Source organism: Blennius ocellaris (assembly GCF_963422515.1).
Source record: "Blennius ocellaris genome assembly, chromosome: 2".
Lineage (NCBI taxonomy): Eukaryota > Metazoa > Chordata > Actinopteri > Blenniiformes > Blenniidae > Blennius > Blennius ocellaris.
The window spans coordinates 16,139,006-16,427,363 of record NC_137651.1 but is presented as its reverse complement, the minus strand read 5'-3'; the positions used below and the strand labels follow the sequence as shown (position 1 = coordinate 16,427,363).

Below are 288,358 nucleotides of genomic sequence, written 5' to 3'. Positions count from 1 at the left end.
TGCTAGTATTTTTGAAAGAACATAAAAAAAGAAAAGAATGGGACTTTTTTTTTTCTGGATCCCAACATGTGACTAGAGGTCTGCAGGCTTGTTGCACGGTTTGGCTATGCTAGTTCCTCTGTCCTGAAATTGTGAGTGCCAGTACTTACGGTCTGTATTCTTTTCCTGGAGTAATAATCATATTTTCTAAAGATTACGTGGTGGGCAGTGAGTTCCCGGCAGATCATTTACTGTGTGTTCAAATCTTGATGCAACAAGTTCAGAGGAAACACCTGTGATCATAAAGGATTGATAGTTTGTCTTGAAGCTAAAGGCTAAGATGCTATATACTATTTCAAATTGTATAATGCATGAAATTAATGTTAGCCTTTAGCTTCAAGACAAACTCACTGATCCTTATAAACATAAACGTCTCCTCTACGGAAATATTTACACTGTACAGCAACTCGTTAACCTGCAGGAAGTGATCATCTACCAGGAACTCACTGTCCACCACAGAATCTATAGGAAATATGATGATTCGAACGAGTCGTACTAGCGCCCACAACTTCAGCTCAGAGCAACTAGCGTAGCCACATTGTGCAACAAGCCAAATTGTTAATAGGGTTTGGACATGAGCAACGTTGTTAATTATCAGTCAAATGTATGTAACAACTCTGAGGTTGAGATTGTGACTTGGGCATTGATACTAGTTCTGAGCTATCCTGATAAAAATGCCGTCATGGGGATTCTCGCTCCATTTAACGCTGACTGTTTTATTATCAGCTTTTTCAGAATACAGTTTTAAAGTAAAGTTTTAACTTGTACAAAGAAATAAATCTTTTACAACAAATATTGTAGTCTGGATCAAATTTGTATGCTTTATTTAGAATGAAAACCTTTGAGTTGAACAACCACAAATTATAATAATACATTTAGAATATAACAATAGCTTTCGATATAATTATTAAAAATGGCTTGACCAAACTCATTTATATTTCTTTACATAAAAACCTTTTAGTTGAGCTATTAATTGCTAAAAATTGATTGCCCAAACCAATTTCATTTTTTTTACGTGAAAGCCTTTCCTTTTAGTCAACCAAATGAAGAAATATACTTCTGGACAAACTAAACAATATTAACATATACAGAAAAACTTGGTTTGAGTTGAGTTGAAATATATTTTTTGGATGGAACTTCTGCCCACAATTAAATTGAGTTAGTCCAATGAATCATTTTTTTGAGTGCATTTACCTTGACCCTGACGGTAACAGTATGTTGGGAATCCAGAATTGTCAAAGGAGGCCTCTTCGAGACAGCAACATCATGATGTGAGAGCCTGACAATAAGTAGGGAATCTGTAAAAAGGCTCCCTGGTGAATATAAAACACGTTAAACGTTAACCACACAGCTTTCATTCTCCGCCGATCCTCTATACCATTTCCATCATGGGGCGAGAACAGAGAGAAAAATACAAACACTCACATTCACACCTGGCTGGAGTCTAATCTAGGACCAGGGAAATGTCATATTTTACTCAAAATCTTATTTGAAAAACTGTTATGTTGACCACAGTGGAATGACTGCATACAACTCTTCCTTGCAGATGATGGCTTAATCACTGTGAACTTTAGCAGCTGTTTAACATGCTCCTTTTCACGATGTAAATGAATATAGGAGAAATGTATAAATGTAAACACATCAAATGCTTTTTAGTTACCCAAGCCAATATTGTGTTTGACTGAAAAAGTAAAGTAGAATCAGAGAAGAGGATTTGTCTAATCGTCTGAATTCACCACAGGTGGACTCCAGTGAAGTGGCAGAAACGAGGACGATCAGTGGAGACAGGATGCATCTGATCTGAATTTGCAGCTTCATGACAAACACTTTGAACACTTCTGTACATGTCATTTCTGAGTTTTTGATTATCTAATACATTTTCAAACCCGAAAAAAACCACAACTTTTTGTGGTCATTATTTGGCACTGTGTAAAGAGGAGTACCTTTTTGATAATTTAATGTATTTTATATTGCGGCTGTACTGTACATAATAAAATGTGGAAAAAGTCAAAAGCTGTGAGTATTTTCTTCCCCTTACATGAAGTACATAGTAATAGCCAGCAGATGTCACTATTCTGACCACCTTTATGTAAAGGTACATACATCGACAATATAAAATTAAACTCCAAACTGATAATATGCAGAGGTGGGTAGAGTACTTAAAAGCCTACTCAGTTTAAGTATTGTTTTATTGTTATACTAATCAAGTAATAGTTAAGATCAGTGAGGTCACTCGGGGTAATAATTTAGTTGTATCAAAGCCTCAGTGAGGAGTGAGTAAAATCATTACATGATAATTCACATACACACAAAACTGTCTTCTTTAAATTTTATAACTTAACAAAATAACACGTTCAAGCAGCTTAATCAATAGGCATTTGGTAAAGAAATCTATTTTTAATTTATTGTTCTGTGCCATTTATTTATTTTGCCAAGGGGTGAATACAGTCTGCTCAGTAAAACACATTACTTCACGCAAGGTACTGTGGTTGGAAGCTGTTTTAAAATAAGGGCACTTAAATAACTGAGTGAATTTTGGAGCAGCATTGTCTCTTATCTGCCCAGAAAATAGTGCTATTACACTAAACAGAGTCTGATTTTTACTGGAACTGAAGAATTATTCAGAATTGAAATTAGAAAAACCTTATTAAAAGTACCATAATGTGCAATGTACCATGAACATTTTACAGGTCTTGGAAGTGTTTTTGAAATATGGTCCAAAAAAAAACCCACAACGTAAACCAAAAAATTAGAAAGTTGAAAGAGGTAGTTTTAAAGCTTATGTATGAATTAATTACATATGTGCACAAACAGGTCCTGGGTTAGGTGGAGGTGTGAACTGGGGGGAGTCGGGTCACTGCAGTCTGACTGCAACGAAGAAGATATTGTTCTGGTCTCACGAGGTCCTGGTTCTAATGGACCAAAGCCTTTTTCCAGGGTCATCTGCTGCAATCCAGGAGGAGTATGGATTCAATTATGGTAGTTTTTAAGGTCACCATCATCTTCAATCAAATGGGGACATTTCTTAAGCTGGCATAGGAAGTATGACTTCATGCTGAGCCTTCTTTTCCTAAATTTGGGACAATACATCATATTGTGAATGCTCACAATATTAGTTGTGAGTTTTGTATGTGTCTCTTCACAAAAATTTAATCAAAAATGCACAAATTCACCAATTTTCAATTAAAAAGAAGTCGAAATTGTTTAAGTTAAATTGGAAATGTATTCATAGTGGAGACATTGGATAAATATAACTAATTAATTTCTCTATTATATTATAGTTTATTCTTTCTATGATGTTGGGTGACGGCACTGATTCAAACAGATTGTATTGAAAAATTTGATGCCGCTGGTCTGAGTGCTGTTTCTAACTTTTTACTGTAAACAGTTTGCTGTTATTTTCATCCAGAATGTGCAGACAGCAAAGCCCTGAAAAAGTGACTCTGGCCAAAATATCTGCAGCAGAATGTCTGCAGCGAGACAGAATACTATGAAGAAGTAAAACTTGTCAGAAAACGTGTTTCAACTGCAGGAACGCCTTGAAAAGTATGTCAGTCATGAAGATTTTCTCTAAGCCTTGCCATTTGAAATGTCTCTTTCAAAACCATATGTCACTGATGGTTAAGTTTGTGAAAATATTCAAGATTCAACATTTCATTTTGTATTTCTATTGTTTTGATGTAGCTTGTTATCTGTTTCTTTGGTGTATTTACAGATTTTTTATTATTTTTTTTACATATGTCTGTCACTTTTTCTTCCGCCCTGTCCTCAAAATCCACGTTATGAAGACCCCGAGGGCTGAGGAGCAGTGAGAACCAGCAGATGGCGCTAATGCAACATTCACGGATGGAAGAAGAAGAAGAAGAAGAAGAAGAAGAAGAAGAAGAAGAAGAAGAAGAAGAAGAAGAAGAAGAAGAAGAAGAAGAAGAAGAAGAAGAAGAAGAAGAAGAAGAAGAAGAAGAAGAAGAGGAGGAAGAAGAAGAAGAAGAAGAGGAAGAAGAAGAAGAAGAAGAACAAGAAGAAGAACAAGAACAAGAACAAGAACTACTTCAGCCAGATGATGATTCATCCATTCATTCTGATCAAATCCACAGGTAAAAGTTGAATTTATTTCAGAAGTGAACATCCCCAGACTCAATGGTCAAAATTCAGTCTGCAGTTTGCATGCATGTAGCATTACTTACTCATAGTTCAACATTTGGAGTAATTGTAACTGTTTCACTTGTGCAGCAGTCGATCAACAGTTATCCAAGCCTAAGGCGTTTCCCTCCAGTCCAACAATTATTTTGTCACCAAGACTTCAAGCAAACTGGAGCTCATGGTAAAGGTTTGTGAGCTGTCAGACGAGGAAATGAACTTGGCTGAAATCCAGACTGACGTGTTGACCTTTGTCACCTGAAGAATTGAGAAGCCATCGAGACAGTTCTGAGACATTGCAGACTTTCTAACCAGTAAAATGCAAAATCAATCATATTAGAATATTCTTATGATAAACACACACAAAGAAGTCATTACAATCCCAAATTGAGGAAGCGCATTCCCTCGGCCCTGTGGTCGGGATGCTTCACGTGAAACTCTTTCAGGCTGAACAAAAGACGCAGGGAGACTTTGAGCGGCGCTCTCAGAAATACAATCAGCGTTTTATTTCCAGTATGTATTTTTTTAACAAGTCAAAATTTTTGAGGTGCATAGTCATGGAGGGAACATGAGCAACATAGTCACAGACACAGACAAACAGCTGAACATTCTCGGGGAGGTTGATAGAGGAAAACTGGGGAGTAGCAGAATTGTTTTGCCTGTGTGCACGTTGAATAACCTGTAGTGACGTAAGCAAAATACTGGATTTTACAGCAAGACTTTACCTAACTATAAAATACTAGAATCCATAATAACATCGTTGACTTAGAATATAATGTGTTTCTGTTGAATGAATTTGTTGTGTTTATTAAAAGAGTTGATTTTACTCTCGACGTGTAAAAACAGTGACACAGTTTAAAACGCAGGACTGCAGCGAGAACATGTGGAGAGGTCAGCATTCGTCTGTGCTTTTTTATTCAAACCTTTTGCTAAGTTGGCCTTGGTGTACGACATCGTCTCTCTGAAGAGTTATCGGAGGCAGTTTTGCTCGGTGTGGCGTCATACCGGCGCATAACAGACCACGACGTGGATCACATCTCACAGTGGAAACACTTGATGTTGTGCCAGAGTGAGAGCATGTTGCTCCTGTTTCATTTCTCATCTTTGATCGTCCCTTTGGATCAGATTGTTTTGAACTTTATTAAAACTGACATAAGCGTGTTGTTTCGATCTTCTCACTGGTGTTGATTTGCGACTCCCCCTGAAATTAGTCACAATCTTAATTTATATATTTTCCTATGATTTTTCTCTAGAAATTTAAATAAGAATATGTTTATAAAACATCGAAAAACATCTGAAGTTGTCTTATCTCCATCTCCCAAAGCACACAGCGATTAAGTGTTGTGCTTTATTTGGTCAGCAAATCATTTTTTTGAAACTTTTTTTTTTCATGATGTAAGACAGTAAGCAAACATAGTAAATAAGTTGAGAATGTAAGCCCACGGCATTTTTTTACTCCAAGAAAAAAAAGAAAAGATTAGAACATCTAAAAACGTATTAAAATTGTTAGTGAATAAGTTTATCTTCTATTAGTTTAGAATATGACGAATCATTGCAGCCGCGATGTGGAATGTGGGAGGAAGAGAGCAGACTCTTGGCTTGGCAGTGTGAGTTTCAGCTGCTACACATACAGAAGTCGTACAGAGCAATACCATACACAGTTTTAACATTGAAATGTCAGTAGTACAGCAGTAGACGGAAATATATGTTGCAGTAAGTTTAGGTGTACTAAGAGAGTTGTGTGACATTTTAAAAGTTTTATAACAACAGCAGACATGAGACTCTTGGATTGGCAGTATGAGTTTCAGCCGCTCTGGCAGTAAGAGCAATACTAACTCTAAGGAATCATAGTGGTCAATCAGATTACCCAACACCTATTTTTTTTTGTTCATTATCACTGCTATTTCTATTTTTAAGCTCACTGCAGCCACCACTGTCAAAGATCTCACTAAAGAGGGGCATTTGTAGAAAAAAAAAATCGATATTTCTATTTCCTCATAGATTTAATCCCTTGTGAAATGTTGCCATCCTTCACTGAGAGCCAATGAACGAAATTATGATTTGTTTTCAATGGTCAAACTATTTCCACTGTGTAAACTAGTTGCAACAATTACACACAACCTTGTTTAACTATCTGGACTGCATTCATTATTTAGTTCGATTCACAAAAGCCTGTAACTCAACATTAGTATTAATATGACATGTCCATTCATTCCTGGTAGCTCTGATCAATGTAAGTTGTGTGTGTCAGTGGCAAGCACTGTGAGATGTTTGAGAGATTTGCCACTGGGTGGCAGTCGACCTGTATTTATTGTGCTGTATTGCACCACTGCAGAGGAGCGTTTGATACTGCACACTCTGGTGCACACTCAGTACTGCTGCAATCTCTTCAAGCACTCGCCTGACCTCAAGGCTCATGTGAGCATCAGAACAGGAAAATAAGACGGATAGATATACCCACAGAGAAAATAAAATCTTAAACATTGAATCAGTCTGCGTGATTTGATGATTCCATACCCTATTACGACGTGAATGTACTACAGCTTGATCTGCATCAATACTTTGTGTCACTCAGCATTATTATATCTGTAACATTTAGCCAACGCCATGGAAACAGCAATTCACTCTTACACTCTCTTGGTTTCTATATGGCAGATTTGTAGGGAAGATTTTGGTATGAGGGATTTTTCAGAGAACGAGTCACGAGATGAAACCGTTACCTTAAGAACACTTAAACGAAGATATTGAGAATTTCAAACAAAACAAACAACAATAACAACAAAAACAATCTATGGACCAAACCACGGGAAATGTGGCCACAAATACACTGTTATGCATCACAATCCCTGCATGAAACTACACATTGTATTTTTTCTCTGCATCACAATAGTACATTGATAGACAGACCACCTCCACAATATTGCTTTTGCCTACCGGAAGACTTTGGATGTAGACATGTACCCTTTTTTACAAAGGGATCATCACATGGTCGCAGGTTTGTGTGTGTCTGTTGCTTCCATATGTCCATAACATTCACATTTTCACATAATAACAAGGGTACTGCGTCACCACGATCAGTGCACATTTTCAGTTACAGTGTTAGAAGTTTCAGTACACGCCCCACATTAATCACTACCCTAGTTCCACGAACATAGAGAAGGCCTAATCCCATTTATACAGGGCAATAGAATTCCCTTTGAAATAATGGCAAAAATTGGCGATGGGCCTACATTGTACTTCACCTTTCTAAAAATGAACACTGTATGCATTTATTCAATAAAATCTCACTACATGAAACAGTGAGACACTCATGAGACACTCGAGATGTATTGATCAAATCAGTGCATCTCGAAATTCTTAATGTTTAAGTCCTCCCAGTACAGAAGATGACATTTTGCTGAACACATGTCAAAAAACATACACGATAAACTCTTTGTATTGTTTGCTTTGGTTGCAACACATGTTGTCATAATAAAAACATGTAAAAATGCTCTTATTCCACAAGCCGACTCTTTGACACATTCTAGTACTTTAACCTTCAGATTTCAACGAAGAAGCTTTCAAATAGACAAAATAGATTAAATGAGGAATGAAACACCAATATCATAAAGCAATTTTTTTTTTTAAATTGGTGGGAATACATAGCAACATCAGACTATTAAAATGTAGATACACTAAAGATGAATCAGAGTGTCAGTCCGTATGAAACGTGGAGGAAAGAATTGAACATTATGTCAGAGGATATTGAGCTTAAATATTCCACTTCCAGTAGTCCAGGAAGTTCATACCAAGTGTAAATGGGACCATAAGTAGACTGATCCAGTACAGGTAAATTGTCTAATGTAGATATATGATCCTAATGTAAATGCATTAGTTCAAATGAGATACATTTGTGTAGTGTAGGTACATACATCAGTACGATGAACAGTGCCTTGGACAGACAGAAAAGCCAGCCGGTCCAGACACGTCTATAAAGTGCCTTATAACAGGTTATTGCATAATCTGATGTCCATCTTATTGCTTCCATTGAAAGCAAGAAGGAAAATGCACTCCAGCAACAGAGAGCGTCAGGCTGACAGAAGTGAACAATTACAAAAATAAAATAAAACTTGTCATAGACCTCTGTTCCAGTAAAACAATGTGTACTTAATGGCTAAAACCATGTCAACACAGTTTTTGTCAGATATAGTTGTACTTAATGTACAAATGTTTGCTTTTTCATGAACGCTGGTGCGATATCATAAAATATCAAAAACAAGGAGGACTGTGAGGGTTTAGCTGCGCTTCTGTGTTACGAAGCCACTTTGAATACTGATAAAGTGCTGTATGGTTTGTATGCAAGGCAAGTGTTCTACTTTCTGTGTGTGTGTGTGTGCGTGTGTGTGTGTGCGTGTGTGTGTGTGTGTGTGGCTCTCAGCTGTTACAGCTATGGTAACTATGTGTCTGGGTGGGGCGGATCATGTCTGCCCTCTTCACCGAGGTGACCTCTATCTGTCAGCGGCTATCAGAGAGCATTCCAATTCCCAGCGTGCATTTTAGCACCAACTTCTCCCCTGTTATTCTATTACAGGATGAATCCATGAAGCCTTGTGGACTTTACATGGTTTGTAAAAAAAAAAAAAAAAAAGTAACCAAAAGTAACATAAATCCTTAAATTGGACATGTTTTATCCGTTACATTCATATATATCACTGTGTTTATGTTCCTATATTTGCCAATGTAGTCTTAAGAAATCCCTTGAACACCATGAGCTTTAACCCTGAAACACTGGTTCGCACCACAACTCCATTATTTTCGATGTTCATAGTTTCTAGATACAGTCACAGCCACCAGTTGTCATCCAGTCTTAACCCTGGAATTAATGACAATAAAAATGTGGACCAGTTGTAAACTTAGGTAGCATACCATTGATGGCTAACCATGACTTACCACTGGCCTAGTGGAATACTCATAATTTCTTTTCTTTTTTTAAATTGAGATTGAAACATTTTTGTAACTTTATATCAAATTAAAGTAGTATTTTACATTTGTTCCCTGACAATCTGTACATTCTTATGCAGTCATCTCTCACTGCTGTGCTGCCTGCAATACTGAGGTTGTATCAATAGATGTTCTTTTATATTTGATTTTCTTATCTGGCCTCGAGCACATTTGCAATATAGCATATTGGTCAAATGTTTTCTTGAGTGGGCAGCAAGCCGGAGTGCGTCCATTTACCTGTGCAGTATTATGGAAGCAAACAGAGCATTTGTTGTTCTCGCCACCTTCAATATATGCTGCTGATGTGATATATGTAAGGTGCTGACTCTTTAAAGTTTAAACCCTTCCTATACTTTTTAAGATCTATTACTCATACTTAGAGTTAGTAAAAGGTTCTTACATATTGATTAAGAGAAAAAGTGACTGAGTCCATCATCTTCAGTTCCTTGAAAGTTAATGCAGGCCAAAGGTCTGAATGTTTCTTTGAAATCACCCGAATGAAGGCGTTTTGAAAAAGGTTGCAGCTGTGCAGGAAGGGGCATTGACAGAGCTTTGACACTTCAGGCTGAGGTGGAGGGGTGAATGGGACCATACAGAGACACACAGACACGTTCCTGTACTGTGGTGCAACATATACTTATATGACGTTATATAAAATGCGCACATGCTAAGAATGCATTGGTTATTTGTCAGAAGCAGCATGATTAAGGTCATTCCTTTCTAGAGGGAGCTGGGTAGTCTGGGGATTGTCTCTGATGAGGGGTAGGTTTAGTTTTTTTTTCATACTTTTTTTGTGTTTTTATCCTCCCACGAGCAGTGAGAGCAGAAGCAAAACAGGCACCTGTGTTTATCTAAAGCAAAATAATAGAACCTGTGCAGAACTGGATCCTTCAGTCGCCACAAGACGCCCTGTTCACTCGCCATGCTCCATCAAACTCTCCCACTAGCATTACACTGAACCAAACACCCGAATAGTGTGTCCAACCAGAAACTAGCGGCAGACATGAAAGCTGGTATTGCAGAGGTTAAAGTCGAGGCATAAAGGTCAGAAAAAAATAGCTTTCAAAGACTTTTAAAGAACAAACAAAATGAGTCATTTGATACTCAGGAGCTGAGCAGATTGTATGGCAGCCAATTTTCTTAGTTAAAATGCCATTTCACAAGCAGGTTAAGATTTTATTTACACTATTCTTATAAAGTGAGAAAAAAGTTTGCTTTCATTTGTGATAAAAACTCGTGGAAGCCTCTAATAGTCTTCTGGATCATCCACATTTGTATCCTGTATGTAATATAAACTTTTAGAGATGTGCTCTTCTTCAGATGACTTTATGGAAATTCATAGATAGATTTTGGAATGTGTAACTGGACATCTTTATTTGACTCTAGAGTTGTGAACCATAAATCCAACATGTTTTAGTGTATCAACCAAAAACATCACAAAAATCATTAAATTGAATAAATAGATGGGAGATAATGGGAAAACTGCTTTATGCAAACATTTTCCTTCAACACAAGGTTGCGAAATTAATATATTAAAAGTATGATAATAATAATAATAAAAATAATGTCATAATAGTAAACAATCGACCAATTCAGAATATTTTGGGAAGCTGTACCTTGATTAAGATAATGAATGTTTGGAATTGACAAATAAAGTTGGAGGCTTCACTACAGGATAAAATATGTTTGGTTCAGTACGAGGCAGAGCAGGATTTAACAACAATGGCAGTACTTCATAAAACACGTGGGCGATAATGTAAGCGAGAGAGTGATCCAGGCCTATGCATATGTCACACTTCCCAAATCTCAAGCATGATTTAAAATAGCCATTTACAGGTTGTATTGGTTAGCCACTAGCAGGATAAAACAATCCACTGTTAACAGCTTTTTCTCTGAGTGTGTACATTTGTCTAACATATATACAAACATACAGACATACTTTACATTTTGCTCAAGCCTTTGGTGTCCCTTTGTTATCAGCTTTGGCTCCTGTAAGTCCATTTTCTGTGTTGTCATTCCCTGAGGAGCTCACCAGGCACTCTTTACTGCAAAGGGCAGGAAGGACAAAGGTCAAGATGTGTACATGTAGAGGAGAAATATGCACATACAAGTTGTGCAGGCTGGACTGGGGCTAAAGCTCAGGCTGGAAGTTGTGGGGATGTGCTATATGTGCGGGATGTGGGCGACAACACATGGCTGCCTCTGCAGTGATCACTTTGTACGCTGCAATTTCTATAAACTTTGATTGGAGGTAAACTGTTCGCAACTCCGTCACCCTCATCTTAACAACTTCGGTTACTGGGTGCACATAGGTTACAACATTTCTTAGTGGTTGTGCACATTTGTTCACTTTCACTTTTGGTTTCAGTGTCAACATAATATTCCATTAGATCTACTTAAAAGAAAAAAAATAAGGCAACAGTTCGCATAATGAATTTTATGTGGATCAAGCAAGATTGTTCTTTGCTTAAATTGCTTACTTAGTAAAGGGAACTTAGTGTTTTTCCAGTCTCAAGATTCTTAGATCCGTCTGCATAAAATAAAGTGTACGTTTAATAGTGTTCGTTATCATTATCACCTATCTCTATCCGTATCTTCATTCTATCCATATGTGGTACTTGGAAATACTGATGGCTTATGGGTATTGTAGTTTTTGGCATTTTGAAATACCAAATGAGTCACTAAGGATAGGTTGAATTTAATAAGATTGCCTTAAATTACATAAATTAATCATATTCCGAAAATGGACTGTCTTAGATATTGAAAAAAATATTTTTACTTCAACACTACATATATTTGTGTAAAGATACTATCTTGAATTTTCATTGTTTATTTCACAGATTCAATCAAGTTAAATTTACTTCTCAGATAAAAAAATTTCAGTGTAGTGAGCAGATGACCCCCTACTCTTTCAGGGCAACAGACACTCAGTCCGCCAATGTTCAAAGCTTTACCAAAGACTTACTTGCAGTCTGAGCATGTTCTCTGTTTATTTTAAAATCTGTTTCTGTACTAAACAGTGAACTACTCACTTCTTCTCGTCATCCTTCAGCAGGAAGTGTACAACCAAGGCCTTTATCACCATGACAATGATCCCTAATCCAATGACTCCACCGACCACTGAGACAATGATGACCGTCAAAGTATTGTCAACCTCCTTCACTGAAAAGGGGAACAGAGGAAAACACAAGGACAGGTAGATAATGTAATCAATCCAGGGGAAGAAGTTCAAAAAGTAACTTCAGGTACTACCAGTAGAACACAGCTTTGGGATAAAATGGTGACAAAAAAACCCCAAAAAACATGTGTGGTTGAAAAGAGAATGTTATATATTTGTGTGCCTGTGGTTCTGTGACATACGTTGGTTCACAACTGTAAGAGTGAAGACAGCACTGTGGTTGCGATTCTTCTCTTTTTGGTTTCTGGCAAAGCAGATGTAGTCTCCATCATCCTCAAAGGTGATGTTCCACAACAAGATGGAAATGTTGTTTGTCTTTGAGGAACCGACAAACTCCACACGGTCGTGGAACACTTGCACGTTTGGCTCCACGCCCTCCTGAGGGATTTCTGCATCACAATACTACAGATGCAAACAAATGTAGTTAGATTAACAGTGTAAATGGTGTGATTATGTGTGTTCAAATGGCCATGTTTTCCAGCATGCAACAGGAAAGATCAGAAAAAGGGTATTCTGTATCTGTATTTACATTGTACCCAAGTTGCGTCACTTTTGTGTGCATGTTGTACCTTCAAAAGGGTTCCATTGTCATTATACTGCCATCTGAAGTAGAGGTTTCTGATGCCAATACAAGAAGAGTAGGTGCAGGGCAGCAGAACTGTGGAGCCATTTATTGCTTCGATTGAAGACACTTTACCTGTCGAAACCTCAAGCCCACCAACACTCCATGCACCTGTTGGAAAAAAGAAAAAGTACTTAAAACAATGTAAACATTTCCCATTGGAGATTAATCTTGTTCCAAACCCTGGTTGATTTGTGGATAATCACAACAACCAAGTGCTGAACTGCTCAAGTCATGGGCACAGGGTGAAATCATCAGATTTCTAAGAAGAGTTCACAGTATGCAGCTTGCTTTTCGCTATCGTAGTATATTCCTAAAATATTTGCATTCGCCTGTATCTCTGTCAGTATTTTTAGTGTCTTTCAGCCCATTAACCAGGTGGCAAGGCTCTGTGTAAGACGGAGATGTATTATTGACACAATGTCACACTCAACAGCAATGATTATCCAAAACAAAAGAAAAAAAGGCGTCCCTACTTTAGTATTTCTTCTGTAATTAAAAATAATAATCTATAATTTCTCAAGAAGAAATCTGTTTTGCACCTCGTGTTTGGATTCTGCTTTGCAGGTTGTATTGATTTTGCAATGACAGCTGGTGTAATTCCCAGAGAGCTGCTTTGATGTCTCTCACACGCTTGGGGTCTATTTATAAATGCTCTGGTGCGCACTGACCTGCTCAGGATCACATTACACTTGGACACAGTGTAGAGAGCACTGCTGTACATGCGTGCCTATGTGTCCATGGTGAGCTTGCATCTACTTATGTGTAAGAATGTTGCACCACCGGCTTTGCAGTTCTGTGAAGACATCTATAGAAACAATAAACACTCATTGGAACAACAATGGAATCTCACTCAGTCAGCAAGGATGTACGCACTGCCTTCTATTGTAATTGAGGTGTTGATATCTCTGGATACTCTGTAATACTTTGTGATCACTGATTATGAAGGTGGCATGCGTTGCCACTTTCACCGTCACTCTGCACATCGACATTGTGATAATTGTATTCAAAGCTGGTCAATATATTAAGTGCATAGATTTATGGTCCAACTAAAATAATTTACTTTTATAAAGACAGCTGTGGCTTAGGTGCTGATGAGGGTTGTCCTCCTATCCATTTATTGCTTTGTCTGCCTATATGACCAAGAGATTGAACCCCTTTTCTCCTCATATCAATATTATTGCTGGACTTTGCTTTACACATGTGGAAAGACTGTTTTTTGTAACAAGCTAACTATATAAGTTTGACTGATTACAATTGTCTAAACTATATGAAATTGTTATGGGTTCTTGTGTTTGGTAGATTATTTTCATTTGTTGGTTTTAGAGCCAGATATGTCAGGAAGCATGCATTTGTGGGATTGGCAACATAGCAAACAACAGAGCAACACTCACTCACACACACACACACACACACACACACACACACACACACACACACACACACACACACACACACACACACACACACACACACACACACACACACACACACACACACACACACACACACACACGCACTCTCCTTTCCTTGCCATCATTGATACAGATATTGATGATTCCCAGCTGGGATAAAGAGATATTTGATAGAGAGGCTAAACATGTCATACATTCTAACCTTTTAGTCATGGGGTTTTCCAAGATGGAATGGCCTGCCAGCAGTAAGGACCTCAAACTCATTGAACACTTGTTGGATTTCATGTCCGTGCCGTTTGCCATAGTGACCAACGCCTTAATGTTGGCTGACTTGCAAGTAAAGCTTGTTGAAGAATAAGACGCCATTCCACTAGACATCTGGAAATGTATGTTATTGGTCAGCAATCCAGTGCTGTATTCTCCATTGTTTAGACTTGTTGTTTAGTGTAACAAACTCCAGGAGACGTTTATCTTCTTGTGAAAATTCTTTCTGGGAAATCATTATTATCATAACACATCTCAAATTCTATCACAGAGATCCTGTTAACTGTAAAATTAGGGGGTTTGCCCTTTGTGTCCGCTGGATTGTGTCCATTAACAAAGCTTAATGGCCCATTGACGAGCCAACCAATATTTTCAGTGGTTGATAATTTGCCACTGCTCCTTTGATTTTGAACAGTTTGCTCCAATAACTAGACCTGCGTCTGCTTCTTTTTCTGGTGAATGTAGTTTATTTAGGTACAAACACTTATTGATATCAGATACCTTTGGTATGCCGTCCTCAGGAATGAGTATGTCAATATGAGTGTCCACCTTGAGTAGGTAATTATGTTGGGTGTGTTCTTTTCTGAAAGCTTCCATTTCCCAAATCACACCATTGGTTTCATCATTGTTATACATCCTTACAATTTTAACCTTTACACTTTTTCTGTCAGCCTGCATTTTACCCTATTGTGGTCGAGACTTTGAAGCTGTTTGGGAGCACATTGTTTCAAAAGTGACCTTTCTTTCCTAAACTAAGTGCAAACTGCTTCATGATAATTTCCCGACATTGCATCTTATTTTCAGATTTATTAAATTTTCTTACATCAGGGACATTTTGCAGAGCTACTCCTCCGATGTTTTACAGTATTGGAGTTGATTTGTTAAATTCATTCTAAAGCATGCTGTGTTCATACTGGTTAGTGAATTTTGAGCACACAATTAAGAATATTAGCAGGTTTTTTTTGTCATTTTTTTTTTTTACTTTTCTGATTCATCTCCACAGTTGTCTCTTCTTGTCTTATTTTTACTGCCTCTCTGTAGAAATCTTGACTCGACTCCTTTTAGTAGCATCTCAGGTCATTTGGGTTTCGCTTGTTCTTTTCTGGGTCTGGTTTTGCTGTCTTTTAATGGACTCTTGGTATTTTTTTGCAGCACTGGGCACTTTTATTCTGACGCTTGTTTCTCATTTTTCTCATTCATTCTGTTCGTTGTTGCTTTCAGGTCTGACTCCTCAGGGACACTAAATCTAAATAAAAACAGGGTAGATGCGAGTAACCACTTGGTGTGTGTGTGTGTGTTTGCGTCTGTTTTGGTACAGGACAGTCACTGTATCAAATGCTGGCTTACGGGCTTGAAACAATTCTTTTGAACTCTGCTGAGTAGGACAATGAATAAACTTATACCCTCCATCAATAATTACTGGCTGTGTGACAAGTGCTGCAGAGGGATAAATGTTGTGAAGGAAAGCAAGCAAGCATGCAAGTGAGATCTTCCTGGCTTACGCCGCCTGCCTTTATCATCACAGTCTGAATGGTGATCGCTTCCATGAGAGGAGTGTCCCCCCTCAGGCCTCGAAATAGACTTCACACCTCCCTCGCTTTACACCTCTGCCCTATACTATCACTTTCCTCTTCATCTCCTCACTCCTCCCTCTGCTCGTCTTCGGTCTTTACAGTTTGTCCTGACAACACCCACAGACTGCGTACCATTGCTTTCTACTGTATGCATGATTGCTTTTGCTACACATGTGTACGTCCTTGTAAATGTCGGCATACACATGACTAATAGGTTGAAACGTATGATATTTTTAGCTTCTCTATCAAATATCTCTTTGTCCCAGCTGGGAAACATCAATATCTTCATCAATGATGGCAGGGAATGGAGTGTGTGTGTGTGTGTCCTTGGCTGACTGTCAAGGTGAGGTTTTTTTTCTTTAAGTAGGCCAGAGATTGAAGGGTTAATGTATTTCTGAGTGAACCCATAGAGAGCTGACTGAGGACACTATGAGAAAGACTAAGAGAGTCGGGAGTGATTGGAAAGGTATAGGAGAGAGGGGGAGTGGATAATATAAAAGCATGAACAAGAAGATGGTGTTAATGAAGGGGTGGGGGGGAGTGCAGGAAGGGCTGAAGACTGAAGGGGTCACAAGTGAAGAGCAGGGAAATGGTTACGGGCTCTTGACACCGTTTGTAAACATAGGGAGCCAGATTAAGTAATATGATAGGCATGCAAACCAATGACAACATGCAACGTGCTTATCACATTTACATGCTGACTGCTGATGATATGTCACTGGTAATTGCTGTGTTGCAACCAGACTGCTGCTTATCTGCATCTCTCATTTCTCACTGCACCATATTACTCATATGTAGCTGTCTGTAGTTTATTCATCACTCAGAAGGCTTGCGTAATTTCCTGTGCTTATGCATAGGATCAATAAATGGACTTGAAAATGCTTTGGAAGCCAGAGATGAATGGTCATTGTTGGGTTTTTTTCCCTCTAAAGAGCATTTTCAGGTAATAGAGTAATTTTGGTTTTAAGAGCGGTGTTTTGAGACTGACTGAAACATTACCACTGTTCTTTGGAAGGAGCTCTTCTGCCTGCCGCCCATTCATGTTTAACATCAGGTTTCAATTTCTATCTTAGATTGTAATATCAAAAGTGTTGTTAAGTAGTTGAAAAGGCAGGATTTTTCTTTATAAATCAGCATTAACAGCTATGCTTTGATCAGGGCTTTGTTTTAACTGTGTTTTCTTGTATATGGCTTATTTTGCCAACATATGTGTCATTAGAAAATGGTAGAATGTCCGGGTACGATATGATTGGGAAAGATTTGAAGAAGGCCCATAATTATAACATGTGTGCTCACATTTCAATAAATGTCAAACATTGTCAAATACACATGAAAAACACATTGATGATCAATATTAATAATATTTGATATTCGAAGAGCTTAAGTATGTGAACCAATAGAAATAAACTACACGTTCTAACAGTGGTCAAAAAGCAGGCAGTCAAATCAAAGAGCTGTAACAGTTGTAAAAAGTTGAAACAAACCTTTTAACCCTTAAACTTTAACTTCACCCAGAGGTCACTTGTAAAGGTTTTTAGACATCCAACTATAAAACAACCATAATCATGACTGATTGACTTTAAGTAGAGGTCAATATGGATTGTTTTGGAGTCAAATGGTTCAGCTTTGCAGTTGCCTCTCGGCTCAAAATTGCCAACTTGGAATGATGTCGGCATTCAAGTTCATCACAAGACTGCAAGTCAGAAATCAGTGTGGATGTGTCCAGTAGAGCAGTTCTTGCTCGAGCTCTTTCCAAGCATCAATAAAACATGATGTTGCATTTAATTCATAAGAACAGCAAAACAACCATTTTGAAAATGAAACTCAAGAGTCCTCAAAACTGCCACAAGCTTACCTTTAGTAAATCTCGTGTTTTGTTATTCCTGCTCTGGAATACTCTGTATAATGTTAAAAACAACATCTGATGCAACTCCAAAACAGCAATAGTTACAAACTTCAAAGAAGAACTAAAGATAACTCTTTTGGAAACTAATCTGTGTAGCTCAAGCCTTTAAAAAAATAAAATAAAATAGAATTGTCAATGGCTGATGTTCAGAATGATTGTACTGTTTCACATCTATCGTGTAAACGTGTAGAAGTACTTTATTTTATTCAGAGTCCCTGAGATTACATACCACTCATGTATTATGATTTAGTCTTCAATTTATCTTCAGTGCATGTAACTTAGAATGTGATATACTCATTCCTCAATATGCTTGCTCGTGACGTGTGCGAACAAGTATATTGCATTCTTGAGCTACTGTAACAAACAGCGCTTAAGCATGTCGTCGTGGATCACAGTTCAGATCCCCTGCTGGAATTGGAGATGTGGGTGAAGCCCAGGGATCAGCCGAAATGAGCTAATTAACAGAGTAAGTTAGCTTTTAGTTTCACACCTATATTATCTTGTCATTTTCTTACTCAAGCACTGTTCCCTCGACCACTCTCACGTCTCGCCTTCCTTCAGTTGTGTCACACTTCAACCTCACACCCGTGAACATTACTGTTCACTGCCACTTCATTCTGTGTTCTCTTTTTTATGATTCAATTTTAATCATAGAGCAGCCGAATAGACTCCATTTAGCAAAAGTCATTGGTTTTTGGTGCAGAAAACAACTTTTTCCTCTCGTAATTTATTGATTAAACAACATAAATGACGCACATCTTCCTCGTCAAGGAATTAATAAAAATACTTATTTATGATAATGATGATATAGAAATATTCAAAGTAAAATTATGTTTTTTGTGCACTTAAAAACTTTTTCATAGAATTATTTGACTAAGAAAGGACAGGATGATACGATACATGCTATAACACAGTTTTCTGAAAGATGGCCCTGAAATTTTGCTCTTCACTCTTTTGCACTATTTTTTAATAAAACTCAACTACTACATTAAAAAAGAATAAATAAAAAGCCTAAATATTTTTAAGGATGGATGGGCACTATTTGGATCCATGATAGAGTGAGGGTTGGTATTAACAAAAACACAGATCACCACTGCACCACTACGTTACCACCAGTACAATATCACGTATACAAACACATGTACAAGAGATGAGCTACGTAACACACATGCTTTATGACATTCTGGTAGCTGAAAGTTTTGCTTTATTCATTTTCCTTCGTGGTTCCTGTTCTTTGAAGCAATGCCTTGTTCACTACATACGCAAGGAATCATTTAGCAAGTCACACAATCAACCCAGCAACCAGGCATCCAGATATCCAGCATATTCAAATCCAACTCCAACGTCGGATGTTATTGGCCTTGATATGCTCGAACACAAAACATCACCTATGGTAGTGTTGAGTATTTTATTCTAATGATATAGACAGCTATAGCAGACGTGATGTGACAAATAATTAAACATGATTTTCTGCGAAAATCACCACTCAGTCTCATATTAAACTTTTTTTAAAGCATAAAATGTCCATAAAGAAAAATTCAGAAGACGTAGATGCAAGTTTTATTTTATTGCAAACCAGAATAGAACATAATTGCTTTTATTTCGGGACACAGTCTCATGAGATAAGGTTTTACCCAATCTCAAGCTTGCCCGAAGACATTTTGCTGAGGAATAGAATCTTGTTGTGCTATAAGGTTTGACACGGTGAAAGAGAGAGGAATGACATGGCACATAAGAGGTAAAGTGAGCAGTATAACTCACCCAGCAGCAACGCAACTGCCAGACCAGCATGAAGTAGATCCCCTGATCTCAGCCGGCCAGAGACACTTGGACCGGCGCTGTCCACTGACGCCATGACACCAACGCCACCGGTCTCTCTGTAGTGAAAGAGTGTGTGCCTTGGTCAGTCTGTCCTCCTTGCTGTCGGTAACTGTGCGTATGCTTGACTTATGTGCCTTTGGAGCAAGATGGGACACTGAGCTGTGGAGCTGTAGGCAGAATCTGAGTTCCTTCTATAAGTCCCTCCCTTTTCTCTCCGCCTCTGCTCTCTGTCCCAGGAATGAACAGAGGGAAGAAGCATAAAAAGACAGGAGCATAAATTCCTTCAGGGAGCTCCTTCCTGTCCAGTTGTCCCCTGGTCCACTTTCCAGCAGCCTAAGAAAGCAGCAGCAAAAAAAAAAAATATATATATATAATGCAGCAGCCAGCTCAATGGATAGTGGAGACTCTCTTTTTTTTTGTTACCCCCTCCTGTTCCTTCCCTCTGCCGTTGTTTCTGGCAGACTTGATGGTAATTATCCAGCAAAGCAGAGTGTGAAGCAGGAGGCAGAGAGGAGAAGCGAGGCAAAGCGGTAGCGGCGTAGCAGCGTTGTGTCAAACAGCTCCACCGCTCCAGCAGCAGCAGCAGCAGCAGCAGCAACAGCCAGGGAAGCAGGCTGGCCAAGAAACCCCATAGGGGGGAGACATAGGCTGGAGGGGTGTGTGGGGGGGTGGAGAGAAGAACACACAAGAGGCACAGAGGGATGCTGGAGCGAAGCCAGCAGCCAGGCAGAAAAGCAGAAAGTGCGTGTCTCCCTTGCCGGCACTGGGAGGAATGAACGAAAGAGGTACTGCAGAGGTGAAGATAGCGAGAGAGGGAGAGAGGGAGGGAGCATGAAGGAGGGGACAGAAATGAGTTGGGGGGGGGGGGGGGGGGGGGGGGCTACAGGCGTGATGTCTGCTGCCACATGGACAGAAAACACACGCACCTCCCACATAAGGCTGAATCAGGCTCACTGAAGAAAGTCTTAGATGCTTCACCAATAGCAGGTACCACTGTCTTTACATCCTCCAAATTCCACATACTTCTACTACACCTCTTGGCAGGGTAATGCATTGATAAGATCTGATTGGATCTATTAGTACGTTTTCTATCCAATGACTCAGGATTTGTCACTTTTTCATTGGGGCGACGGTGAGAAAACAGGTGCGTGTGCGTGTGTGTGTGTGTGTCTTTCAATTCATGATTATAATATGACTTACTTCTGCAGGGGTACAAAATAAACATTAGCATCTGACTAACAATTAATTGAAACCCAACTACTACACTTAAAGGTATAGTAGAGGATTTTCTTCTTCCGGGTGGATCATCAAAATAACTGGTCCTCCCAATTGTCAATCATTCTGGTGATATATGACGAAAGCCCGTCGTACGTGCTCGTCCCTGCGCGCAGCTCACTCCACACGGTTCTCATCATGCCGGTGGCCGACCCGACGCATTATTCTCGGACATTTTTACACAGTTTCACCCCCTCTGGTGCAAATGTTCTTGTAAAGTGAGCTTATGTGAGCGATGCCGACTTGTGACTTGTAAACAGAGCGTGCACGAGGAGAACTGGGCTCGTGCATGTCTCTCGCACACGTTTTAGTAGGCGTTCCGTCTCGGGAGCAGGTACAGCGTTGCGCATGCGCATTTTTTTCAAACGGTGGAGGAGGGCGGCTCTTTCCTAAAATTCCTGAAAATCCTCCTGTATACCTTTAATTAACGTAACGTACAGCTCACTCCATCAAGAGTAGTAGTTGATATTTTTTGTGTGCTACATGTGTTTAACTTTTGGATAAAACAAGGCAGAACAGCTCAGGCTGGCTGTATCATTTGTTCATAATATATACACAGTAAGTAATAGTGAGTTCACTGTAGAATACTCTGATAGGAGTCCTTTCCACCTGCCATCTCCATGCTCCACATCCAACCCGTGCCTGTAAGACAGTAACGTGTCCTTCACACTACATTACGACACATGCAGCCAACAGGACTTTACACAATACATAGTTGATCGTTCAGCAATCTCAGCCCGGCCTTCAGCGCTATTGGCCGGTGGTGAAGAATCACCAAAGTCCTCTACCTGAATGTGCAGCCTGACCTCATTCAGAGGATTCATGACTTCCTCACCAGTCGACAAACATACGACCAGTGTCATCATCCATCTTGGAGCCACACAGGGCTACATCTGCCTCCATTCTACTCTTCTGATTTGACTCAGTCATGTAAGAGCAAGTAAGAAATCAAGTGATTTTAAAACTTCCGTCATGTCAAGGTCTATTGGCCGATCACATTCTGTGGCTGGTGGAAGAATGTGCAGAATATTCATTTTCGTCATTGAAAGCCATTTTTCTGAACAGTGTGATTCTATCCTACTCCTTTCTTTGCTACTCTATTCCATTCTATTGATGTGAGGTAAAATGTAAAAGTAAAATGTCATTATTTTTATGTAATTAACACAAGATCTCTTTGTACTACACCTACTTAACCTCAAGTCGACACATTTTTATGACTTGGCATGACAGTTATGTGGGTTGTTTTGGCATCACTTGCAGCTCCCTGGAGAGTTGGCACACTGTGGGTTGTAGATGATCCTGTGATTAATGCACAGTCATACACTTTTCATAATCTTTGAGTAAGTGGATTTTTTTTTTTTATGTAAGATGATCATTTTGCATACATTGTGCACTTTAATACAAATATCAATATATTTTAGAATAGCGCAAAATGTTTCTTTTATTTGTTTCTGGTTTTTATACCATTCACCATTTACCTGTTTTCCTCCTCTTTCCCCCACTGTCCATGAAGACATGATGTATGTATGACCTCTCACAACCATTCGTTGTCAGGTAATTCATCTCTTGGACTTTGCTGTCACTTCCAAGTTCAGCTGTGTCTGGAGGTGATAGATTGTCAGATACATGTTGTACCTTTGGCCACGTTAGGACAAACATGTATACTATGGATGATGAAGGAAAATACATAAGCCTAAAACCAAAGACATGCATGTAATGAGAGTTGAAACAAGATGCGTGCAGATAGTATTTCATGAACACATGCATCTTTGCTTATGCACCCAGTCACATGCACACACACCTGCCTCTGGACAGGGTGACCTTGGATGCTGTGTATGGGGGGGGGGGGGGGGGGGGGGGGGGCGGAGCCAAAGAGGATGTTTCACTGATGAGAGGCGAACATTAGGCTTCGGGAGTGCTGGATACGGGTGAGAGGAAAGACAAGTTCAAGAGGAGGAACGACATGACGGGTGCAGGAACCACATGGGGAAGAGTGGACACAAGGGGAGAAGGAGGGAGTGAGGGTGGGTGGGCGGGCGGGGGTGGCTGGAGCGAGGGGAGGGGAAATGACAGGAGGCAAAGGAGGGAGGTGAGATGCGAGGCGGAGGAGAGGGAGGGAGTGGAGGATCTCTTTCTGGGACAGCCAAACAGTGAAATGCTGCAGTGAAGCCTTAAAGCTGAGCTGGTCCGAATACAGCGACTAAGAGACACTTCACCCGTTCTGTACCTTCACCATCTCCCACTCGCCCACCACTTCCACTTTCTTCATTAACCTTCATCTCACCCTACACTTCGACCTCCTCTGTCACCCTCCTCCCCTGTCCTCTCTCTCTCTCTCTCTCTCTCTCTCTCTCTCTCTCTCTCTCTCTCTCTCTCTCTCTCTCTCTCTCTCTCTCTCTCTCGCTCTTTGCACCAGCCAGTGAGTGAGCAGATTTCAGAGCGCATCTGAGTGGAGGACAAGTGGGGTGGGCCTTTCTCTGCCTTTTCTTTTTATCTGTCCTTCCTCTTTTTCATTACCTGAGCAAGTCAATCTAGCTTTTCATTTCGTCTCTATTCTCATCTTACCCTCCTGTTCTCCTTTTTTGAAGTGTGGCTGCATGTCTGAGTCTGTCCTTTTGTCTACTGTTATCTTTGTGTTCATTTCCTTTTTCTTTTTAAGTTTTTTTATCCTGCAGTTTGTGTTCCTCTTGATTTTTTCCCCCCCTGTGTCTCTGTGTATTCATCTGTCTGTCGGTGGGGAACAGCGACCATTGAAAGGTGAGTCCTGTCGAAAGTTAAGTGTCGGTCTGCAATATACCTAAAAATTCACACACGCACACACACACACACACACACACACACACACACACACACACACACACACACACACACACACACACACACACACACACACACACATTACTTTGGAAGTTGGAGCTGTTTCGTGTCATGTTCTGGGACCAGTGCAGGACGTGCCACTGGCCTCTTGGTTAAGATTACATGCTCGAGGTTTGCTGTTGTTCAGTCTCACATGAACATCATTTCATAATTGGCACTTGGATTGAGATTTTACTGTTCTAGGGTAGTTTAAAAATGTTCAAAAAATGTTTGAGATTTGGTTAGTGTTAGTCTTTGATGTGATGTTGGCTTTCTGACTTTGTGTAGAAAAGATTTAGCTCCAAAAACTGCTACAGAAGAGTGTGTGTGTGTTCGCCTGTGTGTGTGTGCGTGCATATGAGTGCACATGCGTGTGTGCCCTCAGTGATACTGTATTTTTTGTTTATGATTTCATGTGGTACAATAATATGGGTTGCAAATTTGTTTTATAATAATATATATTGCATTCTACTGAAGTTCCATATAATTGCAAAATAATAATAATGATTAAAAAAAAACTAAAATAGCTCCATATTATCTATTTCCAGCCTCAAATTGATTTTCTGTACACTGGCCTACTTTTTTGTCACACATACATTTTTTGACAGAACGTTTTTGCACTGGCTAGTAAAAGGCATGCAAATTAGCGGCTGGTAGATTTTCTTGAGTTCATGGATGCCTTGGTACTTTTTACAATGAAAGACATAATGTTTCACAATCACAAACAATTTGTAAATCCACTTTAGTGGTGTTTCGAAGTAGTTAGCGTGACACTGGGGTCAAATATATATTCCATAATCTCATCTCCTTCAAAATGCTGTATGTGTGCTCACATTGCATTAATTTGATGCGTGGCTGTAGTTCAGATTAAGAATGCTTCTTGTTCAGCTGGAAAAGCTGAATTTCATACTCGATATTCACAAAGTCACCTCTGACTGACTCTCAGTGGAGCAGCTCCAGGTTGCCTCTCCTGATGAGATGAGTCCACTGTTTGGCTTCCTGAGTTTGACATTAAAGCTCATGTACAATAATATTGCAGGGCTGTCATCATGGTGTAAATACTTCAAACGCACATGCAACATGAAAAATACCCATGTTTTATGTTAAAGGTACTTGTATATTTCAACAAAATATGATGCTAAAGTATCGTGTAGAAATTTTTTCTATAATTTCATTCAAATAGTGAAACTTCCATGTATTTTTTATGTATCACAGATAAAACGAAATATCAGTCAATGTCATTAAAAAAAATTACAGAGAATCTTTTTCCTATTTCCTACCAAGTTATAGTTATGCCAAACAACATTTCCTTAAAAAAAATTACGTTTTAAGTATAAAAAACCCTCCCACAAAACTAACAAAATCAAGAAATTTTCAATTATCTTAGTATCTTTTTTTCCCCCATGGACCTGCATTGGAAGACTGCAAGGCAGCACAGTGCACTGGCTGTTTGTGCACAAGATCCCACATCCAGTCTCGATGGATTTGATAGCCAGACTAAACAAGCCTGTATTTCTATATGTGTTTTATTGAATTATTGTCTTAGTTCAGAAGAAAATCAGGAAGGGAATATAATAATAATGGATCATAAATCGACTTACTCAGATAAAGTCAGCCTAACCAGAATCAAATTGCCGTTACATGGATTACTGAAGATCCATGTAACCACAACCACTGTTTTAACTGCGTCATCAGTGAAAGCTGGGAGAGACTCGAGCTGAAAGACAAAGCACGCATCCATATTGCTGGTTATACAAACAAACAAGGATTGACATTTTTCTAGATCTTTATTCAAAATACAGAATGTAATGATCGCTGCTTTTTCAGAGGCAACACAGTGCAAGCATTAGTTTCGTGTCCACTAACATTTAAAGTGATACATGTGCAACAATCCAGGGCAAAAGATGTCGATAAGATAATACACACTTATGAATCTGTCCAGGACACAGTAGTAATGTTCTTGCTCTCTCTTTTTTGGGGGGATTGAGGAACTAAATATACACATCACACAGACCTATATAAGACACCATGTTGTCAACAAAATATTTCTGGTATAAGCTTCACAAAATTTGCCCTAAATGTTTACCTGCTATCGCTCTACGGGCGTCAACAACCCTGCAACGTAAACATGCATGATTACACAACAGTGTCTCAAAAAAATGTGACAGAACTCGGGCTCTGCAGTCTAAAGTATATGCCGTTGAAAGGCTTAACATACAAATAAACCACCACTTTATTGTTCTTCACAGCATGTATTATTATTATTTTATTTTTTTGACAAATGTTATTACCCTTTAAGATGGAGGAAGCACATTTTAGTCTATCTAATAGTGTGATGCCAGAGATGTGCTTTTACCACTGCAAAAATAAAAAATCACAAAGTACATCACTTTTAATGTTGAACAGCAGATAGTAAAGTCATAAATGGTGAAATTCAGGGGAAATAAATATATAAGTTGAGGCCTAACACCCTTCAGGATCTGTACACAGTTTGTTCAACACAGACAGAAACCAGTACCAGTATTACCAGTATTATACGAGCAATACAGGGTCCATAGAGACATCACTGTGTGACACAGCCGGCCTGTTATCACAGTATAGTTAAAACATCATTAAACATTCAGAGATTAACAAAGCTCACATGCTGGATGGACATTAAAGCGTAATCAAGTATTTCACTATGAGTTTTTTTTTTTTCTCCCCACATTCGAAGTGCTCCAACCAAATGCATTACAAACAACAAGCACGCATTCAAATGCCATCTCACTAGTTTTATTACTGTTAGTTCCACTAAATTCACATGCTCTCCACTGTGATTGTATGAGAATACGTGTCACCGGGTTATTGTGCAAAGCCGGATTTACAGTTTTACACATCACTTCTGAGGTAAAGGCATCACTTTGGAAACGGGACGAGGATAGAGTTTTCAAAACGTTTATATAGTAATCTGCTATTATATACAACACTAAAAAGTGTGTGTACTATAGTGGAATGACTCATTTTACTTCTTTTTTTTTTTACTCGTTAAAATAGCATCCAGCTTAAAAAAAGATATCAGATAAGTTAAAAGTGTCTGAAAATAAATATGTTCTTGCATCATGTCGAATATTGAAGATTTAGCTTTAGGCTGATATTCTACAGGAAGCAAATGATTGAGGACAGAGTGTGACAGAATGTATTATATGGCTAAAAATAAGAGACGTATGTACATATACATTTGTTTAGTTTTTGTTGTTTTTTTAAGACTTATAATTTCATAGATGATACAGTGTCTTTGTGAGAGAAAGCATGCTCTGGATTACATCGCTGGAGTTTTTGATATGCAATTTTGAACATGCATCCATGGCAGTATAGTACACTGAACATGCTACTACTTTGGTTGATAATTACACTTCATAGATGAACCTTTTGCCTAAAAGCTCAGGCAGATACTATTGTAAACATTTTTATACTTGAATGTGGATCCTTGGTATTATTTCTGAATTGCGGTCTGCTTGGTTTTAGCTTTTCTCTATGTGCGATAATCTGTAATGTAACTACAGTTGTCTGCTTGGACAACTTTTAAAAATTACTCCATAGAACATTATAAAGGCTTTCACTTATGTAAAGTGTTCGATTGTGGGTGCAATGCAAAGTCTGTGTTTTATTTTAAACTCTGATATGTTTTTGGACAAAAATGTTTGGTCGCTGACTGTTATTTCCTACGAAAACATGTGCAAATGACTCAAGTGTGTCCTGCAGTGACAGATTCAGATATACAGTAACAGCATTTACCGAGCTCCAATATGAGTCTGCTAGTAAAAATCTTGTGCTCAGGCACTGTAACATGTGATAGTGCCACACATGATGGACAAACGTCTACCATAGACGACATGACAGTGTAATATATACAAACAGTCACACGGAATATAGAAATTTGGCTCAGCTGGCTCATCATTGTACTGAATGTAAATCTCAAAATGCTCAATAAGCATCTCACGGCACGTTGATTAGTGCAGTTATCTGTTTGATGTCACTGATGAATAGAAATGTGAGCGTATCACTTTACTTTTACAATGTCACTCAACAAAAGATAAACAATGGGTGGGGAAGTACAGATGAAGAAGAAGGTCCAAACAATGACGTTGTGGCCATGTTTTGCTTGCCCTTTTTCACATGAGATATTTTGACATGTCTCAAAAGGAAAAGCACAAGTCAATGGGTGAGAACGAGAGGGGCATAAGTGGCAGAATGGATAAATATCCACAGTCTTATGTGGACTGTTAATAGGTAGAAAGTCAGCTATTTTGTTTTCTAAATCTGTCTATACTATACTATACTATACTATACTATACTATACTATACTACACTTCTCACAGGGATTAAAGCTACTTCACCAGCAGACAGCACAAATCACATCAACAAAATGTAATTTAATATCCTAGTAAAGTACAGCTGGCAGCTCTCACACCAGTAAAAGTCGTGCTATTTACACTAATATCACACATTGTATGTATCTTTCATGGGAAGTATCCAATTTTGATTGGTGTCTGACCTCAATCAGTTTCACATCAAATGTCATTTTTAACTGCTGTTGAGAGCCAAAAGCAATAAAAACAAGGATTATAGGCATCCTATTCAAAAATGTCCACCTTGAATATGGAAGTAAAGTAGTTAGGTCAGTATATATGGGGCTGCCGCTGCTGTTGTACCCATCACAGCTATGTTTGTTCATTTTCTTTTGTTATCATCACATTACATTCAGTTTACATGTGTTAATTAACTGTTAATTTTACATTGCACTAATCTCTTATCTGATTGAGTTTTGGTCAAAACTGAATGGAAATACGGTTAAGAAAAGAAACATTTTAAAGTTAATGCACTTTTGGTTTTGTCCGAAGATCAACGTTGCCTTAAAATCTGAAAAACTAATTTAGCAATAATGTTTGAATAAATATTTGACCTTTTGTTTAACAGTATGATTCTTGTTCTTTTATCTTGAAATTATTATTATAAAACACATTGTTCCCTGTTTGGTGGTATTTTGATTCAGCTTGTTTTAAGAATTACAGAAAAGTTAAAGAGGTAAAAATGAAACACAAGTGGTTTATATTTTCTACCACTTTGTCACTTACATGTGCTTCATGTCATATGTCAGAAATGGCAAACTTTTCATTTCTTAAGTCGTCGTAATCTGTGATTAGATGATTCCTTGTCAAAATGTAAAAGTTACAAAAACTAATAAAACACTCTCAATCAGGTACATAGTAATCCATGTCCGTGTGTGGGATTGTAACATGCAAGATTCACAAAAAAAGTCGTTCATCTCTATATTGGTCCCCGGTAATGTTGGTGTGATGCCATTTGTGCCTCTTCTGTTTTGAGCCCTTGAGGTGTAATTAATCATATTCATTAAGGCTAAGTTTGATTTAGCTGCATTATTTCGAGGGTCCTGAAAAGGTATTTTCACTCTCACATCGATTTATCGATAATCAAACCCATATTCATTCATATTCTGTTTTCAACGGGACACAATGCACTGTGTGATAGTCAGTAAGCAGGAAGGACCAACGATCGCACTATTTGACAATCAAGCGCACATGCTAATATGTAAGAGTAATGAATAGAAAGTGATTTCTGACAGAGCTGTCATTGTGACTTTCAGAGTTGAATAAAGTGGAGCCTTTGTTAATGTCACTTGCAACCCATGTGCTTTTCCCACCGGGACAAATCAAAATGTCCCCTCTGATAATGTTCTGCACACATGTAAAGGAGCATATGAGAATGCTATGAGGTTGACATACGGGGAGACAACGTTGACACACATGCATGATTTGGCTAGCTCATCGAGTAGCTGCTGTTCTCAGAATAAGACACCGAATTTAAGCCAATTAAAATGTTTCTTTTTCTTTCTTTTTTTGGTCGCCATGATTCGTTTTTGTGCCTTCCCTTTGTCATCACTGTGCTTTGACTTGGTTTGGAACTGTCTCTGCTTTTCCTCTCTAATGATAGGTAGATGTACTGCCAGTTTAATCTCTTTCAACGGTTGACAGCTTCATCTACTGTGGCTTTTGGTTTTAATTCCTTCCAGAGCTCTCTGCAAATGTTTTCTTTTTTTTATATATTGTGTTGCTATTCTCTTTTTCTCTGATTGCTTTTTTGTGAAATGGTGTTGTGAGTCTAGTCAGGCTGTGACTGAGTAAGGGCTATTTGTCTCAGCACCTGCTGACATGAAGACTCTTTTCCGGGTTTGTCTCCTGGATTTGATTTGCTGTGGAATGGAAAAGGTGCATGCAGACGGGTTTGATGTAATTAAACGACTAGAGCGCGGTGTTCAATAGGCATCCGAAGACATCGGCAATGTTCTGTGCTACATGCTTTTCCTGTATTTCTTGTGTCCATGCAAAATGTATCAACTCAATTCTATGTCTATTCTTCTGTGTGATTTGTTTTAACTGGCACAGCTATGATGGCTGAATGGATGCCCGACTTTGGATATATGAAAATAAATAATATATTTAAGTTGACATACATAACTTTAAGGCAATGCTCCAAAACAATAGATTCATGTTATGTTAAACCAAAATTTTCAAATTAAAACAAAAGTCGAGATAATTTTATCTTTCCTTAGTGTCAAGGTGTTTCTACAGACCCACTTCATCAATAGAGTGAGTGCAAAAATCACATAGTGAAATAATGTCTTTTGTTTTTCAATATGTAATATATTCTTTATTCAAAATATACCCTGGTATAAATTTTTAGGTCATATCGCTTAGCCCTAACCTGTCTTGTAGTGTACTATGAAAATGGCATTCAGTATTATGAGTAAGACTCCTAATTCTGTTGAAACTGACTTCAAGATTGAAATAAAATCACATGTTTTCAGTGGTTAAATCCCTGACGTATTTCAAGAAAAGAAAAAAAATCTCACACTGGCACAGGTAGAAATACACACTCTCACATAGAAACATTCAGTGCACCTCGCTCACGCACACACACACATACACACACACACACACACACACACACACACACACACACACACACACACACACTCACACACACAGATGAGATGGAAGTGTCAGTGAACTATGATTCGAGCAATCTTCAAGATGATGTGTGTATGTCTGAAAGAAAAGAGAAAGAGAAACATGTTAAGCGCATATCGTAATCCAGTTGGTGGAATCCCCAGCAAATAGGGGATAAAACCTGAAAGTAGAGGGATTTACAACACAACAAACGCAATGTAACATTTACGTAAATACATGTAGAGAACACACTGTTCTATCCATGCCTATGCATATATACAGTACATATGTAGCTGGCAGAGTTAATACAGGAGCCTGTAACATTTATGACACGAAGCAAATAATAGTATTTTAAGGCCAAGAAACATAATTAACCTTCAAAATGAAGATCACAGCACTCATGCACTTTCATATAATACAAACGTGAAACAATTGTAGCATAAATGGAAAAAAAAAATGCAAATAAGAACCAATTACATTTTATTCCTATGCTTTACCAGTAACGGCACATTGCTTTCCTATGAAGTGAGAAATTAACAATAATATAAAAACACACTGGCATGTCTAGATGTATTCTGCTCTACTCATATGAAGAAAACACATAATAAGTAGTCTAATAATGAGTAAGTATTTAAATGAACATAATGTACAACTTTTAAGCTTAAAAAGGAACAAAAAAAACAAAACATCTATGACTGCTGATTAAAAGTCAGGTTGTTCATGCCACAAAATTAAAACTGAAATAGTTTAATAACTAAAAAAGAAAAAGAATTCTTGATGTCCTGACTAACATACTGTGGAGAGCTATCACTGCTGGGAAGCAGCATTTTATCAATTTGATTTGATTTGAGCTGGGAATAGTATTTTATATTGAGCCCCAGTTGTCCCTGAACTAAGTCAAAATCAAATTATTCCCTTTGAAATAAATCCCATTGCAGCATTACAGTTGATCAGACCAGTGCAAGTCGGAAAAGGAAAGCTTGTGTCCAGTAAAGCTTGTGTTAGGGTTAGATTATTGATTATTAATGTACATTTAGCCATTATGCCATATTGTGTTCACAAATATACCAATGGCGCTTTCCAGTTGTCTCACAGCTCAGGAATATGATTTTCTGTCAGTGTTGCCAGGTAAACCCGTAGCAGCTTTGAGATGACTGCACAGTGTGACATGCTTGAGTAAACAGTCTCACCAGTACAAACAAAGTCATGCCATTCTTGTGAATACAATGCCGCATTACGTTTTTTGTTTTGTTTTATTTACTTTGAATCTGAATAAGCTGGATGCTGCTGTACTAAAGTTTTACCTGCAATGTAAAAAAAAAAAACCAAACTGAAACAGTACAAGAGACAGCAAATCTGTATGTAACTGTCACTGAAATAGTGAGCAAAACATTTTTTCCTCAATACTCTGAAATTGTGGGAGATGTGTCGGTATTTACCAGATGCAGTGTTGAGGGTGGGAGCTCCAGAGACCACTGGTTCAATCACTTGACCCAGCTATGGTTGTCTGTAAACAAAGGAGGAGCAGGACCCATTAGACAACAACAATCTTTATCTAGGAGGTAGCCCAAACCCAATCTGTGAATTTCTGTGTGACGAACTGTTGAAAATAGACTTAATCCGTCTGTATTCAGCGCATAGAGAAAACCAGTGTGTTTTCATGAGGCTGTCAATGTAATGTATATTGTCTAACATTACTAGTAGTTACACTATATCACTGCAGTAACTACCTTATAGTTGTATACCTCTGCTGCATGATGTGATTTATATTTCAATCTGTAATCAAATTTATTCAGTGTACACTGTCTTGAGAGATTGGTGACATGTGAGGAAACAGTGACCTTCACTGTTGGTTACCAAAATCCCTTCATCATCACGTGAGAGTGAACATGTGTAGCAAATATGATGAATTTCCATCACAACGTGCCGAGATAATGCATCAATGAGAGCGGGAAAGCTACTGCTGCCAGGCGCAAACTTATTAATCTTTGTCTGCCACTGGCATTTCATTAACCACTGCTTTATCTCCACCCTGTTGGTGGTTTCGATTTCAGTTATCAGAAAATGATGTTTAATTTTCTTACTTTGTTCCCTCCTCTGCAACACCCTCTGTATCCAGTTTCCCTTCCTCCTCCATTTTTTCCTCTGAGATCAGCTCCTGCTTCCTGTGTCGACGCAGACACTTCACCACCACCATGGAAAGGATGAGCAGAGCTAATGCTCCGCCCACTGACGCTCCTATTGCAACTGCAATGGTTGAATCCCTAGGGGGCGGGACTGAAGAGAGCAGAGGGTTAACTATTTTGTAGACAAAGAATGGAGACAAGTGCAATGCTGGCTAAAAGCTCTACTGGGCTGATTAAACAGAGTGGAAAGAAAGTGCTGCTGAGTTAGCCTGTATCCGTGTGTGTGTGTGTGTGTGTGTGTGTGTGTGTGTGTGTGTGTGTGTGTGTGTGTGTGTGTGTGTGTGTGTGTGTGTGTGTGTGTGTGTGTGTGTGTGTGTGTGTGTGTGTGTGTGTGTGTGTGTGTGTGTGTGTGTGTGTGTGGGAAAGATGCTGAGGGACTAAGTCCAACCTCTTGTTACTCATTAATAAGTAAGAAAGTAAGAAGCTGACTCATCACCAGCACATCCTTATACTCTGGAAAAGCAGTTAGTCAGTCAAACCCAAAGTTTGTTATTTAAAATTAGTGTACAGACTGTGGTGTAAACATTTTTCTTTAATATATTTGTGTTGCCTGTGTGCAACGAAAGTCGGGCAAGAATCAATCAATCAATCAATCAACTTTATTTATAAAGCGCTTTTAAGCAGCCGCAGCTGAAACAAAGTGCTGTACATTGTAAATAAAAATATAAGTCGCAAAATAAAAACATTAAAACAATAAAAACAATAAGATGTTAAAACAATAAGCAAAACATAAAAGGTTAAAACAATAAAAAACAAAAAAACGAAGGCACTAAAAGAAGGTTATGTTTTCATCTGCGTGTATTTATTTACTTATCTTTTGGTTTGTATGCATGTATGTATGTATTTTACCAACTTTTTGCAAAAGCTATTCAGTCGAATTACATGACATTTTCAGGGTTGATTTGTCATCATCTCAGGACTAATCATTGAGATACATTCATGTTTCTGAATGTATCACAAAAAAACTGCGACAAAATTTCCCATACAAAATAGATGAGAGCGACCCCTCATGGAGGAGATCAAAGGGGATCGGCGTCTGTTTCCATGCAGATGCTCCCTGCTCAGTGTTCCATACAGTGATGTCGCCACCTGACAGACCGGTTGGCATCGAGATGAGCTAACAGCTATAATGCTAGCTGGTGCCGCAAAGAAATGCGCTCTACCGAGTGCCCGTTCTAGTTTACAACAGTTTTCTCTCAAAATTGTAGTCACATTATGAGTTAAGTGCACCTTAAAGCAAAAGGTGTGACTGGTGTTTTGTGTCATATGCATCGGTATTTATAGTATATTCTGTATTGGAGTTAGTTGCTTACGTTCAGTGACCACATTGAGCTGTATGATGCCGTGTCCCTGGATGCGGTCTGGGGGATTTTTCACATAGCAGTTATAAACCCCTTCGTCTTCCAGCTGAACATCTGATAGTGTGATTGACAGGTCATTTTTCACTAGGTTTCCAGCGAACATAACCCTCTCTCCGAACCGTTCTGAGCGGAGAGGTACCATTCCTTTTTTTCGATTGTATGTCATAAACTATAAAAAAGGAAGAAAACAAGAGATCGTAACTTGCTTTGAAAATGGGACATAGGGAGGTAGATGAATCAAGGTTGTTAAGCATGTAATGGTGAACAGATTTACCATTTCCTCTGTATCGTTGAGTGTTTCTTGGTAGGTCCAGTTCATTGCGAAGTTGAACTCATCGATCTTATAACAGGAAGTGAATGTGCAGGGGATTTTGACTGTTGTTCCATTGAGGGCATTAATATAACTGGGAACAAGCACATCCATGCTCGCACAACCTGCAAATAAAAACTTTAATGTCAGAATCATTTATGAGGTCAGAGCAAACACAGACAGACACATACACTCAACTTTCACAACTATGGGCAATGTAGAGTTATTAATAATCATTAAAAAAGCATGATGGAGGAGAAACCTGGAGCACAGAGAAGGGGAAAAAAATTAAAGGAGACCATGGAAACTCTACATCGAAAGAAGGAGCAACGAGGTACAACCTTGACAAAGTCCACATCCATCTTAATGGCAACTCGAGTATACACACTAAAATGACCTGATGGCCAACCGCAGCAGGCCTTGTTCCCTACACCCCCTCAATAAGACACAGTCGTAGTCCCGCTCCAAGTCCACAAAATGCAACATATGTAGACTGGACTGTCGAACTCCCACACCTCCTTAATAATTTGTGACACAGTAAAGACCTGGTTTGTTATTCCATGGCTAGGACTTGAACCGGTTGTTTTCTCTCTTGTTGTGATTATCCAAAACAAATTTGAAAGTCAATTAAGGGGGTGAATGAGAGTAATGTTCTTTAACTGTAGATAAACTAGTTTCTATCGTTACCAAGTTAACTAAATTCTACCACTGGACACATTTTTACACTGTGGCCTGCCTTTTCAAACTTAAGCTGAGATTTTGGTTCAGCATCGTAGGCTATGGCCAAGAAGTCAGCGTAAACGTGTAGTCGACACTAGAACCCGAGTTGCACAATCCCATTAATACGTATAACTTCATGCTGCAACACCACAGACAGCAAAAACTCTCAAATGCAAGTAGAAATGCATTTTGTCAAAAAAACAAAACACTGTTGTTCCATAATATCACCAAACTGGTCTGCTGTATCAGAGCCACATTTATTTCAGAGGAAATCCAGAGCAAAGGTAAAAATGCTACTATATGGAAAAATCATTTGCATAAGCCAACATGAGGAGAGTGCAGCATCAAAAGTTTTCACGAATCTTGCTGTCGTCTAACAGAAATATAGGAATGACAGACGTGAATTATTCAGTGGCGCATCTCTATTATTTGTATTAGTTTTCCAAATGCATATTTTGCTTGATTAGAGGAGTATGCTTGATTTGTCATCCAAAGCGTGTGAAGACTGCAGTCGATTGTGATTGAATAGAATTACGTAGCTATATATATTTGTTTAGTAAAGCTTTAACACATCAGTGACTGTTTTGATTTTAAAATCCTCAAATTAAAGGTAAATGAGCATAAAAGAGCATAAAGTAAAATTGAAATTAAACTAACGTTTAGTCTTCTACCTAACATCATGCTTGAGCATGGGCTTGCACTCCCCAGGCAGAATCTCTGCCTCCCTTTCAATGTGTGTGTATGTGTGTGTGTGTGTGTGTGTGTGTGTGTGTGTGTGTGTGTGTGTGTGTGTGTGTGTGTGTGTGTGTGTGTGTGTGTGTGTGTGCACGCGCTACATGGGTGCATGTTTGATGGGACTCTGCACCATTCTCTCCTCTGCAGTCGAGTGTTTCTGGCTCCCTTCCCACTACTGCTGCACTACTCTACAGGCCTGCCTCTCTGCACCACACACACACACACACACACACACACACACACACACACACACACACACACACACACACACACACACACACACACACACACACACACACACACACACACACACACACACACACACACACACACACACACACACACACACACACACACACAATTTCCATGTGCAGTCTGTCACAGTCAGGTGTCTAGTAATGCAGTGCAGTACCTGCCTCGTGCTTTCTCTGTCTCTCTCTCTGTCTCTCTCTCTCTCTGTCTCTCTCTCTCTCTCCTCCCCTCATAAACGTGCACAAACACACATGCATTCACACCCTCTTACAAGGTGTGCATTGTCAGCAGTGAGCTGAGCGTGCTAGCTGTGCTTTGTCAATGTCATTCCAGCATCCTGACCCATCTGAACACACAGCAGCACAACAGGCACCGCTGCCACGACCACGCACGCATGTAAACAGTGCACGCATGTAAACAGTGCTTGCATGTAAACAGTGCACGCATGTAAACAGTGCTTGCATGTATGTGCCATTTGCCAATATAAGTCATATGCAGATATATACAGCACAAACGGTTTGATGCAGGCTTTGGCTTCTGCTGACTCAGCAGTCCTGTGGCGAGTGAGAAAGAGAGGCAGATGCAGAGACTTGCTAACAGATGAAATACTGCAGTGTGGCACCCTCATGTGACTCCTCCCTCTCTCTGCCCCTCCCTCTTTCCTCTCTCATCTTTGTCCACCTCTCTTGCCTCCTCTCAAGCCCCGTTCCAGCTACCTCAGCTTCCAAACCTCTACACAATCCTTGAAATAACACATTTCTGCTCCTCTCCCGCTTAGCTTTCTTGTAGTCTGAGCATTTCTTTGTCTTAATCCCCTCAGTTGTCCTTTTGCATCACAAGGTCAGAGCAGAGAAAAAGGTAAGGTGAGTTACGTCATCCTTCCTGTGCCCTCTTCTTGTACACATTTTCATTGTTGATTACACTGAAATCATGTATGATTTAAAGAAAAGCTTCAATTAAATAAAAAATTATGTATTTAACAAACTAAAGTTGCATCTCTGCTTGCATGGAAGGAAAATCAGCAGGACACTGGTTTATGTTACAATGACTTGAAAAACTTTACAGCTTGGCACCAGAACATCCCACCAACACTTTCACAAAGTGGCTTTACTCGAAGGATTTAGCAGGAAAGTTTTCTTGTTTTAAATCAAGTTAAACAGCAGCTCAGCACTGGTATAATCCAGGACAGTTTCTGTAGTTATCATCGAGTATTTTTTTCATAGTGGTACTAAACTCTCCCAGATCTTAATTCAATTAAGCATCTGTGGGATGACTTGAACAAAGCATTTCACAGCAAAAATTTACTGACGAATAAATTGTGAAAATCCCAGACAGCATTCTCTGAAGGTTTCTTCTACAAGTGATTTAAAGCTGCTTTAAGGGCTCAAAGGGCTGATGCTCAGTATTAAGATTATGTTTAAAAAAAAAAAAAAGTTCCTGTGAGCTTTTTTGGTAACTACTTATGAGGACTGAGCATTACAGTGTCACTTAGATAAGAAGTCGCCCCCCACCCCATGGTGGCCTCTGATCCTAATATCAAAATAAAGCACCCACAAACAACTTTAGGAACATTCAAAGATGCATTTTTTATATCTGTTTGTGCATTAATGGCTATCGCATGATGCGAGGTGCCAACCACAGATGTGATCGGAGGATGGTTTCTGAAGGAATTCAGTGACGTGTGGTGTTCAGTCAGGCAGGGCGTGCTGGTGCTGAGATGACTATTAGTTTTCTCGCTGCCACTTGGCACCTAAAAGCTTGATTGAGTCACAATGTGCAGGATTTTTGTGTGAGACTAACGTTTCACTGTAAATCTGACCAGAATAAAGAAGCAGTAGATTACATTTAGTGTGAAGTGATTCAATGGACAGCACATCTCTGTGTATAATGTGCAAGTCTCAGCATGCTGTCTTCAAATCCTCCACTCTTGGTTCAGTTGGGATTGTCTGTAGCGCCCCCTGCTCTGGAGAAAGTCACATTGCAGCCTGCAGACTGCAGCATCCTCGGGCCAACGCTACAAATGGGATGACTGCCGGTCGGAATTCCTTGGGGAGTTGCAGGGATCCCGTGGGATAGAGAGGCTTTTTCTCAGATTATGTCATGGTGGGACTGAGATTAGAGACACTCTCAGAATTGCTCAAGACACACATGCCCACACACACGCACGCATGCACGCACGCACGCACGCACGCACACACGCACACACGCACACACACACACACACACACACCTGCTCCTGCTTTCCTTGTATGTATGTCACTGCAGTGTGAGTGTTATGTGAACACCACTACAGAGGAGAGACCAGAAAATAAAAATAGTTCACAGGCAGGTAGCTCATTGTCCACGACAGTGGCCTTATTTCTCAGCAGCGCTGTGAGACGACACGAGCCTTCTACTCTCCTTCCATTAAATATAATTGAACGTATTGACTCGCAGTTTCAGTAAGATGCCTTAAAAGGTACTCCCTACTTAATATCCTCTGCTCTCCTCCACTCTTTCACTATTATGCATTATTGACAACTGAGCCTTGAATCGGAAAATCTGATTTTGAAGTACGCTTTGCAGACAGATTTGGATCCTTCAAACAGCACTGACAAAGACTCGACAGATTTGTAGCAGACACGCAAAAGCACACAAGCTTGTTATGTGTTCACTGTCATTTGGGTAGTTTTAATAACAAACATCAGCAGAGTAAGCACAGCGACACACAGTCATGATTTAAAAACTCACTAATCTTTTAATAATCCTTTTAATAGCCTCTCTGCGTACTTTTAAAAGCAGTCAAATTTAATAGGTACGGTAAACACTGTAGCCTTTAACATTTGTAATATGAAAAACACATATCCCTTATTCTTCTACCCTGGAGATAAGAAGTCGCTTTTTATTTTCCCTCTAATATACCAAAATTTGTTACCAATTGTTTTCTTAAACAAACAAATATTATGCAACACTTTGTATGAAGAACAGGTTGGAGAAACACTGAAAACTCCAGATTTAAGTTTAATTCAGTTCAATTCCTGCTTCTTTATCCCATTTTTCTTTAACAGTTTTTTTTTTTTTTTTGGTTTGTAGGTTTTAAATTCTTTGATGACATAAAGTTAGTATTTTTTTCTTTTAATTGTTGAGTGTGACATGAGAATTCAAGATGTAACAAGTTCAGTGTTGATTTGTTAAGATTGAAAGCTGTAGTACCTTGGTTAGTAAAGATGTATGGTGGAATTGAACAAATCATTGAGATGTCTCAAACTTTAGTTATTGGGAAAAGGCACTGCTGGGATTCGAACCCAGGATCTCCTGTTTACTAGACAGGCGCTTTAACCAACTAAGCCACAGCGCCTGTGGTTGGCTGCCTAACATATGGTAATTCCTGATTGCCAAAGAGTCAGGTTTACTGTTTAAATTGGTTATAATTTCAAAGATGAACAGTTTGGACGTAGCTGTGGTTATTTGATCTCTGACTTTTTTACTCCTGCAAAGTGTAGTCGCACCACTGAGTTTACTGTGGGCCTCCTTGTGTTATTGTTCTGCTGCCCTCTAGTGCTTGACTTTGCAAATACTAATTCTGCTGTTGCTGAGATTGCTCACAGAAAGAGGTGATATTGTTGGGAAAACACAGTAGAGAGAAACATCCACAGGGATTTTCTGTTTTTAGAGACTTCAGTTGTTTTGGGGGTTTTTTCTGAAGGGCAGCACTGTAACAGTATTCATTTAAAACTGAATGCGTTCACATTTGAATTATACAGTGACAGTGCTTTGCAATATTGTTGTATATTTCATCTTGTGTTATTTCAATATGAATCACCCTGAATCACCATGACTGAGAACACGGAAAGAAGCATACACTAAAAACTATTATAAGAAAAGACACTTGTATAAAATCACAATAGAGAATTTAGGATTAAGAAGCTTACAAGCCTTAGGTATCCTCAGTACAGAAGAATACCATTTAATAATGTTTGAATCAAAGTAAATGTCACTGAATAAAGTTTTATTTGGTCTTTTATTACAAGTATATCATAATGATATCTACATGTAAGACACACAATACACATACAAGGAAATGTGAGAACACGTTATTTTTCGTGGCCTGATGCTTTTGTGTTAGGAACAAAGTAGCTGCTGCTTTATTATGGGCATCGATGCCCTCTGCTGGTCAGATTTCCATCATCGTGTTCTCTTATGCCTCAGCTCTTACAATTACCTTTACAGTTTGAACGATCCTCATGAAGACTGGAGTAGAACCTCTGTCTGTCTTTTTATTTTGCTGTTTCCGTTTACAGGGGTCACCACAGCAAGTGACTGCAATTTGCACCATGGCTGGTTTTTGCCTGATGTACCTCCAAAACCTGCATTACTGTCACAAAACAATGATCTCTTTTCTTCACGTCACACAATTCAAACTGGACTGCACATTTCCTCACAGTGAGTGGATTAGCATGTGCAAGAAAAATGATCACAACAGGATTTTTGGCGTGTTCTGATTTACAGACTGAACTATTTCAACAGTAACAGAACAAACCCCGGATACTGAAGCTATCGCGGTTCGAAAGATGTTAATAAGTCTATTCTCCTCTGTCCCTGAATTATAATAAATATGCATAATGTATCGGGGAAAAAATTATTAAAAAGAAAATGTCATCTTCAAATGTTTAGGAAGTGACTGAAATTATGAGTGAACATTTCCGAACAATGCATGTTGCTTGTTTCAATTTCAGTGCCATCCTCTCTCGTGTCCTACGGGCTCATCTACTGGACATTCTCTCATTACATGACAACTAAAGAGGTCAATTTCGTGTTTGCAGAATCATTAACTCACCTCACCAACATCAACAAAAATAAAACTTATGAAGGCGTTAAACTGATTACTATCACAGGGGTGTGGCATGATTTCTGAGGCCGACTGTTCTGCGTTTAATCTGAAGGTGGCAAATAAATATTACACTTTCAATACAGTGTGAATATGGGTAAAGATACACCCAGAAGAATGGACTGAGAACAATAAAGCATTTCCCACTGACCCCCACCTGAGCAATAAGGGACTTCCAAAAGACCACGTGCCCCAGAGGGCCATAGACCTAAGACAAGATAACTAATGTAGTAATTCATCTGAAATCAAACAGCCCAGAGAATGCCGTTCCTTTTCAGTAGTAGTGAAAAAAGGAACGGCAGACATAATGCCACTGGCCAGGCCTGAGTGCATTCCAGTGCACTGTAAGTGCAATAGTAAACAGGAAGGAAGAGTGATGGCAGCTCAACATGCTACCGTTGGCTTGTATAATCCAAAGGCTCGCTTTTATTCCTAAATCTGCAGGGGAGAACAGGCTTCAGGCCTGTGGGATGAGTCTCAGTTTGTATGAGGATGTTGAGGATTTGAAAAGATGTGGGTCACATTGTGTGAAAGATTATTTAATCTGAACACACTTCTCTGTTTAACATGATTAAGTTCATGTTTTGCAGCTTTTCCGCCTGCTTTTATGGCCATATTCTCTTCAACTCATCATGTTGGAAGACACTCATATGGAGGTGCGCCTGCTACTGGGTACAGGTGCTATAAATATCAATGGCACATTGTTAGCTCAATATTAAGGCCTATTTCTATCTACCCATGTCTTGCAGGACACAAACATTGAGTCATGAAATAGTGATTGCCATCATTATATGCGCGGGCGAAGACCGCAGTTATTTATATACTGTGCACCACAGCAGAGCATTAATTTAGCAGCCAGCAGAGGAGAAATTTGTGGAATTAATATTAACAACTCCTCACGGTTGGTAACAAGCAATAGGGGGGGTGGGGGGGGGGGGGGGGGGGGGCACGCACGACAATGTTGTTTTCTTGTTTTTAAATAAATGGGCGGCCTGATTAAAAAAAAAAGGGGGGGGGGGGGGGGGGGACGCTGGTTTCCTCGGTTAACCGATATTTGATCTCACATTACATCCTATTATTCCCACCACCACCCATCATCGCAGAAACCGGATCCCAGATCCCAGTAGCGATGGTGTTTTGACGGTGCGCTTTTCTTACCGGAGAGCGACAGCAGCAGCAGCAGCAGCAGCGCGCTGCCCAGCTGGACGCCACCGCTCCGCTCCTGCAAGGGGGAAGAAGACATGTTCTCTCCTTCTGCTTTACAAAAAAAAAAAAAATGGAAAAAAAAAAACCCCGAGTAGAGCTGTAGAAAAAAAAACGTATACAATAGATTAGAAAAAAAAAGAGAGCTTCAAGTTTGCTCCCTTGTGCGTGCGTTTTTAAATGCTATAAAAGAAGCAGTATTTTGGTTTCAGAGACAGGACATGGCTGGCAGTGTCTGTAGCCTTGTGACGGTTGATCTCGTGGTTGTCGGTGTATTTGTGGTGGAGGAGGGAGAGACGGACGGGAAGTAAAAAAAAAAAAATAGAAACTGCACATGCAGACTGCTGCCAATACATGTACAATTATCGGGTCACTGTTTTATTATGATGCACAATTTATAAACCGTTGTTTCAAATGTCTAATTGTTTAAAGCCACTGTCGTTTTAAAACACAGAGTTTTTTTCCACACTTTTTTTCTGTCAACTACATAAAGGAAAGTAGTAATGGATAAATACAGACACTGATTCAGTGGCTCCACTCGAAAAGTAGAAACCACTTTTACACTGGACAATAAACAAACACAAATACAGTCACTGCAATTTCATTAGAAGAAGGTTAATAATAGAATTGAAGCAATAGTATGTCGAGCAAGGATCGACACCTATAATCATGATGTTTGACATGATTATAACATATTTAGATTTATTGAGTTTTAGCTACTGATTTACAGGTAAGGGCAAACTGGAGAGTTGTCAGTTACTGTTGTAGAGTCAGAATGCCAGCATTTGATCATTTCCACATTTATAAATTGAAAATTAAATAATATCAAGTGTCATCAAGTTGATGACACCATTTTATTTTTAAACTATGTGTCACATAGAAGGCAGACATGGGCTGCATGTTGACCACGGGCTATTTGTTGCCCATGCAGACATAGCATATTTGATATATGACTAAAAAGGTAATTCCCACAAGCACAAGCTGAGTACATTTGAAAGATAAAACTGCCACCTACAATATAAAAGCATATAGATTGTAATGTTTGTACACTAATATCTATATGATTTATATTTTCTCATTGATCTCTTGGGGGCTGGTCAGTCCTATGTGGACAGACATAAAGACATAAGCACTCATTGATTTTTCCAACACTGCACAGACATTTTTACACTTCATAATCGGTCGTATGAGGAAAATTGATAACCCTTTAAAAGCACTATTGAAATTCAAGTAAAAGGAAATGACATATAGTATAGTACAGCATAGTATAGTATAGTATAATATAGTGTAGTAATTTGTGTGAAGGTATTTCCACTGAGAGTAACCAGGTAGCTGTGCAAGACAAACCAAAAATTAACCAGTTTCTCAACTATAGCAATATTCCTCTTATATCCACTCTTCCTGGGTGGGAGGGCAGAGGAGAGGAGGATGGTGGGAAATAAGAGGCAAAAGCAAGCTGGTGGTAAGAGGTGACACCTTTTCATTCATTTCTTAATATCCTGTCTGTCAGAGGTAAAAAAAAAAAAAAAAGGGGGGGGGGGGGGGGGGGGGGGAGAACAATTCTCCAGAGTTACATTTTGCGTCATCAGTAAATGTGGAATAGAGGAGCAATGATGGGCGACTTTGATTATCAATCACTCCGATCAATGTCATCTTTACTACAGAAGGCCCAATTGTGAAAACTCATCTGGATGCATAGGGATATTCTCACAATAGTGGGAAAAGCCAAGGAGATTAAGACAAAACCAGTAAGTGATGGAGGGAGGTTATTTTATGAGCAACCTGGGCAGGAAGAGAGGGGGGGGGGGGGGGGGGGGGAGGATGTACTTAGTTCTGGTGTCAAGCCAGCCCTCACTTCTGAAAACAACGTCAAGCCAGCCCCCACTCAATTTAGCGGTGCGCGTATACACTATGCATTACCGTAAGAGCAAACTCAGACCTATTTCAAAATAAAAGTGACGTTTAAATGAACGAGATTCATTCAGATAGTTGATGAAACACAAAGTAATACTATAACTAATAACAATAAAGAAGATTAATTAATTTATCGTTGATACAAACTAATAAAAATGACATATCAATAAAATTATTGCCCACAGAAGCCAAAAAAACTTTTTTTTATTAGTATTAATGTTATTATAATACTATAGATATAAACCCACTCTGATCACATTACTAAAATTAAAGGCCCAATAGAACAGTAGGTCTTGGAGAAATTCCGACTCATTTAACATCAGATTGATAGTAGACCTGATAAGGTGTATAAAATAAGAGCCCTCTGACAGCTTATCTGGGCTTGAATGACTCTGATTTCAGACTAATTTTAAATGGAAGTTCCCTGTTGTCATCAAACCAATCCACATCAAACTGATAGTAGACCACCCCAGGATGCCACTCACCAAGCATCAGCCAGATCTGATGTGGAATTCCAAAATAAGAGCCCTTTGAAATACCATATCTGAGCACCTATTGTACCAAATTTGAAGTGATATTAAATGGAATTTCCACGTTATCATTTCACCATTCCAATTCAGACTGATAGTAGGACACCTCAGGATGCCTCTCACCAAGTATCAGCCAGATCTGATGTGGAATTCCAAAATAAGAGCCATTTGAAAGTGCTCATCAGAGCAGCATTCATGCCAACTTTGAAGTGATATTAAATGGAATTTCCACGTTATCATTTCACCATTTCAATTCAGACTGATAGTAGGACACCCCAGGATGCCTCTCACCAAGTATCAGCCAGATCTGATGTGGAATTCCAAAATAAGAGCCTTCTGAAATACCATATCTGAGCACCTATCACACCAACTTTGAATTGATATAAAATGGAATTTCCACGTTATCATTTCACCATTTCAATTCAGACTGATAGTAGGACACCCCAGGATGCCTCTCACCAAGTATCAGCCAGATCTGATGTGGAATTCCAAAATAAGAGCCTTCTGAAATACCATATCTGAGCACCTATCACACCAACTTTGAATTGATATAAAATGGAATTCCCACGTTATCATTTCACCATTCCAATTCAGACTGATAGTAGGACACCCCAAGATGCCACTCACCAAGTATCAGCCAGATCTGATGTGGAATTTCAAAATAAGAGCCATTTGAAATACCATATCTGAGCAACATTCACGCCAACTTTGAAGTGATATTAAATGGAATTTCCACGTTATCATTTCACCATTCCAATTCAGACTGATAGTAGGACACCCCAGGATGCCACACACCAAGTGTCAGCCAGATCTGATGTGGAATTCCAAAATAAGAGCCCTTTGAAATACCATATCTGAGCACCTATTGTACCAACTTTGAAGTGATATTAAATGGAATTTCCACGTTATCATTTCACCATTTCAATTCAGACTGGTAGTAGGACACCCCAGGATGCCTCTCACCAAGTATCAGCCAGATCTAATGTGGAATTTCAAAATAAGAGCCTAAGGGTGAGGAGCTCAGTCACCCTCAGAGATAGGGTGAGGAGCTCAGTCACCAGGGAGGAGCTTGGAGTAGAGCCACTGCTCCTCCACATCGAGTGGAGCCAGTTGAGGTGGCTCAGGCACCTGTTTCGGTTGCCCCCCGGACGCCTCCCTATCCCGAGGGAGGTGCTCCGGGCATGTCCCTCCGGTAGGAGGCCTTGTGGCAGACCTAGGACACGCTGGAGGGACTATGTCTCTCGGCTGGCCTGGGAACGCCTTGGGATGCCATGGGAAGAGCTGGAGGAAGTGTCTGGGGTGAGGGAAGTCTGGGCAACTCTGCTTGGACTGCTGCCTCCACGACCCGGCCCTGGATAAGCGGCAGAAAATGGATGGATGGATGGATGGATGGATATGTTTTGAAATTCCACATCAGATCTGGCTGATACTTGGTGAGTGGCATCTTGGGGTGTCCTACTATCAGTCTGAAGTGGAATGGTGAAATGATAACGTGGAAATTCCATTTAATATCACTTCAAAGTTGGCGTGAATGTTGCTCAGATATGGTATTTCAAATGGCTCTTATTTTGAAATTCCACATCAGATCTGGCTGATACTTGGTGAGTGGCATCTTGGGGTGTCCTACTATCAGTCTGAATTGGAATGGTGAAATGATAACGTGGAAATTCCATTTAATATCACTTCAAAGTTGGTACAATAGGTGCTCTGATATGGTATTTCAGAAGGCTCTTGTTTTGAAATTCCACATCAGATCTGGCTGATACTTGGTGAGTGGCATCTTGGGGTGTCCTACTATCAGTCTGAAGTGGAATGGTGAAATGATAACGTGGAAATTCCATTTAATATCACTTCAAAGTTGGCATGAATGTTACTCAGTTATGGTATTTCAAATGGCTCTTATTTTGAAATTTCTAATCAGATCTGGCTGATCCTTATCTATAGTATTATAATAACAGTAATACTAATAAAAAAAAAAAATTTGGCTTCTGTGGGCAATAGTTTTATAATTTCATTTTATTAGTTTGTATCAATGATAAAGTAATTTATTTTCTTTGTTGTTATTAGTTAGAGTATTAATTTGTGTTTCATTAACTATCTGAATGAAGGCGATATTTCGTTCATTGAAACGTCACTTTTATTTTGAAATAGGTCCGAGTTTGCTCTTACAGTAATGCATGGCGTATACGCGCACCGCTAAATTGAGTGGGGGCTGGCTTGACGTCGTTTTCTGAAGTGAGGGCTGGCTTGACACCAGTTACTTAGTGGAGTGGTTCGAGGAAATGAAGCCATTAAGGCATGCAGTGTTGAGAGGGAGAGAAGGAAGAGAGTTCTTACTTTGTGGTTGAACTGAAACACTGTTGACTACAATGAGGAAATATCTGTAAACTCATTGTCATTGCTGTGTGTTTGCTGTATTTTCCATCTGAATCCGACATAATCTCATATTGGAAGGTTGCAGGTTCAATTCAGTGGAAAGTGCTTTGGGGACAAGCAGAGGAATAGTGCCATACAAGGGAAATCACGTTCTTTATGCATGAAGAAGGCACCAATAGCTCTCTATGTTAATGTTAATGTTAATGTTAATGTTAAGGTTAATGTTAATGTTAATATGCTGAGGAACAGACACCGGCAGCGACAGACATGAGGTACGGCTCTCCACTGCCTCACCCAGGATTACTGCCCTGGATTTGATCACCAAATACTCAAAATCGGCGACTATTACTTAATAAAATGTCAAAAATGTGTATAGTCATACTGAAAATGCATCTTCAACCCAAATTGGTGAAAATATTCATATTTATTTTATGCACATCTTTCTTTTATTTTGCCTCCCCTGACCGCACGTCACTGTATAATATGAACTGGCGGGTAGTCTGCGAGTAGATTAGGTTCTCTCATAAGCAGTTGATTAGAAACTTGATGTGTGAGTACGAGAAGGAGTGTTTTTATTTGTCTTGTATTTGTATTTGTATTTGTAATAGCATCGCTTCAGAAAATGATTGAAGATAACATTTTGGGACAAAATCAAGAGATTATTTTGTTAATTTCTCTCTTCTTTTGCAGGCTGGACCAGATGTTGTATACTGTATGAATGTATGTACAATGAAGGTAAGATATTCATGAATGGAAAAGATTCATAAAAGGTTTAGTATGATAAAAAAAAATCTATTAGTGGAACATCATTGTGTTTTTTTAGGATAACTATCATCATATTTATATTATGTGCCGCTTTCCTTAGCAAGTTCTCCACTAAAACCTAATCTACTCGCAGACTACCCGCCAAACATTGTTGAGAAACGTATTCCTTCATCCCATTTTCTGTTAAAGATGTTTGAATAGCTTAAAATGCTTCAATCCAAAAAAATCCTCATGTCCAGAGAATTTACCTCCTTGCCTTTTCCCCACAGTCTGCAGATATGATGTTAGAAGCAGTGTGTCATATTTTGAATGTGCCAGCGATATGGAAAACCGCTTGTATTCTGCCTGTATTAACACATTGTGACGCCTCAGTCTTGGACCACCGGCAACCAACAAATCATTTGTGTTCTGTACTATCCGGTTAGAGGAAGAAGCACAACACAATTGCTGCTGCCACAAAAGAGCCCAGTGTCATTATAGATGCTTTTGACACAAAGAATATCTGTGCTGTCTTCTTCATCAACATATTTAAAGTCTTTTATACCGTTGATCATGGTATTTTATTCCAAAAACTGTGTGACATAAGCATGTCTGACCAAAATAAAGTATTCGTTTTATGCCAATAGATCATCCTCAAGATTTTATAAATGATGTTATGATGACTTGCTTGATCATGTCCTATTTTATACATGTTTGTCTCTACATGTAAGATTGCGTTTTGTTTTTTGACATGTCTCTCTTGAAATTATAACATTGAACTCTGTGAGATCTGTATGAATAAAGGGTGAATTAAAAAAAAAATTTAAATAGTGAAAGGCTGAATTTTCTTTTTGCAAACTGATTAATGCACATTAAACGATGGCACTTTTAATGGTAAGAGACATATAAGACCTTTTTTTGCGTATCTGGACTAATAGACAAAGGGACCTGTTTCCAGTATTAAAAAATTTACACAGATGACATATAATGAATATGAGGTTTAACAATTTCACATGTGAATTAAAAATATAAATTCACTATTTGCTGCATGATTGTTTTATTTAAGAATCTTACAGTAAACATAGAATGACAGTATTTGCCATATCACTAATCAATAAATGAAATATCTGTTATCCATGTGAATGTTTAATACATTATGATGAGGTCTATTCAACCTCTAACACAGTGATTCCCAACCGGGGGTACACGGACCCCTAGGGGTACGCGAGGGTATTGCAGGGGGTACGCAGAAAGATTATAAATTAGCCTACAGTATCCACACACACAAAAAAAAAAATCATACTATATTATATTGTATTATATCATGAATTTTAGTAAGGCCATACGTTTATTTTCCATGAGTAGCAGTTCATCCACAGTGATTGTAACACTACAATGCACATAATATGAAAAGACTATAAAGTGGCGCGCTTTAAAAAAAAAAAAAAAAAAAGGTTCACGTTCTTGCTGCGGGCGCGCACGATTCGCGAAGCTAGCTAACTCTAGCTGCATACCGACTGTAAACATGGATGCATGGCTAGGCAGGAGTAAACGTCCAGCTACCGCTACTGCTACCGTCGCCTCGGACGCAGGCACAGGGGAGCCCAGTGAAAAAAGGAATTATGAAAGACTTATGAAAGACAAGCAAGCGCAAGTGTCTCATTAAAAGGTATGTTTTTACACTCACAATAATTGTTTTATTTAAATGAGCAGTTGGATAGATAGAAAGACAAAGGGTTAAATATAAGTACACATTAAGGCGAATAATCACACACGAGAGAGGGGGTACTTTTCACATGGAAACCAGCTCAAGGGGTACACTGGTCAAAAAAGGTTGGGAACCACTGCTCTAACACATGGTTGTTGTTTTTTTGTCAGTGTGGGTTTACACTGGAGAATCATGACTAACACGTGCACAACCTCCGCACAAAAATACTTGAAAAGTTAAAAGTCCTGAACTCAAAGCGGGAATATTCTCACTGAAAGACAAAAGTGCGAACCACCACACCACTGGAAGTCTGACATTGTTTCATATTAAGAAGAAAAAGTGTTTTAAGGTGTGTTTTTTTTTTTCTTTCTTTCTTAAATAAACCATGAAAGACCACCAAGTGCCACCAATTATCAACAGCGTAAGATGTCTTCAAGAAGCTGCCAGCTGCGTGTGGTAACTGGGGAGACCATGGCCATGACTGATTTCTCCAGTGACTTGAGACGTGATGCTGCGCTCGGTTGTCAAGTAACCTGAAGAAGACAAAAACACTGAGAAGAAAAATGAGGGAGAGAGAGAAACAGGTGAACAGAAACAGAGGAAGGAAAAATGAAAACCACGTAAATCCTGGAGAAGATCATCCTGAGTCTGAGTGATATAATTCTGAATTGTAATATCAGGATTTAGACTCTAAACTCAGTCCGTAAGTATTCACACTGTCAGAGGCTGTTTTACGCTCCACTCATTGATTTGACTTAGAAAGCTGAGGCTTAAATCCACTATTGCAAAAGCAAAAAAAATAAAATCAGATTTAATTTTAAGGCTGTCTGTCAAGTCTAATTCGTCTTCGAACCGTTTTTAAACCAAAAAATATTTCAACAAATGTATACTGTTTTCAATTTACTATTTGGATCAGAACGTTAATACAGAAAAATTGAAAGAAAGGTTAGAGGTATAAACTTCATTGCATTTGCATTTTAAGTGCCCCCTACGCATACACTTCAATGTTGACCTTTTCTCCCTGTACTTTAAATTTTTTTTTAGAATGAATCCATCTTTATTACATCCCGGTATCAGATTTGAACAGTAAGAAAGGACTTCCACATGACACCTGAACAATCTTAGTTATGTGTCGCCATCTAGTGGCAATTGCCCAGAAAGCGAGCGAGAACTGGGATGGGAGTTGTGACCTGCCTCCGAGGTGGGAGGACTGGAGGGTCCCGTCTCCACTGGATGTTTATACAGCCAACTGAAACTCTTCTGAAAGTTTAGTTGTGCTGCAGCTCATCATGTGCCTCGCCATGCACTGACAGTGCTGAATGCTGGAGCTACAGGATGGCTTGGGGCTTCTGCAGAGGGCGCTTCTTGGCTTTATTTGACTACAAAACGGAAAAATACATCATCGCAAAGAATAAGAAAGTAGGAGTTTTGTACAGACTCATTCAGTTATCTGTCATCGGATACATAATTGGGTAAGTAGATGCAAATAACAGCTATTTGCTCTTGTTACATAGTGCTTGCTCTAAAGGACTTCAAACTTCAAAAGCAGTCTTAAAATGACCAGAAAACTATCCTGATTTCTAAGGGTAACTCATGAGGCACAATAATAACTAGGTATCTCAATAAATCATACATTAATCAAATCTTAGACTTTTTTCTATGGTGCAGTGGAAGATGTACCAATACAATGTGAGAAAACCTTTAAACTAATTTTAAAGATGCTAAAAAGATAATTATTCTGTTTATTTTATTCTGTAATACTTTGGGGAGGGTGTTATTTTCTGTTGCTGATCTCATTTGAAATAGATGTTGGGTATCAGTTAACTTACGTAACTTACTTAACGTATATTTTTTCCTCTATTATTACAAAGTGTGTGAATGTGGTCCATCATATATAATCTATCTATATCTATATACCTATATATAGGTACATTCTCTCTCTTAATAGATAGATAGATAGATAGATAGATAGATAGATAGATAGATAGACAGCCCATCATACTGTAACATATTACAATGTTGCCATTTCCCAAAGACAAGATACTGTAAAAGAAAGTCAAGGTGTCACTGGTTAAAGTTTCCGTCAACATCAAAAGACGAAACAAACTTTCATGATCATTTTGTCTGTTCTATGACACAACGTGTCATTTGTATCTGCTCTCATGCAAAGGTGGGTTTTCATCACCAAGAAAGGCTACCAGGAGACGGACGAGGCCATCCAGAGTTCAGTCATAACTAAAGTGAAGGGAGTCTCTGTCACAAACACCACTGAGTCTGGCCTGCTGGTGTGGGGACCTGAGGACTACGTCATCCCGCCTCAGGTGAAAACACACACACACACACACACAGACACACACACACACACACACACACACACACACACACACGCACTCACAGTATGATGATTCACATGATATGACTGCATTTCAGTGAGCTCATCTCTCAGGGCAGTGTTATTCACAACCATTTAGACTGTGTAAACTACTTTCTCTGTTGGAATAGGTCTCTGCTTAACGTAGTTTGGATTTGATCAGATCCTGATTATGACATTCATCAGTGGGCCACACAAACTAAGGAGCGATACATTAGTGTAACTTTGGATGCTGTGTTATAGCAGCTTCTTCTGCCACTCTGACACACACAGATGCTGAAAGCTGAAACGCTGAGGCTTAATCATAGTACTGAAGAAGAAAAACTAACGCTGAGCATGATCCAGTGGCAGGAGATCAGGGGCGGATCGCTGAGAAAGGAGAATTCTTACATGATGCCATTATTAAGACCATTCTTTTTGTATACGCAGGGTGATGCTGTTTTGTTTGTTGTTACCAGCTTCCGAGAGACGCCGAACCAGAAGTTGGGATACTGTGCGGAGGTGAGAATAAATCTAATGGAAAAATAAAATTTGAGAAATTATGTATTTATCATGCAGTACCATAAATGGTGAATTTGCAATGGCGTTTACTAGAGTAGTAAGTCGTGTGAGTCTTACACAAGTTTGTCTTGATGCAACTTCACTCGATTGCACAGAAAACACTCCGTCACTCTCGTGACATCCCTATGAATTTTCCAGAAATTATCCTTGTTTTTTTCCACCACAGCAAATGGGAGTTTTGTTATTGTCTGTGTTACGTGCTGACAACTTGTTTTCCCTGTTTTCAAATAATATTGACACATAACCCCGACACAAGATTACTATTCAGTTCCAGTCAGCAGGAGTAAACATGCTGGGGGCCATGCAGGTGTGCCATTTGTACACAATAGTGCTCTGCACTACCTGTATTAACTAATATTTGTTTATTTTATTTTAGTGAGACAGCACCAAAAACTGTGTAAGTCATGTTAGAAAAACACACAAGGTTACAAATGCTACGCTCACCACTGAGCTTAACTCTGAATATATTGGCATTTATTTTAATATAGCCTATTATTTAACTTTATTCTGCAACATTGATCACATTACATCAAATTCTATCCTATTGTTTGTGTGTGGAACTATGTTGCAAGAATCTCTGATTCTGACCTCTGTGTGAATGGACTTTATTAGAAAACCAAACATTTCTATATTTCTCATGTAATTACGTTTAATGACTATTTATTCCTTGTGATGACGAATGGTTACATGAAAAAAAAAACTCATTATTTTCCCTATTTCCCCATTTGGGGAACTATGCAGGTGCACAATATGAGAGATGTCTAAACTTCTTTGAATGCCTGTTGATAAAACTGGAACAAGTGAAAGTTTAGACAGATGTCAATGACATCGTTGTGCTCAATGCCATTCTAAATGATGCTTCTTGAAGCAAGACAAACACATTAACAGCCTAAAACCTCACAATTTCTGGCTCATAATTCTGCTGCATATTGTTGCATGTAAAAAAAAACCCTGCATTATTCTCACAGCTTGAAGTCATAGCAAAAAATCCCATAACATACTATACAAGCTGGCATTGCTGTCTTCCTCTAAAGGCTTTGTGTATGCCAACCACACAATTCATCATTTCTCCCTGTGGGATCATGACAACAATTTTCCAGACAGTTCCTGGTATGTAAACTCTCCTGGTGGACGCCTTTCTCACCAGCCAACATTAGCAGCGCACATCCATAAAATCTGCTCTTGTCTGCTTCTCGGCTCCCTGCCAGGGCGACAGCGTCGCGTCTGAAGCACGGCAACACTTGAGAAGCGTCTCAGTGTCATGAATCATTTTCCTGTCAGGCACAGCAGAGTGACTCGAAGACAGTCGGGCCCAGTTTGAACATCAATAATGTATTTCACTTACTTTTGGTCAAATAAGTTTTCAAATTATTATTTTAAAAGCAGATATTAATTTACATTTCATTGTTTCTGTCTTCGGTTTAGGACAAACCTTCTTTTTTTAATCTTACTTTGAAGCCAGATAGTGAAAACTGCTCAATTCACAAATAGTTCTGCATTCTTAATTTTTTTTCTTTTTAAACTGCATTTATCTCAGAACTGAGGTGTTTTCATAAGACTTGTAATTGTTTATTCAAAAGGAAAAAAATGTATTGTTTTAAGAAGGCTTGATGAGAAATATAATAATTCTTGTTAAAAAAAATCAAGATCTTGTTGCGTTCTCAAAGAAAAGTATTAATTGTTTATAAAAGTGCTAAGTATTTTGTTTAGTTTGGTTTGGTTCGGTGTTTTGAATTACACTGATTTAATCAAATAATTGTTCATTAATTCTATAGAAATCAATTTCTATCTTCATATTTCCTACATCAATGCGTCACGTTAAAATGGCTCTGTTTGTTGTCAGAGCCCCAAAGTGCTGGACGGCCACTGCCGAGGGGACGAGGACTGTACAGAGGGAAAGCTGGTTTTGGCTGGTAATGGTACGAAAGAAGCCTTGGTGATTGTCCTCTTAAAGTTAGCTTTGACACTTATTTATACTTTTATCCAAATCAAACTTAAATATTGTATCATAACTGTATGTTGAGTAACTTCAGACTGCCCCACTGTGATGGTTTGTTCCGAAGGAGTCACCAGTGGTCGATGCTTAAAGAAAGATGACAACTCCACTTGTACCTGTGAAATCTACGGCTGGTGTCCCGTTGAGACGACATTCAAACCAAAGTAAGGAGCAGAAACATGTGCTACTATGCACATGTTGACAAGTCGGGCTAAATCCTGCATATCAAATTCAATTATGAACTCTTTCCTTTAACAGATAGCTTTTACAGATACATTGATTTCAGTAAGGATTAAATCAAATAGATTTTTGATGCGATTAGTTCATTTTGTCTCCTCCTTACATATTTTTCTCAATCATGTTTTTCAGACGTCCTTTGCTCACAAATGCTGAGAACTTCACCATCTACATAAAGAATTTCATCCAATTCTCAACATTTTCCTTTTCAAAGTAAGTATTCATCCTCCACTCCCACTGAAACTTTCCCATCCATCATTTGGTTGATTGAATTCAAACACATCAACTTTCAGGTCCAACGTTCTGGAAACAACTGATGTGTCCTATTTGAAGAGATGCCGATATGATGAAGAGCGTCACCCCTACTGCCCCATTTTTCGACTGGGAGACATTACGAGACGTGCCGGATATAACTTCCAGGACATGGCAACGTTTGTTAGTATCAAACTTGAGAAGTACAAACTGTTAGGAGGAGGAGTGTGTTAAGGTTCTTCATGATCAGTTCATTTCTTTTCTCTTATTTGCTTTATAATAATCTCTTCACAGAGGACACATCCCCAGAGGATCACATCACAAATTCAGGAATTAAACCAGTGAGAAGGAGATTAGGTGCCATAATAAAGCCTGTTAAAAGTCCATGTGTACCATTTTCAGGGCGGCTCCATTGGCATATCCATAGAGTGGGACTGTGACCTGGACAAAGGCTACTCCAGCTGTCACCCCCAGTATCACTTCACCCGCCTGGACGTCAGCATCTCCAACAAGACCATCGCTGTGGGATTTAACTTCAGGTGGAACACTTTTTTCATCAATATGCTTCACACTAATCTTGCTTTTTATTAAAAAAAAGAAAAAAACCCACTAATTTTCAAGGTCAGAAAAGAGATCTCACGCCTCCATCTTTTTTTTTCCCTTTTCATTCACACAGACACACTCGTTATTTTAAAAATAGTGCTGGTGAAAGCTATCGGTCGCTGTTTAAAGTCTACGGTGTCCGATTTAACATCATGGTGCATGGAAAGGTAAGCTCAACCCTTTAACAGGTTTCATTGCTGAGGGTCTGCTTCAATCCACACGAACAAGATGAGAGGAGTTGGAAGGATTTTGGTCTTAGGATTTGAAGACTGGATAAAACTACGTACATGTCTTTCAAGGCCAGAATCCATCAAGAATAGAACATTTTAAAAAAAAAACCCACTAACAGTACATTTTCCTATTTATATTTTTCTTTCAGGCTGGAAAGTTCAGTATTGTCCCAACAGCCATCAATGTTGGTTCAGGTTTGGCTCTATTGGGTGCCGTAAGTACTGACACTGCTTTGGTTAAAAAAAAAAAAAAGGTTGATTGCATTAGAAATGTGATTGATTGCACAAAAAACTTTATTCAACAGGGAGCTTTTTTCTGTGACATGGTCCTTCTTTATGTCATGAAGAAGGGAGATTCCTACAGAGAAAGGAAGTTTGAAGGAACATGGTATGATAAACTGTTGATAATTTTCACACTGGACTTGATAAATAGAAAATATTTCTGATGCATTGTGATACAGTAACCGCTGATTTCTTTACCCTGTCACCACATGGCGACTTATGGCATACTCAATTCTGGGCCTCTGGGGCTGATGTCCTACATGTTTTAGCTCTTTTCCAGCTTCAGCACACCTCAATCTAATGTTGACATCATCAAACTTGTAGAAAAGCACAATACCGAGCCCCTTATTGCATTCGGGTGTGTTGCAACTGGGAGAGACCAAAAACATGCAGAACACCGCCCCTCAAGGCCCGGTATTGAACGCATCTGCCCTGGTATATTTGTAAAGTCTAGGGAGTCCATTACCAGATTGTCTGGAAATACATGTACTGTGTACGCCTCATCTTACAGAAAACTGGTTTCATACTGTGCAATGAGTTTCCACTTGGGGGCAGTATGGAGTCAAAGCACCAACCAGTCCAACAGAGGGTTAAATCTGCCTGCTGCACAACTACGTCACTTTTTTTTTTCAGTGTAAATGTTTGTTGTTATTCATCTTTAGGGTGTCAGTGTTTCACAACACTGAGAGCTAACTGATACCTCAGCAATGCACCATTAAACGTATTTTATTTTTGGGTGCAACAAAAGTCGAAGACAAAATAAAAGATATGATTTGTGTATGTTTCACTGTATTTTTCACCAAGGGTCATCAGTAATGTTAAGATTAAAACAAGATCAGTTACTCTAGTATTGAACCAGAAGCTATTAGTCGGGCTCACCCTGCACTAAATATAACATTCTTCTTTGTTGCTTCGTTAAATGTATACATTTTCAATTGAGATCTGCAACCTCTAGATAAAAATAACTGCTATAGTTTTTCTTAACAAAACATATTTATTTTGTCTTTTTTTCAACAGTGAGGCTAAAGCAGCTTCTCAAGTCAACAGTGCGGAAGATCCAAAGGACGCAACGGAAAATCAGAAGCTGACACTTAGTCTTGTTTCAAATCATCTTCAGATGTAACGACACAAGAAACGCGATCCTTCGTTGTCGCCTCTCCCTGTCATTGTGAAGCAGAATTGACTAAATGTTGGATTGTTTGCCCACTAATAGGGACGTGAGCCGGGTTTAGATGGTCGTGAGACAGGTTAGTTACCCTATTGATGATGTGTTGTTGTAATAGTAATCCTATTTGTAATCTCCTACAAAGAACTATACCATATTTTTCACTACAAAGACTCCCTCTCTACAGCCAGAATATGGATAATTTTTCCAACTCTGACAGTCAGTTTATATTGCAATAATAGTGCTGTTATGCGAGTGTCTTTGATCGAATACATGTATGGTTTATTAATCCTGCGGTTTTGCCTTCAGTCTTCCTGTCCTCACAAATATTTTCACACATTTTTGGCCCTTTTGCATTAAAATACAGACACCATCTTCTTACAAAGAAATATAATTTTGAGGAGATAAGGAACTGAGGTATCAAAAATATATATATATACATCTAAAATAAAAAGCAGGTCTTTTGCATTCTTTCATACATATTTATGTTCAAAGCTGGAACGTATTTTGCTAAAAAGAAACCAGGTCTCACAATCTTATTAAATTTTATTTACAAAAGTGTTCAGGTGAAAACAGATGACTACTGACTTTCACACAGGTACAACGGGCTCTTTCACATTCACAAACAGCAAGTACCACGCACTGATATTTGCAGTATACAACATAGGCAGTATTCCATTATGCATTTTGTTAAAACTCACAAGACTTAATGAATTCACTTTTTTGTGGAGTGGAAAAAACCCACTGAAAACAAGAGAAAGCTCACAGGGATGCAGCTTTGATAAATAATAGCTTTACATACAAAAACCATAGATTCTTTTTAATGCAATAAATACAACTGACATTGATGAAAATGTCCTTTCTTCAGACAAAAAATAAAAAAATTTCTCATACAAACAAAAACTGACAACTGTTACTTTGATCAATTGACATGAGAATAAGACTTTAAGAATATAGTTGTTCATTCCTCCTTCAGTTTCTACTTGAGGCAAATGTGTGGCTGGAATAAAAGATATAAACATGACATCTTGATACAATCACAGGATCAACATTATCAGAAAACATTAATTTCCAAACGTCAAAATATCCAGGTGACAGCTTAGCAGTTATGAATCCACTGCATGAGCGACCTGCTCTCTGTCCTCTTTGCTGTCAGAGCATTCAGACGGGATGAAGCAGCCCGAGTCTCTGGGACAGTCACTGTCTTCTTCCTGGAGACTGTGGGAAGATTTGTGCTCCTCTACATCCCTGACATCATCACCTGTAGCCACAAAACAACCAGAATTAAAAAATAAATATGTTATAAGTCAACATCAAAGTTCTTGTAGCTGTCAAACTGTGCTCTGCTGGATGAATGTGAGTCAGCAGATGACCCAAATACAAGATTCACTGTCTCAGGTGTGACCCGGCAAACTGCACTCAAGCTCACTTTCTTCTATTTTTCCACTGGCAGTGCTCCTCTATTATTTGAATTTTCAAACATACTGACAGGAGCCACTAATCCTCATGAACAAAGCACTAACCTAATGGAATCCAGCTTGATTAAATTACTGGCATCTCATGTGAGGCAACAAGCTTGGCAGGGTCACACCGCAGCCGCCGCCATCTGTTTCGTCACAGTCGCCCAAAAGACACAAGATATTACATTCATCTCCAATATGCCTGGTCCACATCTGCAGGAGCTACCCTCAATCAAATGTGCAGCAATGCTTTCGAGCTTGTTTATGATGGTTCTTCCTTATTCTCATGGAAAGTAGTTTTGTTTTCATTCATGCAGGGCTTTGCGATAATCAGCCTTCTGCTTAAAGACATCAGATTACAGGAACACCTTCTGCCCTCTTAAGCACTTTCTATCTGAGTGACAGGAAATCGCTGATAAGTCTTGCAGTGTGCAGGATGTATTGCTTCTTCAACTCAAAAGATTCAGTTTCACCTCCTATTTTGCTGTTGAAGGAGTTTGCCTTCTTATTCTTGAGCAATTAAAGGAACACTAATGACTTTTTGTTCCCCAAGTCAAGGCTGTAGACTCTGTTCACCAATCTGCGGACATTCCTTCTGTTCTCTCTGTCATTTAAAAATTAAACACATCTTGAAATACATGGAAATTGACTCTTTTACCTGCATTGTATAATGATTATTTCTGATTGGGCGACAAGCAAATGGCAGGATGCCCACAGGTGTGACACATGTAATGGTAATTAGTTCCTCACATTTCAGTAAGAGTAGAGAAACAACTCCTCACAGTGTGGTGTTGTATCAGGTAAGCTACAAAGCTAGTGGGGTGTGGCACGGCGAGGGCTTCTAAAGCACGACGAGTAATTAGGAGAGCAGGGACAAGTGTTTTGAACCACGTTTGGACTTTTCCCTCGCTATCCAACATTCAAACAACAAACGAGCGTCTGAACACAGCTGTGCACATATCATCTGTCAGGAGGAAATCCTTGGTGATTATTGTTGAATAACGTCAGCATGCTGTGGATGAACGCTCAAGCAGGTTCTGACCTTCGGTGTAGCGACACTCGGCAGCAGCAAGTAGCCTCTGTCTGTGTTCGGGGTCTTTCACGTTCAGTTCGATCAGGTGTTTCTCCTGCAGGTGCGTCAAATCCTCCACCGTCTGATAGCCATTGAGCAGCAAAGCAGATGCGTACTCCTGCCGCAGCAAAAGAGATAGACATTCACATTTGCAGTAACATAAAAGTAGAGTAGTCATGTTTATTTGACACATTTTTGTGGCCCATTAACAAAAGCTTCATTTCTCATTAATGAGGCTGATGATGACACTAAAGTCCTCACCTCCAGGTTCAGCCGCTCCAGTAACTCCAACAGCGTTTTAGGTCGAGGTCTTCTGCACAGCTTCTGTTGTCTGATCTTCGGGGCCTCCTCCTCCTCCTCTTCCTCCTTCTCCACCAAAATGTCTACATAGATGAACTTAAAGTTGCCCACTTTGTTGTTCAGCATACCCGTCCAGATGCCCATCGGAGGCTTACTGATGATGTTGATAATGTCGCCAACCTAAAAAGAAATCACGTTGAAAGCAAGGAAGCAGAAAGTGGACGTTGATGTAAATAAATGCAGAGTGAGTTCATGTGTTGAAGCGTTATCATTTCAATTGAGTCTATGTACAGGAGGTTCAGTAACCTTGAGTTTAAGAGAATCTGTGTCATACGGGCTGGGAACAAAATCTGTGTGGACCCGAGCTCTGCCGCAGAACTGCCCGTTGTAGGAGCCATCCTCCTCCAACCTCAGACTGTCTCTCTGACCTGAGCCATTGGACTCACTAGTGACGCCACCTGGATACCACAAATTCAACATAAAAATTAAATAAATACACCACTCTCTCACAAAATAACATATTCACTCTACCAGCGCTCTTTGAATACTCACTGGAGGAGCTCTGGCCACTGTAGAGACTCTCCAAGGAGTTGCTTGCCTTTGCAAGGTTTTTCTCAGCTGAAGGGGCAGTGTCTGTCTCAGCCTCTGGGTCTTTGTCTGTGTCATCGCCCTAGAAAAGAAAAGTTTTTAGATGAATACGAGTGGTGTCGTCACTCAGTCGAAGACAAATGAAGAAAAAGTGAATTAACTGCCATGAGGTTGCTAATGCGAGTGAGTAAAAACACAAAAGTAAATGGAAACAGCAATCATCAAGTGGAGTTATCAGTTCTAAAGATCTATTTTCGGTGCCGGCCAGAGCAAGGAGGTTTGGTTACGTAATACTGACACACAAACAGAGGATGTGGGTTTAGAGGAGATAGCGGTGATACGATTTGTGAGAAAAACACCTCTGGTTCACAGTAAATGATGCTGACGATGACTTGAACTTGTCTGTGTTTTCGTCAGGGCGAACTGTTGTTTGGCAAACGACAATCGGTTCATCCGATGCCAGTACACGTGAATGAACAAGTGAATGCAGTGCGTTAGTGTGATACCTACCGTCTCCTCTGTGAAAGACTTGGCGTGTTTTTTGCCCATTTTTCGCCTCATGGTCAGTGAGATGGCTTTCATCTTCTTCCCGAGTCCAGCTGATTTGATTGGGTCCGAACTGTCACACTCCTCTACGAGCTGTGTGCGAAAACTTGGCTTCAGTAACTGATTTTAAAACGCGATGTTTGAAGTGGGTTCGTCATGTTTCATCCAGCTATGCTTGTTAAGCTCAAGATGCTAGCGTTTTAGTCACATGCATTAAGTGCATACCATCCTGTGAAGCAGAGGGTATTTCCCATTGTTTCCATGTGTCCTACTTCTCAAGAGTTCTTGATACACACAAAATGCCCATATGTGCACATTTCCTACTTGTTTGACATTCTCTCTGCACATCCAGATTGTTCACAGAAAAGCTTTGAGTGACAATAAGTGCTATGTGATTAATTTCGGGCAGAAAAGAGTGGAAACAAAGAGTTTTACAAACCACAGTCGTCCCATTTTCCTCTGCTTTTGCCTGTGGTGAGTTATTTTTCAGCCCATCAAACCTGCCAAAGCTTGTAGAGCGCTGAGGGGACAAATACAAGAAACATGCAAATGATGGTTTAACAGTAATATGCACTCACGCTGAGTTACTCATGATGAGTTCTTGATATAAAATATATAACATCTGGTTCATATATCAGAGCCTCTCAATCCTGATGGTGCAATATTCCCAGCTTGTTTTTAATGTGTTCCAACATGTCTGATTCAAATCAATGTCTGGGCTATCAGGCTCTGGAGATGCCTCGACAATAACGATTCTTACGAGGATTTTATGGTATTAAAAATAAAGGACAATCAGGAATGTATGCTTGAGAGTAAACTGAATGCTTCAAATGCATTAAGTCAAAGGCAAACATGAAACACACAGCTCACTAATTCTTTTTGTGATTATTCATGTGATTATTCACCAAATTTGAGGTAATAATCAAAATCATGTAATAGTTCAGTAGCAGCAGCAAATTGTTTTGTTCATTTTGAAATGTACTACCTACAATGGCCACCTCAGTAAAACTCCACTGTCCTCACAGCATCAGTGATCACTGCTGCTTTACTTTACTTCCTTTCCCAAACCCAATTTTTCATAAAACTAAAAGTCACTATAATCTCCCCCGGACTTCCACGGGAAAGCGCCAAAATAATTATACAAATGAGTAATCCCTGGAAATCCAGGGTAAATATGAGCTCCATACTCCTCAACAGCCGTCCTGCAGATTGTTCCAATGCAACAGGGACTATTTGACTGAGGGGTTCACATATCACACAGCCTCCGCATACAAAAACGGGATTTAATTTATGTTTTTGTGAAACAGTTAGACAAAAATTTAAGCTGAACAAAAGAGAAATTAAATTTTTTAACTTTTATTGATACTTGTTTTAAGTTGAGAAAATACATTTTTTTTCTCGGTATTTAACTGTCCCAAATAAAACTGTTTAGTTTGACATTTACATCAATAGAGTGATTTTGTTGATGTTGTTTGAGCAACATTGGTCAGGTGACACAAACGTCTTAGTTTCCTAGAAAAAAATGCCACATTATGTCTCACCAGCTTCCACAGAATATTTAAAATCTAGTTTTTAATATTTTCACCCACCTTTGGTTTGCTGCTCTTTACTTTGTCAGACACGTTCGACGCTGCCCTCTGTAACATTTTCCGCTGTTTTAAGTTGATTGTCAGAAATCAGTCCTTGCTCTGTTCTTTTCTTTAGTCCCTTCTCTTGACAGTGAAGTGTTAACTGACAGACTGGATGTCTGATGGGCTGACTGCCCACTTCCTTACAACACACAGGATGTGAGGCAATCGACACAGTGTCAGTCGTTGCACTTTGAAAAGGGGGGAAAATTACAAATGCTTAAGTGTGCATCTTGTGACCTCCTCAACCAACACCGAGAGTCACTTCCAGGAATGACTGCATTTAAGGTTTGATAATTGCGGTATTTATTTAGGATAAGATTCAAGTGACGATGATATCACTTCATGACATCTCCCACTGGGATTACAAGGCTGTGGTTATTCCGTGCAAGGTTGAGCTGAAAAGCCACAAATAAATAAGCCGTACCACCAGAAAGAGTCATGTTTGTTGTTAACATTATATTAACCAACATGCCCGTATCAACATTTGTTGAGTTCAATATCCCCAAAAGGTTTCTTTTGTCAACAGGGAACCTGCTGACGGAAAACGATGCTGGAGCAATTATTCATGCACGTTCATTTCTAAATGTGTAAATACTTTTGAGGAAGTGCTGAGGTATGACAGAGGAACAGCTGAAAGTGGTAACTTTTTTTTCTGTCGAAACACTTTCCGGTCTATCTCTGGTCTGTCAACATGGACTAAAAGTCATCTCAGCTGCAGTTTTGGAAACACTTCAAAATTCGTGGGGAGCGACTGTGGCCCCTCTTCTTCCTACGACACAGCGTTTGAGTTGCTGTGGTAGTTCTTATTCCACCATATTGTGATTGTTCTGATGTTGCCATGTGGGGGTTATTCGGTCAGTTGAGCAAAAGAGACTTCTACAGACAAAACGCTGCTTAATCCTACCGCGTGCAATCACATATAAATTCCTGTCAATCCAGATTAAGGTTTCTAAGCTATTGCTTCAAAGGCCCCCTAACTCCCCGGGGAGGCAATTGTTCATGTAAAGTGAACAATACAAACACAGCATCGATAGGATTTCTCATCTTTCAGGAAATATTTGCTCCAACGGTTTACTTTTCAAATTATTTGGCACATTTAAAAATGCGATGCTTGGTTTTAAAGATACAGCAATGTATAGCTGTGCTCTGCGCTTGTGTCACAGAAATTATATTTTTAATTAAATAGTAAACAAAAAAGATGTCACAAAACAAAGATGGCATATGAGAAGAGTCTTAACTATCTGTCTCTTGTCTTCAGAGGCTTTGTTAAATGACTTTCTAACTCTAAGAACCAGTAACGCCACAGATCAGGAGGGTCTTGTAATCTCTACACCAGGTCATTCTTCTGTTCTGAGACAATTTTCTCCCGAGTCATCCTAAGCCTTGACCACTGCTTTGTGTCACACATGTTGCACGCTGCACGTGCGAGGGTCTTACGCTGTCGAGTGCACGCAAAGGCATTGCCCTCCAGGGTCAATCTGCGCTGGTGTGTGGTATTAACAGCAACCACAGTACTGATTCCGCACAAAACGGATTGCAGAGTTTAACAATAAGTCAAAGTTAAGCGAATGTCATTGGCGTGGCTATCCCCTCTACAACCCACACCACACTGTCACCAGATCGTAACTCCGTTTACTCAACACTGCCCTCAGGAAAACCCTGAAACACAATGTTACAGTGATTGATCAGTGGTCAGATAAATTGATCAACAATGCAAAACTTTGCATTGATTTTAGATATTTAGAGGCATATTCATTTTACCATAGTGTTGGCTCAAATTCACTGTGCAGCCTATATATAAGCTCAAGCACACCGTCAAAGAAATCTAGGACTGTCTTTAGCAGCAAAATTAACAAAGTTCCCAGCAGTAGATCCCAACACAAAAACTAAGAGTATTTCTTAAAAGATGTTCCAGTTTGTCCTTTATCTTAAAAAAATAAAGCTTCCCAGTTAACTGAAATTTGTATTCAAGTCAATAAAAAGTGAGCTTTATACCAGAATTTACCCCATTCTTAGTTTAAGCATTGGAAGTGAATCCCTCCCTCATATGTTTGAGGATTCACCAGCAGACCAAACACAATACATAAAAAACAATGTATTTCATCATGCTGCCAACTTTCACATATTTGGAGTGACACTCACACTGTCAGGCCACGCCCACTTTGTCTGACCAGTATGAGTAACTGTGGTTTCGCTGATGAGGTTTCCAATAAGCTTCTTGGTAGTTAACTTGTTTTTGGAAAATGACATTCTCATACATCCATCTCCCCATTGGTTGAATGACATCCATCTGGATCACATCCTGACATCCTGACATCTGACACTGCCTCTCCATCAGCAAAAACTTACATTTTGCTCTGAAAGATCCACATCCGTGATCGACCGGGGCACCTTTGGTGGAATCTGGGGTCTACAGTCCCGTTTCAGGCTGCCTTCCTGTACCGCCGCCTGCTGCTGTCTTTCCTCCCACTCCTTCCCATGAGGGGTGGCGAAGTCATGCGAGTACACGCGATACTCCGTCAGAGGTCTACGACATGTGTGCTGGATGGCGCCCCATGCGGAATTGCTGTCCCCTGGGTTGCTCCAGCGTTGGTGGTGGGTGGGCGTTGCTCCACCTGGTAGGTTGACCACTTCAGTGCATCGACCCGGGGTTGTGTTCTCCTGAGCAGGGAGAGTGGAGCATTTGCCCATGTAGGGCCTCCTGTCTGATCTGTACGGCACGTCCAGGTAGTGGGGTGCGAGCAGCGGGCTCATTGTGCCTGACGGGGAGCACACTGAGAGAGAAGACACAAAAAGTACACCGGAGAAGATTTCAAGACTCACTCTGTAGAAAAAATACAACAAGCTTTATCCATCTATAAGATGTTCTTCAGGCCATGTACACTTCACACTAAAAAACTGTCTATAAAATTGATTTTATAAATAGAGACTCGTTGCATGACCACTTACAAAGTAGATTTGGGATTTTTATAACATATCCTTTGTTTTATTTTGTATATTTGTTAAGAAAAACCTATGTACCTGCACTGCAAGGACACCAGACAGCTACATTGACAGTGTGGCAAAAACTTAAAAGCAGAAGTAGCTTTCAGAATCTTTCAACAGCTGTTAAGTCAAGAAATACTTTCCGAAATTTCTTGAATGCTTCATGTGGAGGTTCTGCAATTGTAAGCACTTTTTTTTTTCTTTCTTCGTCATACATTGGCGAGTGAGTCATTGAGATAGTGGCAGGTTCAGGAAGGTCATATTTTTGTAATCCTGCTTCTCGGGTGTTGTGTTAGAGGTTGTTTAATAACTGCTAAGCTGTCACAGAAAATGATTTCACCTGTGGGATTGTGACATTTCTTTGAGCTGTCTTTCACATTCTTTCCCGCTGGTTTCTTCCCGGGTTTCTGGTTTCTTTTACCGGCAGGTTTTGACTCCGTAGACACTCCATTCGTGTGGAGACCCTGAAGACACAAACACTGTATGAACATTTGCCTGACAAGAGGACATGTCTTCTGGCTCACTGGCAGCTGTGTTAAAAGTGTCACTCATAATAGTGTTAAAAGAGTCACTCATATTGACTCTACAATGTAATAAATGCATCAATCAACACAAAGTGTTATTTTGATGCCTCAACAGCTATTGAACATTTTTTTTGTGAAATTTAGTGCTGACATTCAAATGGAAATGTGTTATTTGTGGAATCTATAGGCTTTAAAGTAGCGAATCTGATGTACATCAAGTCCATTCGAACAACTTCCAAACAAGCATTGACATGATTTAAATGTGTGAACGACCTAAAACACCGATCCCGGAAGCTTCATAAGCAACATGCGTTATGCAGGTGTGTGTGTAACAGTGGAAACCCTGCAAGTGTTATGAACCTTTCAAATTATATAATCTCAGCCAGTAAAAATCCTCCCCATTAGTGCAATTACTGTGACACCATTGTTCAAATGAGGGAAGTAAAGCTGTTTAACATTGCTTCCGGTAAGAATTTTACTAATAACAATGGTGGCATGAATGCAAAGCTAACAAACCCTTCGGAGCAGGATACAGAATATATAATTTGGTATCAAAAGTGCAAACAATAGAACACATACAAGCTCACACACACAGTGTACATGCTTACTGAAAACTTGTCAGTTGATTCATTTTTCTGTAGTTCACTCTTGAGTGCAATTTTCTTTTCCATTAACATTTAGTACAAAGTCCTGCTTGGCCAACATAGAGCTACTGACATGTATTTATTATTTCTATTCTATTCTATTCTATTCTATTCTATTCTATTCTATTCTATTCTATGTGACAGATTAGAAGATCATACATTACAGCAACACAGACACAACTCCAATGATTGTGTTTATGATTGTTATTAGACTAGACACTGAGTGGCATAGCACAGAGGTCCTAAATCGTCCCACCCTAAACCACACGTACACACACACACACACACACACACACACACCCACACACACACACACACACACACACACACACACACACACACACACACACACACACACACACAGAGCCGTCCTCTCTGCCATGTGACCCAGAGATTACATAGAGGGGTAGACCCCTCTTTGGACCATCTGCACTGCATTAAAACCCAATCAGCATTTGCATTCAAAAGCAGGTGGCAGCTTGGAAGTTTACACTCTTCTGTCTACACATCCATGTATAACTACAATCTATGATGATTGAATGTTTTGTGTGCTGACTATGCTGAGACAAACTATTTCACCTGGTTTGAAGCTGATTTCTCCTTTTTCTTTGTGCCGGAATGATGAGCTCCTTTCCCTCCTTTGGCTTCTGTTCTGTGCTTCGTCCTCCGTATTTCTAGGAGACAATATGGAAACAAAATGGTTTAATGATGCATTCAAATGTAAATGAAGATCTATCGGCCATAAAGTGTAAACCCTTTATCAGGCCGGTGTTCAGTTTGTTGGGAATGTCATAAACAAATCATGCTAAATAAGACAATAACAGAATACCTGCCAATAATGTTGCTCTAAAGCAGATGTGCCCAAATCAAAGGCCACATGCAGACCAATATGATCAAATCTGGCCCAGACCAGTGAAAGAAGATTTTAATAACCTTGACAGTTTTGTAAAGCATTACAAGCATTACCTCTCGCTAAAGATTCATTCCATTTAAAGAAAAGCTGAAGATATTGATGATGGATTCTGTAAGATAAAATTGACTCTAAAAAATACGTACCTAAATAGAAATATCCTTCAATAACAACCTTGTAATGAAATTTTCCATTGATATGTATTTTTCTATTAAGGGATCATTTTAAAAATATTGGAAATGTATTTTGTATTCTATGCAACTATGTAATCTATGGAATTCTATATAACAGCCTGGGGGCTTGCTGGAGACTCAAACAAAGCAATTCATTTTGCATCTCAAGAGTTTCTGCCATTAGTTTTGTGCATAATACCAAATATAATCACTGCATCTCTGTATGGCAGATTTTATTTTACTCGTCAGTCGGTTGGGTCACAGGGTCACGAATTGAGTTTCAAACTCAGACCCATGTCTTCAGACGTCATGCTGGGTGTCCAAATGAACACTGGCATTCACTTTAGATGAGATTAACCTATTTATTTCCTCTTTACCTTCATTGTGATTGTTGGTGATGTGGACTAAATCTTCTTGGCTCCTGGCGGGCTGCCAAACTGTGGCATTACAGCCGGGGTTATCTGCAATGGAGGGAGACAAACAGTGAGGCTTTTAAATGAAAAGTCAGATCAAACGGGGCCCACAGAGACATCAGACCCACTGAGACCTTATTATATGTCACAGACAAAGGGCATGGCAAGGTCACTCAACTTTAAACCAATGTTAACGTCAATAATTATGATCAGCTTAAAAAGCATGCACTCTAAACTTGCAGAACAGAACATTACTTTTAATCCATAGACCTTTTTAAAAACACACACAAAATACATTGTTTGTACTCACCTAATGTTTCATTATCTGAGGCAGACTTGGATACATGAGTTCTGAAATCAAAGGCAGAAGTAATATTGGGACAAATTTCAGAGGTAGTTTTTAAGTGGGTGGGGGTGTCACCAGTAGATTAAAATGAAGACTGATCCATGCAAAGCCATTTCTAATTCATTCATTCATTCATTCATTCATTCATTCATTCATTCATTCGTTTGTTTGTTTGTTTGTTTGTCTGTTTGTTTGTTTAATGTTTCATGAGTTATATTTAAGGATGGTATTATATGAGGTGGTTGACAGGCTTGCATATTTAACTTCAGGGCGAACATTGTCCCTCTTTTTAGAGTTATAATAAATATGCAAATATCAGCACTGTTTTTTTTATTGTTCTTGACAAAACACCCAAAGTGGGGTTCATATGTTCTTGCTAAAGAGTCCCATTATGTGGAGATGGAGTCCATGTCAAAGGAAGATGTATTCTTTCTAGGATGTCTGAAAGCACAATATTGCAATAGAGTCATGTTTCTTCTCGAGTAAATCCAGTGCAGAAAAGGTGTTGAGACGATGGGGGCCTTGAATCCTCTTAGTCCAACGAGCCCAAAGCCATAATCTGCCTTCTGCTGGCCCAACAGACACCAGGGCCCTACTCAACCAAAACAACAACAACAAAAACTCTAAATAAAGCTCAATAATGTATATTAAGCTCCCTCTTCCAATTGGGTCTAATGGGCAGACAATCCCTCTTCTTAAAGAGAAGCATTTTATCAGAGTAAGACTGGACTAAAGCTGAGGAGGTCTGCAATGCTCTGGAGCCTGTCTGCTCGACCACAGGAAGGATTTACAGTATTACCCATCAGAGAAAATAAAGAGGGAACCTTTCAAGTTATGCTATTACTCAACAGGAAAGCCCTTTCACTTGAAGGGAAGCTTTTTTTTTTAATGTTAGCTTGCATGCAAATTAAACAAAAGAAGCACTGGCTGCACCATTTGAAAGGGTTTTGATCCCGTTTGTCTGCGTGCAATTGATTCTCATGCCTGATGTGAAGACACGTAAGACAAATAAATATGAGATGCTTTTTTAAATAAGCTCACCTTCGTTTCTTTTTATTACAGTTGGACCCCTGCATCTGAGACATATCCTGAAAGCAACAACAAAGCATTTAGACATTCATTGCACAGCGAAAATGAAAAGAGATTTCCACCACAGCCAAATGGATTTATTAAATCAACCATCATGTTCCATCACAGGCTCGCTGATGGGACATCAGGGAAATTTAATTTGGGTGACAAGCTTGAACTAAACATTTTGGAAATGGCTGTAAAAGCTGCTGTCATCTGGCTGTGCTTATCATTTCATAATCAGCTTTATTTTGTAGGTACAGTCTGGTCGGCGGAGAGTCTGCAATTCCCCAGAGAAGTGACCCTGTGCAATCTGGTCGATCGGGACTGTTCTCATGGACGCCGCCATTCATATGATCTGTGACCCCGCATTTGTCCCACTCACCATGGATATAGATCTTCCAGAGCTTTGCCACTTGTTGTCCTCCAGCAGCACCGCTGGGCTGCAGGAGCGGCTGCAGGTACGACTGCACGACCTGCTGGAGGAGCGACTGGGAATGGGCTGAGGTGGAGCATCACTGGAGTTGTTCACCGCCTCGTACAGGCTGTCCATAGACCCCTCCTGATGTGTACCGGGGACACAGAAAGCTGTTCAAGCTGCTACACTTAAGCACAGGGCACGAGCTATGAATGCATTTGAATCTGTAGGTCAGGCTACTTTGACAACCCACTCCACTTTTTATGCACAAATACATACGTTTCATAAATCAACATCAGCGGGATTTTACGTGACTGCGGTTGCTGCTAATGCTGCTCTAAAGCTCTTTTAAATTTGCTTGTCAACCACGGATGTATTCAGGATTGAAATTCCTCCGAGCAGATTTGAATGTGGATTAACATTGGTTTGGCTTGTTTCGATTCCTTCTAGGAACACGAACCAATATTTCTCCTCAACTCATCTCATCTCATCTACAGACACCTCCTATGTGTGCGTCGTTTCCAGCAACAATAACAAGACACAGTGGCAGCTTCCTTTTTGAGTTTACTCTCGAAAATATACATGGGGATTTTGGACTGAAGCCAGAAATGGAAATACTCACATTAATCTGATTGAATAGATATACTTGTATTAATTAACAATTAACTTGTAGTAATTCTTTTTCAAGTGTGGAATTTGACTTACACTGAAATAAAATTTAGACAAAACAATCAATTTCACTACTTTTGAAATCGTAAGTTGCCACGTCAACAATGTGAATTTAAACTCCATTTATCCTTACATTTTTGCAGTAAACCAAATTCCCCTTTTTTGTAGAGGGATTTCAAGCTTTTTAACTATATTTTTTTTAACCACAATTTATTTATCCTTACACCATATTATTGTAGAACACATTGTCAACAAAGATAATTTACACAATTAAATCAAACACCTTTCATTGACAAGGGAGGTAATTTAGGTTTAAAACAAAAACAATGATCTAAGCGTCACATTTTGTACTTTTCTACATTTTGTACTTCAGTATTTTTTAGACAAATTAAGTTTCAAATTAAGTTTACAAATGTGCTTGACTACAAACCTGAGCAACATATTTGTTTAAGAACTGATGAGATGCGGAGTAACAGCAGTTCACGGGACAATCAGTGAACTCAAGCCTGTGTTTACTGCAGCAAGGAGTTAGTTGACCGTCCTGATTATTGGGCAAAATCCCCAACATCTGTCCCTGAGACAAGTTTCTGTATGCATTCCATTTGGCCACGTGTAGCACGACAGCTGCAGTAACATCTGTGGGTGTGTGGCACATGTGTCATATTCATTCTTAACTGTTCTCTGTCATCATTAAAAGAATCCTCTGACAGCACCTGCAGGTTGCCCCCCCCCCCCCCAAAAAAAAAAATACAATCACCTAGATCAATGAACACATGCTGCTATCGAAGTGCCAAAATGAAAGATTGTGCTTTGGTTTAGTACAGAGATGGGGGTGATTGAAAGTCATTAGTTCAAATCTGGTGAGATTTTAGTAGAACCACAATACCAGAAGTATACATTTGTCTAATGTACCGAGTTCCAGTCCATCACAGTGCAAACACTGAGAGACAAACAAGTTCCAGTCACCAGTTAACCTAAAATACATAAATATCAACTGTGGCAGTAAGTCAGAGTAGCAGGAGAAAACCACATAAAGACATGATAACCGCGCCACAAAGGAGTCACCAACCTCACAGTGACGCAAGAGTATTACCCCCTAACCCACTCCCAAAATAACAAGCCATGTTTAAAATATCTACAGCAATTCAATGATGAGACTACTAAGAATCAAACATGTCTTTTGTCAGGTCGTGTTGCCCACCTGATTGAAACACACCAGTATTATCAATTGATATAAAACATAAAAGTTTCTTTTGTGTTTTTGATTTTTTTTTATTGTTGAGGAAACCTGTGATATATTCCTCATGTCCTGCCTCACATTTAAGCAGCATAACCCCCAGTGCACACTCATCAAGCCCAAACAGAAAGCAAAATGCATTTCTTACCAGTGAGAAGCAGAAGAGGTTCATGCTGGTTCTGAGGTATTCCTGCTTACTTCAGTAGGTCTGATGGTTGGAGAAGTCAGCACGCTGAATGACAGGATGGGGAGAGAGAGAGAGAGAGAGAGAGAGAGAGAGAGAGAGAGAGAGAGAGAGAGAGAGAGAGAGAGAGAGAGAGAGAGAGAGAGAGAGAGAGAGAGAGAGAGAGAGAGAGAGCCCAGACCGGGTCGCCTGCTGTCTCTTCAGATTAATACAACAGTGAAATCCCTCCTCTAATCCAATAGATGGACCACCACCACTCTAACAGCTGAAGCACAACTCAAGCTTAACAACAAGTCCACCATCGGTGGATCAACTGACCGTGTCTTTGTTTTCAAGGGTTATTTCCACTCTTTCTTTTTATAGTATGCCATCGTTTTGTAGCTGTGCTCTTTTTAGATCCCTTATCCTAAACCTCATTAGAAGCAGCAGAGTAGCACTGTACAAACACAAGGTCCCACATCCAAAGTAGCGATGGCGCTTACGTGTAATTAGAATAACTAACAATAATCAAAGGTCATGCTTGTATTTCATTATTCAATGAAAGCATACATTTATACATAAGTGATTCTGTTGGAATCCTTTTTCAGGTGCTTTTTCATTGATTATCATATACAGGTGTAATGTTTCCAACCCGTGCATCTGGCTGGTTGAAATTAATACAGAATAAATCTGAGAGTGATGAACAGATTAATGTGGTACAGAAAGAAGCACGACAACAATAACTGAATAAGAAATCCCACACGAACAATGTCTTTTTTCTTCACTTCAGTTTATTTTCTATATATAAATCTTGCTTAGAGGAATACATTTGTCATTACTGCTGCTATTTTGTTTCCCACTATCACAAACAAAAATAAATGCATGTCAATTTAAAACACTTTTGAACTTTTCAAATCTGAGAGAGTAGATATTATAAAACAATAACATGGTTGTTTTACAGTTATTTGTAATTGTATAATAAACTCTGCATAGTTGAATGTAGTACATTTTTTATTGAACTTATATTATCAAGTTAAAGTCTCTTTCTGTCTTACACTCTCTCTCTCTCTCTCTCTCTCTCTCTTTCTCTCTCTCATGGAAGGACGCATGGGCAGACAGACAGTAGATAGATAGATAGATAGATAGATAGATAGATAGATAGATAGATAGATAGATAGAGAGAGAGAGAGAGAGAGAGAGATAGATAGATAGATAGATATATATATAGATAGATAGATAGATAGATAGATAGATAGATAGATAGATAGATAGATAGATAGATAGATAGATAGATAGATAGATAGATAGATAGATAGATAGATAGATAGATAGATAGATAGATAGATAGATAGATAGATAGATAGATAGATAGATAGATAGATAGGTGGATTAGATGGACTGACACAACACTACTGTCTGGCTATTTAGTTAAAAAGAATTAACCTTTTTTTTTATCGTGTGATGCTTTGAATTTAATGGTTTTTTTAATCTACCGTTAGACAAATCTGAAATTCAAAATGCTATCAAAATCAATCAATAAAAACATAAATTGTAGGGTGTGTGAGTAAATATGCCATCAGTCAGTCCATTTACAGGAGATGCATACATTTAAAGGGGTCATATTATTCAGATTTCAACACTTCCATATGGTCTTGTTGGTCCAAAAATGTTGTATTCAAAGTTTATTGCCCCAAATCCAGATTTTCCTTGATTTTCAGCCATTTGAGTATTGGATCATACGAGCTGCATTCAGAACGTGTTGTGTTTATGTGAGCTGGACGGCCTCCGCCCACAAATGCCCATCTTAGGAAGAGGAGGAAGGGCGTCATTCCCAGGCATGGGGGCGCATATTACTGTTCGAAAACCATTAGAAAGTAAATTTAGCATAATATGACCCCTTTAAATGAAAATATATATATATGGGGTATTTTTTTCATGCAGCTGTCATTCAACTGCAGACATGTGACCACAGCTCTTTCCTGTGTGGGCTGCAGGTGTGTGTGGTATCCTTCCTGAGCTTGTACGTGTGGCTGATGTGCAGCTACTGACTTCTTCAGAAATCAAAACAAATAAGCTGAACTTGGCAGTCTGGCGGAGGAACTCACAAATGATGCTATTTCCATTTGTTTGTGCTGGTGACAGGCTAATGTGCTACCTAAAGACGCATCACAGGCCTTTTGACTAATTGCCACATCTTTTTGATGAGGTGCTGGGTACAATATGTGTGCGTATTAACTGGTGACACATTAGGTGTGAAGGAGCCACTCGATTAATCCACCAATCATCCATTTGTGATGGTGGAGCTGCTCTGATGGGGATAAGAAACAGCTGGTGAGATTAACACGTATGACCTATATCTACATGATGATATAACACACACTCTCATATGACATGAAAGAATGGACGTGAAAGGTGCTTGCGCTCATCCAGCTCATTCAAATCAGCTCATTCATTACTGCTTTGTGTCTGAATGTTTCAATATGTGTCATAATAAGTGTTAGGTGAGAGAACTTTGATTAATAGATAAATAAATAGATAGATAAGCAAACAAACAAATAAATAAATACATAAAATAAATAAATAAATACATTTAAAGTTCTCTATTTGACTGAAATCAGTCAACCAATCATGATTTCCACTGGTTTGTTCTTTGTCGTCGCCTTGTCGTATTCTTGCTTGTAGTTTCAAATAAAGCATGAATGAAATGTGCCCCATGGTGTTTGTTTCTCGAAACAGGAAGGCCTGCATCACACACACACATTTAAAAACCCAGTTCATGATGTGTGAGTGATTTAATTTGTAATAAAAAGAAAAAAATGACACACCTTGTCTCCTGTCAGCATCAAACGTAAGGAGGAATCCAGGGGCCTCATTGGGATTATGATGTTTAATTCTTCCTCCTCATGTTTGTATGTTCAGGTTGTTATTTGTACTGTGTGTGAGGCGAAGTCAAGACAGGAGTCATGTAACATATTGCCCTTTACTAAAGATATCCAATAAGAAACCAATACAGTTGTATTGGAGCCACATTTCTCCCTTCTTCACAAGTAACTAACATACAGGAAATAAAGTGATGATGTAATGTTAAAGTTCAGTAATTATTCTTTATTGTGGTTTTGAAAGATGTAACTCTACAAGTCCAACTTTAGATTACAGCAGTGAGAGACTGCGACCCACATACAGGAGCAGAAGGCTGCTGCAGTGACCCACTAAATGACATCAGGAAGGGATTAAGTTGTGTGCCAGTGTGTGTGTGTGAGTGTGTGCGTGCGTGTGTGTGCGTGTGCGTGCGTGCGTGCGTGCGTGTGTGTGTGCGTGTGTGTGTATGAGAGAGAGTTCTTTCAGAAAAAGAAACAGCAGGGTTGTCGGATCTTAACAGATTTCATCCAAACCAACACTACATAAAACCAGTGAGGGTTAAGAATGATCACATTAAAAGTAATGAGGATATTTGTGCATTTCAATATGAGTTTACTAAATCAATTTTTAAAATATCTTCCCAATAATAATAATAATAATAATAATAATAATAATAATAATAATAATAATAATAATAATAATAATAATAATAATAATAATAATAATAATAACCAACGCTTTCTGTGTCTTTTCCTGATTGGTTGAAAACGTGATGCGTCATCGAACGTCGCGCTGTGTTGGTATTGGTGGGAGCTGTAGTCCAAAGTAACAACTTTTGGTTTAATGACGCACGGCAGCCATTTGGTTAAAAAACTACATTGCCCAGAGTTCCTGCGCAATCATGCTACGTTGACGTGTATATTGTTGGTGACTGGAAAGTCAGTCACAGTCGAGCATCGTTTTACCGAAACTTCAGCAGTTTTAAGGTCTTGTGGTGGAATTACAGCGGCGTGTGACAAACAGTGACTCAGGATGGCGGGAGAAGTGTCCATGATCGGTAAGATGAAGTCCCGTGGTTAGCCCGGGTGCTAACACGGTAGGTTTGCCGGTATCACACACGCTGTCACTTCTCCCTCAGGTTCTGTGATCCTGGCCCTGTTCCTGGCCGGGTACCTGGGCCAGCAGTACCTGCCGCCCCCGAAGCCCCGTGTGATCGGCCTGGACCTGGGCACCACCTTCTGCTCCGTGGGGGTCTTCCACCCGGGCAGCGGGCACGTGGAGGTGATCGCCGACGAGGAGGGCAGGAAGGGCATCCCCAGCGCCGTCTCCTTCACCCCCACCGCGGTGCTGGCAGGGCACCAGGCCGTGGACCTGGCCGACAGCAACCCGCAGAACACCATCTACGATGCCAAGAGGTTCATTGGAAAGACGTTTGATCCGGACGACCTGGAGCGGGAGAGTGCTCGGTACCCGTTTAAGGTGGGTCAGGTTCGGACATGGAATCAGGAAAGAATAGGGGCCAGGGTTGCAAATATAAAAAAAAGCCCCAATTCCTCTTTATCATGAGCTGTGTGTTCACAGTGTGACATAATGAAATAACATCCACTAACTTCAGGTGAAAGAGGTTCAGCTCTTAATCACAATGTCGGAACTATGATTAGCACTAACTAATGGCTGAATAGGACATTAGTTAGGACATTAATCAGACTCTCTGTTTTGCCCTCCTAAACCACGTGACAATAACTTTTCTACCCTGCAGATCCGGTTTCCAAAATGTTTGTTGACAGACGGAATAGAAAACATTTATTGTAAGCTCCTGAAATCGTTGGTACAACCCATTTTAATGCCACTGTGGACAGTTTGACAGCCGATGAACCCAAAGGCGTCACTGTTTCGGTTTGGCATCTGTTATTTATTTTATTAATATGACGTGATCAAATGTAATTTTCTCAATAGACCGGCTTGTCTGTGAAGGCCCTTCACTTGTCTCTCTTTTCCATTTTCTATGAATGAGTGTGAGTTTCACAAACGACAGGTGGTGCTTTCACAAGAATCAATTTCTTATCTTTAATGTGACCTGGTGTGCAGCAGGTTATGTTAAGTTACTTGATGATGTGTGTATAATAAATGAGAATTATTCACAGATCTGCGTAACCCTCAAATCAGACATCTCGTCAATATTTGCATCATATTTTGTCTGAATGGACCTGTTTTGTCTCGTCATTTCATTTTTATTTAGATTTGTTGCAATCACTTAATCATTTTACTTTTTTAATTCTGTGTTACATTTGTATCTAAATTTGGTCATTTTTGCAACTTTTTGTAATAATTGCTTCATTGTCATCGTACATAGCTCTGAGTACGATGAGAATGCAATTATTAAAAAGAACATATTGAATATTTATTTGTAAGTACTACACACTTGGCATTAAACATGGACCAACATACTTCCTCTGGACCAGTGATCTTTTTTTTAATATCTTAGTATCACTTGCGGTCATCAGATGCCATATATCTTAAGCTTCACAGCTCAATATGCAATTCCCAAGTTATTCATTCTTAACAGCGTTCTGCCATCATTTCTTTTTCTTTTTTTTCTTTTTTAATGCGTGTTTTTCATTCTAACTGCTCCGCCAGGTAATGAACAACAATGGAAGTGCTGAGTTTGTGATTTTCACCAACCACACCTTCACTGTCAGCCCGGAGTTCATCGGCTCCAGGCTGCTGCTCGAAATGAGGAAGATGGCTGAGCTGCAGCTGGGCGTGCCCGTGCAGAAGGCCGTCATCGCCGTGCCCGCCGAGTTTGACGAGCGGCAGAGGAACTACACTATCAGGGCGGCGAACCTCGCCGGTCAGTGAAGGACACTTTTAAAGCCTGGTCCAAAGGAGGATTATTTATAGAAGCTAGATGAGTAAATTCAAGGAGAATACACGTACGCTAAAGTCCCCGTTGCCTTGCAGGCCTGGAGATCCTGCGGGTGATCAACGAGCCCACGGCCGCAGCCATGGCTTACGGACTCCACAAGGTGGACGTGTTCAACGTGCTGGTGGTGGACCTCGGGGGAGGAACCCTGGACGTGTCTCTGCTCAACAAGCAGGGCGGCATGTTCCTCACCAGGGCCATGGCAGGTAATGTGCTCCGCTTCAGTCACGAGACGGTAGATCAAGGACGGTTCACTTCCATCACGGTGAGGTCCAGATTGTATGGGATTTCTTCTTTTTAAAAATCAACAAGAAGTGAAGTTACTTATTTCATGTGAAGTTTACATATAGTTTTTTTCCAACATTTACAGAACAATTGTAGCGACGTCACTGTTTTTCCTGGGACAGTGACGCTGTGGAATCAAACAAATTATTTTATAAAATTAAATTCTATTTTGAGCTACATATAGCTAATGCGTTTGGTTTCCCTATGAGATGATTTGATATACAGACCCTCCTCATCAAATTTGATTTAAAATAAAGCCTGGACTCGTGCTTTTCTACTGGTCCACTTGTATTTATAATCAAAAAGGCCGTTCATGAAGTGGCTCTTTGCTCTGTTGTAGGAAACAACAAGCTGGGAGGTCAGGACTTCAGTCAGCGGTTACTGCAGTACACCATAGAGAGAGTCCGGCAGGAGTTTGGCTCTGCACCTGTCCTGAAAGAGGACATCCACCGTCTGCGACAGGCTGTGGAGACGGCTAAGCTGAACCTCACTCTCCACCCCACAGCCTCCATCAGGGTGCCCCTCTCCCTTCACACCCCCGAGCGCTCGGATTCCCCCCAAGCCTCCTCTCCCGCCCCCGTAATCTTTCAGGCCGTTGTCACTCGCAAGCTGTTCGAGGAGCTCAACGAGGACCTTTTCCAGAAGATCCTGGCCCCCGTGAAGACGGTCCTGGTCGAAGGCCACCTGGAGAAGGAGGACGTCGACGAGATCGTGCTGGTTGGCGGGTCCACCAGGATCCCGCGGATCAGGAAGCTGATCAGCGAGTTCTTTGGGAAGGAGCCGAACACGTCGGTGGACCCGGACCTGGCTGTGGTCACAGGCGTGGCCATTCAGGCCGGCATCATGGGCGGCTCCTGGCCTTTACAAGTGAGCGCAATAGAAATACCCAACAGACACCTCCGCAAGACGAACTTCAGCTAATCTCCGGCCAGGAAGATCGTTCGGACGGATCTCCCACCGACTCCTGCTGCTCGCTTCACCAATGGGCTTCATGTGCTGATGTGAGAAAAACAACACGGCGCAAAGTCAATGCAAGACTCACCGGTTGTTTAACCAACTTTCTGTCCTTCTTAAAACTGTGAACGGTGGCGGAAACGGAGAACATTCCTCAAGAGTCAACTTTCAGATAGTAGAGTTATGCACCGAAGTACAGCAGAGAGAAAACTCTGCGACAGAATGACATCAGTTGTCTGAGGCGAGCCACAAATACTGTTGAATTCAGGGAACAATCAGTGTCAGACTTCAAAGCTAGCTAGTATACCTTCAGCTATTTATTTATTTATTTTAGTTGCCTGTGTTTCGTATGTGCGTGCCTTTTAATTTAAGTTTTCATTTTTCCAGTAAAGCTTTGTGCCTTCTCAGAAAGCTGCTATACTGTTGGGACTGAGGCGATGGGCTGCAGAGCAGCTCTTCTCTCAGTTCGGCTCTTGATAATGCTTTGCACAGTCACAGTAGGAGAACCTCAGTTTTTGTGTGGAATGCTCAAGTAATTTAGAGCAGGGCTGCCAACTCATAGTTCAAGGGTCCAATACAGAGGAATTTAGTGTGGAGTCCGATTCGCTCTTGTACGTTTAATTGTAAAACTGCATTCCGAACTTAAATGGACAAGGGGGTATTGTTGGAGTGTGACAAGCGGTTTTTGCTGCTGGTGATGGGACTTACCAGTCCTACAGAAGGACTTCCTGGTGCCTCGAGTATTTGATGACAGTGTCACGTGAAGAACCTGAAAAATCCCTGACTGTTAGTTTCTAATTCTGGAAGATGAAAAGCTTGAATTTGCACATTTTGGGTAGACGTTAATTTCTATTCCTGTTCCATTTGTATGTGTGTGCGTCCTTGATTGTTGCCATTTTTCAGCTTTGCATTCCTTCGGAAGGTGTATCTGCCTCTTATTTTTAACCCACTTTAATTCACACTGATTTTACAAAATAAAACTAACTTGGATGTAAACAGAACCAGTCTGTAAAGATACTGTTTAAAAAAAAAAAAAAAGAATACTCAGATCTATTTTTGTAATGCAAGTACAGACTATACGCAGTATAGTTGCATAAAAACATGAAGTCAAGCTAATCTGCTTTTTACCGTATTAAAAATACTTCAAGTGTCTCTCTTTGCATTCTTTAATAAATCACCTTTCACAGGTTTCAAACACATCAAATGTTAAATTTGAGCTCCATCGTGTGTTCATCCTTCCAACATGAATCAGGTTTCAGGCTCAGCTGAGAGATTAGTCAAATACATTCGTATATCCACATTTATATCACTTATTAAACGTTGACGGAGAAGAAACCAGATAAAGCCTGATCATGCATTTTGAAACCAGGAATGGTTACATGTAAAAAAAAACAAAAACGATGCTAACCATTAAATGTGCAATGAGGGAATGAAATTTAAGGACAAACTTTGCGTGGTCAGACTCCCTCCTTGATATGTTTTACACCTATTTGGAACAGTGTCGATATTACCCTCAAACAACTTTGATTGCATCAACGAGTCGAGCCACAACTGTTTTAGAAGACTTTTTTTTTTTTTTAATGTTCACTTCTGAGGCACAGTAATACTCCAAGAATAAAAAGTAAACACAAAAGGCAATCCATGTCTTGGCCTGTGCTGCCCGTTGCAAAACCTTCAGCATCTCTTCACTTTAGTTTTGCTCGCCCGTTCTGCTCCTCGAGAATCAACTACCCTGTATGCTTCCTAAGATAGGGATAGGCTGGAACAGGAGACATTTATATACATGCTTTGCAGAAAATACTAGAAGACCAGGTCTGGGAAACACTAGCTTCATTTTCACAGTTCGCACCCACTTCATTTATCTTAGTTTTTACACCAGCAACCAACATTCAGATGCATTTTGTTCAACACAAACTCCACAGACCGAAGTGCAGTTCAAAGGCTGTGAGAAGGAGAAATATACTTTGACCAAACTATTGCTAAAGTCATTTAAATATCACTTTTTCTTTTTTTTTAAATATCAATTCTGTTGGCGGCAACATCTCAACCACTGGCTCACCTGTATATACACTATACAACACACTCAACAGAGCACTGCACACAGGGGATAAAAATATACATATATGCAGTCAGAATACACACAATACACTGTACAATATTTTTTTTAAACAAAAACCACAATAATCCATACACATTCATCATAAACTGTATAATGACACAACCTTCCCCAGACATCTTCACCAGTTCGTCAGGTGGCGCCGCGCCGAGTCAATCACATGCACTGAGCAGGCAAAGGGCAGGGAGGCACCTATTGAAACAACTCTTTACATACAGCGTGGGAATATTTCATCTGGAGGAGAAGGTAGAACTTCTGTAAACAGCTCTTGTATATATGTGTGTGTGTCTTAACGTTCTTTATTAAATATAAATATCACTGCTAATATTTCAACGAACTGCAGCACAGAGCAGTGCTGAGAATAGAGTAATGAGCTGGAGGCAAACTGTCCTCATGCTGCAAGTCTTGTTAAAGAAATGTAATCAGCAAGAGAAGGACGTCCCTTACAGAGCCCCAAACAACAAGTTCTTTTTGTTGTTGTTTTTTTTTTTTTTTTTTTAAAGTAGCTTAGAATTCAAAATTTTATCTGAAAACTCCTTAGAATGGAAGCAAACGTTGCCAAGTCAGACAGGCTTCTTGTAGATAGGAGAAAAGGAGGAGGAGAAAGAGGAGGAGGCCACAGATTTGTCTCATCAATTAAAAAGTGCTTGTAGTTTGCTCCGATACGCAACATGTCTGACTCGGACTATTTACAGAATGTACACATGACACATGGGAGAGTTGGTGTTTTTGCCAAACACGGCAGTCTGTCGCCTCGTCCTCGGACGAGGAAGAGGAAGAAGAGAAAGAGAAGAGATTTTGCACGGAGAAACGGGGATGATGTGAATGTGAAGCTTCCATCTCTTTGGTGGCTTTGGGTCACTGGCTGATTCCCTGGTTAGTGTAGTAGTCATAGCCATTTTCTCCGTAGAGCTCCTCGGCAGTGCCAACTCCATTCTGTACCTCTGGAGGGCACCAAAGAATAAGAGAAGAAAAGTCAGCAAGCTCAGTTCAATTGTTGAACTGCCAGCAATTCTCCCCTTTACCCATTTTGATCATCTAAAAAGGTGTGATTCACTGCAACACTGAATGATAAAAGGGATGAAGGAAAAAAGATGTTGGCTCACAAACTGCATCACTCACCTTTGACCCCAGTACAAGAGGCTCTCTAGACAGACCGGGTTGTCTACAAGCTCCCCCATACAAGGCGTCAATTCCGCCGAGTTATTGTGGGATGAGGATGGGAGTGTAGGTGAATGGATGGATGGGGGGGTGGGGGGGGGCAGGCAGAGAGGTGGGAGGCAATGAGGGCTGCAACGGATGCATGGAATAAAAGAGGAGGAAGCCACTGCTTGCAGAGAAGAGATGGAGGTGTGGTAGGATGGACATCACACGAAGGATGGAGGAGGGAGGGCGGTTACTGGGGTTGACCTTTGACATGGAAGAGAGGAAGAGGATAGAGGACAACATTCACAGACACTCAAAGAGAGATGCATGCTGGGATCGAGTGACATGCTGCCTGGGTGCCCGAATTTCAAAATGAACTGCTTCTCATCTTTAAAGGGGATCGAAACCCAATCAAACACTTTAACAGAGGGTTTACCTTGATCGATTTATTATGAACACGAAGCATGCTTATATGTGACAGTTACTATGAATAACAAGCTGAATGACTTCCCTTTTTTCACATCAACAAATTAAGAATTAGTTCCTTTGTTCAGGAGCCCACAAAGCGAAGTGACAAAAAATCAAATGTCGTCTCACGGTTCTTACCAGAGAAGATAAGTTTCTCCTTCATGACGTTGATGTCTCGACTCGACCTCCTGACGGCAGCACTCAGCATGATCTGCTCAGGGTTGTAGCTGCGCATGCCGCTCGTCCGATACCTGCAGGAGGGGGTCGTGTGTGTGTGGTCAGAAATCACCCGGAGATTTCGGAATATCACTGAATAGTTCCGTATTAGTTCAGGCTCATGCATTGTAACGTTTCACCGAGTAGAGAACCTAGCTGAACATGTTGCCCCGTTAAAAGCAGCTCTCTGCTGTTGCAGGAGGTATATGAAGTACACAGAGCTCAATGTTAATGAGCCTTTGTTATTCCTATCAGAACTGAGTGCGAGTGTACAGTTAGTACAACTTCCTTGATGGTTACATACAAGCTATTCCAGTTAAGTTAGTGTACAATTCTTATATATATATATATATATATATATATATACACACACACACACACAAAATAATCAAATTAACAATATTGATTTGACAGGAATTTGCTCTCCAGTATTCATCATTAGCTTTCTTGCTTCATAAGGTACTTTTCATAATCTTGTCAATGACCGATCTACTCAATCTTTTCAAAAATGGAACCAGAGTGTTTATCAAACTAAAATGAGGCTGCATTCAGTATTAAGTGCTCTACTTTTCCTGCATGTCTACCAAACATAAATCCCACTGACAATTTGCTTTAATTAGTGGAAACTATTTTTTTTTTTTTTTTGTCTGTCTTACCAAAGATCATTCATTCCTTCGGTTAAGGCATATATTTGACTTTAAACCAAGCATCATTGCCTTAATGAAAACAGGTTAATTTAATTGGAAGGCTGAGTGCATTAGTCATTGTAAATGACACACGAACAGAAATGCAAACAAACCACAATTTAGCTCATCAGCATCGATAAAAGCCAATCCCAAGGCACTTCCCCTGATGAATGCAGAGCTGTACTTCAATTCTGACATTCAATCGCTTGCATTAATCGGAGAGATAAATCTAAAATCTTATTGGAGACGTTGATACTTCGAGCTGTGTGTGGGGGAAACACAGTTTTTATTCAGCCCATGAGGACACAGACGAGAATTCAGCAGTACAGTACGATTCAGGTCAGACAGAGACAAGTGACAAAGATGAGAGAAGGTGAAAAGACAGCAAAAATGAAGGAGAGAAAAAATGTGGAGATTGAATGAGATGAATTAAATATTAAGAAAATGGAGAGAAAGAAGTGGAAGAAATGAGATATACAAATAGAAAATCCTCCAAACAATGAGAAGAGTGATAAAGAGGAAAGAGACAGAAAGAGGGTGAAATGAGAGAAGAGTTTGGGCCATCAGAGGAGCGGGTGACCCAGTTACCTGATCATATGATAGCTGAGAGAAGATGCCAGAATGCAGCAGAGGAGAAGAAGAGCATGCACATCGGGCAGAGGGGAGAAGACAAGGAACAACAAAAAAGGACAAAAGGAGGCGGGAAGAGAAGGAGAGAGAGAGAGAGGGAGAAAGAGAGAGATCAGTTTAGGGCAGAAGACAGAAGCTACAGAAAAGCTTGGCCAAGCAGAACAAAACTTGTATCGGACGGTTACAAGTCAGAAAGAAAAAAAGAACAAAGGAGAACATCCTCCATCCACAGGATGACAGGAAATCTGTCAATCAACGAAAGGAAGGCGCAGGAGGGTGAAGGGTTTAGTCAAGAAAAAACATGTGCAGAAGATGGAAGATCTTGTCTGCTCGTAAACTTATGAACAACGAGAAAGTGACAGCAGAAACACCACAGAGCAGCTCAATTCAAAGTCAACACAGGAAAAAACATACTCTGAAAATTGCTACCTTATTGTATTGCTGACAAGAAGATACACACTGATTAACTATTTGACACATTTGTGAGAAAATAGATCCTTGTTTGGGTAAGAGAGAAAAAAAAAAAGAAGCCAAATTTTTCATTCTTGCATCAGCATTCACAGTTATGATCTGTCTGCAGGTAAATGTCCAGACGTGTGTACTTACTTCTGGAATACAAATATTCCTATGACGACAGCAAAGGAAATGAGGTCTGCAGACACCCACATCAGGCAGTATTCATTGGGCCTCTGAAAACACACATGAAACACACCATGTCATGGTAAACCAAGTTCCTTACAGGATAAACCAGTAGGGGGCGCTCGAAACCAAGAACAAAATATCTGCGTGCGCAGCAACATTTAAACTATGTACATACAATGAATTTGCCTTTATTTTTTTTTCAATCAAACAAATAGTTTGCAATACAGAAATTATTCCTTTGAAATTTAAAACAAAACATCAAAATGAAACACAGATTTGTGTGAACAGCCTTTAAACGTATAATCTATGAAGCCCAAGTGACACATCCAAGTTTTTATGTTGTGCATTCATGGACCTTTGCATGCTCTTCATATTCTTTCCTTGTTGCTGTAAGACTTAAAGGTTGCGAGGTTCAATATTTGAGATGCGAGTTGACTCAGTGATGAGGCTGAGGGTGTGTGTGTGTGTGTGAATCACTCCACGTAGAAGTGATGACAGTTAATGAGAAAGGCCTTGCAGAGACGAGCAGCTGCTACAAACAATAAGTGGAGCTTTAACGTGGATACATGTGGTTGTCTGTCTCTTTGTGTTTGCCACGTGATGGACAGGTGACCCGTCCAGGGTGTGCAATGCCTTCAGCAGCAGTCACCTGGAATCAGCTCGACCGCCCTACAACCCCATGTTGGATAAAGCGGAGATGTATGGGTAATAATAAAGTATCTCTACAGCTTCATAATAAAATGTTGCCATTTCAAAAAGGCACACATCGTTTTTGTGTGTTTTTTGGGAGACGGCTGTTCGGCAGGCTCACTATCTTATCTGTTGGCATAGAATACGGAGATAAATATGCCTATCCAGCTTTTACAGGTCATTAAAGGGAGAGAGGATCCTATCTCGGAGACCACAGAGGCGCTCATTGATCTTGTCGAAGACAGACTGATCCACTTTTACAGCTTTGTCAGGTTTATACTTGTGTTCTTGCAAATCATCCAAACATTTTTATTTATATGTAGATGCATCAGTTTATAATATGTTTCTATATTTTATGGTAAGATAGTACTATCCAATTGTCTCTGGGTGTGAGAGATCATGGGCGTCCATGGCTTTGCCTGCTTTGAAGCAGTCAGAATTAAATATGCAGAGAACCTGAAGCAGACCTGGGAGACTGCCAAACACTTTATCATGAAGGTTCCTGCTTTTGTGTGTTGTGTGTGTGTGTGTGTGTGTGTGTGTGGGGGGGGGGGGGGGGGGGGGGGGGGGGGGGGGGAAAGGTTGGGAAAGCCTGAGAGGAAAGATTTCTTTGTTGGGAAGACTAATGTCTGTCCTGCAACTGTTATCATTTTCACCCTAATGTTAGGTTTGGTTTGCCAAACGCAAAAGGTGATAAGTGACTGTGTGGCTACAAGCCACATACACAAAGGCTGTAGTTCTCTGTCAAGCATAAGAAATAGGCATTATGATAAGGTACATTCAGCTAAATCCAGACATTTTATTAGAATTCAATTCACATAACACATAGGAACATGGTATCTGTTAACAAAAGATTAAGTGTGGTGCAATATGACTTATACTACAGCTGAATTAAAATAATGAATAGCAAAGAAGCAATACAACTGTGACCACAAACAAACCAAACCAGATTTTGAAGGGAAGCAATATATAGTATTCGGTAAAGAATCATGTTTCTGCATCATAATCAAAGGCAGGGGCACCATCCATCACAGGGCAAACACAGAGAGGCAGGCAACCACAATCACATTCACACATGGAGAAATTTAGAGTGAATTTCAAATACATATTTTGGAGACTGTAGGAAGACACTGGAGAAAGTCTACACATGCACAGTAAAACATGCAAACTCCACACAGAGAGGCAACAGCTGGACTCAAACCAGGGATGTTATCACGACATTTATGAGCAGCCTTGTAGAATAGTCTGTAAATATGTGCTGTTAAGATCACGCGCACTCTCAGGTTCATCCACACTTCCTGGCAGACTTGATTCGACTCTTCAGTCTAAACCCCCCCCTGAACCGTAGCGTGAGGCAGCAGGTCATGTCCCTGTGCCATCATGCAGCGTTCCCATATGGTGGCGCAGATGGAGAGAACCAGCATGTACAGGGTGAGTTCAACAGAGGCTTGGTGTGAGTGCTAAAAATCGCTGAGTGATGCAGTGCAGCAGGGATGGGCATTTCCGGTCCCCGGGGGCCACCGTCGTGCAGGTTTGTCATGTTTCCTTGCTTCAACACAACCTGAATTTAATGAATGTATCACGGTGAAGCTCTGCAGAAAAGCCCATCATTAATTGCAGGAGCGTTGAAGTGAGGGCCCATTGAAGCTGTGCAGGAATGCAGCCCTCAGGACCAGGATTACCCGACACTGCGCTACAAGATATCCTACAGTGATGAAGCTCCTTTTTTTTTTGCTGTGGTGAGATGAGTGTTGAACACCGATAGGATACTGTGCTCAGCACAAATAATGAACACTCCAGATGAGAACAGCTGACAGCTATGATCCCTTGTTGATGTTGACTTCTAAAATCCAATTTAGCTTTATACAGGCGTAGCAGCTGAAGGACAGAGGAATGTCCACAGCTCAAAGTGAAGTTATGTGCAGTGCAAAAGGGTAGAAAATACAGAGGTCACATAAAATGTTTTATTTTGGCTGCTCCCTTTTACACCAATTGACCTACCCTGATGAAACCTGAGCAATTTGGGGTGAAGCGAAAAATAGATTTAATATAAAAAAAAAAAAAAAAAAAAAAAACTTTATTCCATGAGTCCTTACCATGAGCCAAACAGGATAAGGCACCTTTCTGAGGATATGCGGGGCCTCAGAGGAGACCGACGACACCCCACTGCACCACAGTACGGAGAACAACCAGGGCTCATTGACGGTGTAGAGGCTGAGGTTGATGCGACTCTGGGAGAAGTCTCTGAACACAGTCACACACATTCGGCTGCTTCCTTGAACATAAATCATTGTTATAGTGCTGAGCAGGCACATAAGGCCTCTCGGTGTCTTGGTACCTGATATCCTGGATGCTAACTTGGTTGTATCGAAGCAGCAGCCTGCTGATGCTGCGGTGCTGCAGGCTTTCAGGAGTCTGTTTCTCCATTGAGGTCTGGATCAGACCAGGTGCCAGCTGTTCCACCTGAGCTCTGTACTCGTCAGGAGTCCACATCACCTAACCACAGTGAAACATTAAGGCATTTTAATAAAATGTCGTTTTTATTACCACGATATAATTAATAGATGGACACACATATTGAACATACAAAGTCAGAAATGGTGCAGTTGAGAGGACAAAAAAGCAGATTGGTCTTAGAATTTAAATGCGATTTGATTACCAGATTATGTGGAACTCCAGATTGCTGCACAGCCTGTAGCGTATCATTGATCCAGCTGTGATAGCAGGGGTGCTCCGGAGGAGGTCTTCGCAGCCTGAAAACAACAGTGCTGTTGTGGTAGGAGGCCAGCTTTAGAAGCTGCTCCAGGCTGCACATGCTCTGATTGGCGATCAGGTCCTTCTCATGTGGGGACAGGGTGTGCACTGTCCAGAAGGGGTCATCCTGAGAAAAAAACAAAAAAACAAAACAAAACACAACTGTTGTCCTGCTGCTAAAAATCTGTTTCATTAATGGAAGCCTGCCATGAACTATGTATGCACATTTGTTATGAAATAACATGAAATAATAAAATAGCCATGTGTTTCTTACAACGCCTTACATGCCATAAAAAGTCAAATGGTTCGCTGGAGTTTGATCCTTTTTTCACTTCACCACTCTCTCTCCTCAGAGGAGAAAGAAACGACATCAGATAATTTTATTTATATTTTCTGCGATGTGTTTCCTTGTGAAAAGGAAAAAAAGAAAAGAAAAAAAACGCCTGGGGTGGTACGGCTTTTCCTGGAAAACAAAATGTGGCCTGGATGTGTGCGCGAGCAATATAAACAGACGAAGAGGGGTCAAGTAATGAAGATTCAAACCAATACTGACACAATTCAAGTCTGTCTTCATGTCTTCACTGTAATCCTACTTCAAAAACTGCGGCTTCGGAAGAAAGCACTGAAAGGAGAGCGACCGAGTTCATTTTCAGGGCTTGTTTGGGATTTTATGAAATGTCACTCAATAGAGGCTTGTTGAAATATCCCAGCTCAATACATTATTTCTTTGATATATTAAGTAGCGGTTTTAGCTTCAATCTTCTTGAAGCTCCTGGACCCTAAGAGCCATTTTTTCTGGAGGGTGCGCTCTCATGAGTTCTGAGGCTAAAGCCACTGCATCAAGTGTTTGTAATTTGACTCGAGCCTCACCAGTTTTTGTTCATTATTGCTGGGAATAAACTCGATGATCACATGAAGAAAATACACTGCATGTTTTAGAATTTTTTTTTTTTTAAAACCTCACCATACTCTCCATTTTAAGAACACATTTATTGTATGTATTCAGAATTGCATCTTTGAAAACACTGACTGACTATATGAATAATGTGTGGGAGTTGCACTGAGACAGAGCTTTATGCACAGCAACATGCAGTGCATAAAGCAGTGGACATGTCCAACACAGGTCTGTGCAGGACAGAATAATTTGAAACGATAATGAGCAGCATTGCAGCACACTGTCTAATGCTTTTGATCTGTGTGCCTTCACTGTGTGTGGTCCCCTGATCTGGTCCTTTAATGAGAATTATACAAACTATTATTATGAAAGACTCGTTGACCTTGATTCACTTTGTATGTCTGAGTGAATATTGCAATTTTAATGAAACGGGACGGTTTTATGAAAGATGAATGAGTGAGGACGCAGAAATGTCACGACTCTGTGGGCTGATGGCCATAATCACACATCACAGCCTCATGTCATGCTGCCGGCTAAAGTTGAAATGACTTCAAAATAATCCATTCTTTCAGCTCTTTTTATAAACTAACCTGTAGGAACCATAGCCCAGCATTGAGCTGCCGCAAATCTGTCCAGTTGAAATATGAAGCATCCTCCATACGTCTGTCAGGAAAAACCTTCCCCACGTTCGTAGTCCTCCGCAAGGTGAAGTCTCGCATCAGAAAAGGTACGCCATCAGTACTGGTGATCAGGAGAGAGGGATGAGTATAATTAATTGAAATAATCTTCTCGTTAGACCCTCTGTTAACCAATACAAACAGAAAAGAATGGAATGAACTTCTGGTTATGCATCCGCTTGACATGCAGGACTGGAGTCTCTCCGTTGTTTTGGCTGTCAATTCTACTTACTCCACAACGTAAGAAGCTAACCTGTCAGCAGCATCCACCAGTCACACACCCATTCACCTCTCTCAGGACTGTGCGGGGAGCCCAGGGAACATACAAACATTTGCGTACACGAGCAGTTGCCAACACATACAATTAAGATGCAAGGACCGCGAGAACACAGTCGACAAACTTAAAGCACACTGCAGTGAAAGGGAAAAAAAACAACTCCAAAACAGAGCACCACACCCTGTAATGGCAACAAGATAGCAACAACACATAGTGGTTGCATAGTCAGTCATCCACCACTGCACATGCATGGGTAGACACGTGCACCCACGATTCATCATACCACGGCCACTCCGTTCTCCACCCACTCTATTCCATTTCTTCCTACAAGTGCGTCTCTCTGAGCTCAGCCTGTCATCTCCCATTATGTCGATGTCATGTGTTCATGCGACTGCTTACATTCTGATCTGCGCTTGCATTTACTCCAAATCAGCGCATTTTTCATAGAAAGCAATTATATGTACTCCTGCATGTAATGTCTAAATATTAATAATACTAAATTTTCCCTCTATATATTTATAATATATTATATATAATATTAATAATACTCAATTTTTCTCTATATATTTGCCCACAATCAATGTTATTATGTTATTACCAGTGCATTTCAGAATATAATTGTACTACTTTGTGTATAGAATCAAAATACGATAATTGATCAAAGCAAGACTTTCTGTTACACCATGTTTTCTTGTTAGTCGTGGTACACGAAGACCCATGAAAAACAGTCTTGTGTATAATCCACAAGATCAATTAAGGACAGGTAGAAACTTGACACACAGTAAATAAACTGTTAGCTTCATTTCTCAGCTGTATTGATCGTGCACGTGTGTGTTTGTGTGTACCTGATAGCCACGTCAGCCTCCAAGCCAGTGACGTTCATCTGCAGAGCTCGCTGGAAGGACCACAGTGTGTTTTCTGGAGCGAGCTGGAAACAGACACACGGTGAAAGACAAACGCATAATTACACATTGCCCTGTAACAGTGATGTAATTTGAGTCTTTCCTGGATGAACCGATTCTCCCGCAGGAGTAACCAAACGTTCACAGACTGAATCAGAGAGGCAGCATAAATATACATAGATAGTTTATGTAAAATAAGCCTCTGTGAACTCAAAGGATTGCATAAGATAGGAAATATCTGCACTGTAGATTGTTCATTAACTGACAAGCTCACAGTGATGATCAATACCAAGCTCATTAACCATCACTTACTCATATGCTATCTTCCTATGACACAGTGTGAGAACTGGGAACCACAGGATAGGAGTGATCCTGTAATCAATACAGATAGATTCTGGGAAAACATGCGACCTGTGAGGTATGTTCTTCTCCCTCCTGCTCTGCCCGAGTTTCTCACAGCCTTGCAGAGCCACACCTAAATTTAGATTCCACTGCACGGATCGATCGCTCTGCACAAATACCACATGAAGCAGGGCGTGTCCGTGACTGTCTGAGTAACTGTTTTCAATAACGTCCTTTTCCTTCCAAGTGTTGCGTAACACTCATTGTGATGTTGTGCCAAGTACCAGTGCACTAATCCTTCTGCAGGTAACATTTAAAAGCAATCAAAACAACCCTAGAGATTAATACTAAGAGCAACAACAAGTTTACATGTTTATTAACTCTTTGAGGTTTTCTAAAGTAGCCTTTTGACCAAACTTGCAGAATCTATAATAAAGCTTAAAATCTAATAATGATAAATCTTCAGTCATTATTTAATTCTGTATACTCAAGGAGCAAGAGCTGAACTATTTCACTACTTAACCAAGTCCTGGACTAAATCAACCATGGAAAGTGCAATAGAAGAAGAATAAATGGAGCACAAAGAGAAACAAATACAGTATTTGGCAATGTAAAAACATTTGTAAGAGTTGTTTTTTTTTTTAATGTGTTGTATTATCATGCTCACCATGGGGGCTCCCTGGTGGCCGAAAACGTCGGGGCGTGGCTTGAGGGTGTCGGGGTCCATGATGCAGGGGGAACTGATATAAAGAGGCACCATGTAGAGTCCCAGCAACACACTGAGATACAGCAGCACAACAACCACCTGGAATACTGAAAGAAGACGTATACTAATAATATGGTTAAAATGAATATAGCAGGAGTTGTTACAGTGTTACACTACAAGAGAATACACACACATCAGCTTTTAACATCTTGAAATTCACGAGTGGTGATCATCTTTGCCATTTATTTAATACTTTTTAGCCAATAAAACCAGCCTGAGTCAGCTAAAAGAAATACATTGTCTATCGGTGAAACTCTGATCAATTGGTCTCCCATTCACTCACATTTTGGCGAATTAAGTTGCAGCCTTTTGCTGATCTAATTGGCTTAAAATGGAGCTTGTTTTCATCACTTCTGTTTACATGTGCAAGGCTCAGTAATGAGCACATGAAACTTTTACATAAGCATAGAAACAAAAATTGAATGTGTTGTAATGTTTATGGCTTGGCAGGGTGACTATCAACATTGCTATCCGGGGCCAAGGAGATAAGAGTTTCCCCTTCGCCCACCTCGGTGGAACTAAGCAGTGATGGCTATGACTGTGGACACCCACACATAAACGCACACACACACACACACCAGAGGGGAATGTATTTGTTTCAAGGTCAGCTCGGAGGCGGGGTTGAGTTGCCAACTCTTGTTACACACAGGAGACTCGGTCTTTATCCACAGGAACGCACGCAAACACAGTCTTCCCCGCTTTGAGTTACAGAGATGTGAAAGGTCAAAGTTTTTAAATGTGATACCACATCATCAGGATAAGAGAAATAGTCTTTTCTTGCTTTGCAGTAAAAGAACATAATGACAGCCATGGCATGTTTCTCACTGGAAGCAAAATTCGATAAACGTCACATCTGTCTTCATCTTAACAAAGTGGTATTTTTAAAAAGCTCTTATTGACACGATCAACCGTCTAATTGTGAATAATCTCCCGGCAGCAGCAAAAGCTGGTACGTAAATGACTTTCAGCTCCATTAAGAGTGCATTTTGTGCCACAGACACCAAAAGGCAGTGAGTTTCAGCACACACTCAGGGCTGCTAATCCCCACAAAAGAGTCCTGGCCTCAAGGACAAAACAATCCGAGGTGTCCTGGCAAGGAAACATCACATGAGACTGTAGGAATGTTTGTTATCTTGGAAACCCTGGGTGGAGGTCCTGGCCTCTGTCCGAATAGTGTTAATCATTCACCAACTCCTCGTGTTGTCTGTTTCTGAGGCTCAGACATTTACACCTGAATAAGAATAAAGTGTATTTAACGTTTCAGCATTAAACATACTTGTTTTGTCTGCGCGGGCGACCTGTCCAGCCACAATCCAAGACAGTGCAGTGACCGCAACAAGAGCACCGATGTGCAGGAATGGACCTGTGGCCTGGATGGGAGGTTAATCAGACAGAATAAGAAGAAAGAAAAGTAGGAAAACAGATAGCGGTGGGAGACAAAAATAGAGAACACAGAGAGGCATGGAATTACAGATATTATCATGACTTAAGACATTGGAAACACTATTTAGAGATAATAGCCATAATTTGTCGAGGTATTCAAATCTAATGGCCTCATTTTCAGGAGGATTGTGGACCCACTTCAATCACACATTCTTGTTGCAGAACAATCTCACACAGACACACTAATTATAAACCTGTCACAACTCCTTGGATGTCATTTAACAGTTCCATGTCACCAGGGCAAATGTGGATTAAGTGTCTTGTCACCGCAGTACAGTCTATACAGCTTGCAAGGTTTAAGGTTTTTTTTTTGTACGTTTGACATTTCATGCAAGGAAAGTCAAAAATCCAGAAGTATGAAATGTTTAGTTTCCTCACCAAACAATCTTTAAATTAATAATGAAAGTCGACAGCTTGGTTTACTGAACACAAGATTACATCCTCCTCCCTCATATGCGTCACAATCCGTCTTTACAACACACTGTAGGATTGATGATGCATCAGTGGAAGTGAAGGAGAGATGAGACGGAGGTAAAAAAACCAACAGATTTTCATTTGGCAAAACTGCTTTCAAAACAAGAGACATATCGGATACCTTGATTGATTTTTCAAGAGAAAAGAACACGTCTGCTGTAACCAGATAGTCTTTAAATCAATTAGTTACCTCATGATTCAATATCTTGTGTGAATGTTGAAAATAACCCAGCAGCCCAAAAAGGATGCAACACAAGCGGATGTAGTCAAACACTACAGCTTGACAACATGTCTTTGAAAAAGAATGTCAAATAAATTGAAATTGGAGCAAAACAAAAAACAAACCAAAAAAAAATCAACTCTTTCTTTCTTGGCAACAAACCTTGCCAATTCATTGGCAGTTTTACACACCATAAAAGTCACTCTTATTAAACAATTAAAAATATTACGAGACGATAAAGGAGGATGTACAGATCACTACTGTATTAAGCCGAATTGAATTTGACATCTTTTTGAGATGCCTTTCACTATACCAGTTTCATCTATCTGTGTTAGTGCAGTAAATCCGGTGAAACTTTTTTTCGTCTACAATCGTAACGCAATCCAATCAATGTGACCCAACACTGAAAAGAAATATCTCTCAAGTTATCCTGGACGGCACTGTAGAGAAACACTGAATATATCTATATTATTATTTAGTCTATGGAAAGCTTTGTACAAAGTCTTTACTATTGTGTAAAAATAACAGAAGAGCTCCAGCCTGTGCACACACTCGCATCACTCTTCTGTACCACTGATATCTCAATATTGCACTGATGACAAGCCTTCAATGGCTTCAGGGTTTCCTGCGTTTTAATCTACTGACCTGCAGGGATATAGGAACGACGTCCCACTCCTGTCCCCATGTTTGATTGACAGATATGACCCCAACAACGGTCGTGAGCAAAGCAGCAATCACTCCTACCTGAGCAGACACAGAAAGGGAGAGACAGCAAAAATCTGAGAGGCGACAGACCACAGAATGACCTCCTTGCAGTTTCACACCCAGAGCAGTGTTTGCCAACTGTATTTAGCTTGCTGATAGCTCTCCTGGGAACGTCACTTACTGAGATGTCACAACTCTGCACAAGTTCAGGACGAGTTCAGCTGATCAGCATTATGGACAACACACACTAAACATTCCTCCTTCCCAAATGCTAAATCACACTAACCCAGCTACGTAAGTCACAGATTCGGCACCTTACCTTATGGAGCCAGTGCAAATTCAGCTGTTGACCAAGTGCAATGTGGCAAAGTGCTAAAACCTGAAATGACAGACACAACAAACAGAGTGTGAGTCTCCAAGATCACGTTCTGCTCAGTGTTAACGGGTAAGCCTGAGCCACAGCTGGCAACTCGAGCAGACAACCCAGCTGCTGCTCCAACAGAACATTTTGACGAACACAACCTGTTCAGCAGTTCTTTGAGTAGCTGATGTGAGACTCACCATTAGAAATGAGATGTATGTGAAGCCGGCAGCGGTGGTGGCCAGGATGGGAACGGTGCCATCGCTCCACTCCCCCGAGCGATTGTACAGGTACCTGCTCAAACACGAGTGTTGTTGAAGCTTAGTGTTAGGAGGGCTCACTTGCAGTTCATCATTAACCATGTAAATGCTCTGTTGAATCCAGTGTCTGTAAATGTACATGTCTTATTTAGTCTGTAAAGCATTTTCAAACATTTGATATTATCGAAGTAAAAACAATCGAGCTCTAAAAAGTTTAAATTGGGGTCAATGATTACACAGTACTGCTTTGTGGTATATCCTTGCAAATATAAAAAGAAAAGAAAAACACTTACAATATTGGATAAAAATTACAGTGCTGAATCAAATGAGATCCTCAGAAAATATATCCTGACAAGCAGGTTACTGACCGACACCAATACAATGTCTACAAAGTTTTGCGTTTTACTAATGCAATGATGTTAGTAACACAGACACTGCAGAGTAACTTACAGACCCTACAGATGGGCCACAGAGAGAACACACACACACACACACACACACACACACACACACACACACACACACACACACACACACACACACACACACACACACACACACACACACACACACACACACACACACACACACACACACACACACACACACACACACACACACACACACACACACACACACACACACACACACGTCCCTCTGAGCTACATTGCTCAATAAAGTGCCAATCTGAAGAAGTCCACAGCTGCCAAAAAAAGACCAATCCTGTTGATGTGTGCATGCATTTTTGACGTGACAGCCCTGGTCTATAGCATTAATTACACTCACTCACAGTATTATCAGTGAGCTAAAGCAGGGTCACTTCGTGCTGATGCTTTTAGCCCTTTGTGAATTCATTTATGCTGCAGATGGACTGGAGACACTCCCTGCTGCTAAATCACTACCACACATAAGGGCAGGGATGTCACTGCTCTGATTATCTGAGGGAAATCCACACAAAGCTGGACGAAGAGCAGGAGGTCTGCCACTAAAAGCGAACGGCATATGTCAGAAAAATTGGTATAAAAGAGGAAACAAACTAATAAAAAAAATGAGAGCTGAGAGGAGAGGGTGAGATATTACTGGAACACTGCTGTGGGGAGGGAAGAGGTAATAAGAGGTAAAGGATGATGGCGAGAGGAAAAGGTGACATTGTAGTGATCCCCGGGAGCTGGAGGAGAGGGGGGATGGGAGTTGATCTTGGGATGTGACGAAATAAGATACAGTAGTAACCATTTTACAGTATAGCAAAAGCACATGAATAAGACATGACTTAAATTATTAAAAAGCACAATACCATGGTTGCTTGCTTTTTGCTGACACAGGTCTAATACCTTTACTGAAGGTTGTTTTAAAAGACATGTGGTCTCTTTAAATCAATGAAGCATCCTTAGTTGATTTTGCTATAATGTTCAACATGTGAAAAAACCAAATCTTCAATATGATATCCACTGAGAATACTTTAATTCTGAGAATCAGTTTGCGCTATTCTTAATTCTATTATAATTTAGGATGGGTTTGAGGTGTGGTCTACGTCTCTATACACACATGTGGTCAAACAAAACAGAGCACAAAATGCTGGGTGAGTAAACTCCATTATGCAATAAAGTAATCTGTGTCGGCCTGGGTGGTCTCCGATTAAGGCAGAATAGATTAAACTGATGATTTGGGAAATCCACAAGCTCACCAGTGTGGAGTCGATGCGTTTACAAGCCAAAAAAAACTATACACTAGCAGGCACATGGCTGGAGCTTGACCTCATAATACACGAGGCCACAGATTTGTGTGCGCACTCACCAGTTGAACTCACTGTAGTCGTTATGTGCCTCCCACCAGAAGTAGAACCAGACGAGCAGCAGACAGAAGGTAAAGAGGAGGATGAGGGACCACAGCAGCTCCCACTGCGCACAAATACACACAAACATAACTCTTTTTTTATCCGCTGGTTCAATTATATTTCATTAGAACCAAGAAAAGAAACATGATTGAGTGAAATGATGGCGCCCAGGTTACATAGTTTAACTTGCTTCACTTTAAGCTGTAAATCCTTTTAACTTAATTAGTTTTGCCTCAACATTATCAGAGTGCAGCAGAATTCTTTTCAAGTCAACTTTTTCACAAACTTACGCACACAGAGTACAAATTATCTGTGAACCTATTGCTGACCTCTGACCACAGTCCTCCCTTATACACTTAGCTCATTAGCCAGGAAGGACATTGAGTAACTTCATATACTCCCTGACTAATTACTGCCTTCATCTCTCAGGCAATTTTTAATCAAAGCCGACATTACGTAGGTGACATCTTCAGATAGAGACTAATAGAAACACACCCGTAAGTCAGACTCTGGAGAATAAAAGTATTTAGGTACACTAATTTTTATCTTTACCGCCATACTTTAAAACCCACCCAGTTTTGTTGTAGCTCAGAAAAAATAAAACCTCTTGACCTTTTCCTAATATTGTTCATCATTTCAGGAAATCACTTGAGAACTGAGCAATGGAAGCATAGAGTGATTTTACTAATGCCATTACCCTTACAAAACCCAATGAGCTCGATCAGTTGAGCTAAGAAATGCTGTAAATCTTTCATACTGGTGGAATTCAGGGTGCATTTCCTCATATATGCGCGTATTTTCTAATAAAGAAGAACTCTGTCCATCACATCACCTGTGAATAAATTGTATTATTTCATTACTCCATAAGTGCCATTGTAAGTGACTTGGAAAATCAAACACAAAATATTCATTGATTAGTTTTTTAGCACCTCGAAAAATCAGAATACAAACTTGATTTTATTGTGATTTGATATTAGTTATAGTGTAGTCAAGATTACCAATGAGTCGGATGGGTTGAATGGGGAGATAATCCCCTAAAGGTGATAAATAAAAAGTATTTAAACACCATCTTAAAGAATTGAGGCCTGAAAAAAAATGTCTGAACAGAAGCGCATGTTCAAAAAAAGATTGTTCTGCCAAATTGAGTCTTTCCAGATGTGTTAGCTGCCCACACTATCAACACACACACACACACACAAACCTTTGACAACAGAGATGCTGACATTTGAACTGTGAGCAGACAAGCCAGATGCTCCTTCTCGTCTTCAGCACGGAGCTGAAGAAGACAGACATCATTTCATTCTGTTCGCATGTGGCTGGTTTGCTTTTCTGCAGTCCTCTCAATGGTTGGATGATGCAATGTATGTGCTGTAGATATGTGGACCTTCAAAGTCTAAACAATTTCACCCTGGATGACTTTTTTTTTTTTAGTGAGATCAATTTCAATTATTAGATGATCAGTACAGATTGGGAAACATCTTGACAGTCTTGTATCTGAGGTACTCTGGCTATGACGAGAAACTTTAAGAGTGTCTGTAATGTTACTTACCATTCACCCATTACTTTATTAGTTCAAAACACAATCTTCAGTTCCTCTAATCAAACTGAATCAGGTCGACTGGCCATTTTTCTGGAAGACATTCAGCCATTGCCAATTAATTTCATCAGGTCATGTTGATGGACTGATGAAGCGACGCGATTATAGCTTGGATGCTTTGCATTGTAGCCGAGTCCAGTTGACCTGATTGAGATGCTTCCTACCTTCACATATGAGAATATGCATATACATGCAAATTCAGCTTAGAGGAAAAAAAAAAAAAACGCCACTAGAAAATCTTTTTTTAAACATTTGCAATGTGGCTATATTACCGTTAGATGAATTTATGAGATTTGTAAACTATCATGTCTTGTTGTTTTGTTTTGTTTTTATTCCTTGTATTTTTATTGTAAAAAAAAAAAAGAAGTTTACCGATGCCAATTTCAGATCGTAGAACTCAGTGACGAGCATTTAAAGAGCTGTTATGTAAATGAAAGCCTAGATTAATGTATCATCACATATGCTTCACAGAAATGCATTACTGAACGCTTTGTGAACTGCTCTGTCAAGACAAAACACTTGTTTAGGCAACCTACAAATATCAGCCTGAATGCACCACTGATGAGTTCAGCAGGTCAGATCATTTTCTCTTCAATCAGCGGAGATCATCTATCTGACCTGCATTGAATGCCCTCATGTTCAATGTGTGTATTGTTTTTATATTTTCACACAAATCCAATCCTTTTTTCTTTTTTTTCTTTTTTAAAGCGGCAAGCATGAGAGGTTCAGTGTTCTCTCAGCATTTAGAGCTCAAGCTTGGTTTAAGGGCTTTGTAATGTTTCAACATTCAGATCAGTGTCTGTCTTAATATGGAGATCAGGAAAGAATACCAATGTACGAGTCGATATCTGGCCTTATTGTACAAAAAAGGAAACGCGCTTTGGGAATGCCGATTCAAGCCCATTTGATATATTTAGACATGCCTTCAGAACAGCAAGTGTAAAAAGCAAACCAATGATGCGATTAAGGAGACGGCAAGTGATTTTACAGAAACAGCAAATGTGTCTAAAATCAGGTGGAGGGAGCACATTTAGTAACAAATGTATGACAAAGAAAATGGCAAATTGATGGCAACAGCGAAAATGCTTTCACGGCCACCGCGAGAGACAAAGCTGCATGTGTGTGGCAGGATCATTAAGAAAGCACCGGTTCCCAAGGCCCTTAATGACTACCTGGAACAACCTGTTAGAAATGACCTTGCTGCTGTGAGGGGACATTGTTCACTCAGACGTCTCCTTCAGCCCTCCAGCGTCTTTCTTTTGGTTCATGTTTGATGTGACCTGAGAGAGTTCGGGGGGCTGCAGTCTACAAGTCATCCAATAGGAGTTCCTTACTATTAAATGTCACTACCATGTTGTCCATTTCTGGAAAAATATAAATTGTTGTTCCTTGTTTAACCACTTCAGAGAGTGTGAGTTTTGATCACAGGATACATTGCCAATTACACCCATGAGTGTTATATTACCACATGCTCAGCTACTGGGGAGTTTGGCCCGCACATTATTCACAGTTTTCAATTCCAGTTCGATGAGTCAGCACAAGCCAAGGAAATATTTCATCTTGTGAAGGAAATTTGCATTATTTTTCCCACAAAGTGGACTCTGGAAAAAATACTTTCTCAGTTTTGTAGATTTAAGTGTCTTACGAGGTCTGAACTTCTCTCTTCCTGTTTCCCAGCACACTCAGCATCAGAGTTTGTCCACCCCGACATGACTTGGCCTGACCTGACGACAGCACATTACCATTCTGCATTGCTGGCATTTTATGTTGGCCAACATCCAATGGTACAGACCAACAGTGCTGCAACACAATCCATCTGATCGCCACAATCTGTGGAATTTAGAGTATTCTTTTTACAGCAGGTGATGCAGATATTTACCCCGGACTTTTATACTGACGTTTTCTTCTCAGATCTCAGAAATCAATAATATGTCATGATATTGAATCTTCTTCAACTCAAAGTGCCTACATTCAATTGAATTATAATGATGCAAGTTTCCAAAATAGGTCAGGGGCCTCCTCGGAGAAAGCAGAGGCCTTACTATACATATATATTGAGGGAAAAAAGAGAAACTCTGATGCCTTAAATGGAAACGTTTATAAAATCTAAATAACAGAAACAATTTCACAGCTAAGAATAGAAGGATCAAATCAATCCCTGCAAAATTCTTGTGTAAACACACAAGCTAAAACCTCTAAAACCGATTGATTAAACAAAGTCTTTTTGCACATTACTAAAAACTCTCAAAGTAGAAAAGTCCTAAATGCCATCAACAATATTGATCTAATAATACAAATACAAATACACCACTTCAACTGCATTCTTTCAGTCAATATAAAGCTAAATAGTTCTGAAAGTTTTATTGTGAAATTACAGCAATGATCTTTCTTTGACACACTGAGACAACAACAAAATGCTCATATAAGTAAATGGATGCACAATACTGAACACAAGTTGGAGGAAATCTGGCACTTCGGTGCTTTAGCATGTTAAGAACACAAATGTGGACATACAAAGAGAAGTTGTCTGTGACTATTATGCACAAAGTGAAGACTATATGAAAATGTTTTGCAGTGAATTAATAAGCGAGCGCAGACAATCCAGGAACTGTAATCCACCACACCACAACACAAGACAGAAGCATTTCATAAAGCCTTTATGAAGTCGCCTCATTTCTGCCCTCAGTGGTTTGAATGGCAATATATAGAGATTTATTTTATTTATTTTTTTTTTTTTAAATAAATGCATCACCTGTACAATGGAATATGAGAGAAGAAGACAATATTAGATTTATTATTGGACTGTTCCTTTGTGGCTGCAATGCACTTATGAACTATGTGATCTGAAGATATACTCAAGATATATAGCTAAAAAGCTTTTTTTTATTAAAGTATAGACTTGGTTTTCACTTATATCAGGGAAAATGAGCTACGTTTTCATTGAGACACAGTCAAGCCTTTCGTCTTTTCATCTGAATTCCATTCATTTAGTAAATGCCTCGTCACACTGGAACCCCATTTCTATTTAAATAATATATAAATCAATTTATATAAATCAAACAGAAGTGCCAGATGGGAGAAACCTGTGCAACCTACTGTAGTTAAGAGTATAAGTGTAAATACACATCCTCAATTTTTTATGTACATTTATATTTTGTGCGTGTATTTTCTTTACACCCCAATAATCCTGTTACCGACAAGATTAACACAAAGAAAATGAACCATTAACAAAACTGAGTTGTACAAAAAGACATTTAAATATTTTTTAGTCGCTACTGAACAATTATTCAACATCATAAAGGTTCGCAGAGGTTTATTGTACTTTTACCAGTTTTATTTTTTCCTCGTGAAGGCAACTGCTCAATAATTTGCATGTGGCTCTGGATTTATGCTCATAGAGACTGAATGTGTATGTGAATTATGCTCAACAGCTGCTCGACAACACAGAACCTGCTTGAATCAGCAAACACAGATACAGCAATTAGTTCACAACAAAGCATCTGCAGCATTATTCTTTAAAGAGAGCAGACAACAAGGATATCTGCTATGTTCTGCATCCAACTTATAGGTGGTACTTAAGATTTATCATGGAAGCTGGAAGGGAAATGATAAGAAATTAAATATCTGCATACCCTGAAAGGAGCAACCACTTTGCTGATTCACAGGCTGAGTAATGTTATTGTTGGTAATATGTGTACATCTGTTAAACAGTGATAACTCCCCCAGTGGCGCTACAGAGACGCGACACAAAACACAACAGCCGATAAGTGACACCGACAAGAATGTGGCATGACAGTATGCTCTCGCATCTCACACTTAAACCATCCTTGTATCTTGTGCAGTGCGTCACCAAGCATGGTCACACAGTGCAAGTTACTTCCAACACATCAATCTAAGAAGAACTTTCAGAAACACATTGTACTCAGTTGATTGTGGCCTTTGTGATGTGATGCAAACACAATCTGAGCTCATGTTGGCAATCGTGTGAAATAACACATTCTCATTTGATGGTTATTTATGTACATTTCTGCAAAGGGTATTGTGATGTACATAGCTTTTACAGTCAAATGTATACATTCACACATACCCACAATGCATGGATGCATGAGATCAACCGTTGCAGACCTCCGCTACTATGCAAACAATATACAGTGAATTGATGCATTCAGCTGGATATGACAGCTTGATCCCCATCGAAGTGTACAGCTGCTGAATTTGAATTGGCACACGTGGATCAAACTGCTTTGGCTCCTTTAATATTTTTTCTTTCTGCAAGAAATAATCTCTCGTGCCTTTGCCTTCGACTCTATCTTTGCTGGACTTAACACGTCAGTCAATCGTCACATTCCTGAGCATATCCACATAAGTCCCTGGTATTTCGTGCGAGTGGCGCTGCACCACTTTATCATTCAGTTATTCCATCAGAGAAATCGGCTCCTGGTGCAAAAATTGCCTGCAAGCGAGAGCTGACCATGCTAGAGGGAAGAAAAAAAATAAAAGACTGAACCAAAATTGTCCCTTAACTCTAGATGAATAAATACAGGGATAACATTGCAACATAAAGGGATTTTCAATTACTATTGACTCAACAAATACATTTAATTAGTTTGTCCATGGTGTGAAAGTGACCGATTTCAACCACCTTTGTCTTTTGAACATAACTGTGCTCTTACATGAAAGGAGAATGTTTGAGATCTGATGATTTGTGGTTGTTTACCAAACCCATAAAGTCAACAGTGTCCCTCCGGAGCTGAACTCAGGATATCTGGCAGCAGCTGTCAATGAGAAGGTCCGCAAACTCACGCCTTATCTCACACTGTGTGTACATTTAGGAAGTTACAGGAAGTTTGTAACTGCTTGTTGAAGGTTAACTACAAACTGGAGAATGGAATGCATCTGCAGAGGCTGAACACATACAGTAGGTCGCCCTGGGAGGGATTTCCAATTACAGCAAATACAGTAAACCTGTTGACAGATGTTTTATTAGATTCAGTATAGTCTGTCAGTTACCTTGCAACAGCTGTTCTGAGACTGTTAAAACTTGCAAAGCGACACTGTGCACTGTTTGAAATAACTAATTAAACTCAAGTGTGAATGTTCAAATGAATGGCTCCCATTAATTAAAATCAGACTGCTATCCAACACACGTAATACACCTACATATGAATCCTCCATTGTGTACAAGCTTGACTTTTGTCTGAAACATTTGGCACTGCAATGCTTGAGTGACAGTTGAACCTTGAAAGAAAACAAAAAATAGGGAAGCCACCAGACAGACCGACAAAAACACAATGCATTTAGCCGGTCACCGCAATACATTAATTACCATGAATGTGAAGTCAGAAGCTGATGATAAAATCTTACATAGAAGTCCATTATGACCGGATGTAGTCCTCCCATAGGTAGGGCAGCAACAGTATCACCTCCATTTATCCACAATATGTCAAACTGTGAAATGAGTACATGACTTATCAACATTTAAGCCCCGCTTCTTGTTTTGTAGCAAGTTGTAACTGCCACCGCTTCAACGTGGAGTGAATGACACCGTCGGCCTCATCACCGAGTCAACTCACATCTCAAATACTGAACCTCGGCAACCTTTTAGTCTGACAGCAACTGGAAAAGGATACGAGGAGCAGATGCATATACAAGTGGACGACCACAAAAAAAAAAAAAAGCATAGTATTTCAAAAAGGACCATCAAAGGGAGAAATATTTTCCTCTGATTGTTCCATATCGGACCAACTGTGTTAAAGTTTGAGAGAATGCATGTAAAAACAAACATCCAGTCAACTTTAATTTTGCAGAAAAGAGCCATAAGAATAATCAGTGGGAAAAATATATGGAGATCCAACAAACCCGTTATCTAGTCAGTAAAAATTGTTAGAATTTCACAGCATAGTAGATTATAATATTTAGCAAATCATGCATAAAGCTCATAAACCCAACTGCATCAATTAAAGGCCAGATGGAATGCTGCATTTCTGTAAAAGGGGTCAATTTATGGAACAATCTAGACAAGGAATCAAAAGAATTCACATGCAAGATTAAAAAAAAAAAAAAAAGTAATCAAAACCAGCACATTATTCAAAAACAAAGAAATGGGGAAATAGCATTATAGCATTGTCATAATAGAAAAGAAGTGTGTATGTTTTTATTGTTATGCAAGTTCCTGGTTTGTGACAAGTGGCAGATTATAAAAGTCATTCTTCCTTTTGCTCCCTTTCATTAATAACTTGGAAACTTTTGTTTTGTACTGAATCATTTTGTTTGTTTCTTTTTTATGGTCAATAAATGGAAAAAAAACAACAACTAGAAGTATAAAAATTGTATTTTTTAATTTTCTAATTAGCATCTTAACAATGTTTTTAATTTGAGGCCTAAAAGGGGGAAAAGAAACACTAGTGACTGTGGACCCATTAGTCCCACAACCACATAAGAAACATACAATAACTATCCAGTATCTCACAGACCAGGGCAGATTAAGACCCCACGAGCATTGACAAATAACGGTGGGAAATGGTTACCTCTATTTTTAAAGCCTTTGTCTCTGTGTGGTAAAGAACGACGAAATGGAAATACTTTCAATTATTACTGAGAGGCAAGATCACCTTGCGCTGCATGACGTGGAGCGATCTTCCTACAAAAGCACCTCGGACACACACACAGAAGCAGCTTTACTCAACGAGCAAGTCAACCTGAACGACTCATTAGAGTTGACAAAGATGAGAAAGGAGAGAAATTGCATGATCCTCTTGTGGATTATGAATGAGCCTACAGTTGTTTCAACATGAGATTCTCGGTTCTCACGCTTCTGTGATTCACTCGAGTCCAGTTACAGGTACCCGATACCTGTCCTTGATTGGTCACAGTTTGTTTACGAAGGCCGTTAAAGATCTAATATGACATCACCTTGCCCTCAGTAGAGCAGCATCCTCAATTAAAACGGCATGTATTTGCTACGAGCACACAGTCAAACAAAGAAACTAATAAATGGCAAAATGGTCTTTCATGGTTTCAGATAGCGTTACAACACAGACGAACAGTTAGTGTAAAACTAACCAGTTCATCTCACAGTGTACATCATTTTCCATTTTCGATGCAAGCTGGGCAAAAAGTTGTGCACATGAGCGTATTCTTCTTCCACCGGACTGAAGACAAGCGGGCCAGGCAGCACACGGTCAAAACAAAGGATGAGCACTATGAACATGGAATGCTGACTCGGCACAATCCTATCAATTGGCCTGAAAGACAGCCACTTGCAGCAGGAAATAGTGCTACTCGGTGTCGAGTTTCCTGCAAACAGGGCACAACAAAATGATTTCTGGAGTGAATTCACAGCAATGATTTTGTGTAAACTCCTGGTAAAACACCAGAATGTTGACCTGCGTACATTATTCATGTCTGCTCACACATCACATTTGGTGCGTTTCCCTAGTGACTATACTGAGCTCCAACATTTCTGCTGGTCCACACTGTGCTATGTGGGCATAAATACATCATCCAACCTACTGTCTGAATGTGTGCAAGCGCATGTGTGGGTGTGTACTGTCTGTTTGGGTTTGTTGCAGCAACATAACCTGTGTGTCCTTCCTAAATAGCAGCGAGAAAGGGAAAGGTCAGGACAGATGGATAATCCCTTGGGGCCTGTAATACTTATCCTAGTATGCAGCCAATAGTAGAGAAAAAAGAATGCAATGTGATTTGGTGGAACCAGAGCTTCCAGTGTAATGATCCCATTAACTCTTGTTATAACAATATTTTCTATAAACAGACACATGCGTACATGATCACAAATGATTTTTACAAATCCAGTATTAAAATAAAGTCCTTGCTTGGAGAGTTGTACTAATCACACTAACACACACACAAGCATAAGCAATATTGTCTAAATCAGATTAATCAGGCCAAATTAAAATGTGCAGAGTGTAGGAAATGACAGGCAAATGGAGATAGCGGAGTATTATAGTGTCACATGAACTGCAATGTAGAAATCTCAAGGTTATTGCGTAGGGAGCAAGGCAGCAAGGGCAGATCTGGTCGAAGATAATTCTTTGTTAATAAATGCTGGAGAGACTCATGCAATGCAGAGTGGGTCATCTAGGGATCAGTGGCACATTTAGGGTCCGTACAAATATCTCACTTTCTTTGTAACCATATTGTTACTCGGGCTGTGAAAATACAAGCATTAATGTAGCAGCTACTCTAAAAGGTTTAAACTTCAGACATTTTTAATAGAAAATATCATGATTTTTCAACAGACATGTCTGTAAACATTATCGGAGGCAGATTATTACAAATGACACAAAACTTGGAAAAACATAACTCTGGTAATCAGAAATACTATTTCTAAACCCCATAATTACAATAATATCAGTCTCCTTCATTATAGCCACACAGTCATTGTTGGAAAGTGACTGTGGAGAAGTAAATGACAAAGAGGCGGAGATACATGGGTTTAATTACGATAATTGTCAATGTATCTCTACGAGTGTCAGCATAGCTCATTATATTGTGAGATCAGTGACAAGCACAACTTTGACTTATTTCAAAATCATGATTTCATTGAGATTTTCATCAAAGCCATATATCAAACTTCAGTAAAAACTAAACACATTACAGACACTCATTGCTACAGTATTGTGGAAAAAGTTATCCATTGAAAACTCCTCCAAGTAGTTTTAATCCATACAAAGGGCGGCAAGATAGTTGCTTTTTTTTTTTTTTTATTATCTCACTACCCCCTTATATGAGGTCAACTGTCTCCTTGGAATGACTCTGCTTTCCAGACTGCGTCGCTGGTGGATTGTTCCATTCAACATGGAAATCTCCCAGAGACTCACAATTTTTGGACTGAGACCTTCGGGTTCTGTCCACAGCTGTAATCCCACACCAACCTTGTAATGTCAGCACACAGTCATTTATTAGCTGCTGTCATGCAGAAGGATAAACATTGCTCTGATCCTATGTCAAGTACACAACATGCATTATAGGCAGCCTGCCCCGCCATAAGACATTAGTGTTCTCTACAACGGCAAACATTGACTTTGGCAAAATAGCATCAAGGTGTAGAGCTATCTGGATGTGTTCAGTAACCCAAGAACAGTACTTTGACACCCTTTACCTTGGTGGTGTCATCGTGGGAGCGCTGGTAGCGTTTCCATCGGCAGCCGTAGATCCCCGTGATACACGACAAACACAGCTGGCGCTCATAGACCTGGAGGGGTTGGTGTTTCACCATGCTCCTTCAGTCAGTCCTGCTCCCAGAGCTCAAACATCACACTGGCCACAAGGTCTCCTACAAAATAAAACACCAAATAACATTAATATGTAATATTAAAATGTTTAAAGCACCATTCAGAGAGAAGCAAGGCAACTAAGCATCTTAGCATCACTTAAGCATGATTAAGATTATGAAAAAACATTAAAACAAAGTGATTAAGAATGGCATAAAAAAATGAGGATAAATAAAGTCACACATTCAAGATAAAAGGTAATAAAATAAGTAAAATCTATTGTTTAATGGAGGGTCTGAGCAACTAATTGTTTTAAGGCTTGATTTAAAAGAAGAGTGCCAGCAGACTTCATGTGAGGAGTAGAGAAACTAAAACCTGCTTCACCTTGTTTCTTCTGATTCTGCAGGGAACACCAAGTAAAACTCTCACGGAGGACATCAATGCTTTCGATGTTTCAATTTCTACAAGTAAATCTGAGCTGTATTTCGGCCCGAGACCATTTAAAACTTCATAAGATTTTGAATTTGATCCTTTGACACGCAGGCAACCAGTGCAGAGACTAGGTCTAACACATCGCACTGGATAAATCATGAAAATGAGCAGACACTGTCGAGACATGTCAGGCACGTTGAGAGCAAAACACACACTGACTGCAAGAAAAAGCACAATACAATAACCAGCTTTAATTTAGGACCCAGTTTCCAATGACAACTGAATCTGCTGGATGCATCATCAATATGATTAAGGAAAAGAAAGGCAGAGTAGAATTGAAAAAAAAGGCTTGTTGAAATGTCCCTCTATTGAACATCACATTAAATTACAGTGACCATGAATATTTCACCCAGTCCCAACATGACTGGGCCAAAAATCAGCATGGAGCCACCTTCTCTTGCTTTGATATCAAAAGGCCATGCAGTCACGATGTCGTGGAGTAAGAGACTAATGAAATGGTGACATTTTAGAAAAACCTGAAGTATAGAAAAAAAAATAAACAAAAATAAATCAATGACCGTACAGGCGTATGAAAGTGTAATGGCAAACCTGAAAACTACACCTACTCAGAGAATCATCAGATTACAGTGACTGTGTCAGTTTAACATGACTCAGTGAAGTAGAGTGGCAAAGCACTATTATTCTCATGAATTAAAAATAAATAAATAAACTTGAGTCCCTTTTAGGTCAGTTTTGAGTTTTAGTGGTAAAGCTTGTACGATATCAGGTGAGGCTATGTGTAATCAAAGTTACAACTGAGTTCATCTAATGATTGCCAACTCAGCAATGAGGCTTTAATCAGCTTTAATCACACCAACAATTTTCCAGCAGTGTCGGCGGTTATCGCAACTTTACTTCATTCTCCAGGGCAAAACACTCATCCATTGACTCTGGAGTTTAAAGTGCATCTTGGCGTTATCGAGGTAGAAATTTCGCATCATTAACGCCACTGGGAGCAATTTCTGTTGAGGAGTGTCAAAACAACACAATTAAAAATGTACACACACACCCAAAGACGTGTCCCTGGAGTATCGAGTAATATTTCGCTTCTCCCTACAGCCAAACGCTAGCATGTAAGCTTGAACGTATCTGGTGTTTCAGAGCAATCCTGCATGTTAACTACACTCTTCCTGCTGTAATCAGTCCGTCTCGGGGTCTGGACAGCTGCTCATTAGCGTGTGCAGTAACGGCCATGCTTCCTGTTATTAGTAAAACTGCTCTGACGAGGGCGGGCCTGACCCGAGGGTATGAATCTGGCTCTTCGCAGCAGGGCCACACAGGCCTTGGCAGTCTGTGTGCACTGCAGCTCTCTGGGTTAAAATAGAATTTGGCGACTTCTGACACATGGCCCTGTGCACAGCAACCACTTAGAAATATTTGATAGGTATTTTTTACAAATGGATTTTAACATATTTTCTGATTTGTCAATTTGGTTATATTTTATTCTATTCGGCAGTGAGGTTTGAAACCAACTGCTTGCCCCCCCATTACAGCTCTATAATTCAGATTAACTTTATTGTAATTTTTCCGGTACACAGAACGAACAGGTTTGTAAATAGAGGATCACAAATGTGAGGTGTGAAGCTTGGAAATTTGGATCTCATGCAAACAACTGGTGCGACAAGATGAACATTTAATCAGTGAATTTACATAGAATTTAAAGTGCATCAGCACAATGAAAATGCATTATCATGAAAATAATGGCATGACACACAGGTGCGTCTTTTGTTTATGAAAAGCCGCTTTACATTTGACAGATGAAATGAATATCAAGTATGTTTTTGCGTGCGCGGTGATAAGAAATGTAGTAATATGTACTGAATACAATACTGACTAATAAATTTAAGCTACAATTCCACTTAATTATTTGAAATTGATTCAGTGTAATTACTGTACAACTAAACAGATTTCACCCCGATACAAGCATGATGATTTTATAAATGAAATTCAGAGCAAAAATTCACAAATAGCCTAAATCATACATGGGCTCTCGAGTAGTGAGAATGGCATATTTTTGGCATTAACAATGATCAAACTTGCCCCTTTCTACTTTAGATTGACTACTTTCAAGCCAGATTTAATCTGTTTGCTTCAAACAGTGGCATCGATGCCATTTTAATCAAATTAAAAACTGAAATATTCGCATAAACTTGACGATTTGTAATTGAAATGACATTTCAATCCAAAAATGCAAACGCAAAATAGTATTGAAAGACAATAGTTTAATCGAAGCGCAACTGGGACATGCTTCACACTAAGTCATGGCTGAGAATGATCAAAATCTCCTCACATATTGAACACGGGTCAGACATGGTTACATGCCTGGGCCTGCCAGCCAAGCCTTCGCCGGAGAAACAAAACAAGTGTGGCGCTGACGCAGCAAAGCTTAGCATGTTCATCCAGCCAAAGTAACAACCACTGTTGACTCTGGGATGCCGTCAGTGTGTTGACAAATTATAATGTTTGAAACCAGCAGAGATGCCTCCAAGAGGGTGAAGCTAAGTGCGACTTGTGCTGAAACTTGTTTACCCCGAATACGTCCATTCGTTCAAGTACAGTAGACAGTAGTCAAAACAATACCACTGTTATTTCCGCTGGGCAAAATATCACACAGCCATTCAATTCAACTCATTTGATGAGGGATATTAGCACGTTTGGGCCGAGCAGTACCGAGGATTACACATTTGTCACCTTGAAATGGCAAACGCATTCATTTTTAACATCATCATTAATATGCCCCATCCCTCCTCCAGGCGGTATAAAGACCGGAGGAAAAGCACTGAAGCTAATCCTCTTATCAGCATGATGTCTTCCCAGAAACTCATCAGCTAAGAAAGACACAGTGGGGAGACGATAAATCTCAAATAAACTGTCATGGATTGGCAAAGCTGAATACTGCCACAGTATGTTCTGCACCGAAAGAACGCGACACTATCCAAGTCTCTATAGTAGCACGGTCGTATTTTGCCAACATGGATAGGACACCTGCGACCAATCTCCCGCCTTCACGTGCAGCCCACACTCCTTATGGTGGATTGAAATCATCCAGCATGCAATCAGAGAGGGACAACTCCCTCGTGCTTGCCAGCACATCATATTTCATAATAATCAGAACCACAATAGCAACCTGTAAACACCGTGTCAGATACTTCCACGAGCACGAGAAGCCTCCCCGATGTTCCAATCAGTCACACGGTGTGTGTGAGCCCGGGGAACTTCAGGAGAAGATATATGGGGGTTGATGGAAACCCCCCCCCCCAAAAAATGGCTTTTATAATCTCCTTTTCTGCTGCCTCACTTCCTCCAATCAGGACCACTGTCAAAGAAAGCAGTCTGCAGGGGAGGAAATGCTTCAGCAGTTTCCCAGCAGAAAACACAGTCTTCATCTGACCAGGGAACTGAGGGAGAGGCCAAACAGCGAGACACACCGAGACCTGAGCCGAGAGAAACAAGAGATCCTGCTACATGTGAGAGGAAAACAATGAGACAAAAAAGGGACAATTACTCAACTCCATTCAAAACACCTTTGTACTAACAAGAAGGCCACAGAATTATAGCAATTCAGAGTAACCAAACCTGACCACAGAAGCGAATGTTAGCAAGGTTGCAATGTTATGTCATGTATTTGTTGGGAAACCTCGACTGGATGTGAAAACAGAGACATTCCCTAATACTTCTGGCTCTCTGTAAAAAAGACAAATGTAACCGGTAAAGGAACAAACCTACAACTGTGTTCATTTTCTATATGGAAAGAGTTATGGCAGCATTCAAAGCAGCCAGATGGAACATAATTGAATGACCGGTCTACGCTCTGAAGAGGTCTGTAGGCTGGTGTAGTTGTCTCTCGTTTAAGCCTGGGTTTGGCTCGGGAGGGCTTTCTGTGAGGAGTCTGCAAGTTCACCCTGTGTGCAGCTTTTCTTCAGGAACTTCAGGAATCAGCTTGCATTCCTCCTTAAATTCAATAAAGCAATATCGAGGAAGCAATAAAGGATGTCCTGAAGGTCAAGAACTCCATTGTGGCTGCAAAACTCATTTATCTTGTTCTACAGTATATTTATGTCAGATTTTCTCAACAAAGCCAGTTTAGAGGGTACACCGATACAGCTAATCTAAGTAGTCCAAGGATCAAGCACAATGACGTTAGCCAGAAATTACCAGTTTGATCACAAAGAGCAACTCACAATCTGTGGAAAAAAATATATATATCTTGACAACACCACAACACAAATTACTTTAATAAAAGCTCAATTTGGCATCCCCAACATGGGGATTTAATCTTTTTATCAGATTTGAGTCACATATCAGTGATCTGATGTAAAATGACAAGGGAGTAAAGGAGCACTGAAGCCTTGTTTAAACATTGTGAAATCAGAGGATACCTGTGTGGGAGGTGATTAGAGACACATGGATGCTAAAGCCCTTTTATAACATGTAAAGGGAAATATTGTTACATCATAGATTTTACAGATAAGCAGAGAAATCTTAAGGTAAAGTCGTTGAAACATCCACCACAAAGACTATCGGCCATGAGACCTCCTTCTGTTGGCCTCCGCTTGTGTTTAGTATAAACAAAACACTGTTGTTGCTTATTGTCTAGTAAAACCATGGTACCCTGTATACAGGTGTCCACAGTTTAAAACAGTCCAGGCACAAACTTTTAAGAAAGCGCTATTGGTTCAATCACCAACTTATTAACATTATATGATTTGTAAAACTGAAGAAAGAAGTAATTTACTGTCATTAGATCATCAAGTGCTCGGAGTTGCATTGCACTTACCACCGCAGCAAATGTGAGACACTAAAATAAGCAGGTTTCTAATTGATTACTTCTTAAAGGCTGCGGTTATGTAAAGAAAGGTGGGAGCAGATGCAAGCACAGCATAAGCTTTCTTTAATACCTCTTAGCATGAGGCAAAGCCTGGTGAGTTTCCTGGGAAACCAAAAATCTAGAGACGTGTTAGAACTGGCTGGGCAGAGAATACGTACGTGTGTGTGTGTGTGTGTGTGTGTGTGTGTGTGTGTGTGTGTGTGTGTGTGTGTGTGTGTGTGTGTGTGTGTGTGTGTGTGTGTGTGTGTGTGTGTGTAACTGATGTTTATTTGCAAATCAGCAGTGAAATGATCATTTGTGGCTAACCAAAATTATTTTGAACATTTAAAGTCATGAGCTCACTTTATTTAAGAATGATTATTGCCATATTGCATGCAGGGACATATGAACAATGGAGCTCACACTATTCAGAACCTTTCCAATCAGTGAGGAGATGCGTTTATACCAGTAAAGTGGAAGCCCTCTGTGTTACCATAAAAGCTTTGTTTGGCACCTTTCCACATCATCTAATATGTATCCGCAAACACGATCAGTTTAATATACCCTGCCAAGATAATTCTGACCAACGCCAATAAATATATATACATCACTCCCACGAGTCAGTGTGGTGTGGGGCAGAGAATTAATGGTCATAGTCTCTGGCCCACTGCTCCCATTCATCTGACGTGAAGTTCCACCACAAGCCACTCTGAAATGACCCAGAGAGCTCTGCCAGTCAGCGACAGCGAAAACACACTAGTAAAAGAAAGGTGATTTGTAATGCTGTAGAAAAAAAAAAAAGTGACAGTGAACGTTAAGTTTTTGAGCGAAGCCAAGCTTTCTCGTTCGATCTACTGTACAACTGTAAATCCCGTGTACAAATGCAGACATAGTTGAGACAATCACACCAATTGATTTCACATTGTTCAGCCGTTAGGAGGTGCACACATGCCTACAAATAAGAACAGGTACAAAAGAAGCAACCTTTGCACATAGTATTAAAAAGATGAATAGAGACAGCCGACAGTATCTTGCCAGATATTGTGTCATACTGACGCTGCAGAATTGCGTGCATCCTGCATAACAAGGTGTTTGCTTTGGCCAGAAAGAAAAACTCAAGTAATCCACTCAGCAGTTTTCACAGCATGCATACATTTTCAAAATCAGCTACAACAAATAAGCCAACTAATTAAAGCAGCATAGACTTTTCAAGCAATCTTAGTTCTTGGTTAATATAAATCTCAGCAACAATAATAATAATTTAAAAAAAAAAGATACAGAACAATAATGTTTGAGTGGGACCATGGGGGATACAAAGTGATGTGTTATTGTTACTTCCTCTCCAGTTGGTGCAGCAGGACTGCAAATTGAACAAGTACAGTAGCTGTGCAGTGTCCAGTCCCTGCCCTCTTGGGCCAGCTGGCTGACTTTCAGACCATTCCTTTGCATATTTATAACTATCGCAGTTTCCCCTATAAACATACGACAGTCATTTGCATGCATCAAAGGCCAAGCTTCTCAACATCAAGATGAACGTAAACTTGTTGAGAGAATAAAATGCCTGGACAATACAACCTGACTGTCCTCCAGACTTTAGCAGTATACGACATAACAGTTAACAAAACAGATTTTCAAGCGGTCTGACCGCAACAGACCCCAGAGATGGCAGAACCGGGGCGACGGTTAAAGGTATAAGAGCATCTCGACAATCTGACACTTTTCAAACAGGCAGCTCATCAATCTGAGAAAAATATGGGGCAGCGGTAATCCGCGGAAAAAAGTGATCTAATCACAGTCCATCACAATGTTCAAATTAGAATGACAGTGGGAAGAGGATGCAGCAGTATTGCAATTCATTTCCATGATTAGAGCAAAACAAAAGGGGTACTGGTGGTGGTGGGGGGGGAACCTCCTACTTGTTTCAGTGAGGACAAAACAAAGCAGGTGGAAGTGGGTCAAGTAACCAAGGAGGAAATAGCTCTCTCATTTTTCATTTGGAGGTGTATTTGTTGAATGCATTAAAAGTGATCTAGATTGATGTTGCAGGGACAGGACTTCAAGTAATTTGGGCACTGGGACCTACAAGCCATGTGGTGCCTTGTGGGTGGAAGGTTGCTCATTGAGCTACAGTAAATACAGTGTTCTTGCTGGTGTTTTGTCTCCAACATGAAAATAGAAGAGCTTGAGCAACGTCTACTAAAATTTCATTTGCGAGCTGTGAACATCAAAAGGTGGATGTATTCCTACAGGCTGACATGTTTGTGTTTAGAATGGTAAGCAAACCATCCAGACGTGCCATTTAGTGCAAAAGGAAAAACTTGAGTGTTTTTTTTTCTATTTGAAGTCAGTGCCTTCCTGCTGGGCAGAGGCAGTGCTAACCTCTCATTAGATATACCCCTTTTTGGGCAGCTAATGGTGCGTGGGTTTGTATAATTATCACCTTGAAGACTGGACCACATCGAATCTTGTCTGCCGGATGTATATGTGCTGCAATTTTCTATCGCCATCAATATGGTATGTGATTTTGAGGAAGAAAACAAAAGAAAAACCTGGGACAGGAGGCGGATACAACTGAAGAGACTGAAGCTATAAAGAGTGGTTTGGGGAATTGTTCACAATAAAGACACATGAGCTGTGTGTTAGCTGCTTGTACTGCCCACGCACACTTTCAAGCTGAAGAGAATTCATTAATTCCATCTCAAGGATGTGATTTTGCTTGGTAAAAATGGTGTTCCACTAACACATAACTGTCTTATGAGTAGAAACGGTGTCCCAACTGCAAACCTCCCAGACATCAGTTTTGCTAAATAGTATGAAGGATACAGCGGTGCCAAGGCTTATGGAAATGTCACATCAAAGCTTTTGATCTGAGGTTCATTCTAGGTAAACAAAGCAGTGTAATTCACACGATTATGTGAGATCTCTCAAGGCGAGGGTTGAAACCATTTATAGTCTTAGGAGTGAACACTATTGATGCACAATGTGGTTTAGATGCAGTTGCCCCTTCCTTTGCCAGCAACTCCTGACAGGACAGCATGAAACATCCGTTTGTCTAAAAAGAGCAGCAACAACCAACTAATAATTGGTTGATGGTTCAATGCCACAGACATGTCGTCTTTTTTTTTTTTTTTTATCAATTTCCAAAGCATGTTGAACTAAGACTTCTTATGTTGGACGTGTTCTAGCAAATCAGTTGAGTAATGGTGCGAGATCGGCAGAATTATCTAACATGATTTATCTGACAGCAAAAATAGAGCATGAATGTGCTTTTGCAGGGAAAGCAAAGTCATGACAAAGGCAGGAGGATAATGGTGTGTTCTGAAGAGCGCATAGAATAACAACATGGGCACTTTGCCTGTACAAACGTACATGGACCAGCTGGAGTTATAACAAGCGTCAAGTGCACAAAATTACAATCTCCTGTTGAAGCCTTATATGAAGAAAATTCTTCCAGCAACACCTGTGAGTTTTCAATTTCGACTGGATTGAAATTTGTGTTCTTAAGGCTTCAACAATGAAAGCGAGCAAAGCATTAAAACTTCCGAGCTCAGCCTGCCTGGCATGTAAGCAGCACCCATTAAAGACATTGTTCCAGCCGTCTAAGCATATAATTGTTAATCAAAAAAGCCACTTCAGAAAATATCTCATCATGAGTATGGTAATGAAGCAGATCAATGAAATCTGTCGAATCTTTTTTTTTGTGCATCTACAACTTGATTTTCCCATTTTCATTTGGTCAATGTCTTTATTTAAAGATTATATTACATTGTCTCTCATGATTTCACAATTTATCACAAAGCTAAAACAGCAGGTATTCATCCAAGAACTCCAACTGCGTTAACAGTCAGACGTGTCTTAATCATCCCGAATAAAGTGGGTTGGGTGCCCATGGGTCTATCAGAATGACTACCGCAATAAATCACCAAGCAATAAAAGCACCTATTTACAGCACAGCCACAGTATGAGGGGTTGCACAGCAAGGTTGAAACTTGCATTTTATGTATTTCAAAGTGATGTAACCATTACTAAAGCCATGTTATCATGATAATTGAGGCCACATCAAAGCCTTCGCCATAAGGCTGTGGCAGAAGCAATTATGTCTGAATCCTTTTAGGCTTGTCTGCCTGCATATCGTAGTGTTAGCAGCTAAACACAGGTGAGGTTACACTGCTGATACTGTGGCCTCGAAACCAAACAGCTGACAAAGACATCCGTGGCATGCAGAGATCATTGTTGTGGACAAATGGACCACTTCATTAGCATGGGCCCATCAGGGCTCTCCAGTCTCGCAATGTTTTCACCTCAGGGGGGGTGGTGGAAAAAAATATAGTATGTTTTATCAAAGTGCCATCTGTATGTCTGTACGAGGGCACCTCTCCTCCATTTGTGAGTTGACATCACACTTCTCAGTCCTCCTGCGAACTACTGTCTCGATTCTGAAAAGCCAGTCAAAGAGAAGGATCTGAGCAACAACAAGAAATCTCCTAATTTAATTCTGTCACAATTATTATTTTACCAAAGCAAGATTATATATTTTCTACAGGCAATAAATGGGATAGTGTGGTGATTGTCCATTCACCTCCAATTGTTTAATACTCTGAAAACGTTTCTTCATTATTACAGTAAACTTTCTAGATTGCATACCAATGATCATTTATACACTGTGACCCAAGGTACCAGAAAAACGCAAAGTTTCAAACCTAATTCATGAAAATGGTAGCGATTGATGTGATGGTGAGAAAATGCCATTGGACAAAAGGAAAAGAGATCCTTTTAGTCAGAATGTATTGTTGTCTTTCTTCAAAGGGAAACATCAGCTTTGACAACATAACTGGGCACCACCCAGGTTTGTATGAGTGTTTTGAACAGATCTCCAATTGCAAAGTCCCCCCCCCCAATGTTTCTCTGCGGGTTCAACAAAAAGAAATAAGCTCTGGAAAAAAGAATGCTATAATCTAAACAAGAGAGAAATTGGAATATTATCAAAGTACTTTAGTGTTGTCAGCAGCAGCAGCTGCCCATTTAGCAATAATAAAAAAATATATAGTTGCCCGATGTGGAGAGCTCCGAGATGTCATATTGTACAGGATGACACACTTGCCTGTATGGCCACATGATCTTTCTATGTGTTGGAAATAACACTAACTTTGAGACAGAAGGGACCTGTCAGTGCTGTGACCTTCGCTGAGCTGAGGGAAACAACACCCTGCCAGATGTGTATTTGGACTATCCAAGGCTGGTGCAAGCCAGCCTTGGATGTGTCGCTGTGAGAGAAGAAAAAATATTGTTTGACAAACAATTCCACCAGACAAGATGCAAGATATGGAAACATTATCAGCAGGGAAATACTGGTAGCTCTCTACCAGGATTTCCCAGGAGTCCCACACTTGAGGCTCTTTTGAAATATGAAATGTTCTGGCCAAAACAACAAATTTTCATTCTTCTCAACATTGATGAAATATAGAAGTTCTTGGAGAGTATATATATATATACATATATATACACACACACACCATCACAGAAATATCAGGTCTTAAGACCTGGAAGTGATGAATGGACTGACAGTCTACACAGGAGTCTCCACCTGCTGTAACCCTAACTTGAATAAAGTTGTATAGAAGATGGATGGATTTGCTTTGTTTGGTCCGCTAGTGGAGTACCACCAATAACTCCAAGAAGAAAATAGATTTCCATCCCTAGTGATATATATATATATATATATATATATATAGCATATTCAAATTGCTACCAGTCTCTCCTACAACAAGTTTCAAAACACTTAAATGACTGAAACTGTAAGCATTTTGATCACAACCTCCTTGACATGAACTCAAGACTGCCCACACTACCACCTTAAACCAAGATTTAGGAAGACAGACAAACTAATTGCAAACTAATTGCACACCTACAAGACGCCCACTGATTTGAAAAACGAAATAGACTACTTATATTTTGTGGGTGCTGAATGGAAAATTGACTGCATCATTGTGAAACTTGCCAAAAAAGCATGTGTACTGCACTCTGCACTTTGTGGGTAGAGCGATGTTTGCACTATCATTGGTTATTTCAGTCTGCGTCTGGTAAACACCTGGTCAAGCAATGTTCTATTATAAGACTGCCCATCTCAGACAACCCCTATTTAGAATAAGATGGCACTTTTTTTTCTTCTTTTAAATCACTCAATTTTAAACTTCACAAGCCTCCTATTATAAACTGAAAGGATGCCACTCCTCTGCACTGATTTCGACTCTCCCGACTGTTAGCGATCGCTCCATTATAGATAACCACACCGTTCATTGATGGCAAGAAATGTGTCTGTCAACTGAAAAACTTTATTTTTTTTTTTTTAAATAGCAGTGTGGCACACTGTAAGTTCTCTTACCTTGTTGATTTAAAAATTATAGAACCTTGCAGCCAGCCATTTTGTTTAACTCTACATAGTGATTGGAAGTTTTGATGAAGCTCCAAAACATTAGAGCTTACTTTTATTGCTTTATAGTGCTTTTTGTTTAGGATGGATAACGCCTGAGATAGGCATAGAAAATGAGAGCCTGTGTGTGTGTGTGTGTGTGTGTGTGTGTGTGTGTGTGTGTGTGTGTGTGTGTGTGTGTGTGTGTGTGTGTGTGTGTGTGTGTGTGTGTGTGTGTGTGTGTGTGTGTGTGTGTGTGTGTGTGAGCCAGGTGAGTGGCCATGACCTCACAGCTTCAGGGCTGTGGACAATAACAGGTAATTCGCACAACTTCAGTTTCACACTCCTTCTGGATGAGTCTGCCCTGCTGACAGATCATTCACATGTGCCACTTCTGGTGTATGAAGATAAACATCATACATTACATCGCTACGTATTGTTGATGTCTTTTGGGCATGGGGTTTTTTTTTTTCCCTCACTTAGAATAAATCATTTAATGCTACAGCACAAAGACATAAAATAGGTATTAAGTGGCAGCTGTACAAACAGGGAATTGAAAATACAGATAGGAGTAGATCAATATTCCACTTAAAAAGGAAATTATAGTCAGCTGCACACATCTCCTCAGCAGCATAGCAACTGTCCTTTAAGTATATGTGCTTGAACCTTTAAAAAAAAACATCTAGCATACAACATACACTTACTGGACACAGTGAGTTAAAGCACCAATAACCAGTAAGTGGATTACTGCAGAGAACACAGTGCAGTGGAGTGTATTCCTCTCTGTTCTGACCTATTATATCTCCCATAATTCACCTGGTATTCTCTTAAAATAACCTTTTGAAATAAAGAGTGTTCTTCAAAAAAAAGGTCTGTTCGACAGCAAAGTACCATCATATATAAAATGGATCACACATAATGACACTCTCGTCCAACCAAAGAACGGTAAACTATACGTTATGTCACCATTTTCCCAGCCAACCTCAAAACGTTAGCCTTTGCACCAATCCTTCATCTGTAACGAGAGCAATCACAACTTCAAGAATAATGTTTATTCACGTGGCAGACAAGATGAGTCTCTGACCCGTGACCTATAAACATTTTCATATGGCTCGTTGCTCTGGAGCGCAGTTCTGCAGAATACTGAAGATTCCTTCGAGTTTAATCCCATAATGCATAGACAGCGCTGCAGAGGTCCACAAACACTGCATTCGTCACACTCCTCCCCAAGGCTACTTATTGAATTTATAGACAGAACCAGGCTTGCTTTTTAAAGCTTTAACTCATCTTCTATTGAGACTGGAACTAAACAGATTCTTTCCACAAAAGTAATCATTCATGGTATGTGCTCCGCAAATGAAGAGCATCTTCAACTCAACTCTACCTCGGAAGCATAAAGAAAATAGTGTTTACCTTAAAATCCACAGTCCGAAGACAGGTCATGGTGAAGATGACTAAACCTCCTCCGAAGCCCTGATGCACATATTGAACCAATTGCAATTGTACAGTCTACGTCATCTTTCTTGGAAGGCCTCTAAACCGTAAACATCCGAATAGCATTCATCATGAACCAAATAAACTTAATGGCTTCATGAATTATGCAAAGGGTAAAAGCAAAACCATACACACCTTCTTAAGCACATGGATAGAAGAGTAGTGAGACAGCTATCAGGCACCATGCAGGGAACATGTATTTCTTATTTTATGACGGACATAAAGTCACAGCAGTTCAGTTGTATGAATCTTCCCAAAGGGATATCACTTGGTTTCGTAGGCTACAACATCATGGGTGTGTCCCATGATTCAGTTCTGGATGTACATTAGAGCACCAATGAACAGTATGCCTTGAGATCAGGTATGGGGGGGGGGGGGGGGGGGGGGGCACCAAATTATTAAAACAATACTTCTGAGATTCTCTGTTGCCTGTAAAAAAAACAAAAAAAAACAATGCTAATACAAAATGTATTAAGGGAAGCAGGGATTCCTCATGTCAGGTGCTTTTTAACCACATGCTTGACTCATTGTTCCATTTGAACTGTAACAAGTATTTGTTCGGACACGTCCATCACTGTCAAGATTTTGTTTGTTTGTGGGAGGGGTTGAACATCTGTAGTCTGTGTGTTATTGCTTTCATGTGTTTAAACCAAAACAAATAAAGAATTATCAGTGAAGCTGAGGGAGGTCACCCATGGGCGTTATAGTTATTGGACTGAAATCCCCTCAGGGCAGCCCAAGAGAGAAGGTTTGTGGGAATCTTTTGATGAATATGAAGTATTTTCCCAGGGGGCACACCTGTGTTTAAGGTACGACGATCACTCACCTTTTTTTTTCTCCATTAAAAAAAAAAAATCCATCTTAAAGCGAAAGAAACGAGAAACAGATCGGAGTTTCACTCACCTGCCCAGGGAGCACTTTGTTCACTTTGCCCGGTAAAAGCAGTGACTTCTCCGTCCTCGACAGTCAAAAAAAAAGGTGGGGGGGGGGGGGGGGGGGGGGGGGTGGAGGTCAAGCTGTCTAAGATATGAAGTTAGAGGTTGCTGTGACGCCGAAAAGCTGAAGTTTATCAAGGAAAAGCACCGGAGAGGAGAGCGATCCGAGCGGACGGCGGGACGGTGTCAGTGGTTTCGGTCCAGCAGCAGAGAAAGTGAAGTACCGTTAGTCCGTCCGGCGGTGTGCCGGTTCTTCTCCCTCGGTCCTCCCGTGTCCGTGTGAGTGAGGATACATGTAGGCACACCGGCGGGGAGTGATACAGTGTCCTGAATGGTGGGAGGAGTGAGAGTCGCTCTTTGTATCTCCAGCCCTCCTGTACAGTCAAAGCGTCACCAGGCTGACTTTACTCCTGGTCGGCGCGTTCAGGGCGCGTCGGAAAAAGGAGTTTTTTCAACGGGACCGCTGCACGATTTGCGCTCCTCCAAATGAAAACTGCAAAATCTCACTGATTTCTTATAAATTCTGAAACCCATACAATTCTAGTTAATTCTAATTCTTTAGGTGAATTCATTCTATGGTAGATTATTGAACTGGGTTTTCAATTCAGTGCCCAATGGTACCCGTGTTGACCGAGTTAAAAAAAATCCTATGGGCATCTGAATGTAACCTAAATATATGTATTGTAAACCAGAGGTTATTACATCCAGATCAGATTGTCAGAAAGGGACAGCTTTATCACATTGAGTGTATTTAGGTAAAATGTGCAGATGCTCAGTGACATTTAAAAGAAAGAAAATATAATATATGCTTAAAATTGATAATTCACCCTTTTTCATTCAGCGAAATAGCAATCCTATTTAATTTTTCTAAACACTTTACCACTTTTTTCCAGATCCTAGATGACTATAGGGGAAGGCAGTGTACAGTATGGACAGAACACTAGTCCATCTTATTCATGGAACTACTGTATTTCTGTAACCTTCTCCAACACTTCTTATCCAGCTGTGTAAGAGAACCAAAGGTGAAACCTTGGAAAACACAAGGGTCGAAGTTTCGAACACTGCCCATGGGCTAAAAACCCTCAGCCATAACCATTACCAGGGTAACCTTGTGTAAAATATGAATTTATATTGTATATTGTACATTGTAATCTGCAATGATTTATTGAAAAATCACTGCAGATTACAATACAATAGATTGCAAGCAGAACTTATAACTTCTTCCTGAAACCAAAGCAGTTTTAGCATCAAAGCCATATTAAGAGGCTGGATTTGTGCTAATGTTATCCATGAAAACCGATTCACCTTCTCCAACATTAGTCTGCGGATTTCAGCTCTTCATGCAAATGAGCTAAATAAAGCAAATAGTGAAGCCAACTAATGAAATGTGAGATGCAACTAAATTGCCAATGGAGGATGCTGACATTTTAAAAGTGGTATGGCGTTTTCCCAACGATTTCTCTTTCTCTTTCACTTGAGCATTCGGTTGGTAGGTGATCTTAGGCCAACATATCAAAGAGATCCTGTGATTTACAGATGGCCTGCCTTCAACAAATGTTTTTGTTTTTTCCAGGCCAATCCCAATCCTGAAATGTATAGATCAAAATGGAAGATTGATTAGTGGATGTATTAAACATTGGAACTAAGCCATCACAGCCAGTTTCTAACCAGCTGCACACATTAAACAATACATTTTATACGTTACATGAATGCATGAGTTTCAATGGGAATGAGTTGTTTACCCATTAGAAGAGTTACGAACAATGAGATATTTTTATGTCTTTCTGCCGCAAAGCAGAATGACGAATCCCAGTATATATTGTGTTTGGGAACTGATGAATCACAATATTTATTATGCTTGGAGACTGTGTGAAATTGTTAGCGAGAGTGACAAGTCCCTGATATGTACATTTTTGGCAATTAAGTGCAATATTTTAACTTTCCAACAAATTTTAGAACAATTGCTTTTAATTTATTTATCTACATATGTATATATTTTGATCTTGAGCTAAGCGAAGAAGTTGCAGTTTTAAAAAAGGACTGTCCGTTCAATTGCATCACCAAGGAAACAGTACATCTGATGAAGATGGGAATGATGAGCTGTGCTTGGTTCTGTACAAGACATCTGGCATAGAAGAAAAAAATTAATGCAGATAATACACAACAGAAGCCATATTTTAGGTTTATTTATTTAATTATATCAGTGTTTCTGGTGTCTGTTTCACTGTTTTATATGATTCTTGCCCCCACTACCAAGCTGTTCCTTTTATTTCAAACACTTTGGCTGTTTTTTTTATTTCCAGGGGATCCACATGTTTAATTTTGCAGAGGTGCAACGTGAACAGTTGGGGCTTAAGAGCCTTGCTTGGAACGCCACAGTCATGAACTGGCAGCAATAGGATACAAATCAGCAAAAGTTTTTTCAGCCCTTCATCCATCTTACACAAAAATAATTCCTTTTAGGGGTTGCAACTGTAGAACCCATCTGACATTATGCAGCCGCACGTGCCTTGACACCTTCTGCATGTGCATGCACCCGTGGTGACGGAAAGGGAAATGATCCTCTCAGCAGGATTTCCATTGACATATATCCATGTTTGATGTACCTGACCCGGGCTTCCCTACTCATTTCTCCACAGGCGAGCATTAGTTGGCCCCCTCTTCTGCTGATCCTCTGTTTGAACTCCACCCATCTAAATGCTAACCAGTGATCACAGACAGGAAGAGTGGGGTGGCTGGTGGGAGTCTCCTTTGCAGGTGTTGTTAAATGATGAAGCTGGATCAGGGCAAAGTGCAATGCTTGAAAGGATGGAGAACTTGACAGATCAGTGACAAGCGTAACATTGACGAGTGTGTGAGAATAACAACACAGGCCATCAGACTGTGTCTCCTAAAGGTCAAAGCCACAGCTGGTTCTGACTTTGAAGGTTTGTTGACATTTCACAGAGTGGTAAGATCTGTACAGAGGTTTATTGTAAGGGAAACAAAGTGCAATAATTACAAAACCTACAAATATCTCAATTTAAATCAAAACTGTGGCTGTAAAATTATTCATCCAATACAACACTGTCCTAAAAGAGACAAGGTAAATACTGCAATGTTAGGTGCCACCATTTGACTATTGCATGTGTCAGTTTGGAATATTTATTATACTTAAAGAGACACTTTCCTTTTATAAGAATAAATTGTATAAATTCACTGTGAGGGAAGCAACTACTCTTTTTTTTCTCCCATAAAAACGTATTCCGTAGCCTTCCCCATAAATCTAAACTGTTTTTTCAAGATTATATTTGTTTGTGGAGCAAGTTGCGTTTCATTTTGTTGCTTTCTTCGCCATCTAGCGGTTATAAGTAGTAAATACAATGCAAAGTCAGCACCTTGATTGTAGAATAGAATAGAATAGAAAGACTACAAAAAGAAAATAATACAATAGAATAGAATAGAACCGTGTAAGAACTGTTAAAATGTTGAAAGACTATGTTCACAGCAGGGAAATGCAGTTTATAGCATCTCGTTGCAGCAATACACACGGATAAAGAAAAGAAGAAAAAAAAGCATTATTAACCATTCAAATTCTCGTCTTTTAGCAACATGTAATGTTGTTGATATCCTTCATTAAGGTTTAGCAACACCTCATCCCAACAGGTTATTAACCTCTTAAAGTTTACCAAATAATTGATACATTCTTATGGTGTTACCTCAAGCTCTCTTCCTGTGACAGAAAAAGCTGCTGACTCATCTGACACTTTTACATTTGCTTGGCTCTTTTTTTTCTCCCACGATTAAGCTTGCTATTAAAATGAGTCACCTCTCCTGTTTGGGCTTGTGTGGTGCTTATAGATCAAAAATTATAATTTCAATATTTTGTTCAATACGACAGTTATGTTAACCTAGAAATCAGTAATGGATTCTAATTGAGTTACAGAGATGCTGTATAGTATACCTTCCTTTTGAGTCAGTGTTGGAATGAGGGAATTTTTGAGGGGCTTTTGAAAAGAAAGGTAAATTGCCTTTTGCCTACATTTTGTATTCAATCACTCCAGACGTTTCAATGCACTTTACAGGACCAGTCACATTCACCCACTGGCAGACACACAATGACGCACACTGTCACACATCACTGGTGAAAGCTACCATGCACTGAACCATGGCCACTGTGAAATCTAATAAAAATGAATGACTTCAGGCTTTGTGGGAAATGAAAAATGCTTTATTATAACAGGATAGTTTCAAAGAGAGTTGAAAAAGCAGTGTTCTGCATGTCCACCACTCATATAACCAATGTACAGCAAAGTCTGTTCTCTGCATTTAACCCGTGCATAAGGAGTTGCAGGCAGCCGAGGACTTTTCTCAGTGATCCACAATGTTAACATGTTGGTGCTGAATTAAAACCTGCAAACCTCAAAACACTGGTTTGCTGCTCCAACCATTACACCACTGCTGCCATGCTCTACCGACTAAGATATCAGTTTCCTACCTTTCCTACCATTATATTTACCATTGACTTGGTATTGAATTAGCAAGTCAGTTTCAAAAAGATTGATTACCCCTGAATGTGTGAAAACTGGATGGTGAGCTTGTAATTGCATCAGGTGTGGTGGAAAATGCAGAATGATGCTAAAATGTGTACGATGGTCCTTAAAGCTGTTTTTCGTTTGAGATAGTTAATCGGAAACTAATCTAAAAACTAGAAAACATTGCATTGCCAAAGTATCGCTTTGTTGTTTGCCATCGTCAATTTGACTCCAAATGTGCACAAACTGATTAAAAGCTGTATCTGATTAAGTACCTGTCAGTACCCTAAAGCATGAAACTTAAAGTTGCATCATACAGCGTCACTGAAACTTTTCTCCAGTATTGCATCATGGTAGGCTGGACTTTTGCTTCCTTCACAGGGATCTTTGTGCACAAACTTTTTTTTGTCACTTGTGGAGTCTTGCTTTTTTTAGTTTGTGACGGAAGAAACACAGAATCTTGTCTTTTGTCTGAACGATGCAATCCGCCCCCTTTTTCCTCTTTAAGAAAAACAAACCAGGACTGCTTCAAACGTTCTCCAACTAGTTGAGTCTGTAATGGAATCAGTAACCGATGTGGAAAGTATTTTACAACAGACAAAAAAAAAAAAAACACAGCTGTGTTTAGAACAGGTTGTTGGCAGATGACGTTAATCTGATTTTATTTAAGGAACAAACACAGATAGTAGGACACTAAAATCACTCGACTTCCCTCTTTGTGTAAAAAAAAGCCCCACTTCTACGACATGCATCTGATCGCTTAGCTTTACAGAGCTCATTAAGCTCATAATAATCATTAATTTCTATTATTTGGCAATACTAAAAGACAGAATCCTGTTTGTGAACATTCTTGATGAAATCCCATAGCATGGAGTTGAAATGACCAGAGTTTACTCAGGAATGAAAGAGAAAATGAAGAACTACAACTTCTGGATGTCAGAGTAATGAAATGTTGCATGGGCTCTGGTCCTCAAATAGCATTACTCTGCTGTAGTTATGTAAGATTTGCTCCACCCTCTGAGGCTTTATACTCTTGTATCAGAATCTGTCTGGCTCCTTAATTTAGTGAAAGTGCTCCTTTATTTCACAGTGAGTGAAATGTTGTGTCGAAATGCACGTAGCACTTATATGAGGCTGAAACTAATTGAGAACAGTTTGAGAAGCTTTCCTGTACTCTCTCTGACACGTACATGTATGGTGTATATTTAACATTAAGATTATAACAGGATATATTCTTTGTGATTTTCTAGGTGAAGCATAATGATGACCTCAAGTGACCTTTCTAACCGTCTTCGTATGGAGCACTGTTCTTAGATGTGTTTTTTGTTTTTGTTGTTTTCACTGGAGTACATGTCAATGGCTCCTTGCAATATAATAATTGACTTAAAAGTATGACTTGCTTTCATGTGAATGTCACTTCCCTGCTTTCTCAGTCAAACATGTCTGTGCTTATGACCAACATTAGATGTGCACTTTAAGCTCAGCTATTATGAAAGACATTTAGCTGACAATAAGAGATGTGACCAGACTTGTTGGAGTCAGTCTGCCCATGCTGAGGAATTTCAGTGTGAAATGTGGCTTCTGGGCCTTTTTTCAGGTTGCCAACAAGGTGGTGTGTGTCTGTATATGTGAATGGGGTGCGGATAGAAATTCTTGGATACATTAACTTGTCTCCCAGGATATTTGAGACATTTACTATATACAATGCAATCAGAATACACCTCTTGTTGGACAGAATTAACTTTATTATGATTGTGTTTTTTTTATTTTATGAAGGCCTTTCAGACCTTCAACTTTCACCCAGAATCCTTGAGACACCTCCCCCAAGTAGTCACTTGGGGAAAAAAAAAAAAGACGAAAAGAAGCCACTCATCAGTTGGCATGCTGGGACAACTTGCAGAGAGCCGGAACGGATCAGGGATCAAGAGATTAAACTTTTGATGGAATTCCTTTTGGTAAAGATGAGTTCATGGCAAACACATGGAACCATCATTTAGTGTGTTTTGAGCTAAGTTTTAACTTGCACCGGCCCCGTCTGTCAATAGTTGATAGAATTCATGCAAACATATTGTTGACTTCTGTATGGTCTTCACAAGATATAAACTAAAGAATGAGAGCACCTTCGGGCACACGTTGTGCAACTTTTATATACAAATGCAGGCTATGATAGAATTCTAATGGTGATGCTAAATGTATTTTAGATGTCCACAGATTTCTATAGAACAAATGTGCTTTATTCAGTTGTGCTGGTGAAAGGAAAATAGTACATTAGCCTTTGATATCAGGGACAATCACCTCCATGTTCTAGAAATTTCCCATTAAGCATACTGAACCTGAATCTGATCAATGTGCCCTCATGAAGCTCTCCAGAAAGCCTGATGAATATTGCAACCACTCAAGAACACACAAAACAGAGATTCCACAACTGTGACAGGAAAATACTCGGCCAAAGTCAATTTTGCACTGATTTCCACTAGAATGGGTATCTCGTTTTTGCATTAAAACATGTTCTTATACAAGTTTAAAGAGGAGTTCTGGGACACAAAAGGTTTTATGACAGTAATCTGCCATAACACCCCCCATCCTACAGGAACCCTGAAAGGACCTGCTGAGTTGGAAATACGTGGCACTCTGGTGGGAGTGATGGGGGCAGGGCTTCTATGAGGCAGGAAAGAACCCTACTGTATTAAGCTGCAAAGTTCAGAATAGGTCTGACTCATCCACAGTTTTACAATATAATGCCACATAAGCAACAACAAATGAAATGTTAAAATTTTGGAAGCAATGTTCCCATTCCGTGATATCCTGTTTCTTTGAATTATGAGAAAGGTTGGTTTCCAAACCAATGTATTTTGTACCAAAAAGGGAAAAACAGCAATGATCTATAACTTTTAAAGGCAGCAATAAAAAACAAAGAGAGAGATTTTCTAATTTACAATAAAATGCTGCATGTAGTCATTAGTTGTTACATGTGATGAAACCCAGTGTGAAGATTGAGTCAGCCAAGTAGTATAGGACCCTGAATATTTCTTCTAAATCTGTAAACAAATCTGACCAGGAATCAGATTTTCTGATTCTGTCGGGCTGCCTGTGTTGGTCAGAATACTTTGAAACAGACCCCAGACCAGCACTGAGGATCCAGTTTCAGCCCTTCCAGCCTCCATCCCACCCTGTGATGTCAAGAGGGGGGATGTCCAACTTCTCAACTTCCTGAGCAAAGGGAAACACCCTCATTTGAATAACCCATTCCCACTTCTAGAAAGTTCTCTCCGGGGCTATAAAGAGCAAGGAAGTAAGTCACAGTTACTTTTCCAGGACACCACTCAGAGGCAAAACCTTGCAAATCTGCGCCAGGTAAGGATTAAAACACAGTCTTCTTTGTGGAAAGATTGTAGAGGGTGAATGGACTGGTTTGGTTTGTTGTTGTTGTTGTTGTTGTTTTATGGCTTTAAGTAGCAGTTCAGCTTTTCTCCATTTTTGACCTGTCTGAAAGCTGATGCTGTTGTTATTGCTCATGAGCTGACAAGTAGATTTTCAGAGATTATTTGACATCATTCCAAACCCAGAATTTTATGTTAAAAATAAATTACAGCTTATTAGAGCATGATGATTGTAATCTTTGCAGTTTGCCTTTTACCAGCTTTTTAAAATGCATTCAGTTCTTCGAGTTATATACAACTGTTGCATGTGCAGCCAAATCAAATCTAAGTTTTTAAACTAGGATTAGCATGATTTGTGTGAGATTCAAGTCTGTTCTTCACCTCTTATGTAAGTCTACTGTGGCACATCTGATTGGATGGAGTTTTTTTCCCCCCCCTGCCTCCCACAGAACCAATGAAAAAGGTTTGTGTATCAGATTTGGAGGGAATGATCAGCGTGAGCAACTTCATATTATGTCTTCTAAAACTGGAAAACGACATGGAGAATCTTCACAAATAAGACTACATATACAGGATTTGACCTGTATGAGCCGATGTATATTTTTCACTGTCTGGTGTACAGTGATCACTACATAAACCTTTTGTCTTTCAGAATGAAAATCACAGACATCAAAACATCTGAAGGTATCCAAACATGAAAGTGATTTCTGCTTGATCATAAACCATGCAAATACGTAGATGCAGACTACATTTGTCTGTAAAAGAAACAGGATGCCAGTACAGCCCAAGGCCATGTGTTTGTGCCCTTTGTGTGAACAATTGATCGGATGCTGGCACACACCCTTTCCTGGGTCATAAGATGACTCTCCGCCACGGACAGAATATGTATATCACATGTGATGTGGGTGAAAAAAATGTCGTTTTGTGACATCTTGTGAGATGTGTGTTGTGTAACAGTTTGCATTACTCGATCACGCACAAATAATGAAAGGCATCAAAATTCAACCTTCAGCTTCACTTAAAGGGAAAGAGATGCTTTTGGTGCACAGCTGAGCCTCTGGCTACTGCTGATGTGGCAAGGAAAATGTCTGCCTCAATCCTGGGGGCGTTTCCAAGCTTCTTTGTGGGCCGAGCCAACTCTGCCTTGCCTCTCCAATTTCAAATCCTGAGCACAGACTCTTCCCTGGCATTTTCTTTCTATGCTATCATTGAAATAAATGAACACATCTGTGGCTACAATTATGCTCTCCATAGTTGCTGAATGGTTTTGTTTAAACGACCTTGTTTGTTCTCTTTGTCTCTGCCTTGCAGGCTGCTGCTGCTGCCTCAAAAGACAATCAGGATGTGGATGACTAAAATGATTGCGCTTTGCCTGCTGGCTGTTGTGGCCTCTGCAGAGGACAAGAAGTTGAGCAGTCATGCCATCACACTGGCTGATAACAGTGCCGACCTGGCCTTTAGGTTTGTTTGTTTTTTTTAAATTATGTAGTCTGTGTTACAATTGTAGCAGATTCTTAACATGAAGGTACTGATTTTACTGAGTTCTCTGTTTTGATTGAAAGGTTGTTGGTGCAAGAGTACGAAACATATATATAGAATTTTTATTTTCTTTTTCATGTAGCCTCTACCACAACATGGCCAAGGAAAAAGGCACGGAGAACATTGTCATCTCTCCTGTGGTGGTGGCGTCCTCTCTGGGGATGGTAGCTCTCGGTGGTAAAGCCTCCACTGCCTCCCAAGTAAAAACTGTCCTCAGCGCTGACAAACTCAAGGATGAGCATCTGCATGCCGGCCTGTCAGAGCTCCTCTCAGAGGTGAGCAACATCCTCATTTACCATCCTGACTTGGGTCTGAATCTCAACCTGGAGCCTTAGAAGTCACATTTGTTTTTTTTGCTCTTTCCCAGGTGAGTGACGCCAAGAAACGTAACACCACCTGGAAGATCAACAACCGTCTCTATGGCCCCAGCTCTGTCTCCTTTGCTGATGAGTTTGTTAAGAACAGCAAGAAGCATTACAACTACGACCATTCAAAGATCAACTTCCGGGACAAGAGGAGTGCCGTGAACTCCATCAACGAGTGGGCAGCCAAGTCGACTGATGGGAAGCTGCCGGAGATCACAAAGGATGTGCAGAACCCCGATGGAGCCATGATTGTCAACGCCATGTTCTTTAAGCGTGAGTATCAGTATTGTCAAAGGGTAGGGATTTTCTCTCTTCCAAATGTTCATATGCATGTTTAACAGAATTCATTTTTATCATTTTGTTTTTCTCAACAGCTCACTGGGATGAGAAATTCCATGATAAAATGGTTGACCAACGTGGATTCCTGGTAACTCGCTCTTTCACAGTTGCTGTTCCCATGATGCACCGCACTGGTGAGATGTTCCTCATCATTTTCCTGATTAAATTTGAAATTGAAAATCAAATCTGGACACAAAATGGTTAAACTGTCATACAATGGGATTTTTACTCTATTGACAGGTCTTTATGACATCTACGATGACACGGAGAACAGAATCTATGCGCTGAACATGCCTCTCGGCCAGAAGCAGGCCTCCATGATAATCATCATGCCTTACCACCTGGAGCCCCTGGATCGCCTGGAGAAGCTCCTGACAAGGAAGCAGATGGACACTTGGGTCAGCAAGATGGAGAACAAAGCAGTGGCCATCTCCATACCCAGAATCTCTGTAGAAGTCAGTCATAACCTGCAGGTAAGTGGCAGCAATGTGATGGTTCAGTCACAAAAGAAGAAGAAAAAAAACTTAATCAGTGTCCACTTTTGTTGACCAAATCCTGTTTTCTGCTTTCAGAAACATCTGGCTGAGCTCGGTCTTACTGAGGCTGTGGACAAATCCAAGGCTGACCTGTCCAACATCTCCGGAAAGAAGGACCTGTATCTCTCAAACGTCTTCCACGCGTCGGCTCTGGAGTTGGATGTTGCGGGAAACCCATTCGATACCAACATCTTCGGCACAGAGAAGCTGAAGAACCCAAAACTTTTCTACGTCGATCACCCCTTCATTTTCCTGGTGAAAGACAACAAGACCAACTCCATCCTGTACATAGGGAGAGTGGTGAAGCCGAAAGGAGACAAGATGCGTGACGAGCTATAATGTCAGGAATCACGTTGGGTAGCTAATTTGTGAGATTATGGCAGGAAATTGTGTGCGCGTATGTGTGTGTAGATTTTGGCATGACTGTTACCTCAAGAACACAGTCCAATAGACAATTTGTGGACTGAATATCTGCGCTTGTTTATGTTGGAACAATAACATGTGAGTTAAATACCCCTTTGAGACATTCTTGGGCCACTGAAAAAAAATGCATGTTTATTTGTAATATCTATAAACAGCAACGTGCTTATATTAAGTATGATCTTTTTTCTTTTACACATTCCTTTTTTGCCTGTGTCTGCTCCACTACGACCTGAGTGCATTTTCTTGCAATATCTTTAATGTTTAAAGAAAAAAGATCTTTACACAAGCTTGGTTTATAGATCACTCTCACACCTTTCACCTTGATCAGCCTCCAGTCTGCACTGAATCGCTCCCCTGTGTGAGCTGAGCTGGCAGTGAAAGGGTGGTGATATATTTTCCTGCTTCAATTTTGTTCACTTGCCAACCACATCTCTACTATTGTAAGCATTTTCCACTGACGAAACTGTTGGAATTGTGTTACAGTGTGTTCATTTTTTTTTTTCAATAAAAAAATGTATCAAAATATCTGCGTGGCCATCATCTTTCGTGGACGTCCTAACGAAATGCAGTTTCCACAGATATGATACCATCCTGTGGATTTTGAGCCAGCCAGTGTGAACATCTCAGTTGGAAAAGGATAATGATCTTTCCAGCTGGCTGGAGCTCAAACAACACTCAGGTCTGGAATGCAGACGTTCTAACAACGAGGGTCCTTTCTTTAGATCACTAATCTGCCGGAGAAAACATCCATGGAATTTCTCTGGATCACCTCTACAAGTGACTGAATAATGTTCAAGTGACATTTTTATAGTTCAAGTGAGGTTTTATACGGATGACAGGCAGGTGCTGGCAGGCTAGATTACTACTGGACTGTAGGGATCTCATGGTAAGCAGAGTGCTTGAGCAGAACAAATGAGGTTTATATTAATGAGGGTTTTTTTTATTTTTTTTTTATTTGGCCTAATCCCATCCTTATCTTCAAATACATTTAAAAGTTTAATCTCTAAAATATGCAGTAGAGTGCAATCACATGGGAAAAAATATACTTTTGTCCTGAGCAGAGAAGGAAGCCGTTTGTGGAAAATGAAGGACTTTCAGCAGAGTCTTATGACGCCACCTTCTGGTCGACAAGAGTAAAAGTATCAGCTCGAGGAAAAATGAGGGCAAACGTCTGCGTACAAATAAAATAGTCATTTTATTTTCTCATATTTACATTAACTTTGTATTTTGCATTGCAGCAATACAGGACAGAAAAACAGCACAGCAGTTACACAATTTACGTGGATCTGATGGAAATAAGCACGACTTAAATAAGCTTCAACAACTGCATAATGGGGTTTATGAAAAATGGTCTCAAAGTAAAATTGGCAGACGTTTGTTCAGTTGTTCCATGAATATTAAAAACCACTTAATAATTTAAGTCTGAACCAAAAAGCAGACAATCAAAAATATATACATTATAATTCATTATATGTATTATTTATCCTATCTATTATGTTTTATATCTATAATGAACAAAAGTGATCGTGCATATTTAAAGTGTTATTCTTCAATCAAAAGATATCGTATCATCTGAACAGAGGATAGAGCTGTTTAGATTTAGCACATCTGTCACATATCAGAATTTCCTATGGAAATCAAAATATGCACTTGATGCAAACTTGCTACAATGTTACACTGTTGAGCAACCGGAAGAAGAAAACACCCCAAAACAAAACAATCACTGATACTATATTTTCTTGAATTTCTAAATGTGCGTAACAGGTCTCTTTTTGATGATGGACATGCATAGAAAAATCAGCCAAAAACAACTAATTTATTAACCTTCACCCAGAGGTGGAAACAAATAAACAACAATAATTAATAATAATAACAAACAATAATGTTTTTTTTTAACAATTTTTTTCCTTACTCATTTATTAGTGTGTACTAATATACAATGGAAAAATATAGAAATAGGTTCAAAAGTATTTGGTCATTTGCTCTAATACATTAGAAATAAAAGTGGATTTTTTTTTTTTTTTTTTTGCTCCTTTTTTTTTGGGGGGGGGGGGGGGGGGGTATTCATATATAGTAGCAGCATTTCCTTGAATGATTAATAACCTGTAATATTCAGCCTTAGATCCATTACTCTATCATGAGCTTTCATGAGAAACTAACCACCAGAGGAAGAAAAAAAAAAAGACATTAAATGTTATAACAGGCGTCTGGGTTGTTCAATCATTGAGAAGGTGGACGACTGTTAATTAGATGACCACGCAGTGGCCGGTGAGTGCAGAGAGGAATGAATCCTTAAGGAGTCGGTGCATCTTCCCTGTGCCTACGAACTGTAGGCAGGTAATTTCACAACACTCATTACATTAGCACCTGTAGTGTTCTGCTGTGCTGGCTGCAGGCAGATTAGCCAGCCGACTGGACAATCCTCTTAAAGAAGTCTGCGTTAAGCCACACAGTGAGTCTGGGTGCTGCTCTCTGTCTTCTGCCTGCCCCTCCTAGACTGTTGTCCCTTTCGTTGTTCTCCCCTCGCTTGCCTTCCTTTCTTCTAGTTTTGTTTCTTGCATCTGTGTCCTTCATATTTTCTTGTCCACCTGCCTGTTGGCCTTGCGGAATAGATGCTTGATCTCCTCTGTCACCATCTCTTGCCAGTTGTCCCTGATGATGGAGAGAATATAGGTGAACCACTGCTCTACTTGGAGGACAATAATTCAAAGCAGCGCACTGCGAGTAAAAACATAACAAACTTGGCCACAAACAGTAAAATAAAAAAGAAAGCACATCATCAGGAAAATGTGATAAGCAGCCACAATACGAAGAAAATGTCGTGAAGAAAGTGGGCTACTCCCCCAATCTGCTTAAGAAGCCGCAGACAGTGATAAGAACAAGAGATTAATGAGAGTCGTACATCACAAGCAATCAGCTGAGATCGGAGATCAATGAGAGGAAATATTGCGTGCAAGCTCAGCAGATACATTTGGGTCACAATAAACAGACAGAAACAGGAGTGCTTCCACAACAGAACACCGGCGGACACACAGATCTATACCTCCTGTGTTTGGACTAAGAGGGTCAAGCCTTTTTCTCGGCTTTCTTTTTCCTGTATGCAGCTATGTCCTCTGGGTTCAGCCCATGATTGTCTTCCCTGAAGTAACATACGGATAGTTGTATTATCAACGGCAGGGAACACTTCATCTTAATGTTTCTTAAAAAAAGATAGGGACGTCAATGATTCGCACATTTTAGTTCATGAAAAGAGGGTGACATCTACAAAATTGATAATTTGAATGACATGATAGTTTCCCTGTGGTATGTTTTACTAGTATAAACACATGGAATCAGTTTTAACACATGGCAAAGGTACAGGAACATAACACAGGATTTATACTCTTACCCTGGTCTAATCTCTGGTGGCTTTGGCAATGGCTTTGTGAAACCGTTTTTCCCCACAAGCCAATATGTCTCTTCAATACCTTTACCCTGCAAGAAAACAACAAACAGCTAAAGCAATAAAGTTGACAGATGTAGAATCAGTTAACAACAATCACAGATTGTTACCTTCAGTTCAGTCTTGCCTCGAACATCTATTTTATACCCCTCGTTAAGAGAACGCAGGATCTTTACAGTAGTCATATTTACATGAATTCTATAAGCTGCAAACAGAAGAAATGACAAAAGAAGAAGGTGGCACGTAAAGGCGGCATGCGATTCCAGATAATGAGTCAAAGCAACACTTTCACGGTGCAGTGGATACTCACGCAGCCCAGTGGATTCCATACGAGAGGCAGTGTTCACTGTGTCTCCGAAAAGGCAGTACCGAGGCATGGTCAGACCGACCACTCCAGCAACACAGGGCCCTGCAAGCATCCAAACTAGAACAATCAAACCGATTATGCATTCAACCTGACAAGTAGGTTTTGTTTGGGAACCAATCAAATTGCGTTCAATTGCCCAGTTGAGATTTGCTTCCTCAAACCCTCTTCAAACATACAATTTATAACAAAGGTAGAAATCATTCTCTTTTCTTGAAAAAAAAAAAAAAAAGATTATGTTCTCCTACAAAACGTATTTCTGAACCATTCCAAAAATTGCCCTTGAAGAATGTTTCTGTTTATTGTCCAACAAAACATTGACATGGAATTCCTGCTGTACCACGTGATTAAGTGCGGAAAAAGACTTGTTAAAGTGTCTCGGATTTTCTGCCAGCCCACCTGAGTGGATTCCTATTCGTATCCTGACGGGCACGTCTGGCATGTGTCTCATATGGAAGGTTCCAACTGAGCTGAGGATGTTCAGAGACATGTTCGCGATCTCAGCAGCGTGCTTGTTGCCATTTCTCTTAGGAAGCCCGGACGCCACCATGTAAGCATCACCAATGGTCTCCACCTAGATAAAGTCAGGATATTTATTCAAATGTACGCTCCTCAGTATATGTAACTGGACAATTTAATTATGGACAAATGCAGTTGCTTGGCTTCCGAACAAGTTATGTTCTCGGTGATGATAAACTTAAAGTGTATACAAAAAAACTGAGCCATCATTAGTGATGCTGCACCAGGACTCCCACCTTATAGACATCATGGTTGCTGAGCACGGCATCAAACAGTGTGTAGAGGTCATTGAGGAGGTCAACCACCTCAATAGGATCGCTGAGCGAGGAAATAGTGGTAAAACCCACAATGTCGCTGAAGTAGATTGTAACCTGGTCAAAGTACTCAGGCTCCACTGTGGCGCCGGTCTTTAGTGCCTCAGCCACGGAGCTACAAAGAATATGGGGCAGAAGAAAAAGTACAAGAATTAGACAATAAATGACATCTATTGGACTTTGGTGTGTTTCTATTTGCATTAACTCACGGTGGGAGCATCTCAGACAACAGCTTCTCGGTTCTCTGTTTTTCCACCTCAAGCTCCTCTGTCCTCTCTCTGATCAGGTCCTCGAGGTTGGAGCTGTACTGCTCCAACATCCTCAGCATTGAGTCAATGATGTTGGTCTTCTTACCTTTGTTGATTATCTTAAACTGTATTTTGGAAAAAATGGTATCAAATTCAATTAAATTAAATGAATACAGTCATGTGACGGTATTGTAGTGAGAGCATCTAGAGAGATTAGTTTAGATTAGCTTATTTTGTCTTATATAACTGTAAAATTAGAAATATTAATCCACTATAGATGTTTTCAAAATGTTACCCTGTCAAAGACTTCATCAAAGTTTGGCCTGCGGTCCGGCATTTCACTCCAGCACTGTTTCATCAGTTGAATACATTCCAGTGGAGCCTGATCTGGGGCCACAGTAGGCCGACACATTGGAGGAGGCTTTTTCACCTTGCGAATAATCTCTGGGTGGAAAATAATACAGGGACACATTCATTCAGTTTTAAAGTACAATACGCAACAATTCCGTGCTGAAAAAGTGAAAAAAATATAGTTCCAGGAAAGCCAAAGCACATGGTTATTAATATTGGTGGCACACCCCTAAAATCTATATTATTCTCTAATTATTTTCATTATCAGAATGTCATTGTTTGTTGTGGACACCCACCTTCAGGTGGAAGACCCAGCATGCAGTAAGGTGGCCCTCTCACCACAACCTCTTGAAGGATTATTGAAAAACTGTACACATCTCCCTTAAATGTCCCTCTTCGAGCCATTGCAGGGTCGCGTAGGAACTCTGGAGCTGTCCAAAACAGATCTGAGTACAGAAATGAACATTCAAGATAGCTTATGATGCCCCATACTGAATCAAATGCACACAAATGTAAAAATAAAAAAATCAAGATGACCACAAGTTCCAGTGGCGGTACCTTCAGGTGGTGGTTCTTCTGCAGGAGCTTTCTGAGACTCCAGCAACTCATTGAAGCCATAGTCTGTAATCTTCAGGACAAAGCGCCCATCCACGACACAGTTTCGTGATTTTAGCCTGCCGTGTGGAAAGTCTCTATGATGAAGATATTTCATACCCTGGAAGACATATATAAATCAGAATTGTTGCAATGCTCAGTGACAAAATGTGAAATGTACCACAGGTTTTGGTGGGCTACAATTTTCAGCACTTACCTTGATGAGATCAAGTAGAAGTGAAGACTTGAACATCCAGTCTAATTTAACGTCCTCGTTCCTCAGCAGATCCTGCAGACTGCCTCGTGAGCAGTGCTCTGTTACCACTGCATACATGGGGCAGTCAGAGAAAAAGCCCAGGAAGGGATTTACGTTTTCATTTCTCAGGTCCTTCATCTGAGAAAGCAGGAAAGGAATTACAGTGTGGTCAGCTGACTCTACGGCATATTGGTGTTTTTACTGAAACTCTGACGAGAGGCTTCAAAACATTAATCAAATAAAGTTCCCTTGTAAGACATGAATTTCTGAACCTACATATTATTTCTGTACCCAGCAGCCTCCGCATGACATAGTATCATCATATCACCACATGTCAGTGACATGTTACTGTACCTTTGTGAAGATTTTGGTGGTGCTTTGTTTTATTTCTTTAAAATGCCCATCGTCAAATTTTTTCAGCCACACCCAGTCACCCTGGGGGGGGGAAAGCGATGTTGTTCTTAAGCGCAGGGTCAAGAAAATGGAAAATAAAATATTCACTTTTTTTTAGCAGAGACTAGTGGTCAAACTGTAACTTCATGAGAACTCACCACATGTTCAAGCAACTCTATTGAGATAAATACTGGATAAATGGCCACTTTGATCAATTAGTTTCTCTTTCAAATAAATGTATGAATATGTGGCACATTTAGAATGATGTGTGAAGATGTTTATAGTTTCACTAAAAGTCTTTATATCAAACTTTACCTCACTAAGATACTGATAGTTTACTGCTATGTACTCTGCTCAAATTTCAAGAAATCTTAACAAATTCAATGTTTGAATTAAAACTAGACTAGTTTTAGTCTATGAAACTTAACACACTAAAAAGTTTTATTTTGTTGGATGTAAATCACATTGAGTTCATATTCCAGACACAACTTTGGCTTTCTTTATTCAGTCAGACTTTTGTATATATTGTGTTTTACACAAAGAATCTAAGCTGAAAATATAATAACCTGTGCAACCCACCTCATACACGGCAACATTAGTAGTCTCATGAGTTGCCGTCTGCATGCTGTTCATGGAGTGCGATGGGTCTCCAGATTTTTCCTCCAGAGCACTTCTGGATTCACTCAGATCCTCTAAAGTGATTCTCTAGACATCAAACAGAATTGGAACAGTTGTTAGGAACAAGAGGTACAATCAAACAAATTAAAGAAGTGAGTATGATCTTTTGCTGGGTGATAGTCAGGCTGCTTGCCTTTTTGCTAAGCTGCGGATTGATGAAAGTCAGATCCTCCAGGGTCAGGAGGATCCGATTGGGACCTTTGACCAGCTGGATTTGTTGAAGCCTCCTCCTGCAAAAGACATTGAAAAATAGATCTACAAAAAAAAAAATCTCTTTGGACAAAGACAGGTGGCAAACATTTAGAACTGGTGTGTATTTGTAAGTGTTAGAAATTGAAAAATACATTCCACATCTACTTCATTTAGAAGATATGTCTCTCTAATGGAAGCAAAGTGCATCAGGAATTACGGCTTCTTCCAAAAGTAGGTCACATGATCTGTATTTGAAGGTCGTACCTGATATAAAAACTTAGAGCGAGTCCTCCAGCAGCCAAAGCCAGGACCACACCTAACACTATTATGATGTAAGTGACCTCTACACCTGTGGGAGATCACACATGAATCGACAATGATGGAAAGGAAGATAACCACTATGTTACAAACTATATCAACTAATGATTGAAACACGGTATCCTCACAGCTACATACCTCCTGTGCAGATGGCATCTTTGTCAAACCAGCAGTAAGAATCGGATGGTGGAGGGGAGCCTCCCGGGAAATTAATTGACCTTCCCGCAAAACGAAGTGTCCCGGACTTTAGGTCCACTGTGTAGGTCTGGTACAGCTGACTGTCCCGATTATCAGAGTCCAGGATGACATAGTTGATGTTGACATCTCCACTCATGTCCACTTTGACCTTCTGGTTGAAGCCATTAAATGTTGTGTTCTTTATAAAGTAGGCCAGGTTGGAGCCTGACAGCCGCATGCCTGCTCTCCTGGCATTATGAATGGAGTTTGCCAGCAGATATAAGCTATTGTAGATGGTCCCAAACAGTGGGTTCACCTGCAGGGGTCAGTGAACGTATTAGCATGAAATAATATAGTTTGACCAGCAACAATTCCAAATTTGAAAACAACAACAACATCCAAACATGCCCTACCTGCTCTGCCTGCACTGGCAGTGTCACCTCCTTGGCTGCCGAGAATGCCTCATGGAAGGACTGAGACTCGGAGGCCAAGGTGATGGTGAGCACAGCATCATAGGCCTCACTGAGCCTGCTGCTGTTTTGCAGAGGGAGGTAGGAGACGTTGACGTAGGGCACGCTGTATTGGAGAGTGTCGTAGGGCACAAAAACATACTTCCCCGAGGTCAGTCCCATCTGTTGTGCTTTGAGAAGAAACTCAGCTTGCTGTTTGCCTCCAACGAGGATAGAGTGCATGCACATAATGATGACTGAAAAGGATAATAACATATAATATGGACAAAACTCATGATTGTATTCTTTCAGTGTGATAGTAGACAGCTTTGATGGAAAGGATACCTCAACATCTCACTCAGTAGATACACCTTGTATTCAAAAGTTGCTTGTGGTGGAATTTTTCATTACTTGCTAAATGCGTCAAGGGAAACACAGCTTTTTGAAAACCATTAAATGAAAGACATTAAAGACGTTTCCTGAGATAATGACCAAGCACTGGGCCACAAAGTGTTTCGGCCCTGGCTGGTTAACATGTCCATCACATCTTACACACCATAGAAATCTCAAAATACTTATCAGTCACATATTAACACAGACTTTCATGTCCATGCAACATCTGCCATGGAGGTTAGGGTTAGGGTGGATGTGACTGATCAGTGCTTTGAGACCTCAGTGGTGAGTAGAATCCTCCCATTAACACACACACACACACACACACACACACACACACACACACACACACACACACACACACACACACACACACACACACACACACACACACACACACACACACACACACACACACACACACACACACAGAAGGGTCTTGCAAAAGGGCCGATACAACACGTATACAAACACATTAACAGCTGACCATAGGGTTAGAAAATTACCAACCAAGCAGCAGTTTTCCCACCTCAGCTGAAACTTGACCGTTGAACCATTTTTCTCTCGCAGACTCACCTCTGATTCCTCCCGCATTCTGGATCTTAGTCAGCGCACTCCCCATCTCCGTCTCATTCAACCCAATGGGTGTAACGATGCTGACAGGAAGCCCCTTACTCCTCAGAGCTGTGGCCACTCTCCCAGCGGCATCTATCCAGATGTCTTCGTTAGAGGAGACCACCGCAACGCTGGCCCACCTGAAGTGCTTGAGCACGATGAACAGCACGTCGGATGGAAAGGGCACGGTTCTCACAAAGGTCGGATAAGCCGTGATGCGGTCCATCTCGTACGTGACGCAGCTGTAGGAGAAGAGGGCCTTGTCCCAGGTCCCGGCCAGCAGAGAGGCTGCCACACAGTATCCCGGGTTGGTGGGACCAATGAAGGCATCAGCCATGTTCTTGTTATAAATAAATGCTGTGAGAGCTTTGGAGGTTTCACAAGGCTCCTGGAGAATGATGAAGTCCATCTTCAGGCCCATATCCAGACTCAGGTCTGCATTGATCCTGCCTACCGCCAGCCGGGCGGCTGAGGTTGGCAGAGCCCTGTAGAATATTGGGTCGCAGTTCCAGGGGCCTAAAACCCCCACTTTGAATATCAGACATCGCACACAACAAGGAAACGTCAACACTCCAAGGATGATCCATAAGAGAACATTATAAAAGGGCAAGGCGGGTAAAGTCTGCCTGCTTTTAATTATAGGCACATATGGATGATTGGACTCCCATAGCCCTCCTCTGATTGGAGGAAAATGTTGCATTTTACTTCCAGGGTGTCCTAAATAGTGAAACGTATTCACTATAAATTAGGTAGCCTTTCACTAAGATGATGTACACCTACAAAAGAGGGACAGAGTCAAAGTCTCAGAATTGTCTCAAATTGCTTTTTGGCAGAATTGATTATTGATGAAATACTTACAGTTTCTTTGTTGCCATCAGGATAGGTTCAGGCTCCAGTGAGACAAACTTACAGGTGTCCTCTCGGATTTGTATCCACAAAAATTGCCAGGTTACCATCTCAGAATCCTACCGTTCCGCCCCAGTGTGGCTCCAGTGAAGACACAGCCCTGTCATTGTGATGGGATTACGGGCTGAGAGTGACGAGAGGATGCCCAGGTGCTGCGTCCAGAGCGTTTGGAGACAACTTCAGCACCCCGGAGAGCTACTTATGTCCCACAGTCAGCGTCTCTGAAGGCTCCCATGTGTTTTCACAAACAGGGCTGCTCACAGGCACCATGTCTTGAAAAGAATGCTCGCAAACAAAACTACTTATGCCCAGTTTTTCTTTCTTTTCAGGGGCATGCATGGAAACAAAAAGGTATCAAATAATCCAAATCGGGTAAAAGTAGAAAAATCCCGCCATCAAAGTGAATACACCTTTCCTAAATATGTATTTAAAAAAAGAAAATTGTGTTTTGTATTATCAATATATAAGACACCAGTGTCAGCTACAGGCCCATTCAGTGAAATCCCTTCAAAGTGACCCGAGGCCCAAACGTAAGTGTTACTCACTAATCCATTTTCAGTGAGGCACAATATAAGAGGATTGACAGCAGGCCTTAGTCTACTCTAATAGCCAGGCAGCAGGTAAGGCCATTTTTCCCTGGAGGTACAGCCACAGCTGTCATCATGATTTATTACCTGTTTATTCACCTGAACTGCAATAAAACATGTAATACGTTATCTTCCATGAATAAAGTACCTTCCACGTATACAAAAATAAATTTCAATCAAACATGGGGTCCTTATTCTTGCCATGGAGACTCATGTACACCTGAACCAGCCTTTAATTGGCCTGATATGCCCACAGTACAACAGGCACTGCAGATTAAATGACTTTGAACCATGGTGGAGTGGGAGTAATTACAGTTAACGAAGAACTTTCCCTGTGGGGCTCTCTGTGAGCTTCTGCCTGCGTCAGTCTTTTCACGCCCTTTCTTAAAGACGCCACCAGTGGCAGCAACCTGCCAGATAAATGAGCCTTGGAACAGCTGGTTACCATCAACATCGACATGTGACAGTAGTGAGGACAATGGATGACTGAACAAATAATTATATCACAAAAAGAGACAATTTCAAAAATATATCCTAGAAGATGGGCTCCAAGGAGAAAATTATCTAATTCTGTACTTAATAGACTGATCGTGTGCCTCTATATTGAGTGACAGTGGCTCCCACCACCTCTTTTCATAAGTAAAATAAGACCCACAAACATGTAATCCGAAAAAGGTTCCTGAACTGTTTCAGTGTCTTCTGAATAAATGAAGCTGTAAAGTGATTCCACCTTTGTTGACCCATATCCCATAAGCTGAAGAGCCTCTTAAACGTAACACCCTGATATGGCTGTCCTGCATCCAGGAATAGAGGATAGAAATGATGACATAGCGCAATGTCCACCCAGTGAACAGTGAGCGCAACACATCTGATTGTGCTCCAGAGGAAAGCGCAGTGCTGTGTTGGGCAGAGATGAGCATCCGCAGACAAATAGAATGACCGAGAGCTAAATAATTCAAGAGGTGGATTAATTAGATCCACTCAAAATGTATCAAAATTCCACTACTCCACCCTTGTTCACTGAACTGGGCTTTATTATACTCATTATGCTGCATTTTCTGTGCAGTGTCGGCAAGGCAGAGATGAATGATTAAACATGTCCTTGGACTGATCAAATAAGATGATGACAGGCTGGCAAAATTACACCAGTGAAAGAAGACACCAGGGAACACAATGTTTTAACATGGTTTGCATTTTCTTTTTATTGATACTAAGCTGAAGTCTGCACATTTAGTCTGTATAATAGGCAAGACACCCTTCAGTGTTGCTTATGTGACAGTACAGAAGGGTAAATTGCTATTTTGTGGTAGGCTACATGAGACCTATAATCTCACCTCACGAAAACACAATGATGGAGATTCACATCATTTGGAATGTAGTTTGTAAAATGTATTTGGTTTTTATCTTGGGGGGACATGACCTCACAACCATATTTCATGTCAAATTAAAGACATACAAATGTGTTTTATGCTCCAGTGCTTAGTAAATAGCAATCCTAGGATTTGGATATTTTTGGAAACGTTGTAAAACAGGTGCACAGACAGTCTTCACCCACAACACATATAGATATGTGTATATTCTGTACCTTCAAATAAGACACACATATGGGCTCTTATGAAGAGCTTGGCGAATCTTCACACTGGAATTGTGGAACTTTCTGGAGCTTAACTTTAATGCCATCTAGTGGATAAGACGCGTACTTCTGCGTCTGACGGATCGAGGAAACTTTTAACACATTTAACAACTTTTAGGCAGGTAAATTCCCAAAAAGAAAAGAAAACTCAGTATTGATATAAATTAAATCGGCAAATCCTACGTATAGTTTTCCTTCACAAAACAATAGAACACAATCATATTGAAATTGATTGAGATACACTGTGCAATAGGGGTTTGTTACCTATTTTGAAAAAGAAAAAGGAAATCAAATCTGCAACTGATGAATCATTTTAACAATGTTTGTTTCACACACAAACCCATACTTTTGTATCAACTCTTTTCAGCTTAGGATACATTAAAATGGGATACATCCTTAATAAATCAAAACTTAACACAATTCCAATTAGTGAATATTCACATCATGAAGACTGCATAATTAAGGTTTAGAATACATTTTGTGAGGTGCTCAGCTAATTTATGCTTTAGATTTGGTTTTGTTGTTTTAGATTTTCTGTAATAGCATCAGATTCTATGTTTTATTGTTATGTTTGTCTTCCGGTGGCCCCCTTCACAGTTCGCCCCAGTGGGCCATCTGCCACCATCTCACCCTACGCCCTACTTCCTCTACTGTTGCAAAAATAAATGAATAACTACAAAAATAAAATAAATAAAAAGTCCATGTCCTCTTTCACTAAATTCATGGATTTTTCTCTGATGTGCTCTTCTTTTTCACCTGACCAGCAGCTCAATCTCCAACATCCTTTGTACAATATAAACACAATCTCTTTTCAGGTCATTCTGCCCCAAAGGGATTCATGCAGTTGTTACATTTTGTTTATAAATGAAAAGCACATGTACAAACCATCTCAAATGGGCCTCTCGTGCTTTGTTTCTGCTCATCCTGTCCCAGGATTTTGAATATTGTCCACCATTCTTATTCGTCTTATTTCATCTTTATTTCTGCCACCTCCAGCTGCACCCCAAATACACACCACAATATATCAAGTCACCGTTCCTTCCCCACATGTACAGATTTTATCACATGCACATGGGTATTTTCTAGCTGTTGTGTGCAGACCCTCTGGGAGTGTGTACGCGTGTGTACTGTATAGTACTGTGGGTGTGTGCTGTCATGCTGTCATGCTCTCACGGGGAAAAAACAATGGCTGAGGGAGCAGATGAAGAGTGGGGGGGGGCCCTCAGCATTGTGTGAACGGCAACAGATGTTCACAATAATTCATCACACTTGACCAGTGTGTTTCTGAAACCCCCGACGCTTTACAGTATAGACTCAGTATATATCTCAGTTCACAGCCTGATGTCCCAGTAGATTTGCTCTCACCAACAATAAACAGACTCTCTTACAAGTATTTTTTCTTCTCATTGGCGGAATCAATAATTTGGACATGACCGAATCTGTGAATTGTAATCAAAAACTTTGATAAAAGTTTCCTTTCTTGAATAATAAAGTGTTCAGGCCTCACAATAGAGGCTCGGTTTCTTCAATGTTTGAACTGAAATGCTGCTCAGACAGCAACAGGAAAGGTCTGGCCTTTCCGCTCACCGTCTTTTGTCGCATTCTATCAGTTCCATCAAGATGTAAACTCGATGCCAAATGAAACAAACCGCCGCCTTGTTGCGCAAGTCAGTTTTTTCCAGTTTTGCCTTTTCATGTGGTTTTCTACGCGCTGCTTCCACCAGAGCGCGCACCGGCAAGTGACAGGAAGCTACTGAGGAAGAAGCACCAGGGCATCTTACAGAATAAAAGCTTGTTTCTGACGATATGAAAATATTTACCATGCCTCATATGCCTTATACATTTGATTTGAAACATGGTCACGGCAAATACCCTATTGCAAATAGTCATGATGCATAAAAAGGCTAAAGCAGCAAAAATGTTCCTCCTGCAACAACAATAAAAAAGAAATACATAAAATACAAGGTGAATTATATCTGATTTGTAATATAAAATGCCATGAATGCAATTTCCTTTTCTTCATTTCTGATCATTAGAAAGGTTGGTGGCACCAGACAAATTGTATTTGTTAAAACGTTTTTTTTTTTAATCGACTGTTTTGGTCATAAAGGTTGCAGAAACCTGTAAGATGCCAAGATGATATATAGAGAGACTCCAATCACTGCTATAATATGAGTAAATATTTGTTATGGAATCAATTCATCAATCTTCTATATAAGTTTATTCTGCCTGGTGTCAATTCACATGAACTACGAGCAAAGGTAAGCTACACCCATCGGGAGCCAGTTCACACAAAGAGACAGCCAAGTCACATCTCAAGCTATTTCAGTCGTCATACACATGTTTCTGAACAATGGGAAGCAAAGTGCCTGAGGGAAACTCGGGTGTGGGAGATCACGACTGAATGCAGCACGGAATTATGTTCAGTGCGTAATTAAAGTTCCCCTGAATACAACACCAGGTTTTGCATAAAGGGAAGGGCAGCCGCTCACTTGTGATCTCATTGGAATTCAGTTCCATCAAAAGATAAAGACATATTAAAAAAAAGGTTAGACAATGTTTGTGATTCAACTGGAACACAGTATCATAGCTCATGCGTAACACAGTTTGTATGCAAATTATTCACGATCACTAAGGTTACCTACTTCATCTGGGTCTTTGAAGTTGCTGGAATCCAATGCCATGACACTTCTGATCTGATTTAGCAGCCTGGCGCTTCAAGTTCTTCTGGATTCTCAACATAAAACGATACGAATAATAAAATGAAGATGAACCGGTTGTGAACACATTCAGTGCCTTACTGATTAAAACATTTCAAGTGGTAGAACAGTGTGTTCAGGAAAGCTTTTCTTGAGCGTACATTTTCAAACTTTTTTTAAGGAGAGATATAAATAATACACCTCATTATGTTCGCCTAAGCACTCAAATATCACACCCACAGGTGGAACTGTGGCAGATTCTGAAGAAATCAAATCCAATTTAAATGTCCTTAATAATTCAATTCAATTAAACTTGAATTATATAGCAGTGAATACAGCACTGTCATTTCAGGTGCTTTTTCAGAAAAAAACAACAACAATTCCACATGAGCAAGCATAAGATACTTTAGAAAGGAAAAACTTCCATTCTCAGAAGAAGAAACCTTTGCTCAACCAGGCTCAGATGTGGCTGCCTTTTGCTATTCCAGTCGGGTGAGGTGATAGAAGAGGGAAGGGGGAGAGAGAAAGAGAGAGCAGACTGAGAGTGAAGCAAATGTCAGTGACATGTAATAGTGAAACATGGTGAATGATAAAGTAAAGAAGCTCAGCGTCGGTGCTCCAGCAGCCTAAACCTATAGTAGCTTCACTAGAAAATGGCCCAGGGTGGCCTGATCCTGCTCTCACTGTAAACTTTATTAAAAAAGAAAAGTCTTGAGCCTGGCCTTAAAAGTAGAGAGTGTTTCAGCCTCCCAAACTCAAGCTGGGATCTGGTTCCACATGAGAGGAGCCTGAGAGCTCAGTCTCCTATTGTACTAAAAAAACGAGGAAACTTCAGTAAGCAGCACTCTGAGAACAAAGTGTTCTTCATGGGGTAACATGGGACTAACAGTCCTTTAAGCGATGATGGAGCCTGGTTGTTCAGAGCTTTATAATTCAGAAGGAGGATTTTAAATTCTACACTGGATTCAACAGGGAGCCAATGAAGAGAGGAGAATATTGGAGACATGTGGTCTCCGATGCTGGTTCTTGTCAAGACTCTCGCTGCAGCAAGTTTAGTCAGTTGAAGACTTTTTTCAGCGTTATTGGGACACCCTAATAATGAGTTGCAATAGTCTACTCTGGAGGTAACACATACATGGGTTAGTTTTTCAGTGTCACTTTGAGTCTACCTATTGATTCAGGTCTTTATTTTTGATTCAGCAGTAAAGGCGTTAGACCTTGACAAGACAGTTGTGTGTAACCCCAAAGCAGAACCTCTTTATTAACAAACTCATGAAAGTTTGATTGTGTTTTGATTGAGTCTTTTGATAGAAGAAACCCAACATCAACTAATAATGAACTTAAAACAAACAACAAACATTACACATTAGCATAAAACGCACGTTTATACTGGTCTGAAACTAATATCAAGCAGCTGTTTCACTATAAGTTGGATGCGTAGTGTAGTTGGTGCACCACCAACATAGTGCACTGTCAGGATGCTGTTAATTGTTCAACCAAATGCTGTTTTATGATGGTATGACATTGTTCTATATTAGTTTGATGCTAGTTTTCTAACTTTGTTTGACACTTTTCTGTGAAGGTTTGATGCAGTTCTGTGTTGATCCAATCCTGTTTTTTTTGTTGGTATGATATCGTCTGCTGTTAGTTTCATGCTAATCTTGTAACTTCGTCCGATTCTGTTCTAGTTGGTCCGATGCTATTTGATTTTGGACTGACGCTGTTCTCTGTTTTTCCATTGTTGTTCTTTGTTGGTCTGATGATCTTCTTTACTCATCCAAAGTCATTCTTAACTTGTCATATACCAAAACTATCATGGGTTTGAATCAGGGCTTGGCCTTTTTGTGCTTGCGTACCTAATCCTCCTAGAGATTTACATTCATAACTTTGATGTCAATTACTGACGTAAAAATGCTTGTGGGTGTGATGGGTGCATGTTTTAGCTCTTGCTCCGTGAGTTGGAATGTACTAGTGATGGAATGACGTCTATCCAGGATGTATGCTGCCACTCATTGTTATCAGAAAGATCTGCTCCAGTACTTTATGGGACTTTGAACTGCTATCATGTAAAACTTTACTCACATACCCCCCAAGGGCAGTTTAACAACATATTTTTTACACATGCATGAAAGTCTGATATTAGAAGATACATTTTGTTCTGACTATTGTCGATCCAAATAAATTCAAGAAGGCTTTATGGTGTTTTGCCAGAACCATTGACTCAGCATGTTTAATCAAGTGCAGAAGGTGGGAATCTAAAAGGATTGTCTTTACAGAGAAGGTCCATTTTGTGCTGCTTTAGATTTTTAATCATAAGGAGAATATAATGTTTTTCTAACTTAATAACTTTTGCATTTATTCTGTTAAAAACCATAGCTTAGTTTTGAATGTCCCAGCATTTCAGTGCCAAGTGATCTATTTTCCTGAAAATGACATTAAAAATATTTATTTTATGTTGGAATTGTGTTTTTCTTTTTATCTCTGTAAAAGTGCCTTGAGATGACTGTGTTGTATTCCACGCTATATAAATGAAACTGAATGGAAACAATAAAATAGAATTGAACTAAACTGAACTGGTCCACAGTGCTGTTCTGTGTTGGTCTCATGCTCTATGCCCATAGAATTTTGTTTTGTTGTAGTCTGTTAGTGTTTTATTCTGTTAAGATTCTGATTTGGCAAATGCAAAGTTAAACAAGGTGGCAATCCTAAAAGTGCACGATAACTCACCGATCTAAGAATTGTTTCACTCATCACTGACAGTAAAATTACATCCCAATAAATAATTGATGACTTTAATTATGGGTGTGGTGTGAAATGATCACAAACTAATATAGATGCCTTATCAACCACGTGTATCACCACGAAAAGGATTGGCACGTCATCATCCTATAATCCTCATACAATCCCCACACCTTTAACGCAGCTACTAAAAGTGAACCGCCCCGGAGTTTGAAATCGTTTTATTTTGACAGTCCCGTACAAGGAAACGCTCACATTCCTGCTGGCTTCATATAAGCGGGGAGTGACGACTCGCCGCAGGAGCCAGACCGGAGTTTTATGGGATGGGAAGAGACGAGCGCGTCCCGGCGCTCCTGATGGTTATTGTGGCGGGGCGGTCACACGCAGGAAGCCGCGGAGCGCACAGCACACACACCGGGAGCCTGGAACATGGGAGCGGTGAAGTGAAAAGCGGCTGAAAACCGGACTGTCTGATCGAAAGGCACCAAAGTAAGTTACATCGAACTTATAGAGGTCTGATGAGGGGGGGGGGGGGGGGGGTGTTTAAAGTGAGCGAACGTTCGGATCAGCCGCTTTCTCGAGTTAGATTCTCACAAGTGTCAGATATTAAAACCTAATGGTAGCTGTTGGTTAGATCAGATTACAAGTCTGGCTCGTGTTGAAGAAACCGCCCCTGGTGTCGCTGGACTGGACTGGACTGGCCGGGGCTCAAGAGGTTCCCGCAGATTGTCCCGCACTGAGGAAACTAAAACTTCATGGTGCGTCCGAAGCGCGCAGCGCCGCGCTGACAGCTCAGAGAGGGGCGGGGTCGCCCGGAAATGTATTTTCGCAGCACTTTAAGCGATAAGCATGTGCTGATTGTTTGGGATATTTTAGCAGCGGAGCTTTCGCACCCCCCCCCCCCCCCCCCCCCCTTTCTCTCTCTCTCTCTCTCTCTCTCTCTCTCTCTCTCGCTCTCTCGCTCTCTCTCAGCGGTTTGCCACGTACGGCTGCAGGAAATTTGATCTGCAGAGGTGCCCGTGTACGACCCGCCTCTGCTGCTGCACTTCCAGGGCCATGCGGCCTCACGCAGATGCAAATCTGTCACAGTCACACTTGGTCAGACTTTATAATGGTATTGGTATGGAAAAGAGACCTTGTGTTTGACACTTAGAAAGATGTAAGCAAAACGTTGTGGGGGTCTAGGATGGCTGGGTTTTCAGAGAGTATAGTACTTTTAAAAGTTTGCCATCAAAAGTTTTCAATTATTGGTAAAGTTTGGTTTTTTTTTTATGAGAAAACTGATGAGATTGATGTGAAATACACTATATTCTATTGATGATTGAAAGACCAAAATCAGGACAAACTAGACCTGCTATAAGAGAATTGCCTTTTAAATTCCTATATTTTGCACTTAAGTGCACTTTTTGGCTCATTCATTCTCTAAAAGACAAGGCTAATTTTTTTATTTTATTTTTATGTCAAACACCTTTATTTGATTTGGTTGTATTTTGTCAGAACAAAAATGATCTTTTAATATCAGATGTGTATACATGTGTTCATGAAGTTGTTTTTTTTTTAATAAAAATTTGCCCTGTCATTGACAAGTGACCTGTCCAGGGTGTATCCTGTCCTCGCCCATAGTAAGCTGGGATTGGCTCCAGCGCTGCCACCCTGAATAGGATGAGCAGTACACAAGATGCATGGATATCAAAATATTTATCCTTAGATTAAAAAAAAAAAAAAAAAAAAAGGCCTGGTAAGAGATCATCACACAATATTATCTTTGAATCAAAGATCAAAGCCTGTCGGAAGGTCAAATCTTATATTTCCTGGAATTTATAATCCTGAAGTAGTCCACCAAGAGCAGGAGCAACATCCATTACAGAACAGGCAGCAATATATATAATCCAAAAGTTATAACTAGTTACCTTGTCGCAAGCAATTTAAGCATTAATGACTGTTGGTGTAAATGTACACACTAACTGAAAAACTGCAGCCAATGAGCAACGGGCTTGTTTTATTTGTAACAAATTTCTGACTTGGTCATAATTGAGTTTTGGACAGAAGTCATCAATTAATATACACATTTTCACAATGAACTTTTACTTCTTTGCTCACAAAAATGAAAGTATATTTGTTTTTTGCTATTCCAGCTCCATGAAGACCAAACTGGGCTATTTGTGGCCCCAAAACTAAACTGGAACTATTGCTCTGCTTCGCTAATTCTCAACTGCCATCAGCGGCCTTTAATCAGCTTCCAACGGTCTGTAAAGAAAGCAAATGATAATGATATTAGTTTAGAGAGGAAAGGAGCTGGGGCTAATTGTGTTGACAATGGGTGATGGCAGGTTACACCCTGGACAGTTTGCTATTCTAACACAATTTAATAACATTAATTAACATCAAAAGTATGTTTTGCTACTGTTTGAAGTAGCGCCTGGACTCAAACCCACAACACGCCATGAGGTGGGATGGATAACTACTTCACCAATGTACAGCCCACAGAATATGAAACAATATTTATCAAAATAGTACAGAGCTCAGAAGATAAACACAATTTTTTACACTAAATGTTCTGACTTGCTGTATTGACCTATAATTTTATTACCTCTACATAACCCTTGTACCTAATTATCTGCCACTAGTGATGTTTTTATAATTCGACGTATTGTCAGACGAGTGTCCGGAGATTCTAATGTGAAGTTTTTCCCAGTGTTAAATAAAAGCAGCAATGACAAAAATGTATTCATCTTTGCCCAAGTGTAGTCATCCCAGAAAGCTTTTGACTCCCTTTAACTCGAAAGTGTCAATCATCGTAATCCACGCAGTGCTATTCTGAAGTGAGTGCTGCCAAGTGCATTTTTTATTAATCACCATGCATGTGTAAATTATTTATTCTCCATCACCAAAGGATTCTCATTGCCACCTAATTGTTTTAAAACTCTTAAGTACCATCACTTTAATTTAAACTCCCTCGCTTTCTCCTCGGTGTCATGCATTATTTGCTTTAAAAGGATTAGCGTGGCACCCATCGTCTAATTACACTTTTTTCAGCCTTCAGCTAGCAGATTAAATTGGGGCAAAGTGGTCTTGGTGACAAAGAACACATCAGAGCACCAGAGGATAGTGAACAAATTGAGGAATAGATGAGGTTTGACATTGATGCAAATGAGTTTGTTAAAAGAGGGGTGAGCTGCATAGATGTTAGGTTATGTACTTTCAGTTTTTTTTCCTATGGCCCAGATGTGCTTCTGATGTTTCAGTTGTTTCTATTAGCAGATGTATTTTGTTAAGAAGAGGCGGCTGCGCCGATATATGTTATGTCACTTTTGCTCTCTGTACTGCACTTTGATCCACTGTGATTGTTTTAAAGTACCTTTATAAATGAAGTTGTTATGGTAGATAAGCTTGTGGCCTAACAAAGTTTTACTGTCAACATTTCTTTATACATAATATATAATGATGATAACACTTTGACAGTTTTGATAAAGTTATATAATACTGTACCCGAGTCATGATTCATGTGCAAAATACCTAAATATAGCCGCGTTATTAGAAGGAGCTTATTGCAAGGGAGCGTCGAAGAGGCAACAGTGAAACCTCTAAAGCTTTCTCAGGACGAACATATGTGATGGGACCCTTGAAAGGGAGAATGAGTGGAGGTGTGATTTCACATGCTTTTGCCAATTGCCCACCCAGAGGTGCTTCACAGCTGATCCGGCCGTTGCCTTTGGGTAATTGCAGTAGTTAAAAGGTGTCTGATTTGAAGACGACGCCAACTGCAGTTCACCGTCCGTCAAGATTTATTGCTGAGAAGTCGAGGGGAACACCTGGTGCGGAAAGTTCACGTTCCTCGCCAAAGCAACAGATGGAGCCAGGGACCCGGGAGGGGAGGAGGGGACTCATGAATGTGGCAGCGAAACCACACCGGGGTGACGAGCTGCTGGAGAACGGCACAATGGGTGTAAAAAGAAAGCATGTGAACACTTGGTTTTTACTGACAGTTTCCCACATTTTCTCCATCGGCATATGGCTTCTTGTGGTTTTCTAACCAGACAGACCTCTCTGAAGCCTGCTGTTTGTGGTTTTGTAGCGGAGACTGAAAAGAACGTTCATCCAATTTTTTTTTAACGACAGACAATAACACGGCTAATATACATATTAAACACAAGAGAGTAGTCTTTACTGTTCATTACAAGCTCAAATAATTATTATCTGTCAAACCCATCGCCCATGTTTGATGTGGTTCAGTGCGTCAGTGGGATTGTGAAGCTTGTGACGCATTCTGTTAAATGTTAGATTCACTAAGTGAAAGATTTGTGTGCTCTGGTTAATTAATAATTATCAGTCTTAAAACTCTCCTGCTCCTGTCTGGTCAAAACCTACTGCAAGATGGTCCTTAGCTTTAGTTGTGCGTGCTCACACGCACAGGCATCCTGTCAAAGTTACAGACTGTTAGCGCTGAACTTTTACACATAATTGGTGCAAAGGTAAGAATAAACAAACAAACAAAAAAAAAAGGAACTCTGCACAGAGGTGAACAGCTTTGACTTGGTGGACTTTAAGCCTCTGTAATCAGCATTCTCATGTTGACCCACAAGTACTATTCAACTATGTCACCTTTTTCTATTACATAAGCAAAGATGAACGCTGTTCACCCGGGTTAGATATTCCTCATACGAGCTGTAATCTGATATATATGTATCTGAAAAGGCGCAGACCCCAAAAGGTTTTGTTTTTGTTTGGTTTTTTTGCAAGAACTCACCAGTTTGCACACGATGGAACAAGCAGGACCCATTTGTTTTTGATTGATAGGATTTTGGTTAGAGTTCCAAAACTAACAAAACTTTGAGCATTCTCTTCTCGAAACACAAATAAGTGACATAGTAAGCGTCCGTCCAATGATTACACTCTTTGGCTCTTGTTGAAAATCTCTCCAGTTTGCCATAATCTAAGATTCTCATTGTAAATTCTCACACAGTTCATCGACAATCACACTGCTGATTGTATCAGAGCTTCCTCCACTGTGTCATACCACCATAACCGCGTTTTTTTTTTTTACCTGTTGCGCAACTTTGAACCTCTGTCCAGTGTGATTTTTATGTCAGTACATATTGCCGTAGCTCATTTTGGCTGAGCTTTATTTACATAGAGGGACTCGGAGCTGACAGCGCTGAAAACAGGTAGCTTTTCTGGTTCAAATAAAATGGTTTTGGGTCAGTGGTTTTTGCTAATGTTTTTATATTGTATGAAATTGTTTATCGTTAATATACATTGTTTTATTCCTTTTGTTTCAGTTATGATGCATTGCTACTTTTTATTGTTAATATTTGTCTTCATTTATTGGTTTTTTGTTCATAACAGAAAATGTGAAAGTCTGTTTTTTAAGATCCTCACTTAAACTGTGTGACAATCCTGAAGAGACAAGCTTGTGCAACATCTGTTCCAGATACAATCATACGGAAATAACTTTTTCTGTGTTTCTGAGTGTGAATGTTGATCAGTGTTTTTTTTTTTTCCTGATTTCTAAGTGGAGCAAAGGTTTAAGATGCACTCCAGTCTTCATTAATACAACCGTCACCGTGCACGCTCTTTCTAGTGAGTTGCCTAAGAAAGTGCAAATGAACTCATTGATCAAAGAAATTAGGTCACACCCGTTGGGAAGCCAAGAGGGAAGGAAATTGGGGCTACTCAAGTTGCACAAATAAAGGCTTAAAGTCTTTTCATGAAGCTTAACAAAAGCTTTGAGGAAGACATTTGAGCAGGAACAGCTCCTCCATTTTTCCCCCCCAAAAAAATCATTAACCAATTTTTTCTTTGAAATTTAATTGCACACGTTGTTTTGATATGATCTAGTGATTGCACTTCAACAGCTTCTAATAAAATGACTTTACTCTAAAATCCCTGTGGCGTCAGTGCAGTTCGTGAGATGTTTATATGTTTACGGTGCATTTGTTTTCTCTCCAGGGCATGATGACACACGCGTTGTTGCTGGGCCTGTCGCTGCTGGCCGCTGTCCAGTCCACCACCGTCAAGAACTGCCACCCTGGCTGCCACTGCGAGGTGGAAAGCTTCGGCCTGTTCGACAGCTTCAGCCTGACCAGGGTGGACTGCAGAGGACTGGGACCCGGAGCCACCATGCCCATCCCCATCCCACTGGACACCGCCCACCTGGACCTGTCTGCTAATGCCATGGGTCCGCTCACTGACGCCATGTTAGCCGGTCCAGGCTACACCACACTTGTCAGCTTGGACCTCAGTAGCAACTACATTACCAAGGTATGTCAGTTAGTTTATGGGTCATTCAATTTATTCTGAAGAAAGACTGCGAAGGGGTTTTTTTAAATAAAGAGTTAGGATTTTCATTTAAGTAAGGCCAAAACGACCTGCTTGCAGCTATTTGAATTACATATGATTAGATAATAATACTGACAATGAACCTCTGCTTGTGTGCTGTTTTCAGCTAAAGCATCCTAGACCCTTCCTTAATAGAACCTCAGTGGAGCCTGAATGTAAAGTACCGTAATGAACCGAGCAGTGATGTTGCAGTTAGTATTACCCAGACTCGTAGATCGCATTAGTATGAAGTTTATTTTGTGTGCAGAAGTTTGTATTTAAAGGCATTTAATGTACCTCATAGTTACATGTTGAGTTTTGCGATGTGTTACATTTTGAAACGCAGAACAAATGTGCGATCAGACAGATTACAATTTTACCCGACTGTTCTGAGAGGAAAATAAAACCAAAAGTAAAAATGAAAATTAATGTTGGGAATAAAAGGAAACTGTTTAAATTGTCATGTGAAAAGTTGAAATATTATTCTATAATTTTCTAATTTGTTGACAACATGACTTGATTTCACTCTTTCTGTTTTTTTTTTTTGTGGTTTTTTTTAGAATTTCTTTTCACAATTCACTTCTTTCTCAAAATACAGAAAAATATCCCTGATATCTCAATTCTATAGTAAGGTTTCCAAGCAAATATTTAATTAATATAAGGTGAAAATGTTCAAGTTTTTAACGTAAATCTTTTCTTCCCTGCTTACATGTGCTTTGAAATACATTTATTTGTCCTCAGGTATGTATATGGTTTCACCAAAAGACCATACTGTTTTTGTAGATAAAAAATATTTGTCATTATGCATTCAGATGGAGAGTATACAGTTTATATAAAGTTGTTTTTCAACGTCTTTTTGTATTTGATCTGATATTCCTGTTATTTGACTTTTGTTTTTATGTTAATCATGATGAATGTGTGTTTTTATATTCAGGTTAGCCCCAGTGCGTTATCCAAGCTGCGGTATTTGGACACTCTGGATCTGAGTCACAACCAGTTGGCGAGCCTTCCCTCGAACTGTTTCTCTGGGCTCCCTCTGGCTGAAGTGGACCTCAGCCACAACAGCTTCCAGGAGTTCGACATGGATGTGTTTGCTACTAAAGTGAATGGTGAACCTGTCAGCGTGGATCTAGCCCACAACCAGCTTTCTTCGGTCACCACCACTTTGCGTGGGAAGGTTTTACACATTCAGACGTTAAATTTGTCGGGGAACCGGCTGTCGAGTGTACCGAAACTGGCTGGACTTCCACTGAGGTACCTCAACTTGGATAGCAATCTTATCACAGACATCAAGGAAGGAGCCTTTGATCAGCTGAAGGACCTGGTTTATTTATCCATCAGTGGCCTCGGTGAACTTCAGCAAATCAACTCTAACAGCTTCAAGGGCCTCCAGAGCCTACAAGTCTTAGATCTCTCAAATAACCCAAAGCTCTTGAGTATCAGCCCCGCAGTGTTCAGAGGACTGGACCTGCTGCAGGAGCTGAATTTGACTGGTTCAGGAGTGACAGCGTTGCCGACGAACATGCTGACCCATCTACCCAGCATTAAGAGCATTACACTGGGACGAGACGTCCACTGTTGGAGAACCAAGAAACAGGGACAGTTTCACCGGCAAATGGGACAGGTTCAACACAACGAGGTGCTGAACTGTAACGTGGAGGGAGTGGTCTTATGAGACTGTGCCTGTGGGAATGGACCACTCTGAACATGTGCCTTATCTGCTTTCTTATCCGAAACACTTTCTCCGTGGTTATACTTTGGATGTCTTACCGGTCTCGCTTCGCCTTCACAAACACTTAACACAATATCCTGCATATCATATCTTAATGAAACACGGTGGCAAAATGTGCAAACGTTTCACAATCTGCCATCTTAACTTGTGGCCTCATTTCCACTGCGCAGTGTGTGCCGGTACGGCACGGTATAGGTTTCCGTGTGTTTCCACTAACAACATTTGTGGATAGTACCGATTAATACCGTACTCGACCATTACCATTTTTCGTAACCCCTCCATTGAGGTAGTCAGCACATCGGTGGGAGGAAGGTTTCCAAGCTGTGTCACAGAGAATAGAGGCTCGTGACTTTGCTCGGACACCTGAGCAGTGATCTGCACTCGTCCCACTTTTACTGTCGCATAATGGCTACAGATTTGGGTCTGGGTACACATTGCTGTACCGTACTGTGCTGGACTGTGCAGTGGAAACAATACTTTGCATTGTATTTCCAGTTCGTTCCTGAATCTAACGTATGAAGTAATGTTTGTACATTCACAGAGGGACCATCTTAGAAGTATTTGCACATTTTATTTTCAGCCCAAGTGTTTTTTGTATGTTTTTATAAATGCACTTAAACATGGCCAAATTGTGTTAAACTGTATTTCCAAATCTACAGATGTTGATGGAATCCGTGCTGAGGGAGTTGTACATATTGACCACTAAGATTTGTTTTGTTTGTTTTTCTTTGTTCGACTTTGAATGTGAGGCTAAATGGTGAAGTGTTTAAAGAAATAGTGTGGCGAGCTTCAAGAGAAGAAGGATACCACTCTCATGTTTGCTTTTTCCAATACGAACCTACAACCAGCAGATTCTTAGCTTAGCACAAACACTAAAATCAGGGGTAGACTGACCATAAAGGTCCCAAAATGTTTAAGTCGTTATCCAGTTGCATTGAGGGCGGTAGTAGTAAGTCATTTTGTCATCTACTCTGGCATGTGACTTATTCATTTTAATGTGTATGTGATCCATACAAGACTGACTTTTACCGGTTTGGATATGACGTAGTATTTTAGGATATGAACATTAGAAGACTGAGTCCATACACAATAGTTGCATGATCCAAGTATGAGAAATGAAGTATGACTTCTACATTTTGTCAAAGTAGTCTACTCCAAACCGGATAAGCTTACTGTGCCCCCTTGTCTTCCAAAAAGATCTGGGTTTCTTTGTAGTACTGTCAAGGTGGAAATGACTTTGCAACCTATGAGTGAGTGTAAAGTTCTATATGCATTATAAAAACAAAATCATTATTTAAATACTTGAAACCTGACATCTTGTTCTCTGTGTTCAGTAGGCTTTCCTTCACATTGACACGTCAATTTCATTTTCAAATCTCTGCGAATGAGCAACTTTTGACACTGTTAAATCAACCCTACATAACGGGAGTAAACAAGCTGTGTCCACATTCAGTTTGAATGGACAAGACGAGATGTTTGGTAGCAAACTGGACCAATGAAGTATGTGGAAACATCACATGTAATGAAGTGATGCATTGAAGCTGTGCTGTTGTGCAAACTTACCTTGGTCGACCTGTGGTGTTTTAGAGACACGCCAAAAAAACTGCACATCATGTTTTGTGACTCGGCAATCCGTAAAGACTTGGGCCTGTTTGGCTATGAGCTTTACAAAGGAAGTCCATCTTTTCTCTGTTGGTTCAAAATCAGAGAAAACCCAGTATGTGTGCGTGTGTAACTATTTTGTGTATACAACTTTTATCATGTGAATTTTATGTATAATAAATTGCCTATTCTAACAATGTGTCATGGCTGACTGCTCTTAATGATATGATCTCAGAATGGTTTGTCAATGCAGTAGAAAAACCTGCTTTGGACACAAAACCACAAGCAGGAAAAGTGTGTATCAGAAGCAGCACTGCATTTACCATTTTGTTAGAAATCCAGTTTGTCAAAGTGGTGACTTCAGTCTATTCACGCGACTGACTCATGGCAGGGTGTGCCTCTCTGCAGGACATGAGGAAAGCTTCCACTCACATCTCTTTGCTCTTTGCTCGACTCAGTAGCACGTTGTGCATAAATCTTTTTGGTCTTTATATCCTTGCCAACTGTTTAGATACATAGACACATGTGTCCATGAAAGGCCTTTCAATAACAAGAAACTCCTAAAAGTGGGGAGGCACAAAAAGCTTTGGCAGGGATGGTGTGCTTCACTGGACTGGTAACCTGCCAAGTAGGTGACTGGAAAGGAGACGAGCAGAGAAAAGAGAAATGGAAAGGAGGAAGGAGGAGGAGGAGTGGGTAACGGACATGGATATCTTGTGTTTGGCAGTGAGTTTTAGTCCTGTGTGAGAGAGAAAACGACACATTGCTTTCTGTGACAACTCCGAAACACCCACGAAACAGACAAAGAAAACACTAAAATCTGAAAGCTCCAAGGTTGCATCATATATTAGTTTTTATAAAGGTCATATCCTGAAATTTAGGATGTGAATGAAGACAAAATTCCTCCCATTACTTTGTGTTTGAGTATCTTTTTTTATTGTATATTCGTCATTTAAGTAAGTTGAAGGTTGCCTTCAGCAGATTGACCTCATTGTACAAAAACACTTCCAGATGTTTCTTTCCCTTTTTTTAAAAAAACTATCTCCTGAAGCGCTGGTATGTTTAAACCAAAGCAGCCATCCATCAGAACCTGACCCAGGCTGCGTTCTGTCATAAATCCTTTCCACAACACACAACGAATCAGGTTAGCATCCACAAATAGGGGGATTTTTCAATCCTACAAATATAGCCCCACACAACCCAGCATAAAATCATGAGTTCAAACTGTTCAACTTGACATCACATGACTATGTATGTGTTTCAGAAGTAGTAAAATCAAGATCTCAATCAGAAAGCTGTGCTGCTCGAAAATCAGATCATGTGTATTTATATGTTCCAGTTGACTCCTGACAATGTGCCTCTGTCCAGACTGTGAAATGCACGACATGTGTGGATAAACAGGGCAAACGTTTTGACATGCGATTTGTAGGATACACAGTGTCGTGCAAGTCAAAGATGATTCAAACTTGATTACAGTTACTATCAACATCTTTAAAAAGAGTTTCATTAGGAAATATTTGAGCTTTGAGCTTTTTATTTAATGTCTTCTCAGACTGTTTTAGTAATGTACACCTATTGTATTATTGAGGCTTCTTGGTGACACATTTAGCTGGGCTGTCAGCAATGTGTGTCAGTGTGTTCATTAGTTACTTGGAGTCAGAAGAACTATAAACAGGTGTTAGGTGTTATAAAAGAAACCGAATTGTGAACTGATGACAATGACCAAATCTGCAATAGCAGCTAAACTACACACAAGCAGTCATCAGAAGATATTTTAATCAAGGAAAGTAATTGTTTATGTAATGCTACGAATACATCTCAGGTACCATGGATACAGTCAAATAAGAGCGTTTTTTTAGTTACACCATGCACACTAAGACAACAGTTGCAGCCACAGCTAACACCCATAAAACAGAAAGAACACTTAACTGATCCTCTTTGGAAAGTTACTTCTGTGTTTGTAACCCATCCTATCAATAGTTAACCTTAACTGCACATACATTTTGCTGCCACAGTCATAATCTGTCAGTGAAGGGAACCTGCAAGGGATGTAGTTCTACATGTCAAGCTTGTACATGTAATAACTGAGTTTTTATGCAATATTGTCTCACTATGCATTATCTTACCTCCGCCTTGAACTCTGACCTTAAACAGGACAAGATATTGAAGTATCACAGAAAATGATGACAAATGGTTGACAAACCTTCTTCTAAAGGAGATAAATAAGCTGACATGTCCAAACAGGTTTTTATCTCGGTGTCTTGTTCTTGTGGTTTAAAGCAGTGGTTTTCAAAATGTAGAGCAGGTCTCCCTTAGGAACTTCAAGGGAGGCACAGCAGCAGGAAAAATCTCGGGGTCAAGGGCATGCCTTCACTCAGCATAGTTATTTATTTATTTATTTACTTTAAACACACATTCTTTTCAAGTGAGGTTATTGTAAGTGTAATAGAAACAAATGTAATGTAAAATAAGCTTTAGTGCAAAAGAATTTGACTATTTGTTTGATCATTCCATCAATTCATCATTCAAACTTTATTTACAATGCACTTTCCATATCAAATCCATGACGAGGTGCTTTACAGAGGACAACAACAACAACAATAATAATAATAATAACAATAATAATAATAATACTTTTTTCCAGTATTGTACAGCATCATACAATGCCAGATCTTGAAAGTTTTCTTATTGTGTCCAACCATAGCTAGCAACATGATTAATCTTCACCCCTGAAAACAGCTCATTTGAACAAGCTGTTTAAGAGACGTGAGCCATGTGAGGATAAAAAACCCCAACCCAAATCAAAGGTAATGACTTGTTTCTCTGCAGACGTCTGGCTGTGAGACATAATTACCTCAAAGAGGGGAAGCTTTGGACTGTGCATAATTAATCCAGGCAAGCAGAACCGGGGTGTCTTCATTAAGTGCCCTGTTCTTGCTTGAACAAATATCAAACAAATGTAAGTTGACCTTCCCGGGATAGATCCTCGGGAGAATCAAGTCATCCAAGCAGCTAATTCACTTTGCTTCAACAATGAACCCGCACTGCTCCGAACACTTCAGGGTTTTGCTTTTCCATCCTAGGAGAGGTTGTGAAATCCAAGAATATGTGTAAGAGGCCCTGTTTTCCAAACTTTCTGTTACTGTAACATTTACAGATTTAAAATTTTCATCTGGCAACAGTAATACAGACATATCGATGCTCTGAATATGCGCTTTCGCTTGGCGAGCTGCTGTTAACAATAGACACCAAGGCACTGTGTCAGCTCAGCACAGGGGTTTTGTTTTTCAGACAAACAAAAGACCAGCACAACTTGTCACAGGCCACAAAAGGATGCTTGTTTCTCTAAAAGCCACTGGAGTGATTGAAGAGTGTGTTGCATGATGATGCAAATAAGAATAGTTTTGAAACACATGTAGCTATAGTTAAGGCACATATGATGATTTGAAGACATGACTCCGGAATATTCTCAACCCCCAAACCTGGTGAAGCAGAAAAGGAGCAATATTCGTTTTCCAAATGACACAACTTGAAAAAGACACGTTCAGCTTCTTTTCTTTTTTTAGTGTTAAACTTACAACAGTTACCAGTTTAACAGTGTGAGTCTGACTCGGTTAAACTGATGATGATATATCCCCTTTTTTTTAATAAATCCATCCAATAAATATGAAAATTCCTGTCCGCAAGACTGTAAACCAGTACATTTTTTTATATTACAACAGTACAAACATTTACAGTAGTACCCCAGTTGTTTTAAAATTGTAATAGCTTTTAATGCTCCCAAACGATTAGTATTCTTGAGTGTATTTGTATATGTGTAAATGTTTTGTGAATATGTGTAAGGGAAAGTGTCTATCTTCCCTTGTTTCTAATTATTGTTTCTCAAGTTTCTTCTGTGATCAAGATCGTGTTGGACACGTGTTTTTGCCCGACAACATTATATTCAGTTACATTCAAAAAGGAACGAAATAAAATCTGCTGCATACACAATGTGATCCAGAGTCAGTACGGCATGTTCGCTTGCAAATGTGTTATTTAAGCATATTGTAAGCAACTATCATGTTCCCATTTGTATTTCTCATTAAAAGGTTTATTCATAGTGATGAGATACAAAAGTATGATCCTTCAGGATTTGTGAAAGCTATCATATAAGGAGAAAAGAGGCTTTATAGAGCATTTATTTTATGGTTGCTGTCATAATGCCTATTGTTTGTGACATGTATTAAACAGAGAGACCACTTAAAAAGGCCAGGACAAAGGAAAATGGCATCAAGTGGAATTCATTGGGCAAAAGGGCAAAGTACACAACACTGACCAACATCCAAGTTTCAGACGATGGGAGAAAACCGGAGCTCTTCCCGTCAGAAAAAAACACACATGCAAAGGGAAAAGAAAACGTGCAAACTTCACGGACAGACAATCAAAACATGATTAAGCTTTTTGTAATGCACAAAATCAGGCTTTTGAGCTTTTGAAGAACATTGTGTGTGTGTGTGTGTGTGTGTGTGTGTGTGTGTGTGTGTGTGTGTGTGTGTGTGTGTGTGTGTGTGTGTGTGTGTGTGTGTGTGTGTGTGTGTGTGTGTGTGTGTGTGTGTGTGTGTGTGTGAGATGAATCTCTTTAAAAATAAAACATAAGTTTACAGGTCAATTTAATGATTCTGCTGTAAATCAGACTCATCAATGCTTGAAAGTCTTAATAAGCAAAGTGACATTGGAGTCACATTCAAGGCAAGAAAATATTCAGAGAAGCACTCTTTTACAAACAGCACAACCTCTAATCTGTCAGGGAGAAAAGTGGGAGAACAGGCAGGCAAGGCAAGCAACCAGAAGGCAGCAGTAAACAAACACAGCCATGTTGAGTCAAGTTCTTAAGAAGGGAAATAATCTGTGTACACATACAAGCACAGAGAAGTCACTCAGCAAACAAATATGTTCCTCGGCACGAATAAAACGCTGAAATTCTCAACAACCACTTAAATGACAATTCAATCACATTTGAAAAATACAAGCAAAGGCATTTTTGTTGACATTTTCTAAACGTCACTGTGTTGCCTGCTCACTCAAAATTAATCATGGCGGGGTCACAAGTACTCTTGCATCACCTTTCTCACTCTGGTGGTCTGCAGAGGGAGTTTCCCAGAGGAAAATGGATATATAGTGAGACTGCTGCTCCATTCGTCATTCTCCCCTCCATCTGGTTTCTATCAGGAGCTGGGCTGTGAGGGTTTTCCCAGGAGGATACCTAATTTTTTCTTTTCTTTTTTTCCCCCTCTTGTCTTGACTTTTTTATTTGCTGACCTCTTTTATCTGTCTTTATCCTCACTTTTTATGTTTTCATTAAAACCAAAACACTTTCATATTAGTGTGGCATGTGAAATATAGCTATATAAAACAAACATATTGTCAAATCAAGATATGTCAAGGGGAAACCTTAAAATAGAAAATTAATATTGTAGTAGGTGATTTTGTTTCGAATATTCAAACTACAATAATTGTTGTTGATGACCAAACATGAAATGAACAGGGGAGGTTCTGAAGTGCAGCAGCATTTGAACCTTTGACTCATTGGCATTACTGAAGCCAACATCACTTCCCAACCATGGGCATTTTTCCAGTCACCTCACTGCTCATAATTCTTATCTTAGATGTATTGTAACTTTGTTGAAGCATTTCGGTTGATCACGTCACGACAAGCCTTGATGCTTCCAGTAAAAATGTTCTTCTGAGGTTTTCTCAATTTAAATCTCAAATTAAATACGCCATGTTTCAGTCACGAATACACTGTCTATAATACACAAAAGTCACACTATGACAGGACTGCATTTATGTCAGTGAAAAGGTTGAAGAAACAGATTCATTGATCAACTACAACATTGAAATAATGTGTATGCTAACATAAATACTTAGATCTAGAAAAGACAAAACTGAAGCTGTTTGAAGTTTACATTGGGGATACTGACCTCTTACTTCTGCTGCACAAGAGCAAAAAGTGTTTGGATTTTCGAAGTCCCAGCAGGCTACTGGAAAGTGGCATAACTTGCATAGAGTCATTAAAATTCATTAGGGTTTATGATCTTCTCATTTGGCTCCAGCTGAAATCCTTCTGCAGTTTGGACAAGTTGAAAGACCTGGTTATGATAATGACTTCTGACTGAGAAAGAGAGAGAGACAGAGAGAGAGAGAGAGAGAGAGAGAGAGAGAGAGAGAGAGAGAGAGAGAGAGAGAGAGGTGCCCATCCAGTGAATGAAGCGAGATGAAAAGAAGAGGACTTACATGACCTCTGAATCCACATGGGCTAAAAGTATCTGACCATTTTGTGATTCTCAGCTGCATCCCTCGACAAAAGTCAACTAAAAGTTGTGCATTTTGTGCCACCCATTAAGGAGTGGCGACAACATCTAAAGACAAGCGGCTGTCGGCTTCACTTTCCCCAAGGAATGAAAAAGCCTCCAAGTGTGCGAATGAAAGTGAGTGACTGTGAGTGCCTCTTTGCTCCCCACTTAGCTGAATTGGGTCTGCTTGTGTTTTTTTCTACGCTACAAACATTCACCCCTGAACACGGGCTGAAGCAACAAAGTAAAGTTGCAGGAAAAATGGAGGATTTGTGTCCATTTTAAGTGGAGGCCTGGAGTCAATTCTCACAGCACCAGTGGTCGCAGTCTCCCCCAGCCTGTGCCGTCTGCCCGAGGCCAAAACTTCTATTGTTGAATTGTTTTCTTTTTCTTTTTTTAATCCATAATACGCAAACTGGTGAACTGCAGTATTAGTTCTCACACACTCTGGAGCGACTGTGATAATTCGATTTTTAATCCGTCTGATACTGTCACTTTAAAGTGAACCATCTGTGTTTCTGTAAACTTCTCACTGTAGTCAACATTAGCAACCAACACATGGGATTTGAGAGCTGGTGACGCGGCCCGACACCACGCAATACCTCGAAAATGAGCAAATGAGGTGACTGCTTCACTGCACTGTAATTACATCCACATGATTGGGCCTGTGGATTATGCTGCCTGGTTCAGGCTACAGTTTCCTAAACTTCTGCTCGACAAACTGGACACAATTCCTTCATTTCCACGACACATCTCACATAGCCAGACACTCTCCGTTCAGGCTATTAGCTGACATAATGCTGGGGCATTAATAATCTGTCTTCATTGATGTTATAAGTGCTCAATTTATTAGACGTACTCTGTGTTACTAAGTTCAGAGTCCAATCCAGGATTACATTAAGACATTTTGTGCTGTGAAGGCCAACACTTAGGAGAATTTAAATATTTGAACTTGTTTGCAAATACTTATCGTGCTCCAACATCACGTTCAGGATTCTGATCAAATCAGCAGTAAGTTTTCGCCTCGCTATATTGCTCAAACCGTTGACAGGAGCGGGCTCTAGTGGTTCAGTTGTGTAGCTGCATGCTACAATGAAGACGGTTGAAAAATGCTCCTGCTGTTCCATACTAGTACAGGCTCTGTTCTGGTGTATATGTGAAGTCACATCACTTGTAGGTACAACTATACTTGCTTCTGCATTCAGTTTATCATCAAGATGTTTGCCAAATTTACATACTGGCATTTGCCTTTTTTTTGTTTTTAAAAGGACACAAGTCATAAATTAATGAATGAATTTTCGTCTGTACATTCATACATCGTCTATACTGCTTTGTCCAAGTTAGGACTGCCCTCAGCTGACTATGAGGAAAGCCAACGTACACCCTGGAACAGTTCAGTCCATCACGGGTCAGACACAGGGTATGTAGGATGTACCTGTACATCCATACTTAGCAGACAAGTCTTTAAGGTCCTGTATGTTTCACAAGAGTAGTGGCCATTAACCCATCATGATAATGTGATAATTTCTATAAGACTTTCAGGAAACAATACAAATGCTTGGTAAAGGACTTTAAATACATTTTTTTTTTTTTTTGGATGACTACCTTTTAATCATAAACAAATGTGTTCTTACATGTCAGCAAGCAAATGAGAGAAACAATAGTTTTTGTTATGACTTTTGAGGTTTTAAACTCATAGAATCACTTCAGAAACAAATGATCTGTCACTGTTTGGGTCATACTATCAAAAATATAGACTACATTAATTGGCACACAGACCACAGGGAATGCCCATAATTTTCTTCAAAATGTATTTAATGTCATATCTAAACGTTGTTTTTTTTTTTTCAAACACAGACATACAATTCACCAAAAACAAACAAACAAATGAAGAAATTCCCAGTGCTTAAACAAAATGTGATCAAATAATGATCAGGCTCAAATGGCTTTAACATTTCCATTTGCCTGGAGTGAATCTCAAACTGAGAGCAACATAATGAAGGAAGCTGAAATTCTATTTGCTTGTAATATCAAATAGTTCAAATTGCCATTAACGTGGCAGCTACACAAAGTATTACCCTGAATTCCAAAGCTAGTTTTTCCATGTAATGGCATTTCCATTGCATTCATAGAAATTTATTAGAAATTAAGGAAAAATACAGCATCTCTTTAACTTTTATAAATATATAAGTGGACGAGGTTGTCACAATGCAGTCAAGAAGCCTGACATCCTAAAGTTCTTGATGTATTTGTCAAAAGTTTCTATCCAATACACCAGTGTATTATAAATAGGAATAAACATATAGCCAGCTATATTTGAAGAGTCCGGCTCATCAACAGTTGAGAATAGAGTTGGTCCTCAGGATGCGCATGACTTTCCTTGAGTTGTAACTGTACTCGTACTGCATTTGTTCATGGAAGAAGTACAAGTATCCTGCAAGAAAGCAGAGTACAAGGTATCACACTCTGAAGTATACAGGAATAACAAACAAACATAAGAACTACTTTTCAGTGTACCACAACTACAGTTCAAACATGAGCTCAGTTGGATTTTCTATTACCATAATGATAAGCAGCAGCGTCAATTTCATCATCCATTCCAGGAAAGTCATCCTCAATCGATCGTGGGTAGCCACTGTCCATGGTGCCTGTTGCTTCATCATAGCTGGAGTGACAGAAACACAGAAAGCCATGAGGCAAATATGCCTTTTAACCCCCAGAGGAGGAAAACGTACTGAAAAAGGACTTTTAGTTGCATTGTCATTAGTCGACATTGAAGCAATTTTACCTGAATAAAATATAAACCGTTATAATATTCTCAAATAAATAACACAATATATATAATAACTGCATGGTGGTAAGTGATTGTGGATATCAAACAGCTAACATATAAAACAATACATTTATCAGTTGTAGAAATGCAGAACAAACTATTAATTACAATACTGTACCTCCAGTAGTCTTCTTCCGTAAAGAGCAGAGTCTTTCCTGTGTCTGCAATGTGCACCGCAGCGTCAATTTTCCGAACACTCTTGGGCAGACCAAGTTTGTGGATGTACTTTGGATAACCGTCCACAAGGGTGTATCCATTCAAGGCATACATTCGAATCCCTGTTGAAACAACAGAGCAGGCATTTGGCATACATTTACAGCAAGAGTTGTTTAAGAAATGAAAATAATGTGTATGTAACTCACCGCTAAATATGATCACCAGATCCTTCTCTGGGTTCTCGTAAGCTGCATCCACCTTGTTTGGGAGGGAGGGCCATGTGGACTTGATCATGGTCTGCTCAGGCTCTGGCATCTGGGGATGGAGGCGCCAGTAGAATCTGCAACCAGTGTGAGAAAAATGCAACACAAGGAAGTCTGCTGTCATTGCATGGTAATAGATGAATTTATCGAAAATCTTTTGCAATTTTGAAAGAAAACCTTATTCTAGCATGGACTTTAACCGCCACTTTATCACATACTGTATCTATTGTGTCTTAAGATTGTCGGAATGGGTTCAGATTCTTCTGTAAGTATTTTATCTGCACTGACACGTTATAGTGTACCTGTCTTTAAAGATGATGGTTTCTCCCCGGAGCTCGGTAACAGCATCAAAAGTCAACATGGGGTCGCATTTGTTTGGAGCGTCAGGCTTTGGCTTCACTTTCTTTGCATCCGGGTTGGGGCCTGCAGTTGACAATAGAGATTAGTGCACGGTTAATTTCAGATTACAAGTCCTTTTAAAGAAATAACCATATACGTATTTAGTGTCATCCCACCATAGAGAGCTTGAATGCCTTCAATGTCGTCTTCAGCCAGCGGATATCCTGTCGTGTACGCGTAAACGGGGTACATTAGAGCGCCTGGGTCAGTGGAATGGGACATACCGAGGGCGTGACCCAGCTCATGGGCTGCGACTATAAAGAGGTTGTAAGCTGCAAAGAAATATATATAGGAATTATTTGTAGAAATGATCATTTTGCAGTTTGATTACCTTGAGATGATTCTCACCTGATGAATCTTTGGTCCACTCTTCATCCTCATCAAAGTGTGTGTCTCCACCGATGCCTTGGCCAGGAGGGTATGCATGAGCCAGCAGGCCATTAGGTCCATCGAAAGGGTTGTAGTCACCATGCTCTTCAGAGCAGAAGTGAAAGAACTGTTATATACAGTATGAGCTGAGCAAAACAAACACAATGTACGTACCATGATATATAGCTGTCCTTTTGTACCTTTTGATCCAAAGCTGATCATTATATCAGCAATCCCATAGTGCAACTTCTTAAAAGTCAGAGGAGTGACATCAGCCCAGACGTTCAGTGCGGTGCGGATCGCTCTGTCTACATCTGATTTCTTCAGATCTGGTGTGTAATTCAATATCCTGAAACATGAAGGGACACAGGACAAGGAACAGGAGCGAATAAATCACAATGACGTTCAGTCACATGAACACCTTTGATATGATTGTTTCTAATAGGTGCATACCTGAATGTGACATTATTGTTTTGCCACTTGAGGTGTCGAGGGAAGTGATTGTACTCCCCAACATCTGGGACTCCACATCGGGCTTGTTGCATTACCGCCAAAGTGTTGTCGTCCAGATTCCCCGTTACCTTTATGAGCAAATTGGGTGGAGAGAAAACACGTTATGTAGATATCTGTAGGTTTTCAATTGGTAAAGAAACCAGTAGTGTTTGGATCCAGCTATCCATCTCCAAACCGCTTTATCCTGTTGATTGATTCAAACTGACATTTAGAACTAGATCTCTTCATAGGACACTTCTTATCAATTCCAACACTTTCATTTCATTATGAAATGATTCAACAGGAGGTAAAATACATCAATGAGAAGTGACGAGATCTTCTGATCCCACCCAGTAAATTCCACAGTGTGTATATATGTGGCTAAAGTACGGTACAGAATAAATAGTCAAAAGTATTGCTTCAAAGTACATTTTGTTGAAACAAGCTACATCTCACGATACCGGTAAAGCCTTGAATAGCAGATATTCATTTGCTACTTTGTTTTTCTACACAAATGTTTATTTAAACAGAGCTGAAGTTATGAAAACAAACAAAACTTAAATTGTTGTTCAGAGTAAGCTCCAAAAGAAGGAATTCTCTGTGGGATTCAAATATTTGCCAAGATTTTTTTTTTCACCTTGAGGTTGAAGAATCCCTGCATTTCCTTGATCTTTGTTTGAAAGAGACTTGAGGACGTCTGCCTCCCTTGAAGACCAGCAGGAAGACCATAGAAGCGACGAAGGTATTTCTGCATGAAAGGGGAGCAAAACCTTCTTGAACAAATCGCACATGTCTTACTATTGACTGCAACAGCAACTGCAACCTAAAGATCTAAACATTAACTGTGTTTGAGACGTACCTCTGCTAAGTGCCAGTTGTCTTTCTGCCTGGACGACAGAGGGAGGGCTGAGGAGGGAGAGAAGAGCGCCAGCAGCAGGAGCCAAGAGATCATTGTTGTCACCTCTGTGTTCAAACCAGTCATTGACTTACAGAAGCTTTGAGGAGTATTTATAGTGTTAAAGCCCACTTTTTGTTTTTTTCAGAGTCCCTGTGATTCATGTAAAAAAGCACCTAACCACTTCCCCCTTTGTGTGTGGAGAATGTGCTTGTATTTGTGAAACTACATCAGCTGTGGTGTGAGTGCCCTGCTTTGAACTCAGAAGGGCTTTGATAAAAAACATTTTCCCCATTTCCCAAATTATCATGACTCGAAGAGTTGGCCAATAAATTAGTTGAAAATGTCTATGAAGCAAAAGCAATGTTGTTTTGCCGACTTTCCCCCCCGCTTTGGCCACTTTTTCAAGGAATAACATTCATTGGCAGGAAATATTCTGGGGGTTTCTTGAATGGGAAAAGATCTTTGGTCCTTCATCTGAACATCTTTTTTCAGCTGGAAAACCAAAACTAGGCCTCTTTATTTTCTTAAATTGGGAACGCTAGGGAATTATGAACTGAATCTCGTCCCATGACTGTCTGTGTCTTATTTGAGACAGAGCAGACGTGACTAACAAACACACATCCGAAAGAAAGACATGATGAAAATATGACAATAGTTCAACCCACTGTGAGTGCACTCATGCAGGTGAAAATCAAGTTGGTGGCATACAAACTTGCATTGGGTTTGTTGAGTGGTAATGGAAGGCAGTGCTTCTGGATGCAGGTGTTTCCAATTTTAGTATTGACGCAATTCAATGTGAATCAAATTTCCCAAAATTACACAGTGCGTAAATGAGACAATGAGCAACCAAGTTTCCCTTGACTGGATTCACTGAGGAAACATTGTTTATATTCAACACCAGTGTTAGATACGTAGTAATCCCTTCAAACAGGTGAGAATAAATTTCATTTTTATCACAAAAAGTGCTTACTTGTGACCCATTCACTGAATATTTTTATTTATTTATTTTTACTCTTGTTAGGTCACTAAATCTTACTTAGGGAAAATATTTGCAATGAAGACAGATCATTTTATTGGGCTTTACCAAGAACTTGAAAGTGTTTTGTTTTTTTTCTTCATAAAAGGCTGGAAGTCAATGGATTTAAAGTTAATAGATTTTAATATATAATATATTTGGTCAAGATTTATACATTTCTAAATATCTGCAAATGACCTTTTACTTTGCACAAGAATCGATTGATACACAAAGGCTTTAAATGTCGATTGGATTGACTGCAGTTCCTCTAAGTAATAAATTGTATTTATCAGTGTATTATGACTATAGGATGATGCGCTCTAAAGTAACATGTCACAGTAAGATGCAGTACTGCTATGTAATAAATAATGTAGTTACAATTCCAAAAGAAACATATTTGTGAATAATTGTAATTGTTTACTGTAGGGTTACCCAAATATTTTTTTCTCTTAAACTCTAAATACATTTTTTAAAGTTCCGTTACCGTATCAAGAGGTCTGTTGTTGTCTGCATGTTGTTAGTTCATCTCAGCTGTTTGATGACCAATTAACTCAAATACATAAACATATGGACATGTGACATGTCCATTCATTTCAAAAAATAGATTTCACTCTTGTCCCTGTTCAATAAGTAGCCTATTTTTCAGCATGGTGCCCAGTACATGAATAGATTTTTTTCGGGATAGATGGATGTTAATTAGAACAAAGACCTCAAACTGTGACAACATAGCCATGTTGGCTATTTAACTTGAAAGCCAATATATCTTAAGAATTCAGACATAACCAACTCTGCTTTTCGCAAAGACCAAATTAAATGACTTGGGTTCGATTCAAATACCTCATTCAAGTTTGAATCCCTCCTTTGTGCTGCACCCAATGATAACCTTAAAAGCACCACACCTTGAGTGCATTGTCTCTGAAGGTAGACACTTCCAATGAGAGACACTAAAGGTACTTCTGGTCTCTCGGCGCAGGTCAAGACATGCTGCTCATTATGTTTACTCCTTTAGAGTCTGAAAAAAAGACAACAAAGTGTATAATCATTTGCTCCTTGCCCATGAAAGGAATTCTTTAGCGAAACAATTCATTGGGTGAACTCTGTTCAAATCAATCTGTAATATCAAATCATACAAAATCACATAAGCAGAAAACAGTATTTTTATGTTTAAGCATTAAAGAATGTGTTCCATTGGAATTGTTGCCAATCACAAACTAACATCTGGACTATGTACGTCAAATGGAGCTCAAGCTTTGCAGCTAATGGAAGACAGAGCGACAATCAAAATCTGTATCTTTTTTGGAAATGCACATTTGTCGTCTTCCCAACAGCGTGATCATGCACTTCAACATCCCACAGAGACAAATATTTTTAGAGTAACATCAGTGTTTATTTGGTGGCTGACAGAGTGTGTCTGAGTCATGCCAGGGGAAGTTAGCAGGAGGGGATTTTTTTTTTACTGTTATTTTAGTGGTCACTTGCAAGCATACACTTATATGAAAACACAGATCTTGCCATTTTGGGTTGTGACCCACTTTTTGTATTTGAAGAATTCAGAGACCATATGTTGGCATGTAGAATGAGACCCAGATAATAATCTTAGTGGAGAAAAGAAAGAATAATTTTAGATGAATAAAGTAAGCTGTGTTCTCACATTTGGGTAGCGTATTGTCCTACTTCCCCACTCCCTCAGACAAACTCATGACGTTTTGACAAACACTAAACCTGTGGAAAGCTGGATGATACATGGAAAGTATTTGTCTGACTGTGAAGGTAACATTGAATGTTTCCGAGTGGTCCTGAAAGAAGATTGTATATGGTGTTCAATGGATTGACACAGATATGCGTTTACTGACAGTTGATGGGCAGATTATTTTCATTGCCAGAGCTGCACCATATGGTTTTTGGCTGTTGTTGTTGTTGTTGTTTTGTTTCATGTGGTCTTTGTAGAGCGATAATTTTGTTTGATACTATACTTCTAATATTACCCTGAGTTTGTCGTGTAACATGTCATACCAGATAAAGCGCTATAAAGAGGGAGGGGGATATGGTGCAGATCGGGCTTTATCACATGTCACAACTGGCCTACAAGGCAAATTTGGCAGAATTCCAGAAACTACCTCAAATGAATCCTTAAAATCTGTTCTGATGCGACTTTGAAGTTTGTTGGTTTGTAATTGTGTTGAGCTTTAAGTCTGAATGCTTATTTTTTAATTTTCAGTTTTTAACACTGCTCCATGTTTTGTCCGATAGAAGGTAAATAAATGTAGGCATGGCCAACTTTTTCCCTGACCCAGGGACAGTGGGTCCCTGTACAGTGGCACAGACCCTGCAACTTCAATCCCTGGATGCAAATCATTCACATTCCTGGGTTTTGCTCTGGTCACAGAAACAAGAAGGACATTTATTTTCATAAACAAAGCAGGTGGTTGTTTCCGTGCATCTACTGCATATGTGCAATGATACAGCTTAATTTTAAGTCTTAATCTACTTTGTTTTCTTCCTTTCACGTTTTCGTCTTTCGTATTATAATACCTGTATTACAAGCAATTGAGGTAACGTGCCAGAGTCAGCGTGTGTTTTCAAGGAGACTCGGGGTTCCTGCGGATGAAAAATACTCTTGGCAACAACTCTTGCACATTTGCCCCTGAGCAGGGAGTCAGATGGACACCCCTGCCACAAACAGCTTGAAACAATGCAATAGTGATGTAAAGACATAGTGATGGTAAAGATCAAACTAAACGGAACAACCTGGGCTAGAAGAACAGGTTCCAAATACAACTCCTACAAGAACTATATATTGCCCAATACCAGATTCTATGTAGAGTAATTTCTTCTGTTTATTTGTCACATTTCATCTGCTACAGATCTGTCACATTATGCCTCATACACAAATTGATCAAAAAATGAAAGCAGAGGCTCCACAGATAATGGGAATATAAAAATATATACATTTCGAGCAGAAATCAGAAACATAAGCTTGGTTTCAATTTGTTAAATACATTTACAAATAAAGAATAATGGTCTGCTCAAATGACATTTGAGCCAGAGGGTCAAACTACAATATGCTGTCCTTCATTAAAGTATTTCGAATTTGTTTATACAGCAACAGGTTAGAAATCTAACATGCATGTCTTTGATTTTGCAAATTGGCTATTATAGATATTATAGCACGTGCTAGTAATATATATGTCTGTTGTATTATAATTTTGTGTTATCAGTTACCAACATGTTATCGGTAAAAGTTGTTTCAGTAGCTTGTAACTATATAATGTCTTATTTCCAACAATGGTGAGGATGATGATGGACACACTAAGACAGGTGTCAGTTAATTTCCCTTCGTGGGTGAAATAAATAGATTGCATTGTTCTAAAAGGATAAGTATTTCTGAATTGTCTTAATAACAGGTTTTTCATTCTTCACTGTCGGGGAATGTAGAACAAATATGCCTGTGACTGCAACAGTGGAGATGACTCATTTGGTGTCAGCAAAGTAACAACATAGTGCACAAACTGCCATGTGGAGAGATCTTTAGTAATAGATAAGGAGTCCCACTGTTCTACAAAAGGACAAAGGAGGACCTCACTGGCCACACCTTTGAAATTCATTGAACCACAAGATGTTAGTCAGTCTTGGGAGGTCTGGGAATGAGGAGCTGACACTTTCTGCACACTTTACCCACTGTTCTGCTTCCAGAAAGAGCAACGTCAGCTCTGTACATTGACAAATAGATCTTCAGAGAAGTACAGAAGAAAAACAAAATTGGTTCCATGATCTCATAAGAAAAGCACAAGTGGCCTCTTTTGTTTATGACAAGTCAAGCAAAACAATTGTTAAAGAGGCATTAGGAAACATTACGCATTAATGAAGCTGCTGCATAGTTACAGTTGTCCTCTATGATATGTCCAAAATGTAAGAAATATAAAATATAATCTCAAGCTGTCTTTTCCACCCGAAAGCCACCAAAACAGCTAATAGTCTTTTTCTTTTTTAACATATATTACCAAACGTCTGAGAATGACCACTCATTTTCTTGTAGACTCTATGTTTTCATGAATGTTTGCACACAGGACACATGTTTAATAACGATAGTTGAAAACCATCACACAGTTATTTGAGAAGCATACACACACACACACACACACACACACACACACACACACACACACACACACACACACACACACACACACACACACACACACACACACACACACACACACACATTTACACATTCACTCAAAATGTTGTACATTTTGGCACACAAACTACTTAAAATACTGACGTTTTTTTATTTTTTTATTTAAAGAAACCTTGAGGGTGGGGTTTGAAGATGGTGTTGGTGGTGGTGGTGGGGGGGGGGGTCAGTCACCACTGGAGCAGGTCTATGTGGTTCAGGGTGGTTTCCTGCAGGGTAACAAAAAGCAAGAGATGATCAGCTGGCTGACCTGAACACTGACAAGACCTGCTTTTTAATTTGTGTCTGAATTCATTCAGCAACCACTCTCAGGGGTGTCTATTCTCTTAAATATTCTGCATGATATGGCAACAGATTCTTACTTCTTCATTTTAAGATGCATCAACAGCAGTCCGATGGTCGGCCTACCATCGCTTCTCGACCTGACGACGCTTCTCGGCCTTACGACGTTTCTTAGCCTGACGAAGCTGCTCAGCCTGAAAACCCTTTTCCACCCCCCAATGCTTTTCGGCCTGATCGGCCTCCCAACGCCCCTCGGCCTGAGGACGCCGCTCGGCCTGAGGACTCTTCTCAGCCCAAGGATGCTCTTCGGCCCGAGGACGCTGCTTGGCTCGAGTATGCTGCTCGGCCTGAGTACGCTGCTCGGCCTGAGGACGCCTCTTGTTCTGAGGACGTTGCTCAGCCTGAGGATGTTGCTCTACCTGAGGATGCTTCTCGGCCTGAGGACGCTCTTTGAGCTGAGGACCCTGCTCAGCCGGAGGACGCTGCCCGGTCTGAGGACGCTTCTCGACCTGAGGATGCTCTTCAGCCTGAGGATGCTGCTTAGCCTGAGGACGCTTCTCAGCCTGAGGATGCTGCTCGGCCTGATGACGTTGCTCGGCCTGAGGACGTTTCTCACCCTGAGGACGTTGCCCTACCTGAGGACACCGCTCAACCTGAGAATGCTTCTCAGCCTGAGGACGCTTCTTGACCTGAGAACGCTTCTCAGCCGGAGGACGCTGCCCGGTCTGAGGACGCTTCTCGACCTGAGAACGCTTCTCGGCCTGAGGACGCTCTTCAGCCTGAGGATGCTGCTTAGCCTGAGGACGCTTCTCAGCCTGAGGATGCCGCTCAGGCTGAGGACGCCGCTCAACCTGAGAATGCTTCTCAGCCTGAGGACACTGCCCGGTCTGATGTCGCTTCTTGGCCTGAGAATGCTTCTTAACCTGAGGACGCTGCTGAGCCTGAGTACGCTGCTCAGCATGAGGACGCTGCTCAGCCTGATGACGTTGCTCGACTTGAGAACGCTTCTCAGCCTGAGGATGCTCTTCGGCTTGAGGGGGCCGCTCGAGCTGAGGACGCCATTCGGGCTGAGGATGCTGATAAGCCAGCCGTCGCCGCTCGGCTTGACAACACTTCTCGGCCTCCTGACGCTGCTCAGCCGGAGTACGCTGCTCGGCCAGAGGATGAACCTTGGCCAGTTGATGCCGCTCGGCCTGAAGATGCTGATTGGTGTGCTTGGCCTGATGACGCTGCTCGACCTGCCAACGCTGATATGCCAGCCGTCGCTGCTTGGCCTCCACAGCCTGACGATGCTGCTCGAGCCCCCATCGCTTCTTGGCCTGTTCGGCCTGCCGAAGGTTCTCAGGCTGTTTGGCCATCCAACGCTGCTCAGCCTGATGTCGCTTCTCAGCGTGATCGGCCTTAGCGGCCTGCTGCTGATGTGCCAGTCGTCGCTTTTTGGTTTGCTCAGCCTGATGTCGCAACTCAGCTTGCCATTGCCTCTCGGCCTCCTTCGCCTCCCATTGCTTCTCAGCCTGCCAATGCTGAAATGCCAGCTGTTGCTGCTTGGCCTGGTCGGCTTGACGAGCCTGCTCAGCCAGCTGACGCTTCACAGCCAATCGACGCTGCTCGGCCTGATATCGCTTCTCGGCGTGATCGGTTTGATCGCTCTTATCGGCCTGCCGATGCTGATATGCCAGCCGTCGTTGCTTGGCCTGCTCGGCTTTATGTCGCAGCTCACCCAGCCATTGCTTCTCAGCCTCTTTGGCCTCCCATCGCTTCTCGTCCTGCCAACGCTCAAAAGCCAGCCAAGGCTGCTCAGCCTGGGTGACTGGGGGGACCCCGTGCTGAGCAGATTGGGGGATTCCATGCTGAGAAGGCTGGAGGACACAATACTGAGAAGACTGGGGGACCCAGTACTGAGAAGGCTGGGCGACCCAGTACTGAGAAGACTGGGAGACCCAGTACTGTGAATTCTGGAAGTAATTAAAAGTCATGGTTTTCATCACTGACATGGTTTCTTGCACTTCTTTCGTTTGTTGAGTCTCTGGTCAGAAATTAGTTGTGAGTTAATGTGAGAAGTGGCATCTGCCTTTATATTTAACCATCAAAGCAACCATTAAAGTCAGGAACAGTTATGGCATCATCCTTTGATCTTTGGCACTTAGCCTCTTTCATATGCAAATTAGGCACGTGTGGTGTCGTCATATGCAAATTAGGCCACGCCCCCAACCACAGTGAAACTCATCACCTTTTTTTCACGCTCTTTACACACATTTACACAGAATTGTGTGAATGCTGGAAGAAATCGAACTATTATTTTCCAGTCTGTTTTTGGCTCACTTCTCGTACAGTTTTTAATAAATTTTTGACCACTCTAATATCAAAACGTCCAACAACTGGATTTTTTTTGTGCATAATTTTAAGCAATGAAAACAAAATTATAAAATGTTCTGTGCTGTTTACGTTCCACACAAATGTTTAAAAACCTGCTGGTCAGGATGGTTTATGAACTCAAACATGGATGTTTCCTGCTGGATTCTTTGTAATGCATCAGTTGACTGAATTACCTCTACCTGGGATGGTTCATTATTATCCACATTAAATCTTCTGGTGTTCTCATACATTTTTGTGTGTCCTGATATGATTCATATCCCTACCAATCTCAAAGATGAGGCCCAGACATGAACCAGAGATACAGTATTCTCCCTTTGAAGTGATTCTACGCCCCCGTTTGGAAGAGGATGCAATATGATGCCTCGTACGATCATGTGTTCACTTTAATATCCTGGTAGCAGCAGTTTTTATGATTTATGGTAGTTTTACAGACGAGATAAAACCAATGCGCTGCCGTCCACCACTACATAATTTTCGGAGACCGGAAATGTTTAAAGCCCAGTTCACACGGCAGGATAATTAAGTCGATTTTGGCCCCGATTCTCTCTTTCCCACCATCTTAAGGACGCTCAGATCATCATAAGATAATCTTATCAGATATTTCTGCCGTGTGTTGTGTGTTAAGACTGCTCTCGTCTGCTCAGAAGGACGCCGTGACCGCTCCTATCTCAAATCGGGGATATTCAACATGTTGGATTGTTTTGGCCCAAGTTCTCACCGTGTGTGCTGTCTTCCGAGGGGAAGATTCAACGAGCCTGTTGACTGTGACATGGAGCCAATCAGAAAGCAAGGTGACATAGTGGCGCTGGACTGGAAGCAGTCGGGAATACAAAAATGAAAACAGTTGTCATGATGAACCAATGCCTCTTCTTTTTAAAACGTGTTTTTTTTTGGGGGGGGGGGGGGTTGGGAACACACACACACACACACACACACACACACACACACACACACACACACACACACACACACACACACACACACACACACACACACACACACACACACACACACACACACACACACACCACAAACGATCGCCACTGCATCCTCTTGCCGGTTTTGCTGACTCAGGAATCACGTTTGATCTCGTGAGGTTTTTATTGAGATTTCCCGTCTGATCTGTGGATGTTCGCGAGTGAAATCAGTTTGTGTGTGGTGTGTTGATGTTGCCAAGTGGCTGGCTGCACAACACACACAGTACGACCAAAACTCTTAAACCCATGATTATTTATCTAGATACTTACTCTTAATAAATTCCTTAAATAAGAACATGCTTTTGCTGAATCACTGCTAGATAATTATTACTATGAAGCCTTATGTCTCCTTTTTTTAAGTTAATTTAATGAGGACTGGGTTTACTTTTTTGTTTTTAATCTATTACTGTAACATGAATGAGATCGCTTTGTAGTCCACTGCTCTACAAACCATTGGAGAATGAGAATAAAAGAAACTCAATGTGGTTCTGATTTTACTGACATAAAAGTGAATCATTACAAACTATCACACATCAGTCCTTTCAAATCTTGGAGAGAAAAAAACGATTTCAGAAGATTTTTAGTGTTGATATAATAAAAAATATGTTTCTTTGTTTTAGGTCTCAACAAAATATAGACACGCCGTTGCACCATTTTTATGGTACCACTAGAGGGACACAAAGGCACTGATTTTAAGATTGTACCTCATTCACGATCACAGGTCAAACTCGAATAATCACACACGCACTTACTTTTACATGTTTGTGGACTGTGGGAGGAAACCAGAGAACCTGTACAAACCTCACACTCAGTGAAGACACACACAGATTGAATCCCAAATTGAACTGGGGACATTTTCACACCGAGACCACTGACCGCTTTGCCACATAAGGCAATCCAGAATGAATATAGTTCTCATGTGTGGTTCTGAAAGATTCCCATGCTAAATATCAACAGTTCATTCCTATCAGTAGTTCATCTTGATACATTCGTGTAAATGTTTTTCATCAAAGCCAATGCTTAGACTTGCTTATTAAAGATGATACAATTGCATGGGTTCCCATACACGCATGGATCTCTCGATCATCATGTCAGAAACTGAGATGTCTTTAGATGATGGCTGGCAGTGGGCACAGTCATGCTTTGAAATGAAATAAATAATGATAGAGAGAATTGTTTCCCTTGGTTTGTAATCGGGAGAATTTGATAGAAAATGCATTTCTTTCACCACTCATGCTCTTTACCCTCACGTATTACAAATTTGTGCAAAATATTGGTATCACATGAGTAAAGTAGCAGGATCGGATCATCTTGATGATACCACTTGTGGTTTTTATTGGTATCAAATTGGAAAGAGGATCAGTTGTCATACACTTCAGTGGTATATATTACACTGGAAACCCTGTGTTTCTGTGTTACACATCTTCCCAGCATCTTTATGTCTCTATTCTGAAATACTTGTTACTTATCATAAATCCTTGTGAGGATGCTGCAAGAGCCCTCCTAAACTTTGATGGCCATTGGTCAAAGGTAAAGCCCAAGATTGTATGTATTCTTATTACGTAATGTGGTAAAATAGAACACCTTGCAGACACATCAAATTTGGCATCAAAATTCCATCCAAGTGCAGCACGATGCTGAAATGTTTTGATGGCCAGACATGAAAAAAGAATTTGGCAACACAAACCTTAACACAGAAATTGATGTATCAATATACTCCAAATACTTTAAGCAAGGGAATATATTAGAGAAATAGAAAATCTAAATTTATGAAATTCAAATGAATATATTATACATGACTGATGAATGATTAAGCACAATCCTAGCATTATCAGCAGATGTGGGTTTTTTTTGCATCAGAACTAAAATATTTAACGTTATATTATTTTAGAATATATAGACAAGCAAAAAAAATGTAGTCCTCCAAAGAAATGAGACTGGTGCTTTTCTTTACTGAGCTCATTCAAACAGCAACCAATTCATCAAAGATCTCAACATGAGGCTGCATTACTTTCTAGATCGTGCTTTGCCTTTTTAGAAGGATGTTTACTTCAAGCTGATTGGCCACCTTATGTGCAACTTCAACAAGCATTGGTTGTAAGTCATGCCAATTATTGTGTAAAGTCCTTTTAATATGTTAAAAAAAAAAGAAACAAATCATAAAAAAACAAAACTTGAACCTGAAATGAATGTCAACAGGAATTGTAGAATTAGACTTGTTGTTGATTTCTTTTTGAGGATAATTTTATTCAATGGATTTCCCTTATGTAGTGCTTTTACACTACTTGAGCAGCCACAGGGTGCTTCAAACACTATTAATCACATTCACCCACACACACATTCACACTCCAATGTATATTGCTGTATGTTTTAAATGTTACACTAGAGTCCAGGGACCATTTCAACATAGAGAGTCAATTTGATGTTGTCTTCTCAGCCATAATTCAAGATTCTAAATGTTTATAATCACCTGCAGATTAAACTAAGCAGATACTAAGAAACAACAAAAATAAACACTAGATCTTTGACTTCAATATGTTAAGTTGAATTAATAAAGTAACACATTTAACCCGACATAGACCTTCAGCATCTGATGTTTAGTTAAACATAAACATGTACGTATGAGTAGTACCCCCCCCCCCCCCCCCAGTGCAATCACTTCTACTGACAAAAAGCGGACTGACACAATTAAAGTCATCCTAACTCATTGAAGTTACAGCAGTTTCTTTCCACATGGTTTGGTTTGTGGTCGGCTGTGGTGGAAAATCCTCACTAAAATCCACAGATTGTATAGTAAGTATGTAAGCTGTATAGATAGTACGTTTCTATAGGGTTTTTCTTTCTTTTTTTTTGTCTTACATATACTATAGATGACTGTCCACAAACAATGTTAATTGTGATTGTAGATTTTAAAACATCATTTGCATAGCACAGGTGTGTTACGTTGATTTGAATAGATCATTCATAGATCATTCATCCCAAAAATTTAGCTTTTTTTTAACCTGCCAAAGCTTTTCTTTTTTTCTTTTTTTAAACATTTCCAAATGTTCCTTGGTTGACTGAATTCACAGAATGAGTTCAAATAGAAATGCAGCGAGTGGCTAAAATCTGAAATCACTGACTCATTCAAAGAGTAGTTTCTTTTCTATTTACAGCATTGTCACATAATTTCCAGCTTTAGGTCCATTCAGGTGTAAAACGATATCAAGGTTTTCAATGGATGGTTTGTAATTTCAGAAGAGAAAAGGAGACTTTCTTGGTTTTCTATCTGACATGGAAAACTCCTCAGTATTTGTGAGTGTAAAAGTGTACATTTGGGTCAAAACAGAGATGTTTCCACTGCTTAAATTACCGTGCTGGTTTCTCCCAGCTTGTAACCTTGTCATCTCTAAACTGTACTCTCAGTCATCCCTTGTGTTTTAAATGACTTCATTACCTCGTCTCTACGCTGTCCATAAAACCAAAGCAGCTCTAATCACTCAAATCTTCTAGCAAAAGAGTGTGGCACTCTGTGGAGAAGTGAGCCTGAGTTGCCTTGCAGGGGAATGCTGCTGGTCCCATAATGCTCCACAATGACCAATCAAGTGTAATTGTAGCCTGAATTTACCACGGCACCACCCTTGTTAGTCTAGGAGTCCTGGCCAACAGCCATTTTATTTTGCGACGGCCTTAAATCCACCCCTACAATTTCAGGTCCCCTTTCTGCAAAGTCTCTCATCGACCTCTCTCACATGCTCGTGCTAAAACTGGATGAGAATGGGCTTTGATGGTGTTATTTCAGGAGTCTTTGCAGAATGTGTGGGACTCCGCCATGCTATCCAGCTGATGTTGCATCAGTCCTGACTGAGTTTTTGAAAATCCGTTACAAAATATTTGTTCGATATCAGAACCCCTTAGTTCGTCAACCACATTTGTTGTGATAGTAATGACCATTTAGATAAGGTTTAATACTTATCCATAGTTCCAGCTCTTTAGCCAAGATTATTTATGAATCCATGAGTTGAAACCTAAAATCTTGCATATATACAGCCTGATTGTGGCTGTATATATGTACTTTATTAAATCAAGGTTTAAAAATTAGAAACATGTATTAACTCAGTTGTGTGTTGAGAAGGAAAAATAATATGATTAAATAATAATAATAATAATAATAATAATAATAATAATAATAATAATAATAATAATAATAATAATAATAATAATAATAAAGGTAAATAAAATGTATGTCCAATATCTCAACATGCTTTAGAATTTTCTCTTTTCCTCTGGGATAACAAAAAGTTAACAACAAATTTGATCAGATACAAAGAATATGGTGTCCTTGTGACGCGTCACCGGTGAAAATGGCACATTGCCAAAACTGTTCAAATTTCATTTCTTTTCTGTTTTTTTTGCTGTCCCTGGCTCCCTGTAAACCACTCCCTAATTCCATATGACTGTCAGCGGCTTCTCTAGGATTTGCAGGCGGAATGAGTCACAATAACCATTTAAAAGGCTTTCTCATTAACCAGAACTACCATCTCTATGTGTTGAAACTAGGCTCCTAGGTGAACTACCGTCCATGTATGGGGTGTCTGAAATGCACGTCATGTTGTTCTCTTGCTGTGTCCTGGTCCTGGTCCTGCTTCTGCCTGGTCCATGTTCTCCAGCACCCACATCCATGCCGCAGGAAGAGAGCACCTCTTCACCAGAACCACAGGTTGACTTGAAGCTGGCCACAGTAAGTGCATAATTGCATGAAGTGTGTTACAAAAGCTTGAGAGTGGACTGTGTGTGACTTCATTTCTCGTACAATGCAAACCCAGGGCAGTTTGAATATGCTTCTGCAACCTTGCAAGGATCCATGGTTGCCTGCATGCGCGCTGAGGTAATGTTTTGTTGTTAACTGTATTGCTGTCTGATGCTTTCATTGTGCTCGTTGCAAGTTTTTCTTTTTTCATAAATATGCATGTGTCTTTCTTTTCAAGTAAGTTGCCTGCTAAGTCCTCATTAAATGCGTTATTCTGAATAGAATTATGTTGCAGTAAATGTTATTGTAATATGTTGCAGGTGTGTGAAAAAGATAGATAATGCTGTAAATTTGGTCATTAAAAGCAATGCAAATGAAGTAATTTGTGTAGAAGTTATAGCTGTGTATACATTATATAATCAAATGAAACTGCAAAGGTTTTATTGCAATGCATAGCTTGTAAAACATGCTGCTATAGTGAAAGAAAGCACTGTATTTATTGTAATTATTGAGCAATGCTTCCTCGGTTTTGTCCCTTGCCCTGCTTGTTTATTCCAGTACACCAGATAGGAGGGAATGAGGTGCAATGAAGATGACACCTGAAACATGCAGGGCAGAAGGCCACTTGAGGAAAACATTGTTAGAAGAATTTTTTGTTTTTTTTAGTCTTAAAGCTTTATCTGACATGGCTACTACATCTGCTCACAGAACTATCTTCAGCTGTATTACAACCTGGAACATGATCCTTTGGGGCGCATGAAGAGGAGTGGGCCCTCCTTCACCTCCAAGGTGAAAGACATGCAGATTTTCTTTGGTCTTAATGCAACAGGTGTATTGGATTCAGACACACTGGAAGTGATGAGGAGCCCGCGGTGCGGCGTTCCCGATGTGGAGGAGTACAGTCACGTCCAGGGGACACGATGGAAAAGGAATGTCATTACATACAGGTATCGTCTCTGGCCTTAAAGCTTGCTTGATGATTCCGCTGCTGTCACTGTGTTCTTTCTTGGACCTGGAGTGAACTCAAAAAAACAATAAAACAGCCCAGCTAAAATGTAAACCCAACCAATACTATGCCTGAACATGTCGAGCATGCAGGCAATAAAAATAGGGAGTAGCGAGCACAACGAATCATGATGGCCAACAGACTTCTGGGTTTGGGAATCCTGCCTGTTACAGCTATTCTGGGCTGGCCAGAGAGCCATGTTGACCAGACATGCTTGAACTTACGTAACATTGTCTGAAATATTCTTGTCCTGTAAAGACTCTCTGTACAGACTCTCTTTGAGGCATTCCTGTACAACAAAAGTATAATTAAGGACAAACTGAGGAAGGCGGCTGCAACCATTGTTTTAAAATGTAACAGTGGATATTCAAACAACTGTATAATCACATGTGGTTTTGTTTTTCTCAGCTTTGCACTTTGGGGTTTGCTGCTATTTTTACATGAGATTATGGTGTCAGTGCTTTTTATTGGCCATACATTTAGTCCAAACGCTATTGTTTATCGTCCACTTGTATTTCTTGCAGCATTGGCAGGTACACCAGGGATTTGCCTCGCAGCACTGTGGACTCCTTGATTGACTCAGCCTTCAGCGTGTGGGCCAGAGCCAGCGGTCTGACGTTTGTCAGGTCACACAGCCGCAACGCTGACATCATGGTGGAGTTTGTGACCTTTGGTGGGTTTGACTTGAATTTTTCTTCTGTAAAGCGACAGAAGAGAACAGACAAGAAATAAATTGTCAGCAGATAAATCAGCGAATCTTCCAAATGTGAGAGATTATAGGCCATAACTTCGGCTGTGAATCAAACGTCAAACAAAGCAGTGTCATCACTCTCTGCTGCGCTCGTTCAGCGGGGATGAGGAATAGCATGTGATTTCATTTTGGTTTCTGTCTCATGTTTCACACAAATCATGTTATGCAGCTCATGGTGATTTGTATCCCTTCGATGGACCACGAGGCACGCTGGCGCACGCTTTCGGTCCAGGGTTGGGCGTCGGAGGAGACACGCATTTTGACGACGATGAGCGCTGGACAGCAGGAGATACAGGTGCTTAACCCAACAAAACCGGAGCAGAACACTGCCTAGTCATCCCACAAAGGCAACAACATTTTATCTGATTGCTTTCTTCGTTGTGCGAATGCAGGTTTTAATCTGCGTCTGGTAGCAGCTCATGAGTTTGGCCACGCGTTGGGCCTTAAGCACTCTAAAAACCCGGAATCATTGATGTTTCCAAACTACAGAAAGAGTCGACCAGCCCACCTTTTGTCCAGAGAAGATATAGTCAACATTAATGCACTTTACAGTAAATATCTCAACAATCAACCAGCAAAATACTTGAGTTTTGCTCTTGTCTTGAATCAGATTTGTGACCATGTACTGTTGGTTCGTAGACCCTGTCCGAGTTCAGCTCACGCCCTGGATGCCAGGATCCTTATTCCCTCGACTCATGCAGGACAAATGTGCTCCAGACATGATGTTTGATGCTCTGACTACTGTTGGGGATTCCACCTTCTTTTTCAGAGAACGGTATGTTGACGAAATGTGTTTACTAAAACTTTATATTCTCCGATCATTTTGATGCAATCCAGCAGCGCATAGCAGACATCGATGCTGTTCCTCTTTTCTTCATAAGATACCTCTGGATCAAACATAAAGAGCAGTACGACATCAAAGAGGGACCCATCTCCAACTTCATGCCCAAGATTGAAACTGGTATCGATGCTGCCTTCTGGATACCTCGCAGATCCACTGCTTACCTCATTCACGGTAATGACACAGTGCTGCAATGGCTCTTAATTCAACATGCATGTTGGTGATATTTTTGTTTCTTTATGAATACACATGATGGCAAATGTTTTGCAGGATTAATCCAATAATCATCCAGAAATCTTAAACATAAATTCAAGTCACAAAATCAATTCATGCCCTGCAACACAACACATAACACTATACATTTTATACACTTTTTGTGTTAGTTAATCAGTAAATTATCAATTTTTATCATGCTGTGTTTTTCTCTTTCACAGAATCTATGTTCTGGACAGTGAAAGGCTCTCTAGTAAAGGGAAAGCCCAGAGCTCTCACACACTTTGGATTTCCTGCCTGGGTTCAAGATGTTGATGCAGCGGTGCACATCGTAAAAACAGGACGCACCCTCTTCTTTATGCATGACATTTACTGGAGGTGAGACTTTAATTAAATAGCACATGCTCAGCGTCAAAGTGGTATCAAACTGTGAATGCTCTGATTTGTATACATGTTCACACATCGGAACACTTTGCTTCACTGCTTTTGATGATTTGAAGATACTGGAGCGAACGGTTTATTCCCTCTCTGTACTTCAGCATTGTACAACTTTGCCCCTGGCAAAAGCTGTTTTCATAAATGTGTGTACTGTATGTGAGCACTGCAGAATGAATCAGATCCAATTATACTGTTTCTCTGCTCATTTTATCCAAGAGCTGGTTAAAAAAAATATTTAGAAAAAAATCTTCCACATTAAATGTAGAAAAAAGCCCAGCCAGATCATAAAAGTTGACTCACGTCTGACTAAAGGATTCCCTCTGTCATTTGGACCTCACCCGGGAGAGCAAAGGGCTCAACTGGACCTTTGAGGTTTGATGACGAGATAATAAAGTCTGGTCCAAGCTTTCAATGAGGAGCTGGTAATTGTGACTCACAACCTCTGACAAGAACTGTTTGCATCTTTTCCAGTTACAACGAAAACCGAAAAGTTATGGATTTTGGGTACCCAAAGTACATCAGTGAGGACTTTCCTGGAATCAACACTACAATCAACGCAGCTATTCACAAGGAGGGTGAGCACATATAACCAGTTTTACAGTTGTTCAATAGCCAGCTGATACTAATCATAGTTCTCATAAGTTAATGTATATAAATATGTACAGTATTTGAACTCAATGACAGTAATAATCAAATTCTGTCTGTTGCTTGAGGGGTGAATGGAAGAAACATTGTGATTATTAGCAAGGGAATGTTGACCTGCATCCAACATCATGTTAAGGTACAGAACATGTGGTTTCCCTCCGTGATTCAAACGGTATAATTTACCTCCTAAATTCCTCCAGTTGATAAACTGTAATTTCAGCCGCCCGCAAAAGTAGATATTTGAGTTCAGAATTATACTCTTCATTGCAATCATCATCAACAAAATAAAACTGTAGGCAACACAATATCCTAAAAGTGAAATATGTAAATTATTTTGTTTGCTACTTGAGAAGATTAATCTTTTCTTTTCAATCCAAGGTTTCATCTACTTCTTTGTGGGACCACAGGTCTACAAATACGACAACACCCAAAAACATGTTGTTGGAGTTGAGAAAGCAAATTCCTGGCTCGGCTGTTCAAATACTGTATGAAATCCATGTAATGAGGAAATCACCTGGAAATCTTGACTAAATTAATCAAAAGAAAAGAGAAAAACACTGTACACATCAGTTTTGAGTGTAGTTTTATTTATCAGATGTCATCTTTTATCATAATAAAGAATTTAAAAAAAAAGTTTTCTGTTGGTTTACTGTGTTGTTGTTGTTGTGTGTGTCACTCCTTTTGCATGAAGTGTGAGATGTATGCAATGCATCATGATGCAGAGAGCAAATAAGGTTTGCATTACAAGTCTTGACTTGCTAAGAAGACTAAAAAAGCATCCCTGGCTTGTATACCATGAAACGCTTTGCACACAGACGTCTCTCTCCATTACAGACAGAAAGCCCAGACATTTGCAGATGTTTGATTGAGAGGTTTTAACCACAAAACCTCCTCAAAAGGGGGGCCTCGAGACCCGGCAGTAACTACCAGGATTGAACACTTTAAGGTCATGTGATTTCCTAACAAGTTCAAGAATACTCCCATATAAACAATGTGAAGCCCGCTGCAAATGTGCATTTAAAACATGGAGTTGTTGTGGATGCCGGTTTTGGGCTCTCTGATGTTAGTCTCGTGGAGTCTACCCATCGCTGAGGAGCAGCAGCCTCGGCCCGAGGATGTGGAGCTCGCTGAGGTTTGTGGGCTGGTTTGAGTTTATGTAAGAACCATGTCATCTGGAATCAAATATTTAATCCATGTTGGCATTTATACAGATTACATATTGTCTTAGCACTTTTATCATGCGGTGCCCAATCTTTAAAACAAACAGCGGTAATGTTTTTTATTCGACCTCTTTGAGGGGGGAGCTTCAAGGTTAAGGTTTTGTGACAAACTGTGTATTATAAGTAGCATCATTGTTGCAATCTCAGCATGATCATCACATGTTTATTTAATTTTTTTAATGCTGGATTGTGACTGAGAATCTCATGATTATCCACTACAAGCAACTGAAAATTCAGAATTAACCAGTAGAAATGGACTTTGAGACAAATTTGAGATTGTGGTGGATAAAAAAATAAGAAAAAGAAAGGGAGAATATAATCAATCGTTTTTTTGCTGACTTGCTGACTTGCTGACTTGCGGCTGATTCACGTCAATAAGCTGGGACACAGTGTTGCTTTGCAAAACAAACTGTATGACTATTCAATATCATTGCAAAAGAAAATGTTTGGTGCTCAAGAGAAAAACAATCAAGCAACTCTTTATTATGTTATATTATAATTGCATGAAAAACTCACCAGATTCAATCATTTATTAACTATATACCACTACGTCACTGTAGTGCTTTTACTGTGCTTGAGAAGGCAACATAGATTTTTATTTCAGACACATCTTGACCATCTTTCCCAGAGCATCCAGACCTGAACTCCCTTTCTCCACAGGATTATCTGAGGAGGTTCTACAGTTTGAAGGTCAAAGGGAGAAACCAAAGAGCTCCAACAAGACAGATCAGGTCTGCTTCAGCCATGGAGGACAAGATCAGAGAAATGCAAAGCTTCTTTGGTCTTAAAGAAACCGGAAATTTGGATTCTCACACTCTGGATGTAATGAAGAAACCACGCTGCGGTGTTCCCGATGTGGACAACTTCAGCTTTTACCCCAGCAGGCCTAAATGGAAGAAGAACTCCATCACGTACACGTGAGCTCAAGCTTTGCAACACCCATTTATGTACAGGGATTCTTCTGCCATGTTGTTTTGTTTGGGGTTTTTTTTCAGCCAACACAGGGTAAATGTGCAGCAGGTGATGTAAAACTTGTTGAACTTGCATGCAGGATTTCCAGATCTACTCCTGACATGAAGAAAGAGGATGTGGAGAAGTCATTTCGTTCGGCCCTGAAAATGTGGAGTGACGCAACTCCGCTGACGTTCACCAGGGTCAACCAGGCCCCGGCTGATATCGTCTTCACCTTTGCCCGTGGAAGTAAGTCTGAAAACACATTTTCTTTCCCATTCTGATTGATAAGGAATCAGAGACTGAGGTAGCTCTTGATTTGATGTTATTCTGCTGCAGTGCATGGTGATTTCTTTCCTTTCGATGGACCCCGGGGGGTGTTGGCTCATGCCTTTCAGCCGGGAGACGGGATTGGTGGAGACGTGCACTTTGATGATGATGAAACTTGGACAGTAGGAAAGCAAGGTTTGTCATATAATCATGTTCGCAATATTCAGAACAAAATGTCCCACAGCCAAGATTTTTGAAACTGACATGTTGGAAAATGGTGTAATATTTTGTTTAATTGAAATCACATTTTCTATGAAACGTGTTGAGCTCATGTTATATTTCATTGTGACAATCGTACAAATTGTGCCATACATATTGTGCCATATATATTGTGCATATTGCATCACATCATGGGTAATCCATCAAAATATTTTAGTCTTATCATATGTGTAGCATTGGCCAATTTCACTATTTTAACAATCTGAGCTGAAGAAAAATCAATCAAAAAGGATAACATCGATAATAACATGCTCCATGTGTGTTCAGAAATAATCAAATTGCAAGACCATGCAGGGACAAGGTACCTCATCTGTCCCCTGCTTAGCTCTGGAGATTCAGCAGGCTGGCGGCATGATGGAATGAAGGACTTTTTTTTTTTTTGTCTTTGTTGGTGCTGCCAAGAGGAAATGGTAGCTTGAGGGCAAAATAAGCACAGAGGAAACGATGTGGTCCCGTTGGTAAATTATTCCCCGAGCATTTTGAACAACCAGCCTCTCCCAAAGGGAATGTAAAGTCTCTTTGCTGGTCTCTTAGTAGTTGAGCTTCACAACAGATCTTGGCTTTGACATATTGGCCGCCAAAGAAACAAATATATCAGTTAAGATACTTTAACACATAAAATCCTCCAACTGACCCTGAACCACTCATCAAGCTGTGGCCACAGGAGGAAATGGAGAACAGAGCAAAAGGCAGCTGAGAGGCGTGGGTTTTCACTATATTTGCTTCAGTTCAATAAATGCACTGACACAATCGGTTGTTGTATTTCAGGTTACAGCCTGTTTGCGGTTGCAGCTCACGAGCTCGGACACTCACTGGGCTTGACTCATTCTCACGACCCCTCAGCCATCATGTACCCCACCTACAGGCATCACAGCAGCACACAGTACTCTCTTTCAGCAGACGATGAGCAGGGGATCCAAACACTATACGGTGAGTAAAAGATGAGACAATACACTCAAAATAACAACAACACAAAATACGTAAACATGTGCCATAAATTCTCCACTTGCTTTTCTCAGGCAAGCCCATCAAACAAGAGGAAACCAAGCCATCCTCAGAAAAATGCAGCCCCAACTTTTCCTTTGATGCAGCAGCAATAATTGGAAAGGAGATTGTTTTCTTTCAAAACAAGTATGATTTGCTTTACATCACGAGAGCAACTCATCTCAGCAATGTTGGATATACGACTGATTCTTGTTTCAATGCAGACGCATGTGGATGAGAACAACAAAGTCAACGTATTGGAATCGCCTGAGGGATGGGCTGATCAGCACATACTTTCCAAGCATCCGTGGTCACGTGGATGCTGCATATGACATACCAGCCAAAGGCGTGGCGTACATATTCACCGGTAGAGTAATGGGCAGTCTTGCAAAAGCACCGATTAGGCCATGTCAGCATGACAAGGCTGTATTTCCAGTGGGAGAACATAATGTTGCTACCAAATTACAGCCTTGTGTAACTTTAAGCGTTCATGCAAGAGGCTCATTCAGTTTGGCAGCACTTGTGGTAGGCTGCTGGGTTTGTTTTTTTTTTGTTTTGTTTTTCTTCACAGCATCCCAAAATGTAGTGACACGGCTGTGTTTTTACAGGTCGTAAGTACTGGGTGGTTCAACAGCTTAAGGCGAAAACTCGTGGTGGCTCCATCCACGAGTATGGCCTCCCCTCCAGTGTCCGGCAGGTCGACGCTGCTGTATACGTCAGTGAATACGGCAAAACGATGTTCTTCATAGGAGACTTTTATTACAGGTAATTCTACAGAATGACTGTTTAGAAATGATTGTATTCCTCAATATGTTCACCAGGGTTAAAGAAAGTTCAACAAATTTAGCTGAAAACAAACATGTATGGAAGAAGAATGAGACAAATAAATTCCTTTATTTGCATAAATTGGTAGTACTTAGGCAGTAAATGTGTCTCCTGGTGATCTTCCTAATTACCATCTATTGTTCTCAGACACTATAGTATCAACATAAACAGAACATATTTTACAAAGTACATCATTTCCTCGAAAGAGAATGAATATGTCTTTACTGAAATCATAATGACTGTTAAAGGGTAGCCAGTGTGTACTCATGAGTAGGGGAGGGGAATTCAATTTCATAACTTGGTTGAACAAGAAATTGATAGATTGACTTAAATAACTCGATCCAGCATAGTCAGGTGTATTATAATCTTAATAAAAGTCATATTCAGAAAAAGAACCATTAAACAATCTTTTTTTTTTATTTTTTTATGTTAAAGGCATTGTACATATATATAATTGGCACAAGCACTTTCAGTTATTTACTATTGAAATAATAAAAAAAAGAATTACTTCCCTGAAATGATACATTTGTGGAGTACTGTTTTTTCTTTCTTTCCAAAGAAAAGTTCTTGACCGTGATACATCACCTTTGTTTTCCACCTATATTTATTACCATAAAAATACTTGATATTTAAACTCAATTTCTTTGTATCATAGTTGAACAATTTCAGAAAAGTCGCTCCACAAATGGCTATACAAGGGGAAAGTTTATATGATCTATTCTACAAGAGAAAATTGTTTTTTTTATTTTGACGGGCTCTTTGAAAACATACACACCCACAAAACAAAACCAAAAAAAATGTTACGAACAGGCATTTCTTTGTGTGGACCCACCCTCAGGTACGATGAGCAGAAGAAACGGATGGACCCCGGCTTCCCCAGGGTCATCGGGCAAGATTGGCTTGGAATCCCAAGGAGGGTCGACGCTGCCTTCAAGTTAAACGGTAAAAACAAGAGAAGCCCAGTTTATGACCGTCAATGAACTTTAAGTCAGGCAGCAGGATACAAATAAAGCACAAGTGAAATAGAACTTGTAATTTCTTGCTTTTAAAATGTTTTGGTGGTAAATGGGTGGAGTTTATCACTCTTAACACACTTTTATACCAAAATCACCATTTGACCCAGTTTTAGGGATGTTTTTAGAGGCAGATGAACTATGTTAAAAAAAGAACATTTGACACTCCAATGAACACACAGATACTTGTAATAGTTAATGATGTTTGAGATTTGATGACCTGTTGTTGTGTGATTTATTTTGACAGGGAGCATTTTCCTGCTCAGTGGGGCCAAATCCTACCAGTATGACTTCAAACAGAAGCGGGTGGTGAAAGTGATCTCAGGAAACAAATGGCTGGGATGTTGACTTAACACTTGCAAGTGTACTTCATATGATTAGAATAAAGAAAATATAGTTGACATTTATTTGGTGTTAAATTAAAAACAATATTTTTACATGTGTATGAAAATAATGCATCTGATGTTTTCTGCATGCAATAGCACTTGTATGCTTATATTTTGTATATCTGCAAGAGTAGACAATGCTGAGGCCTTAAAATGTGAGAATCGATCGTGATGTATATCTTGTTTTCTATATTTGAGATATTTTATGTACTGAAATTGTATATTACATATCACATATGTTACTATGGAAAATTACCTCTACATGATGTTTACACATAATTCTGAATATGTCTAGATAGTATGTGTTTTATTAAAGTGGGCTTAATAAAAGAAGCAATGTTTGTGCTTATTTAATACAGAAAAGGAATTTTCTTTTTCTTAAATATGCAAGTGCAACCCAATTTACAAACAAGTTGGGATGCTCTGATAGAAACTGTACGTAAGGATTTGAAAAACTCATATAACATGTTGTATTTGAGGACATAAACAACATGTCACATGTATGAAAATGTGAGCTTTTTGAAGTTTCTGATGGCAGCAGATCAAAAAGGTGTATGCATGCTAATGAATAGCATCCATTATCCCTTCAACATCTGTCTGTACTTTCAATTTTGTTAAACTTTTCTCTTTGAAAAAATAAATAATAATTGGAAAATAGTTGCAGGAGTTATGAGAGAGAAATGCTGACACATTCTGATCCATAAGGATCAAATATAACTAAGGTTATGAGATTTGGAAACAATTATACTCTGTTTTGTAGTTATGGGATTCTAACTATTTTGAAATTGTATTTGTGCATGAGTATCACATGTGCATGCAAACCCCAATAGTCAAAGATGATGATTCTTTAATGATAAAATCTGTTTCCTACTTTTTATTTAATTTGACCTTTTTAACGCTTTTTTGTTGTTTTTATTCATTTCAATTCAATTCAATACAACTGTATCTATATCGTGCACAACAACATGCATTTCAACAACAACGTCATTTCAGGGCACTTTTACAGAGAAAACTGAGTTTATAGAAAACTATATTCCTCTGAAATGTAATTTAAACGTTGCTCTCATTGAAAATGGCCAGTTCAGTTCCCTCATAAGGAATTAATTCATCCTTGTCATCAGTGAGGCCTGCACCTTTTCATTTTATATGCAAAGTGGCGGTGTGTGTGTGTGTGTGTGTGTGTGTGTGTGTGTGTGTGTGTGCGTGTGTGTGTTAAATGTTCATGAAATCTTTCAAAATCAGCTTCAGTTGCAGTGGCGCCCTCTAAAGGCAATAAGGGGTTACTTCCAGCCTCTGCCAGTGGCCTTCAGATCCTGAAGTCACTACAGTTCAGTTTTTGTCATGTTTACTCACCAGAATGGACTATGGACAATGTGAGGAAGGTGTGTTGATTCATGTTTTAATTTGGGAAGTTTGATTAAATCACAGTTTTCATGTGTTGCATCAGAAAGCTTAATTAAAAAAGGTAAATGAGTCACCTTTGATTGAGATGGCGACCCTGTGCTCTGTGAATATCTTTGAAAAATACAACTAAAATTGTGAAAAGTGCAAAGAAAGCAATAAATTCATCTTTGCGTCTCAAAAAGAAGAAAAAAAACAAGGTCTTTCAAACAGGTTCAACAGTAAAGTTCAATAAATGATAGCACATCTCCTCCCACTGTGTTATCAGAGGAGCGACTCCCCCCCCATGAGCAGTGGGGCTTCACTGAACATTTTAGCTGAATTCTCCCGAGTACACAGTGTTTTCGTATACGGCTTTTATCGGGACTACACACACCTCAGGCTGTCGAGGCTTCCTCTTGAAAAAGAGAGTGCATGGACAGAAGAAAGCACTTTAACAAGATGTGTCTTGCTGAGTTTTGGATAGTGCTGCTGGGTTGTTTATCTGCGTGTTGTGCAGCACCTACTATTGCTCCAACAATCTTGCCTCAGGAAGAAGACTTGGCCAAGGTAATAAAACATCAATATAAACATGAGGAGCTGCTGTCGGCCCCTTGGGGAGATCTATGAAACACTGTGAATTGAATTGTCATCGTCATATAAAAGAATGGAATCGTCTTTTCTCTGTCTGCGCCAGGACTACCTCTTCCAGTTCTACGGTGATGTCGGCATGACAAACTCCACATTGCGGCGCATCTCTAACAGCTCATTCAGCCAAGATCTCCAGTCCATGCAGGCCTTCTTTGGTCTAGAGGTAAAGTAAATTATATTTTTTTACAGCATTTATTCTTATTTTATATGAATATGACTAAAAGTGTACAGTGATGACTGTGAAGCTTTCCTGTAAACAAAAAAACCTCCTCGACAAATGTCGCATCCTGGGAATCAATCACATGAATAAGGTCTGTAGTTTTCAATAATAAATTGTGACATTGTCCTTACTCTCTACGCCACTGCAACCAGGTGACCGGTGTGTTGAATAATGAGACCATTGAGGTGATGATGGCACCGAGGTGTGGCGTGTCAGACATCAGCCGATATGGACACTTTCCTGGGAAACCCAAATGGGAAAAAAGGCTAATTACGTACAGGTAATCATCAATACACGCCAATATCGCCTCAGTCATATGATGTTGTGATATGTAAATAATGTGGCCTGACAAGGCAGTGGTGATAACCATGTGTGGTTTGAACAGGATCACTCAGTACACTCCAGACCTGACGCAAAGTCAGGTAGATGCAACCATCTCGCAAGCTTTCAAGCTCTACAGCGATATCATCCCGCTGGATTTCAAACAGATCTACAGCGGCACTGCGGACATCATGGTCCTCTTCAAGGGTGGATGTGAGTTTAGATTGAACACAGAGCCAAATTGAAAGAATAGATCTTGAGTAGGGTCACGTGTTTGAACTTTAAGGTGGCATCCTGGTTTACAGGAATATTTTTATTTGTATATTCAGACGTTAGGTCTAACAAATTATGTTCTGTGTGTTGAAGATCATGGAGACTTTTACCCTTTTGATGGCAGAGGTGGAGTCTTAGCTCATGCTAACTCTCCTGGACGCAATCAAGGAGGGGACACGCATTTTGATGATGATGAAACATGGACATCAACCCAAAGAGGTATATATTCAACACCACAAGCAACTTTCTTTAGCAAAACTGAAGTTGTCCTCTCAATTTGAAGAAAAAAAAATCCATGCATATTGTCTCTAAATTAATCTCACTGAAGAACTAATTACAGGCAAAAGTTGCACTGATGTCAGTTTATGATTGCTATGATTGTTGTGTTCAGGCGTGAATCTGCTGTTGGTGGCCGCTCATGAGTTTGGCCATGCTCTGGGTCTGGATCACTCCAGGGACAGAAATGCATTGATGTATCCCACTTACAAATATGTGAACACAAATGGATACCGACTGCCAGACGATGATAGACGAGGCGTTCAAGCCCTTTATGGTAAACAGAACCTATAAACAAATTTAACCGATTAATCCACGCTTTTTAAAGTGCGTTTAAATGGGTTTCCCTATATTAAAGTTTGATGAGGTCAAGGTTTTGTTCTGTTTATTGGTATATTTTTCAGGCAGCCGTACACCAGTACCAACAAAACCACCAAAACCCGAACCTCGTCCTGAACCTGAACCTGAGCCTGAGCCTGAACCTGAGGACCCAACCGAGGATCCAAATAAGAATCCCACAGATGATCAGTGCAGCCGCAACCTGGTGTTTGACGCTGCCACGTCGATCAGGGGAGACCTGTACTTCTTCAAAACCGGGTACCTTTCCCATACACAATGATGAGCCAATGTATGTGTTCAATCAAAATACTACAGTTCAATGCAAACCCCTTTAAAAAAGGTATTACTGGAGGAAGAGCACAATCTTCGCAGGACTCCGTTTAATTAAAGTGAACACCAAATGGTCACAAATCAGCTACGTGGATGCTGCCTTTGAAGTCCCATACAAAAATGTGGCATATCTTTTTCAAGGTAAGGCTCATCATCGGAAACATTTTCACAATTATCAGCTGAGCACTAGCTGGATAAGAAATGAGGGTGTGCTGGTTTTTTCTCTACAGGACAGCAATACTGGGGCATCAGGGCTCATGGAAAGACAGTTATGTCAGGTTATCCAAAGTCTATCACCAGCCTTGGCCTCCCCTCCTCAGTCAGTAAGTTGGATGCTGCCGTCCACGTGACATCTACTGGAAAAACCCTCTTTTTTGTGAATAATAAGTATTGGAGGTGAGTGCTGCTTTGTGTCCACTGGTCTTTTATGAAGAGAAAATAAGGAAAAAACAATACAAAATGTGTACAAGACACATGAACAGACATTCTCACTTTTTATCCACAGCTATGATGAGAGAAGTAACCGAATGGACATTGGGTACCCAAGATTCATCAGTCAGGACTTCCCTGGTATTGGCTCCAAAGTAGATGCAGCCTTTGAGAATTATGGTGAGAAAAGCCACTGTTTTTTTGTTTAGATTTTTTTTACTTGGTTTATGTTTCAACACTAATTCATATAAGCACATTAGCGAGGTCAAGTAGCTGTGGCCACTTTGAGCTCACTGTGACAAAGCGACAAAGAATCATTGCTTAAATCAGCTTCTTAGAATCACTGTTTTGATTTATCATCTGTCAATGTTTCTCTTTTAATTCAGTTTTAAATGTCAAAGTGGAAACAACTAAAGAATCTTGTGACTAATTCCCAAATGTAGCACTCCATAAAAGCAAAATAGTTGGATGGTTTGGATCAAAGAAAAAGTGATGGGCACATAGACGACAAGCCATGACTTTTTTTTTTCATTAACTTCATATATGAATGTTGTGAACATAAAGTTGGTTTACCACAATTGTCTATAAAATACGTGTAAATAGTGTTGCATGGTGGAATATAAGCTAAATCTCTGCTTCTACAGGATATCTATATTTCTCAGATGGTCCGAGACAGAGTGAGTACTCCCTGCTGTACAGGAGAGTGATGCGGGTGCTGCTCAACTATGGCTGGCTCAACTGTTACTGAAAACCGACAGACGCCACAACCCAACAGTCTGCATGCAAAATAAAAACTACAGTTAATGTGTACATTACGTGAGAGTCACATGATGTTTTTATGATGTAGAGAACAGTTCTCAGTAGATGTACTCCAGTGAATGGTTAAGCAAACAAAAAGTCAAACTGAGGCAACGGCCAGTAAATGATTACAATGTGATCAATATTGTAAATAATCTTTGACCTGTTTCTTTAATGCTTGAAAGTGCTGATAACAACTGTTTATTTTGATGTTAATGGAAGTCAAATCTGCTGAATTAAACTGCTTTTAATGATAAAAAAAAAAAAAAAGTGCAGTCATATGTTATGATATGAATATATCATGAATGTAAGGTGAATTAAGTTGTGCAAATGCTCAACTGTCCCTTTTGTCATAATAGAACTTACTCTGTTGTTGCCTTATCCAGCATGGGCAAGGCAGCACAAAACTGTTGAGAAACAGTTTAAGTCCTTTAGATTAAGGTTGTTTTTAACCACGTCTTAACTATGATGTTGTGAAATAACCTGGTCTTTTGGTGGAATGCTGGCATTCTAAAGCTCGGACCACAGGGCCTGTTTTACCACATAGCAGTAAAGCCAATATGAAAAGACATCTGTGTCACTATTTCATGCATAAAATTGGACAAATTAAGGATTTTATAGCTGTATGAGTCAAAACCAGGTGGTTGAACTGCACGATATGTTGTCGCTCGATCTACAAGAATAGAGGCTCTTTAAATGGTTGATTTGGCGAAATTATACTAACAAAATTGAATTCCATAGTTTTGAAATAACTCACGAGTGTGAACTATCCAGAACCACAAGATGACACACACGTGATTCACATTTGCTGTTCTCAAGACACTCAGAAAAGAAAAAAGAATATGAGTGTTGGGGGATAATTTGTGTGACTATACTATGATTTGGTGGTTTTACAAAATTGATGAAGAATTACAGTTTGAAGTAGAACTAAATTAAAAGTACAAGAAAACAGTTTATTGCATGCAGCTATAATTGAAGCAACAATGAGACGTACTGACCTATTGGACCTTAGCCTGCCTGGTCTGCTGGAACATACTGGGCTGCAGACAGGAAGGCCCTGCAGTGGGTCACGAACATAGCCCAAGAAAGTGGTCCTTCTCAGATACCTAATAGGACTACTGCCATCCTCAAAGTTTCCTCCCACACCCACATCCACATTATCAAACACTTTTTATCCTTGGACCATCAGATCATTAAATAAATGCTGACCTGGACTTTAGTGGTTTAATATCCTCCTCACATGTATTTCTGTTTCACGTTACCTTGTAATTTATCTTCTAAGTATAATTTGTCTACTTGTTTGTCACACATTAAATTGATGCACAAAGGGAGCAGTACCTGTGAATTCATTGTATGTGATGTATCCAATAAAGCTATTCAAATTCAATAAGATCAAATACATTAAAATAAAAGAATAAGCAGCAATTAAGTTTAGTTTTGTTCTGAATAATTAAAAACTCACAGCTTATCTTATGCAACACATGTAGCTGACACGTTCAGAGAAATATAAAATATGCATGCGCCTCTTGGGAGGCTTTTATATTGAAGCAATGTTTCAAGCGTCTATTCTGTAAATATTGACAAATGTCAAATATAAGTTGAAAATTTCTGATGGTCAACTGATTATTTTCTTGATTATTATCCTATTTCAGTCTTTTTATTTAGTTTCTACATGACTATATTTTCAGCTTTTATTGCGTTTAATGAAAACCGGAAATTCAACATTCGTACTATCACTTAGAATGTCCGGGTTGAAACGCTTCCGTCATTATATATAAACAAGCCTTTACGGTAGGGAGAAACATGAACGGTATCATTAATGCTTCGTAACATGTTTTTTTCAAATGCGCATGATTTTAAATTGACTACTTTAGCATTGTTTATGTGCCCAGCTTGATATCAAAGTTATAGTTGTGGGATGCTGTGAGCTAAAGTTAGCTTGTAGCCTCCGTGTGTGTAAACAGACTGTCGATGGTTCCGCTTCATGTTTGAAACGCACAACAAGGAGTCGAAACAAGTGTATTTCCTTCAGTTTATTTACGGTAAGTGTGCTACGCTTGTTGCAGCCATTTGCCCTTCTCCGTGAAGCTCCCTGAACGGATTATGCACCTCCTCTCAAATCGCTGAAGAATAAAGTTCCGCTCTTCTCTCAGTGCTCAGGATCACCTTCCTCCTCCATGGAGTCTCTCAACACGTTTGAGTCAGAGATGGAGGGAGATGGCCAGGGCAGCTACTCTCTGTTTCCTGCTCTGGACAGCATCGCTGGTCTTTCCGGGGCCGCGGAAACTCTGGAGAGGTAGTACACTGCACACGACTGTGGGTTAAAAATAGTCCGACTTCATTCACAGCATACAGTCACATAAATAAATGGTGTCGGTAATAATACACTCACTCAAAGTATCAAGAGATGAATCCAAATTACATTTAAAGCCATGATTTGCTTCAAGCTTGCCTATTTTGTTAGTCGGTGTATAATATTTAGTGGATCTCACAATATAAACAGTCTGATTAGAGCAATTTTTGCAGTTTTTTTTTACTTTAATACATTTGTGTTTATGTGATTACCATGGGATGATGTACAGTACATGTGCCGGATTGTATATATAAATCACAGATTGTGTATGTCAGTCAAGTCAAAGAAATGTGTTTAATACTGGGGCTGAGGGGTCTTTTTTTGTGTTTGCAGTGAACCACCAAGTGAAATAGCAGAGAAGCCAAATCTCACGTGGCTTGATGCTGCTCAGGTATCTGACAGATAGTTTTCCTATGCCAGTTCAGTAGTGTGTATGCACGCGTGTCTGTAGTTGTGAACATTGCTTTTCTCCCTTTCTTTTCTGCAGATTGTGTTGGAGGAGGCTGGCCGTCCCATGCATATAAAGGAGATAAAACAGAGAATCATCGACAGAGGACTCGTTCAATCCAAGTACAGCAGTGAAATAGACAAAATTTTCCTTTGAACCATTTTTGTGCACATGTATGAGTCAGACTATAAAATGGCAATTCAGACTGGTTGTCTCTGATCTGTCAAAGTGAAGATGCACTCTGTGGTGCCTGATAACATGGGAAGCTGAACATGATCAAGTCAGAATGGGGGATAGGATTGCCGTTGTGTATTGTGTACTTATTCACTTTCTTTTCACCAGTGCAAAATCAAGCCTGGAAGCTGTCATGTACCGTGAGGTAAGGAAGGTGCTTGAGACTCAGGCTAACAGCAGCCTCTGCTGTTGAGTATAATAACTTACACCGTCATATGTTCAGTGAGTCGTACATGCATCGTCTGTATTTCTGTCTGTATCTTTTAATTTTACCATGTTTCACCATCGTGTTTCTTCCACTGTATTTTAAAGCTTTAAAAGGTGGTAGACATTTCTGTGCTTCTATAATTAGAACAAAACACTGCTCAGATGTAGAAGTCTTAAACTTGCCTCTTCTAATTAGGATTGACTTGATCAGAATTGATCCCAAGCAAATCAAATTTAGCAGTTTTAGCCCTGTGCATTTGGCCTCAGTCTCACATTATGTTTCAGACACAAAAAGGCAGCAGGAGATTCAAGAGGATTGAAAACAGAAACGGAGTCTTTGCACTGCTGGTGAGTTTTCTGGGATATTAATGCAACTTTTACACAAAATCTAAACACGTAGAGCAGGGATGTCAAACTCATTTGAATGTAATTAGTCCAGCGCTATGTCAGCAGGGCCAGATTAGCAAAAAAAAAAAGAGAGAGAAAAGAAATATCACTCTTTGCAAGTTTTGTCCTTAGTTTTATGTTAAAATGTTCACATTTGATGAACTCTTTGATTCCAAAACCTGATATGTACACAGCATGAAAATCCCTGAAAAAAATAGTAAAATCTGAAATTCTGTCTGTCACAGTGTTTCTCTCCAAACTCGTGTCAGCCAAGGTGTGTCACTTTTCTCTGGAGACTTCAGTGTAGACGTTTTCAGAAATTCACATCTATAAAGCGTCATGCTGATGCCATTTCTCTTTCAAAAAGGTAGCTAATATTTATTATTGCAAATATCATTACATTCGCCAAGGATGTAATAACATCATCAGCATATATTCATTTGTCTGTCTGTTGGCAAGATTATGTCAAAACTACTGCACGGATTTTGTGGGAATTTTCCCCACAGGTAGACATCAGGCCATGGAAGATTCCATTACATTTTAAAAGTGATCCGGAAGCCTTTTTTTTCCCAATTTCCTGAGTCCATGTCAACCTTTGGCGGATGTCAGAATTAACACTAAACAAGAAAATCTGAGATTTCTAACTGTATCCTGAATTGAAAGAAAAACACAGTTAATATCACCTTTTATTACCATTTTCACACCATACTAGAATATTCCGTGGCCTGTATTGGGCTGATTTTTTTTCCCACAGGCCATATGTTGAATAACAAACCCATGATGAATAGGATTCTCTATTAGTCATGCATGGATCTGCAAGTGTTGTGACATATACATCAAGGTCCAACACAACCAATTAAAGATATATTTCCATACAGAACCCAGTAAAATCGACCAATTTGGGATGAGTGATTGTTTTTGTAAGGATCTGTGCTCCAGTGTAAAATGTATAATTCTTGTGGAGAGAAAGTCAAAATAACTAATTTCCTGTTCGTTTGTTTTTTAAGTGTATTGTCTTCACAAAAACCCAGACACATTTTGATTTTAGTTTGTCATTTTGCACTTAAAACAGAAGCTGCGTCTTTGTTATCTTTCGTTTGTCTACATTTCAACTCCCTGTAGGCGACATTAACCTCGGATTCAGCAGGTACATATGAACCGCTCTGCCCTCGTCCTCTCTGTGTTCCCTTCAGACGGACGAGGAGCGGCAGCAGGCCCTGCAGGCCTTCACCGCCCAGTCTTTCCTCAGCTCTCCCCAGCAGAGCACCATCTCCAGCTCTGGCTCGGGCACCTCAGCCGCCGCCTTCCCGTCTCCCGCCAGTTCCTCTGAACATCGAGCCAAAATGAAGAGAGGCCTGCGGAAAAACCAGAATGAAAAGTACAGGCTGAAGTACCTCAGACTGCGGAAAGCTGCTCGCACTATGATATTTGTGAGTAATCTGTGTGTTCACGAAAACAAAAGGGGCAATTCACAGACTAGAATGACATTATATCTTTGGATTTGTGTTCAGTACTTTCAGTTATAATTGTGCTGGTTCACTTGCAGGAAAATGCAGCTCTCTGTGACGAAGTTGCTCACTTAGAAGAGAAGTTTCAGAGAGCAAAGGAGGAGCGCAGGTGAGCACAGAAGCCACCCTGTGAAACATTGTGTGAGTGCTGCTGGAGATTTGATTGTCTCCTTCAGTAGTAAATCACACTGGATTCACTTGTCAATGCAAAGTGGACAAGGGCGAAACTGTGTCTCCACTTCTGCTTGATTAAGTTTGTGACTCATCAGGTTTTAAAAGTTTGAAAAGTTGCACTGGGTTAGGGTTCCACAGAGTTTACGGACCTTATTTTATTTTAATTTTTTTTGTTAAATGAAAAGACAATTTCAATTTATGCCTAACTTTATTTGTTTCCAATTCCAGGTTCTTGCTGAAGTCGCTGTTGCAGTACCAGTCCCTGTCAGAGGGGGACGTGCTTCCTACGCCGAGCTCAAGCACTCACCTGCCTGTGCAGCCTGTGGCCTTAACCCCAGGCCCTGCAGGAGCTCCCAGCCTCTCCGGGTCTCATAACCTCACATCGGTGGTGTCAACGGCAGAGGAAGCGCCGCTTAAAAAACCCAAGAAGGAAAGGAAAGAGCGAGCGAAGGAGAATGGAAAGGAAGAACGTGAGTGTTTGTGTAATGTATGAGGTTTTGGAGTGTTGATAGAAAAGGAAAAAAAAAAAAAATCCTCAGCTGTTTTCAAAATTGCTTTTCAGTTCCAAAGAAGATTTCCAAGAAGAGGAAGCTTGCCGATGGCTCCAGGAAGCTGGTGCAGCCCATCCCTCTCGATTCGTCTGGTCGCCCCGTCTTTCCCATCGTACTGGGAGGTTTAACGCTGTACAGTCTGGGAGAGGTCAGCGTTTGATTATATGTCACATGTTTGTACAGATTCACAAACACCACTGCAATCGAATGTACCGTTTTAACTTTACTGTGACAAGTAAAATGGATTGAGGTCTTGAGAAGTCGACCACCATATAAAATGCAGCTAACATTAGCCACTGAATGCACTTCAAATCCTGCCGTTTCCCAGATCATCACTGACAGGATGTTGTTCCACGATGAGTGTGCCATCTACCCGGCGGGTTTCTGCAGCACCCGCGTCTTTGCCAGCATGAAAATCCCTGACCAGCAGTGCCTTTACACCTGCCAAATCAAGGATGGAGGAGCAGGCCCACAGGTGCACACCCTCCCGGAGTTCTCAGTCACAATTATCCAACGTTTCATCAGCTTATATTAAAGTTTCTGCTCTGTTTTATCCTTGTAAACCTTCTGCCTCCAACTCCAGTTTGAGATTGTGCCTGAAGAGGATCCTCAGAACGCCATTGTGGCTTCATCTGCCCTCACGTGCCACTCCAACCTGCTGAAGGCCATCGCCGCCGTCAGGTACAAGCACTGCCGGCTGGGGTTCCAAGCCTTAGAAATATTTTGACCTTTCACTGCGTTTCTGACAGAGGTGGTTGGCTTTGAACAGACAAAATCCACTCTTTTCTTCACGCGTCTCATAGTTCTAAGTCTGTGGTGCCAATCGTGCCATCCGGAGCGGACTTCTTTGGCTTCTCTCATCCCACCATCCAGAATCTCATCCAGAGTTGTCCCGGAGCTCGCAAATGTAGCAAGTAAATACACACAACTTATTGTTGAATATAGATTTCCTACCTCGTGCACAATCTGCAGATCTTCCTTTAAGTACGCCATGTCAGAATAAAGTTTGAGTATTATTCGTTTATGTTGGTAAAGCGGAAAACATTTTTGGCAATAATAATTTTTGGATGCAATGCAGATATTTTTTTTTTAATCTACAATTAAAATTGTCCTATCATTTTTTTAGTTTTTTTTTTTGAGAGAGAAAATTCAGATCATGTTGTTTCTTGGCTGACGAGGCCAACCATGAGTTTTACTGGGATGTAAACACAGAAAAAAAAATGACTTCTTGCATTTGAGAATAAGTATTTCCTCAGATTAATTTACTGCAAGAAGCTCCATGCACTGACTTTTCTTCCTCTTCAGTGCTGCAAACATGCACCTTTAACAACTTAAAGAATCATGTCAGTATGTTGCACATCGGAATTTTCATTCAGTTTGCGTTCAGTAGAAGTTGACCGTGTTATTGTGTGAATTTTTTTTTTCTTTCTTTTTCCCTTTTTTTCCCGATTTTCAGCTACAGATGGATTCGTTTCGAGGTGTGTCGTCCCGGTGACAGTCAGGTCCCTCACAGCCTGTCGGAGGACGACGCTTCGATCAACTTCGAAGCCTATCAGAGACACCAGGGCTTCGATGGAAGCGTCAAGACGGAGCACATGGCAGGTTTGTTAAACACGTTTTCTGCACTGAAATAATCCTAAATGAATATATAAGCGCATTTACAAGACTTTTAAAGTGGCACAAGGGAACCTCCTACATTCAGCTAATATAGGGAAGCATCAAGGAATCATCCTCGTCTTAATTTCCTTTGCCTGCGTTTTAATGTTGCTTTTAAATTACTTAAAAAAAAAAAACATTTTCAGTTTTTAATGTCTTGGCCTTTGTTAATGCGTTTTTTTGTTTTTCTGAAGTCATGGTAGAGCTGTACTTTTGAGTATGTGGCTGCTATATAAATGATTATCATCATGAGGTCACTGTCTAGAAAGCAAAGGCTTTGAAGCCCTTGTGGCGACGAGCATCAACTCTTTCCGTCCTCAAAATGTCACAACAGCAGACGAGCAGCTCGGTTGTTCCGTGTTCAGCTGGAGTGTCTATAATCCTCTTTACCCCACCAACTGCTCTTTCAGCTTGTACAAATGCCAATGCAACAAAATCTGACATCTTTTCATTGTAATCTTAAATAATTCTTTGTGACATTCATTTTTCTCTTCATCCCAGGACAGACGCCTCCGTCTCCTAGCTCGACTCAACACCACCTGACCTCCCCCAACATGAAGCCCTCAATCTCATATTTCAGCTCCTGAGATTCCACTCTCAAGTCCAGATAATTCAAGAACTAATCTAATCTTCTACCAGTTTAAATGGTGTAAAAATAAAAGAATGTCAGTATTTCAGTTCCACAAACAGGTTGTGGTAAGGTGCCTACTGGTTGAGTCTCCTGAGTTATAACTGCATGTGAAAGCATATTTACTGGTTTAGTGAGTCCCAACTGGGACTTTCATTTTTAATTTGTGTAAGATTTTAATTATTGCAGAGAAGAAATTAGCAAAATACCCATTGTGCTTCAGTGTATATATGCAGACATTCTTTATGACTTTGATATAAACATGCCGACTGTGAATAAAACCTCAGATTCACAACATTTGTGCAAAAATGTATTCATTCAAAAAGTACAATATCATTCATAATAGTGCAGCAGTCAAATACTGAAGAAATTCAGCACCAACCAATCAATACAAAATAGGATCAGAATAAGCAGACGACATCCACGATTGTTCTCTGTAATAAGCAACCAACCCCAGAAGGTCCTGATCAGCAAGTCAACTTTATTGCATGTTCGTCCAAGATGAAATACCAACATGAACAGATAGTTACTCCGGTTTTGATTACCTTGTTTATGACCTTGTTGATTAACACCAAAGGGCTCATGTTTTATTCACTAACAAAAAAAAATTGATTCATCAGCTTGAAACTACAAAAAAAAAAAAAACTTTCCACAGACAAATGTCTGATCATTCAATCAGTGGATTGTCAATGTGATGCAGTTGCCATTTTGCATTGACAATCGGGTGAATCAGAGTGATCAAAATAGTGTTTTCATATCGTCTCATTTATTAATAATTGTTCCCTTTCACTGGAAGCCTAATCCTAATTGACAATGAAGGGGGGGGCAGGTAACATATGGTCAGTGCTGTAAATTGGACAGGCTTTAAAGTCACAGGGCCAATCTTTCCATGCATATCGAACACCGGCAACTCCAGAGTCTTGACACGAAACGGTGGATATCCGGACTGCGTTTGAAGCCCACTGGAGTATGGGAGCTGGAACCCAGTGGGAATTAACACCACCTTGCGCCTGATCCCTCAAACAACAGATCTGAAACAATGAGGAAAGAGGCGAAGAAATAAATGTCTTTGAAATAAGAAAAGACCCACTTCCATTTTATGTGCCTGGAAAACCCACATGAACACCAATTCATGAAGTGGCTTGTGCCCTTTAGTGTGTCTGTGATTAACTTGCACAACAGCCTTACCTCGAAGATGTCTTTGGACGGCGTGACAGAGACTTCCTGGTCGTAGTTAATAATGATGGAACTGTAAAGAGACAGGACTTCTTTGGGGAAAGGACCATGGAAGGGAAGGTCAGTTTCATTATAGGCCACTGCCCTGGCCCCCAGCACAAGCCTGTAGGCTACGTCCTGCTTGTCCCGAGGATGAATCCTGAGGAAAACCACATTGCATGTTACTACTTCAGCTTCAAGTCCACATAAACATTTCTGAAGACATTCCCTCAAATCAAAACTGTACAATCAACCTTCAGGTTGGAAGATGACTAGTTACACTGACTGGGAACCTACTGCTCCTTGAAAAACAAAGAGTTAGAAAGTCCACAAAGAAGCATAACTAACATAACTTCCCAATAATACTGCAGGTCTCATCACTGCATGTGCAGCAGAAAGCCACTTCCCTGTTTTGTTTGTTCCTTTTTGGTACACAGAGAAAATCTGGATGTCGAAGCGTTGCCAGGGATACACAGTGTTTTGGCTGCATATCGCTGACAAACCCACCAGAACTTTCATGGATGTTTATGAAGATCATAAAATCCATTCAAAATCTAACTGGAAGCAGGAGTAGTATGATTTAAGAATTCTGCTTTGAATACATTCTCAGGTGAACCCATGGCTGGGGGGAAAAAAACAACCAACATTGACACTGTTGCCATAAAAAAAAAATACATGTTCACATTTTCAATGGTTTCATTGTTCAGTTATTGGTTGAGCTGTGCTAGTTTCTGTTTGGCTGCTCTTTTATAGATGTTGTTACAGCAAACTGTTACAGCTTACTTTTGTTACAATAGATTATTACCTTTTCTCTTCCTGTATTGTGGTGCAAAATCACTTATCACTCATCCTGTACTTTTCATTCAATCATTCACTAACTGCATCAAACACAAAAATCCATATAATCCCCTCTCGATGATAGTTTGAGCGGATGGATGTGTGTATAACACAATCGGCATGATCCGCTGTGTAAAATATCAAATTAATCTCAAAACATGTCTCCTCCTGCTTCTATGTCTCTATCAAGAATGCATTTGTGCAGAAATCACTCAAGTGTTTCATAATAAATCTCATGGCAGGATGTGCATGTACATGAACCAAACAGGATCCTGCAGATGAGGGCATGACGGAGAGGCTTGGAGAGGTCAACAGTCATCACGTCTTATTTTCTTCATAATTCAAGTTTCACTCAATCGTCATTACAGCAGTTTTACATGCACGTTAAAGTTCTATCTACATGTCTGAATTATATTCCAACATGAAATGAGCTTTCTCACAGTTTGAAAGCCCAGGTAGGGGGTCACTCACTGGCCATGACACAGCCTGCATGTGAAAGACTTGTATGTCTTGAAGTGCAATCACATGTGACTCACTCGCTCACTCAATAGCAAGTTGAATGCTTTTCAGCGGCTATTGCCTGCTGTGAGCGCTGGAAAGAGATCCTTACGTTCCATAGGGTGATGATTCATCTGGTAAATCCAAAGCCACAGCCATGAAGGTTTTCTTCATTCTTTGGTTCGGCACAAAGCCAGCGTCTGCCGTCTGGTGCCAGCGGACGTTTGGAAAGTCCTCAGCAGTGGAGTTTTTATGGCAGGTTGAAAGCTGCACAAGAAGAAAAAAACCCCCACAAAGAAACATTTATTGCGTGAACAACACATCAAATGGGAGAATTCACTTCAGTCAAGTGGTTACTGTAGATCATACCTGGACAAAGCCAAAGGGGAAGTCCAGATCCGTCTGCCCACTTGAGCCCTGGTGAAACGCCATCCTCCAGTCATCGATCATAGCCGGGAAGGAACAGTTGTACTTGTCCTCACGATACTCTGTATTTGCCTCCCCTGAAGTTACACACACATTTGTTGATACCCGCCTCTAGTACACAAAACAGTGTTACCTGCCAGTGGGCTCACCTTGGTACCAGATGGCTCCATAGATGGTCATATTGAGCAGTGGGCGGATCATAGAGTTCCACAAAAGAGAATCATTTCTCGGACTGTCAAGAGATTAATGTGCAAGAAGAAGCAACAGAGTTATTCTATGTCACAGACACTCTGACCCCGATTGGCTCCTTCGCCGTCCTTGTGTCCTTACCCGACAACAATTTCCTCTGATCTGCACCGCTGAAGGGCCCTTACAGATGACCAGGTTTCAACCGTGGTACCTCCCCAACAGGACTCCACCAGTCCTATGGGGTACTTCAAGACATCGTACAAGTAACGTCCGAAGAGCCAACAGACGGCAGAAAACTCAGTGAGGACACCTGTCAATCCGTTCAGTGACACATGAGCAAGCAGTCGCAGTTAATAATTCAACCAGTACAGAAGTGTAAGCTTTGGTTTGGGTACAGAGGCAATATGAACACGTTTCTATTAGTCGCAGTTAAAAGCGCTCGTGTGTAAATGATTTCTTGACAACAATCCAATCCTTGTCTCACCAACTGTGGGCACGGACCAGGGAATCTGCACTTGAATCAGATCGAGCAGCTCAGTCTCACTCAAATTCAAACCTGCCATGAAAGGCCGAACGTGAGGATACTTCGATGCGAGGGCGAGCTCCGATGATGCATTGAAAATCTGTCAGGAAGTGAGCAAACAAGTGACGGTTTTAGGGTAAATTCTTTCTACAGTACCGGTTTGTTAACCTCAGTAGATGTCTGTAGCAGGAATGCCAATAACACAAATAAAATAAGACTTATTGTCTTTGAATGACAGTTTCAGCTAATACCATTGTCATTGTTACATGATGTGTAATCGAAGACATGACGGCATTTAACAATTCCAACCACAACTGGCACAAAACAGGGCTGTCAAATTTCACACATTTCACTTTAAACTCACTTCACATGTGCCGTCAAGCAGAAAGCTGCGGTTTTAGCTCAACGCTGAAATTCCAGTTTAAAAAATATTTGACTAATATTAGGTTAGTTATTATTAGGGATAATAATATATTGACTTAAAAATGTAATATTTGGAAATATCGGTATCGGATTTTTACAACCGATGCATGAACGCAGCATGGGACGTTTACGGGCACGCGCTTGATGACGTTTAACAACAACAAATACAACACGCTGAACTCGTGGCTAAGAAGGAGAAGTCCGGTGAATGAAATGTCCGTGGAGTACTGGAGGCTCTACCAGGCCCTTTTCCCTGCTGTTGCTCGTGTTGCACGCAAGTACCTGACTGCACCCTGCACCAGTGTTGACAGTGAACCACTGTTCAGCACTGTTGCCCACATCATTGATGAGAAGAGAAATCGCATACATTGCGACAATGCTGAGATGCTTGTATTCATACAGAAAAATCTACCTCTTACACATGAGGAAAAAGAAATAGACCAGTTATATGGACGAGTCAACTTCAGTCTTTGTTTTTGTTGCACTTTAAAGGAGGGCTGTTTTAATTTTGTGAGCATTTCTGTGCCTTTCTTGTTTATATTTGCACTATTTTGGTAAACGGTCTAGATTTATATAGCGCCTTCTAACCACACTGAGGTAGTCCCAAAGCGCTTTACATATCAGCTACTTCACCCATTCACGCTCACATTCACACACCAATGGGACAGAGCTGCCATGCAAGGCGCTAGTCGACCACTGGGAGCAATTTAGGGTTCAGTGTCTTGCCCAAGGACACTTCGACACATAGACCGGTGTAGACTGGGATCGAACCTCCGACCTCTCACTCCGAAGACGACCACTCTACCACCTGAGCCACGGTTAAAAGAGATTGAGCCCAGTTTGAGTACCCAACTAATGGACTGAAGATATGCCTCTTCCTTTTTTTTTAATATTGTCTGTGGTGTTGTTGAGTTTGCTGTTGAGGTTTCTCTCCAACACTAAATAAATATGGCACTTTTTTCCATAATTTAAGTTGTTGTTCTCTTATTTTTCTCAGTGTGTACATTTGGAAAGCCATGTTTGATTCACATATGCATCCAGTGGGGCATCACAATAAAATTAGGCATAATGTGTTAATTCCACAGGAGGAGATATTTTATGTTGTTGTTCCCTAACAGTTTTGATGTAAAAAGCCAGCATATATATCGGTATCGGAAATTAGGAGTTGGACAATATCGGAATATCGGATATCGGTAGAAAAGCCAATATCGAGCATCCCTAGTTATTATCATTGTTGGCTAAAACAAATGTACCGATCACAATCATGTGTTCACAACACAGAATAAAGTGTAGCTTTAATTTGTTCTGTTTTTCTGTTCACAAACTGTATGTTTTGTCAAGAATAAATCTCAGTTCTACTCTGCACTTCTTGATTATTTACCATGATTTCTTCTCAGAATGCAAAAAGGCTTACTAGGCCAATGGAAAACTCTTCTTGCAAGGTAAACTAACATTACAGATTTTGATCCAGGTTTGGGTGTACGCTTAATCCAAATGAGGCAGACCCGGTAAACCAGTTAAACCAGTAAAATGTCTTCACATGGGAACACAGTGTGACACAGTCATATGACTATCATAAGACTGTTGATTATTTTAGGGAAATTCTCATCATTAAAAAATAGGAATCCAACTATAAAGCCTTACATTTTGACATTTTGAGGTAGGACTTTGTGACTGAGATGTTGTATATCATCTTTGTTATACCAACAATAACCTCAAAGCCAGTTTTGTTACACTACTCTGTCTACCATCCATCTTTACCTACTTCATCTAACTTAGAATGACAGAAAATCCATACAAACCCTGAAGGTACTGAAAGGTCTCAGCCCAGAATCAAACCCAGACTTCTGTGCCGCACTTCGACATAATCAGAGATAAATTCACGTCGGACTAATTTCGTAAATGTAAACAAGTAAAAGAAGTTGAGGATTCAAAGTTTGTAAACTGTGCCACACAGACGCCAGAAAGCCTATCAGACTATTCATACCTGAGATGTCTGGAAGTACATGTTGCTCTGTCCTCCACACAGCCAAATGTCTCCAAACAGCACGTCTCTCAGAGTAACAGAACTGTTGTCAGAGGACACAATCAGCATGTAAGGTCCACCAGGATCAACAGGGTCGAGGGTGACTCGCCAGATGCCTGTTAAAAAAAAAACAAAAAAACAGTCCGATCAGGCTACAAACTAAAAAGGGCAGAAGGAATGAATGAAAGCTTTCATCCAAATGCAAGTTGGACAAAGTAGCAAGGTTACATTTGCAGCAGTGAAATAAAGTAATCTCTTTTTCTGTATCTGCCCTGACAAGCAAGAGGCACAACAAAACCTTGAAAACAAAAGGACTCTGTGCTGCTGTCAGGATTCATTGGGTTGGCTCCAAATTTGTCAATGACTGGATGTATGTACCTGTTGTCACAGTGACTGGTGAGGTTTTCTGCTGTATAGCTCCTGACAGGGAGACGGTGATGTGTGCCCCCTCAGGGCCGTACCCCCACAGCACAGCTCTCGCTGGAGCCTTCTGCAGCACCATGTGGTCTCCATAGTAGGATGCAAGGCGCAGTTGAGCATCTGCACACACAAAGGCAACATCTTTAATCGCAGTATAAAGACACAGATTACAGGACAGTGCAGGGACATACTGTATAGCAGAGAGGTAAATTGTATGGTATTGAGTTATGTGAATATCAAAAGACTTCAGCAATTCAGTATTGTGTAAATAATGGCCTTTTAAAAAAAGAATAGAACCATAGGATTTTATAGAACACATGCATGATTTTGGACTGTGGAAGAAAACACATGCACACAAACATGCACAACATTAATACAATAGCAAAATAGTGTAGAGTAACACACTTGTGTCCCACACACCAATTATGTATATAAACCAACAATATATATATTATAATAAACCCACAACAATTTTACGCATGCATACTGATTAAAATTACACATTTTCATTGACTCAGCTGTCAAGTTTGTAATTATTTTGCCGAGTCCCTTTATTATTGACCATGAAAATGATGCCCCATGAAGTCTGAGGGAGCGTCTCCACCTGTGTGTGTGACCACTGCAACGTCCCGAAAACGGCGTCTGCCAAATGACCACTAAGACAAGGTGGCGTCTTAACTTTTACGCGTTACTAACACAAATCTCAATCATAATGTAAATTACGCGTACGTAAAGTGACACTGAATGCTATCGGTCGCGTGAACTCACCGCAACTGTGGAAACACGCCGTCAATAGAAAAAGTGCACGGAGCGCGTGAGACGCCTGAGACGCGCGAGACATGGCAAAGAGACGCAGACCCTGCGCGCCCAGGACCGTGAGACAAGTTTGACTCCGTGGACGAGGACTGCAGTAAACAAGGAACTTCAACACAGGAGAAAGAGGAAATGAAACTCCAAAGCTCACGTGATCCGACGGAGCCCTTAAAGGGACAGGTTTAAAAACAAGCACAAAAAAAAAAAGCTAAAAGTTGAAGGAAGGAAAATCAATCACAGTGATTTAAATTTGATTAAAAATCTTTCGACTCCCTACTGTGTTTTAATTATTAAATTAATTGATGCATACACATTTGGCTTTCTCGATTGCAGATTGCATGGCGGATTCTAATTGACACTTTATTCTTGATGTGGTGGAGGCTCTATTTAAAAAAAAAAAATCTAAATAGGATTTCACAAGAATCTATTAATTGTATTGAAATAATCTTCCCAAACAGATGTGTGAGGCAATCGTAACTTCCTCGTGGAGGCATTGCATGGTGTAGTGGTTGTAATATAGCCCATTGCTTCATAGTGAGAACTTCATAATTCTACTGCCATTTAGGTGTGTTATTTATTGTTTCAGGATCCACGTTAGTTTTTTACTTTCTTCTTAAGCTCAAGAAAAGTTCGCCACCCAGTACAAAATCACTCATAGGATCCAGAAACATATCAAACACACATTTACCCATAACTAGACATTCACAACCACATCAAAATATAAAATTAAATAAAATTAAAACAAAAATCCCCCATAGTTTTAACACAATCAAAATGGATGCAACATGATTTCCCAACCTTATTATATATATTTTCTTTCATTTTCTTCTGAGAGCTACTCTCCTACTTTCTCAAGATACTCATACAACTGTTTTGTTCAGTGCATTGATTCGAGGGTGAAACTATACAGCTTGAAGGATGTTTGGTGTTATGGTCATGTACAGTATAGCTCTCGTGGGTACCAGCTGGGAAAACAGGCTGATGAGTTGGCAGACACTATAAATGCTAACAATTTGAAGGATACGACTACATGCTCATCTTTATTCAACTTTGATCCTGTAGAGTCTTTCATGCATGACACCCACGTTACTCCTATCAGAGCAATCGAGAGCCAGTCAGCTCTCTTGAGAACAAACTGCAGCTTGGCAAGTTCTTTCTTTGATATACTGGACCAAAGTGCAAGGCAGGACTCCAGATGGGACAAGACTGATGACTGGACTACAACAATTTTGATTGTTCTGCTAGTTAAAGAAAATATGCACATGATGTTACAAATATTCAGACTCATTTTTACTACATTGACATCAAGATTATTAATCAGATTTCCATAATGTTGCATGCTGCAGATACTTCTGGTTATGATGTATAGCTATGCTGTTCATTACTTATTCTTTTTGTAAGTTTGAATTTGTGTCTCTTCTTAGCCTGCAGGGTTTGGCTTAACAGCTCGTTGTGTTACTTGCATTGTGCATTGGGAACAATTTTGTAAATTGTCTATGGTTCAAAATCCCCTCAAAACCTTTTTCATGATTTTCCACCAAATAAAAATGTCTGGAGCCGCAAAACATGTACATTTATGTTTTGTGGTAATTTTGGTAAATGTTACATTTAACAAAACCATGGTGGCTTTCTTGAAGTGTCATAGCTGCAATTTATGCACACTTTATGTACAGTTTTGGATTTCCGCGACATTTTGAGATTTTTCATGTATCTTCACGGTCTTTCATGGATTTTGCCATTTTAACCAAAATGTATGGGTCTTGGCTATTTTAGCTGGTTTATCTATTCAGCTGTTTTATGCTTCTGTGTGTCTCCTAATTGTTAAAGTACTTTTCTCTATATCAGAAATGTTCTTTCTTTTTCTTCTGTTTTTCCTCTGTTTTAGTTCCTTTTTTCTAATTTGAGTTTTTTTTCCTTTCCTTTATTTTTCATAATTTAAATTTTTTCCTCTTTTTTCTTTCATCTTGTATCCTTTTTCCCCCCCCTTTTCCCATTTTCTCTTCCTTTCTATTTCACGGCTGTTTATAGCCTGGGGATTATACTATCTCTGAAAATCAATGTGGCTTACAAAGCAAATAAAAATGAAAACATATTATTTTTACATAATTGCCCCTCCAGCAAGGCTGAAGAGCCACATGTGGCTCCAGAGCTCAGTGTTGCAGACCTCTGGTCTTGTTGATCAGCTTGAAACATGCGTGAGGAGTATTATGATCATGCATTTTATTTATCGGCGCATACATAAAACCCAATAAAAGACAGACCAAAACAGGTGGATCACTTTGAATGTGACAACCAGAATCTTGAAACTGATGCGTTGGTGATGGTTGGGATGGTGGTGCTGTTGGCTGTGAGGGAGCGATGGAGGATGTTTCAGAGGTGGATAAAAAACTGTTCGGGTGATATTATTGAAGTGAGAATGGAATGATAAGAAGCTGTCAAGGATGACATCCAGATTTAAGAAGTGTTTTTTTTTTTCAGTTTAAAAGGGAGAGCCTTACTTGCTTTGAGTAATAAGCTATCTAAAATCACACACGGGCGCAGAAGTAAGTTGAATTTATTTAATGTAAAAAGCAAAGGATGCCACAGCAGTATCATGTGTAACTGGTGGATTTAGGTAGCTCTCCATCATGTTTTCGATTTTAAAAGGAGAACATTAAAACCATGTAAAATATCAATACTTTCATTTTAGTGCTAGTTGGGTGTTGGCAGAACGCAGGACGAGCACAAAGATACATACCTACCTACACATCTTTAAGATTGTTTGTATCGTGAAGTATATTGTCGGCAGAAACGGCATGTAGAGATACTGTAGAGATACTGAGTTTATTGGTATTTTTTTTTTGGTATTTGTGTATTTGTGTTTTTTTTCTCTTCTTCAATACATGTACATGTGTTAAACTCATCTGCAATTGCATAGATTGCAACATCACAATGGAAATGCATGTTTGAAAATGGCTAATTTAATTATTTCTAACTGGTTGCATTTATATCATTGCACAATGAAATGATTGAAATTGGTATAATGACATAAATACTACAATTTTTAGCATAAAATATTATAAATAGTGTAAATTTTACAGCTTGAATTTATTTACCTCACACTGTAGTAATCACTCTTCACCAGTTTCTCTCTCTGAGGGTGCACAAGGCCAATTTGATTTTTGTTTTATTTTCAGATAATTTAATACCATGGAGGGTAAGAGTACCAGAAAAGTCCTGAGAAGCAGAGGCAATCTCGATGCAGTGATATTTCACAAGTTTTTCCGCTGGTTGAAAAGTTTCAAACGGAGAAGTTTCCTACATACAAGGAAGTCATAGGGCTAGTGAGGAACATGGCTCAGGAAAAAAAAAAAATATGATGAAGCCATTTCTGATGTATCCTCTATTCTCCTGGAACACTGGGTTTTGAAAAAATATATATACAGTTTCTAGGCCAATGATAAAAACCAAACTGAAGGCAGAAGTCACAGAGTTTCAACATTAACTTTAACAGCAACATTAGCAAAACTCACAAAAGCAAACGGGGTGAGACATGGAAGAAGCGCTTTCAGAATCTTTAGGCCAGTGGGCAAGATCATGGACAATATTACTGCAGACTGGAACGAACGCCGGCAGGATCTTAGCGCTGCAGGGCTTAGTAAGAAGGAAGCTAATCTGCTGCATGTTGAGAACAGAAAACTCAGTATTTTAGATAGACTGAAGGAACAAGGCAAACCATTCACAGCAGCTGAACATGTTGATTATTACCTTCAGAATACAGCAGATGACCTAAAGACAAAGACCAAGAGAATGATAGATGAAGTCACATATGCCAGAGATACCTCAGTATCACTACCCAGAACAAGCCATCTCTATAGGATGTTCAACACTGAAGGTCGAAAGTGGAAGATGCTGACTCCTGAACAGTTTGGTAACAATCTTAAGGTTCTATTAAGCAAGACCAAGGACAGAGCTACAGTGACACTGTAAGACTTTTGTTTGGCCACGGAGCAACTTCCCTCACATTAGATCCAATAGCTCAGTGGTTCCCAACCTTTTTTGACCAGTGTACCCCTTGAGCTGGTTTCCATGTGAAAAGTACCCCCTCTCTCGTGTGTGATTATTCGCCTTAATGTGTACTTATATTTAACCCTTTGTCTTTCTATCTATCCAACTGCTCATTTAAATAAAACAATTATTGTGAGTGTAAAAACATACCTTTTAATGAGACACTTGCGCTTGCTTGTCTTTCATAGGTCTTTCATAATTCCTTTTTTCACTGGGCTCCCCTGTGCCTGCGTCCGAGGCGACGGTAGCAGTAGCGGTAGCTGGACGTTTACTCCTGCCTAGCCATGCATCCATGTTTACAGTCGGTATGCAGCTAGAGTTAGCTAGCTTCGCGAATCGTGCGCGCCCGCAGCAAGAACGTGAACCTTTTTTTTTTTTTTTTTAAAGCGCGCCACTTTATAGTCTTTTCATTTTATGTGCATTGTAGTGTTACAATCACTGTGGACGAACTGCTACTCATGGAAAATAAACGTATGGCCTTCCTAAAATTCATGATATAATACAATATAATATAGTATAATTTTTTTTTTTTTGTGTGTGGATACTGTTGGCTAATTTATAATCTTTCTGCGTACCCCCTGCAATACCCTCGCGTACCCCTAGGGGTCCGTGTACCCCCGGTTGGGAATCACTGCAATAGCTGAATGAGAATATCCTTACGTGTGTCAGACATACAAAAATGCATATTGAATATTTCTGCAAAATAACGGTTTTAAGCATATAGTCAAAAATGCCAGTAGACGCAAGAAGCCAAATCATAGAGATAAATAACATTTATATATCTTCATTATGAACAATGAAGGTTGACTTTTGGGTGCTTGTGAAACTTTCAGCGCAAGTTCCCTCATGAAAATCATTAAAGGGCTTTATATCTATACAATATGCCCGAGTTCCTCTAAAGTCTAAACAGCTATAGAAGGTGCTGGTGAAATCAAAAACCTTGCAAACATACAGCAATTACAGAGATTAACAAAGCCCCCCCCATATACCCAAAGCGATGGACTGCTGTGAAGTGAAGCCTTATGAAGGCCAAACTAATTAACATCCATAGACTGAAAAAACAGCATGAAAAATGAGAGCAGGTGTAACATTAATTATCCAACAGCTTACCAGCCAGGTGCTTATTTACCAAAGGATTTCATGCATTTGCCTGCAGTAAAGACAAATGAACACATCGCATTCTGTTGGCACGGTATTTAACACAAAACATTGATATTTACAAAGAAATAAGTGATGAATCTAAAGTCTGGAGGCCGTGAAATGTTTCAGTTGGGCTATAAGTGAGAGGCGGAAATAAGGGCAATCAGCAAGATCTCAGAGGACAACAGGAAATTGATGAGGCTTCCTATATGCCCACCAGCTATTCCAACCACGGGCACATAGATCAAAATGAAATTGTAAACTTGCACTTCCACCTTATTGTGTGCAGTTATCCTTCCCTGATGCCATTCTTCTATAATGGGACAAATAGAGTACCACACGGGAAAACTTCACTCCTCTTTTGTAATCATGCATTTGGTGTTTACGTCTATATTTCACGAGCTTGGCCATCTCTTCTCCGCTTCCATCGCTAATTGACACAGCTGTCAAATTGTACCACCGCTTTGTTCAAGCCTCTGTGAAGCGACTTCTGATATAAACACAGCTGAACATATGTTACTTCAGACGTGACGATGAGAAAAGGACTGGGAGTTCCTGCATGCCTGTGAACTGTGAGCGAGCAGTACATTTCTGAAAGGCACGTTATCACTGATTGATGTAAATTATGGAACGAAATCCTTTTATCTCATTAGTGAAAATATTCAGTGTTTTCAGTGTACACCTTGTCTGCGAGAGAGACTCACATGAAAAGCAGATTCTTGTGATCACAGACCAGGATTGCTTGTTTTTTTTTTTTTGTTTAAGCAAAAACTACAAAAAAAAACCATGGTATATACTTTGCTGTAATTTTTCTTAGTTGTTCACTTTGTCTTCCACATTTATAAATAGTTTCTTTCATAGATAGATAGATAGATACATACATACATACAGTACATACATACATACATACATACATAATACTGTTTGAGTGTTATTTGGCATGTGTACACATTTTTTGTGCATTATTGTAAAGAATTTGGACGCAATCCCCACAGCTGTCAATCCATCTAACCATCTCCGTTCCACTCAGTCCACCTGAGGGTCACAATAGCAGTATGAAGAGGACATTTCCATTCCCAGCAACTACCACCATGTGAGCAGAAAACACGGCCTTCTCTTATTTGGATAGTCCATGGTGGACCTCGAACAGGAGACAACCATGAAGCTCGTCATCATTCTATGGCAAGAGCCAGGCCCGTCAGTCTGGGAAGAAAAATCTCTGTAGGTGTTGTATTCATAATTCTTTCAAAATGAATGACCGTCGGTGAAGGTGAGGATCTAGATCAAATGGTAAATGGATTTCACTTCTATAGTGCTTTTCCACTGATTTAACAGCCTCCAGAGTCCTTTCCCATGTTAGTCACATTCACAAATTCACACACATTCAATTTATCCATTGGGAGCAATTCGGGGCTCAGTGTCTTGCTCAAGGACATATCGACATATACAAAGAAATTGATAGGGGATTGAATTTGTAACCGTTTTAGCCAAAGCTCCAACAGAAATCTGAAATGTCCAATTCATCAAAAAATATGGCTTTAAAAGCAATTTAAGGACTTTTTAAAGAAATACAGACACATTACATTTTTTAGACTTTCACCATCTTTCTCATTAAATATGAAACTCCTATCACAATAGCACACAGACAATACTGGAACATATATCTACAGTGTTAAAATCACTACATTGCAATATATTTACAAAGTAATACAATAAGGAGACAAAAGCTATGAGCAACACAGGAGCTATTTGTTGTCCCTCTACGGATATTTACAGTACAGGCTACGAAAACAGCAGCCGACAATCACTTAATACACTTCAAGCACAGACACTAAAATCAATATCCATATCTATGAAACACTTTTAAACAGAAAAAAAGAAAGTCATCATCAGCACTTGAGAGCTGAAATTTTCTTATCAGGTTTTTGTGCACTTAGTATCAGGCTGATGCGATGGCGCTTATCCATATGAGTAATGCTTTAATATTACAACTCCACCTCAGAGTCCAAGTCGCGTCTCAAATTAGATTGCAGAAATTGGGTTGAAAATAGCTATCCTTCCTCTAGTGGTGCGTGGAATGGGCTCTGGTCTGTTCCATCACATTTTACAGCTAATTTCATGCGGTGAAATGAGAGATGCAAATATGTTTGTGGTTTCATGCATGAACCAAGATTTATGACTCGCTGTCTCGGAGCCTCATAGGTCTCTTAACACATCAGCTACCATCCATCATGTGATAAATCCCTTGAATTACCGCCTCCCTTTAAGTCACTCAGCAGCTATTAGGTGGATGAGAGGAGCTCGAGCATCATCTCGGTAACATACACCGCATCGCGCGCTCACTCTTTCACACTCGCTGCCACCGAAATCAGTTTACACACGAGACCCGCTTTGCCCCACTTCTGTCAAATGGCAACACACTGAAGACTAGATGTTGGCACAAACGGCAATGCCTATTTTCAATGTTAAACTCTGAACTTCAGTGTACATGACTCCTGTTAACCTAAATAGAACTTCTCTCATGTTTGAAAAATTTCATGTGAAATTGTACAAATAAATGTAAAATGAATAAGATGACATTTTAACATACACTGTATATACTACCGTGATCTAAAGAGTCCATCTGTGTTGTTATTTTAATCTTGTGACTTGCTGGCGTCAGTTACACTAACCCCTCTATCGCTCAGGGGTTGCCAGGCGACCACTGAGATCTTTGAAATATTGAACATTTCATAACGAAGCCTGCTTATACCAGTACAGTGTCAATTTCCAGTGATGTACTTCCAGTCAGTCAAAACAGAATGATCTGGATTCCGCCTTTCTAACTGTCCAGGGACCCCTAACCTGAGACATTCCTGAACCATTTTCCTTTGTCGCAGCTTGCATTATTCACAGCTGATTCTCAGAAAAGGCATACATGGTCTGTAACAAAGCTCAGGTAGGTGGTACATGTCAAAGGAACCTCGACATCAATAGAATGATCCAAGGTTTCCAAGCATATCGTCAACTGATTATTAAACTTTATTATGCTATTCGGGTCATATTTCATAAAGGTTGCCATAACTACTCTTTTACAAATAATTAGTGATGCTGATATGGCTGTATATATGCGTCACACATCATCATATGCGAAGCCAGATATGTTCAAATTATTGCTGACTGGAACCGAGGCATGTTTGGAGGCATGAGACCAGGGGAAATAGTATTTTCCATAATAATTTTTTTAATAAAATGCCTTTCACAAATTTTCCTTACCACCTAAAAGCATAGTTACCCGAGCAAATTAAGTTGTATCTTGGATATTGCATCAGAATTGTTTCAGTATCATATTGGTAAAAACAAGCTATGGTTTGCTATGCACTGCACAGAAACATCAAACATCCAAAATGTACAGATCAATATGGAAACTCATTAGATTCATGCAACAATTGCAGTAAAAGTCACCATATGGATTACTTTTTTGAGGACTCTCTGCATCCCATTTCTTTACCGACCATGTCAAGAAAACTCAATACAAATGTTACAAAAAGTTCAGAATTTCTGCAGGAGTTGTTCAGTTAAATGAGTTATCCACAGTCACGGCGAGCCTCAGAAGCCTCTCCAGCTCTCAGCCTCCTACACAAATCTTAATTGGTTCTTGGCCTCAGTGGGTGCGAAGGTTGTATCATTACTTAATGAAGGCGTTGCTGCCGCAATGTACAATTTGTGTGTCTATTTACCTATTTGGGAGTGCGAGTCCATAACAAAGTTTGACACCATTTATAGCATGAGCCATTTAAGTGATTGACAATTACATAGGCTGCTGTCACATTAAATGCAGCGTAATGAAACCAGCTGGACGAGAAGCCAGACAGAGAAACGCTCAATCGGTGCACTTCACCCTCCTGACATGACAGCAAAAGCAGACTGAGAGTAGTGGGATAAAGACCGTAAACAACCAGGAAGACAATATACAATTTTACAGTCTAGCAAATTGCAAATATGTTCATTAATGACCTCTTTCATTTCAATGACAAGACATCCAATCATGAAGCAAAGTAAATGATAAAGGTATTTGATTTATCAACCCGTGGGAGCTTTGATTTGAAACAAAAAAGAAAACTGTTTTTATCTTACACTTTGTCACCTTTATTTTAGATATTCCTTTTATCGAATAACACCTTTACTCTTACACACAACCGTGCACACACACTCGCGCAAGGATTGACAAAAAAAACATTTTTTTCACTGTTATTTTTATTGATTAATTTTTGGTGGGGGGGTCTTGATGCACACTGTTGCCAAGCAACCATCCCTCCTCTGCCCGTGAAAACAAAAGACCATTGGTGTTATATATTACCAGCAGGATGGAACAATACCACGCACAGACAGCACACTCAGCTGCAATTACTTCTTCATGCAATTAGCTCCACGCGAAGACCTGCAGTAAAGAGTAATTTTATATCAAATACCCTCTGCCTCATGCTTTGCGCTCATGAATATGAGGATGTGTTATTTCTAAAAAGGTGTGCTGCAGTTGTAGCCTGCACTATAAAACGTACATAAAACTTTGATGGTATCATGTATAACATCTTGGGACATTTTAATTGGTCTTGTGTGCTTGAGGAGAATTGAGTTTACATCTATTGCTATCTCCTTCTGCATTTTGAGAATGAAAACACATACAGTCGATGTGGTTGTGCGGAGTCTTGTGTTGAGTTTATTCATGAACGCTGCCAGGCCTACATACCTGTATTGATTTATTTTTCTGATAAATCAGGAACATTTCCTCAGCTCCTTCATCATTACCAGACTGCATCAAAGATCCTGGCAATTACATGTTTGCTGCTTTCAGCAGTGCCTCTCACCTTTTATATCACAGTCCCTTTCCCTCTGTTAATTAGGAAGGTAATAATAAACAGAGAGCAGACATGGGTCACTATCAAAAATATATTAATGCTTGTAAAATGCAAAATTTGCTATTTCCGTGCAAATCTTGTCCCCATTTTAGTTTTGACATATGAGACCACAAGGAAGTCACATGGGTGCTGAACATGGCTCAGATCAGCAGGTGGCACTCTCATGACAGTAAAATCTGCAATGTGCTTTATGGTTTGACAGTAAGTGATGATTATTTTAGGTGGAAATCATGTGGCGTTCTCAGGGGAGCTGATGTGTTTTGCCTTTTAATTTATCTGAAGCCTCTCAGAGAGGAGAACTTCAGTTGTAGAGATTGTAATAATCAGGCTGGAAAGACAATCTCGTTCTGACCAACACTGAGGGATTTTACAGTTGAATCACATATGGATATTGTCTAACAGTGAAGCGCTGTATTGAAGAGTTGTGGTATCTAAACGCTATATTCATCTTATAAAATCTTGGAAAGGCTCCCAGGCCTCTCAGTGTGAAATCACTTTACCATGATTGTCAGATATAGCAGCGGGAGCTAAGATAGTGGAGCACTAAGTGCCCTGAAAAAAAAAACCCCAAAACATTATCCTTTTCATCCTTGCTTTCCCACATGAATGGATTTATCAACAAAAACAGCATTTGTGTACATACAGCCTGCTTTGTTTATGAAACATTTTCTTTTCATTCAAGGTTCATCACATAAACTTTAAGCAAAAGTGTTCTGTTCGTTATTGAAGAAAATAGAATCCAGTCAGCCCTCAGTTATCAACCGGTGGCAGCTGCTGCTTTCTCTCTAATTGCAGTCAGTACACTAGAGCAGGATGACAAAAATGACAAAAAAGGCATGTATACTATTTGAATTTTCCACTGTGAAGTCACAGTTCCCATAAGATAAGCAGACACAATACAACATCAAAGGACACAAATTTGCACCCACAATGATTTAACATTTGTCGGTGCCCTTCAATCTTTGTGAGGACATAAACAGAAATCTCTACACTGACAAGGCGATTCCACTTTTGGACAATGAGACCAACATTTAAATAGTAGATTCCCAATGATACAGTAGATCTTTTAGCCAGCAAGATCACCTCGACCTCCGCAGTGTGAGGGAGAGTTTATGAAAGCATGCACCCTGCAGGCTGCAGAGCTGTCACAGCTGCAGGAACGACAGGCAACAGCCAACACCGGACCGATCAGTGAACCACCGTGGCAAATAAAATCTTCAGAATATTTTGTTCATAACGGGTTTAACAGTTTGCCAATTTGTAAAGTTGCAATGTTTTGTCCAAATGAGTCGGGTAGATTGCCGTTTTTACTGATAGTGATAGTCACCAACTAGCAGTACACATCACATTTTGTTTAGTAATGCAGGAAAACACTCCAAATGAACTTGTTAGATAAATGATGTATGACATGAGTTTAGAAATCATCGTGTGACTCTCACGTTTAACACCTAACCTGTAGTGTTTGGAAATACAACTTTGATATGACACTAACACTGTTCTCCGCTTAAATCATTCACATAGTGGCCCTTTCATATGCAGAACACCAGAAGAAGTACAAGCAGTGACACGGACACACTTGGACTAATGTTTAGATAAAACTTCCCTAGAAGTATGTGTCTGGGTAAGATGATGGTAATGCTACTTTTAATAAGCGACTTGTTTATGAAGCTTCATCTAAATTCAATCATCAGTATTTCAATCTGTAACAACTTTGCGTGTAAACCCAGAGCCAAGTGACCGTGTGACACAATATCAAATTAGTGGAACATTATTAGACATTGTCATCGATGTGATTGCCTTGTAATTAAATGGATAGTTGCTTTTTGTTGTTGTTGTTGTTTTATTATAAAAAAAAATGGTAGCTGCTATGTTTACCAATGCTTTTCTGTGAATCACTATTCGGTATGACAGAACGTTTGAGCGCACCTGCATGCATCGGAAAATCACAGCCTACTCTTGTCAGCATGACAATTATACAATCTATTTCATGAATTCTCCTCCCTTCATGTAGCTCGGGTGAAGTAGAGAATCTGCTGCGATTTACCAGCAGCAATCACGCATCAATTCAGGCCCAATGAGCTATCAGGTGATCTCAGTTTGCTGATAGAATCTTGCTGTCGGTTGTAGTTTGCTGCTGCAATAACCGAGACCAGTCAGAATAATTACCAACGAGTCAAAACCCTGATGAACTAAAAGCATTAACGTCCCAGAGTAGCAGAGGTCACATGCTGGATGAAATTAACTCAGTATTTTCAATTTTACCTTGGACCTACACTCTCTTTGTTAGGACTTTGGGTCATATATACTTGCTGACCTTGTTGCAGTTTACTCTTGGTTAAATGCTCGGGAGACTAGCAAGGCAATTTCTTTCATATTCAATGAAACGTGGGGGAGGGTTTGCTCGTAGTAAAGACTGGTCAAACTCCATCATGCTCCGCTACTCGTACGACAACATGAGAAAAGGCATCTCCAAATAAATGCCTTCAAAGCGAATTCAAATTTAAAACCACGCAATGTGGAGAGACGCACATTTTTTAAGGCAGCGTAGTGAAAGCCTGTCTCCTTTAATTTACAAAGTGAAAGATTCTCTCCCTGTGTGCACTTTTTTTTTTCACTGCTCACACATTTCTGGAGAGATGAAATAGCAGCAGGAGAAGGAAGCAAGGATACTAATAGCTTTATCTGAAAGACTGACTTTGAACTGCATCTCTTGTGAAAAGACATCTAACCACTTACATGCTCTCGCGTTTCCCGATTTTAATCAGGTCTGGGCAAGCTTTAACAGTTTCATTTAATTTAATTAAAATTGTCAGCGAGGATAAGATAAAGACGTATAAATTAATAAAAAATATATAGATGGATTGTGGCTGTTTATGTGTGGACTAATTACCTACTGGCCAGATAAAAGTGCTGGTTGGGGTGATTAATTAACTACTGCATCTTGACACTTCTTGGAAATATACTTGCCTATTTCAATTTTATAAATATCTTGAAAGTCATGGGATTCTACACACTCTGTAATTCAGCCAATATGCTTTTTGTCCACTATCTGTTCTGAATCAAGAATAGGGACTGAGAAATAGTCATTGGCTTCGGTTTGATTACATTTTCTAGTCCAAAGCACTGCTGTACGCGTGGGGAGAGACCCGGATCGCTGATGTTTAACATATAAATGTCTTTGATGAATATAAGATTCAGAATGGCACCTTGTTAAAGTCTGAAAATGTAATTTGTGCACTAATGCCTTTTTCATGTTTCCTGTTGTGTTTAACAAGAGATATGCAATCACAAGCTTTGTCTATTTAGAGTTTTAGGCTGCGACTCCAAAGAGACAAGAGTCAGTAATGGGCAGACATGGCTCCAAACTCCTTTATTATTTCAACACCATTCTGACAAAATATTCCTGAGAATCCTGCAATGTAATGGTATTCCACCCTCAGGTCAGGCATCATTCTCTCTACATTAGGTTATAACATGGATAATAAAGCGAAAGAAAAACCTTTACATTTTTCTAAGGCACAACAGTGACACATGGTCTTTTTTAAATCTTTCTAACACTTAAATAAAAGCTAGCCTCTATTTTAGAGAATGTGTTGAGAGAGCTACTGAACAAGCCAGAGATTTAACAGTTGCGACATCAGCTCCAGTATTTTCTGGCTTGTGTACTTTGCACTCTACATGAGTGCGCTCCAAGAACTCAGTTTTACAATATGTTTAACACAATGTGTTATCGTTAACAAAGGTTGACATTTTTACTGTAAAAAATAGCATTTATTTATTTTGCCTCTGAAGTGAGAACCTACAGGGGAACAGCAAGTTGGTCAAGTTGAAGATTCCAGTTTGTGGAGTGAAAATATTATTTTATATTTGACTACTTTTAGCTTTCTGTCTTTCATCTCAAAACGTAAGTGTTTTGAAACTGCTTTTAGTCTCTCTGTTCTGAATCAATTACATCATCAATACATAGATTCAAAGTTAGCTATATTCTGACTTGATGAAATTCACAGCCTGCATTGATATTTAACAGGATAATTGACTTATATTCTCTTTATTTCCAAGTCAATTTGGAGCCAAAGTGAAGTATCCTGATGGTGATGTAAACAAACATATATAAAAGCTTCTCACATCCAGCAAGCAGAGCGTAAATAACATTCCCATCTCTGACATTTTAAGGCCAAGATTTGTTTCCTATTTTCTACTTATACTCAGTCCAAGTTTTTGGTTATCTTAAAATATTCAGCTCTGACAGTCTTGACATTAAGAGTTTTTCAGTCCCATGCTAAAGTGTGAGCTGAGGTTCCATGTTGATGTTCAACAGCATAAATATTTAAAAGAACAGAAGCAAAATGTGTTACTCTAAATCTAAACTTGTATTTTTCCCCCTTCTTGTCAGCAGTGTTTTTACTCATTTCATCTTCAATATACCAGCGTACACTTAAATACTGTCTGTTGGGTGATGTCGTAGCATGCATACGCTACTTTTATTTATTCTCTATAATGAATTCACTAACATGTATGTGAAGCAAATGTAAAATGTAGGCCCGACACTACATATACTCTTGTAAAAGTACAAAGGTAAATCTTTATTTTATTTTTTTAAAATCTAAACAGAAAGACGAACTAACCTTGCAAACATTTGGCAAAAAAATAGGATTTGTCATCCCTATAAGCCCACTGATGTTAAATACCTGTCAGACATTAACCAGAGTGGCTTTGTAAAGCAGACACATTTCAGTTCCCCAAAACAGACGGATGTATACGAATGTAACTCACATTTACTAAGGCCATCAAAGAAAGTCTTTATAATTGGATCCGGTCCAAATAACTTATCTTATGAAGTGGGGATGGAATTTTAAAAAATGTGCTCATGGCTGGAAAAGCTTCTATTGTCCAGTGGATCTTTTCACAGGACTTTACTTTAGTATATCATACACAAATACATATGATGGCATATATCAACAACAACAACAAAAATATCATTATTTATAATAACAATGGAGATAAACACAAAGGAATTCTGCAGATGTGATCAAATGATTGATGTACCTTAGGTTTTCTCATATTTCTTATCAGTTTCTTGTCATATCCAAATCTTATCACTCACCCTGATAGAGGAGACACTGGAGTGTCGGACCGCCGACTGGGTTCAAAAAGAAGCAAGGTTAGGCTATAATCACAGTCAGAGCCCCCGCAGATATGCACAATGCAGCAGCAACACTTTGTCTTGGTTATATCTGACAGAGCGATCATGTTGGCAAATTTCACAAACTGTGATAAGCCATCAAAAATCAGAGGAGGGGAGGACGAGCTGGCTGGTGCCCAACAAATGAAAAACTCTACTGACAGGAAAATAACACGAGCTGGGTGTCGTGGTGTGCTGCAAAGAGGTGTAATGTTTAGCACACTGACATTACAGTGAGATATCTAGTATAGAATATTTACACATTTTGCTTCTGTTCTTTTTAAGTAAAGTTGGTATATCTCCCATTCAAATCCAGTTTGGGTAGATTCTTAGTCAAGTATCCAAGTTTTTAGACTTAAAACAGGACAATGCAGTAGTTTTGTTTGCGTGTCACTGTTGTCTTAGCAAACTATTTCCAGAAATTCACCAAATGACATGGACGTGCTGTTTGAGACACTCGATATATGACTTGAAGGTGATCTTTAATTCAGGCTGCATATCTGTTATGTGGCGGTTAAGAAGCGATCACACACATATGATATAATCGCATCCACCTTCTCTTTGCTTCAACATATAATTTTCTCTGTGAACAGCAGCTTTCTTATGGCTGACATTTCAACGTCTTACTGTCCTTTTTTTCTTTTTCTTTTTTAAAAGCCAGTATGACTTCACTCATTAAAGTTGGTAATATTCTGTTTAGTAATATCAACAAATTTATTTGGACATTTCCCTTCTGAAAAACTCTGTAAGACGGCTTCACAAATGTATTGTTTCACTTGTTTGGAAGGGATAGTTTATTTATTTGTGGCAAGCGCTCTCACCTTGGAGCAAAATGACCCCGGATCAATTCTTGGCTTGCGGCTTTTTGGTGTGGGGTTTCCACGTGTGTGTGTGTGTGTGTGTGTGTGTGTGTGTGTGTGTGTGTGTGTGTGTGTGTGTGTGTGTGTGTGTGTGTGTGTGTGTGTGTGTGTGTGTGTGTGTGTGTGTGTGTGTGTGTGTGTGTGTGTGTGTGTGTGTGTGTCCATCCTGTCTTTCCCTCAATGTCACCTGGGATTGGTTCCAGCCGCCTTTGGAACTGTGTTTGATAAATCAAATGAAGTAGATAAAAAGAGACTTGTTTTGCTCATGAATTGACTGTAGTTTTTTCTGATAAATGTAATTGCAATTGAAAAAAAATAAAGTTTCTTCACTGTCCTGTGCATTACATTTTCTGCACACTATTCATCTAATGTCCCTGTCTTTCTGTGGGTGTAGTTGTAGTTTAGCATCTGACTACTACTAATATGGCACACCTATAGATTTAAAGAAAATTAATTACTGGTAAATTACTTATCACTTAAACTCAGAGACATCATACAGGCAGACACAGAGTTTATTGTGATCAGGACATGTGTGACCTTTGCAGCATTTTATAATAAGTCCAAAAGTGTCAGGAGTTACTAACGTTCAGTTTTTAGCCTTATCAGATGTTACACAAATCCAGAGCGGATTGTACAAAATTATTGCATTTTGTCTGAACAGTGACATTCAGCTATCTGACTCATTTGTAATAATAAACTTGGAGAGTCCGTTTGTGTTTGGACTATGTGAAGTTCACGTAATATTTTTGGCTGCTGGTTCAGTATCAATAAAGAGTACTCCAGCACGAGGATGAACAACAACCCACATATTGATGTTTATTCTTCTGCACATTTTATTTGACTCCCACAACTCCAAAAATAAAAGAAAAAAAAAATCACTTCACGGAATAAAATGGCAATGTTTATTACATTGGATGAAGACTCACTCCATGTTTATCATAACATATCGAATTTCAAAAGTCAACACGAAAGGAGTTCAAAAAAGTGATGACTTCATTTTCATTTTCATTTATTTATGTTAAATATAAAGCCTTAATGCTGATCTATATGCAGTACATGCTCCATTTAGTGGCACACACTGTGGAGTATTACTGTGCAGAAAAGACCATTATTTGAGTAGCTGCTATTAGTGGAGCCTATTCAAGCTCATGCAATCAGGGGTTGATAAGTAGATTATCTGTGGGGTGGTGGAGATGGCGTGAGTGGCTGATGGTTAGATAATACGCAAACGTCTCTTAACAGTGTGAACTGCCAAGGCTCATAATGAAGGGCAGCTACTAACTAAAAGGTTCCAAATCAATTTACAGATTTGGGCACACTTCGGAGGGGGTAGTAAAAAAAATCAAATGGAGCGATTGCGATAACTGTCCGTGTAGCTGTGAGGGGTAAACTCCAATAGACGTTTAGGAGGAAGATGTTTGTTAACTAAACTAGCCATACATAAAACGTTTACATCATATCTGAACACTTCAACGTCCATTCATTCGAGACACACGAGGAGCACTGTGGTAATAATTGGTGTTCATAACCTGTCCAGGGTACCACCTGCCTTTTGCTCTGTGCTTGCTGGATGAAGAAGATGGATGAATGTGGGTGTGATGCCTTGTGGCTTAAAGTCATTATGATGAGATCAAGTAGACGTCACATAGCAGAACTTGTGTGATCCAACAAATTTTCATTGACATGTGACCGAGACACAATACCAATATGGTACCAATACAATATATTTTCTATACTAACACATTTTTACTTCTTATGAAATATAAAACCTCAAATACATACCAAGATGTCTACAATAGCATACAGACGGTTCTTTGTTATTCTTCAACCACATATTTTACAAATGGTGTCCTTGTTTTAAGAGCTGCCTTCATTAATCTGTATTTATTATTTTATAATCCTAATGCACCTGCTTTGAGCATTTATGCACAATAATAGGAAGGAGATTTGGTTTCTGACCATTCGTGAAAACTATATTGGTTCAAATATAGCACAGTTTTGTTTTTTCCTGAGGTTATCTGTTTCAGAGTCCATTATTTTGATTGTGCTTAACAACAGCAGAGGGCCTCTAAAACAACAGAAGTGTCAGGTGCGCTCCATAAACAGTGTCGGGGTCGTCACATCGAGGGAATGGCAAGGCAGCGACAATTGCTAGACATCATTTTAGAAATCTATTTCAATGCTTTAAAATGATGTGTCTCAAATCCTTTGAATGGCTGGAGGGGAGGGCAGGTGAAACCAGAGCATGGCAGAAAACTATTTTCACTGTGAAATATGCATGTCCCTTTATTATTTCAAGTGTTATAATTTGGTCTGCACAACCTATTTCCAAGCCTTTACGAAAATAAATATTGGTGATTGGTCTTGTTTGAATACTAAGACGTTTGAATATCAACCTTTTAACGTGGCAATAAATTCTTGAACAGACTCATTTTGGATCTTAATATCAATATTTGTGTATTGATCTGCACATCTCCAGTGAGAAAGGTCAAGTTGGATAAACTTTGTGCATGACTGCTTTGATTTTACATTAGCTCCACTGCCTATGTTGTCAGATGTAAGCTAAAATCACTTCTCTCTCATTGGAGATGGTGTCATTTCCAAAAACTGAATTTTTGTTTGTCGGGTTACAAATATGGAAAGTAGGCGCAGCCACTGTACACACACATTGATGTGCTATGACACGTGATTACGAATGAAAGAAATAAACCCTCCGTTTTAGTAGTTCTGACACGAAGGAGTCTTCTGGGTGCGTTTACATTTCCCACTGTGCTATGTAATTCCCTTAGTAAAGCCTTTTCACCTGGAGCTTAAAACAGCACAGACAAGGAGTGGCAGGTAAGAACATTATGTGAACTGCAGCTTGTTTTTAGCTCTGTGGACACCCATATTTTAGACAATGAGTAAAGACCGAAGCACTGCAAGAGGGATGATTCTGTTATCCTCTTGCCCTCATCCTTTGAAAGCTGGTGATAAAATCCTTTTCAAAACTGAGGTGAGATGGCTCATAGTAGTGTGAAGGCCTTGTTCTGATTTATAGCACTCCGCCATGCCTCCAATCACTGTTATGGCCTGCATATTTAAACAAAACGTCACACTTTCACGAAACACACACATCCTTTGTGACACCAGTAGGGTTGCTCCCAGAGATAAAAAAAAAAAAAAAAACCAACAAAAAAACCTTATCTCCCGTTTTGCAGGTCTTTTTTTTTGCTTTATCTGCCATGAAAGGGTCATTTAGAAGAGTTGTTTTTGGCTTCTTTTTCTACTTACCTCCTATTTATAAGCAATCCCAGGCTATGTCCACCAGCCTATGTGAGCAGATTGTCATGCAGCCTGTGAAGAAATCAATTTGTCACGCAATAGTCCCTCCCATTGTTTACACGCTGGTGTTTTGCTATAAAAATTAAGCCCATCACCAGTTAAACTTTCAACTAATAGCCGATGATGACACACTTGAGTGGTCTGTCATCTGTGCAGTCAGCAGTCTAATTTTGTGTATTTTCTTAGAAGGTTATATTTGACATTTTGACAAGCTGACATATACGCCTGTCTACGAAATTTTAAATCACACCATGCAGAAGGGAAATGTACAAAGCTCATTTAATCATCTTGGTGTGGGGGGGGGGGGGGGGGGGGGGGGGGGGGGTAGAGAAAAGATTTGCTTGTCCACCCAGAGAAATGTGCCAAGAATGCAATTTTTAGTTCTGCCTTCTGCATGTTTGTGTAGAAATAGATGAATGAGGACTTCTCCAAATCCTGCCTCCAGCCAAAATATATATGTGCTGTTGTTAATACAAAGTGATGAATTGATTGCAGAGGTAGCATTTAGCATATTCTGACCATTCATCAGTACTGACAAATCTTTAAGCGGTGCTAAGCCATATTGTGATGTTTGTTCTCAGAGCTTCTTTTATGGCTAATATCGTGTCAAATAAATGCTTGTCGTTGTGTTGTGTTGTAAAACCTTGGCAGTGCAAGTTAATTTAAGAGTAGTTGGCAGAGAAAACAGTTTCAGGAGTGAGCCCAGAGCAATAAATACATGGTATGTTTTAAAATAACTACACAGCCTTGATGAAGACACACAATGTCAACATGTAAAAAATAATGCATATTGTAAATTCCTCTGGATGTGGTCTGCACACCATAAATATTTTCGTCACACAGTAAATCTCACAACATAGAGATATATTTGCTTAATATCTTCAGCATACTACATCCACCTGGAGAAAGATGACGAGTGACATGTCACAAAAGAGATGTGTGTTTTCAGTCGGGACTCAAACGAAGGAAAGAGTTGAAATATGCTCTTTAGCTGTTGAGCCACAGGCTTCAGATGACTGAGGCTCCAGCCAGAGCCTGTTGAAGCCTAAAGAGGCGAGCCCACTCAGCACCCCTCGCTGTAATAACCAGCTGCTGCTGATTGAATGGCTGCGCCTGGGGGACGGCGCAGGCAGATGCTCTGGTGACACGGAGAATGACAAACTCCGTCTGCCAGCACCTCTATCAGGGAGGATGTATGCGCTGATGCACAGCTTCACACAAACGCACTCGTCAGCGAGGACGGTAATTGTCCACCAGATCAAATGAGTGTGGACAACTTCTTCAGAAGCACCTCTCAAGCGCCTCTCCTCAGCCACAGGGGAGCAGGCAGTTGTAGGGTACATCACTGATGTGTGCAGGCAGGCATGCTTGAATAGTTGACTTTGAATGCAAGCTTAATGAAAATGAATGGAGCATCTGTATACTCCACTTTCACAAGATCGTTGGGCTCCTACAAGAACTGTTTTTCATTTTTTATTTAATTAATTCTTCGACACTCTGCAACAGAGATTTCATAAACCTGGGTTTGGACAGAAGTTTTGCATGTAAAATCTCAGATGTGTGCTGCATGTGGCTTCGACAACTACATAAATGAATTTCTTATAGTATTTATGTACAATTGAAGAGCTTGGTGGGAAAGAAGACTTGGTGGATGTGGTCCTCATTTTGCCTCCAAGGAAACCTGCACGCTAATAAATTGTTGTTGCTTTGATTGATGCATCCTTTTCTGCTTCTTATTAACTTGTGGTTTCAGTAATGTTTTCGTGAGATAGTGGTCAGAAGATTATCTCAGATGTGGCAAAGTCCATCCATGAACCCCTCTCACCGTATGATTTAAGACCACAGATTTTACACCTTGAATAAAGATATTGCATATATATATATATATATATATATATATATATATATATATATATATATATATATATATATATATATATATGGAAAAGATGAAGCTTAGATGAAGGCTAACAGATCATGATTCCCTGGAGCATCACAGCAGAGGACTGTGAGCAGAGCAGCATGACATACGTACATCAAGTGTGGGAGTTTTCAACCGTCTTCTTTCTCTGTTGTGGGGTTGGAATTTGGGATTGTTTTTAGCTTCTGAACAACTCCAGATATTCTCTTTGATACTGTAGTAATCCTTTAGGACTGTAAGATCAAAGATCAGCACACAGGCAGTATTGTAATTGCTACCACACACTCAACATAAACCAGCAGGTTCGTTGGACAGAAAAAAAAAGAAAAGACCTTTCTGCAAAAATTAGGTAATGAAGCAATTTTTTTCAAAGCATGTGGTTCTCACAGTGAACGTGTTAATCACTCCTTGGTTGTGGTTTCTGAGCTGCATTCAGCACTTATGACAATTTATCAAGCATTGCCCCATGGTGATCCAAAAAAACAGAACAAGCTTTGAATTCCCTGTGGGATGGGTTGCTCATAATGGATTTGTGAAGCATAATCTGAACAAACATTAGTTTTTCAGAAAGAGATGCATATTTAGAGAGAACACAAACACTGCAGAACTAAAATACTTCATCTCTCTCTTTTTTGTTTAACTTCTGTGATTTCTAAAAGCCAGAACAGTGAACACAACAGCATGACATCTATATATAATGAAGCCTGTTTGAATTAGACCTACGTCTTGACGTCATATCATTTTGAGACCATGCAAAAGATTTGTTTGTCACATAATATACACTATTTACTGCAGTAAGACAACATGTTATTTACAGATTAATGTAGATTTGTCTGTATGTTTTAAACTGAACACACTTTACCTATCTCAGGGTTTGATAGTTGTCTTATTTCTGTTTTATTTTGTCTCCCCGTGTTCAGTTAAACTCCCTGCGCTCCGATTGTCTGATTGCCTGCATTTCTTTGGATTTGGGGTCTGTAACTGTTCACCTGCTGATTCTGTTGCATTTAGCTGTTCTGACTTCTTTTCGTAAACTGGAACTGACCCTGCTTGAATCGAACACCTCTGTGCTTTGTGCCTCGTCTCAGTCTACATTTGTGAGTTATTTCGTATAAGTTATACTTAATCAGCATGATAAAAAAATTAAAATAAATAAAAATGTGCCTATTACTGATGATCATTTTGTGAATATTTTTGTGAATGTGTAGCATGGAAAACGACAACGTCTAAATAAACTCTATCCTGGGAGTTATCTGGATATGGTGTTTTATGTCTCTGACTCTGTGATGACAGCAATGTAGATTAACAGTGAAATATATCAGAAAGCAAAAGTAGTTTTATTGTCACAGTGGTTTGTGCTCACAGATGTGTGGGTTTTTGCACGTTTTTACCATGCAAATCCTGGTTTCCTGTGAGTATCCCAGTGTCTTCCCACAGCCCAGATTAGTTTGTGACCCTAAATTGCTCGTTGGTGTCAATGTGAGAGTGAGTGATGGTCTTGATGTGTTTGCCCTGCAATGGATGGCCAACATATCCAGGGTGTACGCTGCCTTCGCCTATAGATGGTTTGGATGGGCTCCAGCGCCGCGTAAAACTAAACAGGATAAAACTGTAAAGAAAATTGATGGATGCACATTTTTGTACAGAGAAATTAAAAAGACATGCAGTACATATGTTTCAGATACATCACATAACCAAATACGTATACCATTATCTTAAATAAATATATCATAAAAATGAAATGCGCGTGCGCACACACACACACACACACACACACACACACACACACACACACACACACACACACACACACACACACACAGCCTTGATAATATGGTTGGATAGTGGAAAAACAGCCCTAAAACATACTGAGATTCCACACAGTGAAGTACTTTATAGACCCGAGGTAATATTTTGATTTGAATAATGTGGCAAACTGGAAGCCCGTGGAGTTTTCTCAGTGTGGTTGTTTTGTGTTTTGCAGTCCTCGCAAGCACTCTGACAGTGGATAAGCGAGAGCTTGTGAATTGTTTTTTTAGACCGTGTTGCTGGTGTTTAACTCGCTGAATGTACTGGGAGATGAAACACCTCAGTTTGATGTTTTTGAGGTGATAGCAGACTCCTTGTTACGAATGTTATGTGAGGCTAGAAAGTCGAATTAGAATTTTTTTTAAATGACGGCAAGGTTTTTGGATGTGCTCACTGTGCTGAGGAGACTTTAATGGGGAAATGAAGATGAGATCCTGTCATTGTTTGAGTCTGAGTATGAGCCTGGCTTTTATTTGCAGCATACATTTGGTTAATGCTCAAAACTAGAGCGATTTGTAGTGATTTGTAAGAGTTGTTCTTTAAATTGTTCGAATATGTTATATTAGGTACTGCAAACACTTTAGTGCACAGCTTAAAAACAGCAAAGTGCATTTTGAATCATAATAAAGTCAACCAAATTGAACTCTTTTATTTATAATGTATGGCAAATCATTTCTTATTACACATGTTGCTTGATTGCTGTCACTACCTGGCCACATGTTTATAGCTCTTGAATAAAAACTCTTGACGCGTTCCCCACCGCTGCACAAAACTTTGTCAAACCTATTAACAGAGGTTTCTCTGACTTTGGGTAATGTCTTTTTGAGTTTAATTTCTCTAAAAGAAAGAACTCATGTGCACAATGTCAACACTGGGATGCTAATGATAAAATTACCATGACCACCTGTTCTTTTGGTGAAAGCGTTTTGTTTTCTGTGCTGTGGTCCAGGATGTGACCTTGATGGTCCATTGAAGGCAAGCCTGCCTTTGTGCCCTTGGTTTAAACCCATTATGCGTTCATTCTGGCAGCCTCACAGTATCACAGGCTGCCATCTAACAGTTTAGAGCTCTGCCAGGACACATCTCAAAATTAAAATCCCCATTTGATTTGTTTAACCACTTACAGCAACCATCTTGGCAGAAGTTTTGACACTGACTGGGTAAGTATTTTAAAGAGCGCTTGAGATGACTCATTATACCCCCCACAACTTTCTCTCTGTGTTTCTTTCTTATTTCATTATAGAAAGGTAAAGCCCTATTCAGATATACTTGTTATTCAAAGCTGTTTAGTTTTATGCAGAGTTTTAGAGTCGTGAGTCACACTTATGTGACACCACATTGTATTTCGAGGAGTGCATTTCAAAGTGAATCTGAGGAGGTTGTGATGACAATGGAGGAAAATCCGACCATTATCAGATCCAATACCAGCGATCAAGCAGAATAGCAATCTAGCCCCAATCAGTTTTCGGCAAAACACAGATGTAATTGCCTCCAGATAGGGAGATAGATAGATAAAAGCCCACTGGGAAAAAGAAATGTGCATACAGCCAGGGAGCATTTCACCTCGATCCTTGGAGCAGCAGTCACAGCGCTACATTAAGTCTCAGGTACTTTACCACGAGCGTTGTGAATATGATGCAGCAGATTCTATTTTCAGCCTCTCCACATGAGCTTCAATTGCTGGGAGGGCTGAGGAAGCACAGGGCTGGCTCGCGGTAAAACAGCTTGGCTTCACACTTGGCCAGTATCCATCAACTCCACTTAATTAATGAGTGAACCAGTTAATGAGAACCAATGACACTGTAGTTGTTTTAGATAACATTGCAATTCTTTAATTATTTTTTTTTTGCCCATTTACCAGGCTTTAATGGACAAACCTCAGACAGGCAACAGAGGGCAGATGTGTCATCAAACACAGAATGTGCGGAAGTGCAGAAAGAAGGGTGATCTGCAAAGAAAAGTGAAGCAGTCAAGGATGACAGAGCAGGGAAAAAATAGGTAACGACAGGACAAGGTGACGAAGGACGGGGTCGTCAAAACAGAGGGAGCAGCAGGAGAAAGGGAGGAGATGAGAAGGCAATGGGGGTGAGGGACTGAGACAGGATTGGACAGGAAGGGTAGGGAGAGAACAGGACTGAGTCATCATTATGGTAATGGAGAGTGGTAGTGAGCGCAGAGCTGCCAAGCTGCGCTGACTCACTCAAACGCACTTTCGGTTGAACATGGAATACCATACTTTAGCCCTGGAGGAGCATTATCCAAGACCAAGGTTGAAAAATAACAAAGAAGTTGTCAGTGCTTCACCTTCAGGGCATCCCTCGTTTTATAGTCCACATAAAGATTTTGTGTACAATTAAGAGATGACAGCTTCGTAGCTAATAAATCTAGGCATGCATTTTACTGGCCAGTGTCTCAAAGCTGAAGATTTGCATTCTGAGCTCTAAAGCTGTAAATCTTGAAGCTGACACATGAAAAAGAGTCAAAACATAACTTCAATAAGGTGACAATAGAATGGTAAGAATACGGTACTGATAATAAGATGCACCAGTTGCAGGTTTGGTATATATATACATATATAAAAAATTCCCCTCTCGCCCTCCACGGGCGGTCACCTGTTTTTTCTATTCCAAGCTCGGGTCCTCTACCAGAGGCCTGGGAGCTTGAGGGTCCTGCGCAGCATCTTTGCTGTTCCAAGTACTGCACTTTTCTGGACTGAGATGTCTGAGGTTGTTCCAGGGATCTGCTGTAGCCACTCCTCCAGTTTGGGGGTTACTGCCCCGAGTGCTCCGATTACCACGGGCACTACTGTCACCTTCACCTTCCAAGCCCTCTCCAGCTCCTCTCTGAGCCCTTGGTATTTCTCAAGTTTCTCATGTTCCTTCTTTCTGATGTTACCATCACTTGGTATTGCTACATCCACCACCACGACTTTCCTCTGCCCTTTATCAACCACCACAATGTCTGGTTGGTTCGCCATAACCATCCTGTCTGTCTGTATCTGGAAGTCCCACAGGAACTTCGCTCGGTCATTCTCCACCACCTTTGGGGGTGTCTCCCACTGTGACCTTGGGGTTTCCAGACCATTCTCCGCACAGATGTTTCGGTACACCATGCCAGCCACTAGGTTATGGCGCTCCATGTATGCTTTCCCAGCCCGCATCTTGCACCCTGCAGTTATGTGCTGGATTGTCTCAGGTGCCCATTTGCACAGTCTGCACCTTGGGTCTTGTCTGGTGTGGTAGATCTGGGCTTCTATGGCTCTGGTGCTCAGAGCCTGCTCCTGTGCAGCCAGGATGAGGGCCTCTGTGCTGTCCTGTAGGCCAGCCCTCTCAAGCCATTGGTAGGACTTCTTGAGATGTAGGGGCTTGTCCTCCCATGATGGTCCCTCTTCCATATATATATATATATATATATATATATATATATATATATATATATATATATATATATATATATATATACATAGCCTCTAGCCTTGTCAGGGAGCATTTTTTATTTTAATTTATATAATTTTTTAAATCTTTAAATATGTACCAATGATCCAACAATGTCTTCAACATCGACCACAATATCTTGAGGGACAGCTCTGTTACATGCATTGATCTGTTTTGACTCAATTATTTTTAATCTCTGCACATACTTCCTTCTGAGAAAAAAAGGACTTTCATGTGAAAATAGAATTTTGGTATTTGTTCAATCACATTTGAATGCAAAATGTTTCTCCATTTACACTGGTCTATCATGTATTTTTGTTTTTTTTTGTCTGTACTGTGATACTCAAGGCGGCAATGTAATGACTTTACATATGCTTCATGTCCAGTCCAGCTGAGCTTAATGCACAAGTGTGCATTGTGCAATGTGTTGGAAAACTTCTTTGCAGAAGATTTATTTAATTTTTTATTATTTTTTTTTACCTCTTGTTCCTTCTTATCCTAAATAAAGACTGCTCAATAACTGTGTGATCAGCTGATTTATCAATTTAATCCTGAAAAGCTCTTTAGATTACTTATCCATAAGTCACTGCAATTAAAGTTTAATGCCACTGTGCTAATTCTGACACCTCATTTGGTAAATCGTCATTCTTCCATAGTTTCAGTCTGTGTATTCCAACAAATCAGCATTTGATGTTAAATTAAATTTCAGTTTCTTTATTTAGCTTTGTTTCCCCTATTATTCATTATCTTATTTGGTTTATCTCACTGTTGGATAACTAGAAACTGATTACCTCATGAAACTGAGCCATGTATGTCTGCAAATACACATTTTGTTGTATTTAAACTAAAGAAAATCAAGCTTAGACCTGTGGTATGAACTATTACATTTTAAAATCAGTGTGTGTGTGTGTAAATGTTCAAATGTCTTTATAATGGTCATACATTGGCCTGGTGAGCTTGATTATCATAGTCAACGTTTGACTGGGCAATAAAAATCTGCTTGGGTGATAGATTTAGCAAATTAAATCATACCATATTTACAACACAGACAGACACCATTGGACCCTGACTAGCTGTTATTCAACACAAATAATACAAAAACAAATCACACATTGATTTCAATTTAACCTCTATGAACATTATCAGCATTTAAAAAAAAAATGTATTCAAACCAACGTCTTCCAAAAATGGTCTTTTAGTTTAATCTGTCCGACCTCTAGGAAGTGGTCTTATACAAACTGCTAAATTGTCCTACTTCTCAGAAGACAAATAAAAATAAGTCAACTGGTTGAAGGATTTGTCTTAGATGTGCAATATTTACAAGGGCATTTTCATAATATTTTTGCGAGCCTCATTGAACCACCACCACTCTTCTAATGAGCGGCTAATGAGTGTGAAACAGAGTGTGGAGTGCCAGATGCGGTCCCCTTTAACCTAATAATTCATAATTGTGGTTCATGCTGTAAATTACTGCATCACATAAACTGATGATAAGTATCAATAAGACACCTCAAGGACTGTTCTCCTCTAGTTTGTCAATTAGCATACCTGATTTCACTGCAGGATTCCATCTGAAGATATGCTATTAGGACACTGTTTTTCCAGTCATAATATGGAAACTAAGAAATTTAAAGAGAACACTTGTGGCAATTATTAGGTTGAAGTGACATCCACTGTGAGTCCATGTGTAGCCCTTAACAATATTAATTCAATAATCAGGACAAAAAGCATTTGAATCAGTTTCTGGTAATTACAGTTTTGCATAATTATCAAGTCCTCTTGAAACTGGCAGTAATTGCCTCTAAAATGCGGTAAATGTGTTGCAGTTGAAGCCCCCAGTTGTTTTATAATAAAGAAAAAGCTGAGATTTGATTTGTTATGCAGCAGTTCACACTCTGAATATGACCTTTCCACCACAACATGTTACATACCTCTATTCCAGTTGATTTTACAAGTTAATCTACTTTAGATTTCAACTAATTAAACAAAATTACAAGACAAGGGGATGCTGCATGGCTTACAATTTGGTTCTGGGCAAAAGGTCAACACAATCTTGTGTGTCATATTACTGTCGACATGTATTGGTTGACAGTAATACTACAATAATTTCTGTATTTTATTTATTTTATTATTTAACTATGTGTTTTGTTGTCCTCTGCTAAAAACAATTGTGCTGCCAATAAACCACATCAGTATTGTTGCCAAACAACCCAAATATGTACATATTTTTGTTCACATCCCTATTTTACATACTGTGGGAGGCCACTACTTTACATCATTTACATTAATTGGCACTGTATATTATGGTACCTGAATTGAAAAAATTAATGGACTTGGTGTAGCTTGTGTGAGTTATTGTTGTTTCACTACAACAATAAGGAAAACGTATATTGTAAAATGGACAGTACTATTAAATGTTTTGCCAAGGCACAGACTTGTCAACAGAAAGGGCCTGAGCCATGATTGCTTAAAATAATCTGAGGAGTTTATACTAATGGTTAATTGTTCATTTGATTTGCAACATCTCACATTGAACATTTATATATATATATATATATATATATATATATATATATATATATATATATATATATATTTGTGTGTGTGTGTGTGTGTGTGTGGTTTCATGTGTTTTTGATATCTTTTGAAAACTGGTGCAAATCAGCTCAGACTTTAGCAGAGAGGCACTTCCTCAACTGGCTCCCCACGACTTTAATTTGTCACCTTAATTATAAGACATTTTCCCAGTTCTCCCCGTTCTTAAGACTAGCATTCTTAATTGTGCTTTCCCTTTTTGTTGAGCGGCAAACTTCTATGTTTGTTAATGTCCTTTACCAACTCATCTATATTATCAAATTTTCATTTTGTACTTGGAGACTCTGAGGCCCATCCAGTCACTCCATTGAAATGCAAGTCAATGAACATGGAAGCAACAGTATCCAGCATACAGTATGTTTGGTGTGTAGACATGGCCTCATACCCAAACCTTTCGCCAACAATGACACGAAAGGGGTGGTTTTTAGCTGATTAACTGCTATATGAATGGAAATAAGGGTCTTTTGCTTACTCCACCAAATAAATCCACAAATAATGCTATTGAGATTTAGTCCTTTTGTAGTATACTGCCATTGAAATGAATAACACTCAGTCATTTTGGAGTGGGATGTGAATACAGCTGCAACAGAACACCATTTCGACTCCATCTATTTATGGATGCATTATGTAACAGGTCTGATGGGCAATTGGGCATAGGCCAGAAGGGTCAGAAAGCTTATGCCCAATGTCTCTGTTTTTGGTGACACACAATGAAGCAATACAAAATTATAAAAACAAAAAAGCTGAAAGATTTCTGAAATGGTAATAGTCATAGGCAAATGATTAGCATGAGGAGTTATTGTAAAGATACGCAAATATTGCAGAAATGCAAATCCATCCAGTCATCCATCCATGTACATACAAACTAGACATGAAACTAAACAAACAAATCCATTGTGCACCTTGTTTGTCAAATATAAGGCAAATCTGAAATCTGATTGGCTAAACTAAATAGTCAAAACAGTTTCCTGGCCTGATGCAAAATTACTGCGTTACTGTCCATGACCATATGGAGATTGTTCCTCGTGTTTGAATGTCACACATTTGATCTCTCTATTATAGTCGGATATAACCAACACAAGGGATTGCTTGCAGGTCCAGCATGACCTCGGCTGTGTTGACGATCATTACAGCTGTCGGATGTGGTGGCTGTTGACCTTTTCGGATATAGCATCTATTAAAGCCTTCTGTGTAAGCCGGTTGAGGACATTCAAATGGATGTTGCTCTGCTGTTGCTGTCATTTGAAAACGGAGCCTTCTCTAGCGAGGGTGTGAGCTGCTGTGAAGGGAAAACCTGCACGGGTGCAGGCAGGCGCGGGTCTGAAGGTCTTTGTGCACACGAATGGGTTGCAAGAATGTAATGGGGCTCATGTCTTCACCTTATTGTTTCTGACCTGGGGCTTTATCTGGAATCTGTGCTGATGCAGGGTCACCATGGTGATGTCATTTTGATGCTAACACCAGTGGGAAAGCTGCCTCTTTGAGTTTCATCCAAATGGATTTATAGAGCTCATTTGTCTTTGGACTTGCCTCTGATTATCCAGAAAGAAAGGCAGGCAACCGTTTAGCCACTTAAGAACGTACTGATAGTGCTGCAAAGAACGTATTCATCTGTTTGTGAGCGGCTCAGGCACAGCTGCTGTAAACCTCCGATAAACCTTTAATGGCCTTTTGCATTGGCGCGTCTGCCAGAAAACGTGTACACATGTGGCCACATTAGAGAGCATTTCATGTGATGGCTGATGACCTTCATAAAGAGACGATGGCTAATGACTTTTAGCCAGTCTCAATAATCTCTCTTTATTTGTGCAATTTTTTCTATCACGCTTTCTGTCGTCTTATACTGAAGTCAACATAAGATGGCAGATAAACCATAAACCATAGTCACAGGAGGAAAACAACTAAATTCAAGTACAATTATAATAATATAAAGTGCTAAAGAATGAACAGGTATTTCTTATGCTCGCATGAGGATTGATGCTGTCTTTATGATCATGTTATATCTGGCTTGTTTTCTTGATCACACAAAAGGCGGTGAGGAGTTCGGGCTGATTCATTATTGTGTAATGGACAATGTGATTCAGGGCCACAAGCATCACATTTGATATGTGACACCAAAAACAGACGCATAATCCTAATTTGAAACTCCTGTTGATGGTATTTAGGGTGTTAATAGATCCTCTCCAGAATCAAATCAAAATTACAATCTGTGTGGAGCAGGTGATTCAACACACTTTGTGAAGAATCATATTAATTTCGACCCATAGTGTCTTTTGGAACTGATATATGCTGTAGATGCCTTTGACAACGTATACACAGCATAATGCAAGCAACTACACAGGTTGGAAACTTCTTAAAGGTTATATGGATGTCTCCCCATCACTGTTATCTTGTAGTGATACTATCATTTAACAGCAACATTTTCTTCACATCTCAGATTGTCATGTCTTTTATCTGTGTTACTGCCTCACAGGAACTTTACGTGATACATTTTCAGAAGCCAATGTTACCGGAAAAAAAACAAAACCTTTCGATAACATCATCTTCACTTTCATTGTATTCTCTTGATTTATTCTTGAGAAGTTAAGAGTTTTATGCCTGTGTGAGTACCCATGAGCTAATGACAATAAGAAAGCAGCACAATTTTCTATTCAGGTTTGTTTGAGTATTTTCTGTGTTTTGCCATGAGGACTGCCTGGGACCTCACCTGACTCTTTCAGTTAGAAGATTTTTCCTTTTTTCTTCGTAAAGTTTAGTTCACAGACATGATCCTCGTGGTACAAATCCACAGGATTTTGATCAATGCTTCACCCAGTTAGGTTGTAATGACTGTAATGATGTAATGGAATACTACTTTTGATAGCACATCCTATCAAAAGCCTATTAAGTATGTTACATTTGGATTTTGCAGCTGATTTATCAAACCTCATCGACAATAACCTGTATTCCTTAATAAGGTAAACGATTACAGAAACTAGAATTGTGAGGTAGGACACAACAAGAGAAAGCCCAATGTCCTCATTAGGCTTTTTAATTGGCTTGTCACATCTGAGGCTACTTGTTGCAAAGACCTCAGACGATGAAATTCACAGTAAAAAAAAGAGAGAGAAACCTTTACACAGGGTGTAGTGTGACCTTGTATTTTCATTATCTATCCTGCCAACATCAATACCACGTCTTCAATACGACGTGCGCAGGCATGTGAAAACTCCACCTCCTGACTGGAACCAACCTCCTGACTGGAAAGTGAACTTGTTGTTCCTGGTGTGAGGTGACAGTGGCAACCTTCACTTTACTTCCTGAAAAAAAATAAAAAATGAAATCTAATATTTATCTGTAACAATTTGCTGATTCGGTTTATTATGCTGCTCACACTGAAGATATATTCAGTATGATGGCATGATCTTCATACAAGGACAGTTGTCCTAAAATTTTATTATTTAATCCAGGGAGTTGCATTATTATTGCCTTGCTCACAGTGTTGCAGTATAATGCAATATATTGAATCATGATCCCTCCATTATTTCAAAAAACCTTATGCATAAACTGCAGGAGATGAGATTTTAATATGACCTCCACAGGTACCCATTTAGCCAGTTTATGAAGCTCACACCCATTATCATGGAAAGAACAATGAGGAGCTCCACTGCTCCTCTGGGTTCTGGACTGTTTACATTCTTTATTTTTTCTTTCTCACATTATAGCTGTTTAGCAACAGCACTTCATCCAATCACTTGGCAATAATCCAGGTGAGATAATGTAAGTGACTTCATCAATCATAAGGGAATATAGAACATATGCAAAGCATTTGCCTGACATTGAAATGTCCTTTCTCATCATAGAAACAATGTCGTCAATCAGTTTTGACCAAAAGACACAAAGATAAACATGTTGTAAACTGATGGATCACTGCATCATTAGATTTAATAAGTCATATTAGATTATTTATGAAGGTTAAAAATGGAAAGTGTTGCATGTCTATGTTTCTACACAACATGGATGTACATGGCAATTGCTATTAGAAATTACATTTAAAAGAAGGTCCTGTGTTTTACCACAGTTGTGATTTACTACAGTTACATTAATGCTTAGCGATAAGCACACACTGATCAATGACATTAATAAAAAAAAAAAAAACGCAGAAGCATGGATCCAAACAGCTTCCATACATCTGTTTGTTGATTGTTGTCTTCTGGGTGGCAGAAATGCGACAAATCTCCTGAAATAATGAAACATTTGCTTAATGCTTACCCATCACAAGAATGCAACAACTGGTGAACTGATGTAAATTATATGCTCATTGTTGTAGTTCAGTTAAATAGTTTTAATGCGTCAATAACAATTTTGCTCAGTAAATATATCTGTGAAAACTGAATTTACGATAAATGTATTGTTTAAAAGCATTTTGATGAATGAGTTTTTCCCTTTGTGGAATTTACAGTGTCAATTGAACGTCGATCCACTGTGACGTTTACAGAGACAAAAATAGCACGCTCACTTACCAATCTCACTCATTCAGCTTTTCCATGTTTGTTGTTCACAAACATCAAATCAAACTGTGGATCCTATGCAAGGTTGATAATTGAACAAGCATTGTTTGTTAGGTGGTAATGGCAAAGAAATACTGATATCTGATGTTCCTTGCAAAGTACATGTGATCATGTCATTGGCAGAGCATTACGGCCGAGACATTTGAGTGCATTCATCATTGTATAAATTGATTTGAAGTTACTTTTGTGGCATCTGAGTAATTGCAGCAGTGTTATAAGTGCAGCTTTTCATCAAACTGTTACTGTTACATTTATTAACAAAAAAAAAACCCAAACATGCTGATATCAGAGATGCTGTCCTCAAAAGGCTCCTAACAGCTGAACCCATTTACCATAAAATAAAGGAGAAAGTGCCTATCACCTTCAAGAAAGGCAGGCATGACAAAAAGCGATCAATACAAGACAAACAGCGTTGGGGCAAGGCCTTCAGATCCTGGTCTTTTGACAAATGAGCCCTGGTTTGTGAAAGAGACAGTGAAAACAAATACTCTACCTTCTGCCCCAGGCTCCGCAATTTTGGGAGGTAAGTGACATTCTTCGCAATGAGCGGAGACAAAACAAAAGAACAAAAGATAAATGTGTTATTGCATGGAGGAGAGAGCGTGCCACGCTTGGAGCTAAATGTAACTCCAGACAGGAGGAGGTAGTGATGCAGAGGAGAAGTGTCTTTTTTTAGATGCTAGATCTGCAGAACAAAATTAGTTCACGCTGGGCAGAAAAATAATCCTCTCTCTGGGTCATCCGTGTTTGTTTTCAGCACAAACAAATCCAAAGCCAGAGCAAATTCAACATCGCATGAATGTCATTATTACATGCTCTGCAGAGTTCTCGAACGCCAGCTCCTTCAGTACTACTCCACCATGTTGTACAAGATCCTTGCAGCCACTATTCTTTTAAACCCAAATCAGAAATCAAAACAACTTGTCAGTAAGATCATATTAAATGTTTTCTCTCCAATCCGATGTCTTTGGTGGTTCCGCAGAGTTTGTACAGCAATGCCCCACATGCAGAGAGTTATAATCTGATCTGTCAGTCAGGAAGCATGACACTCAGGGGAAATGCCCCCATCCAGTGATTGACTTGGAACAAACTGTATTACTGGAGAACTAAATAACCTGCTGACAAACAGTACATGTTTGCAGATGCCGGAGACACCGGCACCAACTTGATCTCATCATCAACCAGTCCCTCGGCTTGTCCATGATAAAATTAGTACAGGGACATTGAGTGTAATGTGTTGATAGGCTTATTTGTCACTCTAATGAGGTTGGTTACAGAAAGTTTGCGAGGGCCTGCAAGCTCTCTCGCTGAAACTTGTGTCTCGCCGATATTTGTGTGTTTGTTTTGCTCCCTCTGGTGTAGCTTAGCAGGTCTGGAAGACGTGTGTGGCCAACAGGTGATCCTGATTAAAACAAGTGTATCTTCAGAAAAGAAATGAAGGTCAAGGATGTTCTCCTGTTACTGGTCAACACATGTCGTTCCTCTGGGCCGAAACAAAGCAACAGACTGACATTTGAAAACAATAAACCAATAAATCTCTTACTAATTTGATTTATACCATATAAAAGCTATTTAATATGTTAAAGTCCTCAAATTGTTTATCTCTTAAGCATCTGTGACTGATACCCAGAGGGCCAGCAGACACCTTCTATCTTGAACAACACAATCTCATAATGGACTTTTAATGGCAGTATAATAGGTTTTATGGAGTAATGAATTCACTGCAATTGTTGCCTTGGGTGGCACGAAAAACAGCAGCACTGTACGGGAAACCATTTCAGCTGGTCCCGAATCACAGACCCATCCGTTTTCCAAAACGCACATGGTGATCACATCTACCAACACACCAAAAATGCATTTCATCAAGCATTATTCATTTTAGATATTGCACAAAATAATTGTGAAATGCTCCGGAGAGCCTTGAAAATGAGATTAAGTTAATTATTTTTCTGAATACCAGGGCACTGTCCCCTCTGAGTCACATTAGCAGCGACAAATGAGTTGAGCTTTTTAATTTTCTGGACGTTATAAATGAGTTTATAATTTTGCCCATCATTTAATCAGGCACCCTCAAGATGCTCTCCCTCAAGTTTTTAATTTGCTTTAGTATTCAACATGTAACGTGAACAGTATCAGGAACAAATTCCTCAGCACCCACACACTTTGTAAACTAACAGTCAAGCTGTAAAACTGTGATGTTTGTTTTTTTTGGGGGGGGAGAGTTATGTTTTCCATCAAAGAACTGGCAGTTCACCATCCCACAAGTAGCCCACAAGTCACCCTCACTTTATGCATTACATATAACTTCTGCTGTCAACTAAAGTGCGGAGCTGCACTCGTGCTCCAATGCCAGAATGTACAAGTTGAAAAACAACACTGCACACTGCCTCGTACGGTGTCTCCTGCAAGTTTGTGTGGCCTTGATTAGAGTGCTGCTGGTTTCTGCAGTGATTCTGTTAATCCATGTGGTGAGACAGATGCTGAGAGAGCCGATTATGTATCCCCAGTGGCTGCGTAATACAGTCGACTGAGTTGAAGTGGTCACCTGCTCTGCCCTCAGTAGCCGGATGTGGGTACTGATCATTTCAAGTGAGATTAAACACATTTTTGCATGAGCGTGAACTGTTTCCATAAAATGTCAACTCTAGTTTCGTCACAAGAAAACAACAAATAAGCAGCTGAAATAGCTTTGAAGATTTGCTCAAATGAAGTATTTGCATAGGCTCCACATCCGCAGGGAGCCCACAAAAGTTAAATTTGGAGATGCAAAATCCCACAAATTTGAAATACATGAACAGAGTCTTTGAAGTCACTGAATGATATTCCCATAAAGGTATACGCTTCAATGAGGTGTGTCAATGCACTTCACCTCTCAACCAATCACTACAAAGTATCAGGGGTACCTATCGTTGGCAGGTTGAATGTCAAGGTTCTGGCGTTGTCACACTACAAGTGCAGATTGCATTAGCATGTAGCTGGATACAGCTTGTAATTCGGTGAATGAAGCATGTCAAAGTGGATTATCTTTTTTAGTGAACATTGGAGTAAGTACTGTATACCTAACACCAGTCTGACTGTAAGTCATAATCATTAGTGACATACTATATTTCCTAATACAATCTAATTAATTTCTGATTAAAGATCACTATTGGTGGCAGAATGTGGGCTTTAAGAACGTGTTTTTGCTCACAGTTAGAATCTTTCACTTTGAACATGAGTATGTTATTTCTGGGTTTTGATTTGCCTTCATTAAAATAATGTTTTGATCAATTATATATTTGTTATCTTTTAGATATTGCATTTTTCCCCCAATAATTATTCAACAATTCCACCAGTGAGGAAATGTTTCAAGTGTTTTTGAATAAATCATCAAAGATTTTATAGTGGCACTGGCATTTTCAAACTTCAAGCTCATTGTACAGAACCTTTTACTAATGAAACACAGTAACTGTTTCCTCCACTGAGAGCATATTGCAGCGATCAGAACTTTATGCAGCCTCGACAATGAACAAGTGAAGCAATCCGCTGGAAGAATTACGCTGCATGACGAAGCACTGCCGCTATTTTATAAATCACAAAACAAAAGAAATAAAGTATAGCTTCAGTTGGTGTTTTTCGGAAACACAAGTGGAAATTTAGTGTTTCATTCCGAGCTTTGCTGACCAGCTGTGCACCCATCTGGTTAAGGGAAAGATATTTTATTTACCAGCTGGTTGCTTTGTTTTTACATTACACATACATGAAAGCGAGTCACCTGGGGTCCGTTTCACGAAGCAGGTTTAAGGATTACCCCAGGTTATTGAACACCGAGTTGAGGGAAATGCGGGATTTTCCGTTTCACAAAGGGAGGTAACTCAAACCGGAGGAAGCGGGGTAACTCAAGTCTGTTTCACGAAGCGGTGTAACGTCAACTCCCGGTCAGTTACCGGGGCAACAGACGCTCTAGAACTAACCTGGTCGGGAGCAGGTTTTTGTCAGTGAACCTGGAGTTTTGCTCTGGCTCCGCCCCCTTTCAGACGGGCACGGGATTTCATTTCCTCATTCAGCGGGGGAGTTTTGGCGAAACAGTTCTGCAGTGCCTTATTCCCGAGGCAAATTAGACGTCAACTTTATTCCCTCAATATGGAATGTGCTTTTGATAATGATCCGATTGATGAAGGCGCAGCGTTACTTCGCCGAGAATTTAATATTCGCAGATAATATTCGCATCATCAGACCTCGCATAGATGTACTGGCATTTGCAGACACCTTCCTTTTTGAGCGGTACCGTTTTACTGCCGAGACCATTATGTACATCCACAGTTTAATCGCTCTGTACATTAGCAACATCACCAGCTGAGCCTTGCCCTGACGTCATAGCAGATATTGTGTGTTGTGCTGCGTTTCCTCGCAAATGGCAGAGCTGTCAGAGACACCATATGCCATCATCACTTCGGGGTCTGATCACCACCACCACCACCAAATAAAGACATGATGCACAATTCATTTGGTCTTTTTTATTTCCTACAAATACAAGCGCTAGTTTAGTTAATGTAGTTAGTAGTTAGCATAATTCACCTGGGACTGTACACCCACCCTTAACTTGTGCTCCAGTTTTTTCCATCTTCTGGAGCAGGTGGAGTCTATAGATCTGTTTTACAGATAACTGGGAAGACATAAGGAGGACATTCAATTATTACAGTTGGACATGAATTCCACAGAATGAACCTCTGGTGTTTACTGAACATCTGTCTCACTGTCAGTCCCTGCAGTGGATGTTGAGGGACCCTCCTGCTGCTGCCCAGCCAGGCCCTGTTAAAAAGGATGATAATGTGTCAATACTTCAGTGTAGACAAAATATCACTCTTTATTCCACCACAATGTTTCAGAAATGTAAACGGGATGAGAACTATCATACCTCTATAGGCCTTTGTGGATCCTCCTCTGTAAAGGCAGCAGACAGGGTTTCCTGTACTCTTCATCCTAGATGAATATGTTTCAGTATATTTAAACTACCATTTTGCAAGATCTTTGGAGTGTTGCCTACTTACAAGGTCTGTTGTGGCATGAGGGGGTCCAGCAGGCAGAGAGCACCATCACAATCTGTTGGGTGACAAAAAAAAAGACATGATGGGGAAATAAAGATGAACAAAAGGAGGCTTAAAGAGATATATAGGCCTCGGCATATTATATATTATGAAGGAAGTGGTATCTTGAGGGGTGAGCTCTGAAGAGGAGCTCCTCCTGGGATTCCCTCAGCCACTGGCCTCCCAACATTCTGGCTTAGGGCTCCTCTGCCTCTATTAAAGGTGGAGGTGCTGGGCCACCACCCGTTTTACAGGCATCTGCCTTCTTTCTGTTGGCTGAGTAAAGGCTGTCTTAGTTTAGCCTTAATTATTTGACAGCACATGATGGGTGAGAAGACATTTATGTGTTTGAAAACAGCATTATGTTGGGAATAAAACACCTGCACAGTCAAATGGCCACTTGATATTTACTGTACAATGTCACACATGATCGAAATTACGTTAAGAAATGTATTGATTAACAATTAAATTGGCGCTTCTCCCCCGCGGAATTGCACCTAAAAGAAATAAATTAATAAGCTACCATCAAGTGGTATTCCCTTGCAATAATGTTGCGATGACAAAGACGTTTGAACTTACGCATTCACTTGAGCAGCAATCTCCTTCCACGCCGCCTCCCTCTCTTTAGCAGCCGCTGCGCTGTTGCATTTTTTTTTTTTAATATGTTCATATTCGCCATATGATCGGATCAATACTTCCTGCTCCACTGGCGTCAAAAACTCCGCCCTCCGCGTCTCAGTTGTCATGGTGACTCGTTGAATCGGGGCTCCATTGATGCGGTCTTTTTAGAGTCGTGGTGCACGCGCTTGACTCCAGGTGAAACTACTCCGAGTTCATCAAACTGATCAAAATCCGGCGTCGTGAAACCGAAAACTCCGCGTTTTCTGTCTCAGTGTAACTCAATTCAGAGCTCGGTGTTAAGCCCATGGCTTCATAAACCTGACCCCAGGGGTCCGTTTCACGAAGCAGGTGTCACCCAACAGATTGTGATGGTGCTCTCTGCCTGCTGGACCCCCTCATGCCACAACAGACCTTGTAAGTAGGCAACACTCCAAAGATCTTGCAAAATGGTAGTTTAAATATACTGAAACATATTCATCTAGGATGAAGAGTACAGGAAACCCTGTCTGCTGCCTTTACAGAGGAGGATCCACAAAGGCCTATAGAGGTATGATAGTTCTCATCCCGTTTACATTTCTGAAACATTGTGGTGGAATAAAGAGTGATATTTTGTCTACACTGAAGTATTGACACATTATCATCCTTTTTAACAGGGCCTGGCTGGGCAGCAGCAGGAGGGTCCCTCAACATCCACTGCAGGGACTGACAGTGAGACAGATGTTCAGTAAACACCAGAGGTTCATTCTGTGGAATTCATGTCCAACTGTAATAATTGAATGTCCTCCTTATGTCTTCCCAGTTATCTGTAAAACAGATCTATAGACTCCACCTGCTCCAGAAGATGGAAAAAACTGGAGCACAAGTTAAGGGTGGGTGTACAGTCCCAGGTGAATTATGCTAACTACTAACTACATTAACTAAACTAGCGCTTGTATTTGTAGGAAATAAAAAAGACCAAATGAATTGTGCATCATGTCTTTATTTGGTGGTGGTGGTGGTGATCAGACCCCGAAGTGATGATGGCATATGGTGTCTCTGACAGCTCTGCCATTTGCGAGGAAACGCAGCACAACACACAATATCTGCTATGACGTCAGGGCAAGGCTCAGCTGGTGATGTTGCTAATGTACAGAGCGATTAAACTGTGGATGTACATAATGGTCTCGGCAGTAAAACGGTACCGCTCAAAAAGGAAGGTGTCTGCAAATGCCAGTACATCTATGCGAGGTCTGATGATGCGAATATTATCTGCGAATATTAAATTCTCGGCGAAGTAACGCTGCGCCTTCATCAATCGGATCATTATCAAAAGCACATTCCATATTGAGGGAATAAAGTTGACGTCTAATTTGCCTCGGGAATAAGGCACTGCAGAACTGTTTCGCCAAAACTCCCCCGCTGAATGAGGAAATGAAATCCCGTGCCCGTCTGAAAGGGGGCGGAGCCAGAGCAAAACTCCAGGTTCACTGACAAAAACCTGCTCCCGACCAGGTTAGTTCTAGAGCGTCTGTTGCCCCGGTAACTGACCGGGAGTTGACGTTACACCGCTTCGTGAAACAGGCTTGAGTTACCCCGCTTCCTCCGGTTTGAGTTACCTCCCTTTGTGAAACGGAAAATCCTGCATTTCCCTCAACTCGGTGTTCAATAACCTGGGGTAATCCTTAAACCTGCTTCGTGAAACGGACCCCTGATCTGTTGCATGGTGGCGAGATTTCCCACTCATACTCAAGCTGCTGCATGTATACATGTAGCCAATACAACAGGCTGGAAGTGACCTTTTCATTGTACACCAGGCGCAGATATTAATAAATATTCCATATTAAAATGTGCTTCATTAAATTACAAGCTAATAAATGTTGCACAGGAGATTGTATGGTGGCCAGAACATGAAGAAACATCCACTCGGCAGCTACCGGGAAGCATATCAATTTTTATTTGCTTCCACAAATTATAGATTGTGGATTGATTGTGAGTTTGGAAGCTGCAGTCATACATTGTTTTCACTGATGTCAGATCACTTCATGTCAGCATGTATCTTTATCTGCAATTAAACACACTATAAAAGACGGCTCACTGCCAGTGGCTCATGGTTCTGAAGTCCGTTTCAATTGTTGCAAACTGCCACAGAGCGCTTGCTGTTGACTATATGCAATTTGTGAATAAATGATTAACTAAAACAGATGAAACAACATGTGCTGCCCATTTCACATCCTTCCAACTGATGTGACTTTAGTGGTCACTTGATGGACAATTGGCAATGAGACATTTACTTTTGCTTCAGGCCTTCATTATGCCAGGGAAAGACCAACCTTGTTTGACAAACACAACCTGAAGAAATAAGCCAAACATGAGCAGACCTCAACTTTCTACATTAATGTGAAATATAATCAGCTCACCAGGTTAGAAATAAGGAATGAAATGTTACAAAAAACCTCAAATGGAAAAAACCTGTTAGCCTGTTTATTAAAGAAATTGCCAACCTTCTACTTGATTCTAATTAAATTTTTTATAGTCCATTTTCAGAAACTTGTAGTTCTTTCCCCCACCACGGCAGACATCGCTAACTTGCACCGCCGTTGCATTATTATGACGTCACTAAGTGAAAGTGCTGTCCGACTGCCACACCAACGTGATTGCCTTTCACCAACTACTTTAGGAAGACTAACACCTTTCCTTAACACTGTGACATTATCCAAGGGGTGAAGGGAAAGTTGATAGATAAGGAGAAAGGAGGGGCTTTTCGGCCATACTCCAAGGTTATCTAGGCAGACTGGACAGACACTTCCTGCACCAGCCGCCACCTGGAGTCTGCTGGAGCTGGTTAAATGGTCTCAGCTGGTGAGCGGAGCTGAGCCAATCAGCAGTCAGCCTCCAATCAGAGTGGTCCACATCAGGACAGGAGGAGGAAGAAGTCAGTGAGGCGACCTCCTGTCAATCAGCATGCTGAAACAAACACACACATACAACACAGAGGCAGAATGTGATTAATGATGCAAGGGACTTTGGGACTGCTCAAATAGTTGAAAAGTGTTATTTAAGTAAATTCCATTTACCATTTAATGGATTTATCTGTATTTTTCTATGAAAGGGAGGTCTCATCGACCTGTCAGCAGGATTTTGACGATGTTTCGATTAGAGGTCAGATGAGTGTTTCTGATGACAAGTACAGTATAACTGAGAATTTACAAGATCTTGAAGCAGATGAGGTAAAGAAGTAGATGAGCACACTGGCAGCATAATTCACAAAAAAGAAATGGAGGCTAGATTTCACACAGCCTTATCTGAAATTGACAATACAGAACTGGAATACTTAGGAGGATGAGGCATAAACAAACACAAATGCATGAGTCCATTCTACTAATCGTTACCAACTCAAGTGATGATGGTGCAATCATTGCATCATGTCTTCAGTTACTGAACAAGTTGCTCCAACCTCTTTGGGAAAAATGTGGTGGTTTTGGGAAGAAACAAATAAGCTTCTCCTGGCAAAAGACTTTAGCTGAACACTTGTTTTTAGTAGTGTTTTAAGAACTACCGAGGAGACGGAATGATGAACAGGAGTACTCACAATGCCTGGTTCTTTGACAGCTTTTGTGAAACCCACAGTTAGGGTAAGTACAACTTGTATCAAGGCAACAATTATCTTTTCACCAAAAATGTAAGAGTTGAGGCCAAATTGTTTGTATATGCAACATAATTTTCATTTGTAAAACATGGCGCTTTAACATTTTTACAGGACCTCCGATGACAGCTTAGTGACAACACATTCATAACATCCCAGCATCCCCAAACTAATTATAACATGTGCTGTCTTTTGCGCTGCCTTGAATGACTCCAGTGACAGCATCTCCTGCTAATCAACTTTTGATAAGTAATTATGAACAAAGTCAGGAAGAAAATGTGATTATACATGCTCCAGTTTGCAGGCTTCTGATGTTGGGGCAGCAAACAGCAGGCTTTATGTATCTTGTTTGCTCTCGTGGGATTCCTCTGACATACCAATGCCACAGAACAACAACAAAAAAAATAAAATCAATAATTAATATCCTCTTTTCCCCACTTTTATGTTAATATATGTGTGAATATGAACACAGAAGGTATTAAAAGACTGACGTAGTGTGCCTGCCTGTATGCACAGCATAAATGTATTCACTACCATATGGTTTCTCAAGGGTATGGAACATCTGCCTTTGAGCACACACCTGCAGCACAGAGGTTTGTCAACCACACTTCCACTAGCATAGCATCTCCAGAGAAAAAAGCACCTGAACAGCATTCAGTCTTCATCAATTCATCGATCCAATTGTCTTTACCCACTATTTCCAGGTTATGGTGGCAGGAGATGGAGCCCAGCTAACATTGGTCGATGAACACGGTACACCCTGGATAGCTTATTGATCCATGATAGGAACAATGTAACAATGCTGAAAAAACATGCACACCTGTGGGTGATATAGATTATTCAGTTCATACTAACGAGTGTGTTCATATTGCAGTATCTTGAGAAAACCTATGCAGACACAGACAACGCGATAAAACAGCACAGAAAGGCTTGGCCTGGAAGCAAACCTGGATTTATAGGAGTTGTAGCAAAATTGCCAATCACATTATCAGCAAATTATTCAGAAAAAATTAACGTTGATTGGCCATTTCTGGTCTGTCATTAAGATGCAGAAGTAAACAGTTAAAACATCTCCTTTATTGCTACAAACTTTGTGATAAAAGCACGGAGGTAGTTAAATTCCGTTTTTCAATTGTAATCTATCGTTTAGCACCACATTCAATTGAGTTAGCTTTTAAAATATATTCTACATCATTTGGGTGTGCATTTCATATACCTTGAGGTTATTTTTGGTGCTAAACATGTCCTTCACACTTGCAAATAAGAAAAACTTTGTACACCACAAGGATATTGCGCCACAGTCTCAATATCCTCTGTGAACCTCACGCACTTCCGAGCTGAACACAAATTACTAACACAGGCATAAACAATTACTTGAGCCAGTGTTTATATGTAATCACTTAATTATAGAAGCTGTGTTCCTTTTTATCTGAACCAATTCCAATCTAGACAAATCCATTAGTTTCACTTGCACAACTGTGGAGAGAAAGAGGAAGCCATAAGCACAGCACTCGTGCAACAGACGATCAGCACGACAGCAGTTTCTAATTTAAAACTAATTTCATTGACTTCACTGAGGCATTGCTGCTGTGTACGTCTACAAATGATGAGCTGAGCAGGTTTTTAGACTCAGAACTTTTTTTTCTCCGGCATCACTGATGTTTTTTCTTTTTTCATCTGATATTATTGATAAGCTCTGGAGCATTTTTAAGAGATTGCTGCTTTGAAATAGGGCTTGTTAATATTGATTAGATTGGATATTGACTGGCACACCAATTTCCTGAAGTCTTTCATATAAAAACTTGATTACTACACCGGCAATCAACCTCCAGTCTGATTGGATTGCTCCCTCCCTGCAATTCCTGTCTGTTCTTTATCAGGCCAATTGATTTCCTCTGGACCCTCTGTGTGCTTCAGACCGAAAAAGCAATGTATTAAGTGCTTGTTTGGATCAATCTAATGTGCAGTGATAGCACATTCACAAACTGCTGACTGGCCAGCAAAACTCATTAATTTGCTGTACAATGTTTTTAAAAGATCCAAGTTCTATGCTATGCACATGTAACATGTACAGCCTGGACACCTGGAGATACAGCTTCTGTGTTTTGGGAATGAAAAAGCCACGGCATTTATCCTGCAGTCAGACACACACACACACACACACACACACACACACACACACACACACACACACACACACACACACACACACACACACACACACACACACACACACACACACACACACACACACACACAAAACCCTAACAATAGATTACAGAATAAAGTGCATTTAAAGTTATCATTAATGCTACAACAATAAGACATGCATGTCATGTTTTGTATAGTCAATGCTTGTCAGTTCAAATTAACTTTTCTTTCTATGCATTTATTCATCACTAAATTTGTTATGAAAAATCCATTGTATCTGCTATATTTCTTGTACATAGTGTCACAAAGTTTATCCATACTTGTCTTCACTTGCTTAAATAGACATGGTATTAAATCTCCAGTCTGTATTAAACAAAGGTGTCACATAATGTTATAATGTTCGAAATGATGTTACTAATGTAACAATGGAAATTCCCATAATGAACTTGTGATTGCATTCACGCCTCTATAATAAAAAGCTTAATGTGGACATGCAAAACTTTAATGGAAATACATGTGCTAAGATAACATGAAACGTGTTTACATGTCTAAAGCACATTACTTACTATACTGTGTGCTTCAGAGCACCACAATCGAAACAATGCTTTCTTAGGCTTTTTTCCTTTGAAAAGCTAAAAGAAAACTTTGGTCCAACTTGCAAACAGGGAAGATACAACAAGCAGGGAAAATTAGCAGGCAAGACTTGCTCCGGGTCTCTATAATAGTGAATGGGAACTCGAGACTTCAGAGACCAATTGTACTTGTTGGTACAAGGTTTTCACTAAATACATCTGTAACAAGCACCATGTGGTCCATGATTATCAAACACTGCATCCATGATTTTCCAACTCTGTGCTTCAGAACTTCGCACAGTCAGTAATAGCCTATATAGGGATGAGACGAATGCTGATCTGGTCTTGATATGGAACCAAAGCCACTGCTTGATTAAGATGTTTAACTGTTATCCCATATAAGGCTGCAAGTGCAATGAATAAAGCTGTAGATATAAACTGGAAACACGGCAAGTTTTCATAACTCTCTGAGAAGCCTATGGCATGAAGGTCTTTTATGTGTCCATGCAGTATTCAAAGTAGCCAGAAAAGAAACAATAGCTCCGTTACAGATGTATTCGGGGCTGCATAATTCATCTCCAGTTGTTTTTTGGAAACTCCGCCAGCTGCGCAAGCATCTGCCATCATTTGACATGATGTATAAAAATGTCACAAAAGAACTGTCTCTATTCATGCCTCAACAACTTTAATACTCTAACCTGAACTGAAACGTACACAATTATTTGAGAAGGTTTTTGATCCTTCGTGCAAGGAAGCATATTTCACGTAATACACTTTTTATTTTTTAAAGAATAAGTATTCAGTGGATGACTCACAGAAACATTTAAACCACCTTTTGGATTGTATTCATGCAAAACACTTCAAAAGATTTTATTCTTTAAAAAAACATTTTGATACAGTGCACTTAAAGATTTTATAAATTGTATTTCAGCAACAGCAACTTCTGTGTTTGCTGAACGCAAGCTTTTCCTTTGGTAATTTAATACCACTAACCACTCAGTCTTCACTAATGCTGTACTTACATTTAAACACTCAATTACATACTACCAAAAAAGGGCATGTAATATAATATTAATGTGGTTTTAAGGTTTGGAAAATATGACAAGCACAAACCTCTTCCACTGGTACATCTGTTTTATAACAGCTCAGGTACATATCTTCAAGAAAAAAGCAACAGCCCCAACAACATACTTATATGGATTCAGCTTTTTGTGTCGTTTTTCACAATACATTTATAGAAAGACACATTTGATCTATTCTAGTACAGAGCTGTGTGAACACAACATGAACATTAAAAGTATTGCTGGGCTCAAAGACATCCATTACATCCTCTAAAAGGCTAAGAGAGCTTTTTAGATCTTCGTATAATGACAAAACATATTGAAATAACAGAAAACAGCTCACTGTGGACTTCAGAAGTTTGGATGCATCTTTCTATATTTGCTGAGAACTTCCGAATGATATTTTTCCAAATAATGTGCTCTCTATCCACGCCTCTGATTCTGATTTGATTAGTGTTAAGACATGGCAAAATAGTATTAATTATTTCCAATATGTCTCTACTTTTTCCAATGCAAACCTCTAAAGCGCCATTCTGCCATATATTTTATCTTTTTTTTTTCTCAATATACATTTCTGCAGTCCATCAGTTTACTCAGATGTGACAAGACTCCTATCTGTTGAATTTCTGTCCATTGCGATAAAATCAGAACCCATTCAAAGTCCAAGATATCAGTGCAAATGTATACATCATCAGCATATAGTCACCCTATTATAATAGTTGTCTCTAAACTCATAACTTCCACAGAATAAATAGTTAATGTTCCATTTTGCTTTCTACATTGCAACTCACAAATACTCAGGGGCTCCCTGGAAAGCTTCTCTTGTGGGAGCACATTGTGAGTGAAAATTTAAGACAGTACATATACATTTTCAATACAGCCATGATCAATTCTACAAAAAAGAGCAATAAGGATAAATCATAAAATTGGGGATAGAGATCATACAAAGTCACTCTTCTTAAAATCACAAATACTAAAATTCACTAACCTGGTACAATTTCAACCAACAGAAATGATGTATGAAGCAATAAACAGCCAACTTCCTACAAATATTCAAAAGGTATTTTTTTAACAGAGATGGGGGAATACAGCTGGAGAAGGAATTTAAAGTTAAAACACAGACAATTTTGCACGATTGTGGAACAGATTGGAGGGACCACATTTCACACATTTGACGCCCCAGAAGTAAAGAAAATCTGCCATCTCTCTCCCTGGCTTGTTTCAATTTTTTAAAAAGTGTATGCTCCAACAAGCGACCCCTTTTTTTCAATTTTGAAGTTGATGATCTCACTACCAAGGCAACAGGATACAGCCAAGTAAACAAAGGTCAAGTCACTCTTCCATATCTTGATAAGAAATCCCTTTGAGCATCAATCAGCAGAAGCTCCCTCGTCTCGACTGCCTGTGAGGTTTTGCTGAATTGTCATTACAATCTATTCGCTCCTTGATAATGGCCATGAATATGTTGGGTGTTGGCACATTGGTTGGCATTTGTATCAAACCTACAGAGTAGGGTTTAGCTTTGCGGCTTACCGGGTCAGAGTGAAAACAGCTCAGGTTCTACATATCAACAATGGCCGCGCTTCAGTAACAACAGGAATATGTTGATGCTATGCTACTTGACCCAGCCAGATGAACTTCCAGTTTGTGCAGTAAAGGTTGTGATCGTACTAGGGTGATGAAAAATCAGGTATAGATGCTGAAGCTTGTCTTTTAAAAGACTCTCAAAGACTTTCAAAAACTGTATCTTAAGCACAGCACAGATCTTAATGGTTGGCATACTGCATATCAATCCCAAACATTGATACGTCACACCCCTCCTGTGTACCTTGGTTTATGTCTGGATGGGAAGTCAGTACCAATTAGCAAACAGTATTAAAAAAACAAAACAAAAAACAGTCACCATGCAATAAAGTAATTTGTGCTGTTTATTAACGTTAATGATAGAGTCCCAGCACTCATAATATCTCAAATAGCACAAATGATTACTTACTTACTCGATTACTTGATTACTTGGTGTGATATAATTTAATAACCGGTAAAAACAGAGACATTATTGAATTTGTAAAGTGAACTTCTATGTCCCCAGTTTAGTTTTCATGTTGACCTTGCGTGACGACTGTATGGAAGGCAAATAGGGAAGCTGTGCGTCACTGTCTAGACAGAAGGTAACAAAAATAATGGTTCTCTATATTGCATAAAAATAACCTCTAAGAGATGGAATGAGCATAGAAGGAGTGAAGTAATAAGTCAATTCATTGGTTTATGCCAGCAATTTTCAAAATGTTCAAAAACAGTGTCATATGTATAGATTAAAACAATGTGGAGCTAAGAGACCTTGATCGTGTTGCTTGTACTCTCATCAATATTATTTTCACAAAATGTCGGGTTTGAATTAGAAAAAGCCACAAACATGAAATGGCATTCAGAAGCCACATAAAGGATTTGGTTAATCATATTCATACTGACACAGATGGACCAACACTCCTCAGTGAGGAGAAAACAGTCTGCACTTACTCTGACGGCCACTGCCAATCAAATCGAATTATGGGTGAAGTAAGCCTGCAAAAGTGGAAATTGAATAGAGGAGTGTTTTGATTGAATATGCCCATCTCAATTATGTTGTACCTTACAGGCATCCGAGTTCATTATTTCACCTTCCCATCTGAGTGTATTTCTTCATCAAGGGAAGCAAGTCAAGTGTCGCCGTGAACCTCTGAATTTCATTAAGAAATTCTTTTTTTTTTTGGCTCATTCAATTTCCAAGCCTGTTATGTAGTTTCCAAATTAGAATGTAGAAGTCATGTCGACGGACGTTCAGCTTACTGAGTTGTTTGATCCTTCCAGTTTGTTCCAAGCCACTGTGAATCCAGCCATGCAAATCCTGCCTGTTCCTGGTGTTTCCAAATACATTGATGTGGAGAGCACTGAAAAGGATCTGTAGATATTTGGAGGACTGAATGAAAAGTGAAATGTTTCATATGCAATATGCTGCAGACAGTCTATAAGACAGTGAGACATTATTCTGTTAATAATCTGTGCATGGTCATTATTGTTTGTAAAGGACAATGTAGAATTATAACTTGCACATGCAATCTGTAAATATGCACTATTCAGCTTGGAAGTGATACTGAATATGTACATTGTACATGTCAAGATATTTAAAACTCTATATGATACTTTATTTAATAATTTAAGACACCTATAGACTGTGTGATTTCAATAAGAGTTATATTAGTAATATTACCATATTGGACCAAAAAAATGAGGCCATCTCTTATTCAGTGTCTGACAAAAGAAACCCTTGTCCTTCTTCATGCTTTTAATTATCCATCCACATAATCAAGCAAAGTTTGCATCCCACAAAGAAGTACAAGTGGAGCAAACAGGTCACAGGAACATGTGGCTGAAAAATCAAGAGGTATTGAGAACACCTTGAGAAAAGTAGCTCAGAGGTAGGTCGAGTCAATTAGCAGCAGAAAACAACACATGCCAAATTGAAATTAAGGAGGATCAATGCAACTGAGGTTTCCAATAATTGTCAAGCTGCCAAAAATACAGTGTCACTGAGTGCATTTTAAGCAGATAGTGAATATGAAAAGAAGGTCAGAAAATTGCTAAAAGTCAGACAAGTCCTCAAAGTGGACATTTTGCAGAAAAGAGTGGATGAATATGTGACTGAAAAAAGTAAGGCTTGATTTCCTGTGGACACCGATGAGCAAAAAGGGTGATGAATCAGTGATAGTGATGTTCCAGTGGGAATGAGAAAAGTTGGGTCACTGTCATACTGGCATGTCTTGCTGATGGAACTGAACTTCATTCTAAACTGGACTGGACTGGACTTTCTTTATTGTCATTGCGGTACATCACACAGTGAGGAACTGGCAACGAAATGCCGTTGCTTAGCAACCGGTAAAAAAAGGCATTAAAAAAATGTATTTAAATATATTTAAATAAGTAGTGCAAACAGTCAAACAGTTAAAATAAGGTGCATATGAATGATAAATAAAAGAGCAGGATGAGAAATGGGATAGATTAAAATTTAATAATTACACAGTGTGATATTGCACAGTATGATGTTATAATGTTATTTGGTATTTAGAAGCCTGATGGCCAGGGGAAAGAAGCTGTTCTTCAGTCTGTTTGTTCTGCAGCGGATGCTGCGGAACCTCTTGCCGGATGTCAGAAGGGTAAACAGTCCATTATGGGGGTGGGTGTGGTCAGAAAGGATCCGGTGAGCTCTGGTGAGGCAGCATGTGTCTGCTATGTCCTTGATGGGTGGTAGTGGGGTCCCGATGATCTTCTCGGCTGTCCTCACCACACGCTGCAGAGACTTCCAGTCTGAGGCCTTGCAGTTCCCAGACCAGATGGAGATGCCGACGGTCAGCAGGCTCTCGATGGTTCCTCTGTAGAAGGTGGAGAGGATGGGAGGGGGGAGGGACACCCTTCTCATCCGTCGAAGGAAGTGCAGGCACTGCTGGGCTTTCTTCACCAGGGACGTGGTGTGAAGTGTCCAGCTGAGGTCATCTGTGATGTGCACCCCCAGGAACTTGGTGCTGCTGACGACCTCAACCGCTGTGTCGTTGATGAGGAGTGGTGTGTGACTGGGCGGGGATCTCCTGAAGTCGATGATGAGCTCTTTTGTCTTGTCGACATTCAGGAGCAGGTTGTTTGCCTTACACCAGTCCACCAGATGTTGCACCTCCTCTCTGTAGGCCAGATCGTTGTTGTCCCGAATGAGGCCCACAACTGTAGTGTCGTCTGCATACTTCAGGATGTGGTTGGAATTATGCCTGGGACGACAGTCGTGGGTCATCAGGGTGAACAGCAGAGGGCTGAGGACACAGCCCTGTGGGGAGCCGGTGCTCAGTGAGATGACACTGGAGGTGTTGTTGCCCACACGGACAGACTGGGTTCTGTCGGTGAGGAAGTCCAGCAGCCAGTTACACAGGGGGGTGTTGAGGCCCAGAGGGCCCAATTTGCGTACCAGGTCCAGGGGGATGATGGTGTTAAAAGCGGAGCTGAAATCCAGGAACAGCATCCGCACGTGTGTGTTCTTGTCCTCCAGGTGCTCCAGGCTGAGGTGGAGAGCAGTGGAGATGGTATCCTCAGTGGAGCGGTTTGGCTGCTACGCAAACTGGAACGGGTCATATGATGGGGGCAGTATGGAGGTGATGTGGTCCTTAACCACCCGCTCGAAGCACTTCATGATGGACGATGTTAGTGCAACGGGGCGAAAGTCGTTAAGGCATGTGATGGTTGATTTCTTGGGCACTGGGACGATCGTGGCAGACTTGAAGCACGGTGGGACAGCGGCCTGGTGTAATGACAGGTTGAAAATGTCTGTAAGCACGTGGGCCAGTTGGTCAGCGCACTCCTTGATCAGCCGTCCTGGGATGTCGTCAGAGCCTGAGGCTTTCCGTGGATTTACCTTTCTCAGAGCTCTCCGCACAGCAGTGGGTTCGAGCCTGAGTGGCTGTTCATCAGGGAGGGGTGTGGACTTCCTCGCGGGGGTGTTGTTCAGAGCCTCAAATCTCCCAAAGAAGTCGTTGAGCTCGTTGAAGAAGCTGATGTCGTCTTGGCAGGGTGAGGGAGTGTCTTTGTATTCAGTGATGGTTTTGATGCCGTGCCACAGTTGTTTGGTGTTATCGGGGTCACCGAAGAACCCTTGGATCTTCAGACTGTAGGCACGTTTGGCTGCCCTGATGGCCCGGTTCAGATTGGCCCTCGCTGTTCTGAGTGCCTCCGTGTCACCAGATTTGTAAATCTGGTGAAAACACAAAGCTGAGCAGAAAGAGGCCATGCTGGCAGGTATTATCACACATGTTGGAAAGGTCGATCTCACTCACACACTCCCGTATTACCATTTTCTCCAAAGTAGAGTCAAACTCACAGTGATCCTGTTAGCGTTGGGTGAAAGGAAGACTCCACCATGGACAGATTACTGGGACATAATACTTTACATAATAATCCAAAAAATGTACCATATTCTCCTGACCGTAACACGATACGACAATGATTGACTTCAAATGCGATAATATTTGCATTTTCATTTTAGGAAAGTTCTGCATGTTGACAGCGCCATTCACGGAAATGGCGCAAATGGTGAAAATGATGTCATTTTCATGTGGGGCCTCTAGTGGGTGCTGTGTGTATGTAATAAAACCACACGGGAATGCACACAGAGAATAGTACGCTGTAAAGATTCAAGCACCTTTAAAGTGTCTTTCTAAAAGTATTATGTGAGTAAAAAATGTGTCTCCACCATGTGATATAGACGATAGTGTAGTAAACGTACACTTTATTGGAGGAATCCTTCATTTATTATGAAATTCATTGACTATGTAGTGACTCTGAGCACCATTGTAATGTCAATGCCCAAAATGCAATAAAAGTTTGGCACCTTCACTTGAAAACATTGTTGTGTAGACAGGGTCTAAGCCAAAATACATCTCCACATGCTTCATTTTAATTGGCTGCAAGGAGCTGAAAGCAGTCACACCTCACAGTGTGAAAGTCATCCGAGATAGTCGCAGTAACATTTCTGACACAGTCAGATTATACAGGATCAGGCTACCTTTTGTCACACTATCATGACAAAGGCCCATCAGTGTTGTACGCCACAACAAGAGATATTGTCAAGGTTGCTCATCTTTAGAGTTAGAACAATGACACCTGCAACACCTGCAAACTTTCAGATCTCACCACATCACAACAAAGAGAACAAAAAGCTATTTGCTCTCCATACAGGATTTCTTTTTCATGTGCCACATCCCTGGAGTCTCTCAGATATTGTCAGACTTCTCTCATCTCTGGATCCCTGTCACTGTCTTGCTCATTCATATCTCAACTGATTATTTGTTTAGACTTATTTGCATAATTTGATTTTTTTCCATCTGACCAATTCTTTTGGACAAGTGTCTTAGGCCACAGTAAAAAAAAAGAGTGCTTTGCATTGGAGATGTATTTATGATTCATGCAGTGGTGTGTGACTCACCCATGTATTAAAATACACGAGCCAAGATGTACTTCACTGGAAATACAAGCCATGTCATGTTTAATGGGGGCAACAACAATGGATGGAGGGCTCAGGCAGTTGAAGAACATATTCAAAAATTAATGAATCAAATCAGTCTGTAAAGCATCTAAGAAAGACTTTTTTTTTGTCTGTGTACAATACATTACATTTCTGCAATGCAAACCAAAACAGCTTGGACAGAGAAGTAATACACAATGTGTGCTGCTAATGTGACAGAATAATAATAATAAAAAAAAACTAAATTTATTAGTGCTTTCTATTATTGGAATTAAATGACAAAACAGGCATAATTAACAGTGTAAATTCTATTGTGTTTTACTTCACTTTGGTTAATAGAAACCCCCCCCCCAATCAAAAAGCCAGCTGTCTGGTGCAGTGGGTTCCTGTGCAAAGCTGATAACGATTATTGTCTAATTGTATTTCACATGAAAGTACACAAATGCATGAAATGACAACAACAGTGATTCAATTATACATAGAGGGTTGACACGAGAAAGGCTTTTCAGTACGGCTGATGGAGCTAATGAAATGGAACCAGCAGTGCAGCTACTGCTCACTGGTCAAATTGGTCCTGCAGTGTTTCACATTTGAGCATGTTGTGCGATTACAGCCGACACGCTGCAAAAGGGAGCAATGAATAAAACACGAGCTCAAACGCACATGTTCACATGTACCATTTTGAGCATGTGAAGGGCATGGGTGCATGTCTGCGGCTGTTAGTGCAAGCAAGCTGACCTGTCCTTTCTTTTCGAAGGTCTCATGGAAACAGATAGGATGAAACATTGGTTTTGAACTACACAAGAAACCAAGGGGCACGAGCGATGAGCTCTTCCTCTAACAAGCTATGAAGGTTGTGGGGAAAGATGCACATTAATCCTTTCAACAAGATTGCTAACAGGAGTAAAAGACGACAGGCACAGAAATGGAAACAGCACTGAGTAAAACTAAATACAGTGTGGATTTGCTGGTTGGATTTCACATGGTTAATATGCATGCGCACATTTGTGCTTCCCTGGGTCTTTTAATCTTTAAATGATCTATGGCTAGTCATGGAATCTTAAGTGATTGTGATTGCTAAAAGTTCCTTCAGGTGCATCTCTACAAACGGAACTACGCTCATTTATTCATAATCATTCAAGATGACCCACGCTGGGTACCAATTCTGGACCATTGTGACAGTTTCTTATGCTCGTTGGGAGACATTATATAAAATCTGCACCAATGTTCTATTCCATAGAACATAGGAGCTCCACATTTTTGGGGACCAATATACTAACTCTATTTTTGGTAAAATTATTTTACTACTTATACACTCTACCTCTTCTTTCTCCTCATTTCATTGGTTGTAAACAAATAACTGTTGGTCTCCACTTGCACCGATGTAGCGTTTCAATTTACATTTCAGTGTTTGTGCTATGTATACTCTGCAAGCCACTGTGATGGTATTGTTCATAGACATCGCTGTTGTCCTCAGTCACAGTCTTTTTTTTCACATTTTCCACCATGCTCAACAAAGTAGACAAACCCATGTTGACTATTGTTATGTTAGATATTTGAAGAGATGTGAATCAGAAGAGTCTTAAATACAAAACAAGCAAACAAACAAACAAGATAGTTCAGGATAGATCATAGTGGATGATATTGTGTAACATTTTCACTTCAGTCCAGTGAATTGGCACAGAGTTCCAGATTATTGGTTCCCTAAAATGCTGAGCTGAAAATGTGTTTTGTATATGTGTATGTGTGGTTTTTGTTGACAAAACTAGTTTGTGAGTACGTTGCAATTTTAAAAGATCATTAAATTCCAAAAGTGAACTTGGACCTGCTCAAATATAAGTCTGTTTGAATTTTAAAAGGGCCACTATATTTTTTGTTTATTTATGTCTGTTGCTAATTAACACATTTTGTTTGTTTATCCAAACATTTTTTAATAGATGACCATCAACACTTATGAATATCCTACTTCAAGTACTAAAGTGATTATGACTGTGGTTGAGTATGGATGGAAAATAGTTTGTCATTAGCCCTTGCAACCGCTATATTTTTATGTTTTTATTTTAAATGTCCTGCCATATTAGTTATTGTCTTTGGCCTGCTTCATCTTTCCCTTTGAGTGCACTGCCTTCACCTGCATCCACTTACCTAATTAGCCCAACTTCCGTTGTATTTCTCTTTTTTTTCCCCAACAGAGTATATACTGATGACTAAGACATTTTTGTTATCTTGTTTTATCATCATCCAAACTAGAGATGGCCCTATCCTGAAGCCTTGTGATAATACTGAGCTAAAGACAGTCTTCTCCTACAGTACCTCGTGGTGAAGGACGACAGAATAACAATCAATTTTTTTGACAATATACATTTATTCATTGTGTTTTTAATAAAATGATGCCAGTGGTACGGACAGGCAGATAGATGGTCCTGATCCTGAGGTGCTGAATTATTGATGCTTCACAGAGAGACAAATTGTAACAACCGCTGTGTTTGCCCCTACAGCAATATTTCAATTCTGTCATTCCAGTCCCTGCAGACAGCAGCAAATATTGTTCTGACATTTTGACTCATCTTGATTAGTTTTTATTAAGTCAGTTTGTAAGTTGAAATTTAACTGGAGCAATCTAGAAATACATGAAATAACAGCATGAATTCCCCAGTATATGTCTCTTGTGTTACAAGAGACATATACCTCCGTGTGTGTGTGTGTGTGCGTGTGTGTGTGTGTGTGTGTGTGTGTGCTGTTTGACAGGGGGTACCCTCACCAACTTCCTCCTCCTCCTCTGGTCCTGATGTGTCGCACTTGGATTGGAGGATGACGGCTGATTGGCTCAGTTCCGACCCCATGTAAATGTAGAGGTTTTTTTTAAAAGGTAGAGGGGGATATGTCTATTTTTGGTACGTTTGGTAAACGTGGCCTGAGTCTGCCTCGACAAACCTCGGTGTGTGTTTGGATGAGTTGGCATAATTTTTTGAACTCGGCTCCACTCTGATATTCGAGTGTTTGTATTTTGATTAAACCTTAGTCAACTTGACCCATTGTCGAGTAGTTTGGTGAAGGTACCAGCTGTTAGTTTTGAGTTAATGAAGTGTGGGGGTTTTTGTTTCAGGTTTGCCCCTTGTGTTTCGTCAATTTGTGTTAGTTGAAACTTTAGTGAATGGTCTTCTGGAGAAGAAGCTGCCTTTTTGGTACAGTAAATCCATCATTGCATAATTAGCCATCAGGTAATGCCTCCTCTGTTTTCTCTTTTTGTTGTATGTGCCTTGGGTTCCTGTTTGAGTACTGTTAACCGGAGAACTACCAACAAAACGCTCACTTCACCCAAATGCACCAGGCAGTTGTTATTTCCCACACCTCCGAGCAGAGCCGAGTCGTAACACTTGTTATCAAAGGGATGCTTCACAGAATAAAGTCAATCCATACATCATGCAGATTAGACTCATCAGATAAAGCTCTATGCTCAACATACAATATCCACAATTAATACAGTGGCAAAACAACTTTCTTGATTATTTATTTCATGCAAATGGTAGAACTTAAATATGCATTTTACTGGTGTGGAGCCACATCCCCTTTTCCAAACTGTTGTATTCAAAACAAACTACACAACTGAAATAGCATAGCCTTGAAGCCTGTCTATTGCATTTTTCCATTCAGTGAGCACAGTAATGCGGCCTAATATGAAATTGCTTATTGACCTGTGTACCATGAATTTAAACTTGTCAGGAGTCACACACCTCGCTCCAGCACCGGATCCTCTCTGGCACTCCTGCAGGCAATCAGCTAATTGATTGTCAAGCAGTCTTAAGCCCTGCAGGGAGGAGGGTCCGGTGCCAGAGGATTGCTAGTCTTCACTCCGTGTGGAGGTGCGTCGGTGTTGTCCTCCCCGGGGGGTGAGTGTCCTCCCCGGGGTGGTTCCCGTTCCTGTTCCGACGCCGGCTCCAAGAAGTTCCCCGTCCGGGTCCCGTCCCGGCTCCAAGAAGTTCCCCGTCCGGGTCCCGTCCCGGTTCCAAGAGGCCCCCCCCTGAGGTTCCCCCGGGCCCCGTCCCCGTTTCCAAGAAGCCCGCGAGTTCCCCAGGCCCCCAATGCCCGAGATCCCCGAGAGGCCCCCCCCTGAAGATTCTCACGGGTCCAGTCCCGGTTCCGAGAGGCCCCCCAGAGTTCCCCCGGGTCCCGTCACCGTTCCAGCTCCCCTTTTCCCTGTTCCCTCAATAAACCTTACAGTTTGCAAACTACTTCCTGCTTGAGGTCTGCTTTTGGGTTCAGGACACTCCACACGCCGGCTCCCAGCCGTGACAAAACTGCTGCATTTCACCATAGTGATTGTGTTGTTTGGAAAGAGTGAGGCTTATCGATCTGCTAATTTGAGGTCTAAAAAAAACCAAACATACAATATGTCTTATATGTGCAGGACGTTAGTGTGCCGTTTATACATTATGGTCAAACACAAACAAAAAGGGGTTAGTGTGTTATGTATTACTTGAGAGTGTTCACTAAGTGGCAGCTTCATGATGCCAAATTAATGGAGTGAGTATGCCACCTTGGTTTCATCGATTCCTATAAGACAAAACAGTCAAGTTAGAACAGAATCACAGATGGGCCCATAAACACACTGAGGAAGGAGTTTTAGCCTCCTGACCTGAGGGTTGTTCGGTCTTTACTACACTTAAGAATAGATTATGTACAATAATAAATTCACAATAGATTGATTAGCATAAGAATCCGTTATTTAAAAGAAAAGTGAATTAAAAAAAAAAGGAATTAGTGGTGGCCTCAGTTTCACTTATAAAATCACAAAATGAGAAAGAAACATGCTGTCGAATTCTGCCATTGATAACAGGACTCTGTTTGAGTCGTGCCTTGCAGTAGGAGTGCTATTTTCCATTGGGCTGGATTCCAGGGATTATCTCTTAATATGGAAAGCGCAATAAAGTCACTTCATGTGACATGATCTTTGCACAGCAATAAAGGAAACTGTAGCAATTTGGAAGACTGATAGGTTTAGTCAATGTAAAAGCTATTAATGAAAACGCAGATGCCAACTGGCAGAGGATGAGTGCATACTCTGAGGGATATAGCTTAGTTGTGCAACACTGCCAGAATCCATCCTCGTGTAGCTACGTTGTTATGAAGAGGAGACCCAAACCTTTGGCTGTCTCTGGACAGACACTGGAGGTTAAAATATAAAATGTATGCGGTAAATGTGATGATGGAATTCACACGTGCAACTTTTAACAATTGTCATTCATTGCTCGTGGATCAGTCACTGACAGTTATATATTTTAATTTGAAAATATAATACATTTTGCTCTTGACTAAAATTGACCACTACTGTCTTCTGTTTGAGATGAGATTAGGATTATTATAATGAGTTTCACTCTGAGTATGTGTCAGGTGACAACTCAGCTTTATTAATGCTTGAAAAGACATTTTGGTCCAGTCTTTTAGTCCATGCATGTAAAGTACATTTTATCCCCCTTGCAGTACAAATAGTTGATCACATAATAATTCTAGGGTGAAAGATTGTCCTCCTTTGCCTGGACATGAATGTGGACAATGAACACTACAGTCATTTGTTGAGTGTTACTGTAAATCCCCATGAGGTTGTTTGCGCTTCTTTACGACTTTCCCAAACAGTCTGCGATAATACAAGAGTAGACAAGTAGATATTGGAGCAGCATTGTGTCTAATCTGCCCTCAAAAAGCCCAAATGCAAGTGAACTGAATATTTTCTCTTGACCAATTAAAGTGTAGATATTTTGTGGTTGTTAAACTAGAATTGTAATAGCATAACTTATTGTTTACATTACTACATTGAAAACACAGTAAGAAATATGTCTAAGGCTAGATTTTCTAAAATTGAAGAGTTATTCAGAAAAGTAGTTCATATTTTCTTATTTGTCAAGTAAGAAGATAACGAATCATGTAAAGTAACCTCCAAGAAGTCTATCTGGTCTCTTCATTGAGAGATATCATCGTGAGAGAGATAATATTTAGTTTTATTAATTAAGTTTCCCTTCCAGACAGAGGAGGTGTACCTCAGTAAATTTCTAGTGTTATTGAAGTACCTCGAGGCTGAGCAAAGTCTCCAGTGTTTCCGTAAAACTAAATACGGTCCCGCTGTCAACCACCGTAAATCACATGGTGATCGAGTATTTTGCTGACTTAGCGGTATTCAAGCCAATATTGCAAACTTTTGTTTGTTTGTTTTATGCTCTTATTCTCTCCATAAAAAAGAGTATGCTAGAAAAGGGCAGCCCCTCGAAATGGCACAAGACTGGACAAAGTGAAAACATTATATTTTCGTAATTAACAAAAAAGATGTCCTTTTGTTAGAAACTCATCATTTGAAAATGCTTTCTTTTGTGTGTTCAGGTGGTTTTTACTATGATATATTTGACCTATGGTATCATCTTGAAAAAGTTGTATTTGCATATTAGACATCGTAATAGCAGAAAGTATTATCGTTGTTGAATTTTGAAGTTTGTTTGTTTTTGTATTTTTTTTAATGTTTAATATTGTTTACACTTTTAAAATTGTAGAAACAGCCCACTACTGAAGTGAATGGTCGTTAAAAAGTCAGGAGCCTAGATTAACAAAAATGTGTGGACAAGCCTTCATGCATGAGTACATGTGTGAGTGTTTTTGGGACTGTTTCTGAAAGCAAAACAGATACACGCCATAAACAGATTTGAGATGAGTGTAAACTAAATTGAGAAGTGCCCTCAGTTCAATCAAGCTGTCAAAGTCTCAGACGCTGGGAAACAGTGAAGAGGTTTTTATAAGGCAGGCTAATAAAAATACAGATTCTGCTTCAGATAGGTTGAATAAATGTAATTACACAGATAAAATAAAGCTAGAGGGAAATCCTATTTAAATACAGACTTGCAACATTATGGTCCCAGTTGGACCCATTCAGAAAAGCCTTCAGCCATCAAGAAGGTAACTACTATACTTTTCATTAACGGCAGTTTATATGAAACTCACTGTACTACTTTGGTGGACTCTCAGCACAACATGCATAAAGGCAGTAACACGCATTGGCACTCAGTAACCCTGTTATTGGACCGCTGAGTGTAAAATAAGAAACAACACCCAATGGAACATACCATGGTAAGAGTTCTGGTTGGAACAATTCATTTTCCACCGCTTCAGTGAGAGTGTTTGGATTTTATGTGGCTGGTGTTGAGGCGCTAATAAAATGTTTTATTAATTTTATGCCAGAATCAGTTTCTCACTGCTGTTTTTAATCAGAGAATGAGTAAATATGTCACACAGCATTAGAGCTAAGAATCTTTTAGCCTGAGGTTGTTTCTCTTTCTAATCAATTTAATCTACTAAACTATTTCAGGAACAGTGGCTCTGTTTTGTCTGTGAACATTTTTACAGGCTAAAATTTGCCGCAGTTTGTGTTTTATTCAAGAAACTACTCGCAAGTGAACATACTCTATATCTATGCAGTGTGATTGTTCTCGTGACTCTCGCCTTTGTTAATGTTGCATAAAAGTTGCTTGGTGTTAAATTGTTGGGCTTGTGGAGATAATAAGGCACGGATTGTAATTTTCCTTGGAACACAAGTACAGCTTCCCATCTTCCCATTCTTCAAACCTCAAAATATCACAATATGAAACAGCAGCCAGCCACCTACACACGTTGAAAGCAGGTCCTGCAGTCAGGGTCAAAGGAGGGAAAATACAAATCCCTCAATGTCTCAGCATATATGAGAGCCATAAAACACAAACACCTCTTCCTCCAGCAATCAAGTCATTTCTATAATTCATTCTCTTTTCACTCTACATTGGCCTTTCAGTCTGAGACACTCAATCACAGCCACAAGGCTTGACCAAGGAGATGGATAGGGCAGAACATGTGTTTTCACATCGAAACAACTATCCTAATGTTAGAGTCTTGGATGTGATACAAATAACCACCTGCAAGCTCCATGCATTCCCTAAAAGTCCCAACATGGAGTCTGCGCTTTAGTCTCCATAATTCATTCATTCCTCCTGATTTGTATCTGTTTTCAAGGCAAGTCCACACGAGAACATGATGTACCAAACACTGAAGCTTCTTTTTCTTCATGAGGCACACTGGAACGCGCAGTCACTGAAAATGAATGAAATACATCTCGGCTAATATAATGATTCATTTCTACCCATACAGGCAACAATGCAAGGTACATTGCAGGAGCTAATATTAGCAGCGTGCCCACATTCACATGATTGACAAGATCATCGTAAACATATTCAGTGACTCTTCCAGCACAATTCCTTGTTCTGTCGATCTAATTTTCTGGCATTGAATAGAGAAATCATATTAAAGCCTTGAGCTGTGTGTGATGCATTATTTGCACTCGGCTTGTCAACCTAACAGAGATGTGTCTTGCTGACAATATGTGGATCTGGAGGCATCGTGAGAAGAAACCAGGCGCATGACACTGTTGAGCCATGAATACGCCTTTAAACAAACAGCAGATTGATTGTTGCATGAGCAGAAAGAAAATCAGCCAACTGTGTATTGATGGTCTGCTAACACAGAGCAGTAGAGCTATATGTCATGGCCATATGACAGTATATTCAATCAACAACCCATCACGTCAATGAGCTGTGAGGACTCCTGAATGGAGAACTGAAGGACCATCAACTTTCAAATTTAGGAAATGTATAATGAATTGTCAAGAGCCACAGTGGCAGATCGATTTTGAAGGACACCAAGTGTAAGCATGCCAGTGCGCTGTTTCAAATGCACTGAGAACTTTCCTTTTAGTGATGTTCATTGGTGCATAACGAAGCCAATCTTCGACATGAAACAGGAAGTTCAGTGGACTGAATATACAGCGTGTCGAGCCAATGCATAAGCCCAGGATATGAAATATAAAGAAGGACACATCTACATGTGTTTAGCCTTTGGAAAAAAAAAGTTGACTTTGATAGATTTGAGTCCTCATAAATACCGAGGGAGCTTGTGTGGGCTTTTACTTCCTCTGCCTGCTCCATTGTTGGGTCTTAATAAATGAAAGTAATCTTGTTGAAGCATGAGAAAGCTTCAGACATCCCAGCACAGTGCTGAATATTTTATTAAGGTTTGCAGTGTTAGCATGCAGTGGCTAATGATAGGAAAAGCCCCCTTTAAGCTTCTTCCATCCTCCAAAAATATTTTCACTTCATTTTCCTCTGGGTGTCCCGGGAATAATAAGAGAACATCATTATGGCCCAGTAAGCTGCAACACCACAGAGCTTAGTGGTAGAGGCTCAATAACCTTTGCTCTTTGCTATCCGTGTCAAAATGTGTGGGTGTTGCTGCATTAATACAAGTACATTTGCATGTTTTAAAATGAAAGTTTAATGGTGTCTTGATCACAGAGGTTACCATGGAAGAAAAAAGATAATTAAGTTTAATCCCCCACCCCAAAAACATTATGAGACTGTGGAAAACAAAGACAGGAAACTAAATTACGTTAAGATACAATCATGGGAAAAAAAATAACACAATGGTACTTACAGAGTTTGTCGGTATCGGCCCGAGGTCTGCAACATGCGCCTCTGGAGCCACATGTGGGTGTTTGGTTCCTATGTACTGGCTCCCCGAACCTGTCACAAAATCATATCTAAATATAGATTTAATCTTGTTTTTCATTTTATTTATAGACATAAATTCTTACGTGTTCTTCAGGAGTCAGAATGAAAAGGACTTAAGACAGGTCTTAACCAGTCACATGCTCCCCTCTGGACAGGTTGCGAGCGACACAGGCTTTTCACTGGTACCCCCAATGAATTTCCATTTTGTCAGAAAGATTAGAATCATGGATGATGATGTTGGCACAAAAACGTTTTGTGGCAGACTTAGCATATAAATGGAAAAAAGATTAAATCACCAACAACTAAAGAGTTCATTGTGACTGCCTGATAGGATAGGCTACAGGCTGCAAAAGAGGAAAAATGGCTATTGTTAAGAAAAGTCACTATATTATGCTCTTAGGTAATTAAAAACAGACCTTCGGAAGTCCGGCACTGGTTGATTTTTGATTTTGCACAGCAGCCTGCAGAGAAACTGCCACTGGTGTTCAGTCCATTGAACTGATGCTGGTCTTTAGTATTCAAAGTACTTAAATCCATTCAGGGAAATTTCAAATGTGATATTTAAGTATGATTTTGAGCCAAAACAAAATGGGTCTTAAATACATACATTCCCTGAGGGTCACAGTCCACAAAATGAATCATAATTTGAAGTATCTTCCATTTTCCATTCCAAAACCATGGCTTTAGGACAGAATTTTTGAGAGGACCTGGAATGAAAGTGTGTCACAATCATGGACACTGAGTCATGGAGGTCCGTGTTTGCAATGACCTGTACTTTTGCAAGGTTGCGCACAGTGAACACCCACTCCTTGCCTTTCTTTTGATGCAATAACAACAGTTATGTCAAGAGATTGCATTCATCTTCTAAAATGGTTAATGGATTTCACTTATATAGTGCTTTTCAACTGCTCGAGCAGTCCCGAAGTGCTCTACATTGTTCACGCATTCAAACACACATTCACATACCAATGAAGACGGCTCCCATGCAAGGCGCTTAGTCTGTCCATTGGGAGCACTTTGGGGTTCACTTCGAGGACACTTCTTCATGTGGACAGGTGGAGATGGGAATTGAGCCTACAATCTTTGTACAATAGAAGGAAACCTAATTTGCAAAAAAAAACCGAGGCACAGACATGAAGTGTGTGCAACGGACCATCAGTCCTGTAGTAAAGTGACCCAAGATATTATGTTATAAATGGTAAATGGTAAAGGGATTTCACTTATATAGCGCAATATAGCCCGAAAGCGCTTTACATAGCTCACCACATTCACCCATTCACACATTCGCCCATTCGCACACCATTGATAAGACAAAAGACAACAGAGAAACTAAGTTATGGGCTATTTATATGCAGTAGAAACAAAAAAAATCCTGAGAACAATTCACATTGCCTAACAAATTTATCATGTACAATAAACAATGTTCATCTGTACTCAACACACACAAACTTAGTCTAGCAAACGAACTGCACTGAAAAAAAGGATTTGAGGTGAAATGTCTTCAACAGCTAGTTCAGTTGCCTTTTCTTGCAAAAGAATTGGGATTCTCAGGAAGAAGTCACCTTTAGATGGCACACGATGGCACCTCTCTGGAGCAGTACCACAATGATTCATTGTGCGCTGCTGTTGTGAGAAAATAGAGGCATTGTGGGCCTCATGCGGTTTCACCTTTTCTTCCTTTGAGAAGGCATTTGAAGTCACTCCCTTCCTCCCCACCTGTAGGCAGACATCAGCAGGAAATTTATTGAAGCTTTAAAAGATCAGTAGGCAGGTCAGTGTGTCTCCCTTTGATGTGTAGATATTTCACCTGCTCATACTACAGCTCTCTCTCTCTCTCTCTCTCTCTCTCTCTCTCTCTCAGGACTGGCTGGAGGCTGTCACCAGGGGCTGTACCAGAGACACCGTTGCCATGGTAACATATTCTCCAAGTTGATGACTGGCTTGGAATGCATGTCAAAGGACAGTACTTTTCATTAATGGCAGAAACATGCACATAGGTTTCAACCAGGAGAGAGCAAAGGGTGAGATTTGTGTTACAGTGTGATTTTCTGTTGTGTTGCAGAATGATTTTTTTCATTTCGACATGTAAAATGTGTACACTGCATTTCAAAAATAACAAACAAAAGCAGCAACATGTCATGAGCATAAAGGATCAGATCAATGAATCTTGACAGGGTGTGAATAATTATTCATTTTGATTAAAGCTGGTTTGATCTTCATTTGCATTTCAGAGCAGGTGTGACCCACCAACCTGAACCGATTCATGACAAAATAAGAATTAAATCTGGAAAATATGAAAAGATATCATGCTCATATAGATAACGTCCCGCCCCCCCTCTTTTTATTTTTTTTTTTTTTTTACAGGTATCACTATTCTTGGAGTCGAGTTATTTTTAGCATTCAGTATAACAACAAAAAAAGATTAAACATCTTTTATTTCTCCAAACAACAAACAAACTTGCATCAGAAAAATTGAAAATGTGATGTTATTGGGCAGGAAGATTCATCTATTAAATTATAATTACTTTCCAGCCATAAATTCTAAGTTTAGTAATCTAGTCATAAACTGGCTAAATACACAAAGTCACACTAAAGGAGAAGAAAAAAAAACATAAATAAAAGATGAAAACTCAGAAAACAAAACATAGAAACAGACTAGAATACATTGGGCTGAAAGGATGAAAAGCACAAAACTAGTTTCTGGGTGATTTACATGACTAGATTTATACATTTAAAGGGGAAGGGTACAATTGTAAAGTGTGTGTGTGTGTGTGTGTGTGTGTGTGTGTGTGTGTGTGTGTGTGTGTGTGTGTGTGTGTGTGTGTGTGTGTGTACACAAGTTTACTGACATGCACAAGGTCAACTGAGCTTGTGGATTCACACTTTGGCAGTTGCGTTGTCATAATGGGAAAAGCAGTTGAAGTCTGAGATGACCTTCTTGTTTTATCAGGGTTAAATCTAGGCGTTTGCAGGGCTGAATAAAGTTGTATGCAAATCAATGTAAGCGTGTTGAAATATCTGCTCTTTGGAGGCACATGGCTAAGCCTTGTCTCAAATATAACTAAAAAGAAGTCATTCACCAAGCTATCACTTTAAACAGAGACATCTGAAGAGAGAACACAGAATACTGACGACCTTCGGAGCTTCATCTTTTTTTATGAAAATGTACATTTTAATGAAACTGTACCATTGAAAATCATATTTTATTTCACTATTCTGAAAATGTTCTAAACATCCCAAGTACAGTTTGCATGTTGTACATGATGTGCATAGCAAGAACAATACATGCAGGAAACACAGGTTTGGGGCTTTATTGTTGTTGTTTTGTTTTGTTTTTATCTACATTGTGTAATGTGTGTGATATAAGTGACATTCGAGCAGGTCAAAGGGCATCCTGGGAATTTCATCACAAGATAAACTGAGCACAGATAAGCTTAGGGGGTATTGTGGTAAGTGTTTTGTATTATATGTATGCTGGGCAGGTCAGTGATGTCGTGGGGTTTTTTTCTCACCACCCAGCAAGTTTGTTTCTGTGCATGTTCTCACTGGGGTTTTTTTTCCCAAATGTTCTCCAACAAACATTGTTGACAAATGATTGGGTTTGTGATGATGTGATTTGCAGCGTCTTGTCCGCTGGGCATCAACCCTCTTCTGAGACGTGTCTGAAATGTGTCATGGCGTAGAATGACCATGAAAGCCTCTAAACTTGGACTGAGACTGTATTAACTCAACTCAACTCAACTTTATTTATAAAGCGCTTTAAGCAGCCGTAGCTGAAACAAAGTGCTGTACAATGAAATAAAAATAGAAGACGCAAAATAAAAACATTAAAACAATAAAATCAATAAGATAGTAAAACAATAAACAAAACATAAAAGGTTAAAACAATAAAAAACGAAAGCACTAAAACCAGAGTAGAGTCTCACGCTGAGGTAAAAGCCAAAGATTAAAAATGACATGATTAAGGCAACAATGCTCCGGACCACTCCATACTTTCAGACGAGCCTGTCCATGTACAAGAAAAAAACAAACATTTTAGCAGATATGCTTCAGTGGGATTTAAAAAGCAAAGACACAGGGTCTTTTGGAACTAAGTCTGAGAAATACGTTTTTTTTTTATATTGGTCGAGAGCATTGACACTGACCGGCATTCATGGAGATGGGGATTATGTTGGCTGTGAATCCTTCAAGGAATTCAGTTATGATTATGTTTGAGTTTCTTATTGATCCCTTCTGTGCCTCTGTTGCAAACAGTTGAAGGGCTTGTTTGTGCTCTGCTGCTCTGTAAATATATCTCGAATAAGGAGGAATGCCTTGAGATTGTAGGACTGTGAAACAACTCAAAGGTACTCAACCACAGTGTTGTAAACAAAAAAGCAACAAACATAATTAATCAATAAGAAAAGATACTTTTTAAGCAACTTGTGGATTACAGATATTGTTGATTACTTTAAAATGCCCCACGTCATAGAGCTTCAAAGTCTTCAATGTGCTGATACATTTGATTGATTTTTAATTTTTAAAATATTTTAAATGAGTTTAATTCTTCCAGTTTGTATCTTTCCTGATCTCCTTGACTGCGTGCATGAATTTTGTTTGGTTGATTGGACAGTCTGCCACTATAATCAGAATCCTGTACTCTGTCTATGTAGGCTACTATTTATACCTCTTCCGTAGGTTGTTCCATCAATCATGCTCTCAAGAGGTATTACTGCTGAGATGTTATGTTGTGCTTACCTCAGTGAGCAGCGTCCAAGAAAAATGAGTGCTTGATATCTTATGGTCATACATTTCCATTACCAAACAGTTGTGTAACTTGGCCAATATGTACTATTGCTTTAATTTGATCAAATCAAAGAGCAAATGTTAAAAGTGGACCGGATCAGTGATGGATGATACATTTAGCCCTTCATCTATCACACATGAAGCAAGTTCCCTCTTGGGCTTCGTTCCCCATAGACAACATTGGCAGGACAGACTGTACCATAATGTCACTCAGTGCATATAGAATATATCTGTACATCTGCATTCAGATATTGGGTTATATATGGAACATTATATTGTTAAAAATGTAAAAATGAGGTCAGAGTATTGTATGAAAAAATACATTCTTGTTGTCAGTGCAAATCAGCGCTTAATACTGCATCATAGCAAAAATGACAGCATGGTAATCTTTTTTACAATCAAAGTATAAGCTGCAGTATGGGGAGGAGTACGTGGTGTCGTGGTGAGCGCAGTCATTTCACGGCAAGAAAACCTGGGTTGGTGTTCCCCCAGTGCCTTCGCCTGTTTCCAGGTAATCCTTACCCAATTCAGAGAGCAATTCTCTCAGGCAGCTGGAATGAGTCCCCCAACTGTACCTTGGATATTTTGGGTGCAGAGACTGAATGCATGGGGTGGAAAATACTGACATCTTACCTGTGCTTTAATATCTATTTAAAGAGAAAAGGAAAATCAAGAGAAACAACAACAAAAAAGGATGTCTCTAAAGAATTACGTGAAACACACTTTAATTTTAAAGGCATTTTTTTCTGTGTGTTGCATTGTGACACTAATTCAAAAAAAGACACATTTGACTAAATTGCTTAATATTATGAGTACTTCAAATACTTATTTGTATCATTGGCAGCAGGTGCAAAGACATCATCTGGTATATTTATATTCACCAGAGTTAAACTTTGCGAGGTTGAAAGGTTAAATTGATTTCTTTTTCTTAGCACTTTGATTCAACGGGCTCTTTCGTGGCTGCTGTGTGATGACACCAGTGTGGCTTATGTATTAATATACTGACCAAAAGCTTTGGGCTTAGAAATGATGAATCATTCATCACTGAGTGACCTCAGTGAATCTCAGTCAGACCCCGTGATGTATGAAGCCACCCTGATATTCACTCTCTTTTATGACAGTTTAAAACATTTTGCTCCCAAGTATCTCGCTCTTTCTTCATATGATCATGTGTTTTCCTGTGACCATGGGTCAATGTTGTGTTTTTTTTTTCCTACTCATGTTTAATGCCTAATATAGTTCTAGCAAATGTGGCATCTAATTAACTGTCAAGTCCTCGCCAGAGAGAAAATGATGGATAATGTGGAAGGATTGCATTAATAAAACCCAGCCAAGCAGAGTAAAGCATGGACTTGGGAATAGGGATGCCCGGGCTCTTGGGTGCGATTGCATGCAGTGGGGCTTTGCAGATGGAGGCGGGCGCGTTTCAAGTTTAAATCAAGTCGGTCGTTGTCTGAAAGGATACTTTCTCACTCTCGTGGTTCGGGACAGTTTAACAGCGGTGTGCAGTCACTGTCATGCTGCAGAGTCATCTGTGATTTACAGTGTAATTGGTGCATAATTTGCCAGCTGGTACATGTTTAATTTGATAAATGATGTTTCCAGCACAAGATATGAGAGCTGAATAAAAATCTTAGTTTGTCATCAATATATTTTGGTCTCTTTTTTGCCCTTGACTTTGCCGCAGCCAGACATGCTGCTTAAAATCAGTTATTACAATACGCACTTTTGATGCGCACCCTTGAGTTTAATTTTCTACCCTTTCCAGCAACATTATAGTTCCTGTTTGAACAGGAACGCTGTGATTTCAGGGAGTCTACACCACCACAGATAACAGCTGAGCTATGAATCAGTTTTACATGCAGTGCTTCTTGTGTAAATGGCACTGAACAACTGGATGGATGTGTTGGGTTTCTGGCAGAGCTGCTTGCAAGCGTCAACCATTCCTCCCAATGCCAAAACACCACAGTACATCAGCGAACCCATTTCCCCAGACAAAGTTTATGATTGCAAACAAACTAACATCATTTGGGAAAAGCTGTGCCCCCCCAAAAAATGTGTCTGTCTGAAGAGAAAGAGATCCAGTTCATATCCATGTCTGTGTCACAGAATGTGACTTTAAATTAATTTGTCCTTTACCAGTTACATTAGTGTGTCACATGTCAATGAGCTTCAATGCTTAGATATCTTCTTCTTGCTGTCACATTGTCTTTTCACATGTCTTTGGTTTTTAATCTTTTTGTAGCCAAGCATGAAATGTTACACCCTCTCCCCATCTCCAACTGGCATTGAATGGCAGAATAAACCCAATCCACTCTGTCGCCCTTTTTTCATATGTAAAAAACCCCTCAAAAAACAATGAAGCCTTTTTGAGTAAAGTGTAATTTTTGAGATAGGAAACAATGTTGAGATACAGCCAGGCTCAAATATTAAATCTATGGTTTGTCAAGAGCTTGGCACAGACGGAGGGGACCCAAATATGGGACTCGAGGCAGGTGACAGTT

The 288,358-nt window shown here is 39.8% G+C and overlaps 15 protein-coding genes across 22 annotated transcripts in view; 8 read left to right on the top strand and 7 right to left on the bottom strand.

Moving 5' to 3' along the window:
- The window catches only part of LOC308141994 (uncharacterized protein), a 13,872-nt gene extending 12,957 nt beyond the window's left edge, over nucleotides 1-915 (top strand). For both annotated transcript variants that reach the window (XM_080512278.1, XM_080512277.1), the window contains exon 3: nucleotides 1-915. This exon is cut by the window's left edge and continues 707 nt beyond it. The gene's annotated coding sequence lies outside the window, so the exon portion shown is untranslated.
- A 3,743-nt stretch (nucleotides 916-4,658) lies between these two features.
- Nucleotides 4,659-20,142, bottom strand: LOC308138204 (sodium channel regulatory subunit beta-4-like). 2 transcript variants are annotated; one of them, XM_080507224.1, is made up of 5 exons: nucleotides 19,877-20,142; nucleotides 12,904-13,067; nucleotides 12,517-12,736; nucleotides 12,189-12,318; nucleotides 4,659-11,201 (listed from the first exon to the last, which is right to left on the bottom strand). In XM_080507224.1, the coding sequence occupies exons 1-5, from the start codon at nucleotides 19,968-19,970 to the stop codon at nucleotides 11,108-11,110; spliced, it is 702 nt and encodes a 233-aa protein (XP_080363350.1). In that variant the 5' UTR covers nucleotides 19,971-20,142; the 3' UTR covers nucleotides 4,659-11,107. The 2 variants fall into 2 exon arrangements, with proteins under 2 accessions (XP_080363350.1, XP_080363351.1); XM_080507225.1 differs by having other exon boundaries at nucleotides 11,112-11,196; nucleotides 12,185-12,318.
- A 10,685-nt stretch (nucleotides 20,143-30,827) lies between these two features.
- Nucleotides 30,828-42,775, bottom strand: scn2b (sodium channel, voltage-gated, type II, beta; the record flags this gene model as incomplete). 3 transcript variants are annotated; one of them, XM_080509848.1, is made up of 7 exons in its annotated part: nucleotides 42,664-42,775; nucleotides 34,896-35,056; nucleotides 34,574-34,790; nucleotides 33,159-33,351; nucleotides 32,514-32,581; nucleotides 32,336-32,378; nucleotides 30,828-31,173 (listed from the first exon to the last, which is right to left on the bottom strand). In XM_080509848.1, exons 1-5 carry the CDS (start codon nucleotides 42,746-42,748, stop codon nucleotides 32,572-32,574), a joined length of 666 nt encoding a protein of 221 aa, XP_080365974.1. In that variant the 5' UTR covers nucleotides 42,749-42,775. The 3 variants fall into 3 exon arrangements, with proteins under 3 accessions (XP_080365974.1, XP_080365973.1, XP_080365975.1); XM_080509847.1 differs by lacking the exon at nucleotides 32,336-32,378; XM_080509849.1 differs by lacking the exons at nucleotides 30,828-31,173; nucleotides 32,336-32,378; nucleotides 32,514-32,581 and having other exon boundaries at nucleotides 33,155-33,351.
- An 8,540-nt stretch (nucleotides 42,776-51,315) lies between these two features.
- On the top strand, nucleotides 51,316-57,635 carry LOC308140496 (P2X purinoceptor 5-like; the record flags this gene model as incomplete). Its single annotated transcript, XM_080510311.1, has 12 exons — nucleotides 51,316-51,452; nucleotides 52,151-52,301; nucleotides 52,781-52,852; nucleotides 54,756-54,831; nucleotides 54,976-55,072; nucleotides 55,278-55,358; nucleotides 55,439-55,580; nucleotides 55,800-55,936; nucleotides 56,074-56,167; nucleotides 56,380-56,445; nucleotides 56,536-56,618; nucleotides 57,530-57,635. 12 exons carry the CDS (start codon nucleotides 51,316-51,318, stop codon nucleotides 57,633-57,635), a joined length of 1,242 nt encoding a protein of 413 aa, XP_080366437.1.
- A 641-nt stretch (nucleotides 57,636-58,276) lies between these two features.
- On the bottom strand, nucleotides 58,277-63,354 carry samsn1a (SAM domain, SH3 domain and nuclear localisation signals 1a). Its single transcript, XM_080509686.1, has 8 exons — nucleotides 63,233-63,354; nucleotides 62,083-62,163; nucleotides 61,608-61,736; nucleotides 61,062-61,179; nucleotides 60,816-60,967; nucleotides 60,471-60,689; nucleotides 60,180-60,327; nucleotides 58,277-58,938 (listed from the first exon to the last, which is right to left on the bottom strand). Exons 1-8 carry the CDS (start codon nucleotides 63,287-63,289, stop codon nucleotides 58,784-58,786), a joined length of 1,059 nt encoding a protein of 352 aa, XP_080365812.1. The 5' UTR covers nucleotides 63,290-63,354; the 3' UTR covers nucleotides 58,277-58,783.
- A 13,262-nt stretch (nucleotides 63,355-76,616) lies between these two features.
- Nucleotides 76,617-80,997, top strand: hspa13 (heat shock protein 70 family, member 13). Its single transcript, XM_080511583.1, has 5 exons — nucleotides 76,617-76,740; nucleotides 76,822-77,162; nucleotides 78,321-78,534; nucleotides 78,645-78,812; nucleotides 79,232-80,997. The coding sequence occupies exons 1-5, from the start codon at nucleotides 76,716-76,718 to the stop codon at nucleotides 79,810-79,812; spliced, it is 1,329 nt and encodes a 442-aa protein (XP_080367709.1). The 5' UTR covers nucleotides 76,617-76,715; the 3' UTR covers nucleotides 79,813-80,997.
- Nucleotides 80,998-81,469: 472 nt separating this feature from the next.
- Nucleotides 81,470-123,356, bottom strand: gdpd5b (glycerophosphodiester phosphodiesterase domain containing 5b). The gene is made up of 16 exons (XM_080502680.1): nucleotides 123,288-123,356; nucleotides 109,071-109,244; nucleotides 98,310-98,413; nucleotides 96,456-96,549; nucleotides 96,214-96,273; nucleotides 95,835-95,933; nucleotides 94,329-94,422; nucleotides 92,954-93,099; nucleotides 91,888-91,970; nucleotides 90,679-90,829; nucleotides 89,099-89,320; nucleotides 88,778-88,935; nucleotides 88,536-88,683; nucleotides 85,714-85,796; nucleotides 83,714-83,826; nucleotides 81,470-82,905 (listed from the first exon to the last, which is right to left on the bottom strand). The coding sequence occupies exons 2-16, from the start codon at nucleotides 109,185-109,187 to the stop codon at nucleotides 82,820-82,822; spliced, it is 1,758 nt and encodes a 585-aa protein (XP_080358806.1). The 5' UTR covers nucleotides 109,188-109,244; nucleotides 123,288-123,356; the 3' UTR covers nucleotides 81,470-82,819.
- A 7,747-nt stretch (nucleotides 123,357-131,103) lies between these two features.
- Nucleotides 131,104-134,932, top strand: serpinh1b (serpin peptidase inhibitor, clade H (heat shock protein 47), member 1b). Of its 3 annotated transcripts, none has more exons than XM_080504191.1 (8): nucleotides 131,104-131,187; nucleotides 131,663-131,897; nucleotides 132,525-132,674; nucleotides 132,835-133,027; nucleotides 133,120-133,390; nucleotides 133,492-133,590; nucleotides 133,697-133,929; nucleotides 134,029-134,932. In XM_080504191.1, exons 3-8 carry the CDS (start codon nucleotides 132,556-132,558, stop codon nucleotides 134,329-134,331), a joined length of 1,218 nt encoding a protein of 405 aa, XP_080360317.1. In that variant the 5' UTR covers nucleotides 131,104-131,187; nucleotides 131,663-131,897; nucleotides 132,525-132,555; the 3' UTR covers nucleotides 134,332-134,932. The 3 variants fall into 3 exon arrangements, with proteins under 3 accessions (XP_080360317.1, XP_080360318.1, XP_080360316.1); XM_080504192.1 differs by having other exon boundaries at nucleotides 131,146-131,187; nucleotides 131,866-131,897; XM_080504190.1 differs by having other exon boundaries at nucleotides 131,154-131,897.
- Nucleotides 134,933-136,985: 2,053 nt separating this feature from the next.
- On the bottom strand, nucleotides 136,986-144,418 carry gucy2f (guanylate cyclase 2F, retinal; the record flags this gene model as incomplete). Its single annotated transcript, XM_080504143.1, has 18 exons — nucleotides 136,986-137,067; nucleotides 137,804-137,889; nucleotides 137,968-138,062; nucleotides 138,168-138,266; nucleotides 138,621-138,795; nucleotides 138,977-139,169; nucleotides 139,264-139,427; nucleotides 139,598-139,746; nucleotides 139,950-140,099; nucleotides 140,212-140,368; nucleotides 140,465-140,641; nucleotides 140,858-140,938; nucleotides 141,476-141,601; nucleotides 141,708-141,804; nucleotides 142,031-142,115; nucleotides 142,223-142,577; nucleotides 142,675-142,967; nucleotides 143,680-144,418. 18 exons carry the CDS (start codon nucleotides 144,416-144,418, stop codon nucleotides 136,986-136,988), a joined length of 3,303 nt encoding a protein of 1,100 aa, XP_080360269.1.
- Nucleotides 144,419-152,597: 8,179 nt separating this feature from the next.
- On the top strand, nucleotides 152,598-162,125 carry tsku (tsukushi small leucine rich proteoglycan homolog). The gene is made up of 3 exons (XM_080503771.1): nucleotides 152,598-152,771; nucleotides 158,232-158,543; nucleotides 159,535-162,125. Exons 2-3 carry the CDS (start codon nucleotides 158,235-158,237, stop codon nucleotides 160,273-160,275), a joined length of 1,050 nt encoding a protein of 349 aa, XP_080359897.1. The 5' UTR covers nucleotides 152,598-152,771; nucleotides 158,232-158,234; the 3' UTR covers nucleotides 160,276-162,125.
- An 8,049-nt stretch (nucleotides 162,126-170,174) lies between these two features.
- On the bottom strand, nucleotides 170,175-173,760 carry mmp13b (matrix metallopeptidase 13b; the record flags this gene model as incomplete). Its single annotated transcript, XM_080503505.1, has 11 exons — nucleotides 170,175-170,700; nucleotides 170,828-170,931; nucleotides 171,218-171,377; nucleotides 171,462-171,595; nucleotides 171,821-171,941; nucleotides 172,034-172,189; nucleotides 172,266-172,391; nucleotides 172,487-172,635; nucleotides 172,740-172,867; nucleotides 173,416-173,526; nucleotides 173,638-173,760. The coding sequence occupies 11 exons, from the start codon at nucleotides 173,758-173,760 to the stop codon at nucleotides 170,600-170,602; spliced, it is 1,413 nt and encodes a 470-aa protein (XP_080359631.1). The 3' UTR covers nucleotides 170,175-170,599.
- A 13,340-nt stretch (nucleotides 173,761-187,100) lies between these two features.
- On the top strand, nucleotides 187,101-191,635 carry mmp20b (matrix metallopeptidase 20b (enamelysin); the record flags this gene model as incomplete). The annotated part of the gene is made up of 10 exons (XM_080510300.1): nucleotides 187,101-187,241; nucleotides 187,959-188,197; nucleotides 188,781-188,929; nucleotides 189,177-189,302; nucleotides 189,400-189,558; nucleotides 189,647-189,782; nucleotides 189,889-190,022; nucleotides 190,283-190,439; nucleotides 190,971-191,074; nucleotides 191,523-191,635. 10 exons carry the CDS (start codon nucleotides 187,101-187,103, stop codon nucleotides 191,633-191,635), a joined length of 1,458 nt encoding a protein of 485 aa, XP_080366426.1.
- A 533-nt stretch (nucleotides 191,636-192,168) lies between these two features.
- LOC308140474 (uncharacterized protein) lies at nucleotides 192,169-202,039 on the top strand (the record flags this gene model as incomplete). Its single annotated transcript, XM_080510289.1, has 20 exons — nucleotides 192,169-192,276; nucleotides 193,025-193,281; nucleotides 193,416-193,564; nucleotides 193,655-193,780; nucleotides 194,633-194,794; nucleotides 194,884-194,995; nucleotides 195,073-195,215; nucleotides 195,457-195,613; nucleotides 196,512-196,615; nucleotides 196,934-197,001; nucleotides 199,150-199,266; nucleotides 199,476-199,603; nucleotides 199,709-199,857; nucleotides 200,011-200,136; nucleotides 200,309-200,470; nucleotides 200,598-200,790; nucleotides 200,873-201,003; nucleotides 201,093-201,258; nucleotides 201,368-201,471; nucleotides 201,936-202,039. 20 exons carry the CDS (start codon nucleotides 192,169-192,171, stop codon nucleotides 202,037-202,039), a joined length of 2,766 nt encoding a protein of 921 aa, XP_080366415.1.
- A 1,854-nt stretch (nucleotides 202,040-203,893) lies between these two features.
- On the top strand, nucleotides 203,894-210,452 carry tbrg1 (transforming growth factor beta regulator 1). Of its 2 annotated transcripts, XM_080514209.1 has the most exons (15): nucleotides 203,894-204,131; nucleotides 204,243-204,385; nucleotides 204,776-204,833; nucleotides 204,930-205,012; nucleotides 205,233-205,269; nucleotides 205,617-205,679; nucleotides 206,912-207,148; nucleotides 207,265-207,335; nucleotides 207,629-207,870; nucleotides 207,963-208,099; nucleotides 208,280-208,426; nucleotides 208,535-208,632; nucleotides 208,755-208,865; nucleotides 209,408-209,553; nucleotides 210,109-210,452. In XM_080514209.1, exons 2-15 carry the CDS (start codon nucleotides 204,267-204,269, stop codon nucleotides 210,192-210,194), a joined length of 1,635 nt encoding a protein of 544 aa, XP_080370335.1. In that variant the 5' UTR covers nucleotides 203,894-204,131; nucleotides 204,243-204,266; the 3' UTR covers nucleotides 210,195-210,452. The 2 variants fall into 2 exon arrangements, with proteins under 2 accessions (XP_080370335.1, XP_080370336.1); XM_080514210.1 differs by lacking the exons at nucleotides 209,408-209,553; nucleotides 210,109-210,452 and adding an exon at nucleotides 209,257-209,294.
- A 244-nt stretch (nucleotides 210,453-210,696) lies between these two features.
- On the bottom strand, nucleotides 210,697-217,734 carry siae (sialic acid acetylesterase). The gene is made up of 10 exons (XM_080507084.1): nucleotides 217,561-217,734; nucleotides 216,751-216,912; nucleotides 216,334-216,488; nucleotides 213,885-214,023; nucleotides 213,542-213,710; nucleotides 213,361-213,443; nucleotides 213,155-213,288; nucleotides 212,898-213,052; nucleotides 211,424-211,610; nucleotides 210,697-211,266 (listed from the first exon to the last, which is right to left on the bottom strand). The coding sequence occupies exons 1-10, from the start codon at nucleotides 217,631-217,633 to the stop codon at nucleotides 211,039-211,041; spliced, it is 1,485 nt and encodes a 494-aa protein (XP_080363210.1). The 5' UTR covers nucleotides 217,634-217,734; the 3' UTR covers nucleotides 210,697-211,038.
- Nucleotides 217,735-288,358: the final 70,624 nt, after the last annotated feature.

What these genes read in the sequence shown, in the direction of transcription:
- LOC308138204 (XM_080507224.1), bottom strand. Translation starts at nt 19,970, where the DNA reads ATGGCGTCAGTGGACAGCGCCGGTCCAAGTGTCTCTGGCCGGCTGAGA. An exon ending in TCTTACAGTTGTGAACCAAC is followed by an intron (nt 12,319 to 12,516) that starts GTATGTCACAGA and finishes TCCCCTTTTCAG; the next exon opens with TGAAGGAGGTTGACAATACT. An exon ending in CTGAAGGATGACGAGAAGAA is followed by an intron (nt 11,202 to 12,188) that starts GTGAGTAGTTCA and finishes TGCCCTTTGCAG; the next exon opens with TAAAGAGTGCCTGGTGAGCT.
- gdpd5b (XM_080502680.1), bottom strand. Translation starts at nt 109,187, where the DNA reads ATGGTGAAACACCAACCCCTCCAGGTCTATGAGCGCCAGCTGTGTTTG. An exon ending in CTGGGCTATGGTTCCTACAG is followed by an intron (nt 89,321 to 90,678) that starts GTTAGTTTATAA and finishes TTTTTTTCTCAG; the next exon opens with GATGACCCCTTCTGGACAGT. An exon ending in CTGGAGTTCCACATAATCTG is followed by an intron (nt 88,936 to 89,098) that starts GTAATCAAATCG and finishes CACTGTGGTTAG; the next exon opens with GTGATGTGGACTCCTGACGA.
- samsn1a (XM_080509686.1), bottom strand. Translation starts at nt 63,289, where the DNA reads ATGTTACAGAGGGCAGCGTCGAACGTGTCTGACAAAGTAAAGAGCAGC. An exon ending in AGTCTTTCACAGAGGAGACG is followed by an intron (nt 61,180 to 61,607) that starts GTAGGTATCACA and finishes TTTCTTTTCTAG; the next exon opens with GGCGATGACACAGACAAAGA. An exon ending in CAGATTCTCTTAAACTCAAG is followed by an intron (nt 60,690 to 60,815) that starts GTTACTGAACCT and finishes ATTTCTTTTTAG; the next exon opens with GTTGGCGACATTATCAACAT.
- tsku (XM_080503771.1), top strand. Translation starts at nt 158,235, where the DNA reads ATGATGACACACGCGTTGTTGCTGGGCCTGTCGCTGCTGGCCGCTGTC. An exon ending in GTAGCAACTACATTACCAAG is followed by an intron (nt 158,544 to 159,534) that starts GTATGTCAGTTA and finishes TTTTATATTCAG; the next exon opens with GTTAGCCCCAGTGCGTTATC.
- hspa13 (XM_080511583.1), top strand. Translation starts at nt 76,716, where the DNA reads ATGGCGGGAGAAGTGTCCATGATCG. An exon ending in GTGCTCGGTACCCGTTTAAG is followed by an intron (nt 77,163 to 78,320) that starts GTGGGTCAGGTT and finishes CTGCTCCGCCAG; the next exon opens with GTAATGAACAACAATGGAAG. An exon ending in CAGGGCGGCGAACCTCGCCG is followed by an intron (nt 78,535 to 78,644) that starts GTCAGTGAAGGA and finishes GTTGCCTTGCAG; the next exon opens with GCCTGGAGATCCTGCGGGTG.
- serpinh1b (XM_080504191.1), top strand. Translation starts at nt 132,556, where the DNA reads ATGTGGATGACTAAAATGATTGCGCTTTGCCTGCTGGCTGTTGTGGCC. An exon ending in AGTGCCGACCTGGCCTTTAG is followed by an intron (nt 132,675 to 132,834) that starts GTTTGTTTGTTT and finishes TTTTTCATGTAG; the next exon opens with CCTCTACCACAACATGGCCA. An exon ending in AAGTCAGTCATAACCTGCAG is followed by an intron (nt 133,930 to 134,028) that starts GTAAGTGGCAGC and finishes TTCTGCTTTCAG; the next exon opens with AAACATCTGGCTGAGCTCGG.
- siae (XM_080507084.1), bottom strand. Translation starts at nt 217,633, where the DNA reads ATGTCTCGCGCGTCTCAGGCGTCTCACGCGCTCCGTGCACTTTTTCTA. An exon ending in GGCGTGTTTCCACAGTTGCG is followed by an intron (nt 216,913 to 217,560) that starts GTGAGTTCACGC and finishes TTGTGTGTGCAG; the next exon opens with ATGCTCAACTGCGCCTTGCA. An exon ending in CGTCCAAAGACATCTTCGAG is followed by an intron (nt 211,267 to 211,423) that starts GTAAGGCTGTTG and finishes TCATTGTTTCAG; the next exon opens with ATCTGTTGTTTGAGGGATCA.
- tbrg1 (XM_080514209.1), top strand. Translation starts at nt 204,267, where the DNA reads ATGGAGTCTCTCAACACGTTTGAGTCAGAGATGGAGGGAGATGGCCAG. An exon ending in GCCGCGGAAACTCTGGAGAG is followed by an intron (nt 204,386 to 204,775) that starts GTAGTACACTGC and finishes TTGTGTTTGCAG; the next exon opens with TGAACCACCAAGTGAAATAG. An exon ending in CAAGACGGAGCACATGGCAG is followed by an intron (nt 209,554 to 210,108) that starts GTTTGTTAAACA and finishes TCTTCATCCCAG; the next exon opens with GACAGACGCCTCCGTCTCCT.